Source organism: Tympanuchus pallidicinctus, unplaced genomic scaffold (genome assembly GCF_026119805.1).
Source record: "Tympanuchus pallidicinctus isolate F22 unplaced genomic scaffold, pur_lepc_1.0 scaffold1, whole genome shotgun sequence".
Taxonomy (NCBI): domain Eukaryota; kingdom Metazoa; phylum Chordata; class Aves; order Galliformes; family Phasianidae; genus Tympanuchus; species Tympanuchus pallidicinctus.
This window is the reverse complement of record NW_026294618.1, coordinates 23,083,586-23,345,432: the sequence shown is the minus strand read 5'-3', so window position 1 is coordinate 23,345,432 and position 261,847 is coordinate 23,083,586. Positions and strand designations below refer to the sequence as shown.

General features: G+C 37.9%; 3 protein-coding genes across 5 annotated transcripts; 1 reads left to right on the top strand and 2 right to left on the bottom strand.

Annotated features, from left to right (window-relative positions):
• The first annotated feature begins 63,195 nt into the window (after positions 1-63,195).
• HMGCLL1 (3-hydroxymethyl-3-methylglutaryl-CoA lyase like 1) lies at positions 63,196-137,105 on the top strand. 3 transcript variants are annotated; one of them, XM_052677008.1, is made up of 9 exons: positions 63,196-63,646; positions 84,276-84,353; positions 85,258-85,365; positions 89,211-89,306; positions 90,899-91,047; positions 101,247-101,310; positions 105,402-105,590; positions 131,916-132,041; positions 135,805-137,105. In XM_052677008.1, exons 1-9 carry the CDS (start codon positions 63,554-63,556, stop codon positions 135,916-135,918), a joined length of 1,017 nt encoding a protein of 338 aa, XP_052532968.1. In that variant the 5' UTR covers positions 63,196-63,553; the 3' UTR covers positions 135,919-137,105. The 3 variants fall into 3 exon arrangements, with proteins under 3 accessions (XP_052532968.1, XP_052532964.1, XP_052532979.1); XM_052677004.1 differs by lacking the exon at positions 63,196-63,646 and adding an exon at positions 63,774-63,959; XM_052677019.1 differs by lacking the exons at positions 63,196-63,646; positions 90,899-91,047; positions 101,247-101,310 and adding an exon at positions 63,774-63,959.
• A 14,779-nt stretch (positions 137,106-151,884) lies between these two features.
• Positions 151,885-170,947, bottom strand: GFRAL (GDNF family receptor alpha like). Its single transcript, XM_052702110.1, has 9 exons — positions 170,867-170,947; positions 168,387-168,740; positions 167,007-167,031; positions 165,140-165,274; positions 158,278-158,430; positions 156,374-156,802; positions 155,590-155,646; positions 154,613-154,940; positions 151,885-152,152 (listed from the first exon to the last, which is right to left on the bottom strand). Exons 1-9 carry the CDS (start codon positions 170,945-170,947, stop codon positions 151,885-151,887), a joined length of 1,830 nt encoding a protein of 609 aa, XP_052558070.1.
• A 1,939-nt stretch (positions 170,948-172,886) lies between these two features.
• On the bottom strand, positions 172,887-205,176 carry HCRTR2 (hypocretin receptor 2). Its single transcript, XM_052677077.1, has 8 exons — positions 204,948-205,176; positions 192,095-192,273; positions 190,232-190,475; positions 183,612-183,727; positions 178,270-178,490; positions 176,720-176,841; positions 175,409-175,609; positions 172,887-173,352 (listed from the first exon to the last, which is right to left on the bottom strand). Exons 1-8 carry the CDS (start codon positions 205,174-205,176, stop codon positions 173,159-173,161), a joined length of 1,506 nt encoding a protein of 501 aa, XP_052533037.1. The 3' UTR covers positions 172,887-173,158.
• Positions 205,177-261,847: the final 56,671 nt, after the last annotated feature.

The following is a 261,847-nucleotide window of genomic DNA, read 5'->3' as shown; positions in this document are numbered from 1 at the left end:
TCTATCGCATAGAAGAATTCGACTCGTAGAAGTCAAAGCTGAAAGATCATTCCAGCAGCAATTATTTAATTTTCCTTTCAAAGTGCATAGTCCTGTGAGACCTGATGAAGACAAGGTGAGCTCTGCGTGACTGAAATGCAGAGCATTTGTAAATTCTCTGGTGTGCTATACGCTGTGAACCACGTAACAGTCTGCCTTGAGTTTAGAATTTGATGGGCATCTCTGTCTGGATGTCCATTTCAACAAAGTATTCATAGCGTCAAGTATTTCTGATTTTGGCCAGGTAAAAACCTGTAATTAATCAGGGAACAGGTGGGAAAGACTTGCTGGTAGTCAAAAACATGCTTTTTCAGATTGCATTTGCCCTTCTAATGCAAGATGAATGTGGAAATTAAATTCATATAAAGCCATCTGGTAACAACATAGCAGCACATCCAATCACTGTGAAACTCAGCTAAAGATACCTCCAACAAGCATTGGCATGGATGTCTGTGAGCAAAAAGGATGTTCTTGCTCTGTTCTGTTGTTGTTCTGTCACGTATCTCTGAATGTTAATCCTCACTGACATGTTCCTTCCAAACCTATGACTCTACTTTCTGCAGGGCCTGTTTACATTTTTAGATAAATTTGTGTTTGTGTTGAGTGATTAGGCAGGTAATATAAAGGAGCCATGTGAGCAGTTCAGATGTCTCCAAGAATAAGAAACCAGTCCCATGCAGCAGTTTATTTTGCATGCTATGTGTACCTATAGGACTAGAAGTCAGTATTTTGTCTTGGTATTATGACAGAAGTCAAACATCAGACAATGTGGGGCTTCACTGTATTAAACAGTATGTACCTGGTGCTGTGAGTTACATCTGTAGTCTAGACACTGCAACCATGTCTTTTTTTAGGGACAATAAAAAGAAATTGCACTTTTGGGTTACAGTTCACCTGTCTCTTCACAAAGTAGGTTAAGAACAGTGGCTGTGCTATATAGGCCTTGTCTGAGCAACTGCAAGGAAAATAATCTTTGACACTTTTCAAATACCACTGCATTGTGAAATTGCTGGTTTTTATCATCGTGGGAGGTCAGGCACTTCCCTTTTCTCAGCCATTTACCGGAAAAGCATTTGTCTAGATTGTTGACTGCATATTTTTCTGTTCCATTTTTTTCTCTCACTTTGTCTGCTGAAGCTTCTACCGACTTCTCTGTAAATTGACTTTGACTTAAAGATGACTCTAAAGGTGGTAGAAAAAGTCTTAGGTTTCTACTCATAAAATTCTGAACTGTTTCAGTATTAACCAAGGGCTACTAACAACAAAGACTTTAAAATCATGCTCTTTGCAGTCTCTACCAACTGTTCTGCTCACACATACATCTGCGCATTTGGAGAATCTGACATCTGGTGCTTGAATGACGAACGGGCCACATGTGAATTATTCAGCATTATCTGTTGCTATCTCATCTGCACTCTGAGAAGTTACAAACTGTGATTTACAGTGTGTTATTGGATACTTGCTCACATGGCTTGAGCAAGAGCTTGATTAAAAACAAAAGAAAACTAAAGTAAAAATCCAACAAAAAGCAGTGAGAGTACGTTTTCTTGCCATCTTAATTCAAATAAATCAGCACCAAACATGGTACATGAGGAATTGAGAATCTCATATGAATTAAATGGACCTTTTGTATTCTGTTTTCCATATTTACAACACATGACACAGGCTCTTCTCTCGACTGCTATATTTTCAGCTAAATGGTTTGCGCTCTGTTCCTGCACTTTTTTGCTGCCAGATGGGCACCATCAATTATTGTTATTAATACGAATAGATATTTCCATTGCTTTAGCAGATGTTAATGCCTTATAAAAGACGTGTTACTATTATCCCTACCTTGCAGGCACAGAAAGGTGCAGACATTTGCCTGAGATAAGAGCAGAGGAGAAGCAATATAGTGGAGACAATCAGATCTCAGTGTCCCAGTGCTCTAAGCATTGCTTGTGGAGTGACAGATACACTTCACAGTCCTGTCCCTGAAGATCAGATCCTTCACTGATTGTAGGCTTCATGAGGATGCGTAATTTATTTATAAATTTACAGTTATCAAGTACTTTACTAGTTTTATGATTTTTTTTGTGAGAACCTGGGCATGTGCCCAGGTAAAATCAAAGCATGTGCAGGTGCAAGAGTGGTTATATTTTCAAGCTACTTCTGTAGACATTACCAAGATCTCCTCGAAGCAGATCTTGGAGAACCTTTTCAGCAGAGTTGTAGATCTGCACCAGTAGGGCTGAAGGCATCCCTCCCTCTTCCTCTCTGCATGCTTCTCCTGCTCACTGGGATGTTCAGCAATGAATTAAGACTGTGCTAAGAATTCCATAGCAGGGGACCTCGGGGCAGATGTTGGCTGGAGATATGAGAAAAACATATTTCAAGGGAACAGTTCTCTGAAAGAGAGAAATTGAAGCAAAGATGTGGGAACAGGATCTTCTCCGTATAACTTGTCCCGGTCTCTTCTGGGTCTCCAACTGACTTGTGAGCAGAAACATTTGTAAAAATGAGAAAGATCTTCAATTGAACTGTGAGAGAAACCTTGGAGGGGGCTTTTTGTCTGCCCCTCAGAAGTCCTTCCACAAAGGAGAAATCCAAGCTCAAACCTGTGGAGCTACACAGCTGCAGAGACCAAAAGTTGGACAAGACTTGGGGGAGAAACATGGCACATACATCAAACACCCTAAATTGATCTAATTGAAAAACAACACTTTTCATGCTTGCTTATTTTCTTGGTCGCTGAGCTGTCTTTTATTAACTTGCCACAAGAAAGCATGTTCTCTTTTATTTGGGCCAATTATATACCCACCACGGGGATTCCTTTTCAAAATGAGTGTTTCTTCCTTAACCCCTGAAACAACTCTTTTCAGCCTTCTCCCTGTGTTATCTGCTTTGTTATTCAAGACTAACAGCTCCCACAGGGAATGCTCTTCCCTAGACTGTGCTGCAGGGATGGAACAAACACAAGACCTGCCAAGTTGGTTACTTGTTTAATTGGGATGTGAAACTTTGAGAAAGCACTTGGCTGACATTTCCTTTCCTTTTCTTCACACGTTTGGGATTTTTCTTGGTTTGATATCATGCTTTAAATGCTTATGGGTATGATGTGTAGGTAAGTGCACAGAGTTTCACTAAATCATCTTTTGAAGAGAATTTGCGTGTTTAGCAGGTAAAAAAAGAACCATCATAATTGGTTTCCTCTTCAAAAACAGCATGAGTACAGATACTAAAAAAACTGGATTAAGGAAACCAACTACTGATCTTCATTAAATTTCATGTTTTGCAATCTATTAATGCAGACAAAATTAAAGAGTTGCTAATTAGTAGGATCTACGTTTCTTACCATTGGACTTATACCAATGGACAAGATTTTTATTCTCAGATACACTAATGTCGAATCACCAACATTATAGTGGCCTTGAAATCCTCATAAACATATGTCTTCTTCTCACTGTTTATCTTCTCACTGTAATCTCACTGTATTTGAGCCAGAATACAAATTAACTTCTTAATTCTCAATTTTCTTCTCTTAATCAAGCTACTATGCTTTTGCTCTTTCATCTATCCACAACTGTATGGGAACTACTGAGTCACGGCCTGAACCTCTGATTGATCACCTGAGGTGAGACATGAGTCAGCCAGAGGAGCACAGGTGAAGGCAATAGGCAAAAAGACCTATTTAAGAGCTGGGTACCAGTGGGGAAGGATCTTGTCTGGAGATCCCTCCTTCTGGTGTTTTGTGGTGAGCCCAGCATAAGGGTAAGCCTTCCTTTTATTCTCTCTTGTTATCATAGTCCATTTCGCCTAACTCTCTTGTTTATTTTGTGATTGTAATGTCTTGATATCCATTGATTATACAACAACAAAAAAAATAGACTGAAGGTCATAATTTAAAATTCTTGGGGGGGAAAATTTATCACAGTTTAGAACTGAACTGAAATTCCAAAACTTTCATTAAAGGTTTAAATAAAAGATCATAAGAAGATTAAAGATTGGAAGAGCCTAGACCTGGTTTGCTGGGGGAGAGGGCTCAGGGCTGGCCTATAGCTGGTAGGAGCCCAGCAGCTTCATAGGGCTGGGCTGTAGGATGTCTGCGGACCCTTGATGAGGAGACAGTGCTGCTGTGGACTGCAGGTTCCCAGCTCCAAAGAGAGGAGCCTCGAAGCTACAGTTTCTCTGACTTAGTCCAAACACAGAGGTGTCCAGGAGCTCTGCATCTTCATGTCCATGGCAGGAGGTGGGAAAGGTGTCTCACAGAACCTTGCATAGTGGAGAACACTGAAAGTGAGTGCATTTCATCTGAAAAGTGCTTAAAGAAATGCCTCTGTGACAATGATGGAAAAATATTCACTGTGAAATTCCCAGCCTGGCTAAAAGCTCTACTAATGTTTCTGAGTGAAGTTTTGCTGACATTTTCACAGAGGTTTGCTCATTTTTGGCAGGAAAGAATTTGACCCCTCTCCTCAATCATGTTACACCCCATTTCCACCAACTGTCTCTAAGTCTTTTACCATTCTCTTGGCTTTTCCCATGATGTAAATACAAACTGCAGTAGAAGAAATAGTGCTCCTCCAGATTTACTTTAAAATAACTAAGTAGCATTGCTAAACCTTTCCTAGGATATTTTCCTCACACTCCTTTGAATCTTTCCCCTCAACTGACCTCTGCTGTTTAACAACCTGTAGGAAATGAGTCAAGTAATAATCATCAAGGCAAGAACCAGATGACGTGCATGTATTTTCAGTTTTTTTAAATTAGGTAACTAAATATAATACACAGCTATGCTATCACTCTCCTTACAGACCTTAGCTACAAAGCAGAAGGAAGCTACAAAGCAGGCTCACATACATTTGCAGCTATTAGCAGATAATTACATTCTCTGAAAGCCTTTCTTGTAGCTCTACTAAAAGGGGGCTGTAACTGAGATCAGCACTGGTGCCCTCCTCCGTGTGCATCAATGGCAGTGCAGAAGGCTTCTGCCTTGGCCTCTGCCGTACCCTGGCTCCAAGAGCTGCAGCAGATGAAACCTATCTAACTTGAAGAAGAGTGATCTGCTTGAGCTTTTTAAGAACGGTCAAGCTAGTCAAGCTGTTTTAGTTCACTGATGGGACTTTTCCTTCTTTTTTTTTTAAAAAGACTGTTTCACTAGAAAGATACCAGATACAGTAGTTTCCAGGAGAATCAGTACTTCCAGAAGTGCAGCTAGGAATGGTAACCTGCCCACTGGTATACCTGGATCATGAAACACCTGTCCCAAGGTAGATTTTCATTACAGAAATGTACATTCTTTGGATTCTAGAGATTGAAAATGATACTATTTTCTACAAAGAAGTAGAACTCTATCAGATAAATCACATCTGTGGTGTTTTCCTCTTAATGGTTCTGTCTTTTTCTCTATGATCTAGTTTCCACCATTGCTAAAACAAAAAAAATCCCTCTCATTCACTGTATCAATAACTATTAACTTTCCCATGGACTGCTCTAATTTCATGTATTTATAATCACCCATTTCCTACGTAATTATCACAATCATTTATATGCAAACAGCTGTTTTGGTAATTACATTCTTGTTTGCTCATTTTCCCACCAATATCAGGTTTTTCTCTTTCACAGTCATGATTCAGTCTTTTCACACTGCAGAAAATGTGATATTATGTTAATGAAAAGTTGGGCAATTTCCAATTTTTCCCTTAGAAAGAGAAAAGGAAGTGTTTCTAAGACTATTTTTATGTGACACAGTCCAGCAATTTTATGTAGATACTTGAGCTATCCCTGTTCCAGAGCCAGTGCTGTTGTTGCTGCATATTTCCAGGTTGTTTGTAATGCCAGAAGCATGCCCTTCAGAACCCATGTTTTTGTCACTGAATAAGTGGAATTATGCTTCCTACACCATGTGGTGTAGAAATACATGAAAAAATTGCTGATGGTTTGTGGACCTCTGAAGAGAGCTGACAAATTCTAAACCATTTTGCAGAAGTTTGTGATTGATAATTCAAAGTGTATATTTGTTTTTCTGTGTGCCTCCTCTGTGATGTGCCAGAAAACCAAGGTGAAAAATCAAAGGGTCTTGAATTCAATGAGTACATTTCTGTAAGGTATATTCAAAGAGATGAGGAGCATCAATTTGCTATGAAATCCAGCTGTAATTTTTCACTTGCTGTTTCCTTTCTCTTGAGCCTGTTTTGTATGCTTCGGCTTCACGTAGAGTCACAGCTGCCTTCGAAGTTCTAACAGCACCATCTTCTGACTAACATCTTGTCAGGAGTACTTTTGGGTGATTTTTATCTTTGCTTCATTGCATCTCTGAGGGTTGTACTTTTGCAAAAAGGTGACAGCTCCCATGCTTCGTGCATTGCTTTGAAGATACAGTGATGGGAGGTTAACTGCATTAGACACTGAGCAGTACAATAATCTGCATAGAGCTGAGAATTCCTACCCTTTGGCAATGTAATATTGAAATATGCTGCCAATGAAAATGCCAAGAGAATTAAATGAAAATAGAAAATGTTCTGCTGATATTTTTGATTCTGGCTAGGATCTTTATGAATAAGAGCCCCTGACAGCACTTGTTCTCTCAACCTCTTCCAAGACAAAGATTGTATGCTAGATATTTTCTGTTTCCAGTGGACTATTACTTTATAAATATGGTCAAGTTAGTAAAGTTTTAATGTAGCTCAAGGTCGCCTTATTTAACCTTTGCTTTGTTAGGTACAAGAATGTAAATTTTCAAATCAATAAAAATGCCTGGAGCAAATTTCCTAAAGAAATCCTTTTATTTGGGTAGCTTTGTATGTCAAACTTATTTTAACTCTTGGTTACATTTGAATGTGTAGGAATGCTTTCTCCCCGTTTTTGTCAGGATGGTAAAGTAAAAAGCCAGCAGTGATAGATCAAAACTTTTCAATTTATTTTGGAAAGGCAGATGATTTTTTTTTGAAGTCTTGCATCTAGTTCATTTCATATAACTTATTACTAAAACTTAATATACAGCTTAGAGGGCATAAACCCAGAGCCTTGTGTTTCGTTTAAACTAGAGAAAGAGAAGGGCTCAGAATCTCTGGATTGTTTCCTTGCTCTTGTCATTGGTTCATTATGAAATGCTGGAAAACAAAAATTCCGTATTTGCATGTGTTATGCATTTACAACAGAAAAGTGAAAGGAATTAGCTTTTGTGAGACATTCTGAGATTGAAATTTGTATAGCAGAACAGAAATAGTGCTATTCCAGACAATAAATGCTGTTGCTTTGTTTCCTAATTCTAGTCTATTATACACTTCTGCTTTTGATAGACAAAAATTTTTAAAAATGTATTTGCCTTGAAAAAACTCTGGAACCTTGTTCTGTGCTCATCTGTATACAACAATAGCAGCATTTATCAACAGCACAGGAGAATTAAGAGGATAAATGCCTCAGTGATAAAGAGAGATTCAGATATCAGTTGTCATGTAAGTGTATATAAATTATTTGAATATACACAATGTGTTATATTACCCTATTAAAAAATCGTACCCTCTTTTCCAAGTTTTATTTTAATATGCTCATTTGGCTCCATTGTAATAGTTTGTTCCATACTAAAGAAGACCTTTGGTCATACCCAAAGGAAGTTGTTTGCTCAGGCTATCCTTTTATTTCTCCTATCAATTCCTGTGACTTTCTCCAGTCAGTGAAACACTTACGCGTCTGTTCTCTGAATTCTCTACAAATTGTGAAAAAAGCCTGAGTTCAGAGCTGATGTCTCACTGGAACTGAGAGGAGGTTTCTCTCATTAGTGACATAGCCTGGATTCAGTGCATTGCAAAAATCTTTACAAAGATGCACATGCTAAAGCAAAGTGCAGGGCAGTAGAGAACCGAAACCCACGCCAAAAAATACCAACTGCAGTTGTGTTGACCTTTATTTCCCTGATGACACTGATCTATGTGTGAATAAGCTAGAGAGAAGTACAGGTGGTTATAGTGTATATACTGTATAGCTCCTTTAGGGCATTTATTGTCTCTAGAAAGCATAGGTTTCAGGCTTTATACTTCAGTTTTAGCATACTCTGAGTCATCTACAATTTTTTACTTTGGAATTATATCTCCAAAGTCATGGTGAATTTGCTGGATCAGAATTTTTTTTTTTCTGCTCTCATCTCTGCATTTATTTTCAGATTAAAAATAAAAGGTAGATGAAGCCTCATCTCAAAGGTCATGAGAAAGTGGAGAACTGTCTCAAACTAGCTTGGAGCAAGAAAAATGTGCATCAATTTAAAATACTGGTGAGGTGATATCCCCAGATGGGCTTAGTTCTTTCTTTGATTTCTGGCTGCACATTTTTGTTCCATCCCCTATACAAGTTGTAGACTCTGACCATTCCAAGGGACCAAAAGCCCTTAAGGAAGAACACAGATGCCCAGCAAAATATTTTATTCTTACTTTTCATCTTAATGAAAAGTTTTTATTCTTAATTTTCAGCTTCTAACCCTGTTTATAATTCTGCACTGTAATGTATATTTAATATAACTACATTTGGGAATGTCATGCTTTGATTCCTTGATACCTATGCACTTCCAAGTGCAACCAAACCAATCACTATCAAGGTCTACATTTGGCTCCTCCATCCATTGAACTGGAAGACATCAGGTCAACTTCTTGCTGATCTGATGATCACAGATCACCAGCTTCCATACCAAAGCCTGCTGGAACAATTACTTGCCTAATCAGTCTCTTGTACCTTATCACATCCTCTTATCTGGTTAGGGTGACAAATTTGCAGGTAATCTTGTCTTCCTGTCTGCTTTTCATAGCAATCCTTCTGAATCTTGGGTCCTCCATGACCCAATCCTCAAAGTTGCCTGCCATTTCCTTCAAATTTCTCTTCAAGATAAGCTTTGTAAAAAGGAAAGGTAAGAATCAATGTGTCTTTGGGGTAACACAACGTTCAAGAGAATATGAAGCTGAGGCAATGCAATGTTATTTCTTCTTACATTGAAAGACGCAATGGAATTTCCATTTCTCTACAGCACCATCTGCTCTTTTAGATCAGCATTTCATAAAATACTACAGAATCTTTGTGACAAACTATTTCTGCATTTGTACTACTTTAAGCCATGACATGTACGACAAATTCTAAATGATTATCTTGCTTTACTGGTTTAACCCTTCCTAGCATCACCACTTGTTCTGCCACTTGCCATTTTCTTCTTCACGCTATTGGTTTTGGTTATCTGTTTGTTAGCACACTTTCTGTTTGCGTACATGTATGTCTTTCAGAGTGATGTTTATTGCTTGAGTGCTGTACTTGCATGTATTAATTAAAAAAAAAAAAAGAGTCTCTTCTGGGGATGCAGATTGGTCACTCCAAGTATTTTAAACAATCATAGAATCATAAAATTGCTCAGGTTGGAAAAGACCTTAAAGGTAATTGAGTCTAACCACAACCTAACCATACTACCCTAACTCTTAACAACTCTCCACTAAATCGCGTCCTTGAGCACCACATCCACATGGTTTTTAAACACATCCAGGAATGGTGACTCAAACACCTCCCTGGGGTCCCTATTCCAGTGCTTAACAACCCTTTCTGTAAAGAAGTTTTGCAGCAATAATGTGCTGAGAAGTGCAACAAATTTGTTTATGGACTTGGATAACCACTGGAAAGGCCAGAACACAACCTGTGTTTGCATTTGACTTCTTGAGTTCCCTGGAGACAGCAACAAAAAACTAGGTCCCTCTGGATTATGACCCTATGCATGGCTGATCTATGGCATCTTCCAGATAGTATGTACATCAAAGTGTGGTCAGAGTACAGGACTTCCTTATGAAGGACTGCACAGAAAGTAGAGCATGGCTTAGGCCTCTCATACCCTTCTTTAGACTAGTTTTGCTCTTACTATGGGATTACTGAGCACAGATATTTTGTCTACATATATCAGTCCCAGTTCTCACTGACAAAAAGGCAATTCTTTTGTATGAAAACAACAGTGCTTGGGCTGTACTTTGCTACCATCACATATGACTTTGCTTTGTGAAGTCATGCACAAGGCTCAAAACTTCAGTCTATCCGTTCAGCTGGTGCATTTTGTGGTAGCTTTATTACATTTGATTGATATCACCTAGAGAGTTGACGCGCATTTGCAGCAGTGAAAAATGAAGCCTTCCCATGACACGGCACTCTGTGACAGTACTGTGCACACTGAAAGGAAACCTGGATCTGGAATTTATCCAACAGCCAGAATACATCTCAGTGACAAATAAAGGAAAGGTACAAAAAGCCCAGATTTTAGTCCCAAGGGTTCTACAGGCAGTTGAAAAGCTTGAATTTCTTTAATTTCTAAGCTTACTATTGTTTGATAAAAAGCACTTGTAACAATTTTACCAGTTGATAGAAATCTGATTAGAATCCCAGTATAAACTCTTTTTCCTCTTGGGCTCCTATGACTTTTTCTGTTTTGCCGCCACTGACATAAATTTTGAGTAGGTAAAATCACTACTCTTATGTTTATTATTACCCAGTACTTAGAGTATTTGTCAATTCTTAGGACTCAGACAACCACAGAAAGATCTGACTGATAAATTACAGTGCATGAAAATGCATGAGGTGATGAGCTTTTACCATCCTTTCAGCTATATTTGTGCAGTAACTGCTGTACTTTCCAAGTACGTCTTCTTCATCAAACTTTAAAAAATAGGTAGAAGCATGAGAATGGCACATTCTCTCCTGGGACTGCTGCATGCTCTTTGGGTCCTTTTTCCAAGGAAGACCTCAGGAAGTAAGAGAAACCTTCACAAGATTTGGATGAAAGTCCCTTATAGAGAGTTTAGAAATTCTTAAGAAACAGGAAACAAATTTCTTTAAAACTAAGGTAATAAAGTAAGCATTATAATAGATATAAAGCAAAATTGGTTGTTCCCAGAAACATAGTTTTCAGCCACATGAACAATAATGGATAGTAGAAGCAACTGTTCTGAGGGAAATTGTGATAATTATAACTATAATCAATCTTCTAAGAAAGCTCAAGCTGAGTTCCTCTCTGTATGGCACTTAATGCCTTATGCTTACATAGTACATACTGCCATCGGAGGCAGGAGTCTGACTAATGGGAAAAAGTTAGGGAATCTCTTTAAGACATCAGTATCTTCCTTCGTGCTTGTTGTTAAGCACTACTTTAATTAATCAAGTGTTATTTAAATACAGATTCTGGCTAGTCCAACTCTGTTTTCCCTACAGCAGGTGTGGTGATAAAGCATGTTAATTATCATACATAATGTTTGTTTAAAAGCCTAGTGCAGACTTGTAAAACACAGAAGTTATTACAGCGTTTATAATTATCCTTGAATCATTTGTGATCATTGTGGCTGAAATCCTCAGAGACACCTGCACAAATTAGGGGCTTCCACGACATCTTCAGAAGTAGCTTTGAAACCAGGATTTAAAAATCCCGAACTGATCTGGGACTCCAAATGTTATTTTGCTTCTAGAATAAGCACCTTCAACCAAACACAACTTCAAAAAAATGCCCACTTAAGCATCGCTGAATCCTCAAGTTGACGAAAGCCCAAACGTCTTCCAGTGCAGTGCCCTAAAAATGCTCAAATACCTCCCTTTGAGGGCCCGAGGACTGGCTACACCTGACCAGCAGCTAAAGACCTTGTGGTGAATGCAAGGCTCCACCCTTTGCCAGAGTCCTGACCTCTCCCTTCTGGGGTTGTTTGGCTACCTCCAGCTCAGCCTATTTCAGCAGGCAATCCCAACAAAGAAATCGAGTGGGGAAAAAAAGACATTTTCTCAGCACACTGAGAGGTTCAGTGCAATGCTTGTCAAATGCTGGTCAGTGTGACAGGCAGGGTGGGAGCGCAGGATGGGCAGGATGTTGCCTGCCTCAAGCTGCAGTGGAAAGCGTCGTAGAGCATGCAGGATTAAGTGACACAATAAAAATACAGGATAACTTCCCCACCTTTCAGTAAGACAGCAGTTTGTGGAGGTTCAGTTTCTAGCTACTTTAACTTAGGGAGATCTGCACTTTTTTAATCTGAGGTCACCTCCTACTTGAAGGCCAGCTCACCTGACTGCATCATGTGCGCTGCTGCACATCCACAGTGTCTCAGTGGCAGCAGGTGAATCATGAGCTGAAGCCAATGCTCCTACATCTGCATTGGGCTAAGCTGAGCACCCAGCCCAGCACTCTTCATCCTCTGAGAGCCCGCTGTCATTTTCTATCCATGGAATATTCGTATTGGTCCCCTTCATTTTCTTCACCTTCCCAGGTACGTGGCATGCATTCTGTCATTCTTGGTTGTTTATGCCTTAACTGTATCTTGACAGCAGGGTGACTTCTTTCAATTCCAGTGGTAGATATTTTGGTATACCAAATTAAGTGGCCATAATATTGCCTAACACAATTGTTTTTCTTTCAGTAGCATACTTAAATCTTATTGCAGGAGGGAAATTTCTTAATCATTGAGAAATTCATGTGGGAGATGTGGACTCTCATCCCTTTAGGCTGCTCTGAACCCTAAATTACTGCATCTTGGTCTCTAAAACTCAGCTTTTTAGTTAAAAGGGAATGCTGACTTGATTACCTTTTACAATTGATATTGGGTTTTATGTCTAAGACCGCAAAAACATTAGCTTGCAAAGGAATTCATGGCATGAATTCTAGCTACATGGGGCCTTCATACGCTATGGGCTTTGGCAAATCTTCCCAAATTGCTTTAGCACCATGTGCTCATTAGCTTAGTGTGTTCTCCATTCAGCTTCTGGATCCCAGAGACAGCAGCTTAACTCCTGCAGAGCACCTTGGGAACAGCGAGGTATGTAAAGAATTGGGGTCGCAGTTCTGTGCTTTTTGATTATTGTACCTGATACAGACCAAGGTCCTGGCTGAAAAGGGGTCTTACGCTTTTAAGTCACTTAGAAGCTTTTCAAAGTATCACTGCTTGCTATATTAGCTGAAAAATGTTTTATATAGAATGTGATACTCCCCAGTTGCTTCAGGATATGTAATCTGGACTCTGAACCCTGTGGTCACTGTGAAGCCTCCCATTCACAGAAATGTTAAAGAGATGTAGACCAAGAAAGCTTATTGCATTTATCTGGTGAGTGTAATAGGAGATCTTCACATAGTAGCTGATCTAATTTTCCTTTGACCCAGCTCATTATTTTGGGTGATCTCACTGCAGAAAAGAATGGAGCTGCTTATATAATTCTATCTCAGCAAATAGCTTAAAATACAGTAGCTTTTTTTCCTTGCCTTGCATTCTTAGCTTTACTTCTGTTCCACAGCTGCCAGTTACAATCTTGTTCTTCATGTGACTGAAGTAATTTTTTTAGTGACTCCAGTGCTCAATAATTGTGTATGTGTAAAAGAAAAGCAAGACCATGCACAGCAAATACAGAAATGCTCACAAAAACTGACTATTTGTTTCATTCATGCTTTTGAAACAAACCTCATGATTCAAGATGGCACTTGTAGTTTCTGTAATTATCTCTATGCTGAATTCAACAAGGCCAGGGCACGGGTCAGTTCTGTTTCCGTGGCCATCCTGTTGTAAAGTTCTGAACTACTGTTTAGTAATTGCCAGTTCTCACTCTGGGTGCAGCTTTGGCTCATGCTAGTTAGGACTCTCATACATAGTAGTAATTCACGACTGGCATAGGCTGAGGGACTGCCCCAGGGGGCAGAATGGAGGCCATCTTGCTTACAGGGACTGGCGAGGAACTTAACTCTATACATGTGCACGATGCCAAACCATTTGTCCTTTAGGGCACAGGGTGAGCTCTGGCTCCTGTTGTTCATTAGTACTGATGTAGCTTCTACTGATATCAGAAGATAAACACAGCTGCAGGACCAGAAAGAGCATTCTGCAAGGAGGAGATCTGTGCTTCAGCCAGAGTGGATGAGCCTGTGCACAATTCTCAAATAATAGAGCTGCCAAGCAAACATGGCACTCGACAGCAAGGTGTTTCATTTTTTTATTTTTATTTTTTCCCCCTTCAGAGTTTTCTCCAACATGGTTTGACCCTGTTATTCTGAAAGAACAGAGGTGCCACAGTCAGGTGAAAAGGCTTGGGGTGGTGAACCCAGGCAGCAGCTACTCAGGAATGTCCCTGCTTTCTGCAGAGTTCAGAGAAGACTGATGACAAAGTAAATAGTTGTAAAGGAGAGGAAAAAAATGAATCTAATCAGACAATTATTCCTCTATTTAATGATGATTGACACTTTCTAGTTGACACTGATTTCTGAATAAAAAATAAAATATATTTCAAATTAATTATTCAGACGGTCTAACATCATCTTTCTTTTCCCTTTTGAGTTGCATTTGCCATATTGGATCAAATTTATGACTTGCACTCTCACAGGGTTCTTTACAATATTCTTTAATAAGAGTTGGCTCATTAAATTGGCTTTGAAGGTTTTTATATTCCTCCTAGGACACAAAAGGTTTTTATTAAACTTAACTCTAATAGCTTGTTTATCAGTAGATATATAATTGATTGAGATAAGCTTGTGATATTGAGTTTCATGAGGCAATGTTAAAAATATTTTTAATCTTTTCAGTGTTTTGTTCTCTTTTAAATTCTATTATATCAAAAATATTAGAAATACTTCTTTTCCCTTAATTGTATTATTTTTTTAACTTCATTTCATTGTATCATTCTTTAATAATTTTTTTTCTAATGTAGCAGAAATGATACAATCTTTCATATGACTAAGAAAAAATAAAATATTTCTATGCAAAGACAAAACTAAGAGAAAACAACCAAACACTGAGATATATGCTTGAGAGAAAAATCTTCAGCTGAAAAAAAACAAAGATGGTAGAAATACTTTCTGTTCCACAGCACTGATAGAAAATACAGCTTTCGGGGGGGGGAAGCATTATTCCTCTAACTGGAATGCCAAAGTGTGGATGTGTTTGTACATGCAAAAGGAAGGTTTTAACCATTCATTTTTTCATTAGTCTGGCACTGGATTTCAAAATAAATAATGCATCCCCTGGACCGACTTTTGCTGCACCTAGTAGTAAGGTAACTTTTGGAGTTCATTTTCTGCTAATACAGCTACTTAAGTTTGCACAGCTGGGAGACTTCTATTTTTTCCTGTAGCCTTTTCTCCCGGCTCCCCCATTCTGTTTTGTTATTGTTTGAAATTCTGAGAATGTTTTACACACATTTCCAATGTACAACATTTGGGCACTGATAAACGAATGACAAGTATGATATAAAGCCTAGTGCAAGACCCTGCAGGGTCTATCCAAAGAGAAACACACATCTGCCTCCAGCTGTGCAGCTATTTAGGAGCAAAACGACTTGTCCTGGGTTGGGCAGAGATGGTAATTATTTTCATTGTTGATGTGAAGATCAAAGGTTATTCTCAGGAAGTAAGGACAAGGACTGCAGTATTTACCAGGAAAGATTTATACAGGACATAATTTAGTACATGGTTTGCACATTAACCTGGTGCTAATGCATGTAGATGACAGAGAAAATGTAAACAGTCCTGATGTAAGATAAATTATAATTGGTGAAAAGCAAATTAATCTACTGGTCATGAATCTCCCACAAGCTAGCACAATTTTGAGCAGCTGCTACATTCCACAATCACACTTTGAAAAGAGGCTGCCTGATCTGGGAATTTCTTGCTACAGTGCAAATAACTTCCTCCTCCTGTCACAATGTGGCTTTTTTTTTTTTTTAAACTTTCTTTTAATTAACAAAACCATTGCTTTTAACAACAGCATCCAGTCCTAGATTAACCTACCTCATGGTTTTCTTCCCGTAAGAGTGAATCCTTAGGGTTTAGGATTTTCAAGGTGCAAATTAAACACAACCCCCCTGCTCAAAAGCACAGAGGTAGCAGTTTATAAATGACTTTTCATAACTGAGTGTACCGTGACCTCCTGGTCAGTAGATGAGATGTAATGTTTACTTCTCCACAGTTTCCTGATACCAGGCCAGAAATCCATGAAATAGCTTTCTCGTGTTTTTGGTTCCTAAGATCAATTGATACATGAAAATAGTTTTTCTCTGTTAAAAGTTACTCAGTATAAAATACAAATACACAAATTGTGTGAGCAAAGAGGGGGAAAAAAACACCAAAGAAATGATGTGGGAGAAAACATCAGTATCTCTTAGAGCAAACCAAGACTGAACTAAGATTTATGGGCTATGTATTAAGATATGTAGCATTTTTCAGTAACACTGACATATGCATAAAAGCTTTTCTGTTCAAAACCTATGAATTCCAGTATCAATAGGACCTTAGTTCTCCTTACTAAGTCAGACTGATTCTCAGTTTAAATCAGGAAACTTGCATGAGCTTAAATGAGCTATACTGATGTGACATCAAGATAAATGAGCTTTGATTAAACACAAAATGCTCACTGCAGAGTCCTGTGACAAAGCATTACCAGTTTGGGGGAGGTTTAGCCAAGAAAAGGTGGCAAAGCTATTTCATAATTGTTGCTCATTCACAAATATTCATGGGAACTTGCTTTGCCATTTTTATTAAAGTTCGGGTATTCATCTCCTGAATAAGCATTAGGCGGTGGAGAAACAATGCAGAGAATGAACTTACGGACTTCTCCCTATCTTTGTCTGACTTTGTTTCCATTTTTGTATGTGCAAGAAAGCACATACAGGGGCCAAAAAGCTGTGTTCTCCTCAGATGGCTTTGCTATGATCCAGCCATCGGATGTCCACGGCAGTGGTAGGCTGCTCACAGGCTTTTACATGGTAGAGAAGTTTCCACCATAAGCAGATTTGGTTTTCTAATTTTGTGCAGGCCCCAGTAAATCTCTCAGCATAGACTAATCTGCTATTACAGCAAGTGCAGCCAAAAACCAGAAATTCTCCAGCTAATTCCGGCTGCAAGCCAAACCTCACTGTTTCCCACTGTACTGCCCTCCCACAGAACAAAATCTTACTGGATTCCCTTAAAATAGCAAATGAACTTTGAATTCACTGAAGGAAAACCAATGCAAAAGAGGGCTAATAAAGTCAGGGGTTGTTCCTAATTTAACACATAAAGTCTTACTATATATTCTAGTATCCTTCAAGAGTTTACATTATTGAATCATAGAATAGCCAGAGTTGGAAGGGATACATAAGGATCATCAGCTCCAACTCAGTGATGCAGCATTTCTGTATTGCTAAACCAGTGGGATGGTGTGGACCAAGTGGTCCACAGCTTGAAGAAAGCAGCAGCAAGATAGTTTGGAAAGGAGGCTCGGTACCTGTTGTTTCAGGCACAGTAAGCACCTGCTACAGTAAGACTAACAGTGATGAGATTACCAGTCATTACAAGACTGAGATAGTTAAAAACTGGCCTGATAGGAGCATCAGGTATGGAAACCATAGCTTCTTTATTTACCTCGGTGATTTCCACATTAAAAGATGTGGGTGCCAGCAGACCTTAGTATCAAACTGCTAAGAAAGAAGCATTGTGAAATAAATAGCAGTTGTTTGTAGGCACGCAGGGAGTTTCTCTCAACAAAGCAAGGTCACATCAGGTGGAGCAGCTATTATCAGGAGAGAAACGGCCATATGTGCTTTCTGGCTCTGCTGACAACTGCAATACCACACCAAAACTACTATAAAGTAATAAACATGGGAAAAGAGTCATCTGTACTTCCACTGATTAATGACCCAGAAAATTTGCCCACATAGCTATCACATAATCATTTAAAAAGAAAAATCCTCTAGTATGTTTAGTATTGTCTGTAACTGTAATACTTCGTGAGGAAAGTTTACAAGGAGCTCAACTCTTTTTTATTTCCTTTTTCATTTCCAGAATGTTCTAATACATTTTTTTAATGTGTTTGTTCCATTTTACTCTTATTACTTGGTTAATGCTGTTTTTAATATTTCCCCTGAATAAGGCTGAAGCAAAATTGTTTTGCATCAGTTTCCATGCCACAGAGATTTACTGCTAGGGAAAAAATACAAAGTGCTCCATAATGACAAAAAGATAAAACTTTCAGAAGGTTTCTGGAAAAAAAAAGGATATCTTTAGCTTTCAGAAGATCACACAGTACATGCTTTATATACAAAACACATTGAATGAAGTTATATAACATACAGTTCATCTCTCAAGTACTAGATGGACATTTGACACGTGTGTCACATTTTCAAGGATGAATCTATTCTCTGTGATTTCACCTATGTTATATATCTTGCAGTAGAAGCTCATAAAACTCTGCAGTATTGTCAGTCACTTAATAAAGACTAATAATATCAGTTGGCCAGAGCTGGGAAAAGCAATTGAAATGGTCTATGCTACTGACAAAGCCGGATTGCGTAATAACTCTCAGCAAATCTGCAGAATGTGAAGAAACTCCTTTGGGAATTCTTCAATTGTTTCTTTCTTAAGAAGTAGAAAAAAAAAACAGTGGCAATATTAGAACCTAACAGATTTTTAAAAACATTTTTACTAGCATTTTCTTGCAAACCTAGTAACCTCCTACTGTCACAGAAACAGCTGTTTCATAATACTGCTGTGGAGAGCATATTAATAGCTATTGTGCTATTAAACAGGAAAGAAATTAGCAGCCATTGCATCATCATATTCAGTTCATTCATTGAAAAGAAGAAAAAAGGAACAAAAAAGCCCGTACTTCCTCCAAGCCATGCAGCTCTCCTACATCTTCTTCTTTGCAAAGACAATTACTGAAGCTGGGTTAATGAAGACTCCAGTTATTTAGGAATGCTTGCATTCATCAGCCTTCAGGCAGAGTTCATCAAAGGATAATTGCTTTAAAAATACTGGTGAATCCTTAAAAATACCTCAGTGGCACTTATCCGCTTTCAGACTGTAAACTCGTCCTACAAGTTACTGCAGACTTTGCAAAGGAAGCCACAGCGTGTGGTGTAGGTCAGCCTTCCAAAGCCATAGGGCTGCTCCTGCCTGGCCATAAATTCCCTGCAATAGCACATTCCTCACTATGTGAATCACAGGAAGCCACAGCTGCTAGATTTGGGTGGATCACCTTGTTCAGTAGCAAGATCAGTTGGCTGATAGGAAGAAGGAAAAACAGAGGAATTTCCTGGCAGCAGCCTGTAAGTGACGTATGAAAATGTTCCTTCATACCAATTGTGTTTAGCTGGTGGAACAGTGCTGCAAGAGCTCATGGAGATACGATCTGGGAAAGGCTGAACATCTATCAGTTCATTTCTAACCTCTGAGAATTACACGTGTGAAGGCTAAATTTACAGATGAGGATATTAAGAGACAGAAAACTTTGCAAACTTCAGGAAACAAACCAACTTCTAATAGATGGCTTCTGACAGACTAGCTATTTATTTCACCAGTATTCAGAGTAGGCTGATGACAGGACCCTGTTAGACGACTGAAAGTGTGAAAGTTTGATACCTGCTTATAATTTGGAGTATGTTTTAGACTCTACCCAAAGTTCCACAGTTACATTAAAAATGAATTGGCATTTTCTTGTGTGTGTACCCTACCATTTTCAAGTGCTAACAGTTTCTATGCAGTGGTGTTTAGCTCAGATCATGGTAGTTTCCAGTTTAAGTGAACAGTGTTTTATTTCTCACTGTCAGCGAACCTTTGATCTCAGTGATAACCTGATTTTATCTGCTCCGTGTTCCCAGAATAAGGCTGCTGAATGTTAGAAATGCTGGAATTCATTTGGCAAACTTGTATCCTGCTTCACCTTGCGTTAATTAGGCACAGGAATGTCGAGGGGATAATAATTAATTTAAAATGCATATGGAGATATTCATCTCTGTGAGAGCAAATCTTCCAGGAAGACTCCTTACTGACACAGTGCACTGTTGATACTGCTTCCTGAGCTGAACTCTACTAAAATGTTATTAATTTATGGCATCCTTAGTTACTTGCTATTAAATATTATTTGGTGAGCAGATTTCTGTTGCTTCTGCCTTGTAGACTGCTGAACTATTACAATGAAGAAATCTGAAGGAAAAAAAAAGAACTGAAGGAAAAGTTCAATATTAACTTCAAGATGCCATCTTCAGTCTTTGTGGCTGTAACAGTTCACTACACAGAAATGCAAAATTGCAGGTCTTCTCCTGCACTGAACTCATGCCATTGTCATTGAAAACTCTTCAGCTGGGTGAAGGCAAAAGAAGAAAGCCCTAATGTAGAGACCAGACACCATGCTTGGCTGTGTCCATGGGCAGAGCCTGTCCCTTGGGGACTGCACACACATCCCTTGGAAGCATGGGGTGATTTGGTGGCACAGTGTGATCAGCCCAGTGCTGGGCAATGATACGGCTGCCCTCTGAAGGAGGGTGGGAACCCCCAGCTAGTCCTGGTACTTTGGAGCACCCTGAGGTTGGAGCAGAGAGCTGCCTTTGGGTGCTCCTTGTGTGCCTTCACATTAGCTACCATTGAGGTTGATGAAGACTAGAGCAGGACTGAGGGCTTTGGACTTCGTTAGCGTTTCAAGATTCTTGGTGATTTTGGAGCTCTGAGGTTAAACATTTCTTAAATAGGAGCAGTGTTTTGTTTTCTTTTGTTTTACCCCTTTTCCAGTATTCATATCCAGACTTTAACATCTCCTTTTTAAAGGATTGTGTCTCCAAATGACCAAATCAGGCTGCAGAGGCTTAAGTAACTTTTCCAAAAACTTTAAAAAAGAAAAACTATTTTGAGGCCTCCTCCAGTATTGCACTTAAATCTTTCTTGAAAGCCATGAGAACTTATAGTGAAGGAAAACTTACACATAATTGAAAACACAGAATCTAGTACTAGCAGTAATTTTAGGCAGCTTTACGTAGGCAAGCCCCTGCACAGATGCATTAGTTGTAACTTGGTGCTGTTGCAGGTGCTGGTGGCTCAACCTTTCCCATCTCACCACAGCATGGCATCAGCAATAAGACATCCAGTCTCATTCTTCAGTGCAATGCATTTGTCCCAGCTCCCAGCTGCTGAATGTAAAACCCTCAGTTGTGTTAGGAGGTGTCACCTTTGAGCAGCTATCACTATTTATATTCAATTCAATCCTTTGTTTTTATGCTCCTTTTTTTTTCTTTTTTTCGGACTTTCACCTGAGAATAGGGAACAAATCTTCTCAGCCTGGTTTTCACATGGGAGCCAAGTGCTTGGCAAATCCCTCTACCTCCATAAGTGAGTAGCTAGGTTGAGTTTACCATACAAGTTTAAAGAAATCCTGCTGAATGGATGCATTTGGGCCTACCTTCATCTGCGAAGCTGTGCAGTGTAGCATTAGCTGGCCAAGCGAGGCACAGCACTTCTGTTGAGTGGTGGAAGTTCTGCATTTCTCACTGCTAGGAAAGACCTTCTGAACTGGGCAACAGGAAAAGGAAAAAAATGTTGACAAAAGGGTAATTAGATGAAAAAAAATCATTCGGAAATTCTGCAAGAATAGGAATAATAGAGGAATAAAACCCCTCATATATTTCTTCTGTAGCTAAAAGTTTATATGTTTGATTTTGAGTTGTATTTCATGTATCGCAACTCTTGTATCACAAAAAAGATGCTAGATACCAAATGTTAAAAAAGTAGGAGTGTAAATGTAAAGAAGACTAAAAGAACTTATCTGGACGATAAGAGTTAAATATGCTTATAATTCAGAGTGCAGATACACATTCATGCTGGTGCAGCAGAACTTTTCAAGATTGAAATAGATTCTCAGGTTGCAATTTTTAAATGATTTTCCATATATTATATGGATTGAGATTAATCTTAATTTTAAATTGGTCAAAGAGCCCTTCAGTATTAATCAACAGATTTTGCCAAGCTATACATATTTTTCTACCTTCCTTTCTTTGAGTCCTTGAATGTAATAACATAGGGATTTCCTCCTACAAAGATGGATCTGCTAAATAAATTTGAATGAACTGAAACACTTAAACAAAAAAAGAATAAAACCCATGAAAAAATGGTCTGATAGCATCAGGAGTCTGAATCTATAATCCCCAAAACACGACTGTTTGAAATTAAATCTGAATCTACATGCTCTTCTATTGTTATTTAGAAACATCAGTTCCTTATATGACTTTTTAAAACCTTTTCTGCAAACCCACAGCTTGAACATAAAGTTTATATAGGAAAATATTCTAGAATAAGGCTATTATTATATAAGCCCTGTAACTCCCACGGAATTTCCCTTACGAAAGGGAACTCCAGACTGGCCAGTTGGCTTTCCTGTCATCTTTGCTGGTAGAGACATTCCGAGGGGTTATACTGTTGGTAATGCCCCATATGCTTCCTGCATTAAGAAGGTGAGGGAGAAGAACACCTGCCATGACATAAGCCATAATGAAAATCGTTCTTCAAGGTAGAAAAGCCGTAAAAAAAAAAAGGGGTGGAAAATCTCTATTTCTGAATTTCATTGTGGAGTTGTAGAGGGCAGTTCTAGCCAAAAGCTGATCAGATTTAGAAACAAGTGATGGGAACAGTCTGTATCTCACATTTGTAGGATTACGGAAACAGCCAGAAAAGAAAAAACAAAGAGCTGCCCCTTTTGTAAAGCAGACTGGTGAGTTCTGAGGGTGTTCTGGGTTGGCAGCACTGGCAGACCACACTTGCTCCCTGGTGTTAAACACAAACACATAAGAGCAAAAGTACATTCCTGCTTGCCCCACAACAGATGGTTTGTAGAAATCTCAGAACAAACTGACATTTAATAATATAACTGCACAATGTAACTGTACTCTGAAGCAGGTTTAATGGTGCCAAGTACCATATACATTTCCTAAAATGTAACTTTAAAAAAATCATGCACACATTGCATATTTTGACCCATTTATATGACAAACGTAACAGTGCTGGGAGGGGAGGACAAGGGCATTGCCTTCCCTGTAGCATCTGCTGCAGCTCCAGCTGCAGGCACAGCTGGATGCTCCTCTGCTCCACCCCACGTGTGGCTTTTGGTAGCTTCAGTGGTTCTAAACTGAGACAGGGGAGGTTTAGGTTAAATATTAGGAGGAAGTTTTTTACTCCGAGGGTGGTGACGCACTGGAACAGGTTGCCCAAGGAGGCTGTGGATGCCCCATCCCTGGAGGCATTCAAGGCCAGGCTGGATGTGGCTCTGGGCAGCCCGGTCTGGTGGTTGGCGACCCTGCACATAGCAGGGGAGTTGAAACTCGATGATCATTGTGGTTCTTTTCAACCCAGGCAATTCCATGATGATTCTATGATGATGATGATTCGACAGCCAACAAACATGTGAATTGAGTACTCTTTTTCCATTTTACTTGCAGTTGGTTCAGCCGCCATTTCAAATAGAGCTACCTGAGGGTTTTCTGAAAAAATAGCCCATGCTTTTAGCTACAAATCTATCTCGTGGTGTTTAGGTTACAGCATATTTCATACAGCAATGTTAGACCTCCAGCCATGGATGTGAGCAGCTCAATTTGAATGGACAGCTATTAATTAAGCAGGTGAAACAGGAGATGGGGAAAAATTAGCTCACGGTCAGTGGTTACTTGCTGCAAATTTGTAAATGGTCTCTCTACTGTGCAGATAGGTAAAATAATGCTCATGTTAAAAGTTATGTGGAAAACAAAGGTTCTCAGCAAGCTAATTTTACTCTGTTAACAAAGAATGGTTTCAAGCCATTCTTGTTAACCATCCACCCACTTTCTCTTCCTTCAGCACCTCAGATCCGCAGATAGGAGGTACAATTGCAGTCCTTTGTTTCATCTTGAGATCTCTTTACAAAATAAAGTCTGCTTTTATCCCGTTGAAGCCTATGTGCTTTCCTTCATTGTTTAAAGCTAAAGGAGCTGAGGTCTAACTTTAAAGTAATCCTTTGTGCTGCCTTTTTACTCAACTCCCACTTCTTTGTTGTATGTATAGTCTAACTGTGTGCCTTCAGATGAACTTTTCCCCTGGCAAATCACACACTTAAAACAGGAAAGAAAAAAAAAAAAAAGAGGCTGGGGTGAAACCCTGGCCCCACTGTAGTTAATGGACTTTAAGGGGGTTAGGTTTCCACTCTAGTGAGGACTGCTCTTTTTGATGCTCCTTTTAATCCTGCCAGAGAATTTTTCCCCTTCTGGAAGGGAAGTGCTCCGAGCAAATTTCAGATGTAGAAGGTCTGCTAGAATGCACAGAGAACCATGAGTTTGTGTGATTTAACTGACTTTGTCAACAGCACTTGACACAAGAGTGGAATCATGGTCTCAGAACAAGTACGCCATTCTTAACATACTTGGAGTTTTTAATACAATTCCAAAAGAGTGAACATACAGCAACTGTCTTTGCATTTATATCTGTATTTGTTTGTGTTTGTGCCTTTGTTTTTATTTTCATTTTTATTTCTTCTTCTCTACTGGTGTTCTGTTTTTGTTTTTGTTTTTACCTGCCAGAGTATCACAGCATCCAAGATAGACCGATCTGTCCTGTGTGCTTTGTGGGGTGTTGTGAGAATTTGTAGCAGAGTAGAATGTTGCAGAAGGCAAGCAGAAAGGGATGTAGAAATAAGGAAAGGTGGTCAGAAACAGTCTTCCTCCCTGAACCACCAAAAAATAAAGGAAAAAGGAATGAGGAAAAAAGGAAAAAAATAACCAATACAATGTTGCAAAATGTAGTGGGGATCTTGGCCACTAAGCTGAGTGGGGCAAGCAGAAGAAACTGTCTGCAAGACTTGATGCAGTGTGGTTAGGGGGACAGAACAGTTAAGATGTTATGCTGAAGTGTTTCCTGTGGTGGCCTGCTGTTTTTCTTTCATGCCTCTCATACAGCTGCTCTCTGACGGAGCCACAGGAGATGAGATTGATGGCAGACTTGTCAAAAGAATGCGTGCCTGAAGACTAAACCCTTCCCCCTTCTCCTGTCAATAGTTTCATCCCATGGTGATATCCTGGCCATCTCCTTCTTTTCCATTAAGTAATCCCACTGAGAGCACACTGAGCCCAGCACATGCTTTCTGTTGAATCAAATCAACAGGAGAAAAAAGGTTGGAATAGATATGTCTGCTCACTTGGAAGGAGCAGCTTCACATTTCTGTATCTTTCCCTTCCTTCATCTTTGAGACAGGATATGCACCATCAGGATCCTGGAGAAATGACTTCCTCATTCCTCAGTCATCCCTGTGACTTTCAGAAAGAAAGCTACCACCTTTCTGAAATCAGTTCTGTAAAAATGTTTAACTTTCTACACGTTGACCTTCTACAAGAAAATGGACTTTTTTTGCTTAGGCTTTCATAATTCATGTAGCTGCCTATACTCATCTTTAGCCTTTAAGAAAGAGTAGTTCCACAGTGATCATAGTATCTTTTATCCCTTTGAGTTTCTCTTCAAATATTTTCTTATTCTGTTCCCCTGAACTATTTATTTTTTTCTTCAAAATACATCAATGAGAAGGATACTAAGAGACATAGAGATTAGTAGTTAGTATTTTCCATAGGATGCTGAGATATTGAAGATGTTGCAACATGCCTTGAGAAATGGAGAAAATGTCTAAGAACCCTCAATCTCCTTAGGTATTCAGAAAGATGATTGAGGGGATGATTTAATTACTGTTTAATTACATCTGTAGAAACTTTTTGAACTCATCTGAAATAGGAGTTTCATGAGGACTGAGACAACCAGCAAGCATCAATGAATTCAGAATATAGTTTGCTTGTTTTCTCACTTTTATAGCTAAAGCTAATTAGTGCATTTGAAAATACTTTAAAAAAATTACTTCAGAAAGTGAAAAGAGGTTAATAAAAAGTCTAATTTAAACATTTTGTATTGACCTAACCCTTTTGTTTGTTAAAGCAAAATCTGGGTTAACTCACTATGTTGATACCAACTGCTCTAGCAGTCCAGTTATCACTTGTTAATTACTCTAGTGCTAAACAGACATTCCCCACAGTGGGCTTTGTATTCTCAAGTTGATGTAATCAAAAAGGCAACAAGATCTGGAATCATCTGAGTGTTCTTGGGTACATATAACCATGGTTTTCTGTCAATGGGAAAGTGAGAGAATGGCCTACCCACATTTTAATCTGATAATTCATCTCATATATGTTGAGAGGGAAAGGGAATATTTAGCCAAGTACTGTTATTATAATCTTTCAGTCTTAATATTAAGGCTTTCATATCGTAACCTATTAATGTTAGCAGTGACCTTCAGATGGAGCTTTCTTATGCCCTCTAACTTTTGCCTTCATGATTTGAAGATCAGCTTTATGAGGCACTTTGCTAAAGTAACTACTGTGTGGATTACTGCAGAACATGTGTCATTTAGAAAGTTATGAGGAATGGAAGAAACACAGACATCCAGGATCAAATTGTTGAAGCAGTCAGGGAAATGGACCCCTTGGGTCATGACCCAAACTTTTGTCTTAATGAGGAATATCAAGCTCAGGGTTTAATTAGGAGAAGTAAAATTGTGAAATCAAACAACCTATTTTTAAAATAGGATGCAAAATGACTTTCTTCATATGCAGCTCTTGTATCTGCTTTCTGGAATAAGTGTTAGCAAGGATTCAATCTAAACAGTACCAAATTTAAGACAATAAAGATGAACAGTCTTCAGCAAAAGTACTCATGTCTGCTTCATAGGCCAGCCAGCAGCTCTGGACTTCTGCAAGCTGTTCTAAAAAAGAAAGCATTTGACTAATTGGACAAAGGTGCTTGGTGGAGCTCTAAAATAATCACTACCATTCCTCATCTTTCCCAGCCCTAAATATACATTTGAACTCTATCTTTTAATCCTGTTTTTTGGCAGAACATCTTTAATCTCCTGTCCTCCATACTCACAAAAATTCATCTGCATGTGAGTTTAAATAAAAGTCACTATTTATAGTAGATTTATATTGTCTAAATTTTTATTATACTGTCATGAAGAATTTTTCAGAGTTCTGCTTTGAACAGAGATTTAGATGTGCGCTCTACTTATGCCCTCTAACTACTGACATTTGATTTTTTTTCCTACCAGTAACGATTATCATTACTCCTTCCTTTTTCTAAAATGAAGTTTGAAGTCATTCAACATCAGCTGCAAATTTGATTTGAATTTTGTTTAACTGTTCTTACAAAGTGAAAAACTAAAGAAAAAATTTGGAAATGAGAAATTTCCAAATGCTTTAAAGTCTAGTGTTTGGTTTACAACAAATCTAAGATACCCTTCATAAGCATGTTTTGCCACTGTCAGTGAACTCAAATTAGGATACAGAATTACAGAACTGTAGGGGTTGAAAGGGACCTCTGGAGATCATCTAGTGGGTTCTGAGTATCTCCAGGGAAGGAGACTCCACTGTATCTCTGGGCAGCTTGTTCCACTGCTCTTGTCACCCTCAAAGTAAATAATTTTTTTCTCATGTTGATATGGAACTTCCTATATTCCACTTTGTTCCCATTGCCCCTTGTCCTGATACTGGTCATCACTGAGAATATCCTGGCTCCGTCCACTTGATTTTCCCTCAGTGACTCTATGTCATCCAAATTCCTTAGAGATTAACATCTTGAATAAGCTATTCATCATCTTTATCATCTTCACAAAGACAGAGATTAAGCTGAGTGGCCTATAGTTTCCCTGTCCTCCTCCTTCCCTTTTTGAAGACTAGATCGACATCATTTTACCTCCAATCCTCAGGCACCCCTCCCATTCTCCATGGCCTTTCAAAGATGATAGAAAGTGGTCTGGCAATCACTTCTGCCAGTACACATGAGTGCATCTCATCAAGACCTGTGGATTTGTGCACACTGAGTTTGCCTAGACAGTCTCTGACTGGATCCTCGGGGAAGTCTTCCTTTTCCCAGACTCCTTCTTCACCAGGGAATAGGACTCCTAAGGGGCAGTCTTAGCAGTAAATACTGAAGCAAACAAGGTGTTCAGTAACTCCTTGTTTCAGTTACTTGTGTTCAGTAACTTCCACTGTCTCTGTGCCCTCCATTACCGGAGGACCCACTTCATTCAGTAGGAGGGCAGCTCACAGGAAGGCAGCTAAGGAACATCTGTCACTCTTCTGGTTGGCCTGGATTATTCCCCAGTCAGTTGCAATGGCATAAGCTTTGCCATTTTTGACCTCACCCCTGAAATCCTTCCATTTAAACCTCACTTCACTAGGTTGGCCAGCCTGCTGCCAAAGATTGCTCTGCCTCTTCTACACAAATGGATCCTGTCGCTCCCTATCAGGTTATTATTCTCATGATTTCTTTTGTCACTTCGCACTGGCTGCAGCCACATAGCTGTGAACTGATGTCTATTTCTAGCTGCCTTCTTTCCTCCAACTGGCAAAATTAAAAATAAGGTAATTTGGGCACCAGTGTTCTTCACTTGTGCTCCTAGGGCTTTATAGTCTTCTTTGATTCTACTCGTGTTCCAGCTTTTGCTGTCATTCATGCCCACATACAAGAGCAATAGTGGATAGTAGTCTGTGTTCTTAACAAGCTTTGGCCCTCTCTTAGTAATGTCCTGGATCTTGGTTGGCTCCTGGGAGGCAGCAGACTTCCTGTCAGGCTGCCAATGGGGAGCCTCAGTACCTTTTAACATGGAGCTACCCACTACAAGAATAGTGCAGTAGTTCAGGTATTTCCATAAGAGATATCCTACTTGAGCCCCCTGCCCACTTCGTTCTTGGAATGTTTTCAGCATTTTCCAGTAGATTACGCCTTGGTAGCTCTCTCCATCTCTCATTCTCTCCCCATGAATCTGTGTTTAAATCTCTAATATTTTAGCAAACTAATTAATTAATGCTAATTTGATTAGTGGACAAAGAAATAAGAATTATATTGTGTATTTTAGTTCTGTGGTCATATAGAAAAAGCAGTTATTTTTCACAATCCCCTAACCCCACACTAAATTTTTGGGTGATGATTTCCTGGATACATTACGTTGCGTTAATAAAGAAATTTGATGCCTTGGTTTGGGTGGCAGAGGTCTATAATAAGCTGTCTGTGTTAGTCACTGACCTAAGGACTGCTTACGTCTCAGAGACCATTTCATCCTGCATCCTGGTTTCTTAATGACTCTTTAATTTTATTTTAATTCCATGGTTATTGTGACAGAATGAATTATCAGATATGGGAAAAAGTCAAAGCATATGGGCCCAATTAGTCATTAATCCCCTCATGGTTTTGCAGCGAGCTATGGCAGGAGTAGGGAGAAAGCTCTAAGTCCTCCAATAAGCCGGACTTCAGTCACTGCAGGACAAGAAGTATTCAGAAGTTTCTGAAGTGCCAAGAAAGAATTTGTCTAACTTGAGACTGGCAGATTTTGGAATATGAAAAATAATCCTTCCATTCTGATCAAGTCTTCCTGCATTTGTTTTTGAGCCTTGCACTTCAGGAAAAAATATAGTTTGAATAAAAAGAGAAAACGGAGGAAATAATCTGAGACCTTGTGGTCTCATCTCAGAAAAAACTGGGTTTGACTATCCAACGCTATCGTGTCTTTCAATGTGTGAGTTCTGAATCAACGAAATTCAAACGTGTTCTTCAGGTGAATGCTATAACCCTTGGAGGAAGCTAAGGAGACAGACCCAGTAGTGAATGGGACAGGACTGATTTGTATTTTTGATGTAATCTAAATACTATTGCTCTAAGAGAGTTTTGACTGAGACAGAAATGGGCAGTGACTCTGGCATAAGTAAGTTACTCTCCCAAGTCACAGATGCTTGCGTTTTGGTCCTTGGTCTAGGGGAGGTATGTATATATAAACACTCCGTAACTTTGAACTCTCTCCTTAAAGATGAGGGTTAAAATTATTCAACCCAGACAATGAATTAGCTACTGTCTTGTTTAGTACTTTAACCCATGATGTATGTGATGAAAAGCACAGAGGAAGAATATTCACACTGGAAGTTTTGTGTAAAATTGAACCTTAAGAAATACAAATGAAACTATAGTATGAATTTAGCAGAATTTCTGTGTAGTTTTATCATGACTGAAGCTGAACTTTTAAAGGGGAAAAAAAGACCTTCTTAACACACTAAAATGTTGTCATGACATTCTGCTGGTACTTTTAATTACATTACAGTGTTAATACATCTAGACTTACAAGGCTAAATCTAATGTTCAGATGTGCTTTCTGTGAATATTATGTCTTCACTCTTTTTTGGAAAATAAAGACCTGAAAACAGCTGTTACCCTCAAGAGAGCCATGTTCTGAACATTGTTTAGATGTTTGCTGCTGTTTTAAATTGTTTCAGGAGACCAATATGCAATGCTTTTTAGTATTCTTACACAAATAGATAAAAAGTTAAAAAAATAAAAAATGAAAGCAAAAAGAAATATCTTGTTTTATAACCAGGGTACACTATTTGCAAATACTTCTTTTCATGTTTGTCCATTGATATCAAAACGTAGCATCAACTGCAGCATTTTTTTATATGACAAATTTTCCTTTTCCTTTTTCATCCATTTATCAAAAACTAGAACTGTCTCCTGCACTATTTATGACTTGTAAGAACAAGTTTAAAGTAGCATCACCATAGTATTTATTGCTTAGTTCATTAACGTTTGGAGAGCAATTATGGTCTAGTGAAATGTAAGCGCTAGTAAATAGATTATTCATTCTTGCATATAGAATCTTCACAGTTCTCAGACTGCCAAAACATGTACTTATCCACTCCTTAATTCCCGACTACTCAAAGCAGAGAGCTATTGTTTTCTAAGGCAGAATTTATTATTTTTTCTTTCATAGGAGGCCTCCATTGCATGGCTATCAGTGATAGTACTGAAAATCAGCATGGGGGACTAGGTGATGCCACGTTAAGCAATATAAGGGAGCTCAGAAAAACAAAACAAAACATAAAACATAAATTAAAAAGTGTCTTTTCTTGCACCAGTGTTTGTTGCTATCACTCCTTTTTCATTTCAAGAAAGGAGCATGCCCAGTTTGGCACAATTAAAGAACCTCAAGAGCAGATGAAGGGCTGTTGAATCTATAGCTGTGGCAATGCTTGTGGGAAAGGCTGGAACAGCTAGGAGGAAGGTGTCAGCCAATAAACCTGAAAAATGGTCCAAACACTATCATAAAGCCCTTCTTTTATAGCATTTTTAATTTTAATAATATGATTTGGTTTGTTTCTTAGGGCCCTGTGCTTATTATAAATCAATCCTTGAAGCTGCCAATCTATGGGATCTCCCCTAAACTCCCTCAGTACACAGTTTTGGTAGTTTCACTTTGTACTAAGAAGGTCCATTAATAACCATACACTACAAGAGGCATTAAAAAGGCCACCCATGCTTCTAACACGCACAGTCCATATTTCTCTCCTCTCTTCATGGCAGCTAGCCTAATGGGAATGATGTCAAGGGGTGCAGTGAAACACTGTTTGCCTCTTGACTTCTATCTCAGGGTGGATCTTTTCCTGGTTGACAGCCATTCATTTACTCAGAGAACACTAAAGTGGAATTCATTTACTGCTGACAGGAAAGGAAGAGTGCCACCTGCCATATCATCAGCAGCAGACCTGGCTTACAGCCTATGCTGCTGCCCTCCGGTCAAGTCTGCATACAGAGACCTGTGAGTTGCTCTAATGACACATAACTCTCAAGTTTATCATCCACACGTGTTGCATGACTGTGACCCATAAGCAGCATCTGCAGTGATGGGAGCCTCATTTCTGGCTGACTCCAGACAGCTTCATGCTTGCTCTGTGCTCCTCCCGTCTGTCTGGCCAGCTCCTCTGTCTGTCCAGAAGTAGACAAGCGAGCACAGATGAGGTTTTCAAGGAAGTACATGTCTATGTGCAAATGTCTGTGTGCAACCTTTTATTACAGACAGAGCTCATTTATCACTCTGTTTATTTAAAGTTGCCTGACACTTCTGACTATAAAATCTCATTTTCAATGCTGAAGTGTAACCATCTGATCTGAAATGGTCCAAGTCAGTAGTCTACCTCAGACCGAAGTGACTGTATGGGGCATGTGCTTATTATTTGAAACTTTCAGGCAAACCTCTTTGGTGGTCCCCTGAAAGTTAGGAACAAAAATATGCAGCTTTACAAAAAGTGCCCTTCTTTCCCACAGTACAAAAAATGATTGCTCTTTGGTGAGTTTTTCTTTGAAAATTGCTCATGCTTCATAATAGCAGGAATGACTGCCAGCTCAGCTGGCATATGGTGGCCTTTAGCTGAGGGGGATATGCTTTTAGTGAAAATGTGTCCAAGTCTGGGTAAGAGTTAAGCCACCAGCTCAGAAATTACAACCTGCCCTGTAACTGCAACTTCCTTTGTGTTGCTGCAGACACCTGAAAGAGTGTGGACTGGTTGTAGGCTGCTCACTGCCATCTCTTGACCTACCAGGCTCCTGACTGCAGTGCTGTCAAAACTCACATGTCTGAGACTGACAGCTACTCTACAAGACAGTTGTTTGAACTGTTTGACTAATTTAACTGTTCTCTACTGCCTAAGCAATGGATTGGTTCCATTTATGAACTGTAGTGCTGATTAGTGGTGATCCCTGGTGTGGCACTGAAGGGAAAAGCACTAGTTAGCACAGGGAAGTTAGCTGAAGCCGTTTCTCTGATAGTACTCATTATTCCGTAGCACAGTCAGAGCTACTGCTCTGACCTGGAAAGAGGATGGCCAGAATGCTCAAACTCATGCAGTTAAAAAATAAGGGTATTTGTAACAAAATTCAGACTTTCAGAAACCCTGTAATCAGTCAGATTGGTGGAGAGGCAAAAAGCCAGGCACCTTAGAAAGATAATTGAGTCCAACACCAGGCCAAAAAAAAATTTACTTTCTGAAGGCTTCCCTTTGCAGTCAGAGCCCAGCGCTCCTCCCCTGCTATCATGCCGCTATCAGCAGACGCTAAAAATGTTAGGTACCTTCTTAGTGATAATGAACAAAGAAGAAGACCACTCTAAGTGTGTTATCGAGTTACTTCATTTGTTCAAGTGGAAGATTTTTTGTCTGGTATTGTATTAGGACATCAAAGGGCAGATTCTGTTCTCTTTTCTGTTTTTTTTTTTTTGTTGTTGTTGTTGTTTTTTTTTTTTTTTTTTTTTTTCCAATTTGCTTCAAATGAAAGCCCCTAGACCTTTATACATAAAAGAACTGTAATCCAATTGTGTTCAGATATACAGAATTTAGGAAATTCCAGAATTCCAGTGTTTCATCCTGACAGCGTTTGTATGAAAGCATAATTCAACAATACATAAACATAGAAAATTCCATATACTTTCTATCAGTATAAAATGCAACCAGACATTTTTCACAAGTCTTAATCACAACCTACATTATTTTAGATTTCCTAATATATAATCATTTATCTCTGTGTCTGCTTTACAAAATTTTACTGAACTGGTAATTTTTTCTAGCTCTTTGTTATACACCTATTATTATTTCCCAGTCAACTGCTAACAGTCAGATTGATCCTTTCTTCTCTCTAGAACTCTTATTCATGAGTAAGGAACCTAAGCACATACACATTTTTCTACTTAATTTGACATTTTTTTTGTGTAAGTATCCTGAATTTTAATGAAGAAATTAAGCCCTTCAGTCATAATTACAAACAAATACAATTGCATAGAAGAAAAAAAAATGCAGAATACAAAATAATAGCAGACTATTGTTTCTAATAATTGTTTCTAATAATTTTAACTGTTGTAAAAGAAAAAAAAAAAACAGTCCACATTGTCTTCAAGCAGAGCAACTTTTATCAACAGCAGCTGTCACAGATGGGTTATGTTAGTTAAGAAGATTCCAAAACAGGAAAAAAAAAAGCAAAAAAAGGAAAAAAAAGAAAATGCTTATATAAATGAGAAGAATATCAGCTTGATTATAATAGTCTTTCATGAAAAGAACATTTAATGCTAGGCTCATCTGTGTTTCCTTAGACATGAGTAAGGAAGTGTAGACCATAAAAATACATTTCAGAATACTTTTTCCCATGTAAAAACTTGCATTTATTCACATTCTCAGTGATTAAATAGAACACAATATATCATTCTGCATATTTTGAGAACTTCGTAGGAGCCTGGATGAGAGAACAGTTAAGATCATGAATCCAAATGCTAAATTTGTTAGTAAAAAAATAATACTTTATTGCCAGATTCGTTTCTGAATGGTACTGATAATTTTATCTTAATGTATCACAAATTTATATAGCTATTTATTTTTATTTCAATCTTTACAGAACTTTAATTAAAAAAAACTGTTTTACATTGACTTAACATAGGCAGTCACAAACCAAAATGTATTAATAATCTGAAAATTACTGGAACTTTGTCTGACATGATCTCACATTTTTATTTTTAGTCATGTCAATAGAATTAACTGGAGTATACTCTGAGATTTCTGTATCTATGCTATACAGCTCTTCATGAAGTGAAAATGATGGTAGTGGTTGTTGTCAAGTTCATTACATAGTCAGATGGAAGAACTAATTAGCTTCAGAACATTGATTTAAGTAACATTTCTCTAGCCAAATCCATCAGCATAATCTAATAATAAGCAATTCATTTCAGTTTTTGCTATTGAGATTGTGTCTCTACATTCTGTCAACTGAGTTCAATGCACGTGGTTCCAAAAATGCGAACATGATCTTATGCACAGAGGGCTCCAGCAGCCTGAGGTTCCTTCTGATTCCACAGTTTGTGTTCTTGACATCCCAACTGGCCACCTTCACCAGGGCAGTCAATAAATGGAAAAGAAAGATAAAGATTCAGATCATCTGGGGTTAAATTGGGATCTGATTTTTCTGGGCCACACACTAAAGGCAGTACAGTGCTGTGTCAATGAAGGTAGTACTACTGTTTGTCACTTCTCCCCTGAAGAACTGGCCAGCCAAAGAGCATACATGATGTTTTAGGTAGTGATAGTAGTTTCAGCGTCAAAGTCCATTTGACAGAGCAGCTAAAATATGTAGAAGGGTCAGAAATATCAACCCTTTATTTTGCCGCTTCCTTTACACTCATGTAGGCTGATGGTATCCACACCCTCCTAAGGCACCTAGTTTTCTCAATTTATTGCATAGGGAATGCAGATTCATGACTCAGTGTTACAAATTTCATTCCATGGTACTGGCACAGCAAGTCAAACGTTATGTGATACCAAATGCTCCTCTCAGAACGTGCCTGAACAAGATAGTAAGATGCACACAGTGCACCTTAACCTATGCTGATACATGAATTGCACAACCTGCAGAGGAACAAATCATCTCTGTCTGCATTTAACCATGGCTACGCTGCTGTTCAAACTAATTACTTTCAAACTTGATATTTTGGTATCCTGAATATATGTTTCTTTAATTACCTGTCTGACATAACCACTGGAAATGAGGTGCTGGAGGAATCTCGTTGTAATACACTGAGTAGAATGTTTAAACCCATGTGATCTCAGATTTATTAATCACCTTGTAAGGTGGTACTTCTAGTGTAAAATGAGACCTGCAAATGGAAAATGTGAAAACAATGCACAGGTTTGGATATGCTCCAGAACTTCAGTCTTCTGGATAACATGCTTCACTAAAAATTTGTGTTTGCTCATTAAGGACTAAGAAGTTTACCTATCCCATTGCTGACATCCTCATCTATTCAGACGTCTATTCTGTCTGAAACAAATAATTAATTCAGAAAAGTTAGAATTTGCACTTGAAGATTGAAGATTGTTCTGTTTCTGATCAGCAAAAAGTCCCATGTTCCTGGAAACATACCTGCTCTTTCAAACAATATTGATCTAATCCCTCTAAAGTCTGCACCCTATTCTTGTTGAAAATCACAGCCTAGAGAAATCTGTTGAAGATCTATGATTCTAAACATGTCTGTAAGCTCTTTTTGGATATCTGCTGTGTATAGAGTTTTCTGAACTCTGTTAAGATAAGGCATGAAGTGTTCTATGTGGGAATTGTCATATAACACATTGTAAAATTTGTTAAAGTTTAAAAAATTTTACTGTATCAAGAGGTCAGACAGATAGGAGATTTGGGAAAAGGAATGTGTTAGCTTGCTTTTAATAAAGACAAAAAGAAGGGTCGCTAAGGAATGTATACTAAAGCTACTAAAGGATTAAAAGGTGCAAAATTCTAAATAAAAAGGTAGTAATATTTAACAGTAATTACATGACCAGATCCAATCATTTGTTATATTTTATATCCTTTGTGAGCGTAGCAACATATTTGGTACTAAAAACACTTTTTTTTTTTAATTAAAAAAAATTCACAAAGCCATATTTTAAGAATCATTAACTATGAGAGATAGTAAACAAGATAGTAAAAAAGATAGTAAAAAGAGAAAGTAAATGAGAGATAGTAAAAAAGGATGTATAGCAATGAATGACTTATACAACCAACATCTAAGCAAAATAACAAACTTCAAACTGCTGGTAAAATTAAATTTGTTTGAATGAGATATCTTCAAGTAGCCCACTGAACCAGTAAAATTGAAACCAGCTATTGAAAGCACATCAAGGCATCATCAAAAGAATTCACTGGAACCAAAAGCGGAAGAAGCTGTTACTGATTTCAACATGAGTGTATTTTGCAAACAGCAAGAAATACAAACAAAAATATTATTTATTTTTCCTTAATTGGTGTTAATCAAACACAGAGTAAGATTTTTAGTTTGCTATTTTCCAAGAGACAGTCAGAATGAAATATTAAGGTAACTCATCCTTTTCCCTAACAATTTTTTTTTTCTTTTGTTTTTCATTGTTTCTATTACGGGAGGATCTTGGCCCAGCTCTTTGTCCTTTTTTTTTTTCAGACATAATTTAAAAAGGTCCAACTCCTGTGTTTCCAATGACGTAGCTGTAGTGGAAAAGCTAAGAAGAGCACACTTGTAAGGGAGTAAAATCAGCAGCCTTTTTTGTTCTCACTTTCATGACGTAAATACCCTTGTTTGGTAGACCACAGGAGGAAGTTCAGCCCACATATAACATTTTCACCCAATCTCTTGTTCAAAAGCATTAACCTAGTTAGCAGAACTGAAGTCATTCTGCCAGAACGCTGTGTACCTTTGGCATTCCCAGATAATCAGACGCAGAATATATTCCTGTAGTTATAATTGAATTCTGAAATAAGTACTTACTGTAGTATAAAATACACTTGGGCAGCATTTTCATTACAGCGCTTAATCCAGCAGGAATCTGTATGAGTGCCTCAGAATTCCCCCAAAGAGTATCATGTTTTCAAAAATAGATTTGACAGATGTACAATAGGTCATGAAGTACTTAACAGAGATAACACCTTGAAAACATGATTACTTCCACAATGAAATAAATAAAAGAAACGTGTAGAGTCTTAAATAAAACAAGTCTGAAATGCTACACATCTGACTGGAGTACCAAAGAGGTCAAGCTTTCCAAGAAAAGAGCTGAAACTTATTACAAAACGGAGGTGAAATATCTGCTCTCAGGACATGGCTTCCAAAATGGCATTTATTTTATTGTGACTGTAGGACATTTAAGACAAAGATTGGTCAGAGAAGTATTTTAGTCAGGTTTTCAAAAGAATTCCTAAAATCTTTGAAAATTATTCTAGTGATTTATTTTCAAAAACACTGTACCTAATTACAAGAAATAATAGAAAAATTCTGAATAGGTTTTCAGCTGCCAAATTAGTTTAAGAACTAAAATAAGTCTAGAACTTCTACTGTCTGACATTTCAATGTTATATGAAACTGCACACATAGAGGCACGTATTTCCATTTTATCACTTTAAATGGTATTTTTATAATCTTTACCAAAGAAATTGGAAATTATGTTCAGGTAAAAATATGTGCTACAAAGATAGGTCTGATAAGAAGTCTCATTAAGTATATGCATAAATTCCCTTATGTGCAAAAAGAAACATTTAATAATATATGAAGCAGATGTTTTCAGCATAGGCAACTGTAGAGATTGTATATATAGTTACTGAAATTAAATGGTATAGAGTCTTTTTTCCACTTATACAATATCAAAATATTTCACTGCTAGGTGTCTGATTTGCCCAACTACTTACAGTTGCTTCTTAACTATGCAGTTTGTACATCTGTTAGCTCTGATTGCCTAATTGTGGCTGTCAGGTAATCAGAACAGATTAATTTGCATGATGATGATATATTTCTTCTTCAACAGCTATCAGCTGAAGAGACAAATCTCTACTTGATGGGATGACTATAGTCTTAAAGCTTTTCAGAATTATTACAATGCTTGCCAGCAGTAATGATTCTGTTTCTCTCCTCCCTTCTCTTCAGTGCAGGCAACCACTCCCAATTTAAACCAAGTAAGTGAGAGAATTTACATACATAGAAGAGAAGGAAAATCTCTTCCCTCCAGACCTAGTTCTGCTGCAGTTGGAGTCAGTGGAAGTTTTGCCAATGACCTCAATAGGAATAACACTGTAAACTTCCTTTCTTCTAGCAGGCCAATAAACTTCTTATCTGCACAATGACTGCCACATATTTGTACCACATATTTTTACCTACAGTTTGACTAGCTTAACACTGGGAGAAGTTACATAGTCATAAATTTTGGAAGCGTTTAATAGGGCTTTTAGGCACACAGTCCCCTGCAAATCTGCAGAAACTATGCAGCTGAAACCCGACATTCACTCTGCAAGTGCTGTTGAGGTACCATTTTCTTATATATGCTGACTGCTAGTAGACATATGGGTTTTTATATCAGAATAATGAATGTAAAACAGATATTATTTACTTGTTATATACGCTATTGAGCATCTGAATTAATGAAACAGAATTTGTGTATGGATGGCAAGGTCAGGGAAGAATAAAGATATTACTGCCTATAACTCAACCTTTGATGTATTCATTTATGAGTGGCTGAGGAGGAAAGCTTGTGTTGCTTGTTTTGTTGGCTTTTACAGTTTACTTATAACTTGATATTTGGAGGAGGAAAAACAAATAGTGAGATTATATGTATAATTACAGAGTAGACAATTGCAGGCAAGGCTATTTTCCAAATGTTGGTTTACTAGTGTGTCTCTGTGAGGACTTGAAAGAGTATCATAGACTCCAGGCGGATGCAGTGTTTTCTGATAGCGGAAGTAAAAAAGGTAACTGTAATGCAGCTGTGGGATAATCACGTATGCCCATTAGGCTCTGGACATCTATCTCTCTTTAAACTGCACAGCCATCATTTACATTAAAACTCCCGGTCCATTACTAACGGGTGACCTTGTGACCTTAGTTTAAATGCTTCACATCCTATTGCTTTCCTCTGAACCATCTACTTTCTGAATACTTCTACAATGAGTCTTAGCACTGTCATGTATTTCCAGCTTCCAATTCTGGAAAATGTTTGTGTTTGAGAAAAAAAGTGCATTATTTTACTTTTCTCGTGAAATTAAAATGAAACATGCCATTACCTTTTGCTCTCCATAGCAATAGACTGAAAATACATTTGTGTGCTTCTCTGTCCTGGCCTCTGGATGATGGCAGTTAATTTTCCCAGTCTTTCAAACAAAACAAAACAAAACAAACAAAAAACGAATGTAGTCATAAATGCATTGAAATTAAATACTAATAAAGGTTCTTTGAAAGAAAGCATATATTCATGTTCCCACTTAAAATAAAGGTTTATTATACTTGAAAAAGGTATTTAAAGCATTCCAGCTCTCTAAAGCCTTGCAATATGCTTCTGCAATAGCTTGTTACCCATTACCGAATAGATCTAATTATATTTTCTCTGTAGTAGTATTACAGTTACAGATGTTTTTTTGCTACTGATTGGAACGTCAGTAATAATTTAATTAGATATTACGACAGTTTCCATGCCTTATATGTTAACACAGTTAAATTCTCTCTGTAAACTAGTTTTGAAAACAAATGTTTCTGTTCAAGACCTTTTACAGTGGAAATGTTTCAAAGGTAGAAAAAGTTAATTATAAGGCTTTTTTCCCCTTCTAAATCCTCTGAAGGAGCAGGAACATTTTCCATGGAAATATGGTCAGTGGCTGAAATGTCAGAGAGGCTCTTACTGTCAGGCACTGAATAGTAAATGGAAAGTATATGAAATTTAAACTACCTTACAATCTAAGTTAAGTGGTACTATTTATTTATACAGCTATAGTGACCCTCACTGTGCAGAAGATATACTTTTTACTGTGTGGTTTGCTTGTATGCGAGAACATTGAATGGCTGTATTATATTTAATTAAAAGCAATAGTGGGCCTACCCAGATGTTAAAAGGGCTTGATCTCAACAGTGTGTTGACATCAGATGAATAGGAGAGGCCACCTGCTAGCTCCACTTTTGGCTTTGTGGATGATTTGCATTCCTGTGGCCTGTTGCTCTGCATGATTGCTCTCAGCACTTTACAGCCCCATGAACTGTTTAATATCATGGATACCTTCCAGCCATGCAGGCTATCTCCTTTTGTAACATCAGTGCAAAAGAAAGAATGACCATTTGCATGATTTTGATGGGTAGAGAATGATGTTTTCACTTAGTATATACCACATCAAAGAGGGGGAAATGCTTTTATATAAACTGGCTTAAGATAAAAATTAATCCATTCTTGCCTAAGAGCACCAACAGACTTTTTTTTTCTCTTTCTAAGGGATAATGCTCATCATTTAAATCTGTGTATGATGTGGCTCAGTCTGTGAGCAGTACCCTTGTCTTTTCACTTGAGCTCAGAACAGTTTTAGTGCAAACACGCAAAATGAGAATAATTTACTAAATGTGTTCAATGATTGTCTGAATGTTGAGGATCCCTTTAGCAGTTTAATGTATTCATGAAGACAAGTGCAGCTGTTAGACTGTATGATTTATAAGGCCAGTGCAGTCCTGATTTCTAAACTCCTTCTAAGAAATAATAAATACTTTAAAGTGAGAAGTAAGAAGAGTAGAATCAGAAGAAAAAGAAGCAGTCGTAACAATGACTGCAATGATTTCCAGTAGGTAATATTAAAAGACAGAAGAAAAATGCGAGATGCGTTATTTCCATATATTGTCCTCTCCTGAAATTATATTTGCTGTGTAAGTCTCACTGTAATTAAGTTCCAACTTGAATGTTACAGCATCATCACTCAGGAAGCAGAGGGATGCCATTAGCTAAAAATAGTCGTAGTTGTTTTCCAGATTCTTTTGTATTTGTGATCTGTATTTATTTATTAATATCTGTATTTCAGCAATATGTTGACTTCATCCCAGCAAGCTCTACTAATGTTTTCTTGTAGTTTTATACTTTAGTATTAAATAATGCATTCAGCAGACACAAAAATGTATCCCATTGTGCTCTGATAAAAGGTACTTTCATTTACTTAAGCTCTAGAAGCAAAAGCGAACAATTAAACTTACAGCAGAAAGCTTGCTTTTTTGTTTATCTTTTTCATTATGCAGTATGATGATTAAGGTACAAGATTGAAAAATAAATTATTAATACACAGTGGATTTATATACAATATGTGCAATAATTCAGTTTTAACTTCATGTTAAAGGATTGTTAAGTGTTGAATATTTTAAATCGACCTTTTGCTATAACTGGACAATGATTTCTTGTGCTAAATTAGCAAACTGAGATCTAGGATGGTTGAGATTAAAGCAGAATCTATATACCAAGACTACAGATTTTCTGAATCCTTACTAGTTAATGCCTTGGGCAAATAGTATATAAAATTCCTATGCATTTATGTTTATGATTTCAAAGTGGCTCAGGGGTCTTAATTTTTTTTACTCAGCATATCCACAGACAACTCCAGTCTCTGTGCTAAGAGACAAGAGAGATTTTATTTTGAATTTCAGAAGACAAAATGCCCCTCACACTTAAGAGAAATACGGTTGCAGGCTCACCCTTTGGCTGCAATGGTCTCACTGTTTCTAAACCACCAGACTTCAGAGGTTTCAGGGCACAGGAGCTGCCAGTGTCTTGTAGCTAACTGAAGTTTTTCAAAGACTGATGAAACATTTTCTAATCAGCAACTGTGATTCAGAACATCAGTTAGTCAGTATTGGTACTATCCCAGGGAAGACTGCAGTGACAGCTCAGCTAGGGTGACCTGTGCCACTGCCACTGGCTAAGCAGAAGATATGTGACTGCCTCGGTTTTCTTGCAGGAAAACTGACACCAGTTTCCAGATTGTGAAACACCATTAGGCAGAGATTTCTCTTAAATCTGTAATTAAGTATATAAAACCTTACATGGGAGTAAAGATGAAGACAATTCACCACTTACAGCATTTCTTACAAGCTGCTTTTATTGACCTCTGCTTTCTGAGTCCAATTCATGTGGCCCTGATTCTGCCCCACTCTTAAACAGGAAATCCAATATGTGGCTGTGAAATCTGTCAGGGACCTACATTTGGGTGCTAAATATTCACAACTGCAGCACTTCAATACTACTACTACTAATACTACTACTATTATTATTATTATTATTATTATGGTTCCAGACATAGGATCTGCAGAGAAAAAGATCAGATTCTGAAAACACTTATAGTGTCTGCATATACACAAGTCTTGTGGTCTTCTCCTGGACTGCCATTGCAATTAGTAAAACTATAAGGATTTAGAGAGCATACTGCACCTAATACAGATGTTGTATACTAGCCATTTAAAGGTAACTGTGGAAACTAGGTACTGTATGCCCAGACTGCAGCATAAACTGCAATTATGTAAACAACATCGTAGCATCAGGAAAATGTAGAGAAAAGAGAACAGTAAGCTGGATTGCAGGGCATTTAACCATGCGCTCATACTGCTCATGTCCACTGTGCTTCTTCTGGAGGGGCCATGCAGGCTTAGGAAAGCTCAAGAAACTGAGACTGGCAGCAAATTAAAGTTTAATATGCACTGCAATTTGTATCTTTTAGAATCCTACATCACTTCCTGATCATAACTGTGTGTGTTAACTGCCATTACATTCAAGTATATGAAGTAATAAATAGGTCCCAAGTGCCAAGTAAATAATAATAATAATAATAATAATAAAACAAACCCGAGGCATTTCTCCATATGGGAACCATCCCTGGTGAACTATAGTTCTGTAAAATGAAACTTATTACTGTTGTTCTACAAGTGTTTTCCTTCACTAGAAAGCTGCTATGGAAAATGACAAAGAATTTACTCTTTTGTTGAATGTTCTATATATGTTGTATGCCTTCTCCAGATACAGCTTTACAGATGGAAGTATTTGAGGTGAGGCTGAGTGCTGTACTGAATTGCGATCTGTTATAACAGGAGTTTTCTTCTCAGTCTAATTCATTCTGCTTTGCACTAGTCAGGTGCTGCAAACCAGCTGTTGGACTAGCTGCTTTTATATCTGTAAATTCTCCTTATGCATGAATGCCGGTGTAATGTTGACAGAAAAGGACTTGAAAGCTGTGTACCAATAGACTTTTAGACATGAAAATCACAGAATCATAGAATCACCAAGGTTGGAAAAGACCTCCAATATCATCCAGTCCAACGAGTGGCTTCCTAGGGTATATTAAAAGGAGTGTGGCCAGAAGGCCAAGAGAGGTGATCCTCCCGCTCTACTCTGCCCTGGTGAGGCCTCACCTGGAGTACTGTGTCCAATTCTGGGCTCCCTGGTACAAAAAAGGGATCACTTGGAAAGAATCCAGTGGAGGGCCACAAAGATGATAAAGGTCCTGCAGCACCTGTCTTATGAGGAAAGGTTGAGTGACCTGGGTCTGTTCAGCCTTGAGAAAAGAAGACTGAGAGGGAATCTTATCACTGTCTGTAAATATCTGAGGTATGGGAGGCAAAAGGATGATGGCCATCACCTTTTCAACAGTGTGTGGCAATAGGACAAGGGGAAACAACCACAAACTGAAGCATGGGAAATTCTGCACAAATGCGCTTAAGAACTTCTTTGCAGTGGGTGATGGAGCACTGGAACAGTCTGCCCAGAGAAGTGTGGAGTCTCCTTCTTTGGAGAAGAACCCAAGTTCAAGACCCGCCTGGATGCCTACCTGTGTAACCTGGCCTAGGGAGTCTGATTTGGCAGGGTGGTTGGACTAGATAATCTCTAAAGTTCCTTTCCAGCCCCTACAATTCTCTGATTCTGTGTGATTCTGTGAACAGGACAGTCCCCAGTACTGACCCCTGAGCAATGCCACTCACCACCAGTCACCAGCTGGATTTAACTCCATTCACCGCCACTTTCTGGGCCTGGCCCTCCAGCCAGTTCTTTACCCAGCAAAGAGTGTACTTGTTCAAGCTACAGACTGCCAACTTCCTTGGGAGAATACTGTGCAAGATAGTGTCAAAAGCTTTGCTGAAGTGTAGGTAGACTACGTCGACATCCTTTCCCCCATCCACCAAGTGAGTCACTCAATCATAGAAAGAAATCAGGTTGATCAAGCAGCACCTGCCTTTCATGAATCCATGCTGGCTAGCCTGATCCCCCAGCTGTCCTGCGCTTGCCATGGGATTTCACTCAAGATGATCTTCCCTGGCACCAAGGTCAAGCTGACAGGCCTGTTGTTCCCTGGATCCTCCTTACAATCCTTCTTGTAAATGGGAATCCCAATGAAATGAAAAGAAAATGGATTTTACTAAATAGGTGATAATCCAGAACATTCCTGCACTCCAATACTCCCTGTTTCTTTGTGTTTGTGAACATAGAATCATAGAATCATAGAATCACCAAGGTTGGAAAAGACCTAAAAGATCACCCAGTCCAACCGTTCACCTATTCCCAATAGCTCCCACTAAACCATTTCCTCAACACAACATCCAGTCTTTCCTTGAACACCCCCTGGGTCGGTGACTCCACCACCTCCCTGGGCAGTCCATTCCAGTGCCTGACCACCCTTTCTGAAAAGTAATACTTCCTAATGTCCAGCCTGAATCTCCCCTGCCGTAGCTTGAAGCCATTCCCTCTGGTCCTATCACTAATGACACGAGAGAAGAGGCTGACCCCCAGCTCACTACAACCTCCCTTCAGGAAGTTATAGAGAGCAATGAGGTCTCCCCTGAGCCTCCTCTTCTCCAGGCTGAACATTCCCAGCTCCTTCAGCCTCTCCTCATATGGCCTGTGTTCCAGACCCCTCACCAGCTTTGTTGCCCTCCTTTGAACACGTTCCAGGGTTCCAGGGCCTCAATATCTTTCTTGCAGTGAGGGGCCCAACATATTCATATAATTTTGAAGCACAGCTAACTTCTGCCACAGTCAGATTAGTTTTTGCTGAACCTCAACAACACTGAAAATGACCTGAAGTCAACTGTGCCACTCATCCCATGTCAAGGGATTATGTTTAATTAGACCTTAGTAAGGAATTTAAGGAGAAAAGAATAAGATTATATAAATTTAACTTTTAAAACAAATATAAGATTATCATTCCTTTGACCATTCCTTCTTAGAGACAGCTTTATGATAGTATCTCTAAATATGCCCCAAACATGATAAGGAATTGATAGTGGATGTTTTTGTTGCTATAGCAAATGGAGTGGCAAAGCATGATGAAAACAACTGCTATGTATTGCTATTGTATACATACTGATGGGGTTGTAGGGCACCACTCTCTTTGCTTATCTTTGTCTATTTTTAAGCAAAGTGTTAATTGAGTGCAAATGTGTCTGATTCTGTGATGTAGAGAACTGTGCTTTGTTGACAGTCTTTAGTCTCTTGATTGCTTGTTTGGTACTGACCAGCTGTGGCCTTGAGTGATGAAATATCTTAAAATATGAACCATGCTTTCTTCAAAGTATGTATTTTTCCTTCACAGAAATCAAACCTTTAGATTTAGCTTACAGGAAGAGCAATTTTGCTATAATAAGTGCTGGGGGGGAAGACCTCAGGTCAAGGAAAGAGGATGCTGAGGAATGTTAAAAGCAGATACTGTTATCACTCCATTTGAGTATTGAGTTTACCTTCAAGTACAGTTGCTTCAAATCCTCCCTCTCTAACCTTAAAGAAAGCCTTTCACAGCTACTGTGACATAATTTAAGGAAGATTTCGCATTGAGGGAGGGTGGGAGGGGAATATCTCCATTTTCTCCTCACAGTATTTTTACAGGAAATACATAGTGAACCCCCTGGATTACATGAACCTTTTTAAAGTTCTGTTTTCACAGTAACAGTTCAAAGGTACAAACAAAACCACAATGCTCTACTTTTGGTAAGAGAAACATAATTTATTAAATCAGAAATTCTAGCCTAGAAAAATCTCAGATTATTTTCACATGAATTCCATGATTGATATGTGTTAACAACTTTTCCTCCTGCTATTGTTGTTGGGAATCAAACACTCTTTCCCTTATATTCTAATAGAATCTCTAATATTCTAATATCTATATATCTTTTAGCGAGAACTACTGGTGATATGTGGATGGTTGGATTGGATGATCTTGTAGGTCTTTTCCAACCTTGGTGTTTTTGTGATTCTGAGATTCCGTGATATCTAATATCTGTACTTGAGGATGAGCCTGTCACAAGACAAAATCTGAAAAGCTTAGGATCTTCATGCTTAAATGAAGAACTGACCTCAGTCTCACAAAGCATACTTAGGTGGTAACTAAAAACTGATTGAAGTCTGTGGCTCCATTGGATCTGGAATGAGGCCACTGGGACGTTCATTTCAACAAAGCTACTCAGATGGGGTGAGAATTTCACAAGACCAAGTGCTATTAAGTTGCTTGTCCCTCAAAGAAAACATCTCTTGCTACCTCTTTTCCAGAATACAACTCATTATTTGTATTTTTAGCATAGTCTGTGGTGTGTTTGTGAAGTGTGCCTCACAAGATTTGTTCCACTTCCTTGAAAAATGAATGTAACAATCATATTTGTGGTTCATGTTCACTCCAGTGGCATTCCTGTTTCCTATGTCTTCGGAAGTCACATATTCTCTGCTCTTAAACCAGCTCTCTGACCTTCATTTGGCTCCATTGGGAAAGAGCAAAACTGTCTGTGACTCTCTCCTGAGAAGTATTTCCTTCCCTTATTCTTGTGCTTATTGTGTGAAGAAGGCAAGAAAGTTCTCTCTGGCTTCATAATTTTCCTGGCTACCCTTTCTTACTGCCTTCCGTCAGCAGAAAAGTTGGCATTCTGCTAGCAAATCTTTCTCACTCGTACTTTGTGGGAACTTACGCTGTTGTGGGCACAGTGCAGATCTTAGCAGCTGGAAATGAACTGTCAGGCCTAGCCAAAGACAGGTGTTGGAAAAGACAAGAGATTTTGATTTTTATCAAAAAAAGTCACCATAATCTTTATATTTGCAGCAATCACGAGTTAGGTATGTTTTGATATGTTTAAGATGAAGTCTTTCACATGTGTGTGGCATTTATATATGTATATGTGAGGCTCTATCTTTGGTAATCTCTTTGGTAAGCTAGTATCAACAATTAAGCTAAAAAAAAAAAAAAGGATCTGATTATTTTATTTTTCTTTTTTTGCAATTCTTCAATTATGACAGAAGACACTTCAAAACAGTGCTTAGGCAGCTCACTTGAGATCATCAGAACAGGTTTACTTCTGCTGTGATGAGCCAAGAGGAATTACAGTATGTAGAGCCTGAGTAGGCTGAACCCAAATTTCTTACAACTGGAAGCTGGAAAAGGGCAAAGAAGGAAGGTAAAGTAGAAGGGCTTAGAAATGGAGCGTGTTATTCCCTTTCCTTCCAAAATGAGTTCTGGAAAATTGTAAGACTGCTGTCAAGATCGTGTTCTCAACCTACAGTAAGGAGCCTAGTCTGCCAAAATGAAGATGATTTTCCACCTTTGAGGCTCCTGTAATTTTTCAGTGAAGCCAACACAGCAGAACACCTACCGAACAAAGCAACTCTACCTACTGTTTGGAGTAAAGAAAAAAAAAATTACGTTACTGTCATCAGAAAGAAATGTTATTCCTAAGCCACTTTGTTGTGGTTTATTATCCAGTAGAAAAGTTACCTTTGAGGATTTTTTCCCCCTGCTACTTGTGAGCACATTAGCAGGTATCCCGAATCTGGAATATCTCTTCTTGAAGCATGATTATGGTTATCTACAGCCCTGAAGCACCGCACTCTTCAGAGTTAAGAAGGCAGAGCAAAGGTCAATGGAAGCTCAGCTCATGACTTTTTACAATCCAGCTTTTTCTTTAGCACACAGTGTGAGGAAGTCCAAGCTGTGGTGTTTCACTCTCATGAATGTCTTTTGGCTTTCACTTCAGCTTGTATTTAAAGCTGGATAACTGTTTTAAAGGGCACTTGAATTCAGTGTCCTTTGTAGCATACTGTTCTGCGTCTATTTAAGAGGTGTTCCATGTGCTTTTGGCAGATGATATTTCCAACCATTCTGAAATGTTTTAAAGGCCAGTTTTCTGAACTGCCTGCTGCTATGTATGCTGTAATTCCAATTCAGGCTTTTGAAGCTGTGGCTAGATTCAGCATTTTAGTTTTACTTTGTTGTGAAAATAATAAACAAAATAAAATACCCTTCCAAAATACAAATAGCAGAGGAAAAAAATGAGAAAAATACAGATTTAATGATTCTGTGGTTTGTCTTTTTATATTTGTAAGACTTAATTTTGTTTCTTTTGACCCAGCCAAGAGCCAACAGTTCTCACTGTAGCAATATGGGAGGCTTCAGGCCCAGAAAATATAATTGCAAAAGAACAATATTGTTAATTGTTGGGTAAATAAAAACATTGAAGGTGACTCCCAGAATAAGAAGATCAAATCTTTATAAGCTTATCTATTGTGACACTTGTCATTGTCCTATGGACAAAATGAGATGGAATAAAGAAAAGTTGTTTCACCTTGCAGCATGATGCAAAAATATGTATCCAAGCAAATAAGATGGGGTGATATCTGTGGATGCCCTCTCTTTCGTTTCTGTTTGCTCATTAGAAAAATTTTTTAAAAATTTAAAAATAAAAGCTGTTCTGACAGAGCTTGAGGCAGAGCTTAAAATTCAGAGGGCGCTGAGTTGCTTATTCTTATGTTAACCTTAAACCAGTGCTACTTTTTCGGCAGTTACAATAGATAGCCATTCTGGATGGGAATGGTTCACAGGTTCATTTGTCTGCCGTGCACATACAAGCCACGTATCATACCTTGCATGTCAAATTCATTAGCCCCATACAAACATCTCATTCACTAAAGTGCTTAAAAATATAAGACAGCCACGTTACGAACCCGAATCACTCCCCAGATGGACTAATTGAGAAGAAGGGAGTCTGTTCTTGGCAAATATTTATAAAGGAGGATTCAGTGGTTGTCCACTGTTTTTTCACCAGCAAACAAGTACCTTGTTTGTAGTTTAGGTATTCATATGCCAATGTTTAAATTCTGGTAGAAATATACATGAATGCTACGCAAGTTTATGTCTGAGTATTAACAATAAAAGGTACACCTCGTTGTGTGTTCGTGAAAGTGTTTGTGCAGATTTTCTACTTAGAAAATGTATTGTTGGAAATACTAATCTCACACATTTTCACACGTATAGAGAATGAACAAATTCTTCCAACTTAGTGTACATTAAATATCATTCTCTAAGTCATGTGCTTATGAAATCTAACTGAAATAATACATATTCATAATATGAAGGACCTGCTACCTTTGTTTAGGCTTCTAAATTTACATTGAACAATGTAGCTAATGCATTTTTAGTCAATTAGAAATGGTCATGACAATCAGACATTGCTGGTATTGAGGGTGTTTAACTCGGTACTTCAATAGCTTTCATATAAAGCTGGCAAATAGGATATTGGAGTGTTCTCTCAAGCGCAGTTATTTTGAGTAATCAGAACTGATGACATAATGAAATGCCTTTCTTTTTGCCCTGTACAGCTCCACATTTAAAAATATTATGTGACTTAAGTTGGGAGTGCTCAGCACCTCACAAAACAGTCCTGGAGCAGCACAGTTGTACAGTTGCATTTTATTAAGCTAACATTAAACATTCACTTTTCAGCCTTGGTATCAATTTTATGCTGTTCACATGCTATGGTAGTTTGCTGTTTTCAGATTTGTTGCTTTTGCCTCACAGTAAGAGGCCAGTTTACAATGCTGCAGAACTGGCTGCACCTTGGTAGAAGCAAATATATTGCAGACATATGCTAAGCAGCCACCCGGTTACACTCTGTTTCTTCTGCTCTGTCACACCACTGTTATCACCGATCAGAGCCTCTCCTGAGTGAGGGCTGCCAAATGTGCTGAAATCCCTCCAACCTGTGTGGCAAGTTTCTCAAGGACTCTCCTAACATGAGGGAGGCTTGGTACCTAATGAGATTTTTGCCTTAAAAAAGTGTATTAAATTGGAGGCAGTTGTAATTTGGAGCATAAATCATGCATTGAGTAACATAACTGTAGTTTGCCCATCGTTTTTCACAAGGAAAATTTGCATAAAAGGTATTTCAATGGATAATACATAAGTGGTGTTAAAATGTGAGAGACAATGCTTGCTTTAAAGAAAGACTGGCCCTTTACTTGAGAAAGCATATTTTATCATTAAGATTAATAAAGGTATCCAAAACAGTATGTGTCTGCAAAATTCCACAATAATTTAAAATGGATTCCTGTTGGTGAGCAAGGCTCACCTCAGACCAATTTCCACATTTGTCGGCTTGCAGATCAGGGTCTAAAAAGTTTACATCTCAGTGGGAAATGTCCTTTATGTTCTTTCACAGCAGGCGAATCTGTAAGATAGGAAGAATGATACCAGGAAGACTTGTTCCAGCCCACTCTATCTTTCACTCTTGTTTTGCTTTATTAATTTTTTTAAACGATTCATCAGGTTAGTCACCAAGCTTTATTCTCTATTATTACACTAATTTTAAAATGATACTATTTTGTCTGCAAGAATAATGAGATAAAGTCATTGGGGATCAGCTGTGGATACATGGCCCCTCCTTCACTCATGCTCTCATGAGGAGGATTAGTCATATGTTGGTTTAACACATCCCTACAGGCAGTGTCTTATTGCTTAAGGTTCAGAAATATGAATAATAAAACTAGACCATAAGCTATTTAACTTGCTAGAAATTAAATTTAACAGCTTCAGCTCATGAATCCAGCTGTAAAAGTACATACAAGGCATTAAATTAACAGGAACACATGGAAATCTACAGGATCATATTCCAGAGGAACCAAATTTTGTGTTTGTCTTACCAGATAATGTGGTAAGACTAGACAAAACAGATTTCTTTTTCTTTTCCTAGCATGAAACTTTTCATTCCACTATGGAAATCCTTCTCCGAAGAAATGTCACTGTTGCAGAACAATATTCATAACCCTGATTTGTCCTTAACTCATAAAAACACCACATCTCTCAGCTACTTTCCTTTGTCCCTGTTGGAAAAAAAAAAAAAAAAAAAGTTGAAGCAGGATTAATGTGCCTAAAGAATCACTGCTTTTTTTCCTTCCCAAATATAGTGACTAATCTCCCTAAAAATACAACCTCTACCTACAGACTTGTGCATCTCCTTAGATCACAGCCACAGCAGTGCAGTGCTAATAGCATCAGTATTTGAGAATATATCCGTATTAAAAAAAAAAGAATTACTAAAATCCTGCATCTCAAAAATAAATTCCAATCCAAAATGAGTTTTTTTGTTTGTTTGTTTGTTTTTTGCAAAGTAAGGGCATTGCTTTTGTTACCGATTCTATGCACTCACTCCGCAGCAATAGGCAGTAGTACAGGGAGTGTTCACTGATAGCACTGTAAGATATATTTGAGTCTTTTGTGGCAGAAAGTTCATATAGGAAGTTTTTTTGCTTACTGCTATGACTGGCTTTAAGATGAGTGAGAAAGTAAGGATGATAGTGTAGGGGCATCATAGAAAGATGAGCTTTGAATCTGCTGTAGATATATCAGTGGGGACATATTGGAGTAGGCCAGGTTACAAGCAGAAATGAACATCTGGCCACTTGTCTTCCTCCAAATCCTACATGCAACACCTGCAGAAAGGCCAAATACTATGTAATTACATGGGACTTTAGGATTTCTCATTGTGTGAGGAAAATAAAGTGCTTTTTCTCCCTTGAGGAAAATCTCAGTTCTGCTTCTGAGGCCAAGAAGACTCGTTCTATGCTGAAATTGTGTTTTGACTGCAAATGTCATGACTACAGACTTTGATGGTGTATCTCTGTACAGACCAGTGTACCAGTAACGGCTTAGAAGGAGAGCAAGGCCAGTGATCAACTATTAGTCAGCTGTCTTCATTCAGCAGAGCTACATGAACTGCACTAGCAGTAGGATGTTCTGCTTATTTATCCACGGCACTCAATAAAAGATGAACTGCTATCAAAATCTTGGGTCATAACTTGTATGAAGTCAGTGTTCCCCTGCTGCCTACATATTCTTTATGTAGTTACTGCTAGGCAGCCCTTTAGGAGAAAGCTAATTTCATCATACCCCCATATCCATCAACTTTATTGTTTTCTGACATCATCTCTCAGGCCCTTGTATGTCTGTTGCTAGGTGACATCACCTATTGTGAAATCACAGCTGAGTAAGTGTTCAAGTTGTCATGCTCACTGTCTCGCTATTCTATCCAGCCTTATATTTTGTGGTGGTAGAGATGGAAGGATTCCGCAATGGCAATATAAAAAGGAGCAATCAAACCTTACTTTAAAATTACAACCTGATTAATATTCTCATCAAAAACACAGCACTGCATACTGGTACACATGCGTTTTGTTCACAACAGAGGCATGTATTAAGATACCTCTTTACGTACAGATAAAGATACAATCACATCATGTCTAAGGTCTAGCTAATAAGTAATCTGTCTCAGGAGCTGCAGTCCATTGGCTATTATAAAAAAATCAGACAGTGACCAAAAATTAAATCTGCTTCTAAGGAAAACTCTCTAATTCTTCCAAGTGTCAAGTGGTAAACACTTGGTGTATTTTTTCAGCTATCTTCTCATGCATGTGGTCACTAGTCCTTCTCAGAATTCTGCTAAGCTCTTAGATTTCATGATATCTTGTGCAAATAATCCCTACTAGTTAAGAATTGCCTAAAAATGTATCGAAATAAAAAATATTTCTATCATTTTGAAATGTTTTGCTTGCCATGAAATTCATTCTTGCTTTTATGCTATAAGGGAAAAATATGACATATTCAATTTTAACCTTGGTTAAGAAGTCCTATTTGTGATTTGTCATGATGACATATGTTAAGAATCAAAGGAATCATTTGCTTTCTTAATGGGATGGGAATATAATTTGCAGTTTGTTTTTAAAAGCTGAATCACTGTTTTCAGATATCATTCCTCAGAAAATATGTTTTCAATTATACACCCTCCCCTTTTTCTCTGGCTACACAGTATTTTAAAGCAAAATATGTTCATGTTTTTCATAAACTTACTTCCCAGATACCTTCTTTTCTAAGTCATTTTTCTTAGAATTGCTTATGCAATATCTAAAATAAGAGGCCACTTATTTTGATGTCCATCTCACTAATTGTTGACTGTGTTCAATATTGCCCTGTCTGATACAAAGCACAGACCATTAGTATTATATTTAAAGACTGATAAGGACAATCTTTTAATGTTTTAATTAATTTCTGTACTCTCTGACTATATATAGAACTAGCTGCATAATAATTCAAGTCAGAGAATTTCAGATAGCCCACATTTTGAATACAATAATACAGTAATACAATATAATACGATAATTACCATGCTTAACAGACCATTTATGAATATAATTCCCAAATCTGTCTGGGTAGACTAGAGGATTAGAATAAGAATTGCTTGATATCTTCCTTCAGAAACAACACTTCAACTCTTTCTGTCTTTTCCTTATAACTCTCTTCAGAGTGGAATCTTCGTAAGTGTTAATACTTGTTCCTTTCTGCCCTGCACTTCGGGAGCTCCACCTATCTTCTCTTCTCTTAGGGCTTGACTTTCATCTCTTTCCATTTAAGAAGAGCCCATCTTACTATCTTCCTAGCATATCACTGTTTAAATGCCATAGAAATGATTTGCTCAGAGATCAAACAATGAAAAACAGATAATTTCTTGCATTTCTTATGAGGTCTTCAGCAATGCATCTGCCCCTCCTTAGCTAACGTACTCATTCATAAAATTTAGTCACGACACAGATAAACAGAAAACAGCAAGAGATTCTATACTCTGTGGTTTATTCCTAAGTTTTTGTGCCTAAAATAGTTTGTATTTTGTACCTTTGTCAGTGAAAGGCTTTTACGTCTGATTATTTTCTGATTACCTTTCCCTTCCCATGTTTCTGTGATTCTACGATTCTATGATTCTGCTCTCTCTTTCGGCATTTTGATAATCTGGGATAAGGACCATGTTTCTTTTTTTTTTCTTTTTTATGCCTGGATACAGCCAAGCTTAAAAGAAGCATGGAAGCATTGTTTTATTTTCATATGTTTATAATTAATATCTTATGTGTTAACAGAATGGCCTCTTGCTGGAAATCATTGTTTCACTAAAAAGAAAATAGTCCATAGGTACAACAGAACACCTCTGCACCTTAGCATTCTGTGACCTTTCTGTCCTTACTGTAAAAAAGTATCAGACATTTAATCTATGAAGCACAGCATCCTGTCAGTGATGGCAGCCAGCACCAGATGTTGTAGACAAAGGTGAAAAAAGCCCTTACAGTAGGCAGATGTTGGATTATTTTTCTATTAAGGAGATCTCATCCTAAACCCTAATACTTAGAGATTGTCTGAAACTCTGAAGAATGAAGTTTCAAGTTCATTCCAGAAATCTTCTTTAGTGTCTTACTAAGTTTGTTTGTTGTGGAACAATGGCAGGAATTGTGTTGTGTGGGCTCCAGATGTAGGTTCAGCATTGTTTCCCATGCCGGAGCAATGTGCAAGAGCACAAACTGCTCAACCAGTATATTAAACTACTTCGCTGTTAGTCTCTAGCAAACATAAAGAAGAAAAACATAGCCAGAAAATTACATTAACAGTTTGGAAATTAGATTGATATTCACCTGGACAACAGAGTGCACATTCCCGACTTCAGGCTGTACTGCTGGCAAACTCCAGAGTTTTTCTACAAGACATGGAGATATCTGTCCTTCAGAAATAGCTTGACATACTTCTGCAATGGAAAAGCTTTGGCAACTTAAACTCAGTGGTTGCTATTTCAGGCACCGATTTACCATGAGTAAACAGCACTGTGTTTACAATGGGAACACAAGTTCATTGTCTCGAGAAACTATGTGGTGACAACAGTATGGCCATGTGCAGGAAACAGATGCTAATGAGGCTGGAAGAGCTGTTCTGGTACTTCCAGAAGTCTCTCCAGGACCAACTGCAAAAGAAATTAAACCTTCCCTTCCTGGCTGTGATGCACTGGAGCAGAGCTCCTGCCTCTGTGAATATAGGGCTGCCTCTGCTATTAGGCCTTCTGGAGCTCCATGTCTGCCTTCATTCTTGTCCCTCAAACAGCCCATTGAAAGAGGAGCATAAGAACTGAAACACCTCCATTAACGTTGCTATATGAACATTCTTGATAGCTCTCTCCTTGAGCTCTGAGTTATAAAGCTGATTTATAATAATGAAGGCAGTGGGTCAAATTGTTCCTTAACATGGTATGAAACACCTCAAAAATTTCAATGGAAGTCCTGTATGGGCAGGACACAAAAAAGCTTTTTACAAAACCGATAAATCATAGCTTCAAGTCCGAAAGTCTAGAAGTCTATTTACCTGTTCTCCTCAAGGGAAGCTATAGATCTTTAAGAATCTCTCAGCCTTAGAACCAGCAATACTTAAAGGTCAAAGAAAAGTCAGAACTCTAACACTAATGTATCACTACAGAAATACTCTGTGCATTGTTTTTAATTCCTTATTACTCAAATTCCTGGCTGTGCAGTGATCCAGTGTCAACATTTGGTTTGGCATTTAGGATTCTCTCCTAGGAAATGGGAAGTGTGGGTTCAGTACTCTCAAGGCTTCTCAAATCCTGAGCCAAAAACTCCATGGCCATTCTTCCGTGCTTGAGGTTTCCTACTGGCCAAACCTTAGTGGCTACTTGTTCACTGTATGAGCATATGGCACTGCCTGCAAGAGACACCTAAACTTCCCTCATTGCACAGCAGAAGCAAGCCTAAATCTTGGCTGCTTCAAACAACTCCCTGAGAGTGATGCGGACACCTACCTCTCTGCACTGCCTCTGCAGAAATATGCAGCTAATAGGCAGTCTACATCTCTCTGATGGCTCATAAATGCTGCAGTGCCTTATTTAAAAGCCTTAAGTAGGAGGTTTGACTAATACTGTTCATACCTATTGTAAGTCTCTGCAGTCACATGCAGATCTGTATCTGTTAACCCCAGCAGGCAGCTGAGCACCACACAGCCACTTGTTTGCTCCCTCTCTGTGGGATGGGGAGAGAATGGAAATGGGAAAACAGAGAAAAAAATAGGGGTTGAGATAAAGTCATTTTAATAGGTAAAGCAAAAGCCACACGTAGAAGCAAAGCAAAAAAAAAAAAAAAAGGAATTCATTTGCTACTTCCCATCGGCAGATGTTCAACTAGAAAGATTAGAAAAGTGCTAATTTTCCAAGGAGGCTAATTCTTGTGTTGCCACAAACCCCTAGACCTTCTATGTGAAACAAAACCCTTCTTGCTACTGCCTTCTGCTTTGGAGGCAAATTGTCCTTTAAATGGGGGAGAGAAACCAATGAAGGGTAGAGTGGTATAGCTGATACTGTGATGACATTCTAATGAAAAAGAATGTTGTCCTCTTTTACAACATGGCATCAGTATTTTCATTTTAAAGTCGGTTGGTTTTTTTTAATTTATTTTTTTCCCTCAGATGAAGCTTAGTTATGTCTTTGTTTCAAATGCTTTGGACTCAACAGTAATATGAAGTAGAGAACATGAATTTTTAGGTGATCATGTCTTACGATAAACTGAAAAAGCAGATATAAAAAACCTACAGTTTTTACAAGTGTTTTATTTTTACAGGGCATCTTTGTTTTTAAAGGGAATCTCTGAGCATAAATACCATTCCAGTACTTCCTATGTGATCCCTTCCTCTAGAGTTACAGCATTCATTTGCTTGATTCGGTCTTCGCTGTCGAAGCCAAAAAATAAAACCTTTTGTTCTAACTTACGCATGCTACCAAAGAGGATTTTAGATCACAGAACACAGCTGAAAACTGCAGCCTGACTCTGAAGTTAAATACAAACAGAAAGGGAATAAATAAATGACACACACATTTACTTGAGGATCTCAGATTACTTTGTTTTATGGTGCATGTGATATTTGTTTTTCTTCTCCATTACACACTATTTCAATTTATTTTTCATTATTTAGTAGTATTTTGTCCAAAAGTTTTTTGCTATGTTGATAGTTTAACAACTGCATTCAGTTGAATATCCATTCTAAAATTGGAATACGTCATATTAAACACACGGAGACTACCTTGGCAAGCAAGCTCTTTATAAAATTTTGCTGTAAGGAAGAGAAAATTACACAAGATGCATTATTTCTGTCTTTTCCAACATTGTTATTTTAGTTGGAGAGAAAGCAATTTAAAGAGGAGTTAATAGGGTAGAGTACATATCGATAAGTTAAGAATGCAACAGAAATCTTCAAAGAATGCTTGGAAATTTTATAGAGGTTACAAAGGTTTTGGAACCCCAGTATATTCAGAACTAACAGAAAGTTAAAAAAAATCAAAATATTGAATTATACTGAAACAAATCCTTGTATGCACATCTATGAATGTATTCAGTAGATGGTAGTTGCTGTATTTTTTAATGCAAGATCATGTATTTTAAGCAATCTAAAGAAAAAAATGTCCTCCAGACTAGGTAGAAACCTTTTCTCTGATAACACAGCTTATCTCCAACCCATAATGTACCTTGAGTTTTTACACATTCTTCCAGTTCTGACTAAAATTGGAAAAAAATGAAAGTTCATAAAATAGCTCTTCTTACTCTGATTTTGCAATATATTTTTAATGAAGCGTGAAAATATAACTATGTTTGGACATTAGATTTCAGAAAAGCCATTTTATTGATCCACTTAGCTGCCATCCTCCATTGTGTTTTTAAGGAATTGCCATTTAGAACTCACATATCTCAGATATTTGAGGGTATACTACATGAATCTTCTTGGAATCAATGATTTTGGATTTATATAGCTACCAAACTGGACTCCGGTTGTTTTACCTGTCTTAGGAGGACAATGTTTGTTAAGTAATACCTTTGCCTTTTTCAGTTTTGGGTTGGCAAATTAGGAGGCATGTTTATAGTACACTAGAATACTTCTTTTTCTGCATTTATTTTTTGTCCCACGTTGAGTACTGCTGGTGACAAAGAAGAAATAGAAAAGTTCCAGTGACAGGTTACTAGTCTGTCTGGACTTTAAACACTGCTATTTTTCTAGGACAATTTAATGACAGGGAAATAGTAGAAGAGCAAATACAATCATTTTTGAAGGATAACTGTATAGCCAACACCTAAAAAAAAAATTTCCAACATAGTCATTCCTGGGATGGTCACAAGTTATTTTCTTTTGTAACATCAGCTTAGTAATTACAAGAACAAAACTAAAAAGAATAATGAAATCTAACTTCTGATTTTTATTGTCTACATGTATTTGTGCCTTATTAGATAATTGTCAGAGCTGTATCTCATGCACTGTCACTTCCTAGAAAAGTTTGAAATAAAGTACTCGCATATTAGATTTTAATATATTGAATCCTAGGATTTGTAATAAAATCACCAACAACCAAGTTAGCAACTCATCAATCTATTTCACTTGAGATTTCACTGCCTACATACCCAGTTCCCTGGACTATCTGGGCTTCCCAGAAATGCTCTAGTCCTATTCCATCTCTTTTTCCCTGCCCTTACTGCAGAAACTGCATTCAGCTCTGACAGTCTGAAGCAGGGACACACTGGTTGTTTATCTCTTTTATCTACCTGCCTCGAAGCTATTACTGTAAAACCTTTAGCAGGTCAAGTTTGGCACCATATCTCACGCAACAAACAATGAGATTATATATACCTATTTTCAAATTGCATTTCATTTTCATCTTTCCCTAACAGAAAGATGACAAAAAATAAAATGATTAACTTGTACATGTCATTTCCAGGTATTTTCATTTAAATCAAATTCACTATACACAAAAATTGACTCTACCACGTTTTACCAAGATCACAAAACATGACACAGGTAATTTATGCATCATCCTGCTGTAATTTCAGTCCACTTTCAGCTTCTTTGGTGACCCTTTCTCTAAAGCCAGCAGCAGGTTTGCAAATAATACTGGTTTGAGACTTTCCTTGTCTGCACAGAGCAAGTAGAAATCAAATATGGAGTTGAATGGAATGACAGTATAATGGACTCAATCATGTTAGCTGGGATTGGGTCTTATTTAAGCATATGTAGGTAATGCAGCTATCTGTATCTGAGTAGTTACTTTTGGCTCTTGTCAGTAAATACACATGCATACAGTAGAATGTGGTTCATTTGGTCTTAAAATAAATGTTTAAAATAAGTTAGAAGAATTGCTCCCTATGAGAACACAGAAAAGGTCCAGGTCTTTATTTTTTCTTTCCTCTTTGGGAAACTCTATTCTCAGAAAGCACTGCAAGTTCGCTTGCCAGATGATTATTTTGTGGTGTTCTGCTTTAATTCCAATAAATGCTAAGCACCTGAGAAGAAATGAATGTAGCATAAAAGTCAACCCAAGATCTCCTTATTCAGCAAACATTTCTTAAGGATGATTTAGGGTTTCTGTGTACCGAGTGACATAAAGGGGGTGTTTACTGGAAGAGCAAGAAAACTGGCCTCACTGACAATCAATGCTGTTCTGCTGACTCTCAACAACATAAAGGGAGGAAGGAAATAAGAGGTTTCTGCCTATTCCACCTTTTACTCCATGTAAGAGATAACATCTGTAATTACTGGCAGAAAAGACTGGATGGAGAGGGAGATACCAGCTGCATTTATGTGCAAAACAGAGATGGAAACACAGTCTGTGTAATGGTAGGCAAAATATGTGCTCTGAAATGTTTTCTTAAGTATCATAGTAGCACTTTTAAAATCCATTCAGGCATCAGCTCTTTGTTTCTCCTGATGAAGCTGAGTAGTAGCTCAGATACCTAAGATGAAGAACTTACCATCTAAAAGATGGAGTCAGACAAGAGACATATTTGTTCACTATGGAAAATGGAAAGTGTAACCCATAAATAAACCCTTTCTGCTGCAATACTTTTTTGCCTGTGATAAGCCTCACAATGATTACATTTAGCTGTGTAGTGCTGGCACTTGAGAGGTTCAGAGTACCATTCTCAACACTGTAAGAGGCAGTGTCCTTTATGTATATAGCATGGCTTTCTTTTCAGACTCTGTGCATCAGTGAATAACTTTCATGATTACAACAAGAAACAAGCTCTAAGCTCACAGAATTTTCTTATCTTTTACTTAATACTGCTTAGTAGCACTATAATTAATTTTTTTTTTTCTTTATGTGTTCTACGCTGTGATCTAGTTGGCTAAAACACTGCTATCTGATTGAATTAGGGAAAGAATAGACAAGAACAGGATCCAACATCTGGCAAGATGCAACTTGGACTTTCTTCCTGATTACGACTGTTTCAAATGCCAGGTGTCTATCACCTGGGGTGCAGTCTTTCTTTGGCAAAGTAAATCTATTACTACCTCTCTGAAGAATGCTGTCTCTGAATGATGCCGTTGCTAATGGAACACTGATTTACTGCCACAACTGTAAAGAATCTTTTTAACATTGTGTTACACTTCCCATCAATTTAGATCAACCAGACCTACCATATGTGAGAAGTTATCTGCATTTTTCTCCAATAAAACTGAAATGATGAAAGCTTTGCTTTCCCTAAGGTATCATCCACTATTGGTAGCGCAGTTGTTTTTTCTTTAGCCCCCATCCTCTCTGACAAGACTGGAGCATATTATTCCTGCAATGCTTGCCAGAATTCTATGGCTTATTTGTTGTTTGAGACTCACCATATGTGTCTTTGATCCCTGCCTAGTAGGCACCTTGGCTGCTTGCCAGTTTGGCACTTAATGATTATCAGCGGTATGAATAGCTCCCTTGCTTCTGATTCTGTCCTTCTCGCTGTCATCAAATCACTCTTTAAACAACTTTCTTATTTTATTTTAGATGCTTGTAAATGACCGACTTATTTTTACTGTGCCTCTCTTGGCCAAGGGTTTGTGTCGCGCTGCAGGAAATCCAACAGTTCGGTGTTTTCACTTCTAATGATCTGACTGCCAACTACCTGTGTAATTGCATGGAAACAGTAAGCAGTACAGAAATATCTCTCATGGTAATAGCTGAAGTTTCTCTGCATTTTACCCAAATGTGCAGATTCTTACCATCTGGTACACTCGGTGGCAGGATTTCTATGAGATTATTTATTTCAGTGAAAAGCATTCCTTTTAATAAACGTTTTAAAACCTTTGACCAGAATACAGTGAGCCAATGACAATGACAGATTCAGAGGAGTATCAAAATGATAAATAGTTTTAAAAGACAGATGGAGAGCCTACAGCCAGTCACGTGCAATTTCTGCTCACTGTTCTGACATACCACTAAACACATCTGAGTCCTTCCATGTGTTCCTGTAAACTGACATTCCTCCAAAATGCCATTTTTGAACAACAAAAAATATGCAGAATCAAGATAAAGAACAGCACAGGGCATGTAAAGATTCAGACCACAAGAGGACTGCGTGCTGCAGATCTGCCAGAGGTCTTGATTCTTCTTCACATGATTTTGCAAAACCTTCCATCAATAAATATGCTGGTAGTACCACTGAGGCTAGATAAGGTTAAGCAGCACATGGTACCACCACAACATTCAAGTTAATTCGTATACTAGGGTGAAGTTAACTAAGTTTTTTAACCCCTGCAACTAAATGACAGCATCAGCATGGTTAGGTCTGCCTAAGGTGCACTCAGAGCTCTTTCTACTTTCTATTGTTCCACACGAGTCTAGCCTAAGAATAGCAATTTGGTGTAGCTCTAGAGGTTTTAGCAAAATGTTTTTTCAGTGGATAAATCATCATTATCCTAAGAACCAGCCAGTTTCAGATGAATATTGTGCAAATGCAATTACGTCTTTCGATTTTAAGGAAGCTGTTTACATATAATTAGAAGCATCAGTTGAAAAATTCAGTGCTAAATTGCCAAGAATGAAAAAGATATATATCTGTTTTCAGGAGAATAAGAGGGGCAAAAGAAAAAAACAAACAAAGCAACAAACTATGAAAATCTGTTTATTTGGGATTATATTTTCAAGTATCATCATTATGTTTTTCTTCTCTGCTCAACACTACTGGGATTTCAATTAAAAATGCTCCTTTTCACCTTTGTTAGTGGCACTCCGAGTCTTAAAGCAGATCTATGCTACAAAATGTTGATAGAGGGCCTAGCATGGAATAGGACTGGGAAGCTTCGAGCCCCAGAAATATAGCATTCAAATCTGGCACAATGTTTTTCTGATTGCAATAAGAGTGACACAGAAAAAGGCTTATACCCAGTCTTATCATGAAACAAATTTCAGACGTATTTGCAAGAAAAATGATTAAAGGTTTGACTTCAGTGCTGAAGTAACTGGAGGAGAGTCCGGGTCAAGTAGGCAGGAGAGGTACACTGTATACACAGGCATACTCTACCTTTCTTACATAATTGTTTTGCAGCGTACTCCAATTTGCTAAGAAAACATAAACAATGCAAAACAAAAAATATTTACATCAATGCAGTATTTTCCTCTTCACATACAACACATCAGAAATAAACAGCCTGTCACAGGGACACAGAATAATGAGGCTTGTTTTATGATCAGCCTTTGTGTATTTTATTTCCAGTTTTACAGGTAGCAGGACTCAGAGTCAGCATGTTGCAGGTAATTTGTGGAATCCTGAGCTTTAAACATGTAAGAATTTTAAAGGCAAATACTTGTCTGGTAGAAGAGAGAAAGGATATGAATTGTGTATGATTGCAGCCAACAGAGAATCGCCTCTGCACTTTCCTATGGGCAGGTTTGAAATTGCAGAGATGCCCAAGACTGGCATTTTATAACATACTGTAAAACCGTATTTTAAATGTTTTATTTCTGAAGAGCTGTCACAACCCTCAGAAAATAAACATTTCCCAGCCCTTCCAACTCGTTCCAGCATTGTTTTACAGGGTTTCAATAGACAGAGGAGCAAGCCTGAAATACAAGAGACTGCCTTGAGAGTCTCAAGCCTATCAGCAAAGGGCTGAACCAGGGACTTGGCTGTAAACTTGCTAATCTTCTGTAGAAAACGAGCGAAAGGTGAGTGAAATTATGAACTCGCTGATACCCCAGAAAAGGAATTATCCAGAAAGCATAAGGTATTTCATTTGAGAGGAGCCTGGAAAATTGGCTGACACTGAAAGGAGCACTGAAGGGAGATGACAAAATATAACCTGCTGCTTTTGAGAGCTGTTAAGGGCAAGCAATGTGCCACTTGCTCTAAGTTTCCACGGCCCAACTGTAAAGCTGACACGCTGACAAGCACAGAAGACTTTTGTCAAAGATGTGCCACCATCTGAACTGCCAACCGGGAAAGGTTTTATCTGGAATCACCAGCACAGCCCCAGGGTCCCCAGCCAGGCCGGCTCGCTGTCAGCCCTTCCTTGGCCATCTCTCCTTCCCCTCCAGCCTTCCGCGGAAGCACGCAGAGCACAGCCTGCACTCCGCTCCCCCAAGGACGCGCGTGCTTGCCATCGCTCTGCGGCAGAGCGGTTGGCTGTCCCACGTTCGTGGCTCCCGCCCGGCAGAAACGTTGTCCCCGCGTCCCCTCAGAGTTCCCTGCACGGCTTCCCGCAATGGCAGGCAGCTGTGGAGCCGGCCAAGCCGCCGCCCGACGCGGGCAGGCAGCGCCCGGGCTGCGCAGCGCTCGGAACGGCGTGGAGGGGCAGGTGAGAAGCGGGGCAGTGGCGGCGGCCGCCGGTTGCGCTGAGGCGCGGTTGCCGCAGCAAACTGTAGGCGGCGGGGGTGCCGGCACAGCGGGTTCCCGCCTTCCGCCAATCGCAGGCGCTGCCGGGACCGGGCTGCAGCCAGTGGCTGCGGCAGGAGCGGGGCCGGGAAGCCGGGCTGACCTTGCGGTCCGCCGGCCACCGCCCGGCCATGGGTACGGTGCCGTCGGCGCTGAAGCACTGCATCAGCTATCAGCACCTCCTCAAGGAGCAGCTGTGGATCGGGGAGCCGACCGCGCCTCCTCATCCCGGGCAGGTACCGCCCCGCACCGCGGGGGGTGGAGGGGTGGTGTGGGGCCGGCCCTACCAGGCGCCGCAGCCGCCAGGGGGAGAACAGGGCGCGGTCGCCGCCATGTGCCTCCGGGTGGACATTTGCCTCGCCCCGCGCTCACCTGCGGCACCGCTGCACCCTGCCTGCGTCCGGTCTCCGAGTGTCCGCAAACCGTGTTGGCCCTCTCTTGATCAGTACTGCAGTATTTTTCGTTTGCCCGTGGGTGCGAAGACCCTATAGAGGGTTCTGGATAGGCTGGATCGATGAGATGAAGCCAACTATCTGAGTTTCAACAGGACCAAGTACCGGGTCCTGCACGGCAGTCACAGCAACCCCAGGCGATGCTACAGGCGTGGGTAGTATCAGAGTGGCTGGAAAGGTGCACAGACGAAAAAGCTCTGGGGTGTTGGTTGACAGCCGACTGGGCATGAGCCAGCAGTGTGCCCAGGTGGCCGAGAAGGCCAATGGCAGCCTGGTCTGTATCAGAAACAGTGCTGCCAGCAGGAGCAGAGAGGTGATCACATGCCTGTACTCAGCACTGGTGAGGCTGTACCTCAAGTGCTGTGTTCAGTTTTGGGTCCCTCACTACAAGAAAGACAACAAGGCCCTGGAATGTTTCCAGAGAAGGACAGTGAAGCTGTGAGGGGTCTTGAGCACAAGCCTTTTGGGGAGCGGCTGAGGGGACTGGGATTGTTTAGTCTGGGGGAGGCTCAGGGTAAACGTTATTGCTCTTTACAACTACATGAAAGGAGTGGCAAGGTAGGGGTCAACCTCCTCTCCCAGGTAACAGTGATAGGATGTGAGGTAATGGCCTCGAGCTGCACTGGGAGAGATTCAAACTGACTACTGTAATCTTTTTTTTTTTTCTCAGAAGGAGTGGTCAGATGCTGGAACAGGCTCTCCAGGGAGGTGGTGGAGTCACGCTCCCTGGAGGTGTTCAAGAAACATGTAGATTTGGCTCTGAGGGGCACAGTTAGTAGGCATGGTGGGGATGGGTTGACAGGCTAAATGATCTTATAGGCCACTTGCAACCTTTGTGATTCTGTGAACATGGCAGGTTTTAGACCATGCAGCTGGGCATCTTCTGAGTCGATCCAGGATCAGGGATGATGCATTGTTAAAAAAGAGTTCCACTTGTGCATCTCGCACTTCCACCCCTCTGTTACAGTTCACAGTGTGAAAAGTGAGATAGTTTAAAAATTGTAGGGTGACAAAAATCTTGACAAGCCACAGTATCGACTTTGCTTACCTGAGTTCGCATTTCTCAAACAGAAGTTCTGTGCCTCTCTCTGGGCTGCCTGTGGTGCTGCCCACAGTTCCAAACCATGTTGGTATTGAGCCTGTTGCTGGCACCAGTGGAACTGTCATGCCCTCGTGTAGCATGCTGTGCTCTTACCAGCCATGGGCTTGTCATGGAGCCCACCAACACATTGATCAGCAGGAATATTCAAATTTTTTTTCTATATTACCTCCCCATGCTTTTGTTGGATGGTTTTAGTAATTTTCTTCTGCTTTCATGGATGTTCAGATTTTCATTTTTCTTATACAGATGCTCAAACAACACGCAAAAGTTTTCCTTATGCTTGAGTGCATCCTGCAACTACTACATTCAAGAAAAAATATATTCTTTATATGATAGAAACCATAGGAGTTCAGTTGACGGCTGTAAAAAGGTGAGATGTGTGTTAGGTAGCTGCTGTTAAGACCTAGGGGATGGGCAGGCAGAGAGAGAAGAGGGGAGAGTTTAAGTAGGAGTTTGTTACCACATATACAAACATATATACCAAGGAGTAGAAGTTCAAGAGCTAAGAATCAATTGTTGGTGATCTGTAGTAGCTTTTGAATCAAAATTACAGGCCTAGTTACAAAATGACAGTCCAGTTTAGAAATCAAGTTAGGCTATGCAGTGTCTATAGCAGCAAAAGTGAATGGATTCCTAAAGGAGTTTGAAGCTTGTTTAGTAAGGACTGTAGGAATAAACATTTAAGTGATTGTTGAAATATAGGCAGTTCCAAATTCAATTTTTTGATGACTTACAGTACATTGAACAAAAATGAGTTTGGACAGTTGGAATGTGTGCTTCAGTGTGAAGATTCATCTTCTACTTTCAATCAGTGCATCCTCCTCTGCTGTGGGAAAGTAGTAGCTCAACATAACTGGTTAATAAGCAGCTTTCTCTTGGATAATTGTATTTTTATGTGCCACTAGCTAGATGTACTGAAAGGTGTGTCATATTAGTATTCATTTGCTCTGTTGAGAGCTGCTTATATCTATTACATGCAGAGCTAAAATGATTAAAAAATAATGCTCTGGTCTGTTGCTCTGCTGGATGAGGCTGTGACTCTAGGAAACATAAATCTAAATAGTGCTGATGTGTACAGTGTAATCTTGTCTAATTTCTGGGTCCTTTGTTGGATGCAGTATGCTGTTATTAACTGATTGATATGTTATCACAGCAAATCACGTTATACGTTAATGTTAGTTATGTAACTACAGATGAATTCAAAACATGTATAAACTTGTATAATAACAAACCAAAGCTCAGGTCCTCTAATTTAGACAGTTAACATCTGTTTCAGTGCTTAGGTCACAGTGATTTGTATGTTATATGCCTAATTATGTTTAACGACCTAAACCTAAAATGCACAGCCTTAAGATTCCCTCTCTACTCACCAACTGGCGCTCTCGAAGCAGGAGATACAGAAGAAAGACAGGGATCTTCTAGAAAAAGTCCAGAGGAGGGTTATGAGGATGATTAGGGGCCTGTTGTACATCCCTTATGAGGAAGGCTGTATGTTATCAGCATAGAAAAGTCCGAGCAGGGATCTTGTCAGTGTGTATGAAAATCTCATGGGTGAGAGCCAAGTGAATGAGGCCAGGCTCTTCTTGGTGGTGCCCGGTGGTAGTACAAAGGGCAGAGGGCACAAACCACAACACAGGAAGTTCCGTGTGAGCATGAAAAAGGGCTTCCTTTTTTGTGAGAGCAACAGAGTGCTGGGACAGGCTGCCCAGAGAGGCTGTGGAGTCTCCTTCTCTGGAGATGTTCAGAACCCACCTGGATGCTTTGCTGTGTAACCTACTGTAGGGAACCTGCCTTGGCAGGGGGTTAAATTCCATGATCTCCAGAGGTCCCTTCCAACCCCTATGATCTACAATTCTGTACTTGTCTTGCTTTTGCAGTTTTAAGTTAGTATTTTAGATTTTGCAGTATGCTGTCATTTTTTAATGGTATGCTAGAAACCTCTCAAATTTATTTTTAAAGTAATTCAAGAATGATGTGATGAAAACTGACAAATTTATCTGTTTTTGTCTTTGCCACTTGTGTTTAACAACTGATTCTTGGTTGAAATTGCAGCATAAAAATGGAGGTGTATGATATTATGCTGCCTGGAAAATCGAGGCATGCCTGTTATATTTGAACCTTTTAGCTACTCCTCAGAGTGATTGATTTGAGACAAACTGCATTTCATGTTCTTTTTATCACTGTGTAATTTTATATTCCAGCAAAGAATGTGCATTGCAGACTCTGCTTAAACTGCTAGGTTATTTTAATTTTTTATTTAACGTATTTAGCTTAAGAATTATTAAAAAAATCTGGTGTTGCAAATATATTATGGCAGTTACAGTGTACAATAAAAATACATCATAATTCATGTTCAGTTTGTTTTGTTATGCTGAAAGTTGCCTACCAAGTCTGTTTTTATGGGAGAAAAGTGAAGCTTGAAGTTGTAAACTTTATATTGTGGAACTCTGGTTTCCTAATTTTTAGAAGGGTGATGTTACTGAAAGATGCTTAATGAACTCAGTACAGAGAAAGAACATTAATTTCAAGGAGTGAAGATCTGGCATCCTTTTTCCCCCTCCCCCCCCCCCTCTTTCTCTCTGTGCTTTAGCCACTGTCTTTACCTCATTCTGTGTTTTTATTCCGAAATTCCAAGGTATTCAGACTTAACGTTGTCTTTCATGTAGTTTAAATAACTCATTGTTAAGCAACTTAGAAATTTCTGATTTCTAACCCTGCTTGTTCCTCTAAATGCAGGGGCCGTGTCATGCATCCCAAGAATGAGACTTTTTTGGTTTGTTACAGATTTCCTCACATTTCCAAGCATTGTTTATTTATTTGATAAGGCAGAAGGCATACAATCTTATTCAACCAATGAGTACAATCAGAAGAATAAAGGAGGAAGGATTCCTCAAAATAAAGAACAATTTAAATTGTTAACTGTTGATATCGGCATTTCTTGATGACTTTGGAGATGGTAGATGCCGCTTGACACATATTAACACTGAAGGTACAAAATAAAACACAAAACACACTCCTACTGAATTTAACAGCAGTAGAGAGAGTACAGTGTCAAACTCTTTCCAAAATTTTCCTTTAAGTCAAGAAGAATTTTCTCTTTAGAAGATTAGTTCAGTAGACTCATCTCTATTTTTTCAGCCAGATATTCTTCATGCTGTGATTTAACAGCTCGAGAACATCACTGGATAAAGCATCGAAGAGTGGAAAGTCTGAAAAGGCCAAGCAGTCGGTTTTCTGAAAGTGCCAAGCAGAACGTTAGAAGGTCAAGGTTGGATAGTAAAATTTAGGTTTGACACAGGTGAAGTCACAGACTTTTTTTTAAATGCTATTGGATTGTGAATAATGGAAAGATAACAGAAACTTTTTAGCTGATACAGATTTATCCTATATTGGGATTATTATGTGGGTTTAGAACTTTGTAATGCAGCTGGAGATGTTGTAAAGGATTTTACAGATCTTGCTCTGCAAATTTGGGAATTAAAAAAATACACAGGAAATTTCTGCTCAGACCCAACATCTGTTTTTTGGTGAGATCCTGTTTTTGACTTGTCCCACCTCCACCTCCTTCAAAGACTGCATATGGGCAGGGATGTTCATTTCCTCTCTTGCCAGCTCAAGGAGGGAGATTAATTTCAGACACCCCATGTGTCAAATCATCATTCTGAAAATTCATATGTCTTGAGATCATTCTTCTTGATTCATTTTCTAGTTTTTTTTGTTGCAGTGAAGATAAGTGACTTGTCTAAGATGAACTAGATTCACATTTAATTCCTATTGAAATAAATGGAGCTTTTATCATTAGCTCAGGTATTAATCTTAATAGTGGTTCAACTTACAGTTTCTGGATCTTCTAGCTTTGGAGTTGCTGTACTTTGAGTAAGGAAACCTCACAGCCTGCCTTAACAAATCAGCAGTAAGTCAGGCATAAAAGTTTTTGTAAAGCAAAATATTTACTGCTCCTAATGAATCAAGTTTTGAATCCTGAAAATGTTTGATGAAGATACTGATAAATTGTAATGACAGTAGTTTCTGTGGTAGCTTGGATCAATACTTTGTTTATTCTTCCTTGGACTTAAAGGTAAAATGCTGGGTACTTAGAATGTAGTGACGTTTATTTACTCTCAGTTTTAATCCTTTTTTTTTTTTTTTTTTTTTAATGTTGTAATTGTTTTGGAGGAAGAAGGTAGCTTTTGTTCTTGCAGAATCTCTAGTAAAAGATTCACTTGTGTACGAAAAAGTGTGTTTGAATTTCAGTTTCCACGTGAATATTGTGTGGGAAGAAACCGGTGCAGTGTAAGTACAGTGCAGAGATAAAGCTGAAATAAGTTCTTGTCACCCTCTGCTCTTTCACAGCGTAAATATTTGAGGTATTTAACCAAGGCGATGATTCCCTGAAATTTTAGGAATTGAAGGTTACCGAAATCCTTTGATGTGTCAAATGTGGAAGGAGTTATGTTAAAAGAAACTGTGGGGGACTCCAGCAAAGTAGTTATTTAATACTTCAGGCTGTGTTGAACTCTCTTGTATTGTTCAGCTCCCTCATTCATTTAACAAAGATGGCCTATTTTCTTTAACATTCTTCTTTTCCCCCCAAATGAGTATTATAAAAGATACATGAAGTATGAAGAAGAAAATGTGTGTTAAAGATGGTGCTTACTATTGCGAACTTGCTGGGGAATGTGTGCTACAGCGTGTGCCAGTGCACATCATAATGCACTGTGGACCTTGACGTGCTCATAGTGCCATCAAGGACCATGCACCCAGCTGCTTGTAAGAAGTAAGACTCATCAATTAACTGATCTTCAGAAAATACTGGAACAGAAAAAATAATTTTAAGAATGTGAAAGACAAACTGCCAGACACAAATTTGTAGGGAAAGGTTCCCTTTGGCTGTCTAACCCATCCATTTTCTATCATGTGGAAGAACTCAGCGGGATATTGAAGCTCTCAGAAAACTTGCTTTATTGGCTGATTTGGAATTTCTGAGATAAGAGCATGTAATACGAGGTCTGTAACTCCATGATCAAAATCAGGCTTTCCAACTGTGCTAAATACCAGTAAAGCTAATTCAGCATTTTAGCTTTTCAGCAAAAGGGAAATATTTTATTGCTGCTGTATTAGTGGTTTACACATGCATAGACCTCATGGGACGGAAATGTCAAAATTGTGCGCAAACTTTAAAGCTGAGTAGTGGAGTGGAGATAAAAGGTTTCCTTTCAGTTTTGTAATATGTTGGTCTGGACGTAGGATTTAATGAATAAAGAGTTTATTCAGGAGATTATGAATCAGATACGGATTTTATTTTTCTGACTTTCTGGCATTTTAATCAATCTCTTGCTCCAGAGGAGTCAGAAAACTGATAAATGCATGATACGCATTTCAAGAAAAACCTTACAGGGTTACTTTTAAGGTTTCTTTTTATCACAAGGTATTGAGTTGAAAGTAATCAACTTTCCAGACTTTCACTGGGTTAAATGTAACGACTGGCAGTGAAGATTTTGAGCACTGTTTGGGGCGAAATCTGATTGTGAAACAGAGGCTGCAGGAGATAGGGAGTACATTATACTTTCTGTCATAATGTTGCTGTACCTCATACTGTTCTTAGATAATTCCTTTGTTAAACAGGAATTTATTTTTTGGTTTGATATAAATGAATGAAACTTACTCCAGTTGTTCCGTTTGAATGTGTTATTTGGATTAAATGTACTTAAGAGTGCTTCTCAGCAGCTTTAAAAAAAAAAAAAAAGATTTATTACATGCAGAAACTGCTAACAGTATGTTGGTAAAATGCTGTATTGGATAGATATTTCTTCTTTGTTTGGCTGTTGTTTTTTTTTTTTTTTCTTTTGTCCACAGCTGTTAGCTGTTTTGTATGAGAACAAAGGTGTTAGTTTATGAGTTTCTTGGAGAAAAAAAAAAAAAAAAAAGTTTAAAGGCTTTGAATGCATGAGATGTGGACTGAAGCGCCAGAGGACATTGGTGGAATGTTAGGTGAAACCCACTGGGAAATAATTGAACAGCAGCATCTGGAAAGGAATTGTATGTGGCTTTAGGGTTTACTTTTAATGCAAGTAGTTAAGATGAGATTAAATATAGGTGTTAGTATGTGAGAAATGGGGGAGCAAGCTAAGTGATGAAGGTATATCATGTGGAACGCTGGGATTAGGACAAAGATTTAACTGAATCCGTAGCTGATCACAGCTGAATTTTTAAAAGCTTGAAAACATAATTTGAGTTGAGCTGTGTTGGCTTTATAAACAGCAAAACAGCTTATATGAAGAATACATTGGGAAAGAGAAGAGAAAGGATAGGGAAGCTGGTTGGACCTGCTGTTTCTCACTTTGCCTGAATGGTGTGGAGATGGCTTAGTTTAGCTGCTAAGCCAGCTGGCTGTTGGCTGTATGGAGAGGAGTGTGCTGGTGATTGAGAACTGTCTTATCTCATCTCTCTGTCATCTTTTCATCTTTAGAACTTGATGCAGTTGCTTAAGCATAGTTGACTGGTACTGTTTCAGATGGTCTGAGGTAACTGGGACATCTCAGATTGTTGGTCAATACCAAACAGGATTTATGGGAGACCTGTGTAGTGGTAGCTGGCAGTCAAGTGGGATGCATCTCAGAAGGTGCTTGCAAATTAACCATCTGAATTGTGCCCATATTACTCAGTTGACTTATGTCATATGCTTTTGGCCATTGCTGACAGTGCTGAGAAATGTCGTTCTAAGATACTCTGTCATATCTTGTACTCCATGTCCCAGAAAAGGCCACTGGTCCCTGTGTTCTACATTTTGTCTTTCAGGAACTTTAAGACTGTACATGCAAAGGTGTGAATTGACTTTACTGAGCAAACTTGTAAATAACAGTGTAGAGTGTTGATACATTCTTGTTCACGGATCTTAAATTCCAATTCAGTTATATCACAAGGTCATGTGAGGACATTTTGGGCTTAATGGTAATGCTGGATTGCCATTTAGATCCTAATGATTATTCCCTATCTTCAGAGTTTAGAACAATCCTTTGGTACTAAAAAGAAAGGACAGCTAATAATAATTCTTTTAGATATTATTTACATATTTTACATTTAGTTAATGTTGACCCACTGGTCTTATTATGAATTCTACAACAGCACATGCTTTTTTTCATATGTTGTACATCTTAATTTCTAGAATATTAAGGCTGAAAAAAGTCTTTGCAAAATCAAGAAGTGGAAGCAATAACATCAGGAGATGTCATGATTAATTTTGCCTTGACAACTTGTATTCCAAAGTAGTCTGAAGTGATATGATTCCATTCTGTTTTTCTCTTTGTCCAGTATTTGTCTCTTTTTCTCCAGTACCACTCATATTCTTCTGCCTTTTCCACTTTAATGTTTTCATGTTTGCATGATAGAATATGTTAAAATCTTATACATTGCTGTCTGCTCATACTACATACTGTACACTGGAAACTTAACCAGTTTGTCAGAAGCCTCAAGTATACGTAACATAGCTTTACAGTGGCATATCATTGTTTGCTTTGAAGTAAGCTAATAAAAACTGATAAAAAATTAATATATTTATTTAAAAGTGAGGCAGCACACCTGTCTTTTTCTGAATTTTAAATATGGAAAAATTTCAGTAGTTTTAATTGTTATCACTTAAATGGTCAGAAATTGATATTCTTTAAATGTGTTCACGTTTTACTGGTTCTGTTGTGAAAAGTGGAACACTCTTACAATACTGAGAATGTTGTAGTGTTCAAGATACCATAATTTCCTTCCTGCTATTGGGAAATTATTATGGTAACACTTTACAGATGTTACTCTTCTAAGGAGCTTCATAGAGTTCAGATTCTCCTGGAGTACAAGTTGCCAACTGTGACTAAATAAATAATCATTAAATTACTGTCATTTTTATCAGTGTCTTTTGGGGAGAGCTGTGGAAAACGCAGCGGTGAGCCAGCTGTACTTGAGCTGAAAATTTCCTTGATTAGGTATTGGTTTTGGACACAGAAAGTTATTTTGATGACACTAATAATTGAGGATAGTTTATTTGCTTCCAGCTTTTTACTTGAATTCTCGAGGATGTGTGCATAACTCACTTTTATTGACAATGAGGTATTCAAAGAGCATATCTGATAGAGTGGATGGACTGCCTTGTCAGTGTATTCTTTTTTTTTTTTTTTTTGCCATTGATATCCCAAAGTATTATGAAGGGCAAATTGCTTTCACATGTTGGTCTTGTAATAATGATCATGCCTCTGCTTTTTCAGTGTGTGTGGAAAAACACCACTCTTTCTGCATTCTAGAATTCTGTCTTCAGTCTTGCCTGTAAAACACCATACACACCATAATGCTATTACCATAAATAATAGTAAAGGAAAGTGTGGGAGGTTTTGGCTCCAGTGTCATCAGTATGCTGTTGATCACAGTTCTCTGTATCCTTTTCATCCAACCCAGATGGCAGAGTATAATTGCTTTTCCAGACTTTGACCAAGATAGGGAAATGGATGAAAGTGAGTTGGCTGCAAATCAACTTGGTTAATGGAGAAATGCTGCTTGTTAGCCAAGGGAAGCATTTAGGAAAACAGAAAATGGTAATGTATACACTGTGTCCTGAAAATACATTTTTAGTTTTTGCTAAAGTGACCAACAATGCTGAGATCTAACTAACAATAGGCCTGTAGTACTGTTTATTATTAATGATTCTATTGTAACATGAGTCTAACTGTGGTCATCCGTGCCTCTGCTACTGCCTGATTCCAGTAATATATTCCCTTTGCATTATTTTGTAAATTTTACAAAGTCATCTGTGACTACAGAACATCTGTCTGCTTTTAGATTGCATGAACTATTGTTAGCTGTGATTGACACTTGTATGCAAAACTCTGTGATAACACATGCTCTCCATTTGTAGAAAATAGCAAAAATTTCTTTTTTTAGAAAATGGCAATTCAAGTTGTCCGTGATGATTTAGAGTTCAGACTCATCCAGGAGTCTGTTAGTTGACATACTCTGTTTAACTTTTTTATTCTGTCATGTTATTTTATGTCATATACATTCACAAATGAGGAGGAATATCTTTGTTTTCGCAGGCTTGGAATAGCCTATGGGCTTGGTTTTATCCTTCTGAGTATCTTTCTTGTGATAGTCCTGCTCGTTTCAGAGCATCCAACATCACGGCAGCAAACAGGGTGTGATTTGCAGTTGCTGTTAGAACTAGCTGTTGCTATTGCTAGATGTTGAGTCTGCAGTTCCTGACATTTCATATTCCTAGGGCTGTCAGAGCAGCAGTTTGGATAGCCTGCCTGTGCCTAGTGTTCCAGGTGGAACAGGTTGCCCAGTAAGGTTGGGGTTGCCCCCTCCATGGGACTGTGCTGGGCTTTGAGCAACCCGTTCTGGTGAGAGGTGTCCCTGCCTTTAGCAGGGGGATTGGAACTGGATGGTCTTAAAGGTCTCTTTCAACCCAGTCCATTCTATGATTCTGTGTTGAGGTAGTCTTGATAGGTTTTGCTCTCATAATTACTTTTCTTAATTTTCTCTCCAGCATAGCTGTTACTGTGTACCTGAGACATAATGACCGGTTAAATTGTGTTCTATCATTTCACTGTACCTGTGCTTTGCACTGTTTTGGGGTTGGAAGCAATATATGAAGAGTTATGAAGCAGGGACTGCGTTAGAACTGATGACAAAGACTGTAGTCTAGCAACTCATTGTTTTATGCACTGCCATTGGGGGAAAAACACGCACATGCCTGATGTAGTATTTCTGTATAGTTCTTCAAACCTGGAAGAAATAATACTGTTACATTCTGTGCTTGCATCAAATAATGAAGAGATTGAGAAGAAAATCCAGTTTATGAGGAAACTGAAATGTCATTAATAAGTACAGGATTCTGTGAGATCAGTATGGTAGCCTATGCAATTTGTTTAAGTAACAGTAGTTTCAGAATGCATTCCAAATGCACGATATGATAAAAAAAGTGACGAGGAAATTTTAAGCCTGTTTGTATTACTTTTGAACTCATGAAAGAGGAAAATGAGAAATAGTCTGAGAAAGAATGTCAGTTTAATCTTTCATGTAGTTTGAAGAATATGACAGGAAAGAACTTCTTTTCTGTATTAAAAATGTATTAATAAAATATTAGTACTTTGGCTTTTAAAAGAAATGTAGAAGTAGACATGCCTAAACAGTACTCAAATGTATGACTGCTCTTTCAGTTAAACAAGAAGGAAGGAGTCAGGGTTTCTGGGTGTATTTGTAGTTCAAGCGGAGTTCACTAGAATTGGTTATACAGGCGAATTATCTGATGGAGGCAGCTGCAGGTTTTATTTGCATCTCTGATCAGCTAAGGACATCCACTGCAAGTCAAGGGTAAACTGCATCATAGAAAACAATATCCAGCAGGTGTTGCACACAAAAGATGCGAGAGTTCATCTCGTGTGCTGTAAAGAAAAACAGTCTGAGGGATGAGGACTTCTCTTATTCCCCATGTTTGACTCCTGCAAGCAGAGATTAAATCAATTTATGAAGTCTATAAGATTGTTTGGAAAACATGCTTTTCTGTGTTTGGCCTGAAATGAATTTCCTTCTATCCAGAAAGGAGTTGCTTTATTTAATCAGTTGTTATGTATAATCTCTTGCTGCATTTTGCTAAGATCTAGGATATACCATGCTGGGAAACAGACACACACGCTTATTAGTACTCTCCTGATTCCTGGTGATTCTCCTAGCAGAATGTGGCCTAACATGACTGCATACACGTTTTTTCTTTTAAGTGGATTTGTATTTGTGTATCAGAGAGAGCTCTTTGAAAGGGTAGATAACAGCAGGACAAGGGGAAATGGTTTTAAGTTGAGGGAGGGAAGATTTAGGTTGGATGTCAGGGGAAAGCTCTTTACTATGAGAGTGGTGAGGTGCTGGAACAGGCTGCCCAGAGAGGCTGTGGATGCCCATTCCCCGGAGGTGTACAAAGCCAGGTTGGATGGGGCCTTGGGCAGCCTGGTGGCCCTGCCTGTGGCAGGGGAGTTGGAGATTCATGATTCTTGAGGTTTCTTCCAACCTGGGCCATTCTGTGATTCTGTATGATTCTGTGATTGTGTGATTCTGTGTTTTTCATGTCCTCTCAGGACTTCTCTTTTGGGATGACTCTCATAGCATCTAATAGCTGCAGCCTCCACTGAATAAGGAGGCAGTGCAGTGGGCTCAGAGAGAGTTAATGTCCAAACGCTAATTTTCAGAAATAGCTTACAACTGCTGCTGTGGAACATATTATGTTGCTGGCCTCTACTTGCAGTAGTGGCCATTAAGAACTGCTAACTCTTCTGTTTAGGTGCAAATGATGGAAAGACACAAAGAGGGGTAGAAGCAGGCTATATTCTGTTCCTAGCATTTGTGGTCACTCAGGGTAAAGAAATGTTTGCCTGCATCTGGCAGAGGGTGGGGAGATTAGGGTGGCCTTGGGGCTGGGACAGTAGCCAGGTTCAACCAACTGTACAGAATTTTCTTAACCTTGAGATGAATACTGCTTTTAAACTTTGACTAGTGTAGCTTTTATTTTATTCTGTCCTATTCTAAAGGATTTCCAAAAGGAATAGTAATGAATGGATCATAGTTTGCTTTTTTAATTCATGAGCATATGTTTGTGAGTAGTGTAGTTAGTACAACCTAACCTTCTAGTTTTGTGTATTTTTCTTAACAGTGCAACGTTTATAAAAAAAATTAGTTAATGTCATTTGTTAATTTTGGATCTATCAGTTCATGAAAATTCTGCTTGCTTGATAGAATTATTTTTCTAAAAGATTGTCTCAACAAAGGTAGCAGATTTTTCTTACTGATTCTTAGTTAATATTCTTTGCATTTGGTGACTTTTCCGGGCAGTATTGGTGGTTGGTAGATGGTTGAAGTAGAAGATCTTGGAGGTCATTTCCAACCTTAGTGATTCTACTTTTCTCTTGACTATTACAGTCCTCATTGTTAAACTAATTATACCAAAGAACTGTCCACTCTGGCAACATAAGCATTTATCGTTTGGCTGAATTCCCCTTGTGTTTAAAATCACATTTATTTTGTTTCTGTATGACTTGTATTTAGGTGTAAACAGCCTTGCAACGATTTAATAGGTGTGATAGCAGATTATATTTAGATTTCACAATTAAAGGAAATGATGGTGGAAATGTTAGATGTATTACTTTGCAATAATGAATTCTCAATTTATATAATTTCCTGATATATGTAAATCTCTTTCATAAGCTCTCACAAGCCTTCTGATAGAAGTTATAAGCACATTTGAGTTAAATTTGAAGAGGTGGGCTAAAGTAGTAGCTGTATGTTTACTTCCCATTAGAAGTCATATGAATGTACTGGATTGAATCCAGCAAAGGGCCACAGCAGTGATAATAGATAGGAGCATCCCTCAGATGAGGAGAGGTTGAAAGAGTTGAGATTTTCTAGCCTGAAAAACAGATTTGAGACATCTTACTGATGTATATATTAATACATCAGTACATTAACACTGATGGGGAGAAGTCAAGCTCTCCTCAGCGTCATGTCAAGAGGCAGTGGGCACATACTGAAGGATAAATTCCATTTAAGGATCAGAAAAAATGTTTTGTACTGTGAAAGTGGTCAAACACTGGCACATGTTGCCCAGGGAGGTAGTGGGTTCTTTGCATGTGGATCTTAACTCTGCATACAACTCTACTTTATAGAATGAAGCTCATTTACAAATTACTTTGATTTTCTATTTTGCCGCTCTCTGGTTGGTCAAATTCTTTTTTTGAAGCATAGTCCAAAATTAGGCCTAGTATTTCTACTCATCAAGTGCTGTGCTGCCTTTTTAATTTCTGACATCTGTTTATCTCCTAAGACCAGGGTTATTGTTTCACTTTTGTTTTTTCTAGTAAGTGTTATGGACTCTTATTCAGTTTGCTACCAGTTTAATATCCCAGTACTTTCCTATAGAACTGTTTATTCAGGTACCATTCATCTTCTGAATTTTCCAAGTATCTTTTTTTTTTTTTTTGGTCAAAATTGTCAAACTAGAGAAATGAACAAAATAGAATTTGTAAAAGACAAACAAGCAACAATTACTTTAATTAGTCAGTATAAGTATGATAATTAATCAGCCAGTATTTCATTAATCAGGATTACATACAATAATGATAATCCTAAGTGTTATGCATTGCTTTATTGAAATGCATTGTGTTTCACCAGGGGGTGCTGGACCAGATGACATTCAGAGTTTCCTTCTACCTCAAACGTTTTGTGATTCTGTGTTTGTTTCTCCAGTGTGCAAATGGAATTTCTAAAGCATTTGCAAAGCATTTGACTGTGGTATTTCTATTCAAGTTGTGAGTGTGCAGTAGTATCAAATGAACAATTTACTTGTGGAAAATGTCTCATGGGCTGTTGAATTATTTTACTACTGACATGTGCTCCTGGCTAGTGGTTATCCAGCAATTGTGTCAGCAGCATGTAATAGATATTCTGGGATGGATGCTCAGTTTATCTTTCTCATAGAATCATAGGATGGCTTCGGTTGGAAGAAACCTCAAGGATCATGAATCTCCAACCCCCCTGCCACAGTTAATACCTCCAACACTTAATACCAGACCAGGCTGCCCAGGGCCCCATCCAGTCTGGTCTTGAACACCTCCAGGGACGGGGCATCCACAAGCTCCCTGGGCAGCTGTTCCAGCACCTCACCATTCTCATAGTAAAGATCTTCCTAACATCCAACCTAAAACCATTTCCTCTTGTCCTGCAGTTATCTACCCTTTCAAAGAGTTGATTCCTCTCCTGTCTGTAGGCTCCCTTTAGGTACTGGAAGGCTGCAATGAGGTCACTCCATAGCCTTCTTTTCTCTATGCTGAACAAGCCCAGCTCCCTCAGTCTGTCTTCATAGGGGAGGTGCTCCAGTCCCCTGATCATCTTTGTGGCTCTCCTCTGGACCCTCTCCAACAGCTCCCTGTCTTTCTTGTACTGAGGGCTTCAGACCTGGACGCAGTACTCCAGATGGGGCCTCACGAGAGGAATATTTACCAGGTGTATCCCTCTGTTTTCTGAATATTTGTATATATTCTTCGTATTTCCAGGTGAATCTCCCCACCTTTTCCCCTAGTTAGCTTGGGAATGAATCTCTTTTATAAGCAGCTTCCCATAGCGTGAACAGTGTAAACAAGTCTCTGCAATATCACTTCAGTCGTTGTTTGATTTATAGTAATATTTTAATTTTTTCCTGTTTATTTCCTCTATGTCTTGTAAAGTTTAGAGATGTGTGTGTGTGTTCAGAAAATTGACCAGTTTTCTTTGTTCTCCTTCCAGCAATTGTATTTTTTATCTCAGAGTCTTTACTCAGTTATTGGGCATTTATCCATGTTGCTGCACGTGTGCATACGAGGTCATGATGCCACATCCCTGCTGATTTGTCTTTAAAACCATTCTCTTCAGCAAATTTTCTATGAGATGGACCTGCTTTTACTCAGTTGCCCTCTATGAGAGAGCACCACCTTGTGGAAAAGGAAAGCAGAGCTTCATCTCAGCTAGATTGAAAAGACCAAACCTTCAACTTATTCTCCCTTATTTTGGGGTCTCTTTAGTTAGTTTTGATCATCTCTGGATAATATTTGCCAGTGCTGTTAATCCCCGTGTAGGTGAGCTGCACGGAATGAAAGTCAGAAGTCTGAATAAACCTCAGTACCTTTATTAGAAGTTTTGAAGCAGTGACAGAGCTTAAAAAAGCATGTTTCTTTAATTTGATTACATTTATGGTTATGTTAAATTATACTGCTCTAATTAAGGATTACTAGGATTTTCTATAATAAACTTGAATGTTCAGCTATTTATAACTCAGGGAAAATATTTCCTTACAGAAATTTGGCATCCAGTGTCTCAAGCTGAAAAGCATAGCTTTCCTTTTTCTATTTTTTTTTTTTTTTAAAGACTCTTTGGCTGGATTCTGTTTAGAGGGAGGCAGTTTTTTGGTGGTTTTATATGCTTTTTGTTCTCCCTTGGCAAGGCTTAGATACATGGAAAAAGCAAATTTTCTAGGCTCTTAGTCTTTTATGTCATCTATTTCCTTTTTGATATTTCAAACATTGTGCTTTGGTAGCCATTACTTTTTAACAGAGCCAGTATATAATTCAATAAACAGTCACCTCTAACTATCTGCCATAACTACTTTTTATATTTCATTACATGAAAGTAGTTCATATAATAAAGTTATGTATTATTTTTCTGAAACAAAACTGATTTGCCTTGCATGTTTAGTGTCTAACATAAATACTTGTGTATTTCTGTAGGGTTCATCGTTTTTGGATTCTCTTCAAATATAAAAGCTATTTCTCATTTTTCTGTTTATTGCAGAAATAGACCATTTAATGCCATACTTAAAGGTATCAAAAGTTTCTTTAAAAAAAGTTTCTTTCTTTACAAGGAGAGTGGTTAGGCCCTGGAACGGGCTGCCCAGGGAGGTTGTGGATGCCCCGTCCTTGGACGTGTTCAAGGCCAGGTTGGACGGGGTCCTGGGCAACCTGATCTGAATGTGTATGTTTGGTGGCCCTGCTAGGCAGGGGGGTTGGAACTACATGATCCTTGAGGTCCCTTCCAACCCGGGTGATTCTGTGATTCTGTGAAAAGTCTCTTAAGTCTTTCTGTTCATTGGTTCTGAAAACCCTTCCCTTTTACCCAAGAGGATGGTGCACATTTAAAATCCCTGTTTTAGAGTTAAGGAGTCTCCATTCCTCAATTCAAGAAGTTCTGGTTAAGGTCTGATACCATCCAGATAGTAAACTCCACGTAAACTCTTTAAGACTTCAGTCTGTTCTGTGGATTTGATGTTTGCCTAGTGCATGCAAGTGACATTGAGCCTGGCACAGAACGACTGGTGGCTGTGCTCGCTTCTTCAGCTGTGTTTTAAGTGGCATCCACATACTCTGCAAGTGTGACACTGTGATCAGAAGACAGCAAGAAAACAGGGAGTCTCATTTTCTGATTGCATTGTCAAGTACGTATCTCCAGCTTCTTGGAAGTAAGTCCTAACTGCTTGGTTACTGAGTCCTGTGAACGTAGGACAAGACAAGTGAAGATGAAGAGATGTTTCTTTCCTCTCAAATTCAGCTTGGAATATAGACTCTAAAAGATACTGCTTGAGAAGATGTAAAATAGTCCCTCTTTATTTGTGAGCTTTATTCAGTGATTATGTACTGTAAAATGTGTGAATAGTACATGGGACTGAATTCGTCTTTGTGTCTTTTTTGCTCGTTACTTGAGCTTTGGCAGTACAGCACAAGAAAATTTGTATGTTAAGTTGGGGAGAAAGATGATGAGAAGAGGAATTGCGAAATGAGTAAGAAGCTGGCTGAGGAGGAACTAAGAGATAATGTTGAAGGTAGATGTTATACTGAAGAGACATTGCTGGCGGAGATCCTGAGATAATTTTGTTTAACGTGTTTCTTCAATAGTGCTAGCTCAAGTGTATTGAATTGAATGTATTTTTGCTAAAATGAGGTATACTCATGGTAGTCCAAGTGTTTTAGTTATGAAATTAGTAATGTCTGTCTACTGATGACAGAAAAACAGGAGACCATGCACTGGATAGCAGACAGGAGGAACTGGGTGATCTTGAAGACAAAGCAATAGAATGTAATAGGTGAAATCAAAATAATGTAATGCAAAGCAAGTCTTTCCTGGTCTGAGGGCCAAGGTATTTACTCTAAGCCATTAGTTCATTAGCGTGAAGAAAGTCAGGATTTGTCTATAGCGCTGCCTTGAATTTCCATTTCGTGACTTGTCCTCATGAAAATCAGCCTGTACCCTGTCAGTGTTGTGGTCAAGAACAGAGTTTAAATTGGGACTGAATGATGAGCAAGAAGGCTACAGAGAAAATCAGATATGGTATGCCTGTAATATCACAAGTGGAGAATATAAATCAATGCTGGAATGGCTTTCTGCAGCACTTTGTCTTTTTGAAGTTCACTTTGTCTTTGTGAAGTCCGAGGGCTGCAGAGCTCCACTTGTCCACTGGTCGGCCATGTAAGTGACTACAACACCTCGTACAGTGAGCATGCGTGAGCTGTTCTGTAAGAACAGGTACAACTCTTCCATTCAAACAGAAGTTTTACAACATTAGGAATTGAGCAGGATTTACAGGATTTGGCCTAGGAATTGAACATTTTTGCTACCGAAGTTTTATGGATATTTTTCATGCTCTAAATTAAGCTTTGCATTATCTATTTTAGCTTCTTTTTTTTTTTTCTTTTCTTTTTCCCCCACTTTTTTTTTTTTTTTCTCCCAGTCACAGCTTCTATTCACATCAACACTGTGGCATTTGTCTTGTAACAAGAAGGATCTATAATCATGAAATAACCCAGATTTATGCTTGAAGCTGTGCCATATTTGTGAAAATAACTCGAGGGGAAAAAAAAAGAAAAAGGAGGAACAATATACAGCAGATGTGAAGGTTTTACCTTCCCATTTAAGTAGGTTTATACTGTCAGTGAGTGTGGGCTTAGCACAGCCTGACAAAGTTTTAACTTACCAGATGTTCCACGTGATCAAATAGATACTATACAGCTGTTTCCCATTCTTTTTACTGAGCTCAGATAAATATACAGTAAATGCTCTGAAATATGTTTATTGTATTTTGGCCAGTATGTCGCCTGTTACTGTAGAGAGCTTCCTTTAATCCATGGGCGCTGAGAAGGCGGGGGAAAACTAAAGGTGCTGTAGAAGTATGGTGCAGATGGCTCATTTTCCATTGCTGTGAGGAGAAATTAGCAGCACTTTGATTCAAACCACACTGATGCTACTAATAAGGAAGGGATGAAATGCACATTTTGAATAAGACCACTGGTCTCACAACATTCATGTGTGGCACAAATGAATTCTGTGGGCTGTGCTTGGTCTCTGTGCAAACTCAGATTCCTGTGTGCAGGGTTGGTCCCCCAGAGCTGACAGCTTCATGGATGCAGCAGAGTTTAGCTGCCAGGGGAGGACATGGTTGTGAGAGAGCTACTGTCCCGCAGGTAGCTTGCACTAATCCCATCAAGGGCTTTAGCACGAATTGAAGACACCAAATAAGATCCTGGATTTAGTGCAGTATAGAAAACAGGGCACCTCCAGAGCTTCTGGTGGGGCTGCTTGTATTCTTCATCCTGTCTGCTCATCCAGGGGCTGGCTGCCTGCCCGAGGTTGGCCATTTGATTTGTTTTTTAAAGACACACTGCATTTGGGGGTCAAACTAAGCAACTACTCTGAAGTGTTTCAGGACTTCAAGGCGCAGGTTACATTAACTGCCACACCTGTCAACTTGATTCAATAACAGAGCAGCTAAATAATAAAAAAGGAAGTTTCATTTCCCCTCACCTGCTTTTCTGCTCTTGTTTCTCGTTCCTCCCCCTTCAACTCCCCATGCTCTCCTTAGCCCTATAACCTTACTGCTGCCTTCTTTCCCTCCTTTGAGGCTCCTGCTTTTTTGGATCTTCTCTTACACCTGGAAAATTCCTCTTGTCTACCAGGGGCCTTCCTTGTTCCCCTTTAAATCCTTCTTTAAAGCCTTCATCTTCCAGCAGAGGAATTACTTTCATCTTTCACTAATAGTCTCTTCAACATTTCTTGACTTCTTTGCCCTGTTCTTTTCAGATTTATAGCCTAGTCTTGCAAACCTTTACACAGAAGTAAGTGTTCGGTTAAATTGAGAACATTCAGGTAAAAGTTTAGAGGATGGTAACACTTGTTTGTTGGGAAGCTTTTAGGAATGGGAATATTTCTCACTTTGTAAAACAAAATGTTCATTTATGGCTTTCTGTATATTCTTAAAATAAGCATTTTTGGCCTCAGAGTAGCTGTGGAACATATATGTCAGTAACTTCTGCTTTTCATTCCCTAATTGAAGGTGTGGAACATATTCTCACAGATTTTTTTTAAATTCACTGTTGACAGTATGACTTTATACTTGGAATAACAGGAGAAGTGCAAGGTGTGCCTTTTATTTTAGAGCTCTTCATTGTTTTGTGTTTCAGGAATCCCAAGTATCTGGACTGCCGGAGTACATAAAGATTGTAGAAGTTGGGCCAAGGGATGGTTTACAAAATGAAAAGGTAATTTCTTTTTTTTTTTGCGTACCTTGACATAGATATCAGTTTCTTTTCATTGTGTAAAATACGTGTGTCATACTAATCATATTTCTTCCATTTTATAAAATACAGTTATGTATATTAATAACTGTCTTGCATAGAATTAAAGCATGTTACTGTATAGCCAAATGTTAAATTGCATCACCTCTTGCAATACTTGATTAAGTAGCCTTTATTTTATTCCACCACCTTTTTTTCCTCTGGATTTTTTGTCAGCTAATCACATTCTGTTATAACAAAACACTAGCTATGCTTGTAATATGGAACATGCAGGTATATATATACAGTAGGAACAGTATGATAGATTTTGTCATAATTCCTGAGGAAATGAAATTATTGCCTAAAGGAGTATAGGGAGTATAGAAGTAAATTGAAAGGGACTATTTAAAACACAGTATGTTTGTCAAAACCCAAACAATAATCCCTTTCATAAATGGGTGGTTAATCTTACTTATATTGTTACTTATATAAAAGGTTTTGGTAGAGTTAGTAGTACTCCAGAATAGGAGAATAACTCTGCCTCACTTGTGGAGCTTTTATTTTTTACCCCAATATTTCTCTGGTTGGACTATTCTCTGTTACAGTTTCCTTTGTTGCTTCTTCTCCAGGCTGATGTGAGGACAGATCTATAATCAGTTACATGGAAGTGTTTCCTCATTTTATTTTTGTGGTGGAAAAAATGGAGTAGAATCTTGTGTACCATCTAGTGCTTTCCCTGAATGTCAGCTTCCTCTCTCAGTAAATTGCATAGTACAAGTATAGTTCATTATTTTATAACTCATGTATGGATTATTGCTAGGAACATGTCACTTACAAAAACGTCTTGCTGAATGAAATGCTTTATGATAATATGTCTCCATGTTCACAGGTGATTGTCCCAACTGATACCAAAATAGAGTTAATCAACCGGCTTTCTAAAACGGGCCTTCCAGTAATAGAGGTGACCAGTTTCGTTTCATCCAAATGGGTGCCTCAGGTATGTAAAATCATCACGATTTCTAATTTAAATTCACATGTCATTCCATGCAGTGGAGTTTTCCAAGAGTACAGCCTGTACACTTATCCACGAAAGTGGAACAGGGGTAATACACTGTGTCTGTAAAATCAGATATTGTTGTCTGATGCTGTTTATGCAGTTTTCACATTTTATGGTTTTATCTAGATTACTGAAGTTGAACTAATTTATCAAAATGTAGTCTCAATGCATACACATACATATATAAACTCTACGCACCTTGATCTATCTTTATGTCTTTGTCTTTGTCCCACAGCGTATTCCAATGAAAAATAACAAGCTGAAAGTATTTTTATTGTTTTCAGCTGCATCCATTGAAGGGCTTGTTGGAACATGAAGGTTTTATAGCTTCAAATTATAATCTAATGTTAGCCAGAGCCACGTGTTGCATGCCCTGAGGTGGGAGTCACCTGCAGTGAATGCAGACACAATCAGTGTCAACAGTTGAACAGAAGTTCTGCAAAAAAATAGTTAAATCCATAACTCAGTAGAGTGAAGGAACAGCAAGAACAGATTGCTCCAGAAGGGAAAGGAAACCCTGATCCAAACACAATAACCAGAGGACCAGAGGCTGTAGCCTTGTTGACAAAGGGGTATTCCAGCAGTGCCCAAGAACAGAGCAAGGTGGGTGAATGTAACCGGGGGTGGCACATACTGAGGTAAGTCTATGGTGATTTGACAGTTCAAGATAGGAAGTCGTATCTATCTGAGACATAGCCAGAATCTAGTCAACAGGTACATGGCCAAGCATGGGGTTGGTTGCTCCACAACTGTGCTGTTTCTCCAGCAGGGAGGCAGAGTAGAACCTCAACTTTTGACCGAAAAGGGAAATGGTTTTAACAGAGCTGTTTGGAGTATCCTCTGCTGAACCTTCTTCCAGCTTTTTCTTGCTTCCAGCTTTCTTGTTTCTTGCATAGCTGAAATCTTAGATATCATCGTCGCTCCCAAACATAAGAAATTTTCTAGAGGAAGAAAACAGTTACAGAACTTGTGCAAACTGGGGAATGTTCCCTAGCACCAAAGCAAGGCAACTGACTCTGAGATTCCTCTGTATACACAGAAGCATTTGAGTATTTGTATATTTAGTAAGGACCACACGAGTTATTTACAAAGTAATACATATATATAATTGATGTGAGAAAATATGCTAATTTTTAACATTTTTATTTGCACATCTTCTGTTAAAATGTATAAAAAGTTTGTCCAATTGAAGCTGTTGAGAATGTGTCCTGCATTCCAGGCTTTCATCTGAGAAAAACATGGTATGGTCATACTTCTTCTTGTTCTTGAGATAGCAGAGCAAACTGGCTATAGAGCACACACGTATTTATTTCAGTGTTTCTGGGATCATCAGAGAGGAACCTAAAGAAAGGATAAGAGAAATATAACTACAGAATATCTTGGGTGGCAGTGTACTTTCAGTTTGTGTTCGTTAAAGTGCCTATGCTAAGTGTCATCAATCTTTGCTGCTACAGCAACAGAGAATAACACAAAGATTTTAAACATGTGAGGGAAAAGTCTAAAAAAAAAAAGAGATGGACTTCTTCATTTCCTGTCTAATTATTTTCTTCTCCTATCAGCCATTAAGAGTATCAAATTTAGTACTGATATGACAGTTTCAGAAAAAATGAACAATCCCTTTTTATCTTAAATCCACGTCTGAATGCTTTATTTTAATGACTTAAGTTGTGCTTAAAATGTTTCTTTATTTAAAAGATAAGATTGTGTTGCTTTGATAGGAAGTGCAGTCTTGACTTTGTCTTTTCTTTACTCCTTTTTATTTTCGTGAGTCATGGGAATGAAATTCTTGGTTATGTTTAGATTACTCATTCACTTATTTCTTTTTTTGGTATTTTCGAGCTTTTTATAGTTTCCCATCCACTTTTTTTTTTTTTTTTTTTTTTGGCCCAGAGATTCTGTTGCTGAAAAAATGCTGAAAGAAGTTCCACGGTAGCAAGATGCCATGTAAACAGGATCCCCACACCTATAACTTAAATGGCCCAAAATTATAAATACCTACCATCAGAAAGCTTATTTTTAAACACATTTGGAAAAGAAATGTTTTATTGCAATTTAAAATTTTCTAACGTGTAGCATGTGTTAAAATGGGATTTTACTTACAGGAAAAATAGTAATGGGACAAATGTACTACATAAAGTATTATTTGGACCTGGCAGTTTTATGCAGTTTGAAACTGTGTCATTTTGGTTTTCTAATATATTTTAAGTTGAGCTATAACTTTAAAGTGTAGAATTACTTCCAACGTTTGCCATTTATTTAATCATTTAGTTTTAAACGTTCTCCTTTGCCCTCAGAAATTTTATTAAATTGTGGAATGCAAAATTGTTCTTAAATAAGGCAAGACAGAATGTTTTCTGTAACTTCATCAGATATGTTAATTATAAAGACCTATACAGTTTACATACAAGCAATTACAGAAATTTACTTTGTGCTATTTTCTTGATTCCTGATGAGAAATAAGTTGTATCAGTCTATAAGACATTCTGTACGTACCATGTACCTACTTCTTTACAGGCGCACGTTGGTCTTACACTGGAGGAAACAGGCATGCATATTTCTGATGTATTTAATTCATCCATTTTCATAATAGGAAACCAGTCATGTGAGATTCTAGGTTACTGGTAGTATTGGCACTTAGTAACCTAGAATATACTTAGAATTCACGTACTGCAAACTCTCATTATTTCACATCTTACTTTTCCAAATAACAAGTAGTGAAAGCTTCATAGTTCATGTATTTTTTCATATAGTACTCCTAAGTTGACTCTGCACAAGTGTGAAGGTAATCAGAAATCCAGTTAAATATTTAAAGTACTGTTTGTTTGGAAATTTATGTGAAAACTGATGTAAACAGAACTTGAAACGTATGTAGATTGAGTATTCTAAAACTCAAAATCTGGCAGATGCAAAGTAGGAATTACTTGTGTTGTGTTGTTGTTAACTCTGTTGTTTTCAAACGTGGGCAACATTAAAAAAATTAATTTTCTCCTACTTTTTCAAGAAATAAATTGTCTAAATAATATACAGTTTAAATAAGTCTTTGATTTTTCTTCTTGATTAATACATGGAGCTATATGTAATCTCGAGTGAGAAAAAAGCGTATCCTGCAAGGTATGATTTCTCTTGTGAGGAGAGGCTAAGGAAAACAAATGCTTCAGTAGGTGTTCAGTAAAGTATTGTTCTTTGACTTTTGTTGTAATAATTTTTTTTTTTGGAAAGAAAGTACCAAGTATATTAAAATGTTGCACTATGCAGAAATTTGGATTTTGCTGTATTTTTTAAGCAAAGACTAAGCACTTGTTCTTAGTCTTTTCAAATATGCTGGTTACAGCATAGAGTAAGTTCAATTGTTTTCAATTTTGTGAAGTCTCATTTATCTCATATCTGATGTCTCATTTATCAAAGTGCTCCATTTTCAAGTTTTGGATGGTTTTATTCTGTTGATTTCACCTATGGAGTCCATCAAGGTAGGTTTAAAGTTGCAGTAACAATCAGAGATTAGCATAAAAAAATTTGTCAGTGTATAATGCATTCTTTTTTTTACATATACATGTAAAACAAAACACTACAGAATTTTTAATCCCAGTTCTGTATTCATATGGAACTGAAATGCTTGCAACTCAAATACTCAAAAGTTAAGAAATACAAGAAAAGACGTTGGTGCAACCTCAGTTTAATCCCTGTGCTGTTATTCTTTTCTGCGAACGGTACACCTGAACTAGACATTGTTTTTTTGCTTAGATATATAATATAAAAATTAGCTGCAAATTATTTCTGTATTTTAGATGGCAGATCACAAAGAAGTAATGAGAGGCATTGAGCGGCATCCTGGAGTCCAATATCCTGTTCTCACGCCTAATCTTAAAGGTTTTCATTCAGCTGTAAGTGCATTTGTAGAAGACATTCACAATTACCTCCTCCATGTTTTCATTTTTTTCCTTCCCTAATTTCTCATACCAGTGGAAATATCAATCAGTCCTTGCATATTTGTATAAATGATATTTGCACAAAAAGGAGAACTCCTTTTCTTTCTTAAGCTTGTTGGCTCTAGAAAAGTTTCTGCAGAATTTTTTCTTATTAGAAAGCAGTGAATGAATTAAATGAAAATGGTTTAGAGGAATGTGTTAGGTTCCTTAAATTTTTCATTTCATTTCAAAAATTCTTAACTGTTCTAGTTCATACAGAGTAAATATTCATTATGTTAAGACTCAAAATGGTGTGGTTCAGTCTTCATAAAGCAATGCTTATTGATAGTTGTCTTCACGTTGTTTTTTTTTTCTGAAAATGTTTCATGCTTCCATGCTTTGCCTTGATAGAGGACAGGCATATTTGGAAGGCACACTGCTTTGCAGATGGACAGTTGTGGTGTCCAGAGTACAGTCTGTCGTTCAGTTTCTATACCACACATGTAATCTCTGTTAAGTAGAACTCTATACATAAGTGAGTCAGTTACCAACAGTCAGCCAGCTTTGTCTGCAGTGGCAACTTGTGTAAATTAAATTAGATCTCTGCATACCCTGCTTAGTGATATAGTGAAGGGAAAACAAAAACAAACAATAGTTGCAGGTGATTCCTCTGTCCCTTCTTGATATTTTTTTATCCTTTTATTTGAAAGGGTTTTTGTTTCTGTAGTGGTTGCTGAAGTTAAGACATCCCACAGAAACAGCAAATAAAGGGAAAAGTGAGCTAGAGAGAGAAAGCTACTAGTATTTGTACCAGAAAGTGAGAATTAATTAATTAGCTTCAATGTTTTCTCAGTGTTCTGATTTGCGTCCTTAGTTAGTTAGTTGATTAATTGAGTACAAGCTTGGGCTAATCACCCCTTCAGTGAAGCTCACACATTGACACTAGGCATTTTCTAGGCTGGTATTTGCTCTGAGGCCTTTTCTCAGCAGAATCCAAATGCCCTCTGTGTTCTCAGCTATGACACCAATACCAGTGGAGCTCTTGATCGTAGCAGTCAACTGTGTCAAAGAAATCTTATTGGTTACTGCTGCTGCTCTATGTACTTGTGGGTCACAGATGTTGTGAGAATGACTTCTTGGCACTGACAAGGAGCTGACTTTGTACGGAAGCTGAATGTTTCAGAGATGTTATGCGATCTTTACTTCTGCAAAAAATGAAATGAATTGTTATTTTCATTGAATTTTTATGTATTTTCCTGCATTTTAATACTTAAATTTTATCACTTTAAAATATATATGTATTTTTAATATATATTTATGTATTTATATTTTTATGTGTGCATGATTACTAAGAAGAAGGAAATTTGTCATAGGACAATGCACTCAACGTTTGATTTGACTGATTTGTATGAAAGAGATAAAAAAAAAAAGTAATTAAACTTATACTTCAGAAATAGAGAAGACTTATAATGTACTTTAAAGTTCCAGAAGGTCTTAAGGAATTAAGTACTTAATCTCATCTTGTAATGTAGCGTTATAATTCTGTTCTGTTGAAATGTATTTTTCAGATTGCAGCAGGGGCTACAGAGGTTTCAGTATTTGGTGCAGCATCTGAATCTTTTAGCAAAATGAATATTAATTGTTCTATTGAAGAGAGCATAGAAAAATTTGAAGAAGTTGCTAAGTCAGCAAGAAATATGAATATTCCAGTGCGTGGGTAAATATAAAGATTCTTAAATATTATAGAATTTTTGGAATACTGTTACAAGTTTATTTTTTTTTTTTACAAGTAAAAAAGCATACTACCATACTTTTATGTAATAAATTAATGAAATAATAGCCTTTACTGTGATACTATTTTCTTAAGTGAATATATTTAGTAATTTTGTTCTGTATCTTGCAACAATTAGTGGCAACTAGATCTATCTGGAAATTACAGTGTGCATATACATATCCATTTTATTATGCAGTTTTTTTTTATCATCACCGATGACAGAAAAAAGCGTATTTTGTGTTGCTGAACCTTAAAAAATATCCTGAATGCTTTTTTTTATAGTACTATTCATACACTGTATAATCAAGGTATAAAAATAATGAAACAAATCCATTCCTAAAGAAAAAAATATTTTTCATGGAAGTTGTTGTGAAAACTTGGAGATCTGGAGCATATACAGTATCTACTACGTGAAACTCTGAAATCTTCCAGTATTTCTCTTTTTCTAGTATATTTTCTTTTAAAATTTCAGAATTCCTGAATGGTAGTGGCCTTTTGACAATCTTCTCCATTTCCATTTTCTGTTGCATTACATTGAGCTTCATATCTAAGATTGTTTGCGAACGCAAAAAACATTTGTATACATGTTTCAAGATGAAACTCAACACTGGGATTCACTGAGGAGTGCTAGTCACGCAAACTGCATCAGACTCAGGAAATACCTGGAGCTGAAAAGAAGTAGATATCTCAGAGAGTCAATTCTTGGAAACCTGCATGGGAATAAATACTGAGATCTGTCTTTCCTTCAGAACAGTGAAGAGAGAATGCTACTGTGCACTTTTTGCACAGCGCAGTGTTTGCCTTGAGAAAAGCTTTTATAATTTATCTCATACCTGCTTATGTCCTTTTTGCCTGGCCTGGTCTGGCCCAATTTGGATGGACAGTCACTTGGATAGAGAAAAAAGAACCTAATTAAGAAACAATAAAATTGTAACGGAGTTTAAATACTCCCCAACTAGCGGCTAATCTCTTGAGTCAAGCTTTGCCTTCCTGAGCAAAGTCTCTTATAAGAAGTCTGTTTAACCAGTCTCTGCAGCCGCTGTTTGCTGTGTTTTTCTGAAACTGAACTCTGAGCTGAGAGCATAATGAGTGACTTAAGTTTTCCAGGAAGACTAAGCTCAGGGATTAGCGCATGTCAAGCAATGTTTTCTCTATCGTGTTCCTGTATTTCACTACCGAACATCAAACATATGGCCCAGTAGAGCCAGCCAGCAATCAAGGGAGTCCTCAAAGCTTGTGGATTGCATTGCGTATATTTTTGGATAGCTACGGGTGTCAACAATTGAACTTTCTGAAGATGTAAACTGCAGGTGATGAAGAAGCCCCCTGTGGTGGACTCTAGATTGATGTTGAAGCTTAAAGTGGTAACTTATATTCTCTGCACTAGTTTGCACATGCTTAAGAAGCTGGAACCCTGCTGCTTTTTTTGCACAGAGTACACATTTAAGGCATTTGTGATATGCCAGCAGCAATTATTCTGGTTCTGAAAAACTGACATGTGATGGAAATAGCCGTTCCCGTGGTAGGATTCTACAACATTCCCATACATTTATTGTTAACTATCTGATCAATTATGTATGGCCACAAGGCAGAAAAGAATGAGAAAAACAACAACAACAACAACAACAAAAAAAAAACAAAAAACCCCACACAGTATTCCAAAATGAGATGATTTAACTCAGAGAAAATATAATCAGATTATGTATATATTGCATTAGCTTTGGACTTGTGGAGCTTTACACTGCATTTAATGACACAGAACAGAATGTGGAAAAGACAGTCAGGAAGTGAAATTTTAAAATATCTTTAGTAGAAATATTCACTGCAATCAAGGCGACTTTTTCCTGGAGGTAAAACAATCAACAAAGTTAGTTATCAGAGCTTGTGATTTATGACCTTGATATACTAATCCCAATTTAGCTGCTATTAAAAGAATTAGTGACAAATGAAATAAATGTTATTTTCCCTAAAACATTTTAATTTCCTTTGCAAGATTCTCTGAATGCTAGAAGAAGCAGACCTTTGTGGTTTATAAAAATTACAACAGGTAGAATGAATGTATCAGTAGTTTTTGTGATGGAAAGTAACATAAAGTAAAGCTGTGTAATGTAAGGGCAAAGATTTGCATTCTGTGCATTGAGAATTAACTTTTTGTTTTTAATTAATCTCTTAGAGAACAGCTACATCTGAAGAGCTGTGGCCAAATTCCACAGCCTTTACACATGCAAATATCCAGGACCACGCATTTTGGTTTCTAATATAAATGTTGTAGGCAAAATATTTTGTTTGAATTACTTAGGTAATAAAAATATGCATGAATTGTGTTTCTATTAATTTCAATACATTGATTGTTTCCTTTCTAAAGAACTATTGTTGTTTAAAGTGTTATTTATTTTCAGGAAATGGATAATTTAGTGTCTTGCCCTAAGTCCTTATTTGTGCAGTTGAAAAATACTTGCAAAATAATTTTAAGGGGTTCAAATTTTATTTCCCATTTTTACTGGCAATTTAGACTTTATGTATTGAGTGTAAATCACTGGCAATCCTTGAATCTTATGAAAAATGCACTGAAATAGTTGAAACTAAATGTTAAGCTTTTGCATGTCTTACTGTTGCTACAGCTGCACTAACATTGACTCGATCGTCATCCAGAAAATTTATGTTGTCAGCTGTCACGTTTAAAATCTGTAGTGTAGTACACAGTTTTCTAAATGTTTACTAAATTAGTTCAAATGTTTATGAAGAATTGAAATCTTGCATATGGTCATAGACAATTTATTAGCATCATAAAGGGGTTTTAATTTTTAGTTTTTGTACATGTATAAAAACTTTACAATAACATCTGGGACACATTCTGTGAAGACACTGTGCCAAATCAGTGTTATGAACTGTGTGGTCAGTTAATGACTACTATGCGTATTTTGCATGGGACATGGCACAAAATATATAGCTGGTTTTAGGATCGAATCTTTTAATGCATCATTCAGGTACTATTACAAGTGTCACATCTTTTTTTGTGATAAAAATGAACTCAAATAATCCAGGATTATTGAGAAATTGTGGCACATGCTAGTTCCAAGTAGTCCATTGGATTGTGTTTTACTGAAATTGAAATTTTAGTGTAAGTGTAGGTATAGTGAGAAAGGTAAGCAAATTCTGGCTAAGCCACATTCTTTAAAGTTAATATAGTAATTTGAATAATTTGAATAGAGAAATTGCAGTTATTGCACTAGAGAGCCTTTAGGAAATTAAGGAGTTTCTCATCCACGCTCTCCACCTCTTTTCACAAATAGCTCTTTAGTTCCTACTTTAGTTCTGTGACAATGAAGCAGTATTATTCATCTGAAACGTTTGGTTCTGTGTAGGATTGTGTTTGTCCTGAAGAAAATTAATGGTGAATATAGAGCTGAAATGTTCCTTTTTTTTTTTTTTTTTTTTTTCAATCTATCAAAAAACATCTTTCCATGACCTGTAATTAAAATCTGTACGTATGTCACAGTCCTGAAAAAATTCCCTGTGAATAGCCCTTTTGGACTATTTGCATGTGCATGTGTAAATCTGAGTGTGTACGCGAATGTTTAGAGTTTCAGCGTTGGAAGAACAGATGGAAATGTTTGCTATAAAATAACTTCTAACTCTGGAAGCGTTTCCTTACAAAGCTGCTGCTTCATAAATTAAAGCACGTGTAATCACACATTAATTCTAAACTGATGTATATAATTCCTTTGTTTATAGTCTATAATTTTTAAGAATGAGCAGCAGTGTCCCGAAGTTCACAATATGGAAACGATTATTGAATTGTATCAATATTTGGCAAACATCCATGTTTGTATGGAATTCAGTGCCAGTTGATACACTTGAAATTTAGGAATTTTTTTTTTCTATGGCACACAAATGTCATACAAACAATTACACAGCAAAATTATTCAAATTGTTCAAACAATACATTTTTTTATTATGTTATAATAAAATTATCTTAACATTAAGATTTAAACGTGTATACTTCCTTGTTGATCATAGTAAATAGTTATTATTGTACATCTATGTTAATATAAAAAGTAAGAAGATACAAAATAGTACAAAACCTAACAGAAAGAGTCAAGTTTAATTTTCTTCATTCTGCTAAAGATATTTGAATTTATTCTGGGGGAAAAAAAAAAGGGGTGGTGGGGGGGAAAGAACACATTGGTATTTTTTTGATATATTTTATGGCATGCAATTCCAGAGATGTTTATTTTTATTATGAAACATTTTGAGTATCTGAAACTTCTGATTTTCAAGACAATTTGATCTTAATAATTCAGTTTAATAATGCCATTTTTCCACTTTTGACAGTTTACCTTAGATGCCTTAATGCAGGACATTTGGCTGGCCTTACAACACTGTACCCAATGAGAAGTACTATGAGATGAAACTCCGACAATGCAGTTTTGCACAGATCAATGTGGTTTAAAGCTGTGTATATTTTACCAATAAAGACAGGAACTTAGAATTCACATTTTTGGCTTTTTAGAGTACTTAGGGCTAGACTACATATGCTTTTTCTGAATTGCATTAAACCCTCGTTGTTAGGCCAGATTGAGAGTTCTTTGGCATAGCCACAATTATATTAATAAGAGGGTGATTTGTATTAGTATCACTGCTTTAGAAAGTTAGTAATAGTAGCTTAGCACGTTCATGTCGCTGTAAGTCTTATGTTTGAGACTGTGGGAACAACAAAATGTAGACAAGCATTTAACAGACTTGGAAGCAGTGCATTTTAATGTGTAAATGGTAAACTAGTCTACGGGGTTGTACAGTATTAAGCCATCTGGTCACGGTCCCCTGGAGAAGTTTGAGAATCCAGAAACTGTTAGGAGTTGGGACTTGGTGCATTTCTCTCTACTGCACAAAAGTTAAGAAAATAATGAAGGAACTGTTATAATAATTTCATCATGGTGGATGATTACACAATATTAGAAGAGAGATTTTCCTTAAGAACCATGTTATACCAATTTGTACTCATCTGTTTGGTGCCAGGAAGATAGGAAATATTACTGTAGAGCCGGAAGTGTATTTACTTGTTTCTCTTATTTCTCTTCTCTGAATTTAAGCAATCCCTCTTCATTGCAAGTGGTAGTGTAAAATTAGATATAATTGTTTGTATGAAATCATAAAATAGATAACCACGCAGTGCTTGGTAGTATGTTACTGATTATTGCTTGAATAATTAGTCATAGTTACTAACCCTGAAATGGCCCTTCAGTATAGTAATAGTATTTTGTTTTTAGAGAGGTTGAAAAATCATTCATGGAATTCAGTGGTGTTTTCTGGACTTTTTTGTTTTTTTTTTAAGTACTTATAATATCTTCAACTTATTTATACATTTTGAGGCTGTCTTGGAGATTTTGTTTCTAGAACAATCTCCTTTCCCCCCTCTCTTCTTTGTATTACCCTCTCCTTACAGTAAAGATTGTGTGTTTCTAACAAATGGCTTCCTTTGCAAAGAGACAGAATATATCAACCTTAATATTATGAATTTACCAAATGATAGGCATATACATTTTAGTACGAACATCCAATAAAAATAAATACATCTGCAGTGAACATGGTAAATTATATGCGAACTTACACTATAATAATAAACAGGAAACAGCAGCATCTGAGTCTGCAACTGGCTTCTCAGGAGGCTCTGTGCTTCCAGCTGTGGTAGCAGCTGTGGATCTGGCTCTTGAACTTTTGCTGAAACAAGCTGACAAAGGTCTGATTACAACATGGAGTTGAGTTTCTGCTTGGATTCATTTTCATTTTAACACTTTGGTTATGAAAAGTTTGTTCATTTACCCTGTTTGTGGTTTTGTATCCTACATTTCACAGTCATTGGGCTGGTGTGGTGATTATCACTGCTACTAGTCACCTTGATCTCAGAGACTTTATACTGTCTATAGCATCTGTGGAGCACAGCAATTTAGTTTTGGCTTATTGGAAGAAATTGAAAACTCTCTTCCTCTTCCTTATCCCTCCCCATCCCCAGAGGCTGTTCAGCATTTTTGTCCAAAATATTACACAGTAAATTTGTTGGGTTTTGTGTTTTAAATTGTTGTTATATGCATAGAAGGCAATTTAGGAGAAACTCACATGATCCTCACCTGCAGTGAATTCTGAAAAAACATGCAAGACACTGGGCAAACTCTGCCTGGGGATGCAAGTAGGGATCTTTTTATCACTTTTTTTACTAAAGGAAGTAATTGGTCTCATAAAACCTGAGTGAGAAAAACAGCATCTACCTGTGTGTTCCTAAGGCGGCTTTGTAGGTAACTTCATGTATTGCAAATTCTTCTTTCTGCTCCCAATTGCTTGAGTTCTTTTAGTGATAGCATGCTAAAGACACAGTTAAGCTACTAAAATGCCTGGCCTTCATTCAGCAAAGATTTAAGCACATACTTAGAATTAAACACTTCCATTGCAAATTCTGCTTTGTGAACTCCCAGATATGTGCTTCTGCTCATATAGTGAGGAGTGTCTCTGGTGAATATCCTGAGACCAAGACAGTCTTTTTCATTACAAATTCCTCTTTTCTTTCAGTCTTGCCATCTTTTGTAGAAAACAGCTGTATTCTCTAACTTAAGTGAATCCCCAAATTAAATCCCAGTTGTCTCTATAACTTATTGCTCAAACTCTTCCCTCTTTTTCCCTCTGCTTCTTTTCTTCACACAATGTCTTGCTTTTTCTCATGTGGAAAAATAGATACACTGTGCTCTTCCTTCTGTCATTCCTCTTCTGTAATCTTTTCTCCTTCTCCACTGGCGAGCAGCAGGAGTTTCTTGTCTAGTTTCCATCTGTACCCCTTCCACTTGCCCCAGTGACCCCATGTTCTGTTCTCCCTCTTATTTCATCCCTCCCTTATTCTCTTTCTTAACCTCTCGTTGTCCTCTGGCTCTTTTCCACTGCAATATAAGCAAGCATTTGCCTCTTAAAAATTGCACCTTTGACCCTACTTGGTTCTTCATATCATATCTCATTGCCTATCTCTCCTTCATTTCTAAGCTCATTGAAGGCGCTGTTTATAATTACTGTCTGGAGACCCTCTTCTGTGATTCTCTCCTATAACTCCTACACTTTGGCTTCTGTTCCTTGCTTGCAACTGCAACAGCTCTCACCAAACTCCCTGATGACAGGATCTCAGAAACAGTAGTCTATCTCCATTCTTCTTGCCTTGTCAGTAGTGTTTGCTGCACCGGACCAGGCTCTTCTTTAAATGTGTGTCCTTTGTTGCTTCCTGTAGCTCGATCTTGTTAATTTTCTTCTTTCTAAGCAATTCTTTCTATGTTCTTCAAGGTTGTCTGCAATTTGAAAGGGTGTGGGTGGAGGTCTTAAGGCCCTTGCTTTGACTGGATTCATTTTTTATGCCTTATGGATTATTTCAAAAACCGCAAAGAAAATGTAGCTACCAAATGTATCTGTAGATAACAGATAGGTTTTAATATTAAGTTACCTCCTCTTCCTCGAGCTTATTAATTTGTGTATGTGTTTTCTTTTCACGTGAGAGATTGTCTGTACTGCTGCTAGCTGCACCAGCCCTTGCAGGCATCTGTTCCAGCTTTTTCTATGGATGACTCAAATCATGTCTGTTTTCCAATGAGAACATAACAACTTGTCAAATGAAATTCATGTTTTATATTCTCTTCTAGAAATGCTTATCCTGATATATGCATTTCACTGTTTTACGGTCTCAGGCATTTCATTCCTTTGTCATTGCTGCCTATTGAGTCTCATTTATGTTGATTCTGTCCTTTCTTCATAGAATCCCACTGCTTTTTTTGGTAAGGACAGTACCAAGAAATTTCATGTAACCACCACGTTTTTAATTGCAAGTCATTAAATGAGTGTTTTTGACAAAATTCTACCAAATCCTTAGTGTTTATCCTTGACAAACTCTACTAAAAACAATTATTTCATTTTCCTTAGAACTTTGCTCTCTATGGTAGGAATTCCTTTACCTGGCTAATTTTTCCCTAGTCCCTATTTTCTCCAGTCTAATATTGAATATCGGGTGCCCAGTTAATTTGCTGTATTTTCCTTGTTTAAAATTTCATTCTAGTTACAATGGTGGAAGCATGCAGAGAGTTCATAATCTCAAACAGATCTGTGCATTGTAGTAGGCAGATTCCTTAGGTCACCACATAATTTCATACCCCAGCAGGCCCAGCTGCATTATGTGAGCTCAGGCAAGTTTCTGCTTGTTGATGGGAACTACAGGGAGTAGTAGTTCCTTGTTCTGTAGGTACCTTTTGGCCTGTTTTTACTTCTGTTTGCCATATGCCATTCAGGATGCCACTTGTGCCACATTATCACTACAAAATGCAGGTCTTAGTGATCTCAGGTGCTAAGGTGCTAGTAACATGTAAGTTATACATAATTAAAGTGAACGTGTAAATAAGTACTGTATGTTTTGTATTTACTTTGTACTAGTTTTGCCTCACTTCACAATGAGTGCCATGGTTGATATTGCAAATTCATTTCATTAAAAGTCAATGTGTTTGGTTGGGCTCTGACATTTGTCATGTTTGGTACCTTTTGAAAAACTCTTTGTATGCAGACAAGAAAGTTAAGGAGATTTTCTCCAGTTGTTTCTGAGTTACATGTTTCTGAAAAGCAGAGCAGTGCTTAACTGTTAAAAGTAGCCACTGTTTTATATAGATTAGAAAATTTGGAATGTTAAAATTTAAATGGTGACACCTAAATTGAAGGATATTTATTAAAGTGTGTGGTTGAGAAACCTGGTTTTTATAATAATGTAAAGATAATTGAAATCATGCCTACTGGGCATTTGGGTTAAAATTACAAGTAGGATGTAATGGGCCCAACCACTTTTGTGGAAATGAACTTTCTTTTCCATTTCTTTGTCAGGGCTAATCAAGGGTTTTTTAGGTTCAGGATCTGCTTCATTCTCACTGCAAGTTCTAATGTGCCATATATAAATGAAGGATGGAATATATTCCATGCATTAAAATGCTGGCATTTTTTCACAATTAGTTTTTGCCTGTTACTCATCCCGATTTCACATTCTATGAATCAGTTTCTCTGTCAACTGCAAAGAATAAACATGTATTTTACCCTACGGATCTTGACTACATACAAACTGGCATCTTTTCAATCTAGTTTCATTATACAGTGTATAATTTTGTGTTATATTCTTCAGTGCTGAGGGAAAGGAAATGACAGGGGATCGGTGAAGGCTCTTGTTCTCCTATTAAGCAGTTGAGTAACCTCCCACTGGGGCTGGGGCTTTGCCTGTCTTTGAAGCTGTTGTAAATCCCTCTACAGCAGCACATACTTTGATTTTGAATGGCTGTTTCTGGTTGGTTTAATCCTATTCTTAATCAATTTAAGATAAACAATTAGAAATATAATTGAAATTTCATGGCTTTTAATTGTTATTGAGAAAAGGAAATTTAAACCCAATTCTACATTATCACGGCATTAAGACTGAACACTGAAGATTCATCTGTGGCTTTCAGTTTTTGTGCTTTGTGGAATAGACAGCTGCTGAGAGACACAGACTGGTTACTCGATTTCTTCTTGTCCCAAGCAATGAAGCTGTAGTTCTCCTGGGGCACTGGGACAGAGATGCCAGCACAAAGGGCCAAAGCTATCCTATTCACTGCAGTTCCAACTACTGATGAAGTGGTGAGGTGGTTTTAAGTTGCATATGTCCTTCTACTGCTCTCTGTGATCCAGATAGCAGGCACAAGGAAGGAAGTGTTAGGATGCTTCCTCTGAATAGCTTGTGTGGGCCAGGCAAGGCAAAACTTGAGTGGACTCTTGTAACTTATAAAGGAAATACCAAGAAAAACTGAAGTTTCCTGCAGCAGAGTTAACTTGGCTGCATTGCCAGTGCTTTACAACTTGTAACATACATTGAGCATAAATAAAACTATAAGTCTTTTTCTGTGATTTAAAAAGAAATTTGGGAAACCTGCTGTTTTCATCTAATGTAATTTTAACTTTTCATTGAGAACTTTATTCTACATTGACTAGCTTAATTGTTCAAAATTATATTTGAGTTTTTTTGTTTTTTTTTTTTTAAATGTAGCATGGACGGTTACAGAAATGCATATATAGAACAGAAGCATCTTTGTGTGTTGTTCTTTTTACTGTAGGTATGTTTCTTGTGCATTGGGATGCCCATATGAAGGAGACATCACACCAGCTAAAGTGGCTGAAGTAAGAGTGAAATTATAGCTTTTCTTTTTAATGAAATTAATATATCTTTGAAAATGTCTATAAGTCATGTTATCTAATTAATCCTAAAAAAGATCTTCAACGAATAACAGGAGAAACAAACACAAAATGCAGCTAATACTAAAAGTGGGTGCAAAACATCACTATTTTTTCTACCATCTGTGGTCAAATCTAAGGAAAATTGTGTGTTTTGATTGTTTTCAGTCATGAGAAAATGTATAATGTACTATTTCCTTCAACAAGAAAGTAAGGAAACACTTAAAGAAGTAGATCCAAGCATATGTGTCGGTGTACCAAGTTGTATGAGATGATCCACTCTACGCTGGTGAGAGTATGCTCTTACAGTCAGCCAGCAGAGTCACAGGTAAAACTTTGTGTTTTGGCATGTCATACAAATCACATGACTGACACATGAACTCATGCCCAACATGATTTTCTACAACTTAACTCATGCTCCTGTGATAAAGTACACCTCTCTCCACCGATTTTTTCCATTTTGGATAAAGGACAATGAAGTCCAGCCTTTTCTTTGCTAGCAGAGCTAGCAGACAGAAAAAACTGGGGAGTAGAACACAAGTGTTACATTTCTCAGGAAGATGCAGAGTGCACTGAGGGTGACATGAATTTAAGCAGCACAAGGCAGAACGCAACTTTCCTCCTGGAGAAAGATTTGTCTTCTCTGTTACACTTAATCACCTATTTTTGATGATTTAGCAAAATCTGCAAAGCACTTCTTTTTTTGGTAGCACTAACAGCTAGTCAACATTTGTCTGATTTATTGTGTTCTCCTTGTGTGGCTTTCAGGTCCAATTCTCATGCATCTTCTTCTGGTGTACATTCCAGATGGAACTTGTGATAATTCTGCTCCCACAGCAGCCATATGATACTTGAACTCTTTGAAAAAATAGCTAAATTGGAAGGTACTCAGTATTTCCAAATTAATTGGTTTTAATATGAAGTGAAAATTAGAAGTGACGCAGCTTTACTTAGAGCGGTGATGACAGATTCAGCTGTGCTGTTGGTAAATTGCTTACTGCAATATCATGTTCCCCAACAGGCTTCCTTCCATGTGTTGCTTGTTTTCTTAAACTAGGTATAGTCCTTGTGCAGAAAAGCCCCTTTTCAGATTTACAGTGGGAGTGCTATCTAACATTCCAAACATGTGTATATTTACATACACAGCTATCTTATGTCTAAATCTTAGTATGTGGCTTTTTGTGTACCTCTACACCATTGTGTATGAGTTTAAGAATGAAAGCTTCCTCATTAAAGTTACTAATTCAGGCCTTGATTCAGCAAGCATTCATGTTTTTATAGAAATATCTGATTAGCTGTTAATGGATTTTATGTGAACATCTGCACTCATCCTTTGCTGAACCAAAATGATCAAAATTACTGGCCCTGTTGCTCAACCTGTCAGAGATCTGCCTCTTGGGTCATCATCTTTTTTGGGATGGGAGCGTCTGGTTGTGCACGGTAATCAACAGCTATGATTGAAAGGTTTATGCTATTTTGATGCTGTCATGAGAGAGAACAGATTTTTTTTTTTTTTTTTTAAACAGAAGCTTTAACTGAAGCAAAAGCAATTAGCAGAGAGAGGTGGATCATCAACCTACATGCATTTCAAGCTTACTAGGTCATAACTACTTTACAATTATCTACTGACTCCAAGCTTCATATGCATATAGAATACATCTGGTTCATGCATATAGTTCTTTATTTGAAAGTGAAAAAAAAACCAAACCAAAACAAAGCATTTTTAATGTATTAAAATAAAACTAGATAATCTTTTTTATAAGTCTGCTTCTTCTTGGAATAGTCTCTGATTAACTGTTTTCCATATAAATATTTATTCAGAATAGTATTTATTCATATTGTTATTAACTATGGAGTAATTTCCATTCACTGATCAGACTACAGAAAATGTACTTGATCTTTTTTTAACATTGTTTTATGTTATTGCAGTTTCTCTTGCATCACAAAGACTGCAGAGTGTTTTTTTGTTGTTACTCACTTAAAAGTATTAGTAACTAGACTAAGAACTTTTTTATTAAATTTAAGAGTATAGTTTTAGATTTTCTTTGCAACAGTGGAATTATTCACATGCCTCTGGGGTTGCAGTGTTGGGTCACCAACTTCCATTTTGATCAGTGCTTGGTGTCAGGGCAGTACTCCCAGAGGGAGCAGCCCAAGGCTGATGCAGAGAAAAACTCTTCAGTAGTGCAAAATACAACTGTCCAATTAAAAACCTATAACACATTCTCAAAAATCTATACCGAAAAGTTACAAAATTTTATAACTAATGAGCTGCCTCTTAGTATGGTAGATTAGAAAATTCAGCATGAAAAACTCATTCATTTCTTAAGCATGCACATTCTTCTTGAAACTAAACATGTTTCTCTTGTGTCTCTAAGACAATAATGAGCTCAGCTTGTTAGCAGAGTTTCCTATTTTCTTCTTTCAGGACTATATATTCAGGGAGCTGCAGACAGAAGAACTCAGCAAAGGATTGAAGGGAATCCAATAGGATTTCTAGCAGTTGATATACTCTCCTGGTCATCACTAAAATACCTATAAAATGAATCAAGCATGGAGAAGAATGTGAAAACAAACAAAACAAAAACTGATGTTTGGGGACTAACTGGGGGTAATTCACCTCTAACTGCAGTTGATCCATTTTGTGTTACAACAGCAGTCCAGTTTAAATAGATCCAGTTTATATGCAGTGTGTTGATGCAGTTAGAATTCATTTTTGCAATCTGGTGAATGTCCCTCCTTTTCCTAAGTATATATGGAATATATATTGATAAGACCAAAGGATTCTTCGACTGTAAAGCAGGAATTTTATTACATTTGCAATGGTCGTAGCACTTACAGGCTTTAAGCAAGACAACTCAGACCACTTGAACTTCTTTTTCAGCTGTTCTTTGAATTAAGTGAACAATATTGATCCAGTTTTTCTGGGACTGCTAACGCAGCACTTTGTCAGCTTCCTCAGACATATTCACAGCAATCCTGCTGATGAAGTCTTGGAATTAACAGCTAAGAGCAGTGCAACCAAAGTTGTCTTGGAGAAGAGTCATGTTTTTTTGTTTCTGAACAGTTGATGTCCAGATCAGGATTCCTCTCCAATGGAGGGGCCTGTTGGGATCGCTGATGCACAGTGGGAAATGCTAAAGGAGGCAAACATACTCAGCACGTGTAAATCACTTGAAGCCTTTTCCAAATAGATTTGACAAAGTTAAAATAGAAAATTCCTACATTCAATTTCTAAAGCAATATATTTGGTGCAAACATAATTGCTGCTTTCTTGTGTATGTCTCTCCTCGTGCAAACTGATCTCATATTTACACAGTGAACTCAGCAAAGACATAATTCCTGAAACATTTAGGGCACTGTTTCTGTAAGAACAGCAACAAGTATGGGGTTTTGTTTGTTACTAAAAGAAAAAAAAAATAGGACTTAAAAACTTGAATATTAATTGACTTAAAGTTTTGCTTTTATTTGTATTTTAATGAATGGCTTCATGAAAAGCAAGCATCTTAAAACTTCAGTTTTCATTGATGTTTTCAGTACCAAGACAAAGCCAAATCAAGCTGCTTAATTATTTATTGTCTTAACTAAGCCACATGCTTGATTCTGTATAGTAAGCAAACAAAAAGACAGATCTTTACCCTACACAGTTTGTAATCTGGAAAGTACATGGAGAAAAACAAACAGCTGGGAAGTGCCCAGAGAGAGGAAAATGCTGGGAAAGGGTTTGACAGAATCTTAGTTCACAGTGTAAAGTCTATCTTATTTAGATTATGTGGGAGAGTCAGCAGTTGTTGATGGATTGCTTGGCTGGTTTTTCTATATGTAGAAACGGACCTATAAACTTGAAAAGGAGAGGATCTATGGGATGTTCTTCTTGGGGTGCAATTTTGAAGAATGAATAGAGGTTTTCTTATATATAGGCCCACTCATTGTGACTAACACTAAAACTGTAGAGAAGTGTACTCTTTTTAATGTATATTCTGGACCTTATTTTCACTCTTTCATCTTGATGTCTTGTTGTTTCTGTTTCTGATCAGGTGTCTAAACGTCTGTACAGTATGGGCTGTTATGAAATCTCTTTGGGGGACACAATTGGTGTGGGGACTCCTGGAAGTATGAAAAGAATGTTGGAAGCTGTTATGAAGGAAATCCCTCTGAATGCCCTTGCTGTTCACTGCCATGATACATATGGGCAGGCGCTAGCCAATATCCTCACAGCCATACAGGTAACATGGGTTCTTATTTTAAAGTCATGATAGAAATAATAGCTTAATTCAAGTAAAATTGTTTTTTAAAAATCTTACCTTTAAAGGAGAGGAGCCACTCATTAAACTTTCAGCAACTATTGTTCACTTTTCAAACTGTCTACAGGTATTATACAATCATAAATCCTTGGAGTTGGAAGGGACCTTTAAAGATCATGTCATCCATCTCCTCTGCAAAAACCAGGGACATCCACAGCTAGATCACGTTTGTCATAGCCTGGTCCAGCCTCGCCTTGAATGTCTCCAGGGGCAGGGCTTCCACTACATCTCTATGCAGTGTATGCCAGTGACTTTAACAGTGACCCTCACTGTTTCCTTATATCCAACCTAAATTTGCCCCTCATTTGGTTTCAAACTATTTCCTCGTGTCCTATCACTGCAGACCTCACTAAAGAGTATGTCTCCTTCTTTTTTGTAGCTCCCCTTTAGATTCTGAAAGGCCGCTATCAGATCTCCCTGGAGCCATCTCTCCTCCAGGCTGAACAGCCCCAGCTGTCTCAGCCTGTCCTTGTAGGAGAGGTGTTCCATTCCTTGAATCATTTCCTTGGCCATCCTCTGGATGCGCTTCATCAGGCCCATGTCTTTCCTGTACTGAGGACTCCACATCTGGATGCAGTATTCCAGGTGAGGCCTCACCAGTGCAGAGTAGATGGGCAAGATCACCTCCCTTGCATTGCTGGCCATGCTTCTTTTGATGCAGCGTAGGATATGGTTGGCTTCCTGTGCAGTGAGGGCACGTTGCTGGCTCATGTCCAGCATGTTGTGTCTGGGCTGCCTTCACAGCCCAGAAAGCCAACCATATCCTGGGCTCTGTAAAAAGAAAATTACTGCTTTTGTTTTTGAAAAGCAAACAAACAAAAAACTACGACTGTAAAAAAATTAGTTTTTTTTTTTTTTTTCAAGAAAATGTCAAAGCATATTCTGCTACCTTGCATGAAATAGAAAGTTCTGAATTCTGATATTATCTTCAATTCCATACAAAAACACTAAGAAACGTTCATGATGAATAAATTCCATTTATGTTGCATGAATGAGAGAGATAAAATACTTTTTATTCTGATGTCTCAGATTCCACTTTTTTTAGGAACGTCTATACATTCATTGTTCATTAAACTAAAATCTCTGTTTTACAGATACATCTAAATATAAAACAGAATAATGCATTATTACATGTTGATTTCAGATTGATAAGCCTCAGTTATTGACAGTCATGTACACAGGATGGTATAGATAATTATTTCACACTTTCAGTATTCTTTTATGTTTATGAATTTCATCTTTCAAGCAACTTTGCACCTTGTTCAATCTTACTTGAAATTCATAGGTAAGTTATCAGGAATACTTAATTTCCATAACAGTTTTTTGTTTTGTTTTGTTTTTAAATAATATAACAATACAAAAAATAGACTACAAATTCTAATGGAATTTTTGTAAGGATAGCATCTTAATGAAAAATACTTTCACAGGTACATGCATTCCTTAGGAGAGCCAGTATTGTTAAGTTTTATACTTAATGGCACTTTCTGCTTCCTTGCAGTTCTTGGTGTTACTTTTAAGGTCAACTTTTCTTTGTACTGTCTTTTTGTTTTGGCACTGCTCTTATTATTTTGTTTAGAAAATAACAGCATCTTATTAACAATGTTAGTGATAAAGGCAACAAGAAAGAACACAGAAGTGTTTCAGTCAGCATGAGAATCTCTGCAGGTATTTGATTAAATGCTGGATGACAAAATCTGATTTAAAAGGGTTCTAACATAGTATGTTATTATTATTATAGTATTCATTATAGACCCTTACTCACTTTTACTATTGCAAATATGTGTGTATGTGCCATGGGATAAATAAATTGCCAATTTCACAGTTAGCTTCAGTTGCAGATGTAATAGCTAAAGGCATGAAAACCCCTGAGTATGGGAGGAGTTTGCCATAAAAATGTTTGAAGGATTGTTTTCAAATCCTTCCTTAAAATAATTGCTGTCATGGTGCCTAATAAACACTGAGCTATGGTTATGCTTTGTTAACCCTGGTATTAGTTGTGATACTCATTTTGTGTTTACATCATGTTGCTATCTTTTTATTTACATCTTAACTCTGGAAGAGTTAAATGGGGAAAAAAAATCTTAGGTTGCCAACGTGCAGTTCAGACTATTTAACAGGTAAATTCAAGAAAGCAGTAGACCTGAAAAAAAAAATCCCTAGGCAGCCTTCTCTGATTCCTGGGAAGCCAGAGGTGCCTGAGCTTCCAACAGCAAACTTCCTTATGTGCTCAAGTTCTGCTACAGTGCATGCCTAAAGGTGCTGTGTTTTTGGCTGAACTGAGCTTGTCATAGATTTTGCCAAAATTTCTTGATGAAGCAGGCATTACACAGTCTCCCTGGCTGGATTTATGCAAGCAGCTCCTTGGCTTGGCCTGAAGGTAAGTCCCCAGACTCTTGGATACTCAAATGGGTCTGGAATGTCACAACACATCCTGCCTCTAGTGCTGGCTCTAAGTAATGGCTTTGTTTGAAGAGATGGGGCAGTTAGCAGTGAATTATAGCTATTCAATATTATTTCTAAAATAGGGCAACAGTTACTGGTCAGTTGGATTGTAAATGAAAAAGGTGGATTAGAATTCCAAGTCACTTTGTAGTCCCTGCTGCTGGGTTTGTCTCTGTTTTCCTCTCTGCCAAAGAAACATGAGTGGGCAACTTAAAATTCTGGAGCAAAACTGTTGTCTTCAACTCAGTAATTTGTTTTATAGACCAGATTCTCCATGGATGGAATTCCTTACCCTGCCTGCTTTATGAGTTTTTGTGACCAACACAATATTTCATCAGGAGTGAAATGTGATTGAGGGGTTATAGAAATAATGGGCTGCGGTTATTGCTTGAAAACAGTTTTCAAGAATATTCAGCAGGTAAATTACACTGTTCCTAAAGCAGTGCAGACTACAACCTTCAACTGAGTACTATTGCATTGTATATTGTGTTTCCTAAGAATTAATGACTGACAGCTGGAAAGCCACAAATCACTCTACACTAATTCAGGCATTACTTCGATGGGAGATCTCCTAGGAGTGGAGAGAGGTGCTAGTGATTCAGTAAGTGATTTTTTATACAGATCACATTGTTCCATGCAGGATTATACTACCCAGAATATTTTCTTTTGTTTGGGGCTGGTCCAAAGTCATCTAGAACTGACAGACCATATCTGTATAAGAAATTAGCAGGGAAGTAGCCTTGTAATTCTAGTATTCAGTTTTATGTGTGTTGTTTTAGCAAAAGGATAGGTAGTGAAAGATGGAAGAGAGATTAGCCAATATTTAGAGGATAAGTAATTTTTTAAGTTGGAGTGAATAATATAGGTAGAAAGCACTGCATTAAAGAAAAGAAAGGAGATTCACTTTTATGAAAAGAATCTGTGTAAAATGTGAAAAACATGAAGGGATGTTTCAGAACAAAACATTAAACAGATGACTGGCTCTTGGTTAGCTGCCTTAATATTAAAATACAGGAATACAGAATTAAATGAGGGGGCAAATTCGGAGGACAAGAAATGATGTGATGATTTAATTAGAAGTTGTGGTATGTTGAGTAAAATTGCATATGTGGGTTAGTTAATGCGACAAATACAAAATGGGGCTAAAAGAAGTAGTAAAACGTCCATAGAAAATTGTTACAGACCTCCAAAGAAGACTAAAAAGAATGGTCAGGAAACTTCTGTGCTGGAGAGGCCCCAAAAAGGTAGACCATCTATCTCAGGAGATTTGAGTTACCTTGATAATTGACTCCTATAGCATTTATAGAATGAGTAAGAAAGGAGAAGTTTTTTTAATGGAAATAGTACAAAACTCTGTTTTCTTTTAATAGTTTGTGTAGTTGCCAGAAATAGCTTTGACTGTTTTCATAGCACATACCTTAACATGAGAAAAGAATATGCTAACAGGTAAGTGGGAGTTTTGTCTTGCAGTGATACCTCAGTGAATTAAACAACTGCCTGGTAATCTCACAGAATTTCATCAAATTCAAATTGCTATCTTAATTCATTGATATGAACTGATCCCCACAATACTGGGATCAAGTCCTAATTTTGGGAAAGCGAGTGTGAAATTCTTATGACTTACAAGGAGCAAAGATTTTTGTCACTGTGTGTAATATTTCTACCTTACTAGAATACAAAATGAATGAATTTGACAATTATTGACACAAAAATGAAAATTATTTTTCATTAGTCCTTTCTTTTTCAAGCAAATAGGAACTTTGAAATGAAATGCACACTTTACTACCTGAAACACAATCTAGCAAGTCTATAATTAAGCTTTTGAGGCTCAAATTGAAAATTTCAGATTTGTGAATAGGGTGTTTCTCATTATAGAAATTATATGTCCCCTTATAGAGATGAAAAAAAAAAAAAGGTAGTCTCTCGTTAATATCTTTAATGTCCTTCAATTTTAAAAATTAATTTCTTTAAAAATGTCAACAGAACCAACAAAGTGGAGTGGTTGGCTACTGAACTCTTCCCTTCGTAAGTTGATTCTAGAACCCTTTTTACATACTGAACAGATTAGCCATTTTTGTGCTCAAGTTTACGTATGGAATAAGGACTACATTCACACAAAGGCAGGCAGTGATGATATGGCTAAGTTTTAAGTTCCAGAACCAGGACACGAATATGAACAAAGATACTGAAAGTCATGGTATACTAATTCACAAGGATCATTATGTTACAGGAGCAGAGTTCAAAACAGCCAGCAGCCTGAAATGGGAGAGCCTTAGGCAACTGAAAAGGGGATTATGTTTTAAATTCCTTTTTATCATGATTCTTATGAGCTTACATCTGAAGCCTTAGGTGAGATGAATTTTGCACCCCAAGCCATCTCCTAGATAGAAGTGCCTGACTCGTTTGTTGATGGTTTTTGTTTTTTTTGGTTTTTTTTTTCAAACACAAGATTTGCTTTTCCTGACTGATTAGCTTGCCTATAGTAAGAGCTGACTGTTGGTCTATTTAGCTGCTTGTTAAAGCCAGCTCACCATTAAGATGTCTTTCGAAGAAATTGCTCCTAAAATGCTTCTATTTGGGCTCCCCCTCCTTCACCTGAGGGTGACTTTAAACCTGAAATCTTGTGCTTGGCCCCCTCCTATGAATTCTATGATTCTATGATTCTCCTGAGCTCCCCTGCAGCAGAGTTGCAGCTGTGCCTGCAGCCGTTCTTTTATCTTGATTCTCAGACTCATCCTCACACACTGACTTTGCTTTGGACCTGGCTCATCAATGAATTACTGTGCGATTGCTGGACTGCTACTGATCCTGATTACTTGGCCATGAACTGATGACTCAACTTCTGACTCCTTTTTGGTGAGATTGATTCTGCTGCCTGCCTAGCCGTGACTCTTGTCTCCTCGTTTGCCATCCTCTAAGGCGCAGACTGTCCTTGGCTGCTACTTGAGATTATCAAGTATTTAGAGGGGAGACCAGCAACCACTATCAGAATTCAGGATAGAGTTGAGCAGCAGCTACTGATGAGCTGGGAGATACAGCATGAGTTAGCATGATCCAGATCTATAAATATCTAAGGTGTGGGGGCAGAATGGCGAGGCTGGACTCTTTTCAGTGGTGAATGGAGACAGGACAAGGGGAAATGGCCAGAAACTGCAGCATAGGAAGTTCTGCACAAATGTGCGCAAGAACTTCTTTACAGTGAGGTGACGGAGCACTGGAACAGGCAGGGAGGTGGTGGAGTCTCCTGTGGAGATGTTCAAGACCTGCCTGGATGCCTACCTGTGCGACCTGCTGTAGGGAACCTGCTTCGGCAGGGGGGTTGGACTCGATGATCTCTGGAGGTCCCTTCCAACCCCTACAATTCTGTGATACTGTGATTCTGTTTCCTGAGATCTTGGAGCTTGGCTGGTGGCCTTGTTTATCAAAAAGCAAGATATTGCTATTAAGTACAGAAAACATTTTCTTGTGTGTGGTTGCACACAGAGCTCTAGCAGTATTACACTGAGAATTTCACTGTACTTAAGAGAATACAAAAAACCCAGCTTGAGGTACTGATGTATATAGCAGAGGAATATCAAGATTTTGAACTAAAATATCTCTTTTAAGAGCCAGATGAACTTTAGCCACACTTAACTTAAAATTCATGCTAAGTTTTCAGTCCAGTATTTCTGGAACTAATTGACTTAAAGAATATATACATAATGATGAATTTCCAACTAAGTATAGCATCTGTAAGAATATTTCTTTACTAGAAAATTTGCTTAGCATTTGTATCCTGCAGTCAATTCTTGCATTTTTTTCCCAATTTATTTACTGAATAATTTTATTAGATGGTGTATGGTAACTGTTGAGTCACAGCCTGAACCAATTGAGCACTTGGGAAAAGGACCAGGTCAGCCCTGGGAGCACAGGTGAAGGTAATTCACTTGTGTTAGCAGAAGGGGTGGAGCCTGGCTGCACCTCTCAGGCCTCATTTAAGGGCTGACTGGCACTGGGGAAGGATCTGCAAGCCTAGATCTTTCGAGATAGGTGAGCATTTCTTTTGTACTGCCATTCTACTACCAGTCTGTTTGCTACTACGCTCCTGTATTGCCCTTCCACCATTTCCACAGGATAGTGAAAAATTCAGCACTCTTGCTAATGTGCCGTAGTAAGTGGCCATTATGTGCAGCTGGAAGCTGTATAAATTAGAGTAGCTGAATAAAATGGGAAAGTAATAGAGAAGAAATAATGGTAAATTAGCATGAAGGTATCAGTAGTGGTGGAGGAAGGCTGGGTAGCAAGAAGGCAAATATATTTGTATATTTGTTACGTATAGCTGTCCAAAAGCTTGGGGCTTCTGTTGGAAGTTTGTTACACTTTTACTTTTTCATAGTATGTGAATGATTTCATGATTTATATAAAAGCATGTACGTATGCAGACTCAGTGTTCTTAATTTTTACAAGAAGCAGCAGGATAGATGTTTGAAGTACAATTTTATGGAATCTTATTTTGTAAAAACTTATAAGCATGTTTTCCTGTGGTTTAGTTTTTGTGAGCTTTGTGTCCTGATTTTTCTTTGTAATTCGTTTCTGAAAAGACACAAAGTTAAAAGGGAATTTTCTGGTTTTATGGTAAAATCAGCTTTTTTTTCTTTCTTATAATGAAAAGACATCTCTGGGTTCTGATCTTTTGGATGGCTGCTTGGACAGAGTCACAGAATTAACAGTGATGTTAAAACTAGATGGGTTGTATTGCAAAATGCTGTATTAGCAAAGAGTGGTGAGGATGTGAACTGAGTAAAAGATCAACAATAAAACCAAAAGACTCTTAGTTCCCTGCTTTTCTAAGGATGAAATAGCAATAAGAAAGCAAAACAAAGTCTGTAAAAGAGAGCAAAGAAAGCAGGGTTAACTCAAATCATCATTCACTCGGGCATGCACATTAATTTATGTGCTGTTATATACAGTCACCATTTTAGATTATCAAAGTTTGGGTTTGTTTTTTTATCTTCCTTCAGTTGGGATTTTACCAGTATCTAAATTCCTTCACTAAAACAAAGTGTTGTGAGTGCACAAGCCTTGAATAAAAGTATAAAATTTCTTTTCAGTTTTTTTTGTTTTTGTTTTTTTTGTTTTTTTTTTTTTTTTATACCCTTGATTCCTAGGCTTCACGTTTGTCATTGATAATTGTACTTCTTTCTAATGACTATAGGCTACAGTTGTCTATAAATACGTGATATACCTACATCTCTCACATATTGTCTTACTTACTAGTAACCCAATATTGGACATTCAAGATGGTACACAGAAAAAAATAAGCCTTTTTCCTTTTTTTTTTTAATGAAATGCTATATTTTAAATTCCTTACAATGCACAATCAATAGATCTATAGTGTAGGAGAATAAACTTCTGTTGAAGGATAAAGACAGGTAAACCAACATTGAAAATGTATTGATCCTTGCATGTAATCATTGTGATAGACTTGAACTAGGAATTTGTCATGGAACAGTGAATATGAATTTACTAGCTGTGGAAGACAATCTGCCCTTATTTGCCTACTGATCAACAAGTCAAAATATACTCATTTTTGAGCAATAAATCGTAATGGAGGTGATAAACTTTTATGTAGTAGACTGCTGAAGTTCTTGATTGAGCAATACATTAAATACCACTGGGATTTTGTTTTGCTGTGTACTGGAATGCCCATTGCCTTGCAAGGGAATGATTTACATCTAAACTCATTTTTAATAGTGTAGTTAATGTTTCAACATTATACTAAAGACAATTTTTTAAGCCAATAGGGAGGTATTATAGGGAGTGAATGAGGTACAGAAGGCAGGAAACATAAAATCTTGGCTCTTTTCCCGAGTTGACATGTCAATGTGTACGTCAGTTCTCTTCGAATCATCTGTATTTTGTAATATGCCATTACATTTCTTTTGCACAGACTGGTACTCTGAAGAATTTGTCCAGTCCAGTGTGGGAGTGAGAAAGGCTTACCATGTGAAGCACTTGCATGTTTTGAGATTTTGAGAAGTATTAATATTGTTTGCATTTTTAATTTGAGAAATGCATAGAATTGCTGAAGTAAAGTCAGCTAGTAAAGTCAGCAGACTTCATAAGTTTACTTGATTCATTTGTAAACAGCAGAATAAAGATATGCTAGAATTCTGCTGAAGTCTTAGCAGAGAACTCCAGAAAGTAATTTCAAGGTTCAGATAGGGAAACCTTAGAAAAAGCACAGCTTGACTGAGAATGGGGTTCAGGAAGGGCTGGTCATGCTTCACTGTTTTGCTGGAATTCTTTGAGGCAAATGCTGCCAAAGAAGACAAAGGATATACAGTGGCTATCATATGCCTTGATTTGTCAGAAAACAATTCACAGTGTTCTGTACTGGAAGTTAATACTAAGGCGTGGAGGTGTAATAAGTGGAAAATTGGCTAAATGGCATGGAACAAACAGAGTTACAAAACAGAATTTATTCAAGCTGGAAAGTACCCTTTAGCAGAGATGTGGAAGTACTGGCCTGATTAAATAATTAATTCCTAGTACCATAATGTTCTTAAAGGCAATTTGTCTTAGATACAGAAATTAAAATCTTCAGACTTAAATTTAGAAGTTCTAGACTTCTGTTGTGGCTAGCACAAATTTTATGTATAAATCTGTCTAATACTCTAAAAAGAAAAGTTTAGGGTCAAAAAGGAGGAGAATAGGAATGAGTATAATTTTTTGGTAAGGTAAAATGTTTTTTATTACGGTGAGCCTCTCAAAAAAAATAAATAAATAAAGTCTTCCTGGAGCTTTCTACTTTTGGGTTTCTTAGGGAGCTATTTAGTCCTTGGTACTTAATAGATATCTTTTGGGTTTGAAGTGAAAATGATACTTTTGAACTATTTGCCAGTATCCTAATAAAGCCATTAACAATAATACCAAATTATTCAGAAAATGTCAGTTTGTGTTTTTATTTTCATTTTTTCATTTTTTTTTTTCCTATCAGAAACAGCAGGAAACATAGGTGTAGCTAGTAATTCTAAAGTTCATGTTTAATCTGAAGAGATATGTGATGTGATGAGATTAAGAAGGGAAAGAGTGAGCAAAATTGCTCAAGAATGAAAACTAACAAAAAAGAAGTGAGGAAAACTGTGTTTGGAAAGAAATAAAAAAGAGGCAGGTGAACTGTGAAGAGATACCAGATTGCAGTATTTCTGTTAAGAAATCTTAAGAGAGTACATGCTTGGGGAAAGTAGAAAAACACTTGCATTATATCAAATAATATCACTACTACGAGTAGTCAGCTAGTTACTTTTGCAAGCGAAAAAACATACTGCAGAAATGAGTATATCAGACCTACATATGGGAAGAAAATGAAAGCATAAGCATTCATACTGAAAATCACAGAGATTTCCCAGTATTTTCTCCGTTCTTTCTCTTTTGAGGGCTTATTTCTTCATAAATATACTGGTTTTATATTATTGCCTGTAATCTCAATGAAATAAAGGAAGAGAATAAGCAGACAGTACCACTCCTGCTCTTTACTCAGATCAATACAAAAGAAGCAGCAGCCCTGTTTCTGTTGCTTTCTGCTCCCTTTAGCAGGATGTGCATAGTTTTCTGAAGGGCTAGATGTTTCTGAGCTTTCTGTGCTTCAGAAAAATATGGGAATGTTGTTATTTACCAAAATAGCAGCCAAAGTTGCAAGATGAAGAAATACACATTTACTTTTAAAAAGGTAGCATTTATGTTTGCTTAGTGTATTGTAAATGATTATCAAATAATAGAAATCCTCATTCTAGCTGCTTTTAATATGATGACTGAATTTCAGAAGCTTTCAACCGTAGTTACTGAACCAGCAAACCTCAACTCTCTCTGTTTTGGGATACTGATCAGACAAAGAGATCCTTCATCAAAAATAGATTATTCTCATTTCCAAATTCTCTCACTAGTACTGACTTGGAACTGACTTGGAAGTATATACTACTTCCCTTTGGCTTAAAATCAAGCCTTAACTAACTTTTTAAACATTTTTAAACAGTGTTTAAACTGAATTTCTCATGCAAATTCGTGTATGTTTCTGTATGTCTCTGATAGTTCATATGGATTTGTCACTCTAGATGTGGAATATGAATTGAGAAATCACTGTAGTATGAGAAAAATAAAATCTAAAGTGGTTTTAGTGATTTTTTTTTTTTTATCTTAAAGGCAATGGTAAATTTATTTACAAATAGCACTGAAACTGCGGATTAATAGAAGGAATGAGTTTGGCCCAGAAGTTTTGTTGTCTGTCTTTTTTTCTGTGCTTGCCTACATAGTCTTTATTCTTAGATTGCTGTTTTTAATGTAGTTTTCCTAATCTTCATTTGAATGCTTTCATTTCTGAGTTTTCCATGCTGTAAGTGATGTTCAGTTGCACATTTCATTCTTCGGCGACAGTGATATGTTCCAGTTTCAGCTTTGTTGATAATTTTCTGATTTGTTAAATCCAGAGCCCTTAAGACAGTTCTGTTTTGATTGACCAATACCTGAAATCTGGCATTCTTTCCATAACTGGACATCTTTCTCCTGTTGTGAAAGCACTTCTTTTGAATATAAAAATAAACAAATTCAGATTGCTTATTATAAATGGTTCTTAGGTTTTCATCAGATGCTGTTCTACTGCATCATTCTTTATTTGTCATATCTGGGAACTTTGTAAAACGGAAAGTAATTAGAGTCTGTGGAGCATTAGTAGACAATTCTGTCTTATTTCACCTTTTGCCTATTGATAACAGGTTTGGAAAATTGTGCTTGCAAACAAGGCTCTCACAAGGTAATACACTACATGATGTAGGTACTTAACCCATAGATTAAAAGCCCTTCTGAGGACAGTGCTCTGTACAGGATGTTATTGTCTACCTCTGTTCTTCTTTGTAATTTTTTTTTTTTTTTTTTTTTTTTTTGCCATTCTTTGTCTCCCTCAGAGCTTGGCTGGGTAAATATACTGCTGGCAATTCACTGACAAGAAGGGAAAATGATATGAGCAGATACAGTGTTCCTACATCATCTAATCATAATATTTTCCCTGGCACTTAACATTAATTTTCTCCTCTCTTTCACTATTTTCCTAGTCATTGTTTTCTAGCTGTAAGTCCACATGACCAGAGAAATAGTCTTCTTACAGACCTCCTTCTGTCATCCCAACTGTGTCTTGTTTAACTTGACTATTTAAATGGCTAGGAGTCAGCATCATCCAGTTCTGAAGTGGACTGGGCAGTAATCCAGCTCTTTCTGTTAGAGACAGACATTCATTTTTTTGGAATAGAAACAAATTACTTCCAAATGCTGGAAATGTAAGAAGGCTTTTCAGAAAAGGTTTTCAGGTGTTTATAGAACAAATCAGTATAAAATAGTTTTCAAAATGCTAAGCCCAATTTAAAATAAATATTTAGTGCTTTTAGGAGTTGTGAAAATACAGCACTAGAAAACTGAAGTCACTAATCTGTAGCATGCATAAAAAATGTTGTGGAGGCACACAGTGTCAATTTCCTGATTTCTGTTGTGCCTCAACTGGATTGCCTGCATAGAAAAGTAGCACTTCCTTTTTTTTTTTTTTTTTTTTTTTTCTTTTTTCCTCACCTCCCTTTTTTTTTTTGTTTTACATGAGACTTACATGGCTGGCTGAAAGTTTGTCAAGATGAATGTCCATAACAATCCAAAACTGAATTACTTTAAAACAGCTTTTGATGCAGTGTCTGAAAATCTAGATTATCTGGACTGGAAAATGCAGACTGTTTGTAGAATCATAGAATGATTTGAGTTGGAAGGGACCTCAAGGATCATCAAGTTCCAACCGCACTGTCACAGGCAGGGTTGCTAACCGCTAGATCAAGTACTAGATCAGATTTCCCAGGGTCTCATCCACCCTGGCCTTAAACACCTCCAGGCATGGGGCATCCACCACATTTCTGGGCAACCTGTTCCAGCACCTGCTCACTCATTTATTTGAAGGTGGTTTTTGTGTGTGTCTCTCATTCTCCACAGCTATTATCTATCTCTTGGTTATACGATGTCTTACTCAACCTATTACACACCTATTACACACCTACAAAACACAAAATGGGATTTCCATGCACAAGTATTTTACCCAGCTGACTCATCCTAGATCTGCTCCATTTTGTCTGGCAAGTTCCATTCTCTCCACTCAGTATGCTTCCCACAATATGCATTTCTTTATCAATTTCTGTTCCATTAGCTGTCACATAAATTTTAGGTATCAGTCTATGCGTCTCAATAGGTGTAGTGCTTGTAGATTTGCTGCATTGCTACTTTGTGTGTTCCCAGTCTCATCCTACAATTCTAGCTGTGTAATTTCTTCCCTTGTATATTTCGTACTATTTCTCATACTGTATTTGTTTTTGTCGTAACTCCATTTGAATCAGTCACCTTTCTGTTGCTGCATAGGTCCTGTCAAACGTCAAAACTGGCTACATGTGTGCTCATAAATTACCTGTCCCTAGGCTTCTGTGGCATCGAGGCTGATTGATATAAAAAGTTGCATCCATTAAATTGTTGCCTTCCAAAACAATGCAGTCACCTCAAAACTGCCAACTAAGGGTGATCTCTGAATAGTGCTAGTTCCTAAAGTACACCAGAAATGGTTTGTTGGAATCCTACGTGGTCAAGGCTTACGGCAAGAATTATGCAGAGTGTTCAGTTTATTTCCACTACTTGGAAGTCTTCCATGACATGGTTTAGTTTACTGGTCATGTATGTAGTAACCAGAGGGCACAAGTAACATTACATTAAATGCAGGAGAGTTTTTGCCATCATTACTAGAGGTAAAAGCCACCGGGCTGTCTGCACTATTGAAGTTTTGAAGTTCTGGTCAGCTCTGGCTGTGCTCTGTGCTGCTAGAGTCCCTGGGGGATTTCGCTACCCCACTGACAAGAGTCTTTATCACACACCTGTACAGTGTACGTGTTTTTGTGGTGGGAGTCCCCAAGTTACATGTCCTTGATTCAAGGCACTGAGCAATTGCTCTTCAGGAGGCTAACAACATTGTTTTGAAAAGCTGATCTATTTTGGCTGGGTTTTTCCAAAACAATGTAGTTAAGGGCAGACATCCTTCCCACAGGATTTCAGCTCAATTAGCAAAAATTGGCAGAGTTGTAAGTAGCGTACCATGGGATCTGAGTAGTGAAGATGCTGGCCGATCTTTGTAGCTGATATTTCTAATATGGCAATTTAAATTTCTAATTGAAGTACACCACCAAATTAATGTCTGTACTTAAAAAAGTACTCTGAAACACATTCTTGATTAACAATTTATGTTAATAGGCAACCTACTTCCTCCCATGATTAAGATGTACTTATGATTCTAGGATATGTACTTTAGCTTCTTTGTGATCTAGAACATCTGAGTATGCTAATAGTTGTGCACTGACCTTCATGTTTTAAGATCGTTTCCTTCTGGATGGACTGTGGTATTTGTTTTGAGCTTACATGCTGTACACTGAAAAGCAATGTGGTACAATGGCAGTAACACTGTATAGTATTTCAACAAAGTTTTAAAGCAATTCTGAAAAGAAAATCAGAAATTTGGTTAGGATACTTTTAAGTGCTTGTAAGAACGTTTTGTCGTGACATTAAAAAAAAAAATAAATACAAATGATACGAGCTGCTTCACTTGTTTTTAGAAACTCCCTAAAATCATCTTGCACTTCAATAAGGTTGTGATTCTGTATAAATCTGCCAGAAGATAAATGGTTTTTAAGCTTTTGTATTTTTCTCCCTCCCTTTTTTTTCCTGAAGAAAATGGTTGGGTTTTTTTTGTTTGTTTTGTGGTGGTTTTTTTGTTGTTTGTTTGTTTTTAAGGCTTAACAGTAAGTATAAAATAAGGACAGAATTGCTGCAATGCTTCTTACTTGAAAATGGTATTTCTTTTCATTAACTTACATTGTTTGTGAGGATGGTAGAGTAAGACTAATTTCCCATGGCTGTTCCTGCCATGGCAAACAACTGCAACTGGGTCCCAAATCTCTGTGTCTCCTGCAGGGAAGTGCAGTGTTTACAGCATGATGCTTACTTCCTTTTTGGGCAGCTCTACAGACAGCTGTGCTGAGGGGGTGTAACTAAACCTCTGGCCATTTTTGCATATTTATGGCTTCTCGGAACCAATTTTGTTATGATCCAGCAGGCAGTGAAGGAGACAGATTTACTTCCTATTGTTGAGACACGTCAGGCAGCTTGAAGTAAGCTGTTTAAGTAAATTAAACTGCAGAAAGTCTAGGGATGCCGGTGTCTGACATGGTGAAGTTTCAAATTCTCTGTAAGGGAGTGTGTTCAATAGATCTTTGTAGCTGTATGAGAACAAATGGTCATCTTGCATAACTGCAATGAGCCAAAGATGACTCTTCGGTCAAGACAGAAACCAAAGCTGATGCAGTACTTAAAGTATGACAATCATCTTTCCCTTCTGTGCTGTCCAGAAGCAATGCTGAACCGCTCTTCTGAGCAACTCATTTCTCATTTATCTATTTTTTCATTTGAAATATTACAGTACAAATTGAAGCAGCCAGGGTTTCGAAAACAAAGCCTTTTTGATCATTGTAAAGACAAATGGATGATACGTTCCATAATTTTTACCAGCTTGCATATTTTCCTGTTTAATTCTTTTCTCCTTTGTTGCTTAGTGCAACTACTATACAGAGGCAAATTGTCAGAGGCAAATGATACGATTCACTTAACACAAAGTCCTTTCAAATACAGAAAGTAAACAATTATAGAAGAAAGTTTTTCTCTGATCTGTGTTCTTTATAGTTAGATGGTGCTCACTCTAGTTGTACCAATATGTAAGAATTTTTATTTTGATGTATCTTTTCCACTTAAGAATACTCTGTATGAACTGAGTAGAAGTAATCTTAACAAGACAATATAACATGCACTTACAGCAAAAGAGAAGATGCTAAGATGAATTTTTTTTTCTTAAACAAAGCCAGTGTTCAGGCTTTAATGTTGGAGTTGTTTTGGATGAGCGATTTGCAACTTTTTTTTTTTTTTTTTTAAGAATTTTATGCAGCATTAAGGAGAAATAGTGTAAAGTAGATTATCGTTTGTAATCTTCTTTAATGTAGCTTCGTGCTACCATTTAAGTAGTCACTGTATTAGAAAGCAGGATTTTCTTGGAAGTATTGTAATATGATAAGGCATTATAATGCAATGTGGTAAATATTACAGAACTGATGCTCTTACAGCAGAATAGTAGAAACTGAGCAACTGTCACACTCTCTTTTAAAGTTTACTGCATTGTGATGAAAATCATGAAAAAAACTTAATTTAAAATAAAGATTAATTCTTTCATATAATGTCTGAAAAAATGCCCTATTTTATGACATTTTCTCTGGTCACTTTACATTAGTTATTAACCGTTTAATCCCATCCTGGATTCCTGCTCAGGACGTTACATTTTAGAACAAAATGGGTAGTTCTACTTCCTTGAAATTACATAGATGAATGAGTAAAACGTATATTCTGCAGTTCCTAAAAGGAGAATGCTCCTTGGTTCTGTATCTTTACAGTAGAAGCCATGTTTTTCAGCAAGACCTTGATGGCCCATTTGTTAAATACATTTGTCTGAGTCTTGAATAAAATTAAGCCTGTGTATAGCTGTTTGCAAGCTATAGAGTGTATTTAGTGGGAATGAATAGAAAACTCAAATTTGCTGGTGGCAACAATCTGTTTATTCCTTTCTACATCTTTTGCAAAAATAACAATAATAATGATAATAAAACAGGAATATTTATTAATTTATTATACCATAACTTCCATTGAAATTTTTCTGTAACTTGTGCTTACCTAAGTGGGATCCTAGTCTTCCTTCCTAGGAGCGATTAGGTATTTGCTTTTGTTGTTGGATTTTGTTTGATGGGGTTGGGTTTTTTGTGTGTGTGTTTTTGTTTTTTTTTGATGGTGGTCCTTTTTCTTCCTTGCAGTGGTTTTCATAACACAGATACCAGTGAGGAGAAAAAAAAAAAAAAAAAAGCAGCAGTGTAGCTGTTGTAAATATTCTACAAAATGTCCATCTGAAGCCCCTCAACCTCTGGTAATTAGAGGCCATACTGTGGAGATTGACAGGGTAAATTACCAGTTAATGTTTACACAACAAAACATATGCCCAGTACAATATCCCACACTGATGTTACTGAAACCAAAGTCCGGAAATGTACAGTGGAAACAAGACGTGGTACTTTTCTTGTGCCAACACAAACAGCAATTACAGCACAGTGTGAGAGATGTCATAAGAAATACTACTGCATATCAGTAGTTCAACAAAGTCAGCACTTTTGTGTAATTGCAGGGGAAAAGGGCTGAAAAACATTACAGAACTCAGCAAGAAATGGCCCTTTATACTTTTAAAGTGATCCTTGATAAAACAATGCTGGGGTCATGAGAAGGCTACTCAGCCAATTTTGCTTCACTGTGGGATCCATTGACATCTGGCTGAGCTGCGGAAGCTGGAAAACTTCTTTAATATTCTCTTGACAGTAAAATGGACATGTGGAAAACATTCTAATCTGTTAATCTTTGGTGCTCCTGAAGAAAAAGGACATTTGGCTTTATACTTTGCGATGATAAATATTAAGTCTCCAGGTCTAGCTGTAAATAAGTTAAAAGTATTAAAATGGAGAATGTATTTCTTCTTTTCCAAATATGGGAGAAGATGGATATGCACCTGTGTAATCCAGATGATGTAATAAATGCCAGGAGTTTTTTCTAAGGGTAGTTTACCATACGTCTTTGGCAATTTGCTCTTCTTTATGGTGAATATATTTAGTCAATGAATAATGAGGAGTAGAATCTCCAAACTTCCTTACATCCTACATACTAAAATAGAATAAAGTGTTTTGTTCACTCAGGGGATTATGAAAATAGAAATACAAGGGATTCAAAATAGTAGTTTGTCTGAATAAAAGGCTGCACCTTTTATTTGATAGCATTGACTCTACAAATCCTTTTTGGCCTGACCTTTGATATGGAGTAAGGTTGAATGATGGAGATATGCATTCATTTAACTTGAGGTAGCATGCACAGTTCTTCATTACTGTCATGAGATCAGAAGAGCAATTATCTTTCACATAAAGAAGTGACTGCAGTGAGCTTATATTATGTGTTGTAAATATGAAACATATATTGAAAAAGGCAGACATGGGAGAACAAAACTAGAATTTCTGCACTTTTTTTTTTTTACATTTTGAATTAGTCTAAACAACTAAAACAATGCATAGAAATAATAAATTTATTAATTTTATGAAAATTAAAGTGATTTTCTTGTCCAAAGTAGCAAATTATATTATTATAACACATGTTCTGTGCTGGAAATGTCTGTGATTTCATTTACGTATCTTCTTTTACAAAATAAATAGCCTTGTAAAGTAACAAAACTGTTGCCTTCCTCCTCTCTTTCCCCTAACCCCCCTAAAAAAAAAAAAAAAAAAAAAAAAAAAAAGCAAACAAAAACAAAACAAAAAGTGAGAACAATTGAAAATATGAAAACAGACTTTTATTTCCTGATAAAAACAGGCCTTTTTCTTTCTGCCTGCTTATTTGGGAATGATGTATTTCAGTGATTGTTACTGAGATCTGCCAGAGGCATCAAATCTGAGTTCCAACTGCTGGGTAGAATTAGTTCAACAATCGTAATAGTAGTGATACAGTCCTGAAGTTCACATCCCTTCTCAATCGAGCTCCCAGTGAGGAATAATTTTAGTAAAGTAAGAATTAGTCCAATCTACTCTTGGAAGACTGTGTTCGCAAGAGTTCTATGCTTCTAAAATAGGTTCTTTTAAGAAGCTGGCTTTATTGACAGGACTTTAAATGTTGCTGTTGCTTAAGGGAAGTGCAATAAAATTTGATTGAAAAGTTTTTTTGGGGGAAGATGATGTTACAGACATTCTAGGCTTCTCAAGGCGCGTGGACAGACCCACCAACATCCTGGTGTTTCTGAAATAGGTGAAAGCTCGAGCTTCAGCAGCGTATTCTATTTAAATCGGTTTAGATCAGTTTTGTCTGTTGAGCTTCCCCAGCTTCCATGCCAGTGAGGCAGCAGCAGTTTCAGACCATGAAGACCACACATGCCGTATGGGTGATCAGCTCTTAGGGAGCTGATAGGATCTCCACAACACATCTGGAGATACCAGCCCCGGGGATTTTGGGGAGGTCCCCGTTTTTGCTGGCGGGGTGGCAGGTGGGTGGGATTTCAGAGATAATATGGGGAATGAAAGTCAAAACAAAGTGGTTTCTGTGGGTGGGTGATGTTCCTGGCTTTAGGGGAGTCAGGTGCTGCTGTGTGAGGGCTCTGGCTGAATTAAAGTCAGATGGGATTGTAATTGCTGTTACCATTCCTTAAGATACCCTGTTGTTTACATACTGCTGTATAGAAGTAACTTTATTCTGTTCTTCCAGCTTTTATATAAACACCATCGTTGCTACAAATCAGTTTTATTGTATTTATATCTATGTTTTCAGCAGCCCTCCTATTCTTTTTTCTCACGTAGGTACAAGCTAGCATCCTCTGCCACTTAGTGCATCCTGCTGGAAGTGTTGTGTATACACAGTGAGGGAAATTAGACCTCCAGGAACAGTTTTTGGCCACCCAGCTCAAGCCACAGAGTAGATCAGCAGAAGCTGGTCTTCCAGGAACTAAAAAAGGCAGGAGCTGGCTGATGCTAATCAGGAGTGAATGAGGAGATTGAAAAATGTATAATTTCTGTCTGAAGTACAAATATCTAAAAAAAGGGCAGCTAAGATAGATGAACTAGATCTCTGAATTTAGGAATAATATCCCTTTTCAGGCACTACGATACTTGGGTCAGATTTGCTATTTTCGCTGAATTAATATATTCAATTTTTTCCACATCCACTTAAAATACTAGAACAGTGCTTTTCTTCTGTCCACCATAGCAGCACTTAACATTTTCAGTATTGTAACTTATAGTAAAGTGCATTCCCTGCAGCCAGTATCTCAGCCATTCATTTTCTTCTGTGGCTCCAATCTTCAGTCTGCTCTAAGCTGATGCTCTAAGCTGATGATTCAGGCATTATGATAATTCAGCCATTTTATCTCAGTGGGCACATCTCTGCTCAGCTTATCCTCTGTGAGACATCCTTGGCAAAATGAGTGGGTTTTGTTTCTTCATCAGACCTTCAGTGTCATCTGTTCCAAACAAGGTTTCTTTAGTCTCAGCTCATTCTTTCTCTCTCAGAACAATCCTCAGAAACTTTTCCATCAATTTAAGTAATCTTTTTGTCTTCCCTGTTGATTCTCAGACCTTTATTAATTTACAATGTAGGGGCACGTGAGGAGTCGGGAGCAGCCGCTGCTCCCCCTTCCCCTCCTCTTCATCTAGTGAGGATGTATCAAGCTGTAGCCCAATATGTAGTATGAATTTGATGTAGTATGTGAGAAGAACCTTGTGGCTACATAGGTGTGGCATAGGTGTTATGTGTCCATAACATGTTTCATCCTACCCACTCCACTGTTGCCCATGAGCAAACATGTTGCCCAGAGCAAAATGTGCCTGCAAAAGCAATACTAGTGAGATCAATAATAATAGTAGTTTCTGAATTTTCAGATTTTGAGTAGGACTTTCTGAACGTTTCAGAATCTCAAAATTCCTGACAAAAGCCGTTCTCTCTTACATTTAGTGGCATTGATCCCTCCAAAAGATCCAGGAGGCTTCACTGAAGAACTGGATCCACAGCACAGCGTGCTGTAGGCAGTTGGTGAGATGCTTCCCATAGAGGTGATGCAGTGTAGGGCAGAAGCATGACTTTTTGTAGTTTCAGAGAGAAATTGTTCCCTAGTTCATTCTTTGTTGAGAGTGAGCATAGTCAGTTGTTGATGCCTTGGCTGTCAGGCATTTTAGATACCAGGCTGCTCAGGCTCCTGGCAGGGAGGTGAAGCTTTCCTCAGCCCAGGTTGTGTGAGCACTTAAAGTCAGTGTTACTCCTGTTCCACATTTTTAGAGCATAAAGCTACAAGAATGTCTCCAAGAAGCTGGTGTTAGAATTATTGAATATTAGCATAACAAAGCATTTTTCTTCCCCAAAACTTGTTCTCGGAAGCAGCCAACTCCGTTTTTCACTAAAACTTTCCAAAACAATACAGCCTGAGGCAGAGACAAGGCATGGAAAATATAAGATCCAGCAGTTAAAGGCTGACAAAGTAATAAACAACTGAAAGTAGGGCCTTATGATGGAAAGTGTTAGGGAACTTTAACTCTAGATGTCATTGCCAGCTTTGCTTATAATAAATGTGTCAGTAGCAATATGAAAAGATGTGTGCAATACGTTAAAGGAATGCTGTTTTAACCTATTTTATGTAGCACGTCTGCCCACAAATTGCTTGCATCTCAGTATGTTTCAGGAGAAAAGGATATTTTTTTTTTTTGGCTGAGCATACTAATTTTCTAAAGAATGAAATGTGAAATAGTAGATTTTAATGTAACAGTGACACCCTGTGGGCAGTAGTGGTGCAGTTTATTCTCCAAAGCATTTTCTTTTGTGATGCCTTAATTTTTAGCAAGAGAGGAGTAAGAGAGAAGCAGAAGGGAAATGCAGTTAGCTTTCCACAGGGAGAGGTGGCATCACATCATGTTACTTCATGTGTAGAAATACATGCTTCTAATTTTTCATATACTAAAAAAATATTTACTTATGTTGTCTTACTGAAGTAAAAGGGGATGACAAATCTTGATTTTAGTCATTTTGAGAATATAACTCATAGAAAAGTTTCTGTGGACATTCTTACAAGGAGTTCTCAGAATAGCTATATCTTTTAAGTACTTGATAAATGTAATTGATTTACAAAAAAAAAAAAAAAAAAAAAAGTTAGAAGCCAGAAAAAATGGGTATATGTTATGGTTTCAAAATCTCATAGTTTAATTTTTTTTTTAATGACGGACCTGGGTTATTGCTTCTGAATTACAGTTTATGCACCCCTCAAGTTACTGATGCTGATCTTGCCATTTTTAAGAAAGGGAGAAACACATTTCTGTCAAGTGAAGTCAGGTTTAAAGATGGGTAATGAAGAAGGCTGACTGTCACAACAAGAATTTATGGGGAGTCAGGAAAGCAAACTGAGAAACATGAAGCATTTATTGTCCACTGGCAATATTGGTTTCCTGTTAAAATTGGCTATTTGACAAAGGTGATGAATTGAATTCCCTGCTCTCTCTTTGGGGAATTAGGAAGTTAACACGGGACAGAAGGGAAGAGCTTTCTGCTTTCTACGGAGAGTAAACTGATACTAGCCAAAGCTGAACTTTAGAAGGTCTTCAGGAACTGCTATCAGGAATTTAGTGATAATCAAAACTGTACAGGTCTTTAGAAAGATTGGAACATTTGAGCGGTCCTGGAAGACAAGCCATCGTTCACCCACATATATCCTTATGTAAAAAGCTCAGTGAGTGCTTCTCTTGGATGCATTCTACGAAATAGCTGCAGGGCAATGTCTCATGAATCTCAGCACAGCTCAGTACCTGTCAGGAAGTGACAATGAGACTGTGGGCTTTTTAAAGATCTCGTATTGACAGTGAATGTTTTGCAAGCTTAGATTGCTGAAAGGCTTGAAACTCATTATCTCCTTTAAAACCCTGTCAAATATTGTACATGTGATGAAGGATGAGGCCTTATTTTACACTTCATATCAGTTTTTTTGCTTTCCTTTTAGAGCCCCTTCTGCTTTTAAGGGCTGCAAAAGCAAAATAGCTTCATAGCTGCTCAGACTTGCAGAGAAGTTATTTATTAGGTGCTATTTCAGACTCTGAGCTTGGACAGGCTGTGCTGTAATATTAACCTCCAAATTAGTTAGTAGTGCTGCTGAAGGATGTTTTCCAACATCTGTTTTTAGCACTGTTAGAATGGATCTTGGAGTATGTGTTAAGTACTTTTTGAATGGGGCCATACTGGAGATGAACTGCAGCGATTCTGCACATGGATCAGAAAACACATTGTAGATGCCTATCACTGAAAGAAGTACCACATGCAAAAGCAGATGGATGCTGCTGAGCCTGATGCTTAAATAGCAGTATGGTGCAGTAGGCACTCTGAACTGTTGTAAAGAGGACTTTAAAGAACAGAATTCTAAAGGCAGAGACTCACTCACTGCATATTAAGAAAAATGACTTGAATTCATCAGATTTGAATTTAGTCAGAACTGCTGTATTATATACATTGTTAAGACCTTCTCTACAACTTGCCGAATGTTTAAATGGCACATCCATCCTAATGCAGATACAGAGACAAGTTTATATCCCGCTTCTCAGTGTCCCAAACTAGCATGAAAGCTGCTGTTTTGGGGATGTTAACTATTTAAAACTGTGAATATGCTTCCTTCTTTCTCTGTTTAGGCAAAATAGTTGGCCCTTTAAGTGAGACTGTCTCCCAGTAATCATCTGTCATCTGGAGATTGTTGCTACCACTGCTTAGCCAGTAGAAAGCTCATGCCTGCATAGGCAAAATGGAGCTCATTCCATTTTACAGTTTAAGTAGTTTGAACTGACCCAGTGAGGCTGCCTGAGAATCCTAGGATCTGCTTAGACAAAGATGTGTATTTCGTTTATGTTGCTGTGATATCCTGTACCCCTCCATATGTTCACAAACCCTTCCAACAAAGAATAGTAAACATATACTCCAGTGATATGGACCTTGCACTGCAAATCTAACTTTACAGTGGCATTGCAGCTATCTGTACAAGCATATGTGCATTCAAATGCTAATTTGTCACCAAAACCAATTTAGTTGATATTTCTCCCATGTTTGCTCAATGGAAAGTGTTTCATGAGATAATTCACTGGAATTAAAAGATGACTTTTCATATGATACTAAAGCTAGTCCTCAGTTTGTTGATCTTTTTTTAACAGCTATGATGTCTCTCAGCACATAATTTACCTAGAACTTTATCACCCTGTGAAAGTCTAACCAAAAAAAGTGCATCAAGAAGAATTCTCTGGCAGTTAAGACTTAACCTGGCAGCTGGGGAAACTCCGTAAAGGACATGTTCTTCTAGCTTTTCACTGCTCAACAGACCTTTCTGATGGAAATATTTATTTCTGATGGGAATCTCAAAATCGGACTGAGAGAGCAAGCATGGTTGGAGGATGCATGTTTGCATTGAAACAGCACATCTATATTGTAATCTCTCTTTTTTTTCCCCTAGACCTTCAGTATGCCTGAAAGCTTTCTGGTAACAGACCTTAGCTGTGGTTTACAGTTGGACTAGATGATCTTGTAGATCCTTTCCAACCTCGTTATTCTGTGATTCTGTGGGGATGCTTGCAAGCCCATCAGTTGCCACTTTGGAGCTCGAAGCAGTGACATCCAGAGTGAATGTATGAATCGTAGCAACTAGTGTGAAAGAAACAGAATTGCCAGTTGAAAGCTATCACAAAAGCATACCCTCTGTGTATTGGACACAGATGTGTTGTATAACACGTTTTTTTGACCGGTGGGTTACACAAACAAAGTGTGTGACAAGTGACTGAAATGTGAAACGTGTACTTCGGTGATTCACTCCATAATTCACAGATTAGTATACTTTTAAGTACAATATCCCTTCTCAGAAAGTCTCATTGTGTGAGCAATATGAAACAGTACTTACTGCCTTGCCTGTCATGGTTATGTTCCTTGTCTCATTTGAGGTCTTTATTACAGGTTTTTAGCAACTACCTAGCTCGAGATAGTGTTTCCCCTTTTAGAATGGGACATAGCACAGCACTTCATTGGATTCCTCTTTTATTTTTACTGTCCAGAACTGCCAGATTTTCAAAGAGCCAAATTTAAAGGCCAATGACAGAACTATAGAAAGCACTGTTAGAACTTAGAGGCAAGTACAACAAAACCCTAGGGAAGTTTATTTCAGAACCTCCCACATGTAAGGTGAAGCTGATGGGTATATTCGGAAAGGGGACTTCACAATTGCAACATCCAGAACTCATCTTTAGTCAGCCTTGCCAGGCAGTTGTATCTGTGGCTGTGAAGGAGAAACTCAAGCTCCCAGTTTAGCCTATGAGGATGGTCAAGTACTTCTATGAATGCGAGCAACAGAAGTCAGCTTGTACTGCAGTCAGACTCCTAAGCTGGTCTTAATGACTTGCACATGTAAACAACAGAAATAATTTAACCTCTGAATTTCTCAGGATTCAGCATCAAGGTTGGGGTAAAAGTCTGTGTTCAAGAATTCCTGTCCTCCTTCTGGGTGCACCCTCATCAATCTGTCTAAACTTCTGGTGCATGTCTGACTAAATTGTAGGTGGGTAGCCCTGGTGGGAGGGAACACACTAGTGTGCTTAGGGTAGAGAGGTGCTAGTGTGTCTGAAGAGCTGAAGACCTCTCTGTCTGATACCATTGCCTACCTCTTGATTATCTCTAGAGCTTGAATGCTTCCAAAGGTATCTGATCTACAAGGGGAGAGATAAAGAGCTTTCTCTGGCAAAGTAGGCCCAGTGACTAGGATCACATGCCTCATGTAACAGAAAAAAAAATGCTTCCTCATTTCAGCTTTATTCTAAAATCTGTTCACTAAAAGAAGAAATTGAACAAAGCGCTGGCACTTACAGCCTCGAGTTCCTAGCCCTGCCTGACCAATTTCTCTGGAAAGGCTTTATCCCTTAGGAAATTCAATGTTATCTATTGGGGAAAATCAATAATTGTTTTTAGTGCTTTTTATTGTGACTATCCTGAGTGACGATCAGGAGAGAGAAAGAGATCAGTAGGTTGGAAAACCATCCTAACATAACCTTAATCCAAACTCTTGCCCAAATCAGAGAATTATGAATTTAAGACAGTTGACTATTTTTTAAGTCTTAATTTGAATTTGAAAGTTTAACACTGTGTTAATCTGCTACATGTGTTTCCTTAAAAAAGAAGATCAGAACCTGTACCTACAGAGAGCTTCTGTGATACCCAAACTAATGAGTAATTTCAAGCAACTTAACATTTAACAATCAGATTTCAGAGTGCTGTGCTAGGGTGTGAAATTTAATGGGCTTGGGACTGTGTATTCTTCTAGGCTTCTGAAGATTGTAAAGAAAGAGTCAGAGTCACCAGGATGCTGCTCTTTACTGCTTTTTTTTTTTCTTTTCCCAGTTATTTTGAACTCAGACTTTTTTAAAAGTTGTCCCCAAAGTAATTCTTCCTGACATCGAAGCGTTCAACTTGGTAAAAATATCACAGTCTTCATCTAAACCAAAAGCTAAGAAAATGTTGAAAGAGTTGTTAACATGGTGATTTCATTGCCTCCAATAAGAGAAACCAGAAGAAAGTTAGAGGAAAGAAAATGCTATTACTGACACTCCTCGTGGAAGGGCAAAACACATTTTAGAGTATTTATGTACCAAAATCATTGAATAATAAATGATATAAATCAGATGCTAATATTAAAAGTTCCAACTTGCAAAGATTTGTACATATACTTAAGATTACATATCTGAATAATGTATTGATTATGTTTAGTTATTAGAAAGCCTTTACAGACTAGATACTGGCTTAAAAATAATGTGGAGATATAAGGAGAAAGATACCACAGAACTATGGTTGGCTCTGAAACAGCAATCAGTTATCTGCCAAAATCACACATAAGTTCTCTGTTCCACATCCTGTGTTTGGAGAGTTTTACATATAAAGATGTCAGGACTAAGGCTGTTGTAACAAACTGTAAGAAATGGAATGCCTCCATTTGTGGAGATGTGTATTTATCTATGGTAAATAATGTGTATAATCTGCTACTTACAAACAATTACAAATAATACTTGCTGATAGTGATGCATTTTTGTGTTTGTTATTTTCCAGATGGGAGTTGCTGTAGTGGATTCATCTGTTGCAGGTTTGGGCGGCTGTCCCTATGCAAAAGGTGCTACTGGAAATGTGGCCACAGAGGATGTTGTATATATGCTTAATGGTCTGGGGATCAATACAGTAAGTTATCTTGACTTTGTATTTAAGACTTTAAAGCATACTGAACAATGATGCTATGTAGTAAAATATTGGAAGCAAATGGTAGTTTTTTGCCAAGGCAGTGTTTTAACGTGGCTTGTCAAAACTTGAATGATGTTCATGAGCAATCTAAATCAGAACTGTATTTGGCAGGGATTTGAATAACCTCTGTTTCCTTACCTTGGAGATATGAGGAGCACAGTAGCAAATGCTTAGAGTCATTCTGTTGCCTCAAGTAAGATAGTTTGGTTAGGTGTTGTTTGAACTCGATGATCTTTAAGGTCTTTTCCAACCTGAGCGATTCTATCTTTCTATGATAATGAATTTTTACTAATTTAAGCTATGCAATGATTTTACCTTGAACTTAGACAAGAAGGAGCTGACAAAACTGTAATGTCTGTGGCTTGCATTTAAACCACTTCAAGAAGAGCTTGAAGTCTGACGTCTGCCATACAAAGATCTAAGTTAAAGGATTTGTCTATTGATGGCTTTCTTTCTAACAGAATTGCTTGACATAATAGGATCATGGTACTTCCTTCTGAAATTAACATCCTCTAAGCATTGTAAAATCATATTCTGTGCCTTACAGAGTTCACTGTAATGATCACCTACTTCCACGTGCTTCTTAGGGTGTTCTGGTTAGGTGTTACATACCTGTTCAGAAAAGTTTTAATCTCAAGTGTCTGTTGTACAAGTGGACTCAGTTTTGAATTGTTCATAGCTGATTTGGGGTGACTTTTTCATGAAGAAGGTGCACATTCTTTTAAAATAACAGTTTGAATGAGGAGAAACCATGCATTTTAGTTTACATTGCTGTGTACGCTTAAACAGTCTTTCAGAATATTCTTTGTCTGGGGAGAATACCCACTGACTTTTCCAACTGACTCCCAGCAAAAGAAATCAATTGAATAAAAATACCCTAACTGAAAGAAATGTACCTTGTTCCAGTCTGGTTGATAAGATTTACTAGTCTATGAATGATGTGGAATCTAGCTTATTCTAAAGGCTAATGCCAAATCCCATGAAGATAAATATCTCATCCTCAAACATTTCGTGCTCTTTTTTTTAATTTTAAATTGTGAAATAGCAAAGCACAAGGCTTTGCTTCTTGACTCTTTTCTGGCCCATTAAAAAGAGAGTGGTTTACTGGATGAGAGACAAATCTGTGGATGTAGACAGAGTTTCAAAATTCTTGTTTTAGTATATGAGCTTTGTTCTTTGCAGTCTTTGTTGGTTTTTGTACCATGGTAAAATAATCATTGAAAAAAATCTATTAATATGTCCCTTTTTGTATGATGGTATACAAATGAAATTATACTTACTAATGCCGTCCATTTGCAGAGCTCCTTCTCTTGTTCCTTTCAGTGATGCACTAAAGCACTAGTTTTGTTGACTAAAGTCATGTAAAGTGTCAGCCAAAGGATGGGCAACATTTAAGTGCATATTACTGTGTTCAGATTGACTAGATACATCAGAATAATAATTAATATTTTCTATATACTGTTCTTCACATTGCCTAACCAAGAAATGATGCGTGAAATAAATCTCTAGCAGGATAAATGTGAAATTTACAGCATAGTCTATCTACAACTGATTGGTTGTACCATAGTAAATGGACAGAAAATAATGTCATAGATCATTCATGCTCATGAAGCTTCCTCATGAAGGGGAGCAGATGGGCTGATATCAATCTACTCTCTGTTGACCAGCAATAGAACCCAAGGGAAGGGCATGGAACTGCATCAGGGGAGGTTCAGACTGGATATCAGGAAAAGGTTCTTCACTTGGGGGGTGATCAGGCACTGGAAAAACCTCCTCAGAGCAGTCATGGGGTCATGGCACCAAACTTGACAGAGTTCAAGGAGCATTTGAACAGCGCTCTCAGATGTATGATTTTTGGGTGGTCCTTTTGTGGAGCCAGGAGTTGGATGCAGTGATCCTAATGGATCCCGTCCAACTTGGGATATTCTATGATTCTAAACTTTATAGAGGCCCTATAAAGTTTAGACAATTTCTGTATGGTTCCTGTGTAATTATAGTAAACAGTACTTGTGCTTACAGTGCCTCTGAAGTTTGGTTAGCAAACAATAAGCCTTTCTCAGAAGTGACTAAATACTGTTACCCTCATATCCTGACAATGAAACCGAAGTTCATACAGATAATAGACTTGGTATTTATGAGTGCTGAATGAGAACCACTTAATTGAACTCAGCAAGAGTTAAAGAACTGTGCTTTTTGGCAGATGCTTTTCTGATGGAAGTAACTTTTTCATGCTCGTCGATGCTATTGGAGAAACTTGTTTCTGTGTTTCATGGTAGCATAGAATAATTCTGAATATACGAAATGCTTACCAAATACACCTGAGTACATGTCTGAGCATCTATCTGAAGACATTATTTTGACTCAACAACGTTACAAATATCTGTCACTGCTCTTTTCCTACATCCATCTGTGAGCTATGCTTTTAGATGCTGGGATTTGTGCCTTCACTGTAATCCACTTGGGTTCATGACACATAAGAGTGACAATTTAAAAGGCAGATATGCTTGTGTTCCATTTAGTGATTATGAAATGTAAATATGTTCCTTATCAACATGTATCATGTTATTCGGTGTTACAGTGCTGAAAATGTGATTTTTGTATAGTTTTGTTTTCTTATTTTGGCATCTTACATAACCTAACCACTAAGTATGTCTGTGGTGGAATGTACCTTGCTTCTTCCTAATAAAAAGCACAGATGCTCTTAAGAATTTTGAGACTGTTATGTACAATAGTATTCTACAAACTAAAGCTGGGAAATGACCAAAGAAATAAAAACAGAATGAGCTGAAATTACCCTTGTTATAACTCTTTAAAAATTAACAATAAGTTTGAGGTGGTGCTGATTAGTATTGGAAAAGTATCTTTTAAAAATTCTAAGCAACTAAATGAGGTTTTGGTATAAAGTGCAATATTATGAGAATGTCTTTTTGGTGTAATAAGTCTTGCACTCTTTAGTGCTGACTGACTCACTACTCCCAGTTTTGTGTAGCTACTTAGTGTATTGGCAGTTGAATGTCTTGTTTTGCATCCCTTCTATTGGCTTTACCGGTTTCTAATTCCCAGTCTTCGGTGCAAGAGCTTGAATTATTTATACAATCTAACTCTAAAACTTCAAGTGTACATGAGTTGCTCAAGAGACCATTTTAGCTAGGACCGATCTAGCAGCTGCAGGTTTTTGCTCAGTTGGGTTACCAGTGTAAACTGCAATTTTGCACTGAGGGGAACTTTTTCAAGAAGGCTTTATTTGTTCAAGAGAATGCAGAATCCTGTTTCTCACTGATGTTATTTGCCAATAGATTTCCTCCATTTTCCTGAAATGCAGATGGAATACTTACAAACATCAAGTTTTTCAGCGCTTGATGATAAGCAATTGCAGCACATATTTAGACAATGTATTTTTCTTCCAACTTCTAGTTATTATTCTGATTCTTTATTCCAGATTCTTTTGTGTTCGAAATTTATTACTATAGTATTTGGTTCACTACCATTAGAGTAAGAGATCACCCTGATAGTGGTAGAACTTTTCACCAACAGGAAGCTGTGATTGTTGTGCAAGTCACCACAACCTTACTGAACTCCATTAATGACATATGAGTCAGACCCTTTCCAAAAATTAGACCCTGGAGCAAAATAAGATGACATTTAAGCATTTCCAGTGTGTGTGCTTTTATTATTATTAATGATTTTTACTTCTATTTTTCAGGGAGTCAATCTTTATACCGTGATGGAAGCTGGAAACTTCATCTGTACAGCTTTGAACAAGAAAACGAATTCAAAGGTTGCACAAGCTTCCTTCAATTCTAGAACTATCAAGTAAACGGATTTTCTTTGCAATTACATTTGTCATCTACCTTGACCAAGGACACATATATCAAGAAACCAAATATAAGAAAACCATTTCAGCAAAGAACTAAAATAGAAACCAGATATAACTTTCTGTTATGGAAAGAGTTTCCATACTGTAGTGTCTTGTTGAAAATTGTCTTATAAATAAGTATGAAATAAATGACTGTCATAAAGAATGCTATGTTTGGTACTTACACAGGTGAGAAAACTGTATGAACAGCAGATCATTTTATCATGCTTTAAGTTGAATTTTGTTTTTTGAGTTTTTTTCGGTTGAACTGGTTGGAAACAGTGAATACATAGTTAACTTTTAATCAAGATGACTTTTAGAGCAATACAAATATTTGCAGTAGTTTATGAGATCCCACAGTGTGTGTGGCCATTCTCTTATGTGTTTTATTTATCTGAGTCTATATTTTTCGTTTGTCAACTCAGTTCTGTTGTGAACACAGATCCAGATCAGAATTCACCGTAAGAAATTTTTAGATACAGCACTTTTGTTATTGTGTTTTGTTTAACATCTGTTAAATATATGGATGACTTTATCTTGTTCCAAGACTTTATGGTTAATGGCAGCCTTCCAGATCCTCCAAATCTGATGCAAATTTTCTTATTTGCTACATATGTTAAATTTGTTGTAGTTGCTTTTTTTTTTTTTTTTTTGTCAACTGTATTAAAACCTAATTATATTAAGCAATTAAAAACTGGCAAGATTTTCAACTGTCATTCAGGGTAGTAGTAATATAGAATGGGCAAAAATTTTGTCCATGGTCTCATTAAACAACTGGACTTTTTCTTCTATATTCTATGAGTTGACATTTTCCATTAATTTCTGAGGATATTACTACTCAGTTGGACTTGCTTACACAGTGAGAAGCATCTGTAATATTTCTCTGTGCTCTTGTGATGGTGATACTTTACTGTTAAGATGTCCTAGTTCAGCAAGATGCTAGTGAACTGCTTTGTCATTTTTAGATCTATAATTGACAAAAGCAAAGAAAAGCCTTATATCTATAAACTGTTGAAATGCTCCATGAAAATATTGTCATTTTTCAATTTGAAACATCAGTACTGTTACTGATTTTGTGTAGATTTTTTCAGAATTCTTTCAGAATATTTAACAATTTTTTTATCAGTAAAGTTTCCCCTTTCAGTCTGTTTCTGTGTGTACACAGTATAAGCTCATTTTAGGCTAAAGTGCCCAGTTCTGATGCAGACTGGTGAGTGTTTTGCATCCAAGATCCTGTGAGCAAGACTGAGCTCCTTGAAGATTGAAAGTGAAGTCACAGTTGGGAAAAAAAAGTAGTTTTTCTGCAAACCCCTTTTAAAAATTGGCCTGAAATCCAGACTAAACCACTGATGAGAGGTGAAGATCAGCCTGAGGAGATTCAAATACACTTTCTTTGGGGATGCCCTAACCAGTGAATCTAACCACGGGGATGAAAAAGAACATACTTCCTAACCAATCTGAATTTGTGTCACTGTCCAGGAAGGAATTCAGGATTCCTGAGACCAGAAAGATGACGAAGAAAAAAGCAGAAAAGGTTGTTTTTTTTTCTTTCAAGACGATGATGAGATCATTAATTGTAGGCCAGTTTGGGAATTGAATTGTCCACTTGTTCAGTAACTAACCAACTATGAATTTCTTAAATAAAAGTGGTTGGTTGCACTGCTATCACAACTTCTGTGTCAAATAAAATATCTACGCAGCATATAGAGTATAGATTAGAAGAGCTACCTCTGCTCAGTTCTCTGAAAGTTCTAGACATCTATATCATAACTCCCTAGAAGAATTCCTGACTTCGGCTCTAAGAGACCTTTAAACCCTGGAGGTTTGCAGATATGTCCTAGTGTGTAATGCACTGTAGGCTTTTCAGCAACCAGCCTGCTTGGTTTAGAGTTCTAAGGCTCTGAACTCTCCCTCTATGCACTGAAACAGGGTACCTATTACATTGTGAGAATGAAAAACCTAAAGTCATAGAATCATAGAATAACCTAAAATGCCTTAGTTCTTTACAGGTTTTGCTTTAGAAACAACTTAGGAGCTTTTGAAGAGTCTTGAATGCAGGTCTTTCGCTCTTCAGTGATGTGAGTGCTGGAAAAGATGAGCAATCACATCTGGAGCCCGTATTTCACCCACACGTTCATCTTCAATCACGTAGTGAGTTATAGTAATCCAGGGTGGAGGTCACAGACATATAGATTGTTTGTCAGGATCGTTTTAAAGGAGAAAGAAACACAGAGCCAGATTAAAAAATAATGAATGCTTATTTGCCAGAAGTGCCACCTGGGATGAATTTAAGCCTGGGTCCAGGTGAACAATCCCAACAAAATCCCTGAGATTTGTTAGACAACTCATGTTCATATTGCTAAAGTTTGTTGGGCACATAATGTTCTGCTGCTTGCTTTCCTGGGCTGGCATCCCTTTGACTGAGAGAGCATTTTAATGCCTACTCTTTGGCTTCAGAAAATAGACATACATCAACCTTAAGATCAAGGACTAATCTGGCTGTTACTCACATAGATAACACTGACTTCAACACAGCATAGTAAAGCAGTCGAGACTGCATCCCTTCAAAATACAGCAGAAGCAGCATGCATTGTGATAATGCTACTAAATCTAAATCCTTATGCTACCATTCAGAGTGATTGACCACCAGTGGTGGCTGCTCTTCTAGTCCCTATCAGCGTCTCCCATTGAGTTCACTTCACCCTAAAGTAACTCTCTGCTTGTGGAAGGCTTGACTGCAGGTGTTCTGTTTCCCTGTTGTGCAGCCCTATTCCTATTTGTGACCCAATTATTATGTCATTATAAAAATTATGTATTTGTTGAAAGCTATAAAGAGAAAGCAACAAAGTGCTGAATATCATGATCACACAGTTAGAATGTGGGGATATGCTGCCTCTCCATCTGTTTTGGTGGTGCTCCTATATAAATGCTGAAAAGGGGAGAGTGTAAACTCTTGGCATCTGCAGAGGAGAGAAGCTCCTCCTCCACACTGACTGCTCTCTGTGATTTTTACCAGAGCCACATGACATGTTCCAATATATTTATTTCTGTTCTTTGAAAACTGTCTTCTTCTGTGGGCCACTGGATTGAAATCACTACAAAGATCTTCTGGAACAACATGGAGGTCATTTTATTTGTGCTGGGGCCATGGAGTATGTAACTGGAATATCCAGGGCAGTCTTTGGTCAGTGGCCTTCTCTGAGACTGTGAAGGTTTGACAGATGACCGATGTTGCATTGCTGAACTTTCTTTAATACTTCCACAGTAGTTTTCCTTCTTTCCATGTTGTTGGCAATGACTAGAAAGTGAAATACTGGCTCTTGAAAGGTCAAGATACTCTATTCTAAAGGCATGGCTTGTACATGTTTCTGGAGAAGTTGATTAGTTCCGCTAGTAATGGGCGTAGTTCTTCGCTGGGCAGCAGTGTCATGGATCCCTTACATGGGCAGTGCTAATGTCTTCCAGCAGCAGCTTGCTTTGTAGTTTATTTGCAGCTTTTATGTATTTGGGCAACTTGGCTCTGGACCAGCACTTTAATGTTTTATTTTCATGTGTAGCCAGAGTTTATGGGACAAAGAAGTGAATATTCTGGTCTTGTGAATAAGTCCAGAGAAGCTTCGGCTAATTTTCCCTTCTTAATAGCATCATTTGAGTTCATAAAACTTTTACTATTGTAATAAGGAGACGCAGAATGAAGACTGAAAGTCTGTGAGGTAAAATTTGCTTTTTGGGATCAGCACTGTTGAAATGAAATAATCTTCATCCAAGGGTTTAGTGTGAATGTATGAGATACGACCATTTTTTCAGAGTTACTTTTAAGTGGTAGAAATATTGCTTAGATATGATGCTAAATATCTGAAAATTAGAATTCCGTGGCACTGAGTTTTATATGATTTCTCAGGCTGCCGTAAGTTCTTTTTTAAAAATAAGAGGTTGTCCTGTTCATATAATATTATCAGGATAACTGTTTCTCTAGATCCAAGATGTATGCGGAAGTAGATAAATGTAAAAATCAGTCTTGAGATATGAACGAAAGACACACTTCCTTTCAGTTCTTACTGATAAATCTTTTTCTACTAAGATGCGTTTTTGAACATTTTTTTTCTCTAAGGTTCTTCTCTAACACTGTGTTGGTACTGAGTGCTACAGTGTCACCACAAGCAGAAGAAATAAAGCCAAATTCAACTTAGTCCCTCAAAGCTGATGTAAAATGGTGATGCGTTTGTTAAGGAATCAGCATGTACCCTCCTGGTTATATCCATTGGTGATTTTGCAATGTGTGATGTGAAAGATGAAACAAAGTCTTTCTCAGTGTTTATTGAAAGTGATACACTCATCTATTATGCCAGATTCAGCAGCTCTGATTTAGCAGCTCACACATATGGCATTAGCAAATATGAGCTGTCCCTCTGACATGTCCTCCTGTGTTGACTTTGTTGCCTCATAATCTATTTGAAGTACATTTTCTTGGATTTACCTTTTTTATCAGTTGTCCCTGTGTGCTTTTATAGCTGACAAATCTCTTCTAAGTAACTAGGAAAACATTTTTTCCCTCCATTAACTGAACATTAAAAGCTACAGGCAGTAATGGAGGTACAACTTGAAAATTCAATGAGGCTTCATCCAGCTTTAGATGTTCCCCCGCAAAGTAGAAATCTCTGCCCTGTAAATGGTGTCCAGAGACTCTCTGTACAACTCATGGGAGATGGGACGGCTTCAGCATCTGGTCTGAAATGTCAGCATGTTGACTGGGGAATATTCTTGGAAAAAAATTGCAGTAAATATCCTAACCTGTGGCACTGAGCTGCCTCAACCCTCAGCTGAAGACATTTGTCTTCACCAGTCTGAATCCAACAGTAAAAGACTCCCATGATAATTTTTTAAAAGAACAGAATGGTGTTCACTCTTTTAAGGCACTGTGCTGGGGATGTTGATGGTCCTGCTTGCATCTGTCATCTGTGTTAGTAGGCTATGATTCCCACAGCTTGAGAGGGTTGTCCCTCTAAAAAGTAAATCCTCTCATCTCATAAGCAATTGGAGTAGCTGAAGAAAATCTTCCTTTTGAAGAATTTAGGACTCACTATGGTAAGACAAGAGAAGTGTGGACTTTGAATTTTAGGCTTTATATCTTCAGCACTGCACAAGGAACCAAAACCTGTATGTCTCAAAGACTCTTTACATTTAATTTGAAGCAATCTTTAGATAAACTGCATAAATGATATTGAAAACAAAAACTGACGTACAGTATTCCCTGTTTCAAATGAGAATAAGACTAAAATTTATGCTTTCTCTCTAACCTGGTTATTCTTCATTTCTTTGCTGTGCAATGTCCCAGCTCCAGTGGAAGGGAGGCAAATCATGTGTCCTTACCCAAAATGACCATGGAATACCGAGTCATCAAAGAGACATAAATGTGGACTTTATTTTCCTCGGCAGATGGTACAGATGTCTCACTTCAGATAAAAAGTTTTTAATGATGAGGCTGTTAGAAAAGATAATACTTCATCAAGACCCATCCACGTGCTTTCCTGTGCAACCTCTTGTAGGGAGCCTTCTTTAGCGGGGGTTTGACCTAGCCCCTGTGATTCTGTCATGAAGCTACTCTACAGGGCATATGATATTGTTGGGTGATTCCTAATCGTATTTGGGACAAAAGTGGCAAGACTGGGGATGCTGCTCTTCAAAAAATGCTGACTGAACTATAACTGTATTTGTGTAGTTGGTGCTGTGCTGCGCAGAGCTTCTTTATTCAAGAAGTAGTTAGAGTCTAATCATGGTACTTGAATACAGATTATGACAGCAGAGATTCCTTTATTTAATAGTTAACGCTTACATACAACTGACAGAATATAGTGCCACTATGAAATATAAATCAAAAGAATTGTGATACAGGTACACGTTACATGTTGTAATGGAGGAAATTTACTTTTCTTTTAAGCATTAAAGTTAGTTCTAATGAACAGAGCACATCAAATTCCACATATACAGTACGTACACAGTATCCACTCAATATCTTGCAGTCTTTCAGAACAACCCACATGCTTACTCCAGTTTCAAATGCATTTTACGTACTCCTGTGTGTGAGAGTTTGTGTGTCTAAGCACACGTATGAAGAGTTCCTAACATCTTAGTATAAGCTAATTAGAAAATTGTGTTGGATATTATCATGAAAAGATAAGATATATGCTGCTTGTGGTGATAGCAAAACAAGAAATGCCAGTCTGTTACTTTGTGCTGATCAGAACCTGATTGTTACAAAAACACAACAAAGATAATCAATTTCTAGTAAACAGAAGCTTAGTCTAGCGAAACAACTCAGCTACAAGGAGAAATCCAGAACTCATCACCACAAAGTGGGATCCAGAATGGTGTGTTAGGGACCATGACTCCCAGTACAGTGCACAGGGAGAATTAGGCACTTCGAGTATGGCCTAGAGACAATGAATATGAAACAGGGATGGAGAGGTTGTATCTGATCTCTCAAGAAACAGGCATTTCACTTCATCCCCCATCAAATGTTTTTTGCCACTGGGAATTCAGACCATAGAATGTTTTCTAAAATTGTTGTTTTCAGACTGGCAAAGTTCTTTCATGTCTTTTTGAAGCATCTTGGAAAGGAAGGAATAACCAGTTTCAACAACAACGTGCTGGTCAAAACATCCACCCAGGCACCCAGTTTAATTCCTCTTTGCACTGACAGAGGCTGTAATCCTGATCTTCCTCTACCCTACTGAGTGCTCCACAATCAAACTGCAGGCCACCTTCCCATGTGTGCTGCCTCATAGAAAGCCCATTGGGTACATGGAGGAAACCTGGAGTCCTAAATCCCCACATATATGCTTTCTAACTGCTCTCTGAAATGTTTCCGAGTGGATCTTTTTCCTTTCTGCCTGATAAATTCACATCTGTAGAGTGGCTCTCGTAGTTTGCTCCACAAGACACACTGCAAAGCCAGACTCGTGCTGATACAGCATTAAAATCAGACACGTGAGTCTGAGGATATAGCAAATGTATAGCTCAGGACAGATCTATGAATCTACGCAAAAATATGTTTGTTTGGTTTTTTTTTTTAGCTTGTGAAAGTTTTAATGTGTTAATAAATAGAAAAATCTTCTCTATGCACAACTACAAAATTACGTAATTTATAGTAAGTTTTCTATTATATATTTTATTACCGCATATGTACAACAGGCTGGCTTTCAAGAGTAGCCTTAAAAAGCATAAGCAACAAAGTAATTCATCTGTGACTTTTATAATGGACCATAAATGTTTCAGAAGAATGATCTGGCGAGGGACTTCTTGACTCGTGTTTTGTTCTGCAGGCTCTGAAAACAAAGAATGTGCATGTATTTAACTATAAACTATACGGCTTTTGGTTTGAACTTTGGCTTAATTGAAATCAGTGGCAAAATTCCCCTCTTTTCATGATGAACTTTGTGGTATAAAGTAATTCCCTTCACCATTATTAATGTGCTGTTCTTTCTTCCATCCCCTGTATTCTTTAAATCTGAGTTTTATTTATATGCTGATATTCCTGTAACTGCAAACCTAAAGGCCTCTGTGCCCATATATCCTTGAATTGCCTTTTGCATTTTTCTGCACGATTCTTCTTTGATCTGCCTCTGAATTTAATAATGAAATTCGACTCAATATCCCCCCCACTATATATAGCTCCTGCTACATCATGTTCTGTTACCTATCATCTGACAGTGTAATTCTTGAAATCTGGCCATTTAATTTGGTCCAAGAAAATGTATCATTTAAGAAAAGGCCATGTTCATTTGATTAAGTGAATGCACATTTCTGTTTTCTTACCAAGCACTGGCATATGGGCAGCATTTCATACTGTGTGTGGGAATGTTTACAGAATCCTATCAGCAAAAATGGTATTTGGCAAGAATATTAACTACAATAGCAGCATTCACAGTTCTGTTTCTAAATATGTTATAATGCTGAATATTCTCATTTCCTTTCTGCACTTCCTCTGCCTTCTACGGGGCTAGGAAGGTAGCCTTGAAGAATTTTTGAATTCAGATTTCACCTTCCCCTGCCATGGGACAGGAAATGAAACCTCCTAAAGCCTGAGATCTCCGTATGAATGGAGGGCATTGTAGATATGCATCATATTTCACATCTTCCCGTGACACCCGCAATGTCAGTTCTTTCCATAGCTGGGATATGCTGGACTGTTTTTAAAAGACAGTCACAGTTCCAACTCTCAACTAAATCAAAACATTTTATTTTCTGCTTTTCCAATTTCCTAGAACCAAAGATTAATGCTCCTATCAAATTACCTGATCTTTAGGAGAGTCAACAGGACTATTCCTAGGATGAGAACTATGCAGGAGGAATAGGCAATAATGTAGACTGTTTCACCTACAAGCCAAAACCAGAAAGCAGACAAGAAACATTCTTCAGTGACAAGAATCAGGTTTGAGATCTGAATTGGAACACATACATTTGCACACTAAATTAGCAATCAGTTCTGATGCCAGTAATTAAAAGGAGATTGTATGCCAACGGTGGGAGTTACTCCTGCTTCCTTGCAGCTGGTGCAAAATCATTTTCAGACTTCTAGTAAACACCAGCTCCAATAGCACTTCACGTGTGTAGCACTACCTTTTACTCTACCCCGGGGAAACTGCAACAGCTTGTTAGTCTGATTTGTGTTTTGGAGTATTTTCCCTGTTGATTTTAAGATGTCAGTTTTATTCGGTGTATTGGAGGAGATCTGGCTCTTAAATATCTGCCTGGCCTCTTTTTCTTTTTCACATATTACCATAATTGCAGTGTGAAGCAATACTCAGTCTAGAATCAAATTAAAGTAAAATGGGATCTAACATTGTGTTTCTGGGCCCCGTGCCCATGGAGTTTCCTCTTACTCTTAGACTTCTCACCAAGAAATCACTTAGGCAGCTTATGTGCTAAAAATTCTGACTGTTGAAAAACTGGGAATTGTTTCAACTGTTATTTTCCAAAAGGGGGGAAACTTGTTTTTCCTGATGGAGTGAATGTATCACTTTTGATCAAATATTCCAAAGGGAAAATATTTGGCTCAGAAGGAAACATAATGTGCCAGAGCGTGCCATCAAGATGTGCAGAGGTTCAACAACAAAATGACCCAAATCAAAAGCCACAGGAATAAAAATGAGACCCTTCTACTTGCCTATTGCAAGATGTTCACGATGAGATCATGCTAAAAGCCATATATTTTCTCCTGCCTTCTGAGAAGCATGGGAATTTGTAAAGCTGGGACAGGGCACAGTTTTGTGGCTGAAGTGACAATTCTTCATTTTATATTTTCATTTTATATATTCTTTGTTTTCTAAGTACTTGAATGTGCCTATTTATCTTCCCTTAAAAATGTTGTAGGTTGTCTGTTTCTTGATAGGCATCCTACTTGTCTAAAAATGCAAGGAATGTTTTATGTTAATTTTCACTATTAATCTGTCTCCATCCAGTTCTCAAAATGTGAAATACTGCTAGGGGAGTTAGAAAATATAGATATGAAATTTTGGCTCTGTTCATCCCATCCATGAAAACTACCAGAATACACATGCAAGTTCCTGTATGACATGATGGTCTGTGTGATTCCATTTTTCTCATCTGAATATGATCTTAGCAATGATTTAAGGCTTGAAACCAGTACCTAAACAAACATCAAGAACACTGACTGAAATTAAGCCCATTTGTAGTTATGGGTCTGTAAACAACCTTAGCTCACATGCTGTGCCCCTGTTCACATTTCACTGGATAGCAGACATCAGTGATTAAAAACATGATTAAAAGTTCAAACACTTTCCTACTCCTAGCAGGATAGCAAATAAAGAATGCAGTGTACACAGGTCACATCATGACTGGGTTCTAAGAAGTAGCTGTCTACTTTAGTGCTTCTCTTCAGCAGACTGAGGTGCAAAAGAAGAGATCTTATCTGAGTTATCTGGCTGGATGGAGAGAGGGATGCAAATATCTGTGTGCCTTGTGAAGACTGAAAGGTACACACGATGTGCAAGGACACAGTGCAGTAGAAAGCAACTGTAAGATGCAGAATGAAAGGGCGCAAGAGGAGACAAGACATTCCCATTGCTATATTGTAAGTACTGAACTGTACCAGCTTATGAAGCTGTCTCACGCTCATGAGAATTTGGTAGAGCAGCTTAGGGACAAGTCTATGGCAAGGCTGCCATGGCTTTGGGATAAATGTCTTGCCTTTCCTTGGATGGACTACAAACCTCAGGAACACGACAGCTGTAGTGCTAGTAGGAACTGCCTATATAGAAATACAGACACTGCAGTGACAACGTTTGCAATAGGACAGCTGTGGGCTCATCAGCTGAAACAATTAGTGGCATCGATCTCCTGTGTAAATCTACATGTGTATGGAGTGAGAGAACTGTGAATATTCATTAGATATATTAACTCTGGCTGGTGCTCTAAGGTTTCTTGGCTAACTGCAGGCCATTGCAGGCTTTCTTCTACATTTATAAAACAATGAGATTGACAGTGTTTCATGCCTTACAAATTAAAATTGCTGGAGAGAAACTAATCTCAGTTCTCACAGCATCCAGTATAATTGTAAATAAATCCTGCCAATTACATGTTTATCTAGATTCTCAGCACAGCAAAACTTGGTACTAAATATCTGAAAACTCTACAATTTAGGAGGAAAATGAGATTAATTCCAAGAATCTTGGGTCATGCCCAATTTTACTGTATCTGACAAGAACCAGAGAAGAGTTGTGTATTCCTAGCTTTTTCTTCCATTCAAAAAATGCTCCAGCTCCAAAGCCGATGAAAGTGAATGCTTATCTTCATGCATGATTCATTTTTCAAATTAAGGTGTAGGAAGCAATCTTTTTAAATTATTTGAATCTGCAAAATCATGGAGATGATTTGCATAGGATGAAGTCAGAACAGGCTGAAAGTGGGTAACTACATGGGCAATAACAGCATTTTTTGAGGTTTGGAGAGCTTTTGTTTAGTTTGTCACTTGATTTTTGTACTATGACATAAGATTCTGGTCCCATTTAAACTTGCAGGAAAAGTCTCATCAACTTTGTAAACAATCAGGCCTCTGCTTACATCACACTGTTTTAACTGGGACAAATCAACCCACAGGTTGTCATGTATCCTCCTGGGTATATGACTGAGTGAAAATCCCGTTAAGAATTTTAAACAGTCCTGTTTTTCATGGCAAACCAAAGGGCAAAAGGCAGAGAACTTCATCTTTTACACCTTCTTTTCGAGATGTCTTGTGGTTCAATATTCCTGACACAAGCCAATTTCTTGTGTGGCAGATCTCACTGAGCTAAACACAGTAGCGAGGGTGACCTCTATCATCACCCTTATGCCACCTGGGCCAATAGTTGCCAAAGTACTTTAGATATCTAATCCTGTTTTCAAACATCACAACCTAATTTAGGAGGCTAAGGTCATTGATATACATCATGCCAGGCTGTAAAATGTTACCATTACCTCTACATTATGTCGCAGCTTCTCTGCAGCAGCATTTTATACATACTATTCTCCTTTTCTCAGTAAGAGATGGATTAAGTTGAATTTTATTGCAGGCTAGGAATGTGCATTTGTACAGTCACCAAGGGTCAATTTGTCCACAGCAAGTGGTTAGCTCTTGATTATGGAGTTGTTCATTTGAACTACTTTGGACCTAAGATATCTGGCTACTGCATTCACAGCAAAGCATCTTTGCTTACACCCAAATGGCATAATTCCCAATGAAGAGGGTCATATTCATTTGTACATATGTTGGTATATATGCCTATACTTATTATTTGTTAGGAAGCACTCCTTTTATTAAAAATTGCTCAATTATCCAAGGATGGACAGTACTACTGTGTAAACCAGGAAAGTTTTTTTGAACTGTTTTTTGAGCAGTAACTTTTTTGAGATAAAGAATTAAGGAACAGTTAAATAAGGACTGAATTTCTTTCTTGGCTTGCTCATCTGCAGACAGACATTAATTTGAATTTGTGAAAGATCTTTGTATTTTATGCAAGTTAAGAACTCTTCTGAGATTTTGAGGCACAGACAACACATAGGCAAGTGTTATCTCCAGCATTCTGAGTTCAGCAAATATTCTTAAATATCTTCAGACACTCAAAAGAATGTATTTGACAACTTAACCATTTTGCATCTACACCATGGGATTCTTCTTGGGATTTGATTTCAATAAAGATAAATACTTTCTAAAGATGATAACTCCCTTTGCAGCCAAAGTGATACGCATTTACTAGCATATACATCCAGGGTACAGGGATAGATTTTTGGCAGCGGGATTTATGGAATAATTTGCAATATGGTTTTTATCATCAGGTAGATATCCTGAAATCAGATTCTTCTCCTTGACCTGGCTTCCTATGAGACATATATAGCTTAGAGAGTTCCCAGCTAGTGCACATGTCAGCTCCAATAGGAGGAATATTTTATTTTATCTTTCAGGCTGGTCAGCATTCTTTTTATTTTTCTAAGGCCATCCAAAATTTTGTTAGAGTTCAAGGATGTGTTTTTGGAAAGTGTTCAGATTTCAGTTGGAGCAGAATTAAGTAGGCGCAGCCTGCTTTTTGCAAACATTTATCTAATTCTTTGAGGGAAATACGTATTGCATTCTACCCAATGAAGGGGTCTGCAGTTAGAACTGGTCACTGGGGTGAAATAGCTCACATTTTACTTTTTCTCACTTAAGCAGGATTTCTTCCATTACAACATTCATTATTTAACCACTAAAGTCTAGTTCCAGCCAGCCAGAGATTCAGGCTCCCCCTGTAGTTGGCAAAAAGAAGACAATGCTTCCAAGATACAGCAAAGAGTTTTTATTCTAAAATGACAGTGGAATGCTCAATTATTCATTCAGGAATACTGTTACTAACATCTATATTTATAATTCCCAGGTTGGACACTTCAGCAAAAGCTGAAGGGTGGACCTGATGGAATATCCTTTATTTTGTACTGCATGTGGAGCATGAATTATTTGTTCACTGTTAAAGGTGTTCATTGTGAACATTTCTTGTAAAAAAGGAAACAATTTGTAGTAATACATGGAGTACTGCAATCTGCCCTATGCAAGGTAGAGCAAATGTTTCTCATTAAAGACAGTATTTGTGCATTGAGCTTTTTAGTATTCTTACTCTGTAGTGGGGTCCTTCAAAAAGAAATATAAAATTAATATTATTTCAGCTATGAGAAAATTTATTAAATCAGTATCTTTTATGTCACTTAATTGCTTACTGTAAATGCATAGAAAGAAAAGCAGATGCTGCTTTTCAATCCGTGAGATATCATGATCCACAATTGCAGGCTTTGCTGTTGCATGAGAAGATAATAGCTGATGGAGTGTAATGCAGCACCCTTCTCAGATCAACTACTGCATCTTCCTAATTTCACTGTAACTAGTATGGCACAAAAAGTCAAGAAAGTTAGGAAGGAAGCAGGTGTGGCATCAAAGCTAATCATTTATTTTACGTATTATGACGACTATTGATTGATTCTATGAGTTGGACTTGATGATCCTTATGAATCCTTTCCAACTTAGGATATTCTGTGATTCTATGATTCTCCTGATTTGTAATGACCGTGTGGAGAGTCAGGCTATGGTGGGCTTAATAGCTTAATTGTACCCAGTTATAATATAGTGATTGTGAGCTGTCTATTTCAAAACCACTTGTCAGAGTAAGTGGTGCAGCCTTATTATCTTTACTTTGTGGTTCTGTAAGATAAGGAAAGCAAGTAGAAAGATTTTTCCACATAATGTTGAATGACTGTGGAAAAGGTAAAGCTCACCTTCCTGGAACCACCCAAGGGAGTTAATCTTTAGTCTTCTCTGTAATACGAGGGAAATTTCAACAGTGCTTCTATTAAAATCAAGAAGTGATTTGCTCAAACTTACCATTAATTGAAGATGAATGCAGTTGTGTTCTGGAAAGCTTTTCTCCTGGTATTTCTGTATTCAGCCAATGAAAACCTTTCCTAACTGAAATTTGACCTGAAGATTGGAAACATGTATCAACTTGAATTATTATTTTTAAATAATAATGTAAACAAATATTATTATTTGGTGTTTTGATAAGAGCCTCAGAACTAAGGAAGGCAGCAATAGTACCAATCCTTTACTTAGACAAGGGCTTTGGATCGCCAGTTTTCGATTGACTAGCAGGAACTTCATTGCACCACAGGAACAAGCAAGTTTCTGTTCTTCAATCCCAATTAGGTTAGGGAAGTTCCCATCACAAAAATACTTTTATCCTGAGACTGCTTCAGTGAATGGCAAAACCTGATGAGCAATTATTTGATTATTCTAATATGATAAACATCTTTCTTCTTGCTATGTAAAGAGCAACTAACAGAGTTAGTTTGGATCATTAGATACAGTCATGGAGAAAACAAGCAAGTAAATAATGTTCTTCAGGAAACTCAATGCCAGCACAGTCTCAAATCTAACAGTGTTACAGTATTACTTTGTCAGAGGAGCTGGTGCAGCAATTTTAAACTTTTCTCAGGCTGAACTGTCTGGTTGTCCTGATTGTCTAAGCTTAAGCATAGTGTTTCTGCAGTTAATTTAGTTTTCAGGTGTATTTTGAAGGACAGGAAAAAATTATACTATTATCATTAGCAATTTTGGGGGAAGGCTAAAACTCAAAAATTAGCTAAATCATTCGATGAAATGCATGTATGCAGCTAATTTGTTTTTAAAAGTCACTTGGATGGAACTGTGACATAATCATTCCTTTTCTCTGAAATCTCTGGAAGTAATTCCTTCTCCCAGGCTACCATGTGAATATATAATTACATATAGATGCATTTAGCAAGTTCATGTAATAGATATAAGTGCCACATTATGTGTATTTGTGGAGAGGGTAGTCAGGTCGTAGGTCCACAGGTGGCATGGCCAGGAGCTGATGCATTAGGTGAACATTCAGCTTCAGTTTTAGGCTGTGGGAGTCCAGTTCATCTGCTCCTGAACCACTCTGGGACGTAACTCACAGCACAGTAAGTGAGGACAAACAAACAGGGGATTTGCTTCAAAAGCACTCTCCTGACCCATATGAAAACACTGATATTCTCTTTCATGTTGCCATTCGTTGCACTAACGACTGAGTCCTAAAGAAGGTCTTAGCAAGGAGTTTTATATTTAGCACATACTGGCGTGCATCATTCTGTGCCACTGCATAGAAAGAAAAACAAATGAATTCCTCTCCTGAAAAAGGCAGAATTTATTGCATTGCCTTCCGTGTCCCAGTTTCTAACACAAACAGGATCTGTGCTCAGAAGTTATAGCTAGAGAACTGTCAGTTTAGTTTTGTATTCTTTCTCATTGCTGTTAAGTAACCACTTGAAGGTAGCAGATCATTAATTCTTTTTATGAAGCTTCACAACACAGTTAAACTGTGTCTAAGATAACAATCATTTGTAAGGTTAACATTTACTAAATCATTTCTTAATGTGTGTTAGCCAGCTTAAAGTTTAGCTAGGCTAATATTTAGTCTCCAAGAAGAAAAGGAAAGGAAGAAAAACATAAAAACATAATGTATATTGTGTTCTATGTGCCAATATGTACGATATTGATTGTTCTAACGCTGTGCCAAAGTACCACATTAAATCAGTGATAGAAAGACTCTGAAGCTTTTCTAATCTGCATAATATTTCTCACCCCCAAAATTGTTCTTTCACTGTTATTCCAACCAGAAAATTAATGTAGTGAGACTTGTAGCCAATGTATTGACAGTATAAAATATTGCCCACAACCAGAGAAAACAACTTGCACATGCAATCTGTGTTTCAATTTTGATTAAAAGGCTACAGATATAATAAACCTTGGTGAAATCCATGGTATTATAGCAGAGATATGGTTAAGATTTGCTGCAAGTTAGCATTTTAAGATTTTAAATTAATTATTCTTTAAAGTAACATCTGTTACTCACGTAGCTGACTGAAGCAGGATGTGCTGTGAAGCATGTGATGGAAGAGCTTGCACAGCGACTGTTCTGCCGGTGGTGAATTCTGACAGGTGCACTCCACACGCAGCATTGTGCCCCAGTTGCCGATGTAGGCTGCTTTGCAATCAGCGTTTGCAGAACAGGGCATGTCGTCTTTAATTAAAGTTTCAAGACAAGCTTCATCGTCATAGCACTCTTTGGTCACATGTCTCCAACATTTGTCCCAAAAAGCTTTGTATTTTTTCCTGGCAGAAAAAAAAAGAAGTGTACAGGTTTTGAAACTGTGATGTCACAAAAAGAAAGTTAAGGATGATCATAAAAAGAGAGTGTATTCTTGAAGTGCCATGTAAGCTTTAAAAATCAAAATATTCAGTAGGTGGCATAAATTCTGCTCTGATTTGATTGCACCTTGTTCGTTTCAGTGAAATTGCAAAACTGTAACTTGAAATTACACCATTACTTAAAAAGTTTTTTGAAACAATCAGCTGTACCCCAAACCAGCATCTGTGTAGTCTTTCCAAGGGTCCAGCAGAAATCATTGTGAATGCCAGCAGTCCCAGATCCTTAGGGACAGCAGGTGGAAGAATAAGACCACTCACCATCATGAAAACAGAAGAGGCACCTTTCTATGGGATGAGCTTGTTGGGCAGCATGATAAGAAAAATGAATATTGAGTTTAATTGAAATAAAATAATCTGCATACAGTGCTAAAAGCCAACCAACTAACCAAAAATTCCAGATAGAATGCTAACAAAATACAAAATGACCAAGGATATGGAAAAGGAATTTCATTGCAGATACTTGCCCTTAAAAATTAATTGACAGTGAAGAGATGTTATGTGAGGAATTGTTTCTCAACTCTATGGACTTAAATTATTTTATTTTATTTGCTCTTAGAGTAGAATAAAATTAATATTTAGTGCTTTTGGTATGACCAAAGAGAAGACTTACTAAAGATTAATTAAGTAATCTGTAGATACTGGCTGGAAACCAGTTTATCACTTATATTAAATCTTGGCAGACAAGAAAGGTAAAATGTCATTATGTAGAGTACTGTAGTATCTTAAAATATTCTTTCATTAATCATAACATTAGGCTGTTAATTTACTACAGCTATTGTGTAATTGTTACAAGCAAGTCACGTAGAAAAATGTTCTTGGGCCTTATTGTAAATATTTTTATTACACCAGCAAAGGTTTCAAAGCAGATGCCACCTCTGTGCTAATGGAATTATTTTTGTTCACCTTCAGATTTATAGATATGGCTAGCTATAATTCACAAACTAATTTAGCTAATTATGTCCACTTATTGTCAGTGCCAGGAAACATTAATGCTCCCAAAATAATGGGTAATTCAGCAAGTCTCCATTATGGTATTGCATGTGTACACATGTACATGCACAGACTTACATTCGTAGCCCAGTTCTTCCTGACATAAAAAAGGGCATTTCCCACTGACGTCAATCTGAGTAGCCTGCTCTGAACTGAAAGTGTCTCTTGGTCTCCTGCATTGTTTACTGAGAGTAAAATTATGCACAGCTTTGAGGGGAAATTGAGGTGTAATCCACAAGAGAACCAGCGACTACACTGAAAACCAATGTGAGCCAACTGGCCATCCCCAAAAGGTGCCCATTAAATAGAAGAGAGAGTACGGGCTAATCCTGTTGCATATTTTCTAAACTAAAATAAAATCTGAAAACTGTTCCTCTTCATGACTTTGTTGGTCCGTGTATTGTTCCAGGGCAGCTTTTTTTCATGTTTATTTGAGAATAAAAGAATAATATGAAAGTTTTACAAAGGGCCAAGTTAGTCAAACAGCAGTTGGATCTGAAGGATGAGATGCTAACGTGGAAGAGGTAATTACTTTAACCAAACAAACTTCTCCCAGTCTGCTGCATAATTTGTGTAAACTGCTAGGGGGCAAAGGAGCAGACTGGCAGGTGTTATCTGAAGAAAGTGGTAATGAAAATACTATACAGAATAGTTTGTCCAGCCAAAATGGTGTTAAGAGTCATGAAACAGGCAGAAGAAAAGGCCACTGATGATCCAAGACCTGTCTGAAAATGAATGTTTGTGGTTTGCTTGTGGGATTACTTATTGAATTACCAGTTTCAATGCAGACATCTATGATAGATGTCCAAATGGAACCTGCTGCTTTGTAGTCTCTTTTCAGACTAGACTTCAATGAATTGCTGTCTGTGCCAAGGGATAGATAACCTAACTTTTTTGACTGGGTAATTGGGTAAATTATGCTAATCAAACCTATTAATGTGCCATATGTAGCCTAGTAAAATGTTCTCTGCCCACATCTGATTTTAAATATTCACTGCAGTTCTTACGCATGATGATTTAAAGATCCCCTCTATTTGAGTTTGTGTGAAGAGGGTCTCTAGATGCCTATAGTTATCATGCAAGAGTAAGTCAAAGAGGAGAAAAGCACCTGGTGGGAAGGTGGTGTGTAAAAAATGTATTCTAAAACTGGTAACTAAGATGTAAAGATCAAAGATTAAAGGCGGTAATTCTCTGCTGTTTGTATCCATAAAGTATGACTTTTTGAAATGTCAAGCACAAGAGATAATATAGAATAGATACAGTGCTGAAAATCATTTTGTTATAGATGAGAAATACAAAAATTATTTGATCAAGTCACTATTCACAGGCACACAACTGGCCGAGATTAGGAAAAGTAATCATTCTTCTAGTTACCTGCACAATTCATCTTCCTCACACATGCGAATTACACTTAGACATGATGGGAGTGGAGCTGGAGTAATTGCACAGGGCTTGCCATGAAGAAGTTCTTTGGCACTGTGGCAGGATTCATCAGGCTGGACGCAGTCACAAAATGTCATCATTTGGGCGACTTCAGAAGGCATGTTGTGATAGAAGAACCTCATGGCCGCTTGGCATTCTTCCATGTTGCACTTCTTATTTACTGAACAGACCTTAAGGTACAGGGACAACTGTTTGTTACATACTTCATCTTCAACACAGTCCATGTTCACATCCAAACAGGATCTGTTTGCTGTGTATGCTAAAAAGAATAATGATTTTTAAAATGAAACTACAAGAAAATCTTACATGATGATTGGCAGTCAACCTGCCTGCATTATTCCCATTAAATACAAGTTAGTCTTCCCAAAGCTCTTAGCCAGCTTTTCCAACACTGTCTCTTCTAAGCTCATTTTGTTGTCCTCATATTCTACCCTTGCACTGCTTGCCTCTCACATGCAATCCCCTTGTAACTTGTTGCCCTACCAGATAATTGAGTAAGAAGAAAGTGAGAAATGGCAAGATGGAAATTTCTTTGGAGTATCCCATAGCTTCCAAGAGCTACTAATGGATTCTTAAAAACGCTGACATTTCCACTATGACATTTTAAAATCTAGTTCAGGTAATTGTAGGCTGTCCTATAAGCCTTCCAAAACTATATAGCTATTTCTAATTCCAAAAGGGCTATGGGATAAGTTTTGCCTCGATAAATATAACAGAAACAGGAGTGTTACCTATCATTTTTGGATTCTCATCTATCCAGTTGTTTAACTAAAATATTCAGGGTTCTACTGACTCCTTGCTCTTCAGTAATCTGAATGAAAACTATTCATTTTAATCTGGAGATACAATGCACATTATGTGAGAACAGAGATAAAATGGGTTTCTAGGATCCAGAAATAAATGCATACCTTGCCTGGAGAGAGATGATAAACTCCACTGTAGCTTTGTTTCCATACTAATATTGTCTAAAACAGAAAGATATGGATATACATATATGAGCAGTGTTGATAAATCATGCCGCAGCTTAGTTTTCAGCTTTAAAGCATTGTGTTTTGCTGAAGTAGTGCTGGTAAAAATAAACAAGAATAAAATAGATCAGCTCAGTGATCAGTCAGGAATTGTCAGCTTTTAACAAACTCTAGCAGCACTGTGACATGTATTTATAGACTTTGGGGTGAAAGCACATTTTCACAATGGCTGTTGATACATAATTATACATTCATGTGAAATGAAGGAGAGTTTGTAGAGATGCTCAGCTCAGAATAAAATCAGGGTTATTGTGAATAAATAAGGCCAGTGGCCTTAACGCATTCATCTGTGTACACATTTTTTAAAACTCAGAAGGCTTGTTCAGTATGAAGTCAATGCAGGCAGAGAATTCTTATTTTTACTTTTGAAAAATGCAAAATGAAACTTCTGAAAAATGTAAAATGAAACTTTTTTCTTTTTTTTCAGCTATAGTGTAGTGCTAAAAGAGACTGATTAGGGTCAGGAGTAACCAAATTAACCAACTGAAGGAAAATAGTGTTTTCACTCAGGCTTTTGTTTTGCTTTCAGATTATTCATTTGTATTTAAGTAAGCCTCTCAAAACTATCCTGTTTCCAATGGTAAACTGCAGTGGTTTAAGAATTTGTTTTTTCCACAGACGCACGCATGTATGAAAGGGTTCTGAGTTCTGGAATAGCACCAACCTATGTCAGTGTTCTGATTTTTATCATGATCATCACCATTATCATCATCTTCATCACCATTTTCACTAGCTACTGAATCTTGGTTCCCTTGAGAATACTGCAAACAAGGGTTGCTAAATATTCCCTTCCATATTTTAAGGCATCTCCTTTGTAGTGGATCAGAGCACTTGCACTCTCCCAGCACTGTTTTCCTCAGTTCTTTCCATGCTGACAAACACTCCTGGCTGCCCATCCTACATTTTGCTGCCTCTGCCTGGCACGCTTGCTGGAAACTCCTATACACTGAGGAGCAGTACAGATCCTCTTGACAGAATCTTTTCGCAGTGGTGCAATCCTTCTCTGATTCATCGGGGTGTCTTTGGCTTTGGGGCTTTCTGTGCTGCGTAAAACTCAGCTCAGCATTTGATCTTGATGAACTTTCCATGCTCTCTGTGCAAACAGAAAAAAAAGACAGACATTGAATAGAAGTTGCAACGTCAGCTCACAACAAATTTCAGAAAAGTGGATGAAATGGTCCTAATTGTGACATGACTAGATTCTGCTGTATGTATATATACATAATAGTTCCAGATATCTTTTTCATTCCTGGTATCTGTATAATGTATAGTCTAGTTCAGCAATTCAGTTGCCAAATGCCACTCACTGCAATTACAATATAAAGGGATTAATGTCAAATAATTTTAGCCATATACAGATTGGACATACGGTGGATTATCATTTTAATGAAGAGAGGAGAGGAGAGGAGAGGAGAGGAGAGGAGAGGAGAGGAGAGGAGAGGAGAGGAGAGGAGAGGAGAGGAGAGGAGAGGAGAGGAGAGGAGAGGAGAGGAGAGGAGAGGAGAGGAGAGGAGAGGAGAGGAGAGGAGAGGAGAGGAGAGGAGAGGAGAGGAGAGGAGAGGAGAGGAGAGGAGAGGAGAGGAGAGGAGAGGAGAGGAGAGGAGAGGAGAGGAGAGGAGAGGAGAGTCCTTCTCCCCCTCTCTCTCTCCAAAAAAAATTAAAAATAAATAAAAAGAAGATAATTCTTTTGCTAAAAGCAAAATCAAGTGGTCCAATGACATGAACAGCAGATTTTAGCCACTCACTCTTCATGTTTCAGGTCAGGATGTTATTTCCTCTGGAATAAAGATATATATCCTACTAGTCTGTGTGTGATAAACACTCATTGATGTCAGCAGGGAGTGATGGATCAGATGAATCAGAGCAGGGAATCAACCTCAGGGCTTGCTTTCCAGACTCTTGTTCTCTGGCTGATTTTACTGCTCTCATGTCAGATTTACTATCATTAAATTGGGTGAGGAGCTGCCAGTCTGACATGCACCAAGTATTTCTCAGTTATAGAAACGTATTTTCTAGTTCTCAGAACAGCATAAAATAAGTTAGAAGGAGCTGGGACCCTTGTTTACAATGGAATTCTAAAGAGGAAGCTTTCTATGTATTAAGAACTGCTTTATTGCACAGCTAATTGTGAAGGCAGTCACAGTGTCCCCCATACCAAGTAAATGCAATGAAGATGCAAAGTGACTCAACAGCACGATGGGGCAAGCCACTCACTCTCACTCCCATTCACAAGGGCTTGATGTGAATAACAGGGATCCAAGGCAATGAGGAGACCTCAGCACACCCAGTGTTTTCACTCTTGCTCCCCATTGCATGGAAGAAGGGTTTGCAAGACCGTTTGAATTCCTCACATGCCTTTTACTAATTTTATTTATTTTAAAGCATTGGTTTCATGTGCATGCTAGAATGTTAATATCATAGAAAAGACAAAGCGTAACTAAATTGAGGGGGGTAAATTACAAGGTTTGAGAAATGCACAAATAAACTTGAATCTAGTTAAAATGAGGGTTGCAGAGTTATATTTTAATTTTACTTCTTCACAACTAAAACTTCCCGTTTAACTACTACCTTTGTCACCACTGCATCGATTCCCGAGTATAGCTGTGATGCTGCAGGGACCATCTGTAGTGCAGACACAGTTTTTAAAATCTGGATATTTGTCAGCCAGAGCCCAGATGATTCTATTACAGCCAATAGCATCTTCTGCCTTGCATCTATTACCTGGAACTCACAGTTAAAATTATAATGCTGTTAATGCTTATGAACGCTTAAGGGATATGGTTACACAAAACAATTCAATTGAAGCACAGAAATAATATGTTTTGCCACAAGAAGATGCCTCGAACCTCATTTTCTTTGAAAACCTGACATAATTTACAAATTTTAAATAATATTCAGAACAATGTAATAAAGATGTAGGCACAATATTTCCTTCTTGTATTCGGCCTGACCTGCTGCTAGAATGTCTGTTTCTGCTCTCTCTTCCAAGGTACATGAAATGTTAAAATGATTACTTTTGACAGGAATTGAACAGAATTAGTGCACTTTTGGCTTAAAGAGTTCATTTAAGGGACCATGTTCACAGTGAGGTAAGCCAGCACACATCACTGTGCTGGAGGTTGGTGGTAGAAATACCTGCAGGGGAGGGGAGTAGAGGAGGAACATAGCTGGGATCAGAGGCCACTCAGCAGCATGAGACAAAATAAATCAGTTAGCCCTCTGCTTTATGGTCTAAATGGTTTTACGAGTGCGTCCATTTTTGCTTGAGAAAGTTTCAAGTTGGTTAAGAAAGTTATACAGGAAACAATTTATTACCATTTTTAAAAAGCTTTATAATGTGAAAGCCATGTTCTTCCTTGTGAAAGTAGGCACGCAGCTCCCTAGACCAGCACATTCCCCTCTCTTTGCTGCATGAGTTATCTCGCCATATTAGGGTAAGGCATACATATATGGGGCTCACAAGATTCAGACTGGTCATGGGGCAGCATGAAGATCTGTTTTAACCTACAAACTGCCTACGGCTCCTGTCTGTGCCCTGTTAGCAGTGGTGCCTGCCTTGCTGCCTTGCTGCTTTTCAGCCTTCTGTCACCACTGCTGCTGACAACTATAATGTGATTACAGTTTTAATGTCATTTACAGGTTGCTGACATGAATGGCAGCGGAAAGCAGCTGAGATGAATGCCTGCAAGAGGAAGGAGTGCCTGAAGGAATGAGAATTAACTGCACAATAGCGTACACATCAGTTTTACCAATCCTGAATCCTTTTTCAAATGGTGCCTGCACTGTACTTTCTCCGTTTCCATCACTGACTAAGGAGGGTTTGGGGATCCACGAAGATGTGCACTGCTCCAGGGGTATGTTGTATTCTATCACAGATTACAGCTCCCATCCTCTACTTCCACTTCATCTCTTGTCTCAGTAAAGTCATGGTGCCTTGGCTTACCTTGATATCTCCATCCCATCTCAACTTGCCTTCTGCATTTTCAGCAGCAGTGTAACCCCCATCCCTGGAGGCTTTCAAAGCCAGGTTGGATGGGCCTTGGGCAGCCTGATATAAGTGAGTAGAAACTCTGTCCAGGGCAGGTGGTTGGAAATGGATAGGCTTTAAGGTCCCTTCCAACTCAAACCAGTCTCTGAGTAAGATTCCGTGATTCTGTGATTCTATGATTCTATGATTTTATGATGTAGAGAAAGACATGGTCTTTAGCTCTCATATTTCTTTCTCTTCTTAGTAGCCGAGGAACTCAGGAAGTCTATAGGAGCTATGAAGGTCACTTTCTGACAGTAAAGACAGGGAGGAAAGTACATGGTGACATGAGGACTATGGAGATCCACTGAGGCAGGTGGGAGGATATTCTACTTTGTGAACTGAGAAAGGGAAAATAAAAGAATTTCAGGATACAACTTCAGGAGGACAAATTTCAGTTGTAGATAAACAACAGCAAAGATCAGCTTGTGTAAGAAGTGGTTAATTTACAAAATTTTGACTGTTTTCCTGATGGGCTTACAGATACTTCCAGGATGGAGCTGGGAAGAGACTCAAATCCCAGTATATTTCATGCAGGCTTCCCACCCTCACTTGGCTCATTCAAGTTGATGGCACCAGCCACATTTCCATCATTGTGTCCTACAAACACACTGCTGAATTAGAGCAGCAGTGGGTAGGATGTAGGTTATGGGGTTATGAATTTACAAAGAGCATCAACAGAATCAGGAAGCATATCAGATTTACCCCTTGCCTGGCCTCTTGAAAGCTGTGTAGAAAGAACCTATTATCAGCACTGGTCTGTTTGTACTCTCTGTTGATTCAGCTGTGATGAACAGCAGAAAATATTTTATTGCTGGTTTTCAATTATTTCGCTTTATCATTCATTAGTTCTAGGTAATAAATTTCAGCTTATACAAATGCTACCAAGGCATTTACAAAAAAAAAATTCTCTGACCTAATGCTTGGCAATCATTCTTCATTATCTGATTGATTTATATGTACATAATTTATGTACATGTGAGCACAGATAGAAGTGTGACAGAAAAGAAGCTTACAGTTCCAGGGTGATAATCTTTCTACTTGCACAGTCAGCTCTTCAGTCATCTCAGTGGTAATTGCATCAGGAGGAAAGCATGGGGTTTTTTCCCTCTAGCACTGGTGAACCACATCTCAAGTACTGTGTCCCCCATACTGGATTCCTGAATATAGGAGGGACATGGGCATACTCAAGTGTGTCCTGCAAAGTTCCACGAATGATGAAGGGATTGGAGCCTCACCAAGAGAGTCTGAGAGAGATGGGATTGTTTAGCTGGGAGGACATAAAGCTCAGGGGCATACTGATTACACACATATTCATGCATATAAATACCTGACGAGAGGAAGATGAACCAGTCAGGCCCAATCCAGTGACAGAACAAAAGGCACAAACAGAAATGCAAGAAATTCCACTTAAAGATCAGGAAAAAACTTTTTTTTTACTATGGGGGTGGTGAAACAGAAGAAGAGGTTGCCCAGGAAGATTGCAAAGGTCCATATTTGGAGATATAAAAATCCAACTGGACACACTCCTGGAAGACAACTTATAATCAACACTACTTGACCAAGGGTCTTGCTCTAGATCTGCAGAGAACCTTTCCAGTCTCAGTGATTGTTATTCTAAGTAAACTCAGTAAAAAAAGTTTGCTCAGTGAAATAAAAAGAAGGAAAAAAAAAAAAAAAAACCACAACAAAACCAAACCTTAAAAATCCTCATTCTGCAATGGTGAAACATTTTTGATATTTTCAAAGCAAAAATTTTGGATTCAAAATTTTCAGAATGAAAAGCGAATATTTTAATCTTTTCCATCTCATGGACATTTTGATCCCCCTTTTTTTTCCCACAATATCAGGACATAGAAAAGAAATTAGAAGAAGGGTTTGTCTCAGAAGACTATAAGTTGAGATTCTGAAAAAGCTTTTGTAGTAGAGAAGCAGTGATGGGCAGTGTGACTGAGAAAGGAGTCACTTAGGCTGAGTGTTCCCAGTCCTGCTCTGGAGAGTAATAAATGAAGGTCATGGTAATGCATGTATTTAACTTGGAGGTTGTCTCCTGAGTGACTGAACTGCTGAACTTGTAACACAGAACAGGAGCATGATTATCATTTGTAGTTAGGTTTTCATAAAGAAAAACCAATATTTACCCCGTGGCCTATTGTCTCCAACTGACATCTTTGTGCTCAACACTGAAGGGACTCTTTCCATTCACACAGCTCACTCTTTAAGTTTTTTCTCTTGCACAGGTGGAGTTCTCTTGACAGGTAGTATAATGTTCTCAGCAGTAATGCTGTTGTTTAAGTTTTTCTGTTGCTGTTGCAGTGGGCTCTCTTTGAGGTACCATCAGTGTCTGACTTTGGGTTCATACCCTCTGAGGTCATGGCACATACTAAACACATTTAGAATAATTCGTCCTAGACATAATTTGAGTGTTCTGCAGCACCAAAGAGTTCTTGCCAAAAGCTATTATCATAAGGAAATCTACAAACGCAAAACCAAACAAGCAATCATGGGAAGAGTTTAATTTTAGAAGGGTTCTCTGGCACAGTTATATGCCATTAATATCAGTGAATAAATACACAGGAGAATAAATGAGGGAAATAGCATAACATGGGAACATGCAACAAATCTAAGGGGGATTCCAGAGAACTGATCATGCTGGTTCACCTCACCTGGCTGTGGTGAAAGCTACAGCGCAAATCCTGACCTTTATGTCAAGTAGCCTTGGTGCTAATGCCTTTGTGAATGACGTGAAAGATGCAAATTCATCTTCTAATTTGAGGAAGAAGTTTGGGTCTAGACAGTTCATCTTTAGCTCACTGTCTTGATCCTGAAAGTACAGCATATTCCAATACTTTTCTTCAAATACCAATTTTTGAAACTCATAAAATATTTAAAAACTCAACAGAGCACAAGCTGAAACCCAGTTCCTCTGGGGACTCTTGTAGCCATTAGGATATCATGTATTTTTCATTTACTCTCTCTGTTCTTAAAAGTACTTGGCCATTCTGTACGAAGCAGATTTGTATCTGGAACAGGACACACTAAGAAGGAACTCACAGATGACTTCCTGCCCTAATTATTTTAAATACTGCCTGTGACATGGGACACCTGAGTGCAAATCTCTGCAACAAATCAGACAGTAGGAGAATTCAAATAGCTCACACTGCAGGTATGAAGTCAGTGTCGTCTTCTGCCTGGTGTGCCACACAGACCAAACATGAGGCTGGCCTATGAAGTTGCAACAAACAGAGGGACATTCATTTCATGAACTCTGCTTCATTTGAAGCTCTTAACAGATCATGGCATCAGGAGATGGCTGATTTTGTTCAGGATGTGTCCATACAAGGAGAAGGAGCATTCCCATGGTGATTCAAATACTTTGGTAATTCCCAGAAATCGAGAACCTACCTTACAGAATTAAGTTACTAGAAATGGCAGTTAAATATCTAAATCCTTTTGGCTGAATTTATGAATAAGACCAAGGCACAGGCTAGGCTAATGGCAAGTGTCTGTGCCTAGACTGCTGCATTTTAGTATCGTACCTGTAATGGATTGAGTCAGCTACGTGGTGAGGATAGCATGGACAACATAGCATAAAGGCAACAAAGCTGTGAGGTCTTGAACATAAGTCTTACAGGGAGCAGCTGAGAGAACTAGCACAGGGGAGACCTTATAGCTCTTTACAAATATCTGAAAGGAGGCTGTGGCAAGGTGGGGGTCAGCCTCTTCTCCCATATAAACAGAGATAGGATGAGACGGAATGGCTTCAAGTTGTGCCAGGGGAGATTCAGGTTGGATGTTAAGAAAAATTTCTTCTCACTGGAATGGGCTGCCCAAGCAGTGGCTATGTCACTATCCCTGGAGGTGCTCATTTAGGAGGAAGTTTTTGACGCAGAGAGTGGTGACACAGTGGAACAGGTTGCCCAAGGAGGCTGTGGATGCCCCATCCCTGGAGGCTTTCAAAACCAGGCTGGATGTGGCTCTGGGCAGCCTGGTCTGGTGGTTGGTGACCCTGCACACAGTAGGAGGTTGAAACCAGATGATCATTATGGTCCATTTCAACCCAGGCCATTCTATGATTCTCCGATTCATTCTATGAATCCATGAAACTAAGGGATGTGGTTTAGTCAGGAAATATTGGTGATAAGGGAATGATTGGGCTAGATAATCTTGGAGATCTTTTCTAACCTTGGTGGTTCTATGATTCTATGATCTAGAATCACTCCTGAGAGGCATTTTTTTTACAGTCAGCACTAAAGTTAGCTGTATGGGTCCATGCTGTCCCATAACACTTGAATTCAGAGTGCTGTCCCATAACGCTTGAATTCAGGGCCAGAAAACAGCCCCTGCACCATTTTATTTTTGTGTACAGATGTAGTTTTTGGTGAATCAAGGCTCTTGACGTTTATCAGCACACTGAAGAAACATTACTAGGTCATCTTAATGACACTGCCATGCTGTTTTGCCACTGTTTTTCTCCCTTCTGTATTCACATCATCTCATAAGTGAATAGTTAATAGTTAATGATGAGCTCTTTAAATCTTTACATAAAAATTTAGATTACGAAAAAGGGAGAGGTGGTGACTGATACCTAAGTACTTCTACATAGTTTGTTCAAGAAGATAATAGGTCTATGGAGAAAGCAACATCTTCTACAACTGAGATTAAGATGAGTTTTAGATCAGACATATACCTAGTTTTCTCCCACTTACAACATAATTATATTTCACTAGGAAGTGATGGAAATGATGCACCAAACACTGGAATTGTAGTAAAGAGAGAGAGACTGATTTTTTGCTTTCTTTTATGTAAGAATCTGTTCAACAATTCAAGGAGGATTAGTCATATCCATAACCTGCAATTTAGTGTATCATCACCCCCTGGAAGTGAATCACTCAGACATATGGGTACTATTCACTGAAAAAAGACAATATACCTTCCTACATAACAACTTTCTTTGAGGAATGCTTTATTTAATTTGCTTCTTACTATAATACAGTATTAAAAATTAGCAGACTACTCCATTGTTTTGGCTATGGTATGAAATCAACTTTGAATTACAGAGAAAAAGGCTGAAATCTTATTCTAGTTACATGCTGGAAAATGTTTATCATAATCCTACAGGAGAATAATTTCCTCTGAATTCAGATTTGCTGAGTTGGCTCGGACTCTGACATTGCTTTTATTTTGGAAATTACATTTACCATCTTATGTAAGGGACATCATCACTGTTAGTAGCAATAGATAGTACCGGCTACCGTCAAGGATTTCAGACATCAACTGTCTGCTGATGCCATTTGCTCTTTGGAATCTCACTGATTTCAGTCTTTTACCACAGCAATATTATGGCTCACTACAGAAGTGCAACAACTCAGTCATTCAAAAGTGACAAACATAAAGAATTACCTGAAATATTGCAGACATCCTCAACAACAGTCCAGATGCTCTCACACCCATTTGCAACATTCATACATTGTTTACTGAAGTGCGGGCAATCAGTAGTCTGGGCAGTAGATACACTTGTGAAGTACATGAGCAGCACTGTAAAACAGAATATAATGACCATTTAACACAAGTATTGTCTTTTCTCATTAGCACTTAGATTATAACAATACAATTTACTGTATTTTATCCATAAAGTGATCTAGTAATTTACTTTTTATTAGAACAAAGGTTTTCCTCAGTTTTACAGCTGAAAACTCCAAAATTTTCAAACTTGCAGTGTGGCTTCTTTCATATTGCTTTTATCCCAGTATTATGACATTAGCTATAGCTATGTATGACATCTGTGTACAGATATATAGAAATGACTGGAGTTCTGAGAGCCACCATAAAGTGCAGAAAGGAAGATTGAGTATGACATTCAGAGAATGTATCATTTTATTTGATTGCAATTTAATGAAACTTCAGGGTACATAGGAATTCCTATGAATAGAAGATACAAAAGAGATCTGACAGCTCTACAAGTGTTAGATAATAGACTTTTATTCAATCTCTTTGATTTTATTTTGCAAATCATCATCATGAAAGCAATCCCCACATTTTTTATCTATTTCCCTGAGTGCACTGAACCTAAAGGCAGTGTTCATTGCATTAGAAAGTTCGAAAACTTATGAAAGACTGATAGAAAGTTTTCAAGGTAAAGAATTTTAAATCAGCACCATCTCTGGCTTATCTGTAGAAAATAAGATTGCTTTGCTCCGAGAAGACAAACCAGATGGGGGTTTGTTCTTTCATCAACATTTCCATGGCAACACAACCTCTAATTTGTAACCATGTATATTTGATGTAAAATTAAGTTTCAGACACTTATTTAAGGTTTTATCAAACTAGCTGCTGAACATTTTCTGGGATTTTGCTTTGGTTATTGGGCAACGCCATTTTTTATGACATTCAAATTCATGTGGAATTTGAGGAGTTTCCATCTCTCTTCAAATCCTTAAATATGAACTGTAGGAGAGATGAACTATTCTCTTCATGTTTGTCAGGCCATTATTCAGATAAATTAAGTGTTTCAAATGATGCGTTTGAGAAACAAAAAAACAAATATAGCTCTTAATAATCTCAAAGAGCTCCTACTACTTAGAAGTGATGCTATTCCTTCTGTAAATGATGTTTAGCTTGATATAATGATAGGGATCACTTCATGGAGACACACTGATAAGGATGCTGTAACATTTAATACTTCATATCTAACAGGTGCAATAGCATTTAGTGTGCTGCAGAGACACAGAAGAGGCCACATGTGCTCATCATAAGAGAGTGAAGTTGGTGCTTATCCTTTCCCACTTGTCCATAATCCTCCAATTTCTCAGATCTATGCTGAGCTGGTTGTGAGATCAATCATTTTAAGCCTGGAACAGTCATGCAGGCTGCTTCTTTTAATCAGCCTAGAAGACTGATAGAAGCAACTTCTGCAGTCAACACTGAAAAATGTCAAACTGGCTCACCCAAAGGAATAAGTTTTGGCTCATTATCACAAAATGCAATTCCTGGGGTTGTTTATAAATGACTATTTCTAAATGTGAAGTTACTCACTGTTTATTTAGATGACAGAAAATGCAGCTATATGGTATAATGCTGGACAGGTGAAAATGACTTGCATATATAAGGCAATGAAAAATTATGTACCCAGGAACTTTTTAAGAAAGGATGCTTTGCTGAGTGATCATTTAAATATGTTTTAGGTGCTGATACAATGGGAAATATACATCTTCAGCTAGGATCTGCAGACTCTATTAAGAGTATTCCTGTTAAGAAAGCATTTCAGTACCTGTAGCTAAAAATGAATAGTTAAACTGGGGATTAATTAAAAAGCTCATTAGCAACTTTGTTAGGATTATTTCAGAGTGCATGTATTTTGAACCCAACTGGAGACTGTGCAAAAGGGAAGAGATGTTTTTGTAAAATAGTCTGCAGCCTAATTTGTGAGTGAGGCTAATTCAGTCCTAAAAAAAGGACTTCTCCAGATATAATGATACACTGCGATCTTTTATATCTTCAGCAGCACACAGAGGGCATGCAGTGTCAAGTCGACACAAAGCAGACTGGTCTGATTTTAGACTCCAATACACTTCAGTTTAAGCACAATTGCATGAACTGATAGCCATTACTTTAATCACTCTCTTTATTTATTTAGTGTTTGGAGTACTCAAAACTGGTTTGCTATTAGGAAAGTTCAGGGCATCTAAAAGATATTTTGAGCTAAAACTTTTAGAGTGATATAGTTTGACACAAAGGCACTTAAATTTAGACTTCTACAGTAATCTCTTTTTGTATAAGTGTAAAGATGTGGTTGTTTTTTGTTTTTATTTGTTTGCTTTGCTTCGATTTGTTGGTTTTTGTTTTGTTTTGTTTTGTTTTAAGAACTTGATGTCTAAAAAGGAAGGGAGAATATGGACACTGTAGCACCTTCATTGTCTAGATTAGGCACAGGGGAATTACAGTCTTTCTTTCAACGCTGAAGAAGGATTATCTGCTAGATAATAATGAACAGGAAACTAAGATTTCTCGAGCTGGGTCTTCTCAACCAGCAGCAAGAATAGAAAGATAGCAAGCTCCAAAGGAGAAAAACAAACAGTAGTTGTTATCAGGAGTTGCAAATGTGAAAAAGGACAGCTTTATTCTAATAAAATCCCAAGCAGAATTCCCTATAGAATGTTTTTAACAGTGGACTAGAAGTTTAGAGTAACGAGAGGAGCAGCATATATACAGAATGTACCGAGTGGGAAAAAGAGGACAGAAAAAATAAAAAGAAAACTTGTCTCATAATCCTTTCTACCAATTCTTTTTCTAACAGCTTTGTTGATTTTCCTATTTTTATCCATTCACACTCACGGGGAAATGTCAATAATTACCCACATAGCACTGCCAGCACTGAACGCTATCCCATTAGCAAACAAGTGCCTGTTTATTTACAAAAAACATCCCGTTTGCAGATCTCCTCACCAGCTCAACTTCTTATCAGTGCTGGCGGTGCTTCTCTGCCTTTACCTCTGACTCGTTAGCGGACCAGGCTGAAGAAGTCCAAGCCTCAAGGCCTGTATAACACACACCGGTACGAGCCCTCTCCAGGTGTACGCTCACACTAGCGTCTCGCCAGTGGAAGGGGCCTCCTGGCGGCGCCGCATCCCCCCGCCGCCCGCGCACTTACCGAAGCAGAGCAGCGCGGCCATGGCCGGCCGTCGGCGGTGCAGCTCCGCGCCGAGCAGCGGCAGGTGCCGTGCGGCGCCTCCCCTTCAGCACCCGGCGCGCGGACAGCGCCCGTCCGGCCCGGCCCGGCCCCCGAGGAAGGCGCAGGGCGGGACGCGGGGGAGCGGGGCCGCGGCCGCGGCAGCGGCGCGGGAGGCAGAGTTGAGAGCCCACTCGGGCAGACTTCGTGCCTTCTTCTTCCCACCTCCTTCGGGAGGGAGCAGCCCAAGCCTCTCCCTACGCCCAGAGCTTCCCTTGCTGCATTTGTTACACCCTTCTCATTTGTCTCCTTGCAGTAGCGGTTGAGCTGGACTGCCTGTAGGTGAGAGGTAGTTCTTAGGCGTTTATCATGCAATTTGGCATTTCTCCTGTGTTCGGCTAGTACTTGATTTCAGGAGGAACAAACAGAGCACGGCTTTCGCTGTTTCCTATAATCTCTTCTGAAATGCCTTTTCAAATATTCAGTTTTGTTTAACTGTTGCCGCATTTGACCATCTTCTGTAAGCACTTTTCAGTGCACTTCAGAAGTGATTTTGGTTATTTTCAACTCAGATGTGGGACTGAATCATGGTCTACTAAAGGGAAAGAGTTACTGTGGACCACATTGGACAGCAGATCAGAGGAACAAACAGTAAGTATATACAGACTAGGAATTTCGCTAAGATACATATTTAAAAAAACACAACCCCTTGCAATACAAACGTCAGAAACTGACTTGACTACTTAAAAGATAAACCAACTATGAATTTTATAATAGGTGATAAGTCGGATGAGTTTGCCTCTGTAGATAAGTAAGAGCTAAAACATGGTTTCACTTTTCCAATTTAAATACACTTCTGCAAGGAATAAGCTAAGAGAAACATGTTTACATAAATGGGTAATTTTCTTCAATTCCTGAACAACTCTCAGGTAACTTGACAGTTCAGCAACAAAACATATGAGTGAAGTCATGAACCTAAAAACCCAGATCAAACAGAAGTATGAGTAGATAGTACAGACCACAAGATTGATAATGTAAGGGTTCAGATGGAAGGCCCACCCAGCCATGTCCTCCTACTATACTAGATACTGTGGACAGGTGTAAGACTACAGCCAGTTTAGGGTGGTCCTTCCTGGAATGCTCAAATGATAACCATTTGCTGTTTGAAGAACTTCTTGAATTGGAGGACCATGCCACAGCCTTCTCGCCTGTAAACATGTCAAAAATTCCCATGATCTCAGGTAAAATTTTTGCATTCACACTCACAAGTAATATCACCTGACACAGGTATCACAAAATCACAGAATTGCAGGAGTTGGAAGGGACCTCAAGAGATCGCTTAGTCCAACCCCCCTGCTGAAGCAGGTTCCCTACAGGTCATACAAATAGGCCTCCAGACAAGCCTTGAATATCTACACAGAAGAAGAACCTGCAACCTTTTTGAGCAACCTACTCCTATGTTCATAATTTTAGGCCATTACTCCTTGTCCTAATGCTACACACCATTAAGGAGAACCTGGCCTCATCCATTTGTCTCCGACTTCCCTTCAGATATTAATAAACATTAATCAGATCTCCTCTCAGTCTTCTCCTTCCCAGGCTGAATGAACCTGGGTTACTCAGGCTTTTCACACACGGGAGATGCTCCAGGCTCTCATCTTTGTGGTCTTCTGCTGGACTTCTTCTAGGAAATCCTGTCTTTTTTGAACTAGTGAGCTCAGAACTGGTTGCAATAGTATAAATGTGGCCTCAGCAGGTCAGAGTAGTCGGGAAGGGTCACCTCCACACTATTTCTAATGCATTCCAAGGTACTGTTGGCCTTCTTGGCCACAAGGGTACACTGCTGACTCATGGCCAACCTGTTGTCCATCAGGCCCCCCAGGTCTTTCTCTACAGAGCACATTTCCAGTAGGTTATCCCCTAATATGTACTGATGCATGCAGTTATTACTCCCCAGGTGCAAGACTCTACATTTGCTTTTATTAAACCTCAGGTGTGTCTGCCAATCTTCCCAGCTTTGTAACATCAGCAAACTTGCTAAGGGTGGATTCTATCTCTTCATCCAGGTCACTGATGATGATGTTGAACAAGACTGGACCAAGCACTGACACCTGGGAATCACTGCTAGTTACATGCCTCCAAACAGACTCTGCTCTGCTGATCACTACTCTCTGAGCTCTATCACTCAGACAGTTCTCAATCCACCTCACTATCCACTCATCTATCCCACGTTTTCTAAGTCTCATAACAAAGACGTTGTGCGAGACAGTGTCAAATTCTTTGTTGAAGTCAGGGTACACAGCATCCACTGCTCTTCTCCTATCCAGCCAGTAATGACATCTTAAAAGGCTGTCAGGTTGGTCAAGCATGAATTCCCCTTGGTGAAACTATGTTGATTACTCCTGATAATCTTCTTCTCTCAATTGCTAGGAGATGGCATGCAGGACAAGTTGTTCCATTACCTTTCCAGGGATGTAGGTGAGGCTCACTGGCCTAGTTTCCCGGATCCACCTTCTTTCCCTTTTTGAAGACTGGAGCGACATTGATTATCCTTCAGTCCACAGACACCTCTCGCATTTGCCAAGACCTTTCAAAAATGAGACAGCAGTTCAGCAGTCACCTCTGCCAGTTCTCTCAGCACATGTGGGTACATCCCATGGAAGCCCATGGATTTGTTTGTGTTGATTTTGGATAGATACTCTCTGACCAGATCCTCCTCAACCACAGGAAAGGCTACCTTTAACTATTCCTTTAACTATGCCTTTCTCTTACCTCTAGGGTCTGGGATTCCTGAGTGCTAGTCTTATTATTAGAGACTGAAGCAAAAGTGGCATTCAGAATCTCTGCTATTTCAATGTCTCCTGTTACCAAGGCACCCAACTCATTTATTAGGGGAATCACATTTTCCCTAATCTTCCTTTTATTGTTGACATACTTAAAAAAACCCTTTTTGCTGTTCTTTACCTCCTTTGCAAGGAATAATTCCAAGAGGACCTTAGTCTTCCTTCCTTGTTGCATCCCCACAGGCCCTGACAACATTCCTATATTCTTCCCAGTTTTACAAACTCTTTTTCCACGTTTCATGGATCCTCTTCAGTATGTTCCATTATCAGTGTAGGGTTTATCTTCAAAGAAAAATTCAGAAAAAGATATCTAAGTAGTTCTCAAATTGTATAAAATAAAATAAAATAAAATGAATAAAGAAATAACAATATCTGCCTCAAAAAATATTTCTTTCTGAAAACCCCATTTTGGATGCACTTTTTTTTTTTTTTTTTTTTTTTTTTTTTCATCAAGATAATAAAGTATTTAACTGGGTAACCATATTTGATGTACTGGCAAGAATTAGTTAACACTGCACCCACCTTTACAATTTCAAACCTTAGATAAGTTTTGATTGTATCACTTGTGTCGTAAAGATATGCCCTTCACTCTGGCTAGAAAAAAAAAGAATTTTGTCAGTGAATAAATTACATCTCATACTGTTCATACTAAAGAATATGAAGTTGTAATTATGAATAAAATAAGTTCTTAGTAGCGTCATAATGTTTTGAGGATATTAGTGGAAGTCAGAAAAGAAAACAAAGAGGAGAAAAAAGAATTGTTTTTTTTCTTACAAAAGAAAAAATTAAGGCCAGATCCTCAATTTCCAGTATGTCAAAGGGTTGCAGGAGTCAAAAATTGCCAGTGGCCTTTACCCCAAGTACACTAAGCTCCATTGATGTATCAGCTTAATTCACCAAGGAAAAATACTACAATATGTGATAGGAAGCCCCAGGCCAAAGAATTTCTCCCATAAATGAAAAGTAGATGAGTGAGTATTTCATCTGCTAGAGCAATGAAATATCTGCTCTAAAATTCCAGAGAGAAATACTTTATTTTAGTTGTTCAAAAATCAACATTTTCTTGGCACATGAAATTGTTAAATGTTTGTATCATTGGTGTTAAATGGCAGATGAGAGAGAAATTGTGAGAGCAAGCAAAATAATCAGTGTTTTCTATTTTAAGTGTCTTCGAAGATCTTCTGTAGCAGCACTTGCAGACATTATGGACTAAAAGGAATTACCAAAGTTAAAATGTCCAGTTCTTCAGAAGTGCTGATACTTGTTATTCCTAGTGGCCTGAGTAGGAATAGCACCTTTGAACATCATGCAAGTTTTATTTAAGTAGTTACCTTTTAGGCACTCATCTGAAGAAAAAGAGACTGGCTATTTAGTGTAACTTTTGAAAATATGTGTGACTTTCAGCACTTTTAATTCATATCTCAGAAGCATGTCTGTGCTTAGAAAAGTAGTCTGGAATCTCCCAAAATCAATCTGAAATGAAACTTCCTTAATACAGAATTTACTACAAGTGAAACAGCAGAAAAAGAAGTGCAAAGTAATTCCAGAATACCACTAGTGCATAAGTAAGTATTCCTTGTAAATAAGTCATTCATTAATAGAAACAGGATATAAATAAATGAGACTTCTTTCAAATACGTAGAGTTCTTTATATAGTACATTTTAGAACATTCCACAGCATCTAAAATATATAAAAATAAATATCTACAGTATTTACAAAGTATGATACAATCCACTCTTTAAAAAGACTTGTAAAGACATGTTGCTTAGCTCGTACTGAGGTAAGTAGGTTTCCATAAGACTGAGAAGAAGTAGAAGAGGCAGTCGTTTTGCAGGAATCCTTTTGTCCAGTTGTTCTAGTCTGTAACACAGCTAAAAACAAATGCCATTCTCAGCTGTTTTGAGCCAAAGTCATCCTTGCTGCAATTCCATTGAGGTAAATTTAGTTACACTAGGGACAAATTTATCCCATTCTGCATTCTCTGTGTTGCCAGTGCATCCTGCAGAAATTCTCACTGCTTCATCTAAATTTGAAGACACGTTCACCCCTGGTATGTGGAGATGCAGTTCCATTGACTTCAAAGGGCTGAATGTAGCTGTAATACCTGTAAGATAAGAATTTTAAGATAATTTACTGCTTGTAACAGGTAGTTGGCTGGCTCACCCTGCAACTGGTATTTTCTCTGAATGGTATAGAGGTGTTGATTTACTAACAAAATAATCTGCCAGAAAACATTTCAAATTTCACTGTAAACGTAAAAGACTTCTTGCCTGAAGCCTTAGGGGATTTTTGATGTATTAAACTTTTAAAAATTTAAATATGTTCAGTTTATTAAACATGCATTATTTGGTAAATTGCCTTGTTGTTCCTTATCCATCTGACACTGAACAATAGAGCACTACAGGTTCCTGTACAAAAGAAGTACAAAAGAATGATGACAAATAATAGACTAAAACATCACCTACAGTCCCATTGCCTTCTGGGTTTCACTGCTGTGATCTTGCTTGCACCATACATATAGAAATGACAACACTAAAGGAGAAGGGCAAATCTGGCTAACCTGGTCACAATATGGAAAGTAGACAGTAGTTAATGACCAACAATCTGCTGCCTATTTTGGAGAGAGCTGAAAAGCTTTTTAGGCACTGTTGACTGTGTTTAAAGGGTGTCAGTAAAGCTAGCAAAGCACTATTGTTCATTTAGACATATGAGGTTCACAGGTAGAGATGGGAAGTGTAACATGCTTCTGGACCAGCAACAGTATGTCTAAAAATCAGGAAAAATCTCAATAGGTAGTTTCTGATGCCCGTGTTTATATAACCTAACTGAGCCTAGATCTCTTTTGGTTGCTTAAACATCTAGAGCACTTATTTGTATGTACATACAGGTACTGAATAAAAATCCCATCCTACAATCCTAGAGGAAGAAAATCCTCTCTTTAATATCATCATATAGAAGGAATTCATTTCTGGATTTGATTTCCAGCATTTTACTATTAAGTGCTTTACACATTGAAGAGTATGTTAATCAGCCTTTAGCTGATGCTCCACCAAAGCATCCAGCAGAAAATTATTTCTGGGTAATTAACACTGACAGATTGAAATTGAACTAAGTGAGTCACCTGGTGAGTCTTCTACAGTAGTGGAAGGCATACACCTTCAGATGTAATTAATTTTGTTCTTTTTAGATACCTGTATTAAGAATTGATTACCTTGGACATACCAAGTTCTCTGTTATCAATATATAGCTAATATAGTCCTAGCCTAAGTAACTTCTAGACAAACAGTGCTCACATATCTTGGAGAGCAAGGATGAATTCCATCACTTGTAAAATCCCACTAGAATATAACATATAGCATATATATATGTAATAAGAAATATAAAATCATAATTTAGATGTCATTTTCCACTTATTCACAAGATAGAGAATTGCACAGTCATTTTAGTGTCTACATGAAACTAGCAAAGTTTGAACAAGTTCTGCCTTTTATTTTTAACTATGCTCATCAACCTGTATTGGAGAAAAATCAAGAGTGGCTTCTCCACTGATTCGGAATACATATAAAAACATATCCAATACAAAAAAGAACATAAAATGTGAGAAGTTCATGCCAATTTCTTATTTGATCAGCTCAACTCACAGCAGAACTCTTGGTGAGCAGATCATTTGAAATAGCCAAAGACATTTGGGTATTTTAAGCTACACTTTTTTGGCTAATACAGGTATCTGTTACAAAACGTCTTATAACTTCAGCTAGTTAGCTCTAAGTAAAATATATCTGTTTATAAACAGATTGCAACATCACAGAAAATTATTTTCACATCTTCAGCTATCTGTTCTGTGTTTACTTAGGAAATTAAAGGATGCAGAAATCCAAAGAAAATATTTAAACGAAATATTTTTACTCTATGCCTTCTCCAATTGCAGCTCAGACTTTGAAGGAGATTAAATGAAATTTTGATTCATAAATATATTATCAAGTTTGCAGCATACTCTGTAAAATATATTTTGTAACTTACTTTTCTTACTGTCAGTTCTTAATTGTGAACACTTTTTCTCATTATACTTAAAGACTGTTCTATGCACAATTAGATTTTACTAGCACAGCATCAAAAGACGTGGGAACAATGATACTGTCAGTGGGTAATTAATGCATTACCATTTGCCGTAAGTGTGTTTATGTTGGTCAGTACAACATGTTCTGAATGTTTTGAAACATTGTCAAAATTGCTGATTTGGGTGGTCAGAGATTTTCGACTCTCTGTGCTGGCACGACCTCTTGTGAGTCGTTCATCATGGTGACTGTGAATACCAAAGACGCAACAAGAAAACGCTGCTTTAAATTCTTCTCTGAACTTCCCTGTCAAACAGAAGAAAAGAGTAATGACAAAAAATTGTACTGTAAACCATGTTTCAATCAACTTTATAGCTTAGAAAAAAGGAGTTATCTAATGCAAAATTAATCCAGAACATTGACATGTTTTTCTATCACTACTGGAGCAGCAAACAACATTTTAAATGGTTTGGAGAAAGACAAAATACAATCTTCATAAGAATATATGTGAGGTATGGTATGAAGTTTAAATAATTATTTGCAAGACAGGATGGACAAAGTAGAACAACCTATGAAATTAAGGTATGGATAGTTTGTTGATTAACAACACATTAAAAAAAAAAAAAAACAACTAATTGAGCAATAGTAGGCTTAAATGACTGCAGCATTACTTTACATGTGAAATGAGAGAGGTTATTCTGTATTTCAATTTCAATAAATTTTTTAAAATGTATTCAACAGCCTATTAATCTGCTTTCAGAGCTTGGGATAGATTGTTTAGATCATCCTCACACTAAACACCACATACACACACACACACACACACACACAAAAACCAACAAAGCAGGAAAACATGTAGTGAGGATTACCAAGCTTTTTTCTCCCTGCTGTAAAACAACCAGTTTTGGTCATGATTCTGCAGCTCATAGCCAAATAAGACGAATAACAAACTAAGACAAACATATACTAGTAAGTAAACAGCATCCTGACTGGTTCTTTAACCTTGAAACTAGTTGGCAGAGTCTGGCCCTGCAAGTATTATTAAACACTTGCAAACTCCAAGACCTGATAGCTGCATACAAAATGCCAACTGGGGACAGCCCTTGGGCTGTGCTAATCCTGACGTTATCCAGTGATTTAGGAGAATGATAATTGTTTTAGACTGAAGTCATGCCAGTGACTTCTCCAACAAACTAATGGCATGGACAGTTGAATTCAAGCACTTGGACTTGGGTGCTGGCACTCTTTTGGTTAGTTATAGGTAGATAGTCTGAAGATAATGCTATTCATCAGGGAACAGGGTCTAGCTCTCACTGAAGGAATGCAGCTGATGTTATACAGTCATTTTCTTATTTACTATGGCTCATTACATTTAAACTGTACATTAAATTTGAATTCTAGATAACTGCAACTTACCACTGAGGAAGTTATAAATAATAGGATTGGCTGCACTGTTTGCATATACAAGCCAGTGTGAGAACGTGAACCAGGCATACACGGTTTCTCTGTCATCAGCATGATTAAACATCCCAAAAACCCTAAGGAAAAAGAAAATCAAACCTGAAAGACGGCAAAATTAAAATCATATGAGAAGGAGTAATTGCCCAATTCTAGCCTAATTTTCCCTTTGATGACTTATTTGCAGTATCACAGAAAAGAAGATTCTATGCTGCTGTTTGCTTGAGAGTATAAACTCCTCTCCCTATGGCTCAGCATCTATTCTTGATGGGTTTGCACAATATAAAGCATTAGCACTTCGGAAAGGTGCAGATACATGACTTTTCTGCTACGTAGCAACATCAGTAGGTGCTAGATAAGATGGGAAATGTTTTTGATCAATTCATATAACTGGGGTTTCTAGCTCTGGGACCGTTATCCAACAGGATCTCTGTGGAATTAGAAAAGCATTGAACTGGCCAAGAACTGAGCTATGCAGGCCACAATAGCAGCTTCTGTACTCCAGAAAAATTTGCCCTGATTCCTTACGCCCAATTTTTTCATTTTAAACATGCATCTACTTGCAGGCCTACTCTGCTAGTGTAGTGGAAGGAGACTGTAGTTCCTCTGTGGTTTAGACCAAATGGGCCCTGAGGTGGAAATACTTCTTTATTTCTGTACCTCCTACTAAGTGATCTGAGCATGAAAAGCGCTTAAATCAGACTTCAGAAATATGTCAGAATTCAGTGAGATGCATTCTAGCCTTCATATCCAACGTTGAAAATCAAATATTTCTCAAGCACCAACAAAACCATGTTTCTTTTCTAACGATCCTTTATCTCTTGAAGACAGCTAATAGCTTCAAGATCAAACCTGCTATATGTCATTGTTTATCAGTATGTCAGTGGTCTCAAGAGATGTAACTGTATCAAAACTTGTCAAGCTCTGCACAAAAACAGAGTGTAAACAATTATATCTCAAATGAGAAAGAGAGAAAAGGTAAAAAGTTAAAAACAAAAGCAAACAACAACAACAAAAGCAAAACCCCAAAAACAACAGCTTAATGGAAAAACTGAAGGATTATCCTAAAAATAGATTCAAAACTGGGTTTCAAAACAGTACTTGATGAAGCTTGGGTAAAAGTCCTTGGGGCTAAGCCATTACACTATTTTCTCCTGGCAGCTTTCAGCTGCAGTTTTAGGGAAGTGCACTTTCAGGGTTCATTTACAGCAAACAAGATGTACTCCCATGTAAATGGCAAGTTTTAATGAGAAGATAAGATAGATCACTTTCATGAGGAAGAGATTACTAATAAGGCTTGTACAAACTGTCCAAGATTTTCAGTACTGTAGATAAGTTAGGTTCATTTTTTTTCTTGCAAATATATGCTTATTTTCAATCTCTTTCTCATGAAATAAGTAGGCCTTGTCCTTCAAAAGTATCTGTCAGAATATTAAGATTCTCATAACAGAGGATTGATTTTAGACAGAAAACTTTACCAAGTGTTTACATTTTGGGATAAACTTTACCTTTTCAAGATATTGAGGATGCTAATTGGCAGATAGCAAAGTGCAAAAACCAGGAGGACAACCATTAGCATACGTGCTGTTTTCCTTCTTGCACGAATCTGTTTTATTTCAGCTGCCACAGCACTGATCTTTGACTTTGTTGACTGTCCCAGCCCTCGTTGCTGTGCTGAGGACTGCAGAGACTTCCATTTTTTCTGAACAACAGAAGAAGTTCCAGGGATCTAAAAAAGGACAGAATAAGGGGCATCCTTATCATTGGCACTTGAAAAACGAGCAATGTAAGTAGTTTTAACGAGAAAAATAGACATATTGACGTCAAGATAAGCTTGTATGGAGAAGTATTCTATTTTATCATATTAATTTACACAGCTGGGAGAAACAAATCAAATTTTAGACAAAAGGAGTGCTGTTTGGCTGTTTGTCCAATATACCAACTTATGCAATAAAATTATCCTTAGTTACCACTTGATTTGCCTTGATATCTTCAGACTATCATACTTAACAACCCTACTTCTACACTTATTTTGCTATGAAGATCTATGTCAACTGTTATCTCATATGACTGTATTTTATTCTACTAATATATTGCCAATTTAGGCTATGAAACAGATTTCAGTGATAAAAAACAAGGATATAAAACCTACATTAGCCATTAAAATTTTAAACATGGCAATCTTGATGACAGTGAAGGAATTAAAGAGGTTATAGCTAAAATGTGGATCTTGTTGCAAGAGTCTTCAAAACTGTATATGTAGTAATGAAGAGTGTCAAGACATAGGAAGAGTTAAACTGATCATAGACAACACTCAAGGGGTAGATGTAGCTCTGAACTATTAAAAAGTTATCTGTCTTTGCTTTTTGTCCTTGTACAAGCCTTGTACAAGTGAAATAAAGCAATTTTGTTTTAGTTCTTCAAAATTACTTCCTGTGCGCAGCCACATGTGCAAGACTATGAATGGCAAGGATTTTCTCAGAGAAATTGATGCCATTTATGTTTTCAATATTACACACTGTAGAAACTTCTTGGGTAGAAGCATAATTCTATAATGAGCAATGCAATTGTCTACAGGATGATGAGTCCCACGAGTGTAAAATGGTTCTTGTTTAAAATTATCTGAAGAATTCACATCCTCTATTGTAGAATTTTAAAATTAGGTCTTATCCACAGAAACTAACCAGAAGGGAATGAAATTTTAAATATATTTTTCAGGAGAAAAAGCAAAAAACAAAAAACAAACAAACAAACAAAAACAACAAAGAAACCAAATCAAAATGGAAACAATTATTCTAAACTAAAAAACGCACATGCAGAATTGTTCTAGAATAGCTATTATGTATTTTTCCATGAATAGCTAGGGGAAGGGGAAGGGGAAGGGGAAGGGGAAGGGGAAGGGGAAGGGGAAGGGGAAGGAAACAAGTCTTGCACTTATTCACTTTCTTCTATTCATTCAGTTAAATGAGGATTCATACTCATTCAGTTAAACCAGAAATGCCAGTTTCATACTTGGACTTATCTTGTTCTATTTAAAGGGATTAAATCTATTTAGCTGTGGGGTGTAGTACCGCAATGTGTACTTGCCATGCACCACAAAGATGGCATACTAAGATTCTGATTCTGGCTTATATGGGGTATTCTGTGTTCCCATTCTTTTAACTTTGAAGTTTTTCCTTCCTTTTCTCATATACTGAATTATCTCATATTTTTTTTTTTTTAGCAAGAATCATCAGATAATGGAGATGCAAGCAGTAAAAAAATTAGCTAAATCTCTACTGACCCCTCCCTCCTGATGATGCTGAAGATTCACAAAAAGAGTTCTGTGACCATCTTTCTTAATAGATGTAATTTCAAAGATAAAGAGTAGCTTGTCTCAGAATTGTGAATGGCTACTTCTGTAGAAGTGTTAGACATGACTGTGTACATGGCTTGTTCAGTTACGTATGGTCTGCTCAGGTAGAAGGAGCTTTTCTGCTCTATATGCAGTCTTCAGTAGCAAGATATGATCAAAGGTAGGGACTGTATACAATGTACAATGCCACTCTACATCAAAGTGACAAATCTTCAGAAGTTTGCATTGAGAGCCTTTCCACAGTTTCTACCTATATACCCTTTTTATCTTTGTCTTTATCTGGCAAAGAAGTGGGCCTTGCTACTTAGAGTCCAATAACCAATGATAAAGTAAGAATTTTATCAGAAAAAAGTACCATCTACCCATAGATGCATAGTTGAACCAGGACCATCTAACAGACAGAACACTTCACAGAGGTCTACATATACAGAAAGATTTACAGATCAGTATTTAGGTAAACATACACATGTATTATGTATGTACAAGTATAAACACATTAGTAAAATACATGTAGTTGCTTTGGTTACTGAATCAGTAACCAAATATATACATATATATTTATTTGGTTACTGATTCAGTATATATATGTATGATTCATATATGATTCAGTGTATATATATACAGTTAGTTGCATAGTATACAAGTACGAAAAGTGGTGCTGTTTTTCTCAGATGCACCTTTCCTCTATCTCCTCAAATTATTACCAAGGGATATACAAGTAAACTCAGTCTCCTCAAATGTAAGAACAGCTTGCAAAGAGTTGGAAGGTGTATTTCAGCTGCCAAAATAAAAATGGGCAGGGCTCCTGGCTGGTAATATGAAAAGACTTTTGTGTCAATGCATTTGGACATCAATAAAACAAAGTATACAGGACTTGATAATATGAATTATGTATCAACTCTTTCACCATAAGACCACTCAGTCCTATTTATTTGTTTAGATGTCACTTTTTATCCACTTAAAATCCACAAGAGAACACTGTCACTAAGATACTACTTCCTTTCTAATAAATAAAATAAATTACTCAAAATCCTGGTGTTTGTGGCATGATTGTTCTTCCCTTTGCACAGATGAATCATTGAATCAAAGACTGCAAAGTTTATATGTGAAGATCTGCCTGAAAGGCACAGTCAGTAATTTTAAGATCTATTGTACAAAGTACAAAAAAGATACTTTATAAATTTCTCTTATCTTTAGTCATCTGAATGTTAGTATGCACAAAAAACTCCATTTAAAAGACAAACAAACAAACAACAGAAAAAAACAACAAAGAGAAGCATCAATGAACCTTTAGAAAAACTGTAAGACTCAGAAGGAATTTACTGTTTGTGGTGTTTTTTCTGTCACTTGCATCTGGGATGCACTGCATCTTGCAACAAGATATTTAACATACTTAACTAAAGTTCTTGTAAACAGCATCATTACTTAACTGAAGATACTATCAAATAATACACTCACAGTGCTGCATTGATTTGCTCCACATGTCTGATTATGGTCCACCTTTTGCATCTAGTAAAATGCCTGACGTCTGCAGCCAATTTGCAGTTGTTAATAGGTATGAAGTGGTTTTAATTTTACTTACTGCACACTGTTGTATATACTGCTATCATCTAAGCTAGGAAACAAGGTGTCTGCAGTTTCACATCACTGACAGTTGTAGGTGTATAACAGTATTTGTCTTTTTGCCACCAAAAAAACCCCTAAATCCCTGTACACTTTGTAGCGTACAAGATGTATAGGGAGAAGAAATACTGTGAAGAAGAAACAGAACAAGTAGAATAACTGAAAACAAAAACAAAACAAAACAAAACAAAAAACAGAAAAAAAAAATCAACTAGAAACACCAAAATGGTTTGTTTCCAGCAAATTATCTTCTGTTTTGAACTTTAATTAGAATTTTCAAACTACATTTAAGTTAAGAACAATTGCTTACATAAACTAAACTAACAGATAGTTTCAGATTATAGGAGGATTGTAAAGAAAATACAGAAGAGAAGGTGAAGGAATATGGTGGTAAGGTCATTAAGCACCACAGAACAGAAAAAGTCGCAGATAATTATTAAGCAATAAAGAGCATCTTAGGGCTATGTTAGACTGAACTTCATTTAAAAAGTAACCCATCAAAGACTTATTCCTATTGAAGATTCTTATCTTGAAACTATTTTATTATTTAAACTTATTATTTAATGTAAGAAATTAAAAGTAAAAATAATCAACAACTAGATTTTACTCTAGTTTAACCAATAAGTATTAAAAATGAGAATAATTCCTATTCCAATGAGATATCAAAATGCCTTAAAGAGGTTTGTTTTTTTATATATTTTGTTTTCTTGAAAGAGATATTTTTTGTCACTATATAGTTTTGTTTTAATTTTTAAACATTTATATCCTTAGAAATCTGAAATCCACTAGAGATTTCCACAATGACTCCATCTGATCCAATGAGAATATGCCCTTGATATGGTAGATAATACACACTGGCTAGGACATCCTCAAATTCTGACAGTTGCAAAGACAAAGGGGTCATGTCCATGTCCTGATAGCCACTGTCAAGTCCATTGGAGAGGGAGTATCTTGCATTATCTCTTTAATAGGATGAACTGATTGCCTTTCATAGAATGATCAGGCAGGGGATGGTGGGAGACTACAGCTATAGATACATCCTGGACAAAGCAGAAGACAGCAGAGGGAACTGCAGATAGGTGTATGATAGATTATGGCACTGTTCACATCCAAAAAATTATTCTCAAGCAAGCTGACACCAATTCAAAATGTTGGAGGGGAAAAAGCATTTCTGAAAAAATTCACATGATTTGTACCACTTCAGTTTACATGTTGTATGCTTGCTTATTTGATATTATTTTGTTCTATATTTTTGTTTATTTTTCTATATTTTCAAAATGAAAATTGAAAAAGCAGATGTTCATATTATAGATTATGCTAATTATTTCTCAGTAATTCACATCTATCATTACTGATGCTAGTCAGGTTAACATGGCTCACATCAGACAATTCCAATCTCACAGTTCTGATAGTTGAACTTTCTTTTTCAACTTATGTTCAGACTGGACCTGCTCAGAAACTGAGACTTTACAGAATGAAAAATACAAAAGCAACTGTACAAACTATTAACAAAATGAGGAACTGACTACTCTCACTGAATACTCAGTATTTAAATATAACATATGAGATCTTTCTACCCTCTAAGTCTTTCTATTGACTTTTCCTCTCTTTCTGTCCCTCACAGAAGCCCTTCACAGACACAAACAAGAAGAGTTTTACATTCAGCCTGACTGCCCTGCCTTCATTTTTTAATTCTCATTTTTTATCCAAGGTATCTGTAACCTAGCAGTGTTGCTGGACCTGGTGATAATGTAAAAATCCATGTAAATCAGATCCTATATAACAACATGGAACATATATAGAAAAAGGGTTCATGTGAGAATCAGTCACAGTCATAAAAGCAAGCAAAGAGAATTAATGCAAGTGACTTACCTGGCGACACCACAGCTTTCGAAATATTTGCAAGTAGGCCAACACCATAAGACACAGTGGTGCCATGTATGTCACCAGGAAAAAGCACGTGTGATACATTTTGGGGTAAACCTCAGCTGGAAAGACAGTTAAAGAAAAGAAAAGTGTATTTAAATACAAGTCAAAATCACTTAGTGCCATTATTCATACAGATATTCATGTGTATTTCAGACACAATACATACTGATGGAAGATGCATCCAGTAATCTTATTATCAGGATTTATTTTTCAATTGCTTCCATACCCATTGCCTTCGTATGACATGATTCTTTACATTCTCTCCATGATTCTTAAGTTTTGCTTGTATTAAAACAGTGAACATTCTCTAAACAGTAACTAACTCATTTTAAGCTGCCTCATCTTTGACACTTTTAACAAGTTGTCTTTAGCTTTAGAATCAGAAGTGACCATTCAGAAGAGTGACAGTATGTTGCAAAACTTTGCACTGTATGAGCAGTTAAATTGCATGATAATTAATGTGCTACATTTTGAACTAGAAGAAAAAAATGAGTGATTATATTAATTTCTGAAATTTCCCAGTGTTTCAAAATTATGAGATCTCTCACTGAAACTGTTGACTGTAGTTGTAACTTCAGAAATATATATCATGGAAATAGAAAATTGCTATGTAATTGGAACTATATACCATACCAATGAGCAAAATCTTGCTTGTATTCACTGCTAGTGAATGCAGTAGAAATATTGCCATTGATATCTCACAGCATTGATGGATATGTGTTCAAACAGGTCAGATGAGAAGTGTTTAGCTCCTGACTTGTTTTAAGACTCTGTAGCAAAAGATCTTACTAACTTTCACCTGAACAGCTGCAACTGCGAGCTCTTGTGAATATCCCTGTGGGAGGCAGGCCATTGGGGTCTTCTTAAAAATTATTTTATTGATTGATTGATAATTAGCAGCAACTTGAGTTTGTATATTTTCGGATGATCTCAAAATTGTGAAATTGTTTTTGTATTTCAGAAAAAGCAACCTCACCACGGACCAATCAGACAGGGAAATATTAACATCCATGCTCCATAAGCAGAGAGATTAAGGAGAACCTGAAGGCACGTGACTTACTGGGATCACAGGAGGTCAGAGCTGAAAGCACAATCCTGCTATTCAGGAGGTGCCACCCGCCTCCTCAGTGCTCTGCAGGCAGCCAGGCCCCATTCAGGTGGAAGGACAGTACATATTTAAAAGGACATCTGGAGTTTATGGCTTCCAATTTACCATTCCAAGTAAAGTGAAACATTAAATGAGCCTAGCTATCTACAAAGAACTGATGAACCAGGTTGGAGGAAAATCCTAAGACTTGCCTTTGAAGTTTAGCCACCTGGAAAGTGCCAGCTGCATAACATCAAAGGCAAGCTGTCCCTCCTCCTCACACAGCAAAGCTCTTTGTAGAACTTTTCTCTAAGAAGCATGACTCTGTTTAGCTTCTCAAGCCAACAAAAAGCTTTAAAGCTGTTCGACAGTCACAGCAGAAAGGAGGAGGAAGGGCGTGTTTGGGGTGCTGTTCATTTATCAAGCGAGTTGCAGGCTCCTTGAATGAGAGCATCAATCAGTCTGTGGGACCTGGCAATACATCAGCTGTCTGATTGGAACCACTGATCCTCTTACTCTAATGCAGAAAGGCTGTTTTTGCCATCCGCAACTGACTTAATGGGCTGTAGGACAGGGCAAAGATAATTCTTTGCCAGAGTGATCATCATTTTAATAAGAAATTAATGATTCTCACACCACCACACTACAGTTTTGTTGAAAAAAGAGAATGGGACAAAAAGAAAACAAATAGTCACAGGGACAAGAATTGAAGTGGGACTGGCATTCCTATGTAGCATGATTACTCCACCAAATAAATGACCAGTATCCTACAGTTTTCTTTGTTGCAGGGGTTACTAAACAAACTTCAGACTTTATTCTGAAGTTTCCTTCTTAGATCTGCTTTGCAGTGCCAGACTTTAGTTAAGTAAGTAGGCATAAATTTGAAACTACATCTTCCAGATTTTGCCAGGATTTTATATGTGAATATACGTGTTCATATAAACTGAAAACAACCCAGACTCAAAAGGTTTTATTATGGCTAGCAAACAAAATATTCCTGTCAGTCATAAATGTACAACTAAATTGGTACCCATATCAACTTCCCACAGAGTAGGGAAAAATAGTAATTTTTTAGAGCATCCATGGAACATTCCCATATTTGCTAATCTTAGGAAGATGCCTATGCATTTTTGAATTTACCAATATGCAGAAGTAAAACAGCTTAAAAAGTACACTTTTGGAATAAAGCTCAATAAGTAAAAATGTTAGAAAGTACCTGCACATAGTAGAGAAAATTATATTACACAACACAGTTGCTTTCAAACTATGTTCCTGTGTCAGAGTACTTACAACTAGTTAAATACTAAAATAACATTTCAAAGCAGCTATATTATTCTTGCGGTATCAATCCATCACAATGCCAAGCATGATTTCAGTATTCACAGTAATCTGGCTTCCTGCTGCATTAAAACATTCCTTACATTTTGCTTTAACTTCTGCATTTTTAAACCACTTAATATAGTTCAAACATTCTCACTCCTTGCATTTATTTTGGACATAATAACATAGTTCGTTTGTGTTTTTAGTATCACTCACACGCTGTTCCAGGTCATATCTAACTCAAGTAGCTTCTAACACTACTCAACAGAGTTGTGCCTGTTCAATAGCTGCACAGTGCTCTTATATAACTTACAGCATTGATCAAAATTCAGGGTCTGTTTGTTCTTTTCTACACTCCAGGTAGCAATACAGGATGTACAAACCTTCACGTAACAATGCAATTTCCAGTTATGTTATTTTCCAGAATTAAGACAGTATGTTTTTGTACTATTTCATGAGTAATCCAGGAGGAAATGGAACACAAAGTCTTCCTTTTGTCTCCATTCAATCATATAGTATTTGGAAAGGATTATCTCCACATCATATGCAAAGGGGTTGGCTAGTGCACTTTGGCTAACACTCTTTTCACGAACAGCTCTAAGAGAATGTGTTTAGCTGGCTTGGACACATTATGAGCTCATTTTAATATATGTTTCTTTTATTTTGGCACTTTATCATCAAATTCAGCGCATAGCAATTACAGACTATTACAGAACTGTGGCCAATGCTGGCTCCTTAAGTGAGTTGGATCCTTCTGCATTCCCAAATAAAATATTGTTATTAGACAGTACTCAAAATGAAAAACCCTCAGACTAGAATTGGCAATGAATTTTATATTCAGGAATGCCAGAAGCAATTAAAAAGGAATTGCATCTTGTTTTAGATTGAACTATTACACCATTTGCAGTTGCTGGCATCTGTCCAACCACATGTTTGAAATCTTTTTATTAGTCAGAATGGCTACTATTTGTTCTCCATTTAGGAGCCCAAGTGTCACAGTATGGTTCAGACCTTCCAGACACTCACCAGACTAGTACAGATTTCAGCAGCTGAACCTAAGTCTGGGTACAGTGCTGTCTCCTGCTTTGGCATCTCTGACATTTTCCTGGACTGTTCCAGACATCCTCCTGTCTGTTAGTCCCCTATAGCACCTCATGTTTCAATGGTCCTAAGTTCCCAGAACTAGTATAGACTTCTGAAATACTTCGGAAAGTGTCATCAAGCACCTCCTGTTAAAATTTCAGTCTTAACAATTCTCAATTTAACGTCCTTGGGATATAAGGTGCACATGATACTCTGAAAATATTTAATTAGATGTATCTTAATTTTAGACAACACAAATTATTTCCAGTTCTAAATGAAGCAGTTAGCATTCAAATATAAGCACCTTCCTCTTCACACAATTTTACTCTCCTGTAGAATTTGCTCTTGAGTGTCTGTAGTTTCAAGCACATGTACTCTCTCTTTGCAAGTATGACTTCTTAGGAACAAATTTCCTTCTCCTTCAGCCTCCTCCTGGTTACTCTTTCACCTTAGATACTCTATAGTCAAAAAAGGCAAAATAAAACTCAAGGAAAATGCAAGTATTCTCATGGAAAATATTAGCTCTTTAATCATTCTTCTGGCTGCAATGCTCACTCATCTTTTCTAATAGATGTCCTCTTATGCATGTTTTGTTTATCTATTTGGGAGACTTTGTGATTTCAAACCCAGATTCTCAGTAGAAAAATTACATCTTCTATGCAATGGCCCAAGTAACTATCTTTAGACAATTCAAATTGTATCAAAATTATTTGTGGCTAATGACACTCCATTCTGCATGATTAGAAAGAGATGCATTATATTTTATCCTCATGGTTAATATATAGTTAACTCTACATTTACTAAGACATACCATGATTTGAGCAACCTACTTGTATCTTAATAAACAGGAAGGTCATCTTCTCAAGTTGCTAAGGTAAGCTGTTATTATGAGATGATTAGAGGATTATTTTTAAAGGGCATAAGAAATGCACTAGAAGAATAACTAGCAAGAATGGTGCTTTATCACTAGAAGAAGAATTAATTGAAAAGGCATCAGGATAAAAATAGAATTGTTATCTTAAGTAAAATGAAAGGCTTTGCCATTTCAGAAAACTTTAATGGATTTCTAATGTGAAATTATTTTCATTTTATGTTCAACATCAATTAAAAAAAAATTATTTTGGAGTGTTCGCTATTCAATCCTGAATCCATGCAAAAAAATAACTCAGTTCTGCAGGCAAGAGCTTGCCTTTACTGTTCCCATTTCATCTCTCCTGATGTTTGAGTAAAGGCTAACAGCATGAGCTGAAGATAAACAGATTTCACTTTGGATATATACACTTCACTGGAGTAGAGCCTGGGAGCTTCTTTTATATAATGGGTACTTCAGCTCAGATGTATTTGTGGGCTGCAACTATCCTCGTTCAATACTGAATAAGACACTTTTTGAAATAGTTCCACAGTTACTATGAATTCAAGTCTGAAAGACTAATTTTCTTGTTGGAAATCAAGAAGAGGCCAATGGAGATCTGGGAATTTTGAGATTGTGTTCCCTGATGCAATACTCTCCTGACTCTCTAATTAATTAACTACAGTGCTTTCCATCATTTTCAGTTCCTAGGTTGATTAAGACAGTCTTTACTTCCAATCTAACCTTCAGGTGAGGAATTCGTGGATAAATAACCCCAGAATGATTGGACACATTTGTACATTTCATATTTGTGACTATTGTAAAAGAAAATAGTCACAAAAAAACCTGCAGATTGGGGTTCAAAATACATAGGCGAATAAAGAACAATAGAACTACAAATGTACCACTCCAATAAAATACCAACTACAATAGTCCCACCTGAACAGGGTCTTAGTTTAACCTACATACCTTCTGCACATCTTTTTGTCTGGAATAACATCCAGCTAGCTAATGGCCATGTCTGCCCCATTGCCTTGTCCCAGAGGACTAACAAGGATGAAGAAGATAAAGAACAGGGAATGCGAAAGCCATTGTCTTCACATTAATTCCACAATGGCCAGACAGAGGCCATTAGCAGGGGAGAAACTTTTGGAATAGTACATGGAAGCGCCCTCAGTAGTTCAAGCTGCTTGAACCTATTTATCACAGTTATTAAGTAGAAGTGGTCAAGTTGTATTTTATTTCAATTGTTCACAGGACTGGAATCATCCACAGACACAACTCTGATGGAGAATACAATTGTTATATGGAATGTGTTGAGGCTGTTAGACAATCACGTGTTTTGGCAAACTCGGCTTTATTTTCCTGTGTGTGAATAACGGTATTACTAATGGTCACTATATCCAGGATCAAAGTGATAGCATGTAATGCATATGTTCTATTAGCATTGGAGTTATGCCAAGACCCACCAGAGTTGAATCTTAACCATTCAAACGAGTGTCTTACACAACTTGTTATGTGAGCTGAGACAAAATGGAAGAAGATACTCCCAGATACTTATAATTTCCTGCATTTGAATTCAGATACAGAAGTAGTTAGATTCAAAGTTAATCTCAAAAGACAGTAACACTTCCTGGATAGAATAATTCGTAACTGATTGTAATATTAAAGTTATTTGAATTATCTTGTCTATGACAAATCTCAAATTGTAGACTAACTTGCTACCTTGTATCCATGACATCTCTGTCATCTTCTTCTATGACATGCAGATTGCATTGAAATCACAGGAGATATCTATAAAGACCTAATTAAATATTATCAATTAGCAAAATAAATGTATCAGGTAAATAGGAGATCTGCTTTTGTGTAATTATTTCTGAAGACTGAATTCTCTAAATCTGCAACTTCCATCAATCACTGGGAATTATATAAGCATAAGCTTTTAAAAATGGGAATATTTTTACCCTGTGATAAACATTAACATGGCCAAGACATTAGGCTGCCTCATTCATTTAAACTTGGTTTCAAATCTACTTTTAGTCTTAGCAGTATAAAAGAAAATTAAAATTCAGAGTATTTCAAAAAACAATAGTTTTTTTTCTAGGAAAGATTATATAATTATGAACATTGTTTATGAAACCTGACTGCCTTTCAATACATTCTGATATTTTTGTTACATAACAACAGGAAAAATTCGGTCTTTATGATCAGTGACACACTCACCTCCCCAGTGTTCATCACATACTGTGAATAAGGTGGTTTTATTGGCTAATCCTGGGAACACGCTGCTGCACTCCATAACAATAGCCTGAGGAATCATTATGATGCAGGACACAATCCAGATAATTATAATGCTGTTCCTTGCACGCTTGGCTGTGCTTTTAAACATCAAAGGGTGACAAATTGCATACCATCGATCCAAAGCAATGCAGCTAAGTGTTAGTACAGACACAGAGACTGAAACTGTCTGAAGAAAAGGAAATATTATGTAAATGTAAACGTAATTATTCAGTTTTTAAAATGATTTCAATTTTCAACATACCTAGCTTTCTATTTGAACATACTAAGTGGAAATTATTTTCTGAAAAAGACTCTGTTTTATTACATTTATTTATGTCATGTCATTTATTATGAAATTCAAACAGATATACTCATCTACTATACAATCAAATAGAAAAGTTCAGTTGGAGAGTACTTCCTAAGATCATTAGGTCCATCTGCCTCATCACTGCAGGACTAAATAAAAGTTAAATATATTATTAATGGTATTATCTAAGAAGCCTGTACCAGTGCTTGACCACCCTCTCAGTAAATACATTTTTCCTTATATCTCTATTTCTGTGTCTTACATCTATATACAATACACATATAAGGGTTCTACCCAGAGTAGGAGTAGCAGTCAGATTCTGAAAGAATAAATTTATACAACTTAGAATTTGCAAAGTATGTGAAAAACTTATTCCAAAAAATGGTCACATAGTTAGATCATTATTTCTTTGATGAACAACTTTTTAAAATGTGCTTTTTCTTTCTGCTATATTTGAATATCTGTACTACTGCTTTACCTTTTCAATTTTCAAAGGAACAATGGAAATCTAGAATCCCATGAAATAAAAAAACAAACAACAACAAACCAATGAACTTAAAGCAGACAATATTACTTTAGCCCTCTATTCAACATAGCAAATAACCTATCACTTTGGTTTTATTGTTCAGTGATCATTTCATTTTCTCTTCAGATTTTCTCCCTTTAGAATGGAGGCTTTGAAAGTCTTGTGGTTTTCATCCTATGCAGTAGAAGACATACTTGCTGGAGAACTGTTGCCCTTGAGAATGTGTGTTTTCAGCCTGGTCTCTACTGAAAATACAGATCATGCTTGGTGCATGGAGATGATCATCCACCTGCATTAAGAGTTATACTTCATTCTTTTGATTTATAATGACAAAAAAGGCCAAGTATGCTGCCACTCTACTATGCCCAGTGAGTTCACCTGAGCAGTTTTACTCAGAAAAGGTATCTGTCAATCATATAGGTGCAAATGATCTCATAACTACTTCAGTCCATTGGTAATAAGTGGCAGTAAGACAGAAGGCTTGATCAGGTAGCCAATATGATTGGCTCCCAGGACAGTATGACTACCTTTAAAGAGAGAAAAACAAGTCATTAAACATATATGTAGGCATAGAGTCCCTTCAGACTTCTTCAGAAGTTCAGATTCTATGTCCTGGATACTTGTGTAGCTTTTTAGGTCCCCTTACAGAGTATAATTCTGTATGTAATTCTATTACCAGGCTTTTTTGTTTGTTTGTTTTGTTTCATATCTCTTCTGAATTGTTAAAAAAGATCACAAAAAAGTGAAGAGTATTAGACAAACGATCCAGAAGGTGCATTGCCCAAGTCTAACAGCGTTTGCAAAGCACAAATTTATTCACAAGTAGAACAGTGATTTTATGATCTGTAGGTATCCTGAGGTTTCTACCTCAGTAGCTGTGACAGATTTGCATTATCACCATGAGCGAGATACTACAGCTCTCTCTCTTTTGTGTAACATGGACAACATATATACAAACACAGTAAAATAATACCTGTAAGTAGGGAATTGCTTTGCAGAGGTGTTGCCCAAAGAACCAAGTTTCTGTGATGTCCACCACTAAAGTTGCTGGAAGACAAGTAATTGTGACCAGAATGTCAGCCAGAGATAGATTCACTATGAAATAGTTGGTGACTGTTCGCATGTGATGATTCTTCCACACTGCAATACAAACTGAATTTGGAAAGAGAAGTCAATAAGCTGGAAATGTCTTAGGAAACGTTTTAACAGGAAAACTTTTTTTTGTTGGAATTAAGGAAATGTTGTCCCTTGTTTAAGGGACAGAACATTTGAGTATGTTGTTTGGTGTAGAAGCTGTGTGTTTTCTTTTAGAGTGGAAAAAAAAAAAAATGTTCATGTAGGGAGATTCTCAATAAACAAAGAGTAGTTTTGCACAGACCACAGCAGGGAAAACATCTGATGTTTCATAAACTAGCTTATTGTACTTCAAGTACTATTTTCACTGACTATTCTTGCAACATTCTTCATGACTATTTTAATCCATTGGCTCTATTCCATGACAATAAATACCTACCTCTGTAAAGGTTTATCTTTTTTTTATGCTATTATTGTGCTGCTTGATTTGAACTGCTACATGGAGTCTTATGAACTCTATCAAGACAACAACAATTAATAAAATTATTTTGCTGGACATAATTTGTTTACTGCATTTGCAGAGAATCTGTACCGTTTGCCTGGGGAAAAGGTATCTATGATTTGAAGTAAGTAAATGAATGCAATTTTTGCTGTATTAAGAGCAATGCACTTTAAGCGTGGTATATTTTTGACCATGATTATTGTAATCAAAAGCAGTATGTAGAAATACTTTAAAAGATGTGCTTTTAAATTTTGCTTAGTGTCTTTTCTCTCTTATTATCTTTTTCAATTTTGAAAGGCTTTTTCAGATGAAACAAATCCCTTCTTTAACATGGATACAATAAATTCATAAGCTAATACATTAAAAATACAAAGAATGAGCCTGAGAAACTTCATAAAATAGATTTTGTAATAACTTTAATAGTTAGCTCCTCAGAGATCGTAACAATCAATAGCTTTTGAACATTGCAGATTCATCAAAAGCTCTTTAGAGACTCATACTCAGCATTTTCTTGCAGTGCCACAGTATAATTCTTGTATGAAAACAGTGCAATTGACTGTGTATCAAAGATTCTTCTCCTACAAACATTATTTCATCCATCATACAAATCTAAATGAAGACTCGAAGTCTCCTTAATCTGTCAGGATATAGCACTATGCTTAATTTAGAAATACTAAACAGATCACAGAATGCCGCAGAAAAGAGTTTGAAGGGTTCTCAAGAGCTATAAAACAGAATCAGCTAGAGTTAGACCATTCTCTTATTAAACTAACACAGATGGAAAAAAAAAAAAAAACAGCCTTGAAGTCACATAAGTTCTTGTGATAAGATGCTTCTTCAGATCCTATGAAGCATGGTGTGCATGAAACCTTGTGTCCAACTCCCAGCTAATATCAGTTGTTCTAGTAAAATAGATTTCTTCACAAATCTTGTCTTGCTTAAGTCTTTATGCCAACCCAACTACACCAGAAGCACCAGTAAGCCACTACTGGCAAGTCTGCATTTCAAAATCTGTTACAGGTGAAAATATCACGCCTCTCTTAAATGTGCTGCAATGCTGAGCCATATTTCCTTTCATAAAAAGAAATTAATCTTTTAGTACTTAATCTACTTCTCTTTTGCTGCTCTTTATATAACATTTCTGTACACAGGCAGCAATGACAAATAGCTTTCCCCTGTGACAACACTTCACATATGTGAGATATGATATATAATGATTGTTATTATACCTCTACACAGTTTTCTTTTCAGATCGTACAACTTCAGAACTCTGATTTTGTAATATTTATTTCTTTGTTTGTTTATTTATTACTGCTGATGTTTCTGCAAACATCCTCCTTGCTGCTCTCTGGATGATCTTCAGATTGGATCACATCTTTGCTGTCAGACTGCAGTGATCCAAACAGGCACAATACCCACTCAAGTCCTCACTAGCCCTTCAGCAAGAGTTAAGATTGGAGTATTTTCTCATGATGTCCAGATCTAAGTATTTGGGGGTGATTTAGGACAGTGGGAGAGGGAAGAGAGAGATGGTCTTCAATTTCTTTCAGGAAAGGTGAATTTTACCAACTAACTCCTTAAACGTTTCTTCTAAAACCCCTACTGTGTCAATTTAAATGTTCTTAATATCTTCTTTTCAGTGGTTCTGACTTGGTTTGGCCTGGTTCCATGACTAAATGAGGTAGGGGGACTCACACCGAGATGGGTCTAAAAGCAAAACAGCAGCAGTGAGATAAGGGAGGAAAGTAATTAACTAAATTTGATAGTGGAATGTGAGATGACACAATATAATACAATATAATTTGAATTGAAGTTACAAATGAAATACATTGAGATTATTGATTTATTGAGATTGATTGAATCATGGTTTTGTAAAATCAAGCCAAATTCCCGCTGCAAAGCACTTTTCTGCCCTTAGAAGTGTATCCCACAGTATTCAATTCTTATATTATTTTCTTCCTGATACTGAATTTCTGTTTTTTGTTGGATATTTTATTTTATTTTTATTTTTTTGGCTGTGGCCCTAGATATGCGAAAGGCAAGACTTATAAATCAAAAGCTCAAAGTATAAATATAAATTGTATTTACTGCTCATTTGGGTGATTTCAGTTATCTACTGAAGTAACTACTTATCTATCACAGTAAGATAATTATAACTATCCAGAGCTTCATTAATTATTGCTACATGGGATTACTAAAATTATCATAGGATCATAGGATGATGACAATTATAACAGACATTATGACAATGCAGATTCAGTCAGCATGTAACAGAGGAGATAATCCACAAAGTTAACTAATGCAAGTTCCATTTCACTGACAACAAGCTACGCCAGAAATCAATTCATTGCATGTTGCACGTTGTGTTCAGCGCTTTCTACAACTGTCAGCAAACAAAACCTCAAAGGGCTAAAAAGAAAATGAATAATTTTCATCTCTGAAGTAAGGGAAGTAAAGCACAGAACAAAAGTTGTCGAAGGCCATACGGTAAAACAGACATGGGATAAAAATATTAGACTCCTAATTCACAGCTCTGTGCTGAGCCTTCCAGATCACAATAGCTTAACTAAGATGGAATTTAGATGAACTTCAGTACTTGCTGCTCCTCAGGGAAATAAAAAGGACTGTGTTTCTTGCTACTTAGCAAGGCAGGAGTGCACAGGAGGCAAAACCAGTACAAAGAAAGTAAGTCTGAATTCCTTTGAATTCTAATTTACAGGGTCAAGAGACTCCCGAAAGGTGAAAAAAACAATAATTTACAAACAGACAAATGAAAGATAATTTCTGTATGTTTATGTGTTTACCTGTCTGAACTCATGCTTTCTTAGCTGCACCGCTTATTTTTCATTCTTTGTGTGATTTAATTAGCATGCTTACATACTACCTTATTAATTAGGAAGTCTCCCAGAGACTTATTCCCTGACTCTATTAAAAAACAAAACAAGCACACAAACAAAAAAAGATATGGTTAAGAAAGACTCTTACAGAAGCCTTTGAAAATAAAGGATTTTAAAACGTTTCCCCCCATCCATTGCCCTCTGCTGGCTGAAGCACTGCATTCACCCTGCTCACACACTGGCAGTGTTTTCCTTCAGTGCCAGGCTAAACAGGACTGTAAGCATTTGATTCAAGATCTCCGAACAGGGCAGTATGGTATAAGTGACAGCAAGTAAATTCAATATATTTCTCCTAGACTGGCTGTCTTTCTAAGTCTACCGCTTGGTCCAAGCTTGTTCAGTTGCCCTGGATGTCAGCCTCACAGCCACACCAGTAATCTAGCAGATCACAGAGAAAAGGTCTCTGTAGGATGTTAAAAAAAATATTATTTTACGAGAGTGCAAAGTAGTCAGACTATGCCATTGAATATATTAGAAGTAATAAAGTATCCTAGCAAAATAATTTTGTATGCTCTCTACTCTCATCCCATTCATCTCAAATAGTTCAACAGAGAAGTGAAGCCATGAAGATCCTGTGCAAACCCTACAGGAACATGCCAGACAAAGATGTCTCACTGAAGTACAACATCTGCCTACACAGAGGGAATGACAGACATCAGCAGCTTTCTTGCTGACCTGGAGAAGATAAGCAGTGATGAAAAAGGTAGGAACACTTCTCAACTGGAAGTGGATTTTGCCAAGGAGTACTCCAAAATCATGAAAGATGAGGCTAGCACCAGTCTTTCTAAGAAAAAAATGGGAGACACCACAGACTGAATGGATTTCCTATTTAGTTAGAGCATCCTATGGTGGCCCAAACTGAGATTTTCAGTAGATCTATGAACCAGTGAAAACACTGAATAAGCTTTGAATAAGTTCAAACCTTTTACTCAGCCCTGGATATTCCCAGCTATGAATGGGAGAGAGAAAGGTGGGAGAACATGCATAAACATGGGCAGTGAAGAAGAGAAGCTCACAAGCTCAATAAGAAATGGAGAGATAAACTGAGAAAATTTCTCCTGTATTGTGCTCCCAGACTGAGAGGACACCGTGCTGGAACTTAACTACCTGCATTATTTATTTGAATAATTTCTGTATTTTAGTTTTTATTTTATAAAATGATTAAGGGTTCCAGCTAGTAACTTTTCCACAAACAAAAATAAGCAAGCAGATGCTTTTGTGTTGTTTTGTTGGTTTTCTTTTCCCCACCACCAGACTCAAAAGAAGAGCTTTAACCAAAATAACTGCTGTTCTTGCCTCAGCCACACAGTGTCAGTGAAAGACTGCAAACTAGCTCGAGTTGTCGGGCAGGCAAGGCTTGGGAAAATTTGTTGAGGTTTTCCCCATTGAGGACATTCTGCTCTAACGAAGTTTTTATCAGCACTCACACTTCAAGCATCCCTCGTCCATCCCCCAAAGGCTCACAGGAGAGTATCCAGAAGGACTAAACAGAACAATTAAAAGTAGAGTTAAAATTTAAGAAAGATACTAAGTTCATTGAGAAAATTCATATACCTCATAGTCCTGAGGATAAGACAATGTGGTGAGGGTTTTAGATTGTTTTTTTTTCATGTTCAAATTGAATCCCTGTTGGTTTTGTGCCCCAGGGCATTTTAATTAGAGACTGTAATTCCACCTATTCAGTGAGCATAGCTCATTGTATCTGAAGATAAATATGAAAACAGTACAGAGGCTCCAGCTGGTATATAAGGCAGCTGCTTGCCTCCTGGAAGAATTACAATGTCTTGAGCATATTAAACATTATGCAGATCTCCTTCCATTGGTGAATAGCCAGTTCAGCTGTCAATATATGCCTTACAGAAGACCTAAATTAATTTCCTAACACTCTAGAAGTCCTATCAACCACATTTAATGGGTCATTCTCCAACTAGACTTCTTGATCTAAATAAAAACGTAATTTCTGCAAACAGCAATACATGACCTTTCCTTAGATGATTAAAGGCACAATGTCTTGTCTCATTTTTTTCTTTTTTTTTTTTGTAATAAATTCCACCTGAGTATAAATAAAATGTTATATCTTTGCCTCCACTATGCTGAGCTTCAATGGCTTTAGTTCACTTTAGAAACTCATTATCACAATCATTTGACTAAAAATAAAGCCACAAAGAAGTTACATGGTTATAAACAGTAGCCATCAAAATTTGATCCTTCACATGGATTTCTGGTGGTCCTCTGTGCAGCCAGGAGTTTGACTCAATGAACCAGCTGGGTCCCTTCCAACTTAGGATATTCTATGATTCTATGAAATCTCTCCCTTGTTCTTTTACATGTTATGACATTACGTACTGTGCCTCAAAGCCTCAGTGGTGGAGTGTCTATCATCATGATCACGCTGAAATGAAGGCTGAGTAGATAAGCTACAAAATGAGATTCTTCCAGAGCTCCTGTAGAAACAAATGAATGTATACTGTTCAGTTAGAAAAATCTATCACTGAAATTACTTTCATTATGTTCTATTCCTGATTGAGAATTCTTCTGCTTTAACGTAAGTGTAGAAAAATTTGGTGCCTAAATCCAAGCTTATTTTGTTTATTTTAGGAAAGCTTTCTAAGAGTCTTTCAATAACTTCATTGAAAATCTTGATTAAGGGGTGCAAAGCACTGTAAGTAAATTGAAGAAGATATATAATTAGGGTTTTTTTAAACCAGCAGTGAGAACAAAAGATCTAAAACAAAGAGATTTCTGCTGTGAATAGGAAGATGATATCTAGTGCCTGTGCTGTCAGTCTCTTATCCACTATTAAGCTCTGAACTCAAACATTTTTTCATTTTTTTTTTGACCACTCGCCCTATCAAAAGAAAAAAAAGAAAAAGAAAAAAAGAAAAAAGAGTCTAATACAAGATTAGGGCTACATTGAAAAAGTAATAGAAAGAGTAATACAAAAACAGATACTTCTGATACAGTGGCTATTGTAATGAAAATATTGAAAATATTCCTACAGTTGGTAACAATGCTCAGCAGAGAAGAACTATCCTTGAATACATTAATTGGAAGCAGAATAGATGGATTATGTTCTAGGCTGCACCTACAAAGGAATTACATACCCTGTATGTAAGGTGACAGCTTCTCCTCACAGGACAGACTAGACACCCATCAACAAATCACCGAAGCATGACAAAAGGAGCAAGTGTTAGGTGTGCAGCCCATGTATCACAGATAAACAAGTCTAGATGTGCTGTTTCCTTTGCATTTTCTTTTTTTTCTCACAGGAGTCTAGGAAACACTGGAACAATAAGACATATAGCTGAATAGCAATGGAAAAATGTAATTGTAAGACATTTTCTTTGTTGTCAACCTGGTTGAAATGTACTATTGTCTCCCACAGAATGAGAGTCTACATTAAAACAAACAAACAGACAAAAACATATACATTGCACAGTTAGCAGCAATGTAACTTTTGAGGTGTTTTCTAGCTACCAAGTTCTCTATTCGACTCTGGCTTTTAAAAGGAATTATAAGCTGGAGTTGCTGGCTGTCCATTTCTGTATTTTACATATTGCCTCATTATTACAATGCAAGAGAAGAACATAAGAACTAAATTCTGCTTGCTGGAAGCTTATCTGTACAAATTACAATTGGGAGTAATAGCGCAATCATCTAATTGGCACGGAATTCATTTTCTACCTCAGTCACATTACATAATCTTGGGCAATTAACGGTCTAATGGAATGTGAGTTTTTACTGGAAGGTCAGCTACACTATGCAAATAGTCTGCCAAATATATTAGTTTTGATCAATTCTGGATGAAGCAGAAATTATCTTCACACAATTTCCAGAGTTCACTAAATGGATTAACGCAGACTGATCAGTTTTAAATTGCCCCACCACACACAAAGATGCGTTTATACATATTTGTCTACCCATAGTAATGATAAAAAACTACAAAATCCTGACACACCTCATGTTAGAGATGGAAGGACCTTTAATGTAGCTGTCATAGTGCACATAATATTATGATAAAAAATTTCACACTTCACTATGAATCAAATTTGAACCTATGTGGCTTGGAAAAATCAAAGAGAGCTCCAGAGCTGAAAATCTCGGCAACTTTTGAATTATATATTTCAAAATGCATCTGTCATCATAAAATGGAATTGCATTAGGAAAACTGGGGGAAAGGTGTGTTAGTCCCTGTTCAGCTCCTGGTAGACTGGGCTTTACTGTTTCTGGAAGTCTTGTAGGGCTGGATAGAGGCTGAAGAGCTATGATGAGTTATTTTCCTTCTTCCATATGTATATGACTCTTTCAAAACCTCACTCATCAACATTGGGCAACATACCCTGACGCCCTATAACTCTCAAGACTGCAGCTGTTTTTCGACTAAATAGGAGATTTAGTCTTCAGATCTACCAGACTTACAGCTATGAGAACGTAAGATTAAATTAGATGAGTTTTTCTAGAAGTGTTCCACATGTTTATCAGGAGGACATCTTGAAAGCAAAAATGACAAAATAACAACAACAACAACAACAAAAAAGCAATAATAATGTTTGCTATTTGCTTCCTAGGCAATCTGTCAAATGCATGTGAGTATGGGAATTCTGACTACTGACTGATAGTTTGTTCTTCTGCAGGAGCTGCTGAAATATCCAGCACTTAAGTCAAAGCTTATGGCATATCAAATAATATCAGATAGGAGATATTTCATCAGCAGTGCTGTAGAAAGCAGTTGCTGGATGGCAGACGAGTCTTAAAGTTTTACTTTCTAAAATGTTCTTATAGTTCCAAAAGTATAAAAACAAACAAACAAACAAACAAAACAAAACAAAACAAAACAAAAAACCACAAGACTATGAAGAACAGCTATGAATAAAACATGATATGGGAGCCCATATGAAAAGGAATACAATTTTTGTTTCTTTTTCAGTACCTTTTGATGGTTTCTGACCATTGAGACTAGGTACTTTCCCAATTTTTCTGATTCCAATACTCCTCCTTTGTCATCAAATGAGTTTACAGTGGAATTATTGTTTTGTATTCTAGTCCGCATCAGAAGGGTGGCCAGCAGGGAGAGGGAGTTGATTGTCCCCTTCTACTTAGCCCTCGTGAGGCCCCATCTGATGTACTGCATCCAGACCTGGGGCTCCCAAACAAGAAGAATGTAGAAGTGTTGGAGCTGGTCCATAGGAGAACCACAAAAATGTCAGAGGGCTGGAGTACCTATCCGTGAAGAAAGGCTGAGGGAGTAGGACTTGTTTATCTTGCAGTATAGAAAGCTCCAGAGAGAGCACCTCACAGCCTTCCAGTACTTGAAGGGAGCTTATAAGCAGGAAAGGGATTGACTTTACAAGGGGTGATAGGACAAGGGGGAAAGCATTTAAATGAATAGAGAGGAGACATAGGTTAGATGTTGGCAGAAAATTCCTTACTCAGAGGGTGGTGAAGAAACAGGTTGTCCAGACTAGGAGTGGATATCAGCCTGCCCTAGTGGGTGGCAACTCTGGCCATGGCAGGAGAATTGGAACTAGATGATCTTTAAAGTCCCTTCCAACCTAAGCCATTCTATGATTCTGTAATTTTATGAAAATTGTGGCTTCATTTGCAGGAAAAAAAAAAAAAACATGGTTCATCCAGTTCTGCCAACACATGCATGTATGCATAGATCTCAGTATTCTCTAGATACCTGGGTAGTGATAACAGAGCAATTGCTGAGACATTTGCTAGCATCGAATAGACTATTGATAGCATCGACTTGAAGTTTGTTTTTAAAACCATACATTCGATTTTTCTTCTACACTCAGAAAAAAAAAAAAAAAACAACAGTTCTAAAAATCAAATAATAGTAAGTAAACATCAAATGAATGCTGCTGAGTTTATGAATCAGACTGTGAATTTTTTGAGGAAAGGACAACAGTTGGGTTCTGTACAAATGTTGCCATAACATGGCAGAAGAGATTATTATGAAAGATGGTAAATAATAGAACTATCCAGAGAAGACTAGTTTTCTGTCAATTAGGCAGGATTTCATTCTAAGTTGGAAAGATAAACAAATATCACTTAGTTCCATGAATAAATAAGGTTTCTGAGGCCTCTGGCTGATGTTCTGCATGGTCTCCAACCCACAGAAGCCAGCAGTGCTGAAGAGCTTCAAGCTGGGTGAAGGCAAGTAGCTCAGGCCCTCAGCCCTTGCCAGCTGCAGGGAGACTGCCAAGAGAGCCAGCAACCCAGTTGTCAAGACACTAGAAGGCTGCTTGTGTTGTGTCCTTTCTTTAAACATATCAAGTGATCTCTGCTGTACCATTTGGTTTTGATGAGTGTATGCTCCCTAAGGGAAAACATTTCACTAGAAAAGTTCTGACCTACTTGAATAAATGCATTAAATGAGAACCATTCCCATTCTTTGTCTGTGTAATTGCAGTTGAATCTGTGGAGCTGGACATTACTTATTTATCCCTCTTAGCCTTATTCCAGTTTTTAACTGCTGCAACTACTTCATGAGGAATCTTTGTGCTAGTAACCAGAGACCTCCATGCATCTTAAATATATCTTTCCTTCTTTATTTTCCTGCATTTCTATTTCAATAATTGTTTTTAAATAAAGAAGTAGACAATTAGTTCAAAGTCGACTGTTAAGAAGTCCCTTGGCTTCCCCTCGCTTTGCAAAGAAGTTGTAATTTTGTTTCTGCGTATGGTAAGAGAATGCTTTGGTCTTATATGAAAAACAGAAAGTCCTCACCCTCAGTGACTGTTCTGCTTTTGCTGATAAATCATGTCTAAATGAAAAAGAAAATAGAGCAAAACATATTGATGTTATCACCATGATTTCAGTTTATCTAAATGTTTTAAAACCTTCAAATTTGTTCCTTTTTAGTGGCTTCCAGTGAAATCTCTGGTGAGCAGCTAGAGTGGGCACACACAAGAATTACTGATATGAAGAACTTGAATGCTGTAATCAAACCTGCGTTCAAACACAGAGGCTTGCCTAGGCCTTTCATTTTAGCTGGTTGGTGCAGCAGTTTGGACAGAGTATGTCAACACTCCTAATTAAACTGGCAGCTAAATAGCAGTGCAGACCTTGCTGTATGCTACTATTAGCAGGACAACTCCTTCAGAGCAGATCAGCCAAAAGCCCAGTAAATGTCAATCAAAGTTCAGGCTTTCTACCTTGGCTGTTAATTAAGTGTCAGAATGCTTAAATTTGGTTCATTACTAATATCTAAGGGTTGTGCTATGCTTTCCACTTGCACAAATGTCGTTCTGAGAGTACAATGAGTGACCTAATTCTATATGAATACACAATTGAAAACGACAACCAGATTTTCAAAGGACTTTCCTGTATTTCAAAGTGCTGAGTGAAACATGGGCAAATGGAAGCAAAACTCTGACTTCTCATCTCACACTAGTCCAAATGCATTAGTCAAATCTAAGCAGAGGCTGCATCATTAAGGATGACATGATGAAGCACTAAAACTTTACTATACTCTACCAAAACACTGCTAGCCATTTAAACCACATCTGGTTTACTTTGAGAAGGTCCAAGACTAAATCACAGATTAACCCTATGTAAGAATTTTTCATGGAGGAATTTTCTGGAGATTCATCATTCTCAGACTTTCACCGCTAATTGAATAAACAAGGTTTCACAAAAATGTGTTTGCAAGACCACATCAATTTCTGCCCTCAACAACACATGAGCCTGCAATCAGTTTTCTTGCATAAAGATGAGACAGTATTCAGCTAATGAACACCTGCACCTGCAGATCCCAATAAGTTGGCAGTGAACAGGGGCAGCATTTTGGAAGGGTGAGGTCTGTGTGATGCATAAAGGTTTGGAGGCTTGGATAGAAGCAATCCTGTCGAAGGACAGGTGGGTGGACAGCTAAATGCCAGCTTTCATCCCAGGCACAAAGATAAGGTAGGCACGACAGGGAGGAACACCGATATTGCTTCTGTTTGCAAGTGAAAAGAGAGGAAATCTTTTCTTCTCTTCCTTCGGGGGGAGGGGGAGGGAGGGAGAGGGGAGAGGAGGGGAAGTAAACAGGATGAGAGCTCCGGTAGCCGAAGATCTGACCTTGAATATTGAAAGGCTAGAGGACAGCCTGTTTACAGAATGAGTAGATTGGGACTGCTAAACACAGACAGTTCTAAAAGCTGTCCTCTTTCAGGATCAGACGGAAGGCACTTTTCTTTCTAGTACAAAGCACAGGCTCTGTGCGAAGGCAGCTGTCTTATACTGTGACCATAGAGCAGCAGTCCAGCATGCACTCTGCTACACAGCCTTTGTGGTGAAGGCTCCAAGTGTTGCCCAACGTACACGCTCGGTGTTTATCGGCAGCTCCAGACAAAAATAGCACAGTTAGACTATCGAAAGAAAAAAAGAGCCGTGCAGAACGCTGTCTTTGGCTGAAGCTTTATTTGCATCGTGCCTCGGGAAGCCTGGAGCGCCGGCAGAGCGCATGACGCGCTGAAATTCATGAATGAAGGGCCCACATGGCAGGGCTGGGCGCTAGTGAGCCGCTCCGTTCATGAGAATGTCAGTTATGGGAATGAAAAATGCAAATGGCCGTGGCTCCGCTGGAGCTGATTCTCACGGCGTACTCCGCTCCCTATGCGCACGTTCATTCACAAAGACGTAATTTTTCGCGCTCAACGCGTTCCGACGAGCGCAGGGACCCCCGCGGCCATCTCCCCCGCGCCGAGGCGAGGGCGGCTGTCACGGCTCGTTCATAGCTGGAGCTGGGGACGAGGAGCAGAGCAGAGCCGCTGCCCCCCGGCCCTCATACCGCCCCCGCCCGTCCCCGTCAGCGGCGCCCGCGGGAAGCGGCGAAGTCCCCCGCCGCCTCCCACCCGGGTGCGTGGGAGCGGAGAGGGGGCGGGAGAGCGGCAGGAAGGAGCCCGCCCCCGCCGCCGGGGCTGCGAGAGAGCCGCCGACCGCCGACCTGAGGGCGGACGGCAGCCCCGGCCCCTCGCCGCGGGGCGAGGTCCCGCGGCCGCTCCCCGGCGTCCGTCACCCCGAGGCCGTTCCCCCGTGCCTCTCCTTTAGAAAACGCGCGTCTCTCACGGACAGCCGTTAGAAAATGCCCGCGTTTGTGATTTCCAGCCCGGGGAACGAGGGCAACCGGTTGAGAGGCGGAGCCGCCGGCGGGGTGCGTTGTTTCAGCACCTCACCCCGCGGACAGCGACGGAGCCCGCGGCGGCTCTACCCGGGCTGCCTCGCCGAGCTCCGAGCTCCGACCCGCCCCGGTGACCGCAGCCCCTTCCCCGCAGCCCGGTTCCCCGAGGTTTGCAACGGGGAGAGGTGGAATCTGCCCGAGAGTGAAGGCAGGTTGGGCAAACTTCGGAAGCCAGACTCACCCAGCACGTTCCCGACGAGAGCCACGATGAACACGACGATGTATCCGGCGATCAGCGCCCATTCGTATTCCTTGGGATGCAAATACTCCTTCCAGAGGTAGCGCAGGAACTCCTCATCGTCGTAATCGGCGGATGGAGTTAAAAAAGGCTCCCTCGTTTCGTTCAGCTCTGGAGAGGATGTCCAGTTCCTGCACGGAGGCGAAGCATCCTCGGGCTGAGTCCCGGACATCCCTGGTGGTGATCCGGGGGGCTGGAGGAACCCTCTCAGCGCTCCACAGCTCTCTCCCGCCCCTCCATTGAGACTTGTGATTGCCAGTGCCAAGCGGGGTGTGGGGAGAAAATGACGCGGGAACTTCGGGAACCAATGCCGGACCAGGTTGGGGCTTCGAGGCGGCCCCACACGCCCGGTTGCCTTTCCCCGAGCGGGCAGGGTGCGCAGCCTCCGCGGCCGCGGGGAAACGCATCCAGACGGTTGCATCCCTCTCTTCTGACTCCACTGCTTCACTTTTCAGCTCTCCCGTGTTTGGACGTGAAAGGGCATCTGTTGGAAATACCTGCAGGTGAAAGGACGTGAATTCGACGTGCTGCTGCACAGGAGACACAGGATGAAGGGAGCCATTCAAAATGAGACATTCGTGTCTCTTTGTGAAAGTTGTGTGACTCCACTTCTAATGAATAAACTTAACACAGAGCCAGATGTTCATGAACACTTAGCTCTAGTGGGCACTGGCTAAAACAGATGAATGGGAAAGTCTCAGCCAATATAAGCACCATTTCTACTATGAAATGACATGTCTCACTCAGTTCAATGTCTATATGCATCTCCAGAAGAATGTGAGTCTGCTTTGACTGTACTTCCAACACATAAACTTAAGAGAGAGCCAGATATTCATAAACACTGCAGTGCTTAGCTCTAGACAGTGCTTTAGCTTCCTGCATCCTTCGTAAGCATACAGCATTCCCTACTGCCTTCAAAGTCTAATCCAGCATTCTTCTACCTGGTGTTGCCTTTGGGCACCTATTTCTATAGACTTGCTCTCTTTGATGTAGTTTTATTTCCATAAAATAAAGGAAAAATATCCCTTTTCTATCCACAGGGAAGTTACATGAACCTTTTAGGACAAATATATTAAAGAATGAGATATACTTGGATATAGAGGTAAGATCAACACCTCGCATAAACTAGAAAAGTAGATATTGCAGACCTCGTAAATAAAGATTGGACACTCCTAACTAGTGAAAACAGCTGGGGTTATATCACTAAGTGTGCTGGGTTGAGTGCTGGGAAGAGATTTAAGGTCTCTTGAGAATGTGGAAATGCAGGTGTACTTGGTGCACAGAAAGAGATGTTTACAGAGTTTCTCATGGTCTTCACAGCTGACATGGCCATTTGGTGATCAGTAGAAGGAAGCCACACACATTCTTCAGCTTGTTTCATATATTAAAATGTTGATCCATAATTTCAATGTTTGCTTCCAAGTAGCCGTGAAGCAGTGTTTTTGTTTTGGTTTTGGTTTTTTTTGGACTGAGTTCTTCTTTCTTCCTCTCTCACCAGTAGTAAGGAATTGAACTAAAAAGACACAGATATTAAGAAACAACATGGTTTTGATGAAAAATATATCCTAGAGTTCTTTTTTTTTTTTCCCTAACTAGATTATGAGTTTGATTGATAAAGGCATAAATGACCGATTATACACAAAATCTGCACACAAATCTGCACAAATGTGCTATTCCTAGAGTGCTGTAAGACATTTGCTTTTACTGGTACATTACATTTTGATCAAGTAGACTATATAATAAAAAAATGATGCGCCACACATTATAAAGGTTAATAACTCCCTAACAAACAGATTCCAGAATGAAACAGTAAACAGAGCCATCCCTGAGCTCATGTATTTCTGCTGTCAGTTCTGGGTTCTGTTGCACTCATCAGTGAATGACCTTCCAGAAGTTGGCAAATTATCAAAAAATTGAGATAATCAGCTACACACAGCACCATCATGATTCTGTAGCCAGAAAGCTTTGTGTTATAACTGATAGTAAAAATAAGTATACCTGTAGAAACAGATGAAGATACATAGAAATATGAGAGAAACTCAACTGAGCTAGAATATGCTTCAGCCACAAAAATCTGCTACTGGGGAAATACTTCTCAAAGTGAGTCATTTTAGTAGTATATTTTAAAATCAAGATTGAATGCTTTTCTAAAAGATAAGTGCCAGCTGAAATGGGAATTAATTCAGAAAAGTTGTCTGACCTGTAGCATGCAAGAGGTCAGACTGAATGATTAGAGTAGTCCCTTCTGGCTTTCTAATTTGTGAAGATGTGTTAGTAAAATAGATTAATTTGATGAATTTTACCGCTGACTTATCTTTTAATTATATTATTTATAATAAGACTAGTGTAAGAGTTTAAATCTGTTTCTTTCATATGCAAGTGAACAATAAATGCTCAAAAGTAATTCCTATTTTGTTACCTTTTTTTTAATTTTTAATTAACAATTTAAAATTCCGTAAATTGTGGCTTTAAAAACTCCTACAAAGAATTTATTGGTTGTCCTGCACTTAAAAGGAGGATAAATTCAGGTTCATCTCTATTAAAATCGAGATCTAATGGAAATGCTGTCTAGTACTTTATTTATCTGAAGTCTTCACATACACTGATATCATCTCTAATCCATATTTTTCCATCACTAATCCCCAAATACTGCAATTATCAGCCCTGAAAGATATGCCCTGTGGCTTTCAGTGCCACTTATTATATGATATTAGATAATGTGAATATAGGTCAAACACAATTCTATGCTTTGTTGCATCTGATAGCTAAAAGGATCTGACATTCATAGAGAACAAACCAACTGTAATTCAGCATCCAAACTTAATGGCTAGTCAAGCATATTTTCCCTCTCCATAGTAAACATTCTATTGTTGATATACAATTTTATTGATTGCACAAATGAGCAGCAGTTTTTCCTGTGTAAAAGACTAGTCTCTTCATTTTAAAACTGATTTTATTCAGAGGATTAGTTTCATACTCTTCTAGTATCATATCACATTTGGAACCTTTTATCAGAACAGAATGGAGTCAAAAGTTTTTGCAGACTTAGGTTTAGAGGAAGCTGAGCCTTAGGATCTCTTGGCTGAATAATCAACACATATTTTCACTCTTGGGAAGCAAGTCCATAAACATGTCTGCTGAGGAGAAATAGACTGTAGTATTGGCAGTGGTGATGTTTTGTGTGAATATGTCCTTCCTTCCCATTTTTCTTTCACTACTCTGATTTAACAACTTTTCTCTGCCTCCTTTCTTGCTGTTATGAAATATGCCACATGACTGCTCAATAGAAAAACAGCCTTACCATTTATTTGCTTGAGCAATCGTGCTCAGTCATATACAGTGTTTTGTCTGTGAAATCCCTCTGGTATCTTTCCTCCTGTAATGTTATTTCAAGGTGGAACTACTGCTTCCCTGGCAGCAGCACTAAGTAGTTCTTGAAAGAATTTGACAATCATCAGCTAAACATTACGAAGAAGAGAAGATATTAAATGGGTAAACAGGGAGAAGCTGAGAGCAAGAGAGAGAGACAGATAGAAAAGGCCAGGTTTGGAAACCTCTGCAGCCATAAAATTTGGTGGGGTAATAAGATTAGTAACTACCAAGAAGGAGGTGCAAAGAACTGTAAAAGAAAAAATAATACTGTAGGCTTGTGAAAACAATGGAATTAATCAGAAAACCTTAGAAATGCAGGTAATGATGCTCCATCACACAACACACTTATAGCACCACATTTTCTTTAGTTCCCCTTTTGTCTTATCATTAATTCATTAATAAACTGTGGACTGAAAGAGCAAAACTAGCTTTAACATGACAAATATTATTCAAATCTGCTGCTGAATTTTTGTAACAACCACTGATACAGAAAAAAAAGCCTTGTTTAGCCAACTTCAGGCATTTTTCCCTTTACGTATAGAAACCAGAACAGGATCCTGCTTTATGCAATCCAACAGCATGCTAAACTACAGTTACCCAGATATATTAAGATTACCAGCTAAATTCTATTGATTTATTAGCTCCTAGCACCATTACAATGAGGCAAAGCCAGGGTGACTTGCTCTAATTCTAGCAATGATCAGATAAGAAAAGTCAGCAGCTGGCTAATTCATACCACCATCATTATTAATATCTATCAACACAGAAGGTATTTCAAGAGAAAAAAAAGTCTGATTCCAGCCTTCCAACTTGGTAAAATTCATAAAAATTATTTATTAGTGTAAGCACACAATTCCTCCATGCTTCGCTTAGGCCTCCTTATTTACTGCCAAATACTGAAAGGAGTTCACAAAAACGTTCGTTTTGATTAGGAAACTGAAAGAGCTCCATGTGTAATATTCACTACTCCATCAAGTATACAAGCATTTAAAAGCAAACACACTTAATGATCAGGCTACAGATCCAACCTCGGTGGAACAAATTACGATACACCTTTCCTGAAGAGATCTCTGAAGTATGTATGTACATAAGCTGGAAGAGGGACAATTTCAGTCAGCAGGATTTAATAAGTAATAAAGAAAAATCTCTTCTTCACCTCATGTTTATGTGAATACCAAAACTTGTTGTAGAAACAATGGCAAATTTATTACAAAATTATTCAATTTGTTACAGCTTCCACCAAGTGCTTAGATGAAACTTTTCACTTGAGAGAAGTCAAATAAAATTCAACTCCAAATACTTTTTTTTTTTTTAATAATTTCCCTGGTATCTATTCCTGATCCACTTAGAAGTAGCACAGGGTCTTTATTGTGATCTGAGACAAGATAGGTATGTTCATGCAGAGTATTTTGAGAAATAAGAATATAGAGGCACAAAGATCTTTTTGATCATTCTTTTTTATAATAATTATTTAAAAGAAATAAAAGTCTTCCATATGCATCTATGTATTATATGAAGATTTTAATGTCAGAGCTCTGGATCTATCCTTTGCTACATTCAGAAAGGAACAATCTATGTTCTTCAGAATGAAAATTCCAAGTAGGCAATGTGGATTAATAGCGGGAAGTAAAACAGTGACAAGGAAGTTTTTAAGTAATGTATCACTTTCAGTGCTATGAAAGGTAAAGGCCTGTTAGCCTGACCTCGGTGCCAGGGAAGGTTATGGAGCAGATTGTCTTGAGGGAGATCATGCGGCATGTGCGGCGTGACCGGGGGATCAGGCCTAGCCAGCATGGGTTCGTGAAGGGCAGGTCCTGCTTGACCAACCTGATCTCCTTCTTTGATTTAGTGACCTATCTGGTGGATGAGGGAAAGGCTGTTGATGTGGTCTACCTAGACTTCAGCAAAGCCTTTGACACTGTCTCCCACAGCATTCTCCTGCAGAAGCTGGCAGCCCGAGGCTTGGATGGATACACTCTTGGCTGGGTAAGGAGCTGGCTGGAGGGCTGGGCACAGAGAGTGGTGGTGAATGGAGTCAAATCCAGCTGGCGACCGGTTGTGAGTGGTGTTCCCCAGGGGTCGGTGCTGGGGCCTGTCCTCTTCAATATCTTTATTGATGACCTCGATGAGGGCATCGAGTGCACCCTCAGTAAATTCGCAGATGACACCAAATTGGCTGGAAGTGTGGATCTGCCTGGGGGTAGCGAGGCCCTACAGAGCTATCTGGACAGGCTGGAGAGCTGGGCTGAAGCCAATGGGATGAGGTTCAACAAGGCCAAAAGCCGGGTCCTGCACTTTGGCCACAACAACCCCAGGCGACGCTACAGGCTTGGGGCGGTGTGGCTGGAGGACTGCGTAGAGGAAATGGGCCTGGGGGTATTGACTGATGCTCGACTGAACATGAGCCGACAGTGTGCCCAGGTGGCCAAGAAGGCCAATGGCATCCTGGCTTGCATCAGAAACAGTGTTGCAAGCAGGAGCAGAGAGGTGATTGTTCCCCTGTATTCAGCACTGGTGAGGCCGCACCTCGAGTACTGTGTCCAGTTTAGGGCCCCTCACTGCAAGAAAGATGTTGAGGCCCTGGAACGTGTTCAAAGGAGGGCAACAAAGCTGGTGAGGGGTCTGGAACACAGGCCATATGAGGAGTGGCTGAAGGAGCTGGGAATGTTCAGCCTGGAGAAGAGGAGGCTCAGGGGAGACCTCATTGCTCTCTATAACTTCCTGAAGGGAGGCTGTAGTGAGCTGGGGGTCGGCCTCTTCTCTCGTGTCATTAGTGATAGGACCAGGGGGAATGGTTTCAAGCTACGGCAGGGGAGATTCAGGCTGGACATTAGGAAGTATTACTTTTCAGAAAGGGTGGTCAGGCACTGGAACGGACTGCCCAGGGAGGTGGTGGAGTCACCGAGCCTAAGGGTGTTCAAGGAAAGGCTGGATGTTGTGTTGAGGGACATGGTTTAGTGGGAGCTATTGGGAATAGGTGAACGGTTGGACTGGATGTTCTTTTAGGTCTTTTCCAACCTTGGTGATTCTGTTATTCTATGATTCTAAATGACATTGATTTGCATGACAAGCTTTGACCTATATCTTCTGTATTCAGATTCAATGACGTACTGCCACTCGGTGACATAATATCAGACCAAAAGTACCACATTGTCTTTAGGCTTTCATCAGGCTGTTCATTTTCTAATTTCTCAGAAAGCAGATCATATTGCATGAGATTGAAGATTGCTCTAATCGGTGTTACATCTCTGACAGTGGGAGACTTCACCTTCCCTGATATATGTTGGAAATGTAATATAGCACAGAGGAAGCAGTCCAGGAGGTTTCTAGACTGCGTGGAAGATTGGTTCCTTATGCAACTGGTAGGAGAGCCTACCAGGGGTGGTGCCCTGCTGGACCTGGTTTTCGCTAACCGAGAAGGACTGGGGGGAGAAGTGAAGGTTGGGGACTGTCTTGGGCAGAGCAACCATGGAATTGTAGAATTTTCTATTCTTGGGAATGTCAAAAGAGTGACCAGCGAAACTACCTTCTTGAACTTCCAGAGGGTGGACTTTGATCTGGTCAGGGAGCTTGTAGCACAGGTCCCTTGGGATTTGCTTCTCGAGGGTAAAGAGGCCCAGGAAGCCTGGATGCTCCTCAAGACGGAAGTCTTAAAGGCACAAGAACAGGCTGCCCTGAGTGCTGTAAGGCGAGCTGTAGGGGAGATGACCAGTATGGATGAGCCGGGAATTACTGTTGAGACTCCGGGAGAAAAAGAGAGTCTACGTTCTCTGGAAGAAGGGACAGCGTACTTGGGGAGATTATAAGGAAGTAGCTAAGGTATGCAGGGAGAAAGTTAAGAAGGCAAAAGCCCAACTTGAGCTCAGATTGGCCACTGCAGTAAAAGACAATAAAAAATCCTTTTATAAATATATCAACGGCAAAAGAAGAACCAATGATAATTCTCATCCTATACTTGATGCAGCAGGGAATGTGGTCATTGAGGACAAAGAGAGGGCTGAGGTCTTCAATGCCTTCTTTACATCTGCCTTTAATAGCCAGATCAGTTATCCTCTGGGCTTTTTATGCCCTTGGGACGCTGCTCAGAATATGCCCCCAGCAATTCCAGTGGAGACAGTCAGAGAGCTCCTCCTCCATCTGGACTGTCACAAGTCCATGGGACCAGATGGGCTGCACCCACGGGTGCTGAGGGAGCTGGTGAGGGTGATTGCTGAGCCCCTCTCAGCTATCTATCAACGCTCCTGTTTAACTGGTGAGGTCCCAGATGATTGGAGGCTTGCTGATGTGACTCCTATATTCAAGAAGGGCTGTAAGGAGGATCCAGGGAACTATAGGCCTGTTAGCCTGACCTCAGTACCAGGGAAGGTTATGGAGCAAATCATCTTGGATGAGATTGCATGGCATGTGCACGGTGTCCAGGGGATCAGGCCCAGCCAGCACTGGTTCGTGAAAAGCAGGTCGTGCTTGACCAACCTCATCTCCTTCTATGACTGGGTGACCAGTCTGGTAGATGAGGGAAGGGCTGTTGATGTAGTCTTCCTAGACTTCAGCAAAGCCTTTGACATGGTCCCTCACAGGCTTCTTCTGGGGAAACTGGCTGCCAGTGGTCTGAACAGATATACACTTCTTTGGGTAAGGAGCTGGCTAGAGGGCAGTGCCCAGCGGGTAGCGGTGAATGGAGTGAAATCCAGCTGGTGACCCGTTTCAAGTGGTGTCCCCCAGGGGTATGCATTGGGTCCCATCTTGTTTAATATCTTTACTGATGACCTAGATGAGGGGATTGAGTGCATCCTCAGTGAGTTTGCAGATGGCACACCAAGCTGGGAGGTGGTGTTGATCTGCCTGAAGGTAGGAAGACCCTACAGAGGGATCTAGATTATCTGGATCACTGGGCTGAGGTGAATGGGATGAGGTTCAACAAGGCCAAGTGTCGGGTCCTGCACTTTGGCCACAATAATCCTATGCAGCAATACAGGCTTGGGGATGAGTGGCTGGATGATTGTGAAGAAGAAAGGGACCTGGGGGTGTTGGTTGATGCTCAGCTGAACATGAGCCGACAGTGTGCCCAGGTGGCCGAGAGGGCCAGCAGCATCCTGGCCTGCATTAGAAATAGTGTGGCCAGCAGGAGCAGGGAGGTGATCATCCCCCTCTACTCAGCACCGGTGAGGCCGCACCTCGAGTACTGTGTTCACTTTTGGGCCCCTCACTACAGGAAAGATGTTGAGGCCCTGGAGCTTGTCCAGCGAAGGGCAACAAAATTGGTGAGGGGTCTGGAGCACAAGTCTTATGAGGAGCGGCTGAGGGAGCTGGGATTGTTCAGTCTGGAGAAGAGGAGGCTCAGGGGAGACCTCATTGCATTCTACAACTTCCTGAAGGGAGGTTGTGGTGAAGAGGGATTTGGCCTCTTCTCCCAGGCAACAAACAGGACCTGGGGAAATGGCCACAAGTTGTATCAGAGGAGGTATAGGTTAGACATGAATAAAAACTTTTTCTCTCAGAGAGTGGTCAGGCACTGGAATGGCTGCCCAGAAAGGTCATAGAGTCGCTGTTCCTGGCAGTGTTCAAGAGGTGTCTGGGTGATGAGATGCGAGATGTGGGTTAGTAGCTTGTGGCAGCAGTGGTAATGAGAAGATGGTTGGACTAGATGATTTTATAGGTCGTTTCCTACCTTGTGATTCTATGATTCTATGATTGTATGGTCAGAAATAAGTGTTTAAAGGAGAAAATAAGAGCGAGTTTACAGTGATACTTTCCACCATTACAACTTTCCAAATTTAAGCCATCAGCAAGTTAGCATCTTCCTGAGGAAAAACATTATCTGTCTGGTTAATAGGTATTATGTTTTATGTTTAATTGTTTTCTGAAGCCATCTAAACATTTGGCTTCTACAGTAACTAGAAACAATAAATTCCACAGTTTATTGCACTTTTATTACTTTGCTACCCTTAAAACTGTTGCTGGATAATTTTCCTCGAGTTTTTTAAAGTTTTTTTTTATATGCTATAGAACAGAATATTTCCCTTTCCATTTTTTCATTACCACCTGCAATATTCTTCTCTTCTGTCAAGTTTTAAGAAGTCTTATTTTGCTTAGTCGTTACTTAAATGGATCTCACTTTCAGAAATCAATTTATTTTTGTTACTCAATTAATCATATCAGAAAAAATTGTTGTCTTTTCTATGTATACCTCTTCCTAAATCAATGAACATGGTGACTGCTACAAGTCCAGTCCTATAACCATTTTTTTTTTTTAGTTTCATCAACGGGTTTCATTTGCCAACAACAACAAAAAATCATATTAGCAGTTGCCTTTTGTATAGAATCATCAGAACTACAGCCATTAGTGGTCACATCCATCTCCACAAGTACTGAATATTTCATTTTGTATTCATCTGTTATTGTTAGTTACATGTTTCAGTAAGTCTTACCTTGCTTGGCTGTACATCAAAGAACACTATCATTATTATTCATTATCCAATTTCCTATTAGATAGCTGCTGGCTCAGATATTTGTTCTTCTAAATATTGTCAACTAAAAAGTCGATCTGCAAAAAGAAGAAAACAAAAAAGAAGAACATAAAAGAAGAAAAAAATAGAAGAAAAAAAAGAACAATAATAAAACAAACAAACAAACCCAAATTGACATAAAGGAGAGAAAATGATAAAAATCCTAAATAAAGATCAACTCTGTACTGCAGAATTTATCTCAGCCTGAATATCAGGTAAGACTTTTAAACCCATATTATTATAATAGTCAAGTTACCTTGCATTTTATGAGTCAAATCTATCTTCAATTCTTATGCCTGAATACCAGAACTATGATTAGTGAAAATATTTCTCTCTTCCCTTTGCCACTTGACAGCTTTTGAGCCTTAGATAATTATATTTCTGTCTACTATTAAAATCTTTTTGTATCTAAGATTTAAAAGAAAGAAAGACATGTATGTACTTTGTAAGATGAGCCTATTATCTAAAGAGAGCAGGATGTCATTTAAGGACCTTGCTGCCTGCAAAGGCAATTGGGAAAGGATCAGTTCTGTGACCAGTTTTATGCAAACTTACTCACCTCCTGTGCATCTGGCACGGGCCTGAGTTGGCTCAGCCTTGTGTCAATACAGACACGACCTCATTTACACCGAGGGACAGGAAACCCTTCAGCATAGAATCATAGAATCATATTGTATCCTGAGCTGGAAGGGACTTATAAGGATCACAGAATCATAGAATCACCAAGGATGAAAAAGACCTCCAAGATCATTCAGTCCAACTGTCTACCTCCCACCAATATTTCCTCATTAATCCATGTTCTGTAGTACAACATCTGATCATTGGGTCCAAGTTCTAGCTCCACACAGGATAATCCAGCATAGGAATCATGTGTTAGGAGCAATCTGAAAGCTGTCAGAGTAATACATATAAACAAATTATCATAATTTATCACATTACTGTTATGTTTTTGGTCACCAGAACGGAAGAGGACAAACACTTATTTTTCCATGAAGTTGACTTGAGATGCAATGCTTAACGTGCTTTGAGTGATGATCATGAACCTGGAGAATATAGCAAACTTGAAATCCTAGGACTATCCCAACAGCGCTTTTGAGTAAACACAGAATTCTATACAATCCTTCCAGTCTTTTTTAAAGAAAAACAATCTACTTTTTTTTTTTTTTTTTTTCTTCTTTTTTCTTTTTTTTCCAGGATCCCAGACTACAGGTCATAAAATACTTCCACGCTACATAGTACTCATTCTTACCTCTTCTAAAGAAAACTCAGACTAGGGTTTTCAGAGGTTCTTAAAGATATATAGTCTCATAAAAATGATTTTGATTATTTGTTATATTGAGAAATAAAAACAATACACTGCAGATTGGCTAACCATAATTGTCTGTTTAAGTATTCTCACATTCAGGACCTGTAAGTATCTCATTTAACATAGTTGAAGGATCAAAGAGACTTTCACTGTTTTCAGTATTCACTTCTTGTAAGTATACTTTCACTCACAGGTAGTCTTTCTACTAATCTGTGTGATAAACATAATATTTATAAATTCTACCTGCTTCCTAAATACAGTGGCACATACAGGGCTCTGAAGAACTCATTGCAGGCATATTTGTTGCTAAGGCTTGGCATGCTTATATGTTTCTCTCCTGTTGCTTTTAAAAGGCTGTAAAATTAGCTGTAAGAGGCATAAATGTTAGGGAATTGAAGAAGAGTCTCATAGCAAATACAATTGCTATATCCACACTGTTGTAAAATATGCCTGTCAGGACTGCACTTGTAGCAGAATTTTAGACAAACTACCCAAAGAATTATTCAGATACAGTTCAACGTTAGTAATGGAAACATTTAACTTACTGAATGTTTTGTTTTGAAAAATATAATTATATTGGGTGCCCATTTTTCATTTACTGCTACAGAACACCTTGCAAACAGGGCAGTCTTGTCTCTGCTTACTTCTAGTTGATTCGTGAGTAGCTAAGATCTGCAGCTAAAGATGTTGTGGTAGAGCAGAGCTTAGGAAAGTGTTGCATGGAAAAAGCATTATTCACTTTTTTTCCTTCCAAATTTCAAGTCTCTAAATGTTTACACCTCCTCAGACATCTCTTCCAGTTCCTTTGATGGCTTTGTCTTCTGAATTTCATAACAGGTGCTCTAAGTCTGGATGATATCCCTTGGAAAGCACAGCTGAGATCTTAGTGTTTTCACTGCAAACAGGATTATATATAAAATACTTCAGGAGGATTTAGAATGGTTATAAACATCACCGTAAGTTGGTTGTAACCACTTATGGAAAACTGTCATCACCTAACCTAATCCCACCTTCTAAATCCTTATCTGCAAACTGGGCCCACAGAACTTCCTTCCCATTAATATTTGTGACAACATAAAATGAAAGTGCTGTATGTGAAGAGAGTGAAGGATGGTGAGCTGAGCATCCATGTTAGTATGAGTTGCAGAACTCCTGGTACTGCTGCACTGACTGAAGTCCATACTAAATTAATTAAATCTATATTGAGTCTTCAAAAGAATGCCTGTCCTTCAGGTTTTTGTTTTGTTTTGTTTTCTTTCTCTAAATTTTCTTAATAATTCATTTAGTATCAAAATAATCAGAAATGAGACTGGCTTCAAAATATTTACTCACATCTACGAAGGCCTGAATACCTAAATGGAGTTCATTCCTAACCTTTTGTGAGAATACATGTATTTTGTTTTAGGAAAAAGCATAGAGTCATAGAGTTTGATGGCCCTCCCAGGTGAAGTAGAACTCATTACAAATACCCAAAATATGTAGAAATAATATTAAATTAAGATCTCATTATCAGCAATTAAGAATGCTGAAAAAGCTCACAGAATGTGTTGTATTTTTCCAAACCTTTCCATCTTATATTAGAATCACGGAATCAAAGAATGGCCTGGGTTTAAAAGGACCACAATGATCATTGAGTTTCAACCCCCCTGCTATGTGCATGGTCGCAAACCACCAGACCAGGCTGCCCAGAGCCACATCCAGCCTGGCCTCGAATACCTCCAGGAATGGGGCATCCACAGCCTCCTTGGGAAACCTATTCCGCCCTCTGTGTGAAAAACTTCCTCCTAATATCTAACCTAAACCTCCCCGGTCTCAGTGTAAGACAGTTCCCACTTGTCCTATCACTATCCACCCTCCTGTAAACAGTCCACCCCGTAAACAGTCATTCCCCCTCCTGTTTAAATGCTCTCTTCAAGTACTGGAAAGGGTGGTACTTCGGAAAGGGTGGTCAGGCACTGGAACGGACTGCCCAGGGAGGTGGTGGAGTCACCGACCCTGGGGGTGTTCAAGGAAAGACTGGATGTTGTATTGAGGGACATGGTTTAGTAGGAGCTATTGGGAATAGGTGAACGGTTGGACTGGATGATCTTTTAGGTCTTTTCCAACCTTGGTGATTCTATGATTCTATGATTCTATGGAAGGCCACAATGAGGTCTCCCCGCAGCCTTCTCCTTTCTAAGCTAAACAAGCTCAGTTCCCTCATCCTCCCTTCATAGGAGAGGTGCTTCAGCCCTCTGATCATCTTAGTGGCCCTCCTCTACAGCAATTCCAAGAGCTCCACGTCTTTCCTGTACTGGGAGCCCCAGGCCTGGACACAGTACTGCAGATGGGGCTTCACAAGTAGTAGAGGTGGAGTAGAGTACTCTTCACAAGAGTAGAGGGGGACAGGGACAATCACCTCCCTCTCCCTGCTGGCCACCCCTTTTTAATGCAGCACAGAGCACAGTTGGCCTTCTAGGCTGCAAATGCACACTGCTGGCTCATGTCCAGCTTCTCATCCACCAGGACCCCTAAGTCTTTCTCCACAAAATAAATTACTTTTTAAAACTTTTATTCCTCTTGCTGGATAATAAGAGCTAGTTCAAGAGATGAATAATCTAAAAGATCTGATGTATGTGTGCCTCAATTTATAAGTTATATTCCTGTTAAAGTTCACTGCTGGTCTCTAATTTGTATGTATTCACAGTGAGACAGTACAGAGAATTCAAAAAAAAAAACCAACAAGTATCATTAAATTTATCAGTGGTTTTGTCTCACAAGTAATACTGTTGGATATGCTAGTCAATCTATCATTCAAATAGCACACTGCAGATTCTGAAGATCTTTGTAAAGGGTGGTGAGAGTGATAAAGACAATGAGAATGTCTTTGAAAAGAAAATGAAAAATGAGGATGGTTTACCACAAGAACCAGATCAGAAAGGATATCAGTGAATGTGTGCCAAATGATGAGCAGCAAGAGGAAATCAGCCTGTGTATTTTTGCTCTATTTAACTCATGGCGCACAAAGAAGAAATGAGAAAGTGAAATTAATAGTGGAAAATACAGCATAGATCCAATAACTTTTCTTCCAACAGAGTTAAAGTAGTCTGTTTGGAACGTTTGGATTTTGTGTTGAGGGATAAGGTTTAGTGAGAACTGTTGGTGATAGGTGAATGGTTGGACTGGATGATCTTGTAAGTCTTTCTGTGACTCTGTAGAATTGATTAAATGTTGATTAACATTTAGCTATTTTACAAAAACTCTCATCATTCACAAAAATAACAAGAATTTCCATGGTTTTCATTATATATTTTAACAAAAACTTTGGCTTATCCTCAATCTTCAGGTTTTCAAATTTTCCTGCTTAAACTTATGTAAAATTTCTGAAGTTTCCCATGGAAAATTAAGATACCTGGGGTCCTCTTGCTCATGTGTTAATGCAATATAAAATCTATGCAATAAATGTGTTAAACTAGATCTAAACAAGCAAATTTCTTGCCTACACACAAACCATCTAGTGTGAATACACAAAGTATCCACAGATAAATTACGCATTTATTACTGTCAGAAAATAACAGGAAAGACAGATGATTACTGCTGAACTGACTGCATTTTTCTAAGTTACATGGAGTCCAAAATAGAATTATTTAAAAGAAAACAATTTAAGAAAATTACATCACTTCTTGAATACAGCATTGTAACCATCTCCTTGGAAAAGGGTTTCCCATTGTGATGAAGCATCAGTGCAAGAGCTTGCATTGATGCACATCTCAGGACAGAAAAACTACTGCTCAGATCTGCAGATTTAGCCACAAAAAAATAAATGTATCTGCACAGTGTATGTAGTCAAGATAACTTCACAAACTTCTAGTGACACCGTCATTCACAAATACTCCTTGTTCCTCTCTTCCACAGAGAAAATGTAAGACCAACATTAATAACATAGAAGCTGACTAAATTATTCTACAGTTATTCAAGATGTTTACACAGAAGCAAGTTTCCTATTTCTATTCCCAAACTCATTAACAGAGCTTAATGCCGTAGGTTGAGGGCACACTGGATAGCAAGCAGTGCTCCAGAGAAGAGGATTAATGCTGCCTCTTGTGCATGAATGTCTCCTAGACAACTAGCATTTAACTAATTATCCAAAAACTATGGTTTCCTTTACTAGGGACTAGAGACAAGTTATCATATATTTCCTCTCCATGAGGAGAAACACACTTTAGAAGGAATATCTGATTATGTGAGCACTGTGAATAACGTTTTGGTGGGCATTCATTCATAAGCAGCTAAGAAAAGAATAATGAAATTATTCTCATTTAAGCAATAATAATGAGTTTGAATCCTTGAGAAAGTTTAATGTATGGTGTATCCGAATGTATCCGAAATGTATCCGAATTTACAATATTCACAAACTTACTATTTTTTTTCCATTGAATTCTTTGTATTTTTACTGTAAGACAAAGACTTATTAAATAACAATGGTAAATATAATAAATAAATAAATACGTAAATAGATGGATTAAGAAAGTACCTAATACTCAAAACTGCCATATCTGCCCAAATCATTTTATTTCTTGAATAAATTACGGTTTGAACAGACATCTGAAAAGTATAATACACATATAAAATGCTACCAGAAAGTGATGTGTAGCACCCTTCCTGTTGCTCACTTTTACTGCTTGTGTTCTACTAAAAAGTCTTTGACTAGTCTCTGAAAAGTTCTGCTGTTTAGAGTGGAATTTGTCTACAGATCAGAAAAGTATTTACAGTCCACTTTTTAACTTGCTTGTCACTTGAAGATTTTGTGTATGTGTTTAACCAATATGTAATGTAATGTATGCATCTATAAAGTAAAACAAGGTCAGGGTGTCATTTTTGGCCTTGTGTTAACATACCACAAGCTATCTACATCAACATTACTTTGCTCTTGGCTTTGAGTATCTTTACCTTACATCTCTTCTGGTACTGGCTAAATCTATATAGAAAGCTAAACAAAATCTGAGCTATATTTAAGTATGATTTCGAGGCTGAAATAAGGCAGGAGGCATTTCCTTTCCAACAGGCAGTTTTCAGAGTGCTATCTATTTTCCAGTAAAAAGAGTTTATCTCTGCTGATGTGAGTCATGTCAACTCGTGTCATCAAAGGAAGGCTCCTGGCATGTTTTAGGTGCCCTCGATCCTCCTTGCCCTTGAAAATGCATGTGACATTTTTGTTTTTGTAGTCAGCAGGCATTAAAATGGTCTTTGTCACCTGTTCTGAAATGCTTAACCATGAAAAACTTCTGGTAAAAGTGTGTTCGGGATTTTGTGAAGAATTTTTAATCTAGATCAAGGGTCATCTGTACAGTTATCATAAAATAAATAAAACCTCTCTTCTCTTTGAAGCATCAGAACTACATCCATGCCCTTATTTTTCATTTGGTTGCAGCTGGTACTGCCAGATGACCCAGTAATGCTCAGATCTTGGATTGATGATGGTTGTAGCATGTCGTATGTCTTGCAGATGTATCTGAAAGGGAATGAAGGGAACAATTGGTTACTTATTCCAGAGAATTCAGCTTCAGGTCCTTCGGTCCATTGCATCGGCTGCTGTTTTATATTTTTTTTTCTTTCTGGAACACACTTTATTTACTTAGTTAGGATGGATTTTCCTAGGAAGAGAAGTGTCCTTGATGTTTTCTGTGACAAGTGCTATATGCATTATGGTTGGATTGAGATTTTAGTTAAATTAAATTAGGCAGTGCAAGTAATAAATCATAGTAGTTATAAATCAATAAAAGCCCATGAAAGTTAGCACAAACTGCCTTGTTATTATTCCAAAAGGCTGAATTTATAAGAAAACCACAGTAGCCTAGAAAAACTAAGAATACACAGTTAAAAAAAAAAGGCCATCCTTGAAGAGATAACTGTGGGAACGGACATGAAAGAAAAATGTGGGACAAAAACAAAATTAAAGAGATGTGCAAACCTTTCTAATGACCCAAAGAAAATCGTTCACACAGTTGGAAATCAAACTCATGTCTCCGAATCCCTAATCTTGCATCTTTGACACCAGATGTGCACATGTGACTGTGACCGAGGTGGCCTCTGAAGATATGAGGCATCCACAAGCTCAAGCATTTCAAAATACTCTTTATATCTAACATTGCAGTCTTCCCTTCCAGTGGATCAGAACAGAACTATGACTGTGTGCTCTGTAATTTTGGCTGCTAGTCAAAGCTACCTGCTGAGAGTTACATTACTAGAAGGTTGCTAAAAAAGCTTGAATAGACACTGCTCTTCATCTGCACCTGTGAAGGCTTCTCACAGACTGACTTTGGCTCCCTGGAACATAGGGGAGTCCCTTAACGATGTCTAAGTCAGGTTCTCACAGGGGTGATGTTTAAATGTTACACATCCTAAACACTGGTACAGAAACCCACTGTGTTTTGAGGCAGGCAGCCAGCTGCCATTGCCAAAAGCTCACAGCCCCGCATGGAAGATTTCATCTGAGTAAAGGAGTGGTATTTATCATGAAAGTGAGTCCATGTCTATACTTATAAATTAGTATTCTCGACACAGTTCTCTAGCAGTTGCATCCATACTATTTAACTCTTATACTCTTTTAATGAAGGCACCCATGTCCAAACTGTTCATTAGCGCAAGCATTGGTAGTTTGAATGCAAACAGCTCTTGTCAGTCAGTATTCCCTGCAAGCTTGATGCCATTCTCAATGAAACTCAAAGAATTAGATTAATTAACTGGCACACTTCTGCATAAATATTTCAAGTTCATCGATTATACTCACTAATTATTTGCATTTGACTGGAGAAAGGCATGTGGCACATCATATGAATATTTACTTGGATGCCTGAGCATGACTAGATGGATCAACTACTGCAAAAAAAAACCCACCAAAATTCTATTATGGAGTCATCCAGTAATTCATGGAGCAAGAGATAGATCAGTCCATTTAGCATTATTCCACTTGATCACAGCCTCAAGGCCTATTCAAAGCCAGAAGCCAGACTTGCACAAGTGTGCCAGCAGGTTAAGTACAGTTAAGTACAAGGAATTGCCTTTTCTCCCAGCAGTACCCATGAAGTACTTCTTAAAAAAAAATCAGGGAAACTTCTAAAGGTCCTGACTCAAAACCATTAGGATTTGGTTGCTGTCCAAGCATTTCAGAATTTTTTTCTTGGGTGACAGAATAGATGGCATATGAAGGTTCTGCAGAGCCACTTGAAAAGATTGATTTGGCAGTTGATTCATTTGTAAGGAAGCAGTATTGTAAACTGTGCTATAATACATATATTTCTTCAATTTAAATTGCTTACAGGAAACAAAACAGTAAATTACTAAATTAATTAAGGATTCTAGTTTACCTCTTATAAAGATGTCAGCTAAATAAATGAGTCCACCATGAGAGACCTTATCTTATCAGGAACAGCTAGAGATAATGCTGGTTTCAGTCATGTACATCTGCACCACAAAATCATAGATGATAAAATTACAATGGAACAGCACAAGGGAAAAAAAAAGCAGAAAAAAAAAACCCTCAATTTTATTTTTATTTAAACCATTAAAATATTTTTTTCCCCTAAAGTTTCCTTAAAGTTTCTCAGTATCTAAATTTCCAAAGAGACAAAACAGAGTTGAAGTTCTGTTAAGTCACATTGCCAACAGATAGCTCAAGGCTCTATGAGGATGTAGATACTACATTTAGCACACTGAGAGTTATTTGTCCCAGCACCAATTTCTCTCAAGGCGACTCTGAAAAATGAGAATGCTTGCAAATGACAATGGGTGCAAGTGACAAACTTACACTATCTGGGACAAATAGGAAAATAAAACTTGTATCTTTATTTCATGAATGCTTATTTATAAAAGGCATAACATCAGATAAAAAAAAAAAAATGAAGAACAGAACCCAAAGTGCTGTATTTTAGACTGAAAGCAAAAACTTACTACCCACAGGTTTTCTGTACCGGGCAATGTCTTTCCTTTTGTTGCTGCTTAGATACAAAAATATAGTATATATACTCATGAGAAGCTTACCAGAATTTTCTGTCTGGGGAAAATTTGAAACATTTCTATCATGCTGATGACAGTCACATTTCAGACAAGGCACCACACCATTTCATTTGAAAATAAAAATCATTCTTTGTATTAGGATACTGCCTCCAAATAGTAAACTATTACAAAAATCAAAGGAAGATCCCACCTACAATCCCCACATAACTTATAATCGGTGTCAGTGCATGGTCTGGGCATTGGAACTTGACTGTTCATGATATAGATGTTAAAACTGTCCTTGACCTGATTTTCAGCCATACTAAATAATTCCTCTATCAAACAAGTCCTGGGAATAGTTCAAGAGGTAGCACAGGCAAAGGAATATTCCCAGTAGAGTATGTGAATAATGAATCCTCCCTTCTTGGAGACAGTTTAGGACTGGAAAATTAACTTGGACATTGTTACTTTACTAACATAGATGTAACTTGACAACATATAGAGCATATCATGAATATAAATTTATTTAATTTATTTTTAAGTACTCTGCCTAAAACCTGACCTTATCTTCCATTTGTACTGGCATACAGAAAAATTAGCTTCCAGATTCCCTTTGAATATGCAAGCAGCATCTGAGAATGATAGTCAAGATAGCTGATAGTTAAGATGCCAGAGCTGGAGGAAAAAAGATTGCCTGATCTCAGGGGAGCTAACTTCATCATTAAGCTAATGTCATTTAAGTATGATAAAAAACAACACTTGTAATCTTCTCACCTGCTGCAGAATTACATTTCTGCAAGAAGAATTGAGCAATAGCACATCTGTTAATGTGTGCTAAATCATTTCCTTTGTCCACTGACTGACTGTCACATATTTGTATAGAACTGGTTTCCCAGACAAGCTAGTGAGAATTTTCTGATTTGCATTATTCATCACACTGGTCTGTAGATGGGAACTCCCATCTCTTTTGAGAAGTAATGAATTATAAAACTAAGATTCTTCATCCTACGCACAAAATTCTTTTTGTGTGTGTGTGTGTGTTTTTCCTGAGCAGAGGAGGAACAGAATCTTACTTTTAGTTTCTTCTATTTTCCTTTCAGTGCATTTACACAGCGCTCTTCTTCTTATGCCCAACTGCATGACTGCTTTTCTTCTTGTCTTTTTCTTTTCACATGCATGCACTCTTCTGAACAGGCTGCATGTCTCCTCATTTGCAACCAAAGGTAAATCCCTCACAAATTACAGCTCATCTCCACCCTGGCTGTTATTTAGGAAATCACTTCTTAATTTATGTAGCTTAACATCAATATATGAAAGTTTTATTTGTCACAGTCAAGTGGTGCAGTTGACTCAATAGAAGGGAGGGACACCATCCAGAGGGACCTGGACAAGCTTGAGAAGTGGGCACGTGAGAATCTAATGAGGTTTAACAAGGCTAAGCGCAAGGTGTTGCACTTAAATCAGAGCAATTCCAGGTATTAGTACAGACTGGGAGAAGAACTAATACAGAGCAGCCTTGTGGAGAAGGGCTTGTGGATCCTGATGGATGAAAAGCTGGACTTGATCCAGCAGTGTTCTCTAGCAGCCTGGAAGGCCAACAGCATCCTGGACGGCATCAGAGAGGGATGGCCTATGAAGATGGTTTGAGGGAACTAAGTTTGTTTATCTTGAAAACGAGAAGGCTCCAGGGAGATCTCATTGCCACCTTCCAATACTTAAAAGGAGCTTAAGAGGAGGAGGGGAGGCAACTTTTTACACTGTCTGATAATTATAGGACAAGGGGGAATGACTTTAAAGGAACAGAGAGGATATTTAGGTTAGAAGTTAGGAAGGAATCTTTTACTCAGAGGGTAATGAGGTGTTGGAACAGGTTACCCAGAGAAGCTGTGGATGCCCCATTTCTGGAGGCATTCAATGTCTGATTGAATGGATCCTGTGACGCCTGATCTTGTGACTGCCAATCCTATATATGGCAGGAGGGTTGGAAATAGATGATGTTTAAGGTCCCATCCATTCCAAGTCATTCCATGATTCTGTAATTCTGTTGTAGTATTTCACAGAATTTAATATTTAAGATAGAAGAAGGCTGAAGTAGATGTTATTCTGTTTAAATTGTCAGGATAATCACCTTTTTAGAGTCAGAAGAGAGGGAGAGAGGAAGGCAAAGAGGTCTCCAGAGAACCAAAAGCAGAAAGATTTGTCTAGAAGCCCTCTTACAACAGAGGAAACTTCAAGGTTCTGTGCTTAGACTGTGTCTTTGTTAATTGCTTAAAGATCAGTCAAAAGTTTTTATCCCAGCGTGAATCTTGAGTTGGTGCCCAATAAACATAAATCTTTGCTGTTCTCTTGGTACATTTAGCTTTGTAAACTAATCACAAGATCCAAAGCTAGACTAAACACATATAACTCTCATCCTTCTCAAAAGTAAGGGTAGAACTTCACAGTGTTGTCAAGCTGATTCTTTGTTCAGGGAACTTTGTTAAGATATTTTGTTAAGATAATTTCCTATTACAGTATCAAAGAGAACGTACCTCAGCATTCACTTTAGAAATTTATGCTTTCCATGATGTGCATAGAAGATGTACAGTCATCATTTTAATCCACAGATTTCATTGTGATATTTTCTTTTTTTGTTCTTTTAATTATTTACAACAATGTTTAAAGAATTGACCATTTATATAACCTTATTTTTGCATCTTGTAAGATCTGAATCATTAAGTCAGAGCCACAGCCTTCACTTTTGAATGTACAAGGGCTGCTCTGAAAGTAATACCTTCTATTTTATTGTGTTGGCCCACAGAGTCAGAGGCAGATGGTGGTGGTATGGCTGTGGTGAACATTCCCACAAATTCATTCACCATTGCTTTTGTTGCTGCACGACAGATGGCAGCAGAGAGGCAGTGTGACAGAATGGTGTCTGATATGGAAGTGCTTATGAAGAAAAGGTGGGGAATTGAATTGCTCCACATGGAAAAGGTTGCACTCATTGATATTCATGGACACTTGCCAAACGTTTTTGAAGACCAAACAATGGCTGTGAAAGCAGCCAGGCTACGAGTGGTGTGCTTAGGGATGCAGAGAGTGACATGAAAGACAAACTATGTTCTGATGTTCATGAAAAAGTGTCACACCATAAAATGAAGAGCACCTCACTCATCTGTGCAAGTGAGTTAATGATAGTGACTATGTTGAAAAATATTTTGTGTTCTGTGGCTGGGAATTTGCTCTGTCAAAGAGTGCTATTTTGTTCTTTGTGTGTGTTGTAATTTCCATGGAAATAAATAGGGGATATAGTTTTATAGCAATCTATGTAGCATTAGGCATACTTGTTAACTGTAAGCACATTCTAATTTTTACATGTGAATGAGATCTACTACAGACAATTTTAGTTGGCATATAACACAAAATATGATACATGGTAAATGCATTACTTAGTATTAATAAACTGATTCAAAATACTGTGATTATTTAGAATTTATTAAATATTTAAAATGTTAAATAACGCATGTGGCATATTCCTAGCTGGTAGCTAGTCCTTTAGTAAGGAGGCTAAAAGTTATTTTGCCAGACAGAAAGATGTTGCCTATTCCAATTTCTTGATTGTTTTGCATCCATTTCTAACATCAATATAAGAATTTGGAGCCTGTTTTTCTCAATATTTTTCTTAGGTTTTATTTAGGAAATATTATTGACAATGAATTATTTTGTTAGAAAAAAAAATATGACAGTTTAGCTAAAATAGGTGCAGATATACTCTGAACAAGAATGGAAGTAGGTATCTCTCATGTCTGAGAGGTTTTCATTATTTTTGTCTGCTGCAGTCAACTTGTTCTACTCCTGAATTGTGAGATCATCTTAACCGTAAAGATTGGTGAAGAAAATTGTCTGTAATTTGGATGCTTTGCACAAATTTAAACACATCCACAACTGATAATGCATTTGAAAAGACCTATGATCTGCTAAATTCTCGAAGGTAGACAACTCTTCCTAAATAAAAAAGCAGGGAAGTACAAGTACAATGGTAGCAAAATGAACTATTGAGGAAAATAAAATAGAAGCTTCCAATATGCCTGCAAATCTTTGGTTATTCATTAGCATAGCAGGATTCCTTCTTGATTTATCAGTAGAGGCAATGCTTTGTGCTTAGCCGTTTTTCATAACAAACATTCATATCAAGAAACAACTGCTGTTCAGATGAAGTACAGGGGGGAAAATTTTGCCAACTGCAGTGTTTGTTTCTGAGTGTACTTCTCAAAAGCGTGTCATGAACACAACGTGTTAAAAGGGACACAGGTAGCTGGCAGGGACTTATATTAAAAACAAGCAAACAGATAAACAAAAACAACATAAGTAATATATGGATACATATATACATTTGCCCCTATGATAAATAAAGGGAGTCTTAGCTTCTAATATCTTATAGAGGCTGAGGAAAACTTGACAATATATGGATTCTTTCACTTTTTATCTTGTATCTTCTTAACAGAATGAATTGCTGGAGTTAGCAATATAAAAATAAGAATGAGAGACTTAGCAAACAAACAGTTTATACATTCAGCTCTGATCTCCGCTATATGAAAATGGAATGCTTTTTTTTTTTTTTTTCTGAAGGCATGGGAAAGAAGCTCTCTTTAGTACTGAGTATACTTGCCTTTATTTTAAATAAGTCTTTCAATTTTAGAAAGCAAAGGAATGGAAGACCAACATACCTGGCATATGCAGGAAACAAAAACGGAGATTTCGCAAGCAGATTTCATAGAATAACTATGAACTTTACTTAAACTAGACTATTTTATAGCAGGTTTTTCCTCTTCAATAGCATGAGATCATGGCTAGGGAGGAAGAGCACTTACATCTCCATCGAACCTTGACTATTCAGTGCTGACACAATAGAAGACACAAATCAGTACAGTTTAGCACATCCTTAAGCTATCATTATTGCTAGAGACATGCTTTGAATTATGCTGTGGAAAACCTAAAAAGGTCAGCTATCATTAGATAAAAAGAAGTTGATACAGCAACTGCTTCAAAGTCCCTTTCAGATGCCTAAACTTTGGCAAACTAGTCTGGAATGAATAATCTGAGGGATCATAGAAGTTCTTGGTGAAATCAAATTTTGAACAAAGAGAGAGAAATGTATTCAACCTCTGAAATTCCCTGTTATTTTGCTTACTTAAATATTTTTCCTACTTCTAAGATTTTTGCTACAAATCTCGAACAGTTCACAGTGAGCATCTATTTGATGCTTGCTATTTTAAAACTAAATTCTATGTGTAATACTACGCATGGCATATGACATCCTTGAACAACATTTTGTATTCTTGCTGGGTAATTTCAGCATAGAAAGCATAAATTTATACTCAGAAAACCAAATCGGAAATCTCATTCTCTAAAACTCACAAGTCACTGGGCATGTTCCTTGTAATTCAGGATCTAAATCAGTCACTTTGAGTGATCAGAAGTGCTTAGGTATGGAAAACTAGTTATTCTCTCCATCTTATTCTAGTGTAATTCCATGACCTAGTTGAAGAGAGTCCAGAAAAGGAGCCTAACAGCTCTAGAAACCTCAGAAAAATGCTAAAATACTAGCCAATAGTCAGGAAATACTAGCCAATAGGTAGGAAAGAAAGCAGTTCAGATTGTTTTAGAAGCTGATTTTGACTTCTAATGAAAACAAAGTAATGGGCTCTTATCCACTGACCTGGTCAGTAATCAAATCCAACACATTTTAAAGTTCTGAAATACTGTTTAGTAGTGACCCTTTAAAAGATCCTTCTTCAGTTCCCTCATTATTGCTAAGATTACTTCCATCTTCATTGTGGTCATGCTGAGTTCTTTCTCTCCAAGTATTTTTTGATATTGAGCATTTTATACTTATTGATCTTATGTTCGTGTTTCTCAATTAGCCAGCTTGCCCTCTTCCTTCTAACTTCATTACTGAAGCCAATTTCAATTACAGATAGGCTCATGCCATGAAATTCTGATCAGGCTTTTGATTAGGCAAATCTTGAGCTCCCTGTGTAAATGAACTGGCTCAAAAACTATAATAAAAATCTACTGAAGACAGTCTTTCCTTTATAACTGGTTCTAAAAATTTGACACTAGATTAATGTACATCATATTAACCTCACACAACATAATTTCAAACTTTATAGATTTACTAAAAATCTTAATTACGTGACTATGGACATCATTTGCTACTTCTTTCAATATTTGGAGATAAACAAATACAATAATTCTACCTATTTTTTCCTTAAATTCAGTATTTTCAACTAGGGAAGTCATCCCGCCCCTGTACTCGGCACTGGTGAGGCCTCACCTCGAGTACTGTGTTCAGTTTTGGGCACCTCAGTACAGAAAGGACATGGAGGTAGTGGAGCAGGTCCAGAGAAGGGCAATGAGGCTAGTGAAGGGCTTGGAGAATATGCCCTATGAGGAGAGGCTGAGGGAGCTGAGGCTGTTTAGTCTGGGGAAGAGGCAGCTGAGAGGAGACCTTATTGCTCTCTTCCAGTACCTGAAAGGTGCTTACAGTGAGAGTGGGGTAGGTCTCTTCTCACCTCAAGGCCTCAAGTTGCACGAAGGTAAGTTTAGGTTGGACATTAGGAAGCACTTCTTTACAGAAAGGGTGGTTAAACATTGGAATAGGCTCCCCAGGGAGGCGGTTGAGTCACCGTCCCTGGATGTGTTTAAGAGCCGTTTGGTTGTGGTGCTCGGAGATATGATTTAGTGGAGGGTTGTTAGAGTTAGGGTACTATGGTGAGGCTGTGGTTGGACTTGATGATCCTTGAGGTCCCTTCCAACCTGAGTAATTCTATGATTCTATGATTCTATGATTCCTGTTTCAGTAGTCTTATTCCCAGTAACAATCAAATATATTAAAACATCAGTTTCACTGAAAATCAAGAAAATATATTTCTTTGTTTCAGCGCAGTGTCTAGATGATCCTTCTTCTTTTCACTATAGGACCAGTTCTACTTTCCTTTTATTTGTTTGTCTATTGGTTTTGTTTTGTTTTTAATGCCACTTGAATGAACAGAGATTAATTGATTTTGCAAGGTGCTACTCAGCTTTCTTCATTAACTTGTATTTTCTTATTAACCATCTTAGGCTTTTATTTGTTTCTAATATTCTGTGGAATAGTTTTTATTTATGGAGACAGAGAATTTTGATGTCTTTTCCTATTAATGTAAGCTACAAGCATCACAAGGTTTTATATTCTGCTGAACAAAAATTCGACATGCCATTTTATGGCTAAGTCTTTGTGCAGCCTGACCTCAGCTGGCTTCAGTGAGTCTTATATCAAAAACAATACAATCTTCTTTTTCCTAATCATGTCACTTTACAGATCTAATCTAGAACAAAGTAAATTCCCATCTTAAAAGGCACAAGGAATGATGTCTCCAACTTCCATGAAGAGGTGAAGAGGTAAGGGACAGGAATCTGTGACTGATGGTAGGCAAAGAATGGATTGATCTTAATGCACATCCTCAATTTTAAATAAGTATTACATGGATATAAACTTTTAGCTACAATTACTTTCTTGCAAAACAAACAAACAAACAAACAAAAAAACACCAAGCAAATTAAATCAAAACAAAATCAACATAGTTTGAACTATCTTTTTTTTCAAATGAATAAGCTTTTGGTCACTCAGTTTAACATTAGTGTTTAGTCTTCACTGAAGCTCTCATTGCTTTCTAGTTTGAAATAGTATCTTTTCTCATATGTACCTAATCGCATAATCAATAACTGATGTTCTCCATAGGGTCCAGATTAGAAAATCTGGACAGAAATATCTCTTTAACAAAATTTTATTTATTTTTTTTTCACATGAAATCAATCATATAATGGACTACAATCATTTATCTGTAAAATATGTTCTTCTTCCCCAAATAGATCCAGATGCAGATTGTACATTTTATTATCTATATTGCTTTAAAGTTTATCACATTGTTAATGCACAGTTTAACATTATCTTGGCTTTTATTTCCATTTTTCCAAATGGTACATAAGAATACATTTCATAAATATATGCATATAGTAACTCCAGAATGAATTGTCTTAGTATCTGATTGTATCAGAGAAATTTTAGCATGTACTTACAATCATTGGCAGCTTTCTTGTTCCTTTAGCAATTTTCTATAATACCTTGCAAATTAAAAAGGAAGTTTCCAGGACATCAGTATTTTAGCTTCCTTAATGTCATTTTTTGACCCATCTTTGATAAGATAAAATGTAATAACTGTAACTGTAACTGTGTGAGGTAATGAAGCAAAGCTAGACATTCAGGTTTTGAGGACTAATTTAAATTCAGTGACTGAGTGTGACTTTTCACACTATATAAACTTGTTATGATTCAGGTATCACATTGATTAATACTGTTTTATTTCTACGGAGTCACTTCAGTAATTTAAATAGTGTTTACACTAATTTCTTGTTTGAAAAATATAAGGATGACATATAGGTGAATGTTGTTAGATGTTGATGTACAGTAAGTTTATATATGTGCAGATCCCCGAGGCACACTGTCCTTCCATAATCCTGGAGTGGTATCCCAAGACATTTTCACAGATATGCATTTCCAGTATACTGCATAAGAGCTACTGAAAATAGTAGAAATGTTGTAAGTGCATTGGTGTTCTGATACCTGCACACCTCCTAGCTAACCACAGGGCTACAGAATCAGGTTCCTTCTTTTGGTACTCATTCTAATGCCAAATTCTGGGCTGCAGGTTAACCCAATTTCAGTAGGCAGGAAACCATTCAGGAACTCCTTAGGAGATCAATTATGTTGATTTAAATTTCCTTGGGACACCCAGAAACTGAAAGTAAGCTTTTCACTTTAGAGGTATTTCATTAAATAAGCTTCATTAAAACTTTGTTATCTGCCTCTGCTCTTCTGCTACCTTACAGAAAAGTGAGCACTGCTTTGTAGGAAATCATCTTCAGATAGATAATTAGTGTTCTGATTCTCACTTATCTCTTTCCATTACCTTTATTGGAAATAGAGATCAAAAACTTAACTTTAGAAGCTCTGAATCATCCTGCTGGGGAATCTGGAAAAGATATTCTGAATGTAGTCCTGAGATCTTTATATATGATGTGTTGTTCTAAGGACTGCAACACGTGAAATGTATTTTGCATATTTTAAATGAATTTAAAAGTATAAATAATCAGACTTCTAATGAGAAGCACTGGAAAAAATGGACAGCTTTGTATCAGACAAAAAAAAAGGCTGTCTTTCAAAGACATTTATTGATTCAGTTGAGCATCCCAGATTTTTCTAGATAATAATTCTTTGGTAATATTAAGAATGCAGACTTTTACATTCATTTTACAAAAATCTGTAAAAAAAAGACCTTTCATACTATCATTTATGACCAATAGATACATTACAAATGGCATATTTTTCTCCCACATATGGGGAACTTGCTTCTTGTTTGTATATTTCACATAACCTGAACAATATCTGCACCTGCCATCTTGCTTTCAAGCCCCACTTTCAGACTTCAGCAGCACAGAAAATTACTCATCCCAGTCTGTTTTATAGCTCATCAAGCCTTCATTGCCACTATTGTCAGCTGTCATCTGAGCTGGGTAAGTACTTCAGATTTATGTCTGTTTAAAGAACAACAAAATCCAACAAACTTTTCCAATTGTAAGTGCCCTAAAACAAATATTATGGAACATCTGCCATAACTATGTGAGATACAATTTTAACCAAGTCATATTTTCCACCAAAGTTCAACCTTGTTGAATATTATGTGATTGGACTTGCTTCACTGATCCAGCCTATCAGGATCCCTCTGTAAAGCCTTCCTACCTTCAAGCAGATCAGCAGTCCTGCCTAATTAGTACTGTCTGCAAACTTAATGAGGATGCATTCGACTCCCTCATGTAGATCATTAATAAAAATATTAAACAGGATGAGCCCCAGTACTGAGCCCTGGTGAATGTCACTGGTGACTGATTGCCAAATGGATGTTCTCTGTATTCAACCTTTTATCAATTAAATCCTGAATGATCATAGAATCATAGAATCACTAAGGTTGGAAAAGACCTAAAAGATCATCCAGTCCAACCGTTCACCTATTCCCAATAGCTCCTACTAAACCATGTCCCTCAACACAACATCCAGTCTTTCCTTGAACACCCCCAGGCTCGGTGACTCCACCACCTCCCTGGGCAGTCCGTTCCAGTGCCTGACCACCCTTTCTGAAAAGTAATACTTCCTCATGTCCAGCCTGAATCTCCCCTGCCGTAGCTTGAAGCCATTCCCCCTGGTCCTATCACTAATGACACGAGAGAAGAGGCCGACCCCCAGCTCACTACAGCCTCCCTTCAGGAAGTTATAGAGAGCAATGAGGTCTCCCCTGAGCCTCCTCTTCTCCAGGCTGAACATTCCCAGCTCCTTCAGCCTCTCCTCATATGGCCTGTGTTCCAGACCCCTCACCAGCTTTGTTGCCCTCCTTTGAACACGTTCCAGGGCCTCAACATCTTTCTTGCAGTGAGGGGCCCAAAACTGGACAAATGATAAGCCATTCCATCTGATAATGAAACCTCCCTCTTGCATACTGCTATTCTAAATACACCAGCAACCCACATTGAATTTGGGATCACAGTCCATTCTTGGGGACATTGTTTAATCTTGATGAACAATGATCAATTTCCTCCTCTTCCACTTATTTAATACAAAATATGAGTAAAAGACAAAGAAGATTAGTGCAATGTGGTATTTTCATTGACTTTTGTCTAGCTGACCATGAGATGAGCATTTTCATTGCATGAATTTCCTGTCAAAAATCCAGTATCACATACCTGACATAACTGTAGAAACAGTACCTGAGTTTTTGCTTTGTACCTTTTTCTTTCCTTCATCTTGAAACAAGGTAATCTTCTTTTTAGGAATAGTTTTAGATCTGATACTTCAACAAAAACACTCTTGCAGTTCTATTTTCTAGGGACTGAACTTATTCAAGACTTGTCTAGAACAGTAAAAATTCATATTACTCCATGACTGGCTAATCATTCTGTTTCTTGACAGAGAAGCAGACAGTTTGACAAAGTACTGTGAAAATACTCTGAGGTAAATTTGTACTGTGGAAGAGTAAGCATGTATGTCCATAAAAGAATGAAAGAATAAACATTTCTTTGTGACAAATACTCTACAATGCCTAACATCCTCTATTACAGACAGAGTGTACATGGATGCTGTATTTAGGAAGCTTACAGACCATCTCTCCTATCTTCCTTGGTATTAGCTCAGCACTGGTATAGGGAAGTATGAATAAACCACATCATAGCTCTATTGGTCACACATCACTGATCTATTAATACACCTCAATATTCTTAGGCTACAGTGGAACATCTCCAACTTTTACAAATAGATCTCATTAAATACCTCCTGCCAAAACTGTTTTCTACCATATTTGTTAAGCACTACAGCCATATTTCCAAATTAGATGAGAATTCTGTGTTCACAAGCAGTAAAAAGTGTCTCTCTTGTGTTGTATACTCCAGCACCTAAACTACTTGGCTAGATGTGTCCAGGGAGTTTGAATGATGCTGCCTGCATCCCTATAAAGAATACACTGGGAAGACTGCAGTTTTGTAAAACTTCTAGATAGGTTTTGTGGTGCTCTTGCATAGGTTGTTACAGTAGGAATACTTAAGTCCTAGTGAAGTTTCATATGGACCTTAAAATTCATGAAAGATCTACTTCTCACAACTGTAAGACATCAGTGGCTGATCTTGTCCCATATTTACGAGAGTCATCCAAGACATTTTGACTTTGTATTTTGTCTGAGTAAGGTCTACACTAAACTAGCAGAATGTACCTCCTCACATTTTCTGTTGTGCTGTGCTATCTTTTTTTTCAGTTCTTATCCTTGAGCAAGAGATGTAATAAGGAAGAAGTAGTGGAATGAACATAATTTAGTTCTGTGACAGTAGAAACACTTTTGCAGTCTGTCCTGGTCATAAGGAAACTAGAGGAGATGTTATGATTGGTGATACTTATTATAAACTTCACAGGCAGAGAGTTTGCTTTTGTAGATTAATTAATTCAGAGACAAAACTGCAGATCTCAGTTTAATGAATGTGGAGTTGACAACTGACATCATAATTTTGCATGATAGAAAACAACAATCACATTCTTATGCTGAAAAAACTTAGTAGTGAATATAAATAAGTAAATAAGTGTAGTACTTTTCTAATATACCATGCTAGATTTACTCCAACAATATATATATGAAAAAGGAAAAAATCAAAATGAAAAACAAAAAATCTCATGAAAATTTAAAAATATGTTTACATTTTTTCAAGTTTAACTATTCCAAAAGTCAAAAAAGTTAATTTGTAGAGACTTGAGGTATTTTCAGCCAAAGAAACCATGATAGAATGAATTTTAAGGGCTGAAGGTCCACCTACTACTTGCAGGTAGATTTTGCAGCATCAGCAAGAATTCTGATAATTAATGGTGACTTAAAGGAGGATGTAGCACTTAGAAATAGCCACTGCTAAATTTTACAAGTACACTTCCAGCCCACGTCTGGCTTCTATTTTCTCTTTCCTGTACTTGAACAGAAGAAATGCATTCCATTACAAGTAGCAAACTTTGTCAGGTGTTGGTTAAATTTGACTTTTTATATGGTATTTTTGGAAAAATGTGTATCCAGCATAATTCTAAAAATCTCTATGCATTAAGTTGCAGTCTTTGTGAAATTTGACAATGTATCTCTAGCGGTAAAACAGATTTAAATGTCAACTGCTTGGAGACAGAATAACCTATAGTGCAGCACTTGCAGGTGACACAGAACAAAGATTTTTTTGCATATTTGTACATGCAGACACTTGCATGTATACATGGTGAGGAGGAGATTTCCTGGATGGAAATTTATAATTAGTATTCAATATTTATTATCTTACTTATTAGCATATTAACTCACTAGTCAATATGTACAATTATACAATTGTATACAATGTACTATACGTACATATTACCATATAAAATATAAAAATAAAAATAGAGGCATAAAAATGTAATAAAATATATTACTATATGCAATTTTTGTACACGGGCATCATATTTAGAACTTATTAATTATTCAAGTGAATCCTCCAGTACTACTGTGTTCAATGAGAAAACAAATGCAGAGACTCCACCTAAGATCATTCTGGATCTATCTGCAATAACAAGTAGGGAGTTCACTAAGAACCAATTCATCTAACAGAGCAGTTGGTATTGAGGATCTGACATTCACTCTGTAAATGCTTCAAAAGGCTCTCCCTTGGAGTAGGTCAGCTTGGCCCCTGTTATGGTGTACTCACTGGTGCCCAAGGTGTATCTTAAGAATGCCTTCCAGTTCAGTCCCACCCAAAATGAAATGAGTTTGTGTGTATACTATGTGAATCAAGTATATCCCTGAAATAAACTAAAATACCAATGTTAAATTCCCTCTTTATCTGCTGAAGACACAAAGCCCAGACTCTGCTTTTCTGATGAGATGTCTATATCAATTCAGAAAAAAGATAATTCTTAAGAGCATTCTTGAAAGTACAAGTGGTGTTGACAACACCTGCTATCACATTAGAGGGCACGGATATCACTTCTTAGATGACCCGAGGCAGTCATCATGTTCCTCTGCTCATCCGCTCTCTAGTACACTCCACTCTGTTATTTTGCTACAGTGGTCCAGCTCTACTTTTGGGAAAGAAAATCCTTTTCTGGAATGATATCCTGCTAAGTAGAAGTTCAGTTAAAAACCTTCGTGCTGAAAAGGGCAACATGTCTCTATTCCTTGGTTAATTAAAAAAACCTCCTCTTTTCCAATTTAACAAAAAATGAAATTTCTTATTCAAGGGGCCTGCTGCATGGATTTCCTTGCTGGATATAAGTTTTCAAGCACGGTTTTTCTGGAAGGATCTTCATGGATACCAAGTTTCTAAGACTGAAAAGACTTCCAGTGTGCCCCCATCAAAAACCGATATACTCTGAAAATTCCATAGCTAAAGTAAGAGCCAATAAATTCAGGCACTCTACGGTTTGGGTACTCTAAGAAACAATTAGGACTTAAAATTTGATTGTAGATACGTTTAAAAGTTGCTTTTAGAAAAATGTTTAGTTTAAATTGGTATCACTTGTGAGAATGAACAGCTACTACGAAAAACAAAGCACTTATTAGTAACAAGCAACTTTCTTTGCTTAGTACCAGAATTTTCATTGCCAAATACATCAGGATAATAATGTTGATTTTTTTCACTGAGATTTCTTAATAGAAAATAGATGTAGTCAAGTATATCTTCTGTATATCTACCAACTTTGCCACCTGCTTTGTGGTGCATTATTAGTCCCTTCGTATCCAGGCCCGCAAACCTCTGCACCAGCAAATGTGGGATGACATACAAATGGAGAATACAGAGGAAAACAGTGAGATCATGTTTTTGTAAAGTTGGTAGGCATTGGCCTGGTAGTGGGCATTATCCTCATAGGGCTAGTTTTCTCCAGCAAGAAAGAAAATTTACTCTAGGGAAGTAAAGAACAAGACTGAATAGTCGCGTGGCAATCCTTCTTCATTTGCCAAGGAAAGAACATCCCAAGAAAGATTAACCCCACTTCAGTGAAGTGAGCCTTTTTTTCTAATTACCTTAATTACCTCCTTTTGAACATAAACGCTTCAAGCCAGGGGGCTTCCTTTCATGTACATAAGTACCTAAAATACTTGGCAGTAGAAAATTAAATACATGCTTTTGTAATTAACATCATACCTTGCAGTAGAGTTAAACTCCAGCTCACTGTTCTGGACTCTTTCCCTTTGAAGCTTGCTAGGAATAGACGCATTATCCAGCCAGTCCATTGAAACAAGGCTGTGTGGATGGAGAGAGCATTGCTTCTCTAGGGATGTATGGTCTAGGATTTTTTCAGTGAAAAAAAAGGGATAGTAAGAAAAGCAGGAAGCTCTAAACAAGAACACAGGGACACAAACCTGACAGACAAAATAACAGAGGAAAAGGGAATAAACAACAGTAATTAGAATCATTTAAGTTGGAAAAGACCTTTAAAGGCTATCTAATCCAACTGCCATGCAATAAAAACCTACAGCTACACCAGGTACTAGTCCAGCCTGAACAAACCTCATCAGCCACAGCAATTGGTGGGATATCAATAATCTGCAAGCAACCTGGACTTGGCAGTCCTTAGTGTTGTGGGTGATGAAGACAGTTGGTGATGAAGACAGAAATATGCAAACTGATGAGGGAATTTCTAAGGGAAGGAAAGCAGGGATAAGGGAAGGAGGGAACAGAGATAAATGAGTGTAAGACGGCAAGTTATGTGTAAAATGGGGCCAGTCAGTATGCTTGTCTGATTGAGCACTGCTTCTAAGCACTGAAGTTTCTCCTGTTTTCTTATTAACTCCTTCCTTAACTACCTCACTCTCTACCTTGTGTGTTTGGGTCTGTGTCTGGACAGGAGTAACAGGTGGGTGCGGTGTCCTTGCTGGCATTTTTCGGACCTGACAGTATAGGATACCTGTGGCATGAGTGTGTCTGCAGCAAGCACTGAGCTGGACCAGTTGGCAAGTAGAGGACCTGTGGAATCAGTAAGAATGTCTGGCTTTGGGTGTTAGACATACAGAGATACCATGTCAGTACTCAAGGGATCTGTGATTCTGCATTTGCTTTTGAACCTAGAGAATATTGTGCATGTGTGTCTGCACCAGTGACCTCCTGGCTCTGTCAGCATCAGAGCAAGAGCACTTTCACCTTCTGAGAATCCTATCAACAGCACTTGCTGTTGAAGGCAGCACCTGGTCTGTGTAACTGGCTGTGTCCCTGTGTGTCTCTGGTAGGTGTTCAGCTTCAGTACTGGTCGAATCAGCAAATGGGAAAGTAGCAACTGCTCTTGCAGCTGGGCAGGAGGAATCCTGGGAGTGTCCTGGATGAAACGGACACTCCTAATATCCCTTCAGTATAACCACAGTCCATTTGGTAAGACAAATTTTGACCATTAAATATTCTATTAATCTCTGACAAATAATTGCTCTCCCTCTGGGAAGTCATTTCAGAAATAAGAATGAATATTAACATACTTGATAAATTATATGTTTTCAAAATTACTTTTGGAATAAAGTCCTTAACCTTTCCAAAAAACATTAGTCCACATAATTTTTATTTTTAGAAATAATTATACGGTATCATGTATGTAAGTAAAAAGGAAAAAGTAATTATTTCTACAGTAGATCTAATTATGAAAAGGTTTTAAGGAAAATGAAAATGTCAACCTTAAATTGCTATCATGTTGGACTAAAGTTCAGAAACGCTTGTTTAATCAAAAGTAAATAGTCCCTTGATGCAATGTGGGAGCTATAGTAAAAAATTACCAGTAAAACAGAATAGAAAAAGGAATATTTCTACATATTGTAACATTCATTCACTCTTGTTTCTGCTATTATTAATAATTTGCTGGAATAGATTATTACATAGATTAATTGATCCATAGGAGCATAATTTATTTTCTTAATTTTTTGCTACTAATTTGCTTTAAGAGACTTGTTTCCAGTTGTCCAGACACACCAAACCGATCAGAAAAAAAAATTCTGGGTGTTAGGATGACAGCCTTTCTCAGTGTCCTGGGTACTTAATTGTGCTTAAAAAAAAATGGAACAGGAAGTCCCATGAACACTGCATTTAGGAACACATTCTAGATTTTCTCAGTAGCTGTTTTATGCCAAACACAACCTAAGTAGGTGGTGATGTACAGAATATGATGGATACCTCCAACCTACATTCTTTTACAAATGCTGCCTGCTGGTGTGGGATGAACTGGTGGAATGAGTTTTGAAAAAGGTCTTTGAGAGTTATCTTGGAATAAATATATTAATCCTGTCCTTTCATTGCTTGTTTCTTTATAAAATTCCATGATTTATCATGAATTTTATATGTGCAGATACAAAAAATACACTTCTTTTTATATGCGAGAGCTGTTCTATGACAAGTAAAGGGTGGAAGTGTTTGTGTGTGTAAATATGTTCTCTGATGGCTGGCATTTTGTCAGCATAACTCTTCAGCACTTTATGATGGGTTGCAAAACACCAGGATACTGGAAGATGTGAGATATTTAATTGAGAACAATGTCAGGAATATCAAAACTTTCAGGAAATATTACTGAGTGCAACCTGCAGAATTAGAGAACAGGTAAGTAGTTAATTATTTAAAATTTAGTGTAAAATTTCTGGAGCTGACAGTTCTTAGTACTCCAGAAGATCACACTTGAAAGTATATGAAACTATCTAGCTGAATCTAAGCAGAACTACTCTATGTATATGTCTCTACTGGCAAGATTGGCCCTCCAGAATCCTAGGTTCCTAGGACTAGTTCAGAAATATGAAGAAAGGAAGACTTACCTTTCTTCGAAGAGGAAGATCATGTTGGTGAATATTTAAACAAACAAGACATGTGCAATCTGTGGGGCCTGTTGTGATCCATCCATAAGCACTTGAAAGCTGGCCAGTGTCACTGTGAGAACATTCTTGATTATCTTTGAAAGGTCATGGCTATCAAAAGACTATCTTGAAAACTGGAATAAAGAGAATGTCGCTCCTATCATCAAGAAGGACAAGAAAGATCTGGGGAACTACAGATGCCATGATCAGCCTCACTTTCACTTCTTCAGAAGGTGGTGGAGCAAGTGTTTTCAAATATGTGAAAAACAAGAAGCTGATTAGGCCTATTAAGAATGGATTTATGAATGATAGGTCATCCCTGACAAACTTGCTAACCTTCTACAATGGCCTGACAAATATCCTGCTCTGAGATTGTAATGCAAGTCCAGTTCTCTCTTTTGATGAAGAAGAAAAATCCAGATGGCACATTGATTGGAAAAGTTGTCTGGTCATGAGATCACCATTTAAAGGGAGACTACTTATATCACTGTGGATTTATTTTCCTTTCATTTCAAGAAAATGCCTTCAGAGAATTGGGCTACTGAAAACTGGTCAGGGACTGGACCACTTTTATTGGTCTTGATAAGGAGGGAAGCATTGTTTTGGCAATAAAGGATGAAAACAAGTTTGATGACTTATTTCTATAATCTTGAATGTTGAGTCAGAGTTCACTGTAATGGTAACCTGAGGCTCTTAACTTCTACTCTGTTGAATTCACAGAAAATGGAAAAATTCAAAAGATACACAAAGCTGTGATTTTCAGTCAAGGTTTGTTGAGTGCTGTGGTCAACAAAAATGTTATTTTCTTGTTATGAACAACATTAAACCATATAACTGCTATAGAACTTAAAATAACGTTGGCCTTGTGTAGAAGCACTGAAGGCAATTGCATTTCCACTGACTACAAATTAATCTGTTCAGAAATTGCCATTCTTTCTTCCTTCACCAGTCTAATTTGGAGAAATACCAACAAAAGAATGTTACACTTTTTTTTTCAGTCTCTTTCCATTTGATAATATTTGCTCACAAATACGCTCATACACACACACACAGACCCCAAAATGTTTTCTATAGCAGCTTTTAAATATACCAGCTATAAAGTACGCTAAAATAGCCATGAAAAACTTGAAATAAATATAAAGAAAGAATATATATGGGAACAATATATGTTTTTAGTTGCATATGAGACTTCAGTGAAAAAAGAGGAATTTCACAGAATCATAGAATTATTTAGACAGGAAAAGATCTTCTCATTCCTCAAGTCTATCTGACCATCATTCTGTCTTCCTGAGTACCATCACTAAACCATGTGCCTCAGTGCCACAACACTTCAGTACATCTCCAAACTAGCAAATAAACATTTTTGTCATTCAGAGGTCATCAAAGAACATTATTGGTCACATCCATATTACTTATTCAAAATCTAAGAGTGCCACTACATTCAGCTGTCCCTCAGGAACAGATCTTGCACTGAAATAAATTTTTAATTGTACTCAGGATTTGTGCTCTGGTCAAGACTGCCAGGTATTGTTATAATAATTATGTAGTTTAGAAAGGCAGGCTCCCATGCCTCTTCCTTCTACCATGCTACTTAACATTCTAATATAGATTCTAAGGAGGCCTAGTAAAGAAAACAAATCCCAGTGGGCAACACAGGAGAAGGAATCTGTAAAAAATCAGAAAAACAAAAAATTGTAGCCTAGTGTTACATAGGAGGGAGATGAGGTTCTTTTAATATCTGTACACCCGGCATGAGATTAAGAAACAAAGGTTCATATGTTGGTCCAACCAGTTTATTACAAAACCTAATCATGGAGACGGGGAAGGGAAGGAGGGCAATAGAAAAGATGGGAAAGAAGCAAGAATTGAGTAAAGCAGGGATAGTCCAGCAGGATCCAGCAGCATTCCAGTTGCATGGCATTTGAAGGTTCGAGGCAGAAGCGGTAGGGAGGGGGAGCAGCAGCACGGCCTATGTTCTTCTTCATGAGGAATCTGTTGCCAGAAATTCTCTGTTCTTCACGAAGAATCTGTTGCCAGAAACCTCTGTTCTTCTTCATGAGAAATCTGTTGCCAGAAACCTATCCTCATGGTTTTCAGTTCCTCTTTTATCCTCCTTGTTCTCCTGCCTACTGGCAAGGAAGGGTCTTGTGCAAGAGTCATTGAGTACCTCCTGAGATGGCCATCATCCTGAGATAAGTCCACACAAAAGAGCACTTCACAGCTATTTAGCTGTGGCTCATCTCTCTCTTCTTGCCCCTGGCCTTGTCCATCTTGTCCCCCAGACAAAGGATTTCGCAACCCTTGCCCAGGACTTGTCCATCAAAGTTCTCCAGAGAAAGGATTTCACAACCTTTGCTCAGGACTGGCCTGGACTTGTTCATCTGTGTCCCCAGCAAGCTTTGAGACAATGTTGTAAAAGAATAGTCTCTTACAAATACAAAATAAATTACTTTTATAGGTTGAAAATAAATTTTTATCTATTTATGTTTTGCGAATAGCAAAAATGAAGTGGTAGAAAGATAGTTTCAGGTCATGGCATCATGTGACCCAGAAAAATTGCACACCTGATGGTTTTAAAGAAAGTAATCAGAGTTTATTGGATCATCATATAGTCTAATGAGTGATACAGTAGGAACTAACCTTTTGCAAATGGCAAAAAATCCAGTAGATGTCTGCTCACACATTTCACAGATTTATCATATCTAACATTTAGATGTAGTAAAAGGGTGAATCAGAGCATCACTTTTAAGCAACAAAATAGCTAATCTGGGGCTAGCAACAAAGAATTAGTACACACCTGGCCAGCATAGAGTAACTAATAATATATAATCACATTTTGACCCTTGCAAGAGGTTCAAGGTAGAATCTTCAAAGAGAAAAAAAGAGAGGAAAAAATAGAGCCCTATGATGTGGTGACACTCTATCTGTCCGGTCTATCTATCTAGTCGGAAAGAGGCTATGAAGGTCACTAGCCATGGATAACAGGTACTTACTCCTTGTGGGAAATAGAGAAGTTTTTCAGTCCGACAGATGAGAGCATGAGAGAGCACAGCTGCTAGAAGTTGAAGCCAGGCTACCTCCCTGAGGAAGAAAATTAAACGTTGGAACAGTTTATCAAAAGAAGTGGGGGAATGTTAAGCTCTCACAAAGATATTGAGTTTCATTTTAAAAGCCAATTGTTGATCTGCCTCCTGGGAGCAGTCCAGTAGCCAGTGATCAAAGTGAGCCTGAGCAGCGCACCATGTAGTCCCAGAGCAATACTTGAACTTGCCTGTGCTGAACTTTCCCAGAATAATGACACAGCACATTAGCCTGGGTCAGAGTCCTCAGTGTGTGTCCTGTCATATCCTTTGCTCACATCCTGCCGTGAGAGCCCATTACCAGCCATTCTCTCTGGAGCTGCCATGGCAAGTCCCAATCTGGAGATACACAGCTATCTAGAGCCTAAATCTAGACTGTTTCCAATATTCTTGATTTTGGGGAACTATAGGCTTCTTTTGAATTTCTTCCTGTCACTGCCATTCAATTAGCCTTTGGACAAAAAGGCTTCTCGGCTTGGGATACTCCCATCTCCAACCACATACATGGCCAAAAGGTAACTGCTCAGGTTGCCTGTTAAAAACAAACAGGCCCTCTTCCCCCACACCATCCATGTGCTTTTGCTGAGTTTGAAATGACTGTTGGCAGGAAATGAAAATGCACCTATTATGGCTGTGAAAATGTGAGAATTTCATCAAAATATTAACATTTTTTTTTGTGACTGCTAAGAAAATTTAACGAAACTAAAAAAGCTAAGTAGCAATTCTTTAAAGAGTGGTCTGTTATTGTGATATATAATTCCCAATTCCAGTCTGCTGTTCTCTCTCCTAAACTAGTAAGTGTTACCTGGTTGTCCAGGTCCTAGCTTTCCACAAGCCTCAATGCATTGCGCTGTGGCTGTGCTATGGCATTACTAACACCATGAGCAGTCTGTTAGCTAAGGGTGCTAGTGAAGCTGTTTTGTCTATCATAAATAATGTGACATTGCATAAACTGAAGACCAACTAGTACATCATGGCTGATGGTTACAGTTCAGTCATCTTCAGAAAATCAGGAGGTGAACGCATTCACACTATGCTGAGAATAATCTATATAGCACATGGTAACTCCTAAGATGGGACTGCTATTATGTCCAGCCCTACCAGGGACAATGCTAAGAAATTCACAGTATCACAGAATTGTAGGGGTTGGAAGGGACCTCCAGAGATCATCGAGTCCAACCCCCCTGCCAAAGCAGGTTCCCTACAGCAGGTCACACAGGTAGGCATCCAGGCAGGTCTTGAACATCTCCAGAGAAGGAGACTCCACCACCTCCCTGGGCAGCCTGTTCCAGTGCTCCGTCACCTCACTGTAAAGAAGTTCTTGCGCACATTTGTGTGGAACTTTCTATGGTGCAGTTTTTGGCTGTTTCCCCTTGTCCTGTCTCCACACACTGCTGAAAAGAGTCTGGCCTTGTCATTCTGCCTCCCACACCTTAGATATTTATAGACCTGGATCAGGTCTATATTAATGCTGAGAATAATAGCACAATACCAATGTAGTGCTTGGATCCGTGCACTAGCCCTTAAAAAGAACTAAATGCACAACAGAAGGAGGCAGAGCATCTCAGCAACACAGCACTAGCAGCATTAACATGGCTCTGCTATGTTACAGTGCTGTAATAAAATCCAGTATGGTTTTGAATTTGCCTGTTTGAAGCCCCAAATTGGAGCCCCAAAATTAAAATAATTTTCTGGAGATATGATTTACAGAAAAGGTAGTGTGAACGCATTCATCATGCTACGCAGCTGTCCCTTTTGCCTGTATTCCATTCTAAGTATTTGTGCATTAATAGAAAATCTTAAGGTGTAAGAGAAAGACCTGAAGAGACGAGCTGGTAAAAAAGTATGCCAACACACCAATTTGAGACAACCATAAACAAAAATAAGGAGCAGAAAGATGAGAATGGACCTCATAAGCAGAGTCCAGGCTGCCATTTCAAAAAAATTAAAAGAATTTTTATATCAGTTCCGTGATATTATAAATGAAATAGCTCCTGCAATACTGGAATTCTGTGATCTCAAAGCAAATGTATGCCTTAATGAGCAAAGCAAGGACAAAGGATTTAGCCAAAATAATGCATAAGCAGGATCTAGACAAGGAGATGTGGGAGTTGTGCCCAGCTGGTCAGCTTAAAGGAAATATGATATTTTTCACAGACTATGCAATATGAGCAGATAAACTACATGGTCTGGAAAACATGAACAAAATATCTGCACAGAAATACAGAAATCATCATTCCTTCTGGCTAGACACAGATACCCCTGTGGGTATCTGACCCAGGGCTGTCCTGAGGTCATCAGCAGAGGTGATTACTACCAGTTGCTGTTCTTAATTAAGGAGAAGAACCTAAAATTGTAGAAGGATAAACAAGATTTCAATTTTTTCTTAGTTAGCCAATACTTCCATGGTAATATCTAGTTATCTACAGCTGGATTAGGATATTTTATTCCCAGTACGTTTTATTATCAATGTTTGAGATGCAATTTCAATCAGGACAGAGACACTTAACTATTACTATGTCTCTAGGATAGAAGAGCATATATTTCCAAAGTCCTATCTTGCTATATAGGTATGCTTAAGTTTTCTCTTATTTTAACTTCAGAGAAATACATGGAAATTGAACTTAGTACTGAGAAACAATAGTCAGATACATCAGAGAAAATTCACATACTGTATTGTGGAGAAGGGCTCATGACTGAGTAACCAGAAACTTTAGAAATAATGAAATCAGTTTGAGAAACAAATTGTTTTTGGCACTTTGCACAACTATACGAATGGAATGTAATTAAAACTTATAAAACTTGTCCAATCTCTGTATTTCTTGACCCTAAGTTAGCTAGGTTAGTCCTGGCCTGGGGCCCCCAATGCAGGAAGGATATAGAGCTCTTGGAGCAGGTCCAGAGGAGGACCACAGAGATGATCAGAGGGCTGAAGCACCTCTCCTATGAGGAAAGGTTGAGGGAACTGGGATTGTTTAGCTTGGAGAAGAGAAGGTTCTGGGGAGACCTCATCGTGGCCTTCCAGTACTTGAAGGGAGCATAACAAACAGAAGCGGGAACAGCTGTTTATGAGGGTGGATAGTGATAGAACAAGGGGGAATGGTTTTAAACTGAGACAGGGGAGGTTTAGGTTAGATATTGGGAGAAAGTTTTTCACATAGAGTTGGTGACACACTGGAACAGGTTGCCCAAGGAGGCTGTGGATGCCCCATCCCTGGAGGCATTCAAGGCCAGGCTGGATGTGGCTCAGGGCAGCCTGGTCTGGTGGTTGGCGACCCTGCACATAGCAGGGGGGTTAAAAATCAATGATCTTTGAGGTCCTTTTCAACACAGGTCATTCTTTGATTCTATGATTCTATGATTCTAGGTCTTTTATAAAAATCTTTCTTTTATGAGGGCAAATTACACTCTGCCCATGAACTGCCATGAAACTTTTCATTCCCACTTCAGCTATAGAGAGAGAAACATGGTCACCTTCACCTCTGCTTTGCTAATGGCTATGTGCCAAAGGAACACACTGAACACAAAAAACTCAGGTCATATTCTTTGCGCTTCTTCTATATCACCTTAAAAAATAACACATTTTTTCATTTAAAAAGAGCTGGAAACTTTTGCATTAAGAGTAGAAAACGATAACATTCTTAAGATATAATTTTCTTCTTAAACTCTTAAAATCATTCACTAGTTTTTTTGCTCATTAAATCTGATGTTACCACTTGAAAAATAAGCTACATATGTTCAGATCAGTACCTGGTGCAACCAGCATCTGGTAATTACTAGATTAATAACTAACATTCATACTAGAATTCTCACCAGGAAAAATATTGTTACTGTTTACCTCTTTGGATCAGAGGATTTTAAGTTAATTTTTAGAAATGGTGAACTATTTGCTTCAGATAATACGGATCCAATATACCAGACTATCCTTAAAGCTGTCAATTTTCAGAGCACAGAAAACATAACACTGAGATACAAGCAAGCATTGATTTTAGAGATTAGTTCTTGACTAGATAGCTTTTAGTTGAAGTAAATGAAGAAGAGTAGAAAATTGAGATGAGAGCTAAGGGTACTAAAATATAAAAGAAGTCTTTCAAATATAAGAAGACCATTATTATATGAAGGCAGCAGCTGGGAAATACTCTCAGTCCATAGAATAGGAAGAGTTTTGTATGTGAAACTGCTCTTGCAAAATGGGATCTTCCCTTTTTAATCATCTGTCCTGAACTACCAGCTGCAACAGAGGCATGCTGTTGCTTACCTCCTGTCCCTTTAACTCTGGGCATTAGAAAGCTCGTGCACTCCCACAACTCCAGTGATGTACCTCCTTGTTCCTGTTTTCCTGGCTTTGTCTTCTCCAGGGTGCTCCTGATCAGGCCTTAGAAGCCAGAAGAATGGTAATAGAAGGGGCATTACTTGGAGCAACCCAACTCACAATGAGATATTAAAAATTGCTCAGTGAGACTTCCATAAAAAGAATAAGGAAAATCAAGTAAACCTAAACATTAAAAAAAGAAAGGATGGAAGGAAGGAAGGAAGGAAGGAAGGAAGGAAGGAAGGAAGGAAGGAAGGAAGGAAGGAAGGAAGGAAGGAAGGAAGGAAGGAAGGAAGGAAGGAAGGAAGGAAGGAAGGAAGGAAGGAAGGAAGGAAGAATAATGTAGTTCACTATTAAGTGCAGACATAAGATAGGAATGATCCCATGTGCACATGATGGAAGGGTATGAATGCTAAATTTTATATAGGTGTGTGACTGGATAACTGCACGAAAGATTCACTGAGATTTCCCTAAGGATTTATTAGATACAAATTCACCACTTCATAAGAAACTCTTGAGTGACAGAGTACTGAAGTGTTGTGGAGAGCATCCTGAGGAAGGATGTACTTGTCTTTGTACCCTGAGCACTTCCCAGTGGCCATGGGGGACAGCACGATGCAGAGCCAGATGGACTGCTGTGGCTGTACTTTCCCTTCTCCCTATCTGTATTCTCTTCATGCTGAAAACTATTAACAGGTGTCTGACTTCCTTTTCAGTGTTCAGACAGATGATCCCTAATAAGTAGCAGAAGGTGAAGAGCAAATACAACTCTTGCTTTTAATTTTCCACAGTAGATACCACAGAGGAGACAGAAGATGGCCCAGTAAGGATAAGAAAATGGAAATGAGCACTTTAACAAAATATGTTCTTATGGAAGCAGCCCTCTTCAATGGTTGCATGAATATGGATGATCTCTGAAATTGGATTCAGCTGTCTTTCCCTGTGAAAAAATATCCTGGGATCTTTTAGGAAAGAAAAACAAAGAGATCATGGAAATCATGACTGCATGCAACTAAGTGAAAAGGATTATGTTTGGGGAAAGATCCGTTATTCAAACATCTGCGGAGCATCCTCAAAATCTCTGTGTATAGAATTTGTCTTTCAAATATTTTGCTTAGTATTTTAAATAAAATTTTCAGTCATGTGGTGGAGAAAGCTAAACTTCAGCACACACTGTGACTAACAGCAGTTGAAATGTATCCTGCACAGTTATTTAATTCTAACAAATGCAGAAAATTTCAGATGCCAAAATATACATTTATGCAAATGTTCCACAATAAAATGGTTTTGCATAAACATAACGGATACAAGATTTTAAAATTGCTGTAGCCCACTGAAAAAAACCTCTTTTTGCTTGGTAATTCTTTCTCTACTGGACTGGATAATCTGGAGCAAAGAAGAGAAACGAGCTCCTATGCATGAATTTAAAGGTCATGGCATCATCAGAAAAGTGACTTCCCACTAACAAATTCTGTGCCCTTGATCTTATTATGATTTGTACATTCTCTATATTTCTGTTTATCAGCTTGATAACCATGCTGATTACATCATGCATTTTTTTTTTTTTTTTTAGAGAAAACATTGTAAATCAAAGAATATTTCTTTGGTAATGAAAATCTGAAAGTTTGAAAGACTGCATAGCTGGCTAGGAAAAAAAAAGTCATTAAATACCAATTAACAGCTCTCAGTCTTTTACTGCTTAACTTTGTCTGCACATATTTAACGATAGGATTAATCTGGCCACAATATTTCATTTGGCCTACATTTTCACGACTCCTACCTTCATAGAAAAATTTAAGAGCTGTATTGGAATACATAAGTCTAATCTCCTGATTAAATGGAAATAGTTAGGATATTTATTCAAAACATAAAAGCATCTTATTATCGTGTATACCTGTATTTGTAAGGATGTTGATCCTAAGAGTGTGGTATCACTAAAAAATGTCAAACTCAATAGTAAGATGGAAAACAACAAAAAAAAAAAATACCATGTTTATTAAAAGAAATACATTAGACAACAAACTTACACTGTCACATTTTTAATAACAAGCCATTTTTATTCTCTAGATATTGGTGGACTGAAGATCTTAAAGGAATGTCCCTACTTACCAACTGTCACGAAGAAATCCAGTATTTGTCAAGTAAACTAAGGGAGTTAATCTCTTTTCTAGCTGCATATTCTGTAATAAGCACTGTAGCAGAGCAGTAGCTCTAACATTTGTTAAAAACTGCTGTAAAGAGATTTTAATGTACTAACATGGATATAACCTTTAATGGTTACAATGAGAAAGCTGTATGGAGAGGTATGGGGGCATACAGTGATTGAAAACAAAGCTTAACCATGGATTTTAGCAGGGTTCTTTCATTCTGCAAAGATGCAGGGTTCTTGTTAAAAAACAATGATAATAAAATGTTGTTTGTATACATTTTGGTATTAAGAGTTTGGTCTGCAGACATATTGATTAAGTAAATCCCATGCAGAGAGTTTATAACAGAGTTTGATCTAATCCCTACATCATCTTTTAACTTTCAGTCTCCACGGTACAGTGGAGTTTGTGTAGTGCTGAGCCCTAAAGGATCCATCTGCATTTTGCGAGGACTGCTCCAAAAGTAATGCCTCCTATTGTATTGTATTGCCCCACAATATCAGAGGTGGATATTGGTAGTATGACAGTAAGTGTTGAATCTTCTCACCAATATTCCATTCCATTTTGTTGCTGTGTGATGGATGGCAGCAGAGGGGCAGTCTGACAGGGTAGTTTTTGACATGGATGTGCATATGAAACAAATTTGTGGTACTAAACTCCTCCATATGGCACCCATTGACATTCACTGATACTTGCAGAAGATTAATGGAAACCAAACACAGGATGTGAGCAAAATGAGAGAGTGGGTGATGCATTTTAGCAGTAGCAACAGAAACAGTGGGTGCAGGTTTTGATGAATACAGCATGCAGGCTCTTGCTCACTGCTGACAAAAACGGTGGTGACTGTTGAAAAATAATGTTTTTTAGCTGAGAATTTGCTCTTACAAGTATTGTTATTGTGCTCTTTATAACTGTTGTAGTTATCATGGAAATAAATAAGAGGCATTACTTTTGGAGCAACCCTTAGGCAGTGCATATGTACTGTCACTCGTGTCCTACACATATTGCTTTCAGAGCAACCATAGAGTCTAGAATGTAAATTTTTATAATTGCAATCATTGTTTCCCAAATGCATATTTTAATCATATTTTATCTTCTGAATTTTATGTATAAGAATGACATTAAAGCTTCATTATCCAACATACTTTTGCTTCCCAGGTGGTATTTATGCTTATATGGTTATCTCATTTGTGTTGCTGTAGAATTTGAAAAAGCTTAAATGAAAGCAGTGCAATTAATCCAGCTTAGTGTTGTTACTACTTTAAATGTTGCTTTTAGTCATGCATGACATTTAACTTTCTTGCATGTCCTTTCCATGCTGTGGTGAAAAGAAGCTGCTATCAAAGTATACTAATAACATGGAGCTTGGGAATGGTCATGAAGTGGAGATCAGAAATTGAGAGACTACTTCTGGTAGCACTGATACCTTTGCTAGTCATAAATAGTTCCCTTACATTTAGTGAAGAAAATAGTAGCCGAGTGAAAATATTGAGAGTACTCGAGTACAGTGGAAGTGTACTGCAGTTGCATGCTAACAAACCCATGCTGCATGATGTAGGAAAAAAACAAACACCAGAAAATTTCTTCAGAGCTCTAAAAATATTGTGGTTTGAGGACAATGGGATGCTTAGAGTATAACTACAAACACAAGAAAAAGAAAAACAAAGAGGCAACAAATTCTTAAAATTAGGTAGGTTCTTAACAATCTTCTTCATTTGGGAAATACCTTTGACTTTGTGTATACAGAAGGAATAACATGAAAAATAAGAATAAAGTAGGATTAAATGAACTGCTACAAGGAAAGCCCTAGGCAGCAGATGGTAACAGCCTTGTTTCTGCCTGTGTCTGAGTTTAATGCCAGAAGTCATGTATTACATTTTATTAAGACACTGGAAAACTGTAGACACATTCTTGAGCTTGCAGAAAAACATTCTGTAATTTGGATTAGCTTGCCAATGTATGAAAGGGGTTGTAGATATGCTACAGTCTTTTTAAGGCTTCGAAAAAAAGGTACAAAATGAAGAGTTTGCAAAGTAGAAAAAAAGGATGGAAAATGAACAGCTTGTTAGCTGCATAAGGAATAGACAATATGTGCAGGTAGAAACTGCATGATGAAGCAAGCAGGAAAACCATAGAATGACAGGAGAATCATAGAATCATAGAATCATAGAATCACCAAGGTTGGAAAAGACCTAAAAGATCACCCAGTCCAACCATTCGCCCATCACCAATAGCTCTCACTAAACCACATCCCTCAACACAATGTCCAAACGTACCTTGAACACCTCCAGGGTCAGTGCCTCTACCACCTCCCTGGGCAGCCCATTCCAGTGCCTGATGCAGATGCACTGACTTGATCATTGATCAACTGACTTGATCAAATTGATCAACTGTCTTGCAAAGATTGGAAACAACATACTTATGGGCAGAAGAGCCATAAGATTTCCATTCCCAAATAGCTGCTAAAATAAACAGGTAAACTACTACTCTGTAAAGTACTACTACTCCTTTGTAAAATAACAATTCAGCATCAGACTGGTAAAGTGTCAAAGAAAAGTGTGCTGGACTTTGTAGACACATGTGCCTGTGTTGGGATCCCAGGAGTTCAAAGATAAAATGAACTTAATAGAATTGGAAAATCTGGTCTCTTTGTTGGACCGAATTTTCTCTACGCTTTTCTTCATCTGAGCATTTGGCATAGCAAAATCCCCTTTACTGGAAAGGAGTGGGTTACCTGGTGATATGGCAGTAAGGGTTGAATCTCCTCACCAATATTCCATTACATTTTGTTGCTGTGTGATGGATGGCAGCAGAAGGGCAGTCTGAAGTTGTGGGAGGTGTTTTGGGGGTTGACTCCTTGTTGCATGACTTTCTGTATGAACTTGAAGGAAGCATGCAAAGCCAATTTTACTTCTCAGGTTTTCCTCACCTTTTCCCACCAAAATGCCTCTTTTCTCTTCAATAATGTAATTAGAATTAATTTATTCCTTTTCTGAAGTGAATTTATTGCATCCAAATAATGTTTTATTTCCTATTAACTTCATTCATCTTAACTGACCTATTTATGTAGTAAACTTGGCTGCACCTGTGCTGCCATACTCCTGCTGCAAGGCTCTCTGCCTTGCAGAATTTAATCCACAAAAATTTAAAAATAATGTCAGTCTGACGCGGGGATACGTAGCAGGATTAATTTGTTAGAACCTTTAAAATGCAGTTAAAAAAACTGAGAAAAGTGTTTGCAGAATTTGATTTTAGGTAGATGCAGCAATAGTCTTTTTGCCTCCTAGGTGGAGCTAAAGCACTTGTCTGCAGTACTTTGGTTTGTGGGAAGGAGGAAAGCAAGTAACGTAACAAAAAACCATCGTCTTTTCTTGCATGCCATGATTAGCAGATTATCTTGTACATCCCTAGGAATACATTTTAAGGAATGAAATAGAAAAGAGAAATGAGTCTCCATTTTGCATTGGACTGTCTTTTGTCTTTTGAGATGGAATGTAAAGCAGTGCAGAATTTACAGAACCTCTTTTCACCTCTCCACAGTCAGGCAGTGCTGCTCATGAGGTATATACTGCAGGAGGCACTGCCATGTACACAGTTTAGGTTTCTGGAGAAATAATGTTCAATCTTCTTTCCCTTCCTCCTCAGAAAGAATAGATACAGGACTTCTGGCTTCAGGATGGAGGCTGAACATATTCTAGCTGAAATCTCTTAGGTTTTTGTAAAGGATGAAATGCCACAATCTTGAAAGCAATCAATTTGAAAAAACGAAACCGACATGAGATCATCCTGTGTTGAGCGTAGATAAAAAAACCTTGCAGCTTTATTTACTGAATAAATACCAATAAAAACCAATAAACAACAACAAAAACCCACAAGAACAAAATCAACAGTGTTATTCACAAGCATAATTTGTTTCAGGGAAGGTCATACAAATTTAGGAAAATTGCATTCCTCTTTCATAGAGCTGTGGAACTTGCAGATAATTACCAGCACAGAAATAAGTCTGTATCAGTCTGCATCAGTTAGTACAAATCAGTACACTAGCTGACTTAATTTTCACAACCTCTTTTGTGGGATTCAGTGTGCTTCTTGTCCTCACAGTTTGGGGTGAATAGACCAAATGAATACATGGAGGAGGCTTATCAAAAAGACACAGGATGAAAGTGGGAAGGGAAGAACCAAAAGCTACATTTGTGCTTTACAGAAAGGCAAGAGGCTTAAAACAGATGTGACCAGAGTTTAAGAGCATTAAATATATAGTAACATTATACATAAAGAATAACTTTTTCACAGTCTATTAGAGAAAGATGTGGCAGGTGGCCAGTGAACCATCCACAGGCCAATGTCAACTAACACCTGGGAAAAGATCACGGTATCAATAAGGTGATGTGTGAAGTGAGACTGCTACAGCAAGTGAGCAAAGCAAAGTCGCTGCAGAAGAGAAGACCAGATACCTTCCTCTGGTTCACTTCTATGCTTTTGGACCCATGACACAGATTTGAAATGCCAAATAGACACTGCAGGATCTTTGGCATCTGGCCTGCCTGCATTGCTTGCGATTTTAATTGCATTGATTTATTGCAATAACTTATGACAGTTTTCAATTATTTAATTTGCACCTCAAGAGGGTTTTTAATTATGTAATTCGTGTTTTTTCCCTTATGCTAGTACATTTAATAATCTATGACACTGATGACAATGACTTCCTTATTGGTGTGCTTCTTCTCTACAGTGAATCTGTGTAAAGGGTCTATGCATATGATGTGGACTTTCTCCACATCTCTGAATTAAGAAGTAATTATTTATAAAATGTCTGCTCTAAAATATAATTTCAATCAAGTCTATAGTATTGATTTTTTAATAAGAGTAACCCAAAATTCATTTGCACTAATATACAGAGTAGAATTCAGCGCAGCAGAACAGAGCAGAAAATAAATGAATGTGCAAATGTAGCATATTTGCTTGGTAAGGGGAGGACAATGCTGGTCAAGTCATCTACAAACAAATATGCGGGCAAATCTAAGTTCCCATCAATCCTACATCCTTAACGTACTGCAAAAGTAATCTTATTATTTTTAAAATATTTAAATTCAAGGGTTTCTTAACCCATGCTTCTTCCCCTCCATTTTTTCCTCTTATCTTTAAGAAAAATCCATACACCAGAGAGGAACATATACTTTTAAATTACTACTTGATAAAGAATTCGGGTATTTATGCTATTTTGTCAATCTCATATTTGGAAATCAAGCTCCTTCTTTAAAGATGGACACACATGGTTGCTTGTGGCTACATGCCATATTCTCACAAGGAATGATCTTCCAATCAGGTTTGAAATTCTTAAATTTTTGTATTGTCATTGTTTTTGTTAGGTGGGATAATGCTTTGCGTCAGGAAACCAGTGACAAACAATTTATTTTAGTGTGTTTTGAGCTCTAAATGCTATTAGAATCTGGTTCATAACTTTACATAGATACTAAAATGATATTTTTAGCTCAGTGTAAAATCGCATCAGAATTTCTTCATGGGAAGTTGAAGTAACTGTGTGACACTTCATTTTGTCATAGTACACCTTGCTCTGCCAGAGTACATTTCCTGACTCTGTCAGTTTGGAGCAATGTGCTCCATACAGCGTATTTCATAAATTAATGCATCTGTTTGAAATCCAGACCGGGTCATTATCTGGAACTGGAGGCCACAAACCATTGTATTTACTTACAAGAGTCTTCTCCCAACTCCAGAGCTTCTAGCTGTTTGATATGTCACAAAACAAAACCAAATTAAATTCAAGATTCCTCTTACTATTTCAATGTATTTATTCCTCCACGCATGCCTAAGTATTGCAAATATACAGTCCTAATTAACAGCCAAAATCCATAAACACTTTCTAGCTTACACATTGCAATCCGTTGAAAAGTTACTGAACAAATACCCATGCCATATAGAATGTGATGTTGTTCTCTAACACTGCAGTACATGCTTTGGCATGAAGTACAGTATAAATTTTGACAACTGTAGACTAAAATAAGAAGCATTACACTGATCTTTTAGGAATATCTACACAGTTCTTATCTTACCGTATTTTATCTGGCAAAATCTGGTCTAGTATTAAATGGGGAGGTTGGAGATTCATGATCCTTGAGGTCCCTTCCAACCTGGGCCCCTCTGTGATTCTGTGTTTCTGTGAAAATCACTGCTGAACTCTTGGCAAAATTCTCTCACACAGAAGCTGCATCTGGTAGACTTGGTGACACATCACACCTCTAAGCTGTATCCCAATGTCTACACCACTTGCCCTTAAAATGACTATGCTTATGAATGCCCAGATGCTTTCTTTGTAATTTTAATTTTAAATGAATTTAAACATTTTATGTAAATAGAGATTTTTCCCCTTTGCTGTTTTAGTGCTGTCATGGAACCAGTTTGTCCTTGGAAGAGGGAGTGTCAAGGCAGTTTGAAGGCTTGGCTAAGAAAACAAGCCCATGGCCTAATCTATAGCTGAGCACAGATGGAAATAAATGTTAATTAGACTGCAATTGCTTTACGACAAGATTTGCATGTCAGTTAATGGGAGCAGGAAATAAACACCAAACTGATGTCTGGAATCACTGGACTATTCAGCCTAAAGAAAACTGTAGCATTGGCCCACAGGTACAGAGGCAGCCAGCTCTGGGGCTTACGCAGCCTGTGTGAAGATGACAGCAAGGCCTAATGGAGGGCAGTGTAAGAAAAGGGTGTTTGGAGGCTTTTCTGCTTTTCTTATTTAAACAATTTAAACATCACTTTAAATAAAATTCCTTGTTTGGTTGTTGGTTGGTTGTTTTTGCTTTGTTTCGGTAGGTGTCCTGGTTTTATCAGTATTCAGTGAAACTGCAACAGTAAGAAATGTCCTTTGCTATTTTCTAGCTGTTACGTACCACTCTGTTTAGTAAGACCTGCCAAGAGGACAGTGTAATCACGGGGAAACAAAACAGGTATGAGAAGCAAAACAAATGGCATGTAGGGAGAGATCTCATTCCACGAGATCTCTGGGAACACTGGTATTGCAGAACAGCATGCTGGAAATTATAGGAGCAAGAGCTCACTTTGTAACACAGATATGCCCATGGAGGTTAGAGATCAGATCATGAAGTTTAAAAAAAGTAAATAATGGCTTTACAGTCTTAAGAAGGATCCTCAGAACACTGCAATAGCTGTAGAAATGTTCTAATGAGAGAGACTGCAAAGAAAGAAATGGGTTGATGTCTTGCCTTATCTTTGAAACTGTAACCAAGAAGCAGGAGAGACTGTAGATGAGCTTCAGAGTTTGGCATTATGCTGTCCACATTGCAAACTGAGGACAAAAACTTGAAAATAAGAAGCATGGTATTTTGTGAGTTATATTAACTTCTATAGAAGCAGCTGTTGAGAGAAAGAGAGTTATGCCTACAAATATCAAAGTGAATTGACAGGGAAAGATAAAATGATGGTCAAAACTATGATGCTGGTAAAATGAAGAAAAAAAATTGTAAGGTCAAAAGTGAAAAAAAAATCAAGAACAGGAGAAAACAAAATTGTATTGTATGCAATAGGAAACATAAAACAGTTTTCAATCAACTTGAAAGTGTTCTCTGAATTTTTTACCCTTCTAGATTTTTACTTTTTTTTTACTTTTTAATTAAAGGATTTTCTAACTGTGATGGTCAGAGTGGAGTTACATTCTGATAAGAGATGTATTCATGGCTATGGTTTTTGGAATGGGATGTTTCCACCAGTTAATCGGGAACACAGACAAACTTGTCACAAATTAGTAAAAGAGAACTCTCAAATAACCTTTGCTAACTACAATGAAGTGCATGTAATGCCTTTTTTTAAGGCTATATAGCTCTGATACCTGTCATAAGGAAAGTTATTATCACTGTTAGAAACTCCAGGGAGGTCAAAGCATCAAGGCACTATGAGACACTGTGCAAGTCATACTAATATATTGCATTGTATTTTCATCTCTAATGAGCAGTTCCAGTCAACCTAGCAAAGATGAGTTACTCCAGACAATATGTAATTCGAGTTCCAGCACCGGCCAGAAACCAAGACATGTATCTCACACAAAGTCACCTTCTTGTATTAGCAAAGTGGTGTACTGTGGGTGGATGAGTGAATCTTTAAGAGAATCTTTAAGAGACAGTAGAGTTGGCAGATTCAAGAGCTGACAAGATTTAATAGCTGTGTATTTCACACCTAGATATACTACTATGCCTGAAAGGAGCCAGGAACTTTGAGTTTTGGCATGAAAACCTAGCTGATAACATGCAAAGAAATATGCAAGGTGTGTGAAGGTGTGCATCTTTGATCTGCAGAAGGAAACTTCTCACACTTGAGAAATCACAGCCTAGTTTTTAGAAAAATTTGGGACAAATCTCTACAGTTAGAATGTGATGCTGGCTGTGCTGAAGGAGGTTAAAACATTATCCAATGAAAATGATAACACCACAGTGAAGAGACTGATGTACTAAATAAACCCCCTGGTGATGCTGTAGCCCATCAGAACAGGTGTGGGTTTGATCTGATCTGAAAGTCTTTAAGCAAGAGCGCCAAGTGAAGCTCCAACACAAAACCAAAGGAGCTGAGGTTTCTGCACACCGTAAGTGGGATCTGAAATCCTGTCAAGTAAAAGCCAACTGCATTACAGTGTTATTGATTTATATAACCATAGACAGATAATAGCAACAAGGGCAGAAGTGAAGAAAATGCAGATTGCTATCAGACTGTTCAGATCAGGTCAAGAAGAGAGGCACAAATGAACTAAACAAAAGGCCAAGTCCCCCTGGGGCACTGTTGGCAACAGCTACTGGAGCAGTCTCACTTGCAGCATCAGTTAACCAAGCCATGCACTAGAACAACATAATGAAAGGTGTATGAAACTTATCTGCTTCCTTCAGAGAGTGTGACTAATTCTAGTAAGCTTTGACCCCAGGAAGAAGATGATACAGAGTACAATCAAATAAAGGAAGGGAAAGATGCGGAAATACTGGATCCCAGAGGGAGGTATGCAGATTGCAGGAAGGAAGAGGTTGGAGGTATCACTCTAACACCAATTTATGTAGGCAGAGCTGATGGGAACCTACCTGCTACACCACCTTACTTAATTTAATTTTACAAGCTCTGACTCCTCTGACATTATTATTCTCTGTGCTGCACACAGAATAGGAACAATACCACCCACGCATAGACAGAAAAATGATAACAAAGTCCAAATAGGATACAAAGATCTGAGACCTGGCTCTCACATGGGATGAGGGATGGATGCACACAGGATGTGGACAAAAGCTCATCTTCACTGTGGTGGAAGACAATGATTTCAGAGGTAGTGATATGAAATAAACCAATGTCTACACAGTAAATAGACTGGAGATCCAGCTCAGCTGCACGCTATCACAAGTGCCTAAATGCAATGGAGTGCTATTAGATTAGACCTAACTGTTATATTGATACTGCATAGGCAGAGCAGTGGGGATGTGCTATTTATGTCTCAAAACTTCTATAGCTACACTCGCTCCACACAGCATGCAAGCTATTAAATACAGTTTCAGTAAGTCTGGAAGCTGTTGCCTTCATGCATCATCTAGTTCCATCCTGGAGCTGGATCAATCATTGCTAGCTTGCACACTCCAGAGTGCTGCACAAGATGACTTCTAAGTCACTTCCAAGACAAAATTTGTATTTTCAAAGTAGTTCCAAAATTATATTAATGTGAACTGATAAATGTATATATTTTTTCACAAATGAATGATATCCTGTTATTGTGAATGCTGATGCCTTCTCCCATGTGGATCCCTACATATTGCCTAATGTAGCCATTAGTTTTTAGAACACATTTAATGGAAAATATAATAGCAGATTACAGTGATCACAATAATTACAATCTCAAGACCACAGAACACCAATGTAAAATGAGACTAATTAAGTAAACCTTCAAAAATCAACAAAATCAAAAGGCCTTCATTACTAGGCAATTTGTAGGACAGGGTACTGTTACTCCATACAAACAGTGCACATTCCAACAGCAGATCCCAAGGGTATATTTTGTAACCAATTCCATACTGTCAAGTAAGAAAACACAAAAAGATAATGAGAAGTAGTCACACACTGGATGGATTGAATACATTGATAATTTCAAATACATTGCTACATTAGTTTTTGATAACTTTTGCTGATGTGTATTGAATTAAAGAGATTTTCTCATTACTGAATTTGAAGTGAGAGAAAATAGGCGAGTAATTCAAGAGACACTCGCCACATTAGGATATGCCTTTTCTATGTCAGTGAACAGTCTTTGCAAAAATGCAGATTTTCAGACTCTTCAATTTTTGTGAAAAAGCTGCTTATTAATCCAAGTTATTCGTTGGAATAAAATTTGCATAAAATTTCATTTTTGACAACAGTATTCGTGTAAGGAAGATACTAAGCTCATTAGGTTACTGTTACTGTTAGGTTGTGTTTCTGCATTATCCTGATTCTGAAAACTGATCCCCAATGTACAGCAGAAGAGGACTCGTTATTTTGGTGAATCTTCTGTTCTTTGATAAGCTTCTTAAGAATCAGTATTTCCTTTTTTCATACCCACTCTGCACACGCATATATACATATACATACACACATATATGTATGCATCTTGATTTAAATTTGGACGTTTCACAGTAAAAAATCTATAGTGCACCCCAAGTAATTT

What these genes read in the sequence shown, in the direction of transcription:
- HMGCLL1 (XM_052677004.1), top strand. Translation starts at nt 63,855, where the DNA reads ATGGGTACGGTGCCGTCGGCGCTGAAGCACTGCATCAGCTATCAGCAC. An exon ending in CACCAGCTAAAGTGGCTGAA is followed by an intron (nt 101,311 to 105,401) that starts GTAAGAGTGAAA and finishes GTTTCTGATCAG; the next exon opens with GTGTCTAAACGTCTGTACAG. An exon ending in ATGGTCTGGGGATCAATACA is followed by an intron (nt 132,042 to 135,804) that starts GTAAGTTATCTT and finishes TCTATTTTTCAG; the next exon opens with GGAGTCAATCTTTATACCGT.
- GFRAL (XM_052702110.1), bottom strand. Translation starts at nt 170,947, where the DNA reads ATGTCGCTCCAGTCTTCAAAAAGGGAAAGAAGGTGGATCCGGGAAACT. An exon ending in TCACCTACATCCCTGGAAAG is followed by an intron (nt 168,741 to 170,866) that starts GTAATGGAACAA and finishes TCTCACCTACAG; the next exon opens with GCAGTCCAGCTCAACCGCTA. An exon ending in GGCCGCGCTGCTCTGCTTCG is followed by an intron (nt 167,032 to 168,386) that starts GTAAGTGCGCGG and finishes ATTAATCCCCAG; the next exon opens with TTTAACTATTCATTTTTAGC.
- HCRTR2 (XM_052677077.1), bottom strand. Translation starts at nt 205,176, where the DNA reads ATGTCCGGGACTCAGCCCGAGGATGCTTCGCCTCCGTGCAGGAACTGG. An exon ending in ATCCTCAATATCTTGAAAAG is followed by an intron (nt 176,842 to 178,269) that starts GTAAAGTTTATC and finishes CTTTTTCCTTAG; the next exon opens with GGTTTTTGGGATGTTTAATC. An exon ending in AAACACACTTACGGCAAATG is followed by an intron (nt 173,353 to 175,408) that starts GTAATGCATTAA and finishes CTTATCTTACAG; the next exon opens with GTATTACAGCTACATTCAGC.